General features: G+C 30.6%; 3 protein-coding genes and 1 long non-coding RNA gene across 8 annotated transcripts; all 4 read right to left on the bottom strand.

Moving 5' to 3' along the window:
* Window positions 1-19,431: 19,431 nt before the first annotated feature.
* Window positions 19,432-81,737, bottom strand: LOC122506491 (RNA-binding protein MEX3B). Its single transcript, XM_043618707.1, has 2 exons — window positions 80,831-81,737; window positions 19,432-23,692 (listed from the first exon to the last, which is right to left on the bottom strand). Exons 1-2 carry the CDS (start codon window positions 81,126-81,128, stop codon window positions 22,704-22,706), a joined length of 1,287 nt encoding a protein of 428 aa, XP_043474642.1. The 5' UTR covers window positions 81,129-81,737; the 3' UTR covers window positions 19,432-22,703.
* Window positions 81,738-96,733: 14,996 nt separating this feature from the next.
* On the bottom strand, window positions 96,734-98,895 carry LOC122506489 (methyl-CpG-binding domain protein 2). Of its 3 annotated transcripts, none has more exons than XM_043618706.1 (5): window positions 98,637-98,895; window positions 98,208-98,349; window positions 97,830-97,883; window positions 97,250-97,522; window positions 96,734-96,946 (listed from the first exon to the last, which is right to left on the bottom strand). In XM_043618706.1, exons 1-4 carry the CDS (start codon window positions 98,765-98,767, stop codon window positions 97,253-97,255), a joined length of 597 nt encoding a protein of 198 aa, XP_043474641.1. In that variant the 5' UTR covers window positions 98,768-98,895; the 3' UTR covers window positions 96,734-96,946; window positions 97,250-97,252. The 3 variants fall into 3 exon arrangements, with proteins under 3 accessions (XP_043474641.1, XP_043474639.1, XP_043474640.1); XM_043618704.1 differs by having other exon boundaries at window positions 97,277-97,522; XM_043618705.1 differs by lacking the exon at window positions 97,830-97,883 and having other exon boundaries at window positions 97,277-97,522; window positions 98,637-98,894.
* Window positions 98,896-100,368: 1,473 nt separating this feature from the next.
* Window positions 100,369-244,127, bottom strand: LOC122506487 (protein groucho-like). 3 transcript variants are annotated; one of them, XM_043618700.1, is made up of 12 exons: window positions 243,849-244,127; window positions 174,887-174,984; window positions 168,817-168,880; window positions 154,830-154,874; window positions 134,162-134,299; window positions 128,875-129,130; window positions 123,641-123,666; window positions 106,533-106,658; window positions 106,128-106,410; window positions 105,600-105,870; window positions 103,344-104,223; window positions 100,369-102,270 (listed from the first exon to the last, which is right to left on the bottom strand). In XM_043618700.1, exons 1-12 carry the CDS (start codon window positions 243,909-243,911, stop codon window positions 102,163-102,165), a joined length of 2,358 nt encoding a protein of 785 aa, XP_043474635.1. In that variant the 5' UTR covers window positions 243,912-244,127; the 3' UTR covers window positions 100,369-102,162. The 3 variants fall into 3 exon arrangements, with proteins under 3 accessions (XP_043474635.1, XP_043474638.1, XP_043474636.1); XM_043618703.1 differs by having other exon boundaries at window positions 105,600-105,858; XM_043618701.1 differs by lacking the exon at window positions 243,849-244,127 and adding an exon at window positions 218,099-219,078.
* LOC122506488 lies at window positions 127,858-128,878 on the bottom strand. The gene is made up of 2 exons (XR_006302007.1): window positions 128,737-128,878; window positions 127,858-128,588 (listed from the first exon to the last, which is right to left on the bottom strand). It is a non-coding gene; the product is annotated as an uncharacterized LOC122506488 (long non-coding RNA).
* Window positions 244,128-288,358: the final 44,231 nt, after the last annotated feature.

The following is a 288,358-nucleotide window of genomic DNA, read 5'->3' as shown; positions in this document are numbered from 1 at the left end:
TGCTATGTAAACAGGAAGAAGAAAAATTTACTCAATTTTTATTATTTTTTACCCATTTATTTTTTTTATTTATTATTTTTCACTTATTTTATTGTTTTACTTATTTACTTGTTTGTTTATCATTTTTTTACTATTCATTTTCTCAATTTTTCATTTTTTTGAAAAGAAGAGAGAATTTCTTTTTTTTTAATTTAAAAAAGATTTTTAACTTAAATTTAATTATTTGGTATTTTTGATTAAAAATTTCGAAAAAAAAGTTTCTATTGAAAAAAAATTCCTTTAATTATACCAGTGAAATGTTAAATTAATATTGAAATTTCTTTTTTGAATTAGAGGCGAAAAAAAGTATTTTTGATTCAAAGTTCCAAAAAGAAGTTTCAAATTTAAAAAAAAAAATTGGATCAATTTTATATATATAGTGAAATGTTAAATATTTGTATAACTAAAAAAATAAAATGTTATTGATATTCTAAAAAAAAAAGGTAAAAACAATTTTTCTTCTTACGAACAATATTTGAATAGAATTTCACAGATTATTTCGCATTGATATAAAAATATTTTTGTGAGGTTCTAAATTCGCCGTTTAAAATAAAATCACTGGAAATTTAATAAAAATTTCGAACCAAATAATTTCGAATTCGCCAATATCCGGTGGATTTTATTTTTATACAGCAAGAAATAAAAAAAAACAAAACAAGAAATTCTCTCTCTCTCTCTCTTTTTCTCTGAAAAGATTTTATCGACAATTGAAATTTAAACAAAAATCTTTATCACTGCATTTGTTATTTTTAAAACAAAAGCAAAATGAAACTGAAAAAAATTGATATTTTTTCCCTTGTAACCGAGTAAATAAATAATAAATGGTTTGTTTGAATTTGAATAAATAATTCACTCGAGGTTGAAAAAAAAGAAAATTAATTTTGTTTGAAATTTTTTTTTTCATTTTATAATTTAATAAAATTAAATGTCCAATTAGTTTTGAATAGAGAAAATAATTAACGACTATAAAAGTGGAAAGTAGATTTTTTTTTTTGAAATGTACTTTTCTTTTTGAACATCAATTTCCTTAAAATCGTGTAATGTTGGCAACCCTGATCTCGCCCAACGTACGAAAGGTTTTAACGACCCCAGGAAAAATATCACCCTCCCCTCTACCACCCTCACTCTCCAACCCCTCCCAACCCATCAGCCATCCCTTTAATGTGAAGAAACGACTAGAATGAAGCGCGAGGGGTTGAAGGACTGGAATCTGCAGACTCCGCCAGGGCGAGAGAAGGAAATATTTTCACCCTCTCCCACCCTTCGTCCTTTTTATCTCCATTTGGATTTTGCCCTCTTCCCTCTAAACCCCCACAACCCTCTTTCCCTCGTCTCTCTCTCTCTCTCTCTCTCTCCTTTTACCCCACTTCTATCCCAACCAACGTTTCATCGACGAACATGCCTATGCGTATCTATATACGAACTCGTACGAGGAGAGCGTATCGATTTTACACTGTTGAAGAGAGAGAAAGAGAGAGAGAGAGAGAAAATACTACTGTGTGTGGAAAAGAAAGTGAGAAAATATAAGGGTTGATCCAGAAAGATAGGGAGAAATTCACAAGTCTGAGTAGTCAGTGAGAGCGAGAGAGAGAGAAATTTAAAGAGAAATACAAAAAATAAAGAATAAGAACAAAAAAAAGGTGGAAAAAGAAAAAAAAACGATTTTAAGGGACAAAAGTTGATGATTTGATGAAAATTTATGATTTTTGAATAAAAGAAATAGTGAGAGAGAAAGAGAGAAATTTGAAGAAAAATACACAAAATTAAGAATAAGAACAAAAAAAATGTAGAAAAAGAAGGAAACACGATGTTAAGAGACAAAAGTTGATAATTTGATGAAAATTGATGATTTTTGAATAAAAGAAATAGTGAGAAAGAAAGAGATAAATTTAAAGAGAAATACAAAAAGTTAAGAATAAGAATAACAAAAATGTGGAAAATGAAGGAAAAACGATGTTAAGAGACAAAAGTTGATGATTTAATGAAAATTGATGATTTTTGAATAAAAGAGATAGTGAGAGAGAAAGATAGAGAGAGAGAGAAATACAAAAAATTAAGAATAAGAACCAAGGTTGAAGGAAAAAGAAGGAAAAACGATGTTACGAGACAAAAGTTGATAATTTGATGAAAATTGATGATTTTTGAATAAAAGAAATAGTGAGATAGAAAGAGAGAAATTTAAAGAGAAAAACAAAAAATTAAGAATTAAAATAAAAGAAGGTGAAAAATGAAGGAAAAACGATTTTAATGGCCAAAAGTTGATGATTTGATGAAAATTGATGATTTTTGAATAAAAGAAATAGTGAGAGAGAAATACAAAAAATTAAGAATAAGAACAAAAAAAGGTGGAAAAAGAAAGGAAAACAATGTTAAAGGACAAAAGTTAATGATTTGATAAAAATTTATGATTTTTGAATAAAAGAAATGGTGAGCGATAGAGAGAGAGCGAGAGAGAGAGAGAGAAATTGAAAAAGAAATACAAAAAGTTAAGAATAAGAATAACAAAAATGTGGAAAAAGAAGGAAAAACGATGTTAAGAGACAAAAGTTGATGATTTGATGAAAATTGATGACTTTTGAATAAAAGAGATAGTGAGAGAGAAAGATAGAGGTAGAGAGAGAGAGAAATACAAAAAATTAAAAATAAGAACCAAGTTTGGAGGAAAAAGAAGGAAAAACGATGTTTCGAGACAAAAGTTGATGTTTTGATGAAAATTGATGATTTTATGAGTAAAAGAAATTGTGATTTGAAGATAATATTTTTGTAAGTTAAAATTAATTACAATTTGTTGTAGTAAACGATGAACAAAAAACAAGATTTGATTAACAAATATAATAATTAATAAAACTATTCTACATTTAAAAGAAATGTAGAAAATTGATGATTTTCGTAAAAAGAAAATTGATAATTTTGGAGAGAATATTTCTGATAATAAAAATTTATGATAATTATTTTTAATAAACGAAAGATAAGTAAAAAAATATTTTAAAAAAAAACAAAATTTAATGCATTTAATAAACTAAAGTAATGAGGAAAATTAATGATTTTTACAAACAAAAATTTTGTGAATAAGATTTAATGAGAATATTTATTAATTTATAATTACTTTAGTTATTTTTACTTCACAGTTAATGTTTTGTTAATAATAAATATCAAAATATTAAAAAAAAACTTTTATTGATTTGCCGAACGAATTTAATGATTGGAAAATCATTAATTAAAGGAAAATGTTTCATAAAGTTGATGATTTTTGAGTATTAGAAATTTTATGATTTGAAGATAATATTTATGTAAGTAGAAATTTATTACAATTTGTAATAATAAACGATAAAGGAAAATACAAATTTTAATGATTTCATTAATAAATTTTAATAATTGAGGTAAAATTATTTGTTTATTTAAGAAAAATGTAGAAAATTGATGATTTTTACATAAATGTTAGAAAAATTTGATGATTTTTGATGAATATATAAGTGAATTCAAAATTTACTGCAATTATTTTTTAGTAAACGAAAGAAAAATACAAGATTTGATAAAAAAAAAACTTAATAATTGATAAATGTATTTGTTTAATTGAGAAAAATGTAGAAAATTGATGATTTTGAGGAAAATATTTGTGAATTAAAATTAATTGCAATTATTATTTTCAGTAAGCAACTAATTAGTAACAAAATATTAAATAATGATTGAATAAATGAAGTTACTGTGGAAAATTGATGATTTTCATGTTCAATAACATTTTTGATGAGATTTTATGAGAATATTTTGTTAATTAAAATTTATGTCATTATTTTTAGAAAACAAAATGATGAATAACAAAATATTAAAGAAGAGATTTCATGATTTCCTGAACAAATTTAATGATTGGCAATTATTTATTTGTTAATTTAAAGAAAATGGAGAAAATTGATGATTTTAGTATTAAAAAAATGATGATTTTTGAGTAAAATAAATTGTGATTTGAAGATAATATTTTTGTAAGATAAAATTTATTACAATTTGTCTTAGTGAACGATAAAGAAAAATACAAGATTTGATTAAATAATTTAGTAATTCAAAAAAATATTTATATTCTTAAAGAAAATGGAGAAAATTGATGATATTTGTAGAAAATAAAAATTGATGATTTTAGAAAAAATATTTTTGAATTAAAATTTAAATAAATAAATAAGTAAGTAACAGTATTTTTCAATCTCTTTTTCCCACATTGATTTCACGTTTGTTATGATTTTATTAGCCTCTAATGAAATTATATTTATATTATTGAATAAGGAAATTGAAAATTCTATTTTGGAAAATATTGATTAAATTATATCCGTCAATGTAATTCGATCCTTTTATATACTCTCGAAGCAATATTTAATTAAGAGGAGAAAAATTTAATGATATAATTTAATTTTAGTATTTATTAATTTAAAAGGAACATGCTATGACATAATACATTTTCTATTTAGTAAATTAATAATTTGTTTTTTCAACATTTAACACAAATAGAAAATTATTTTTCAAAAACTATTATTTTTTTATATTTATTTTTTATAATTTTATCTTTCAATCTGGATTGATTCACATCATCAAATTCTTTACAAGAAAATCATTAATTTCCTTCATTTTCCACAGAAAATTTAAATGAGAATTCTCTAATCATCAAAATCATCAATTTTCCACATTAAATTTGTTTATTAAATCACTGAATTTTTAGTTTTTAACAATTTCATTATTCGTCATTCGTTCACTAAAAATAATTATATAATAAATTTAGAAATATTTTCTTCAAATCACAAATTCTTTTACTCAAAAATCATCAATAATCATCAATTTTCTACATTTTCTAGGTATTTTCATTTTAGGTAAATAATTTTACCTCAATTATTAAAATTTATTAATGAAATCGTCAAAATTTGTTTAATTTCCTTTATCATTTACTATTATACTAATTGTAAAAAATAAATTAAAAATATCGAATAATGTAAAAAGAGAAGAACAGAAATAACATATAATGTTGAAATTAGTCGAATTGAGGATAACAAGTAAATGAAATTAGTATGTCTTGTCTAATGTCTAAAGAGGGAGGGGGTGGAGTGAAGAAGTACGAAGAGTGGGGGAGGGTGCAATTTTTTTTCGAAACTCTGCCCTGGTGAAAAGCATCTCTTATGTATATATATAGAGAGAGGGAGAGGGAGAGAGAGAGAGAGAAACGACTGGCACCCTCCATTATCGCGACACCCCTGTGCCCCTGTTCCACCCCAACGGCATCGACCGCAAGCCCGCAACGCTGCAATGCGACGTTGCCATCCCAACGGGCAACAGCCCCTTGCACCGACTACATAGTGCGACGTGCTTGTTCGCTCGCCTCGCGCTCATCCGTGCATTCACCGTGCGATTCAGCGGGTCACATGATCGCTTCGCGGCAACAACTGTCACAGGTCGATTCCACCACCCAGTCACAATTCAAGAACTAAAAATAAAAAAAAAAAATTTTTTTTCTTCTCCTTCTTAAAAGAAAACTACCGCATATCATTTAATTGCAGTGCGATAATTAGTAATTATTATTATTTATTAATAGAAAGAACCATGCGGCATATGCTGGAAGGGTGTACATAAAGCTTAATAACAATAATAATATTAATAACAATAAAAATAATAATAGTAATAATAATCATATAATAACAATAATAATAGTAATAATAATAATAAAAAGAAAAAAATAATAAAAAAAATAAAATAAAAAAAAAATAATAAATAATAATTATTAACCAAGAATTTTTGTAAAGTAGAAAAGCCTAGAAACAATTTAGAAAAACAAATAATAAGTATTAACTAAGAATTTTTATACTATATAAAAGCCTAGAACCAATTTTTAAAAAAAGCAAATGGTAAATTATTAAGTAAGAAGTTTTAGAACAAAAAATAAATTTGAAAAAAGCAAATATTTTTTAAATTAAGATTTTTTTATAATACAAAAGCATAGAATCGATTTTTAAAAACCGCAAATAATAATTATTAACTTAAAATTTTTATAGTAGAAAAATCTAGAAACAATTTTAAAAAAAGCAAATGGTAATTATTAATTAAAAAGCATAAAAAAGATTTAAAAAAAGGCAATTAACTTAAGATAAATAGATTATATAGAATAAATAAATTAAGATTTTTTCATAACATTTTAACATTTTGAATAAATAAATAATACAAAAACCTAGAAACGGTTTTTTTTTTAAATAAAGTAGATAATTATTAATAGTTTTTAGAACAAAAACGCCTAAAAACGATTTTTAAAGAAAGCAAATAATAATATTATTAACTAAGTATTTTTATAGTAGAAAAGCCTAGAAACAATTTTTTAAAAAAAGAAAATGGTAATTATTAATTAAGAAGCTTTCTAATAAAGATAAATTTGAAAAAAGCAAATAATAATTATTAATTAACAGTTTATATAATAAAAAAGCCTAGAAACGATAGTTTTAAATAATGCAAATAATAATTATTAATTAATAATTTTCATAATAAGGCCAAAAAATGATTTTTTTTTTTTTGAAAAATATTATTATTATTATAACTATTATTATTATTAGAATAATTTTTGCAAATCTATATTCTAATTACACCCACAAAAATAATACATACATTTGACAAATATTTATTTTGATTCAAATAAAATTTTATTTTATTTAAAAAAACATTTCTCTGGGGGGGTGTAGGGTGTTTATTATATATAATTATTCAGAAAAATGTAAAATTTTAATTATTTAGAAAATAATTATATACTTATTCATATAATTATTATAGAATTAATATTCCTGCACAACTATGGGTATAACGTTTTTTAAAAGGTATCGAAAGTGATACCAAAATTGATCACAAATATTAATAAGAAAATTTTTTGTTAAATTATATTCTATTTGATCAATATTTTTGGTGTCAATTTGTTGCAAATTGATACTTTAAAGTTGACAGTGTATAATTATTATAATAATTATTATTATATTTATAATTAATATTCCTACATTTTTTTACACTGCGAATAAAAATTTATTTGATGCAAACAATCGATTACTTGTCGATCAGAAAATCGTTTATTTTAATCAAATACATTTTTTTCAGTGTAATAATGAATAGTATTATAATTTTCGATTTTATTATTATTATTATTATTATTATTATTATTACTCTCTAAATTTGAATTTGTAAAAATGTTTACTAATTTTAATAAGTGACTGACTTTTTGCTTTGGAATTAGTAAATTTTACTAATAAATTAGTAGAAATTACTATATATTAGTAAATTTTACCAATTCAATTTTAGAGAGTGCTATTATTATTATTATTATTATTATTATTATTATTATTATTATTATTATTATTATTATTTTCATTATTATTATTACCATCATCATTATTGTTACTGTATAATTCCTACAATTAATTTGCGACACACTCCAAAGAAATGTATCTAAGAAGCAATTAAAATCATTTTAAGGTTATGTTTGTATCATTTTCACCTTAATTAAAAACTTCTTTTTCAAGTAATATTTCTTATTATTTTACTTTCTGTTTTTTTTTTTTAATATCTATCATAATTTTCATTTTTTCATTGAGAAGAAAGAGAGATAGAGAGAAAGAAAAGAATTTCTCAGCTCAAAAATTTAATAGTTTTTTTTAAAATAATTTTTATAAACCCGTTTATAATGTAATTTGAAATAAAAAAATAAAATTAATTTAAAGAAAAAAAATAAAAAAATAAAAAAAATAGGTAATGAAAAAAATAAAAAATAAATAAATAAATTGTTTAGCGCGCCTCGCAAGTAGTAACGTCGTTGTACAGTGGGACTCAATCAGCGCACTGTCTGACCATACGGCGATACTACTACTTGTAATGTAGGCTCTGCGCCGAACAGACAAACTTTCAAGCATTATTTTCCCTTTTTTCTCTCATTATTATTATTTTTCTCATAATTATTTCTTGCCGTCATTTTTAATAATTTTTTTTATTTCCCAATTCTTAATTGTTTGATTTTTTTAATGTTAAATATTAGGAAAAGAAAAAAAGAAAATTAACTTTTTGCCCGAATTTTTTTTTTTTTATACGGTTGACGATTTTTAGATAATTTTTTTTCTCTCTCTCTCTCTCTCTCTCTCTTTCTGTTTTTTCTTCAGGAAAATCATATATAAATAAAATATCAAAAGAGAGGTGCATTACTATTTTATGTAAACCGATAAATTTTCCGCCAGGCGACAAGAGACAAAAATGGATAATAACAATTGATCGTTGGAAATTTATTTAAAGCTATCAATTTATGTACCTAATGAACTAATTTTAAAGAACTACGTGTGTTAGTGTCTCTATTAATAATTTTCATTGTAAATTAATTATAAACAAAACAGTAAAAATAGTAATAAAAAAAATTATTGTTAATAATAATAATAATAATAATAATAATAATAATAATAATAATAATAAAATCGATTAAAAATATTAACAAGAAAAATAATAATTAATAATAAAAAATAATAACTATTATTATTATTATTATTATTATTATTATTATAAAAATTAATAATAATAGTAATTACAAATAAAAATAGTAATAATAGTTATAATAGTTTAGTAAAAAGTATAATCAAAGTAAAAATATTATATAATAAAAAAAATAATCATTTTTATTGTTATTATAATAATAAAATAAAAATTCTTTTTAACAACTAAAAAGAGAAATATATTTTTGTAAAGGAAAATAAAATTCAAAAAGTGAATTACTGCGGAAAAAAATTAATGTGTTTTAAATTAAAATTCAAAAAAATTGGAAACAATAATTAAATTAGAGAAATAATTAAAAACTAAAGAAAATATTTAAAAGCGAACAAAATTATAAACTTACCAGTTCAATGGGCTTCGATTTAATTTTTTTTTTTTTTTTTGAGCACTTAATAGAAATAAAACATAAAAACTAAAATTTATTTAAATAAACGAAACAGCGTATTTTCGCAAAAATAAATCGTTAGTGAATTTTTTTTTCTTTTTTTTTTTAAATAACAAAAAGTGAAATTTCTTTTCGAAAATAAAATTATTGACGCAGACGCAAATGAAATTTTTTTTTTAAAGATTTAAAAAAACGCAAAAATTAAAAAATCAATGCGAATGAAAGTCTTTTCGAAGGTAAATTATATAATGATACATGACTTAAATTAAAATGATGATTTCAAATGAAAAAAAATTAATAATTAGTATAATTAGAGAAATTTTAAATAAACAAGTGGTAAAATAGAAAAAGGAAATGAAAATTCAAAGAAGAAAATTTTACATGTAAAAATAATTTTTAAAAGTTTTTCTATAAAAACATATAAGGAGAAATTTTCTAAAAGAAATAAAAATTAAAAACGATTGGAAATTTCAATGAGAGAAAACTTATATAATCATTTTCTTTTTTCATAATATTAAAATGAATTTTTCAATAAATTTTTCAAATAAAAGAAAAATCAAGAAATAATGAATTTTAAAAAAAATGGATTTCTTATTTCAAAAAATAATATAAAGAACAAGAAGTGTATAATAGAAAGAATAATAGAAAAATAAAAAAAAAACTAAGGCATATAAAAGTTGAGATGATTGAGAAATTAAGAGTCAATTGTATAAAAATTACGTAACATTTTATTACAATTTTTTTTTCTCAGTGTGTGTATTGTATCTTGGCGTTTTTTTTTCTCTTTTTCTTTTTAATAAAATATTTGGTACCATTTCGTAGAAATACTTATATCATAATAAACCAACCAACATTCTTTTTTCGTTTCTGAACCTTCCTTTTTGTCATTTTTTTTTTTTTTTCATTTTTCATTTTTCAATATAATCCCTGCCATAATAATAATTTTTCACTTTTTTCTTCTTCTTTTCTTTTTTGAGAATAATTATATTATTATTAATAATAATAAAAACGGCAAATGAGCACGTGTTTATTATTTTATTTTATTTTTTTTTCATTAATAATTATTATTATGTGTTATGTATGTCTTTCATCGCAGTCGGATCAGTTATCGGTACTACACAATTATTTATTATTACAAAAAAAAGAAGAAAGCTCGGAGTTTTGTTACAATAAAATAAGACTCGTTTCGTACAAAAATAAACAATTAAAATATAGAATATTATCGATAATGAACATGTTTTCTTTTTTTTTTACCTTTTAATTATTATTATTTTATTTAAATGACGAGGTGTGGATGACGTTAATTATAATCGTAATTTGTAATAATTAGAATAAAAATTAAATTATATTATTAATATAATTATAATAATATTTTCAAATAATATTACAAATATTTAAAATAATACAAATAATATTCAAAATAATATTAAAAATAATAATAATAATAATAATAATAATAATAATAATAAAAATAATAATAAAAATAATAATTATAAAAAATAACTAAAGAAAATAATACAAATAATAATAAAAATAATAATAAAATAATGAGTAATAATAAAAATATAATAATTTTAATTAGAGAAAATTTCACGTTCACGCAACAAAGAGGAATTTACGAATTTAAAAATTCGATATTATAAATAAAATATTTGATAATTGAATATTTCTTGTCCGACTGAATAAAAAGGGAAAAAAATAAAAAAAAAAAAAATGCGTAAAAAAATAATTTCGTTCAGTCATTTTTTTATATTAGAACGAGAATAGATTGAACGTCAGACATGCATTTTGATTTTTTTTTTTGGACAGGTATTTTTGCGTTCTATATATATTATATGAAATGAATAATATAATATATATGCCACATTGAATTTCAGCCGCAGTAAAAATAGCGAATATTTTTTATATAGTAGCAATAATATTAATAATGATGATAATGGTAATAATAATAATAATAGCGTTATAATTATAGCGGTATAATTTTTTTTTTTTTGCAAAGAAATAGTAGCATTATTTATTTAACATAAAGGACAGTCGGGTTGTCATGTCTTGCATGTTTGATTTCGTCGTTTCGTGCGACATTTTTTTTTTCTTTCTCTCTTCTTTTTTATTCGTGCGTTACTTAATATTTATATTTTTTTGAGGGTAAAAAATTTTTTTTTAATTTTTACAAAACTACAAAAGAAAAATTCTACAGCTTAGTTACAAAAGGAAAAGTCTAATTACAAGAGAATAATTTTAATTTAATTACGAAGAAGAAAATTCTACTAGTTTAATTAGAAAAATTACTAATTTAATTAGAAAAGGAAAATTATAGTTTTGATTAGAAGAAAAAATTTATATTTTAATTACAAAAGAAAATTTTTTATCAAAAATTTCTTGAGGGTTAAAAATGGTTTTAATTTCTCCAATTGAGAACGCCAAGGTCGCCGCTAGGTGGCTGGAGAAATTCCAAGAAAGGAACTGAACTGCCATCTAGCGGTGACCTTGGCGTTCTCAGGTGGAATAATCTCCATATTTGACATCCGATATTGGTAACTTATTTATAAAAAATAGTGTAAATTTAAATAAATATTGGAAAAAGTGAGTGAATTTAAAAAAAAATGGAAAATAATCAAAAAATTAAGAAAGGAAACAAGCAAAAAAAAAAAATAGATAATAATTAAAAAATCTAATTAAGAGAGCGGAAGTCCTCCGAAACGAAAATTGGAGACATTGATAGCAATATTATTTTTATATAATACTATATATTATTAATATATACTAGAAGCAACAACACAACAACAAATCAAACACAAAGCTTACACAACCAGACACAAAAAATGAGAAAAACATAGGGAAGAAAATATATAAGTGTAATACATATTATATTAAAATCATATTATATATTAAAATATTCATAATAATAATAATATTAATAATAATAGTCATAATATATTATCGCATGTCCGTAAAATTACATAAAAAAATATAGAAAATAATAACCTCGCAATTTTTTTTTCGTTTTTTTTTCTTCTCTCTCTCTCTCTTTCATTCTCACTCACAAATAATATTTTTTTTTTCTCACTTGCAAAAAAACACACACTCTCGGTCATGGCGTTCGCTACATCTATATTTATATATTTATATAATATTATAATCGTAAATATAGAAACTGAAATAAAAAAAAAAAAAAATTTGATGCTGCGTATGTGCCTGCCGTCGAGTTTTTTTTTTCTTTTCATTTAATATTTGGGTCTATTCCCCTCTTCATTCCTTAAAATTCTTATTTTCATTCTCTATTTCTTGTCATTGAGAGCAAATACAATGGTAATTAGTTATTACAAATACTAAGTTTCTAAATATATTATCATTACGTTTTTTCTTCCTTTTTGTTTTATCGTCATATTAATAGAAAAAAAAATCGTCTCTCTTTTTAATGCCCAAAACACTCCAATAAAAAAAAAAAAAAACTTTTGACTTTCAGCAAAAAAAAAAAAATAGCAAAAAGAAAAAAAAAATAAATGCAAGAAATGTCATCAGTCAATCCAAGTGTTCGAAACAAAGAACATTGGTAACTCGAAAAAGAAATCCCCCCCCCCCTTTGGAAAATATTAATTTTTTTAAGAGACATTTTTTTTTTTTTTTTTTTTTTTGACTCATCTGGGACTAAAAAATTGCGGTGAAAAAAAATTCTTTTTTTTTATCTCACTCTCACTTTTTCTCACTCTCTATTCTCTCTTTCTATCTCTCTGTAAAATTAAAACATTGTCTTATTTTACGGAAAGAAAAAAAATTTTTTCCGATATATTAATAAATTGTTACTAAATAAAAATTCTAATATAAACAATGTAAATATCAACCATTGGTCCTTGGGGTTAAACTCTTAAAAAAGAAAATTTAATTTTTTTTTCCTCTCAAAAAGCGTCCCAGGGGAGTGTGGAGCGTTTCTTATAATAAATTTCTTTTTTTTTCAAAATAATAAAAATTAAAAAAAAAAAATTCTCCAAATTCCTTTCTCAAAAATTTCAGTCTGAAGAATTAACGATAACATTTTATTTTGTATATCGCAAGAATATTACTGGAGGTTACTGGCAAATTTATGCATAAATATATAATCGTCTATAATCGTACATATAAAATTAATATATAATAATATATTTTTTATTATTATATTTCTCGAGGAATTTTTATAATCAAGTTAGTAATTACAATGAAATATTTTATTTGTATGATTATAGTGCATATTGTACTGAATAATTATATAATTGTATAATAATATAATACAATATAATATAGTAATAATATAATATAATGATAATATATTTATAATATAATACAATTATAACAGTTATAATATAATATAATTATAATATTATTATAATATTATAGAATTATAACAGTTATAATATAATATAATTATAATATTATTATAATATTATACAATTATAACAGTTATAATATAGTATAATTGTTATATAGTTATAATATTATATAATTATAATATAGTTATAATATAATATAATTACGATATAATTATAATATAATTATATTATAATATAGTTATGATATAATTATAGTATAATATAATTAACAAAACAAATATTATTATATAGTAATATTATATTTTGTTATATTGTTATATATTTATATTATTCATATTATTTATATTTTTTATTTTTCATTTATATTATTAATTATATTGAAATATATTATAAATTTATTATTATTTTTTTTTATACCAGACTTAAAAAAAATTTTTTTTTTTATTTATATTTATGCATATATTTTGCGCAGCAAGGAAAAGTCGACTGTGCGAGCAGCGTTGCTCCATATTTAAAAAATATCTTTGTCTTCGCGATTGAAAATCACTGAGTATGATTAGGAAAATTGAGAATCACTGGCAATAACGCGAGGCTGTTTCTTTTTTTTAAATTAATTGCTCGCCATTTGTCACACTACAATAATAATAATAATTCTAATAATAATAATAATATAATAATAATAATAATAATTATAATAATTCTAATAATAATAATAATATAATAATAATAATAATAATAATAATAATTCTAATAATAATATAATAATAATAATAATCATCATCATTAATAATAATAATAATTAATAATGATATTAATAATATCGACGTCGACAATAGCAATAATAATATTATAATAATATAAATGTTGATAAAATGTCAAATATAAAATATCTTCGCTACATATATTATTTAATTAATTATATTTTTTTTTTCGTCTGCGCTCTCTTTTTGCTCTCTCATTTTTATTTTCGCAATTTTTCACTTTTGAACCGCAGCCGGGGCCCTTGGGGAAAAAAAAACACTACGCACAACATTCAATATAATAATAATCATAATAATAACTATGTGTCACATATATATATATACTTTTAAAAAAATTTTTTTATTTGTTTATATATTGTAAATTATAATTGCTAAGTGGTTCCTCTTTCTTCAAATTGAAAAAATTTTTGTCAAAAAAAAAGAAAAGATTCTCTTTCCCTTCCCCCCCCCCCCTCTCCCTTGTATCTCTTCATATTTTCCCACTCGAGTTTCATTTTCAAATTGTTTCTAAAAAATATTAGCACTATAACATTCACCACACGATTTAAATTTCTTTTCTTTTATCAGTCGGAGCAAAAAAGCTATCTCGCACCTTGTTCCCTTTCCCCCCCCCCCCTGGAGTAATTATCCATTTTTTTTTTATTTTTTATCTCACTATTTTGTGTATAAATCGGTCATTTGACAAACCTCCATTTTAAAAAAAAAATCTTTTTTTTTCTTTAAATATCGCGCGCTTGTTCATAATAATGGAAAATAAAAGAAAAAAAAATTTCTTTTTTTAATGAAAAAAAAGAAAATAAAATAAGTTTTTTTTTTTTTTAATATTAGGATACAAAATTGTTTTGAAATACTGATTTCTCTAGTTTTAGGGGCGAGTTTCCATTTATATATTATTGGGAAAAAAAGGGGATTTTTTTTTTTAATGTACTTGATTTTTTTTTCTAATTTCTATTCACACATAGATACACACTGAGACGAAAAGTATAATATAGAGACGAGAGTAGCAGGAGTTGTCTTTGAAAACAGTTCTAAATATTTAAACGTTCGACTATATATATATATATATATTTATTTATTTATTATTTGTTTAAATGCTAAATCGAAAACTTGAGCGAAATTGAAAAATAAACTATATTTATAGTATATAATATAATAAATTGTCACTGAGAAATGAAGGAAGAACGATATTGTCGAATTTTTTTTATTCTTTTCGATTATAAATTTTAATTTGGATCAAAAAAAAAATTTTTTTTTTTAATAATTCAATGGAATTGAATAGAATTGAAGTGAATTAAATGGATTTCGATAACATTTTATATCATTCGAATTAAATTGAATAGAATTCTACAGAGTCCAATAGAATTGCATAGGCTTCAGTAGAATTGAATAGAATTTAAGAAAATTGAAAAGACTTCAATAAAATCGAATAGAATTCAATAGATTTGAATAGAATTCAGTAGAATTCGAATAAAATTGAATAGAATTCAATAGAATTCGAATAAAATTGAATAGAATTCAATAGAATTCGAATAAAATTGAATAGAATTCAATAGAATTGAATAAAATTGAATAGAATTGAATAAAATTGAATAGAATTCAATAGAATTCGAATAAAATTGAATAGAATTCAATAGAATTGAATAAAATTGAATAGAATTGAATAAAATTCAATAGAATTGAATAAAATTCAATAGAATTGAATAAAATTCAATAGAATTGAATAAAATTCAATAGAATTGAATAAAATTCAATAGAATTGAATAAAATTCAATAGAATTAAATAAAATTCAAAAGAATTGGATAAAATTCAATCTCTACAAAAAATTCAATAGAATTGAATAAAATCCAATAGATTTGAATAAAATTTAATAGAATTAAATAAAATTCAACAGAATTGAATAAAATTGAATAGAATTCGTTAGAATCGAATAAAATTGGATAAAATTCGTTAGAATCGAATAGAATTGAATAGAATCTAGTAGAATTTAATAGAATTCAATGGAATTCGAATTAAATTGAATGTAATCCTTTAGAATTGAATGGAATTAATTTTTTTTTAACTTGAATGCAAAACAATCGAAAAGAGAGAAAAAAATGTATTTAAAAAAAAAGAAAAGGACAAATATCGTTCAAGGCATTCAATTTACATCTGAGATCGAGATTGTGGGCTGAGAAGAAACTGCTCGTAGCCACGTTGATTCTCGTCGAAACGGCAAAAAGAAAAAAAAAATAAAATAAATAAAAAATAATACAGAGCCTTTTTTCCATTGTCAATATCAGCATCTAATTTATACTCAAATTTTTCCCTTTCTCTCTCTTTTCTCACAATATTAAAGATAATCGATTAAATAAGTACGACTCTATATTCACAAGAAAAATAACCGTCTCTTTGTTCTTTTTTTTTCATTTTTCTCTCTTAAAACATGAATACGAACAGCTATTATTATATTCTTTCTTTATCTCTTCTATTTTTTCATTTTTAAGTAAATTCAAGTTAGATAAGTATTAGAAAAAAAAATAATTATTAAGTAATTAATCCGTAGTGGCAGTGGAAGGGCTGGGGTTGTGGGAAGGGTGGGGGGAGGATGGCAATCCCCTCCCCAAAAAAAAGCGCAGTCACGTTTACAAATATATATATATAATATATAGTTACAATGTACAAACGTATATAATATATAATATATATTAAGAATATATTTCAAAAAACGTTCTCTCTCTATCTCTCACTCATATTTTCCGCAATCACTACACATATATATATTTAAATTACTGCAAAATAAAAAAAAAAATAAAGAAAAAAAAAATTTTTCAAAACCTCTTTTTTTAAATGATTGTGCGAATAATGCGAAATAATAAAAACCCCCACACAATGCAGTTTAAAAAAAAAAAGAAGCAGATGGAAAATTTTTTTTTAAATCATATTTTCTATATATATATATGCTTTTTTTTAATATATATATATACCTATACAATAGAATATAATAACATATTAATACAGTTTAAATTAAGCAACAACGATCGTCTTTTCTTCTCTATGAATTCCTCTATATTTTTTTTTTAATATTATTATACGCTCACGTTTAAAAACTATTTTTTTACTTCTATATTTTTTTTATACTTTTTTTTCTTCATAATTCTCTATGATTTTTTTTTTATTTCCTTAATGTTTAATTATTATTCTTTGAGATATGTATCGTCGTGTGTTTCACATTCTAAAAAATTCATTTCTATTCCTATTCGTCACTCAAAAAATTAATAAAAAAAAAAAAAAAAAAAAAAAAAAAAAAAAAACTGGGAGGGGTGGGGGGTGGACAAGGGAGATTCGACAACACCTGCTCTCTTTTCTCCTCTTATTCACTCATTCAACTATATAATCATCCAAAAAATTCTTGAGAGACCCTTTTTTCACGCCATTTTTTTTTCTTTCAGGGAAAAAAATAGATCTTTTCAACCGTCCGTCAAAATCACGTCTTGTATAATATGAGCTTCGTGTATGATTTTTTTTTTATTTAAGACTCATTTCTCTCGTTTCTTGGAAAAAGAATTTTTTTTTCACCGTTTTTTCTTTTTTTTATTTTTAAAAATTGTTTTTTCTACGAAAATGGCAGTTATCGGTCACAGCCAATGGCTATTTTTTTTTATATGTTAATGTATACGCATTACGCCCTTAATGTATTTTTATATATAATATATATTAAATCTATAATATTATTCGTAACTATTATAATTATTAAATATTATCGTTTACTGTATCGTTAAAATCTTAGCCACATTTATTATTAATGAATACTCGCTTTTTATTTATTTTAGTTTTTTTTTTTAAATTTCTTTATTAATTAGTATATGAAAAGTTGAGATCAAATGGAAAAATAGATATATTTATTATATAGAATTAAATTTGAATAAATTTTTCAATTAGATTTTGAAATATTTATATATAGAATTTAATAAAATTTTGATGGAATTGAATTGAATTTTTTTTTCTAAAAAAAAAAATGAAAATCTCACTAAAAATACAAATAGAATTCGATAAAAATAGAAAACTATTTAGTGGAATTAAAAAATATACGATAGAATTGAAAAAAATACGATAGAATTGAAAAAAATTCGATTGAATTAAAAAATATTTGATGGAATAAAAAACAAAACTTCAATAGAATTCAAAAGACTTAAAATAGAATATAAAAGAATTTCGTATACGATGCACAGCAGAATTGAATAGAATTGAAGTAAAATTTAACAAAATGAAATAGAATTGAATAAATTTCAACAAAATTGTATACGATTCAATAGAATTTTAATTAAACTCATAAAAACTAAAATAAAATTCTTACGAATTGAAAAGTAATAAAAAAAAAAATTTGGCAGAATTCACTAGAATTAAGAAAATTTAACAGAATTGAATTGAATAAGTTCCATTGAATTAAATAGAATTCAAATTGAATTGAATTTTCTTGAAGTAAATAGAATTCGATTGAGTTGAATAAAATTTAATTGGACTAAATAAAATTTATTGTAATTAAATAAATTGAACAGAATCGAATGGAATTTCATTGAATTGAATGAATTCCAAAAAATTAATAAGAAATCCATTGGATTGAATAGATTTCAATAGAATTAAATTGAATTTTATTGAATTGAACAGAATTCTATTTTATTGAATAGAATTAAATTAAATCAAATAGAATTCATTAGAATTAAAAAGAATTTGACTGAACTGAATAAATTTAATGCAATTAAATAGAATTCAATGAAATTAAATCGAATTCAATGTAATTAAACTAGATTTTTAAATAATAATGTCAAATTAAATTGAATTTAACGATATTCAATAATGAAATGCAATAGATCTTAATTTTTGTTAAATAGAATTAAATGAAATTCAAAAGAATTGAATAGCGTTCAACAGAATTGAGTAGAATTCGAATTAACTAGAATAGAATTGTATAGAATTCAACAGAACTGAATGTAATCTAAATTAACTTAAAAATAATTCAATGGAAGTAAATAGTATTTAGTAAAATTTACAGAAATTAAATGCTTTGAACGGAATTGAATTGAATTCAAAAGAATTGAATGGAATTCAATAAAATTGAATAGAATTCAATAAAATTGAATAGAATTCAATAAAATTGAATAGAATTCAATAGAATTGAACAGAATTCAATAGAATCGAACAGAATTCGAATAAAATTCAATAGCATTCGAATAAAATTGAATAGAATTCAATAGCATTTAATAGAATTAAGTAGAATGGGATAGAATTCAATAGAATTGAATAGAATTCAATAGAATTTAATACAATTCAATAGCGTCCAACAGAATTGAATAGAATTATAATTAAATAAAATTAAGGAGAATTATAAATAGATATTCAACAGAATTGAAAAAATGAATTTACAAACCAAAATTAAGTCAAATATAATTAAATTTTTATTAGAATTTCATATAAAAACGTAATAAAAAAATACAGTAAAGAATCGAAAAGAGAAAAAAACCACAAATATCTCCATTCAAATAAACGAGATTAAGTCACAGAGATGATATTATAATACATTAAAGACGTGCGTGTGACGAACAGTCGATTTTTCCAAAAAAAAAGAAAATCGTAAAAATCATTTTGAAAGGGAATAATTTTTTTCTTTCTTTTTTTCTTAAACAAAAATATCGTTCATAGAAGAAAAAAAAAAGAAAATTCTCGACTTATACAATATTTTATTCGAATTTTTAAACTTATTTTCATTCCTATATATCTTTTTTGTATAAATGTATAATAAAAACACGGGTGAATTAAATTCTCACCCCCCCCTAAAATTTCTTTCTTTTTCCCTTGCAAAACGATTTAACGGTTTATATTATAATTATTGAACAGCTGAAAAAATTTTCTGGTCTCTTTTTAACACTCTCATACACATTATTACAATCACACAAAAATTTATACATACACAACGAAAAAATTGTTTCACAAAAAAAATTGTTTTTTTTTGCGAAAAAATCCCTTTTTTTTATTCTAAAAAACTTTTTTTTAAAAACGCCCTTTTTGTCTTATTTATACGCGTTTGAGAAAAAAATTCACGAGCGCAAAACGCCATAAAATAATATATATTTATATATAGATTACTAGCATTTTCTCATTTCCCTCCTGGTTTTTTTTTCTTTCTTTTCTTTTTTTTTTTTTGTTTCGCTATAATAGTTTATTTATTTATTTATTTTTTAATATATTTATATATTATATTATAATTCTTATATATCCTACGTATTTAAAAATCTTCATCGATCGTGTCTAAATCTTGTCTTACTAAAAACTTGTTTTTCACTATTTTTTTTTTTTTATTAAACCCTCCCTCCCCATCCCTTTTCTATTTAGCCCCCGAAAAAAATTTCCCTATTTTTATAAATTTTCATTTTCTCACGTGAAAAAAAATTCTATCTCCAAATTTTATATAGTGATTTTCGATCAGACTTATATATGTTGAAGTGTTTTGTGAATGACATTATTTTGCTTGATCTACATATATATATATGTTTACTTTTTTTTTAATTATATTCCGCCATATTGCGCGGTGCTTTTTTTTTAAAAGTCAGAACGTGAATGCTAAAGAGAATACCTATAAATATATAATATATATGTATGTCATCACCATTTTTTCAATTTTTTTTTTTTTTTTTTTTTTTTGTTTATACTTAACATAGAAAAAATATAGAATTTACTTTGCCTCGAACTTAAATATAATAAACCTCTCTTCTCGAGTATCGTTTTTTTTATAATATTATTTTTTATATATATATATATATTTATATGTATAATGTCATAAGTGCGCGGGGTGCATCTTATTACACAATGACAGGGGAAGGGCGCGAAATATCGCCCAGAAATAAAAATTAAAAAAAATAGACGAATTTTTTTTTTCTTCTCAATTTATATTACTAAAAACAAAAAAACGTAAAGATTTGAAATTCTTTCATAAAATGTAATTTTGTCATTTTTTTTTCTAATATATAAATAGGATTAATTATTTTACAATATTAATTTTTTTTTTTTTTTTTGAAAATTAATATTATAATTAATTAAGATATATTTATAAGTGCGATATAATTTTGGAGAACGCGAAAGAAGGAAGGAAGACCTTTAAAAGGTCGCCACATTTGAAAAAATTAAAAAAAAAAAAAATAACCTTAAGGGGTTGTTCGAAAAAAAAGCGGAAATTGTCCGCGTGGTTCCTTCTCAGTTCTCACCAACACGAATTTTAAATATATATATATAAATATGTCGGTGCTACAATGATGATTTGAGCATATTTTCGTAATGGCAACGATTTAACGAGACCAAGAATTTTTTTTTTTTAAACACAAAATGAAAAAAAAGAAACGAAACATCCAAATTTAAAAAAAAAAATTTCGTCAACTTTTGTCAGCCTTTTATCACTATTTTTTTTTTTTTTTTTTTTGAAAAAATTATAACGCCTTGAACAAAATTCACGACTTTTGATATTTATGGGGGTTCGAGCGGGATATCCCAGAAAGAAAAGTCGTAAATTCCGTTTCTTTTTTTCTTTATCTCGCGGGGCCATTTTGCAAATATTAATATGTGATATTTATATAATATATATAATATAATATAGCATATATATATAATATACGTTTTCTCTTCTTCTCTTCTGAAATAAAAAGCTACATGCGTCGACGATCCCTACACGAAAGTGTATATCATTTTTTTAAAGAATTATTTTTAATCACTAATTTTTTTTTTTTCCTTTTTTTCATTTTTCATTTCTCAAGAATACAGATTTTGCGATTGGCCGCTTGGTTTTATGCTCCATGATTCGTCATAAAGAAAAAAATTTATATTTCGAAAAAAGCAAAAACTAAGAAATTAAGAGGAAAGAAAAATTTCCTCCCGTCACTCTTTTGACCCTCGTCTTTTTTTTTCTTTACGCGCGAAAAATACAAAATCTAAATTCTCCTCGATAAAATATTCATATATTTATATTTATATATATATATAATATATTTATGTTTATATTTATATTTATAGAATATATATTATTATTATTTTTATTATTATAATTATTATTTCAATTGCTGTGTCGCTTATATAAAGGTAAGATAATACTCTATGCGAGGGGGTTGTTTTTTTTTTTTTTTGACGGTAGGAAATGAGCCCTGACGAATCATTTCGCTCCCTGATGGTTGGAAAAGTAAATTTTAGATTCAAAGTGCAACGCGAATTAGTTCGCTTTGCATTTTGAATGGCCAGTAAAATCGCTTTTGGGTTTTTAATCATAAATAAATATCGATTCGTTGTATTCGGTTATTTTTTTTTTATGGGGAACGTGAGCGATGTGATGAATCGAATTTCCCGAAAATGCATTGGCAGCAGACAGCAGTTGTGGAATTTGAAAATTGTGCGCGTTCATCATTATTCAAATTCGGGATTTTTTTTTTTTTTTTTGTTCTGTTCATTGACAATCAGATATTCATTGACAATAAGTTTTCCGGTCGCGCGATGGAAAATTCTTAATTGTTAAATGTTAAATGTTTAAACGAGGATACGATCGTCAAGGATGAATGGGAGACAAAAAAAAAAAAAAATTTTCTTGGCCGCTCGTTCGTTCAGCAGTTTTTCCTTCGTCTTCTTCTTTTTCCGCTTTCGGCTGCTCCGTTGCCGGAGGTGACGTTCTTTTAAGAGAGTATGCGAAGTGCCTGGAGAACGGGCCTCGAGCACACTGGACAACTTGGATCAGAACTTTCGCAGACGCGATTGCCGCAATCGAGACAGAAGAGATTGTGACCGCAGGGCACGAGTGCGGCGGTGATTTCCTTGTCGCCACAAACGACACATTCGCGTCTTCCATTGGCGCTGCCACCGCCCAATAATGAATCGGTTGGCGATGCTGGCGAGGCCGAAGCAGGTGGCGATGGTCTCGATGGCAGTGCAACGCCAGGGAATGACCAGATCGATGACGATGATGCGGCTTGCGATTCGAATGATGGCGATTCACCCAAACCCTCATCTCTCTCCAAACCAGCGCCCCAAATAGCGACGAGATCATTCAAACCCGGAGCGCCTGAGCTGCTCGATGAACTGCTGCAACTTCCACTGCTGGAGAAAGCACCACTCGAGCCATTCGATCCATTCGATCCCGATGGATCGAGACATCCAAGAATGGAACCAAGACCGCCACGACACAGAGCACCCAAAAGATCAGCGTCCTCAATGCCTGGACCAGTGCCAGTGCGTAGGGCAATGTGAGCCTCGATTTCACGTTTTGCCGCCTCAACACTCTCTGGGAGACCGGTGACTTCAAAAACTGGCTCCTTATCGCGACTTGGTGTCACAATGTAGGTGTGCGTTTGATGTTGAATCCTCTTGATTGTCGCGCCCTTTGGACCAACGACAAGGCCAACAACTCTGTATGGTACTCGCACCTGAATTGTCACGTGTCCTGGAACTGATGCTGGTGGTCCTGGTGGTGCGCCAAGTAAGGCTCCCAATGAACTTTTACGTGATGCACGAATCTGCGAGAAATGCTCGGCTGCTGAGAGAATTTCACGTTTTGCCTTTGCAACATCCTCCTTGCGTCCTGTCACAACGAATACTGGCTCCTCACCACGTACTGGCGTTTTTATATAGGTGTTTGTCTTTGCACGCAGTGCTTTAATCTTGCAACCTGCAATCAGAAAAAAGAGGGAACACATCAGAAAACTGCTTTTCAGTCATCATAACAATCATTATTATCATTATCATCATCATAACAATCATTATTATCATTATCATCATCATCATTATCATTATCATCATTATCATTATCATCATCAATCTAACACTTTTTTTTACTCAAGTTAATAAACAATAAGTAGGTAAAGTTAGGTTAAGCCTAAGGCTTAACCAAGGCTTAAGCTCCAAGCTTAGAACCCAGACTTGGAACTCAGGCTTCAGTCTTGCTATCCGGGCTTAAGCTTTGGAATCCAGACTTAAGTATTGATAGCCAAACTTAACGCTTGGAATTCAGGCTTTAGTTTTGTTAATCAAGCTTGAGGTCTTGTAGCCTAACCGGAAATTAAGACTCAGGCCTGAGTTTAAACCTAGGTTTAAATTTGAAACCTGACTCAAAACTAGGTTTAAGTTTTGCTATTTAGACTTAAGGCTTGGAACCCAGGCTTACCTATTCTTAGCCAACATGAAGGCTTGGAATTTAAGTCTTGGAGCCCAGGATTTTGTCTTGCTAGCCAGACTTAAAGCTTAGAACCCAGGCTATTGTCTTGCTAACCAGGCTTAAAGCTTAGAACTCAGACTTAAAGCTTGGAACCCAGGCTTTTGTCTGGCAAACCAGGCTTAAAGCTACATAACAATACCGGATAGCAAGACCCAAGCTTGGGTTCCAAGCCGTAGGGCTTGGAACCCACGATTGAGTCTTGCTTTCAGGATTTAAGATTAGGTACCCAGGCTTGGATTTTCTTCAGAAATTTGCAAAAAAGAAGATTGAGAAAAGAAAAAAAAGAAGTTTGAGAGAAAAAAGAAAATCGAGAGAAGGAAGGAAAGAAGCAGAAATAGAGAAAGAAGAAAAGAACAAGATTGAGAGAAAGAAGGGAAGGAAGCAAAATGGAAGAATTAGAGAATGAAGGCAAGGAAGGAAAAAAAAGAAAATTTAGAGAAAGAAGGAAAAAAAAGAGAGAGAGAGAGCAACGAACAGGAAACTGGAAGGCACTGAAAGGAAGGAGGTCCCGACCTGGTCTGGTCCTCTCATTCTCACAGACTCTCTGGCCTTGAGTCGGCGCAATGCTAGCAATGCAGGTGAACCACTCCTGGCTTTCTCTCTCTCTCTCACTCTTTCACCATTAAAATTTCCTCTCTCCCTTCAAACTCCTTTCTCGCTCTCTTATTCCTCATGGCACAATCCATCCTCTATCCTTTATTACACTCTGACTCCCTTTCGTTTCGTTCACTCTGATTCACTCTCTCCTTCGCGCCTGTCGCGAGACTATACAACAACCCGAAGGTTCGCATACCACTCTCATCCTTCTCTCTCTCTCTTTTTTTTCTCCTCCACGCACAAATCTCATTAAGTGCCCCATCTTTTGCTCTTGTTTCTCAATTCGAGATTTATCCATTTTCAAAATTGGAATAACTTTTTAAGTCTTAAAATATAGAAGAGTAAATTTTAAGTAAATTAAAAATTTACATTTATTATTAATCTGTTATTAATTATTACCAGTCATAATTATTAAATTTTACTACACGAAATTAATTCCATAGTAAAATTTAGTTTTATTTTATTTTTTTATTCAATTTCGAGTAATAACTCCTAATTGACGAGTTTTTTTTTTTGTCAGTTTTTATTCATATTTAATTAAAGGCTTGAAACAGGGCTAAAAGTTTAATATTAGGACTTTAAACGAGGCTGGGGACTTGATAACCGACCTTGAAACAAGGCTAGACAGTGAGGCTTGAAAAGAGTCTGGAAACTTAATAATCAGGTTAGAAAAGTGGCTCGAGGCCTAATAACGAGACTGAAAGTTTTACATCCAAGCTTAAAATAAGCTTTGGGGCTTAGCAACCAGGCTTGGGACATGCACACAACGCTTAAGACTTGGAACCCAGGCTTTGGCCATGCTATTTAAACTTAAGGCTTGGGACCCACACTTGTGCCTTGTTAACTTAACTTCAAGCTTGGAACCCAGTCTTTAGTCTTGCTAACCAGGCTTAAGGCTTGAAACCCAGGCTTAAAGCTTGAAACCCAGGCTTTAGCCTTGTTATTCAGTCTTGCCAACCAGACCGAAAGTTTGGAACCAAGGCTTTGGTCTTGCTATTCAGTCTTACCAACCAGGCTTAAGGCTTGGTACCCAGACTTAAATCTTGTGAACCAGGCTTAAGGCTCGGTACCTAGACTTGAGCCTTGCTGACTGAGCTTAAAGCTTGGAACCCAGGCTTCAGTCTTGCTAACCAGGCTTAAAGATTGGAACCCAGGCTTCAGTCTTACTAATCAGGCTTAAAGCTTGGGATCCAGGCTTGGGTCTTGGTATCTAGATTCAAAGCTTGGAACCCAGAAGGTTTTTCCTCTAAAGGAAAATAAAATGAAGCAAAAAAAAAAAAAATTGAATCAATTTCGGAGAAGACGCAATTAGTTAAGCAGACTGTTTGTCTATAAAGTAGAGCAGAGCGAAAATAATAATAATAATAATAAACATTTCTTTGAACCAATAAAATTAAAAATTAACCACAAAGGGAAAATTATTGACCGGAAACATTATACGCAATGATTGCACTTAATGCACATTCCCCTTTCATAGTCCATGATCCTTGAATTACGACGCGACAATGTCAGGGACATTTGAGGTTTATTTCTTCAGGGACATTTTACTTGTGTATTTGTTCGTCGAACAACTCTGTAATCTTGACATCGATACGAACTTTATGAACGCAATTTTGTTTGACTGTCATTGCGCCATTCCACCTACGAGAAAGTACGATCCTCTCTCTCTCTCTCTCTCTCTCTCTCTCTCTCTCTCTTTCGAATCGCAAATTCTTATAGACAAGGTCAATTCAACTCCCCCTTTTATTTTGAACCAATATTAAAAATTTGTTCCATCTAATGTCATACATTTGGTCCAAGAACACCATCAGATCCATAATCAGAAAGAAGAAGACGAAGACGAATATGAAGTAAAAGGAGAAAGAAGAAGACGAAGAACTTTTTGATACAAATACCCCCCCAAAAAAAAGGAATGTATAAATAATTTTAATACGAAAAAAATTTAAATGCCAATGGAAGAAATTTTCAATTCTCCATCAATTTGTGTTACAATAATAATTATGATTACAGTCTTTAGGAGCAGTTTGCTTTTCAGCAAGAGAGCAGAAGGAGAGAGGAGAGAGAAAGAGATTCAAGGCAAGGTGTATAAGGTACTCGACCGCAAGTTAAGTACAAGACCCTCATAACGAGCGACCACTGCTTTTAAAAACCACTTTAGAGCGTCATCTCTCTCTCTTTTTCTCTCCTAAGGTTAAATAAAAATTCTTAACCAGTTCGAGATTTTAAAAAAGTGAAAATTTACTTTGTGAACAAGAATAGTATACAGTGTGGATGATGATTAAAGAAAAAATGAAATGGGTAAAGAAAATAAAAATGTCGACAATTGCAACGAACTTGGTGTGGATAAAATCTTGTGTAAGGTTAAGTCCAAGGTTGGATGGAACAATCATATAACTGGGAATATTAAATATTTTTTTTTCTTTCTTTATATTCTTTATTTCCTCTGTTTTTCTCTATTTGCTCTTTTTCCACTATTTTTCGTTATTTCCTCTCTTTTTTCTTTATATTAAGGCTTGGCTTTAAGGCTTGGAACCCAGGCTTCAGACTTACTATAGTCTAACTTAAGACTTGAAATCCAGACTTAAGTCTTGCTATTCAGGCTTAAACATTGTTAGTCAATCTTAAGGCTTGGAACCCAGGCTTGAGTCTTGCTATCCGGACTCAAGTATTGTTAGTCAAACTTAAGGTTTGGAACTCAGACTTTAGACTTAGTAGCCAGGCTTAACGCTTGGAACCCAGGCTTGAGTGTTGCTGTCCGGACTTAAGTATTGTTAGTCAAACTTAAGGCTTGGAACCTAGACTATAGACTTACTAGTCGGGCTTAAGGCTTGGAACCAATACTTAAGTCTTAAGTCTTAAGTCTTGAGTCTTATCCAGTCTTGAGTATTATTAGTCAAACTTAAATCTTGGAACCCAGGCTTTAGTCTTGCTATCTAGGCTTAAGGTACTGTAGCCAAACCGAATAGCCAAACTCAAGCTTGGATTCTAATCCCCAAAGCTTGGAATCCAGGCTTGAGTCTTACTATTCGGGCGTTAAGCTCGATTACCCAAGCTTGCGTATTGCTATCTGGACTTAAAGCTTGGTAGCTTAATTTAAGGTTGGAATTCAGGCTTTAGTCTTGTTAGTCGAACTTAAGGCTTGGAACACAAGCTTGGGTCTTACTATCCGAGCTTATTGGAACCCAGATTTGAATCTTGCTATGCAGGCATAGAGCTTGATAACCAAGATTGAGCTTTGATATTCGGGCTTAAGACATGGACCCCAGGCTTTAGTCTCGTTTCCAAGCTTAAGGCTTGGAACTCAGGCTTTGGTCCTGTTAGCCGGACTTAAGGTTTAGAGCCCAGGCTTGAGTCTTACTATCCGGGCTTGAGGCTTGGAGCCCACGCTTTAATGTTGTTATTCGGGCTTAAGGCTTGGAACCAGGCTTCATTCTTGTTTCCAAGCTCAAGGCTTGGAACTCAGGCTTTGGTCCTGTTAGCTGGACTTAAAGCTTAGAACCCAGGCTTGAGTCTTACTATCCGGGCTTAAGGCTTTGAGCCCAGGCTTTAATCTTGTTATTCGAGCTTAAGGCTTGGAACCCAGGCTTTAATCTTGCTAGTAGGGCTCCAGGCTTGGAACATAGACTGTAAAATTGTTATTAGGGCTCCAGGCTTGGAACATAGACTGTAAAATTGTTATTAGGGTTCCAGGCTTGGAACCTAGGCTTTAATCTTGTTTGTGGGGGCTCCAGGCTTGGAATTTAGGCTTTAGTCTTGATAGGATAGCTCTAAGCTTGGAACCCATGCTTCAGTCTTGGCACTTAGATATAAAAAAATCTGCAAAACTACAAATTTACCCCCAAAATTTCAAAAGAAACTCAATTTTGAAGAATGTAACAGAGAACCAAGAAGAACTCGAGGTATAAAAATATAAACCAAGAGTGTCGATCAGTGGGTAGCAGCAGGAGAAAGAGGAAGGTGCATAATAGCAGCAGGCAGGTGAAACGAGGATCGCACGTACTTGCACGCAGGGACAGGACATTGGGAGGTGGAGGGTGATGATAAAAGGTATAGAAGGTTGCCTCGTGGTCTCTAGATAACTAAAGAGGAGAGAGAAGGGTGACCGATGGCGGCGGCGACCGAGAGAGAGAAAGAGAGAGAAGGTGTAGGTCGGGGAACCAAGTGTAGGGGGGCACGGAAGGAGGGAGGACAGGGGGCGTGGGTCGTAGACAGTTGAAGGGCCGCGGCCAAGGTGAGGTGAGACCGTGAAGCAAGAGAAAACATGAAGAGTGAGACAGAGAGGGAAAGAGTATCTCTTTTAGAGAGAGAGAGAGAGAAAAAAGAAGAGAAAGATTCGCCAGAGAATGCGAAGCCGATTTTGCCTTTGTTTGCGACTCGATCGACGAAAGTGGCGGAATCGACACACAGACAAGCAGAAAAAGTAGAGAGAAAAAAAAATTGAGAGTACGTCTTCTGTTACGCGTATACACTACACTTTACACGAAACAGTAGACGTCGATATAAAATTCGCCCGCATTTTAAAAACTATCAAAATATATTAGATCACGCTTCAATTGATTTTGTCGATTGATTTCTCCATTTGGGAGGTCTCATGCAGTTTGGTTTGCATTCAATAAAAAAAGCCCCCATTCTTCCCCTTTTCAAGGACGGATGTAATTTCAGTCTATTTTCATTTTTGGCTAAAAGAAGGTTTTTTTATATCGCACTTTTATAGTCTGGAGGAAATCCGGTACCAGAAGCTTTGTCCTTTGATTCAAAATTTTATCCTTAAAGTATTTTTTTAGGCCCCTAAAGTTAGCGTCGATGCTATGCGTCTCAAATTGATTTTTTTTTTTTATTATTTTTACGTCCCTGAAGTTAGCATCGAAAAATTAAGTTAAAAATTATTCCAGAGTCAATGAAAAAAATTCTTTCCTTTTCAATTTCATGAAAATGATAATTTTCAACGCTAACTTGAAGAACCTTTTAGTTTTTGTTTATCAGTCCATCAACAAAAATAAAAAATTTGTCTTCTGGTAAATTTTTTCCATATACATATAATTATAACAAAAGAGGATCAAATTTTGTTTACTTCTACATAAGAAAGTGAAAAATTCTTGAAAAGAATTCCTCTATTTTTTTAAGCGGCTGGAAAAATCCAAATCCCATCTTAGAATGAAAAATAATGCCCAAGAGCCATTAGACTCCTTTTGGTAATTACCATTTTTCGTCCGCAGCGTGTTTCTTCTAAAAGAAACGCCCATTGAATACTTTTCGACCATTTTCGCCTCGGGCTATAATCCGACTTTCTTCAAAAGCATCAGATGTCTTTAGTCTTGCTAATTTGTGCACAAAGGAACGAAATACTTGCCGAGTGAGACCAGATCCAAAAAAAAACAAAGAAGAAAAATGGCGAAGATCAAAAATAAAACAAGGCTCTTTTTTCGAAAAAAAAAAAAAATTCTAGAGAGACACACAGACTGCAAATTTTGCACTTTCGTATAAACCCCCATATAGTCTGGAACGAGAATGTTTTCAAGGAAACAATTATATACCTGAGATGTTGAAAAAAAAAGAAATTACGAATAGAAAATAAATTTTTCTCCAATTAACTAAGATTTTATCTATTTTTCGAAAATTAAAGCTAAAAATACAGAAAATTGGAATATTCTCTCTAATTGGAATTTGTAACTTTTTAAAAATATAATTTATAATTTAAAAATTTTTCCACTTCTATTCACTAGTTGAAAATATACAGATTTCAAGTTCCAAGAAAAGAAACAGTTAGAATACATGGCGAATTCTTTGAAATTATATATATTCGAGCAGAGTTCTAGAATTTGAAACAACTTTTAGAATTTTTTTTCCACTTTTTGGTTTTTGACGAAAAAAAAGGACTGCTCCTCTCTTTTAGATTAAAGAAGAAAATTTTCCATTCGTTAAGTACCAAACTGGATCTTCTGAAATATTTCATTTTCTGATTATATTTTTTTTCGGTTTTACAGATCATAAGCGTAAATTTTTACGGTTTTTTTTAGATAAAAATGTAACTCTCTTAAAATTTTTATTTTAAATCGAAAGTTTTTATAGTTTTTTTCGGTCAAAATATAAATTTTCCTGATTTTACCATAAAAACAAAGGTTTTTATTGTTTCATTAGAAAATTGTAAATTTCTCCGGTTTTTAAATAAAAATTTAAAAAAATTAATTAAATTAAAATCTCTTAAAATTTTTATGATTTTTTAGGTCATACTGTAATATTTTCGGTTTTATACGTCAAAGATTTATATTATCAATGTTTTTTAGGTCCAAATGTATAAGTTTTTGGGCTTTTACAGGTCAGAATGTAAATTCCTTCGATTTTTTAGGTCAAAACGTAATTTTATTATTGAAATTTTTCTAAATTCCCCTGTTTAAATGAATATTAAAATGGTTAGAATAACTTTTTAGTTTAAAATTCAAGTTTTTTCAGTTTTGCAGGTCAAAATCTATGCTTTAGTTACTTATTAACTTGTCCGGTTCTACAGGTCAACGTTTAAATTCCCCAGATTTTTTTTAGGTCAAAATTGGACATTTCCAATTTTTATGTTAAAAAGAAAATTTTTAAAGTGAAAATATAAGTTTTTTCAAGTTTTCCAGGTCAACGTTTAAATTTATCCTGTATTTTTAGGTCAAACTGTAATTTTTCCTTATTTTTCAACTAAACCCCAAGTTTTTACCGTATTTCACGAAAAATTGTGAGCTTTCCCGATTTTTCAGGTAAAAATACAAGTTTCCCTAGTTTTTTTTTTAATGTAAAAATGAAAATTTACAAATTACCTAAGTAAAATGTGTAATTTCTTTCATTTTTCTTCTGTTAAACTTGTAACTAAACGTATACCAATAATATTTTCAAAAAAAAAAAAAAAAATTTAAAAACAACCTCAAATGTTTTCTTTCCGATAACGCACTAGAAGCTAGAGATAAAAATCAAAATTTTCGGAGAGTCAACATTCGATAAGACCGCAGTGTGTAGAGTCATCAGGAATATATTTCAAAGGATCCCGAGAGCTAACAATACTATAATATAGTTATTGCATTTAGCCTTAGTTATGCAAAGATATTACCGCAATATAAGAAAAAAAAATAAGCGGACAGTTTTGAAAAATTTGTTTAGATTTCGCTCCCTAAATAGCGGTAAATTTTGCATTATTTCCTCTGTATAGGTGGTCGAGTGTACATGTCCGTTTGTCTGTCCGCATTTTTACTATATATATATATATATATATATATATATATATATATATATATATATATATATATATATATATATATATATATATATATATATATATAGTATACGAATCGCGGCGTGTATATACAAGTTTCTCAGGCAGGTCAGTGAAACTGCGCCGTCAAGTTGAAGGCCAACACCCCCACAATGCATCGGGCAGGCAACGATGTGTCCCCCCCACCACCGCACCGCTTCTCTGCAACATCATGAGAGTTCGACCCTTCTTTTTGCCGAGCCTTCACTCCATACACCCGTCAGCGTGGCCGCGCGCTCTGCTTACTATAGAATATCCGCAGAGGAAACTCCAATATAAGGTCGATAATGTCGGTGCCTGCCTTTCCCACTTCTAGAGGCTTCGTGCTTTATGGCTCTCTCTCTCTCTCTCTTCTTCCTTCCTTTACCAACTTACCCGGATCATTGCTCTCCAGGTCGAACTCGAGGGTATAAAAAAATAAATAAATTCCTTCTACAATATTCTCGAGTCGCACGTTTTGACACTATTTCTCCTATTCATCTTCAAAATCCAAATTTTAATATTTTATCAAGTCAATGTCTTCTTTTTGTTCTCTATTTTGAACTAGTCACAGACTCATCACTAAACTTTCCTTATAGCCTAATTTTTATTAAATCGAATTTATAATAATAATATAATTCTGACGCGCTCTCAAGAAACGATTTTTAGGTTATGTCTGTTTCACATTTAACTAAATTAAAAGTTTTGTATTTTTACTGCAAAAATTATAAACATAACCTCAAAATTTTTGCTTTTGTACCTTTCTTGGGAGCACGTCTTAATTATTCACTGAGAAAAATGGATATTAAGCTTTATTATCTAGATATTAATGGTCAATATCTGCGACAGTCAAATATGTAAACATCTTAGACGTTCAAATTTACAGATTATACTATTTAATATTTGAGATATTAAGATTTTTAATATCCACTTTTCTCAGTGTTATTATTATTATTATAAATTTAATTAATTAACAAAAATGATTATAAATCGAGTATCGACTTCTTTTACTTTCATCCTAAGTTTTACCGAATGCAAATTATATTTAACCGAATTTTTATTTTCCCCTCTTATATAGAATGTACGTAAAGTTAATTTAAATTAACGAAAGGAAGAAATAATCTAAATATTACTCGCAGTGGAAGCGTTGACTTTACCTACACTAATTCTACGAAAAACACAGTATATAAGAAGATTGGCACAGCGCCCAACGAATCAGAATATAGGAATTGCATATGACATTAAATTACATTGCACTCACGATGAAAATTTATTTCCTACAAGGACAATTTTTCTTTTTTTTTTTTTTTTTTACTGTAAAGAAACTAAAACAATTAGGATACAATTTATAACCGTTTCTTTAAAAAGAAATCTAAATTTAAACATAACTGTATGAAAACAAACGCACAAATATTTAACTATTTCAATAACTGAGTTTGGATGCAAAATCCTATAAAGCCTCAGATTTGAAAATTTTGATTGAATTCTTCATTTAGGTTGAAATTTGCAAATTTTATAAGTTTTATCGCCTTTTTTCTATGTTTTATTATCAAAAAAAATTAATTAGGTTTATAATCATATACATTGAATTAAAGCACTAATAGCTAATAGCTTAAACGTGTTTTTTTTAAATTCAACTCTTTTTTGGACTTAGAATCAAAATAAGACAATTTTAGGTCTTAAAATAAGAATTCTATTTAGAAATTTAAATATTTGGACTAATGTAAGCTGTTCTAGTTAAAATAACGTTTAAAACATCAAAACTTATTTTCTAATTTAAACGTAACAGTTTTTTTTAAGAATATCAAATTGAGACAAAAAAATACTTATCAAAATTGTTGTTTTAGTCAAAATTAGGCATAAAACAAGACTTATTCTTACTTTTTACAGTTTTAGTCAAAATTAGGCTTAAAACAAGATTTATTTTTGATTTTTTTACAGTTTTACTCAAAATTAGGCTTAAAACAAGACTGAAAACAGTAAAAAGTAAGAAACCCTGAATTAAAAAAAACTGTGACCACCTAATAACAAACAACAGAAACCAATTCCTGACCTATGTAAACAAATAAGACAAAACAAAAAAAAACCTACTAAAAATTAACCCCTCCTTAAGAAAAAAAAATATATAATTCACAATACGAAAAATAAAACATCATGGTGGACCACTCTTCGCGAAAAGAGCATGGAAGGACAGAAATTCCTAACCCAACTGAAAATAGATCGATGACACTCGTCCAAGCAATCTCATCTTGCGTGTTCGTCGTATACATATACTATATGTATATATATATATATATATATAAATGCGCGCACGTGAGTGTCTCTCTTCTCTCTTAAATAAAGTATATAAGCGCGAGCGGGATAAGGTGCAATGCACGCATGTTGCCTCCTCGCTGCATCGCATATCGTGAAGTCGCCGACTCCGTCGCGAATGGCAGTGGGGGTCATATACTATATTAAGATTGAACTCCACTGACATCGTATCCACTCTGTGTATATATGTATACCTACTAGCCTTCTCATTTCCTCCTAGCGGTGCGGTGGTCGACCACTTCGACGCTATTATAACTATAAAGCCTTTGACTCCATTTTTTTGCGTCTCTAAACAAATTTTAGCGATTTTCTATACTCTAAGTTTTTTATATATGCAATTTGTACCCTAGTAGTCCTGATACTTTAACTACTAGTACTACTAATAGTCCTGCTAGTTTAACTAATAGATCTGCTTGTTTAACAAAATAATAGTGCTGATCGTTTAACTACTAGTAGTCTAGTAGTATTACTACTAGTAATATTGCTATTGCAAGTACTTCTACTACTAACTATTAATGCAACTACTATTACTACTAGCAGGTTTATTAGTCACTGCTAGTAGTATTAATAGTCAATATTAGTAGGGTTAGTAGTTAATACTAGTAAGATTAGTAGTTAATACTAGTAATGTTAGCAGTCAATATTAGTAGGGTTAGTAGTTTTCGTTAATAGTGAATATCAGTATAGGGTTAGTAGTTTCTATTAGTAGTATTAGTAGTCAATATTAGTAGGGTTAGTAATTTCTATTAGTAGTGTTAGCAGTCAATATTAGTAGGGTTAGTAGTTTTCGTTAGTAGTGAATATCAGTATAGGGTTAGTAGTTTCTATTAGTAGTATTAGTAGTCAATATTAGTAGGGTTAGTAATTTCTATTAGTGGTATTAGTAGTCAACATTAGTAGGGTTAGTAGTTACTATTAGTAGTCAACATTAGTAGTCAACATTAGTAGGGTTAGTAATTTCTATTAGTGGTATTAGTAGTCAACATTAGTAGGGTTAGTAGTTACTATTAGTAGTATTAGTAGTCAACATTAGTAGGGTTAGTAATTTCTATTAGCAGTTACTGCTATTAGTATTAGTAGTCACTACTAGTAATATTAATAGTCACTACTAGTAATATTAGTATTCACTACTAGTAATATTAGTAGTCAATATTACTAGTAGTAGTAGTTGCAGTAGCAGTACGACTAGTAGTATTAGTAGTTATTACTAGTATTAGTAGTTACTACTAGCATTGGTAGTCACTAATAGTATTATTAGTAGTTGTAATAGCAGTATTATTACAACTAGTAGTAGTTATGCTGGCACCACTCGCTTCAAAATAGTAATAAATTATAAGATATTTAAAATTCTAATGCTACCATAATTTAGGGGCTCATTTATAATATACAACATTAGTATCATTATATTAAACAACATTTGTATTATAGTATACAACATTCGTATTATAATGTATAACATTAATATTATATATTATATATTGTAGATAATGTACATTATACATTATAATTAAACTCGATTGAGTCCTAAATAGTGTGCGCTGCAGGAACGTTAGAAATTTTAATTTAATAAACCGAAACAAGCGACTGCTAGATAGCTCTTCTATATACTTCATCAGCTGGGGGTTTACATTAGAGGAAGTGATATAAGATTCATCAGCAATGGGATCGCTTTTAACCAATTACCGTGGAGCATGCATGAATGTCGTGTGAGACCTTCGATGAAACATTGTGATCGTGACAGAATGTCTATGTGGATTGACACCAGTCCTGAAATAGTACCACAGTTCCGTTATATAGACTTTTCCTATATAAGTGTGATGATGTACCCTATACTATATATATATACATAGAGAGAACTTTATAGATATTCAATTTAAGATTCTAACATTGGTAATTAAAGGGAAAATCATAGCTATTAGCATTAAAAGAGGTATTTTTTTTTTAAACAGTTTTTTATCGTCTATTTTCTGAGGATAGCAAATTGAGACAGAAAAAGATCTTTACAAATTTTTATCCGCAAAAAAAACGTATAAAAATTGTTGTTTTAGTCAAAATTGGGCTTAAAACTTCTTATTCGTTTTACAAGAAAGTAAAAGTGAGGCGGATACAGAAACGAACCAAATTAGAAAATTTCCAAAGACACGACAATAATGGAAGTTTCACGATAATCGATATAGAATTTATCGCCTACGGAATTTGTACATAATGAACGGAATACTGTTACAGAATGGTTCGTTGATCTTTAATTAAGGGAGCATCTTTTTTTTTTTTTTTTTTCTTATTCTTTCTTGAGAAAATTCTAGAAAAACCTCTTTCAAAACTGTTGTGTGACTCATTCACTATTCACTGACCTACCTTAAAACTTAGAGAATGATGCACATTAAAGTATAAAAATACATAAAAGCTCTATTCCAACGCATATGAAAACAAAAGATCTTATTTTAGGCCACTTTGGTCGCCTTTAGGTAAACTTTTACATTATTTCCAAAATTTTATCAAATCCATCTTAAAATGCATTTATTTTTAAAATCTAAGATGGGAATATAAGATATTTTAGACTAGAATTCTGCCCTTGACACTGCACTTCTTTAAGACTCAAAATATTGAATTTTGATTCTAAAAGTAAGCTAAGAAAGTACTAAGTACTAAGTAGCTAAGTAAGTAAGAAAGGTAAGAAAGTACCTAAGTTAAGTGCACTTCTTTAAGTCTCAAAATTGAATTTTGATTCCAAGACACTTTCTCACAGACACAAAAATATGTTCAATTTAAAAATGAATTTGATTTCTTTTCCTTTTCTTGTATGATTCTTGGAAGCCCGCATTGCACGCATATAACAGTCGATCTCCCCCTTTATATATATATATTTTGTCATTCTCAATGGGGTCTACACATTTTTTGGCCGTTGATGAAATTCGAGGTCGCATATGGTGCCCGGGAGGCCCCGTTGATCATTCTCTTCCTTCAGACGCGCGCTTCTTTGTTACAGGCCACATCGCCATTGGTCCCACTTTATATTGTTGTTATTATTATTATTATTATTATTATCTTCATCATTACTCCTCGTTTCTTTCATTATATTAAATTCCTTCCATTTTATTATCATTCTCAAACTTTTCCATTTATCCCCCAATAATTCGGTTCTTCGATTCTTCGAAAGTCTCTAAATCTGACTCAATTCCAATTTTAACGGATTTTACGAAAAATTTTAAGACACAATTTTTTTTACATTCTCATTTTGTGTTAAAAATATCAAATTGATATTTGATTGGATCAAAATGATATAGTAAATTGAATCAAATTATGGATTTACTCCACTTTTTCGTGTCAAATTGGAAAAAATTGATATTTTTGAGTTAAAAGAATGATAATAAAAAAATATTTTTGTTGTCTTGTAAATACAACCATACAATTTATAAGTATTTCGTTTCGTAATGACACAAAGTTTTGCAGCTGCGCGACTCGTTTGTGTATAAGAAGCGTGAGTGCATGTATTTGTACACAAACATGTGAACGAACCGGCTAGACTCTCCGACGTTGACTCACAAGGCGAGTGCATATTAATCGTGTGAAAATCTCCATGCTTGCACTATCACTGAATTCGCACATCAATTATTGTATATATTTAAACTTTTCGAATTCAGCTTTTTGTACTTTTAATACAAAAGAAGAAGAAAAAGAAATTGCAACCGCATATTCTCACAGTTTTCTTCAGTATTACATTGATACTAAAGTGTATCAATTTTGATACCAAAATTTGGATCTTAAAAAAAGTGATCTAAATGTTTTCAATTTGATACAAATTTTGGTATCAAATTAATACACTTTGGATTAAATAAATAATTAATTTATCCATTTTATATAATAATTTATCCTTAATTTGACTCATTTTGTCAGTTTAACACTTTAAAAAAAACAGTGAATTTAAAAAATAAAATTTTCATAATAAAAAAAAATTATGTCCCAAAAATATAAAACCAACAAAAAAAATGTTAACCTTTTAAACTAAACCTTATAAATCTCAATTAAGTAATCTTAATGCAATCTAATCCTCTCCTTTTTTTCTCCCAACCAAAAAAAAAAGGAAATATTTCTCCTTTTTTCTAAAATGACCTACATCGCGCAGAATAAATTAAAAGACAAAAAGCCAACCGAAAACTTTGTCTGGCCTGTACCGATTTCTTTGTTGAATATGTGGGCCCCTATATAAGATTCCGCGAAATTCTTGGTGGTCAGGGGCCTAGACGCCAAATTCAAGAATCAAGAACGTGAAGGAGAGGAAAAAAGATAGAAAAAAGAGAAATTCACGCAAGGTCGAGATCTTGGGATCGAAAACTGAGAACTATATATATATATATATATATGTATATATATATTTTATTTGAAATAAACGTGTCCGGCATATGCTCACATTGAAGAAAAAAAAAGAACGACATAAACACAAAAGCAATTGTTGTCGCGCATATATTGCATGAAAGTTGAGAGCCTTGAACAAATTTATAATCGTACTGATAAACGATAACTATTTCCCTTTCATTCAGTTTTTCGCTTTTGAAATTATTTATTTTTTTTTTTTAATGAAATAACTTTTTTTTATTTACATAATTCAATTTAAATTGTAAATTTATAATTCAGTGAAATAAGGGAAAATATATTTTGTAATGTAATTGAATTTAACTATAAATTATTTTATTCGCATAGATGTTGTATTTCAATATTATTTTATAATGCATTAAAAAAAAAAAAAAAAAAAAAAAAAAAAAATTACTCCATAATTTATTTATACTTTATTTACTTATTTAAAAAAAATTTAAGTTTACTTTAAATGATTATAAGGAATGCAATTACAATTAATATTATTTACACATTATTTATTCAATTTAAATTTTATAAGATTTGTTATTTTTTCATATATAATTTATCAATTTGCATATAATTGATTTAATTTAAACTACAATTTATTTATTAAAACTATAATTTATTTTATTAAAACGATAATTTATTTTATTTAAACGATAATTTATTTTATTTAAACGATAATTTATTTTATTTAACATACAATAATTTTGTTTATAATATAAATCATTTTATTTGAAAAATGTACAAAAAGCAGTAAATTCGATGTGGAATTAATTCGTTGTAACAAGATAATAAAAAATGGACGAAAGGTAATAAAAATACATCTGGGAAGTAGTGATAATTAATGAAATTGTTTATAATTTTCATTTATTCATTTAAAAATTTCACGAAAAAGGAGACAAAAAATTAACTGCTTTATGATACACACGTGACTTTTAACGACAGCTACACACAAATCAGGTCCGTAACAACGCCCATAGATTACGCAAATTGGCGGCAACCGTTTGATCTTAAAATTTTTTACAAAAAAAAAAATAATAATAATAATAACATCGAAAATATTAAAATATAGCAGCTGGACCAATAAATTCTCATAATCGGAAACAATTTTTTATATTATTTATTCACAATGATATAATATTATATTTATTAATAAATTTTTTTTTTTTTTTAATATTTTTTTTATATTTATAATTATAAATTATATATTTATACTTTTATATACTTTTTTCTTTTCTATTCATTTAGTTAAATAAATTAATTAATTTTTTTCATTGTTTTATAAATTGTTTAACATTGGCAATTTTTTTTTTTTTTTTTTTTTTTTTTTTTTTTTTTAATAATTGTTCAATGAATTATTCAACATTCGTAATTTTCGTTGAAATTGAAAACAAATGAATTTAATTTAAAGTAAATTTTTGGGGTGAATTTTATGAAAGTAAATTTTATAGAGAAAAATGCGCATTATCTGCATACAAACGTTGCAATGTTACACGTGAAGAGTGGAGTGTACATAACGTGAGGCGTTGCTCATTCATCGAGCAGTGAACCGACGAGGAGAAGCAGGACGATGAAGAAAAGAAGAAAAAAAAAGTGGGCCCCCTAAAAGACAAGTATCAAAGAGAGACAGGGAGAGAGAAGGAAAAATAAATAATGTAAGAGAAAGAGAGAGAAAGAGGGGAGACTGATTATTTCAACTGATAAAACGTTTGTTACGATCCAAAACGAACTTCTTTTATATCCCTTTATTCTTCTTTGCGCGCGACAAGAAATATTCAACAATTTCTCAAAAAAAATATAATTTCCCTTTACAGCAAAAAAAAAAAAATTGAAAAAAAATTTCATTTTTTTTATCTAAAGCGAAATTATATTTAAAAAAAAAAAATCGGGGAAAAATAAAAAAAAAGGAAATAGTATAATTTTTTTTCTAAGCAATGAAAAAGGAAAAAAGAGTGAAGAAAGAAAAAACGAAAAAAATAAGAAAAAGCAAAAAAAAAAAAAAAAACGAGAAAAGCAGAAGAACAAAAAAAAGTAATAAAATTCAAGAAGAGTGAGAAAAGAAAAAAAGAAAAAAGCAAAAAAAAAAAAAAGGAAAAAAGAAAGGAAGAGAAAAACAATGAAAATATCATTCAACATGAACGTTAGCCATTGATAAAGAGCAAAACTGACGTAAAAGCACTGCAACAAATATAAATGGGATCGATTCAACGATGAATTGTTAACGAATAACACACAACACAAATAGAAACTTGCAATGTACTCCTTCTCTCTCTAATTTTGTCTCAAAATAAAAAAAAAAAAAAAAAAAATTCACTCAATTATTTTTTTAACTTTTGTTAAAGAAGAAAATCGACAGTGCACTTTTTTTTACATTGTCTTGTGCACAAATATTATTCTAAATAACCTTTGTTTTAAAAGAAAAATTGAATGACTATTTTTTAAAATAATAAAAAAATATTGAATGACTATTTTTTAAAATAATAAAAAAATATTGAATGACTATTTTTATAAGCAATAAAAAATGTATTATATTTTAAAATAATAAAACAATTGACTACTTTTTTAAAAAGAATAAAGCAATTGAATATTTAAAAAAAATAAAACAATTTACAAGCAATTAATAATACTTCAGCCCAAAAAATTATTTATTTAAATGATAAAAGGAAGGGAGGGAGGTGAAATTGGTAGTGGAAAATGAATTTATACAGAACAATTAATAATAAATCTTTCTATCTCTCTCTCTCTCTCTCTATCTCTTTATGTGTAATGGAGGCATATAATCGAAAATTTCACTCCCTAAACACACTGCATTTCTATTAATTGAATTAATGGAAACGTTCTAGAGAATATGTCATCTACAGGATCTATTATATGCGCCGGTGGGTTCAACAATATATAATGACCCAACAGCATAATGAATCATCGAGTACTACTACGATAACTACGTTTGCCAACATGCATCTGCCTGTGGTCTATATAATATATAATACATAATTTTCTTTCTTTATCTTCTCCGTAAAATTTTTATTTCACTACATTATTATTTTATTTCTTACATTACTATTATTATAATTATTATTTTACTTTTATAAAGTATAAGTAGTAAGAATTCAGTCATTTTTTAAGTATTTTTTCTTGTATTTATACGTATGGTACTATATGATACTGTATGATACTATATAATACTGTATAATACTGTATGATACTGTATGATACTGTATAATACTGTATAATACTGTATGATCCTGAATAATACTGTATGATACTATATAATACTATGTAATATAATATATTGTATAATATTGTATAATACTGAATGATACTGTATAATACTGTATAATATTGTATAATACTGAATGATACTGTATAATATTGTATAATATTGAATGATACTGTATAATATTGTATAATACTGAATGATACTTTATAATACTGTATAATACTGTATAATATTGTATAATACTGAATGATACTGTATAATATTGTATAATATTGAATGATACTGTATAATATTGTATAATACTGAATGATACTTTATAATACTGTATAATATTGTATAATACTGAATTATACTTTATAATACTGTATAATATTGTACAATACTGAATGATACTTTATAATACTGTATGATACTGTATGATACTGCATGGAATTGTAGACTATATTCAGTAAACTATTATTGTATACTACTGTACGTCAACTATTTATTTAGAAATTTATTTATATTTATTTTAATTAATAATTACTCCAACTGCGATTTTAAGTCTCGGTCTAGACGAGACGATTCTTTTTTTTTTGAAAGGAGTTTCCATGGGAACCATAGGCATACTCAAATCTAGTTACTTTTCCCCTTCTTGGCATATCGATTTTATTAAAGTTCTAGGGCAGTTCGACTCACTGAGAGTGGGCTTTGGTCAAAAGAAACCCGTCTCACGTCAGGCAGAATGAAAACGAAATTTTTGTTCAAAAAAAAATTTTTATAAGAAACTAACATAAAATATCAAAAATTGATCACTTATTTTTCTTGAATTTGAAATGGGAATTTGAATTTCAAATGGGATAAAATTTACTAATATTCGATGAAATTGCTAAATTTAGTGAAAATTACTATTATTTTGAAATTTCTTTTTTAAAAAAAAGTACAAACACTTTGAACCATTTTTTATGTCATTTTTTCTTCATTTACACTTATTTTTCATAAAAGTGTTAGAAAAAAACGAAAAAAATCTTTTTTTAAATCTCAGTAGAGAAGAGTTTGAAAAATTTTTATTGTAAAAAGAAGAAAAAAAAATTGTTGGATGCTTTCTTTATATGGGTAGGCGCGTCATTCTTTTAGTGCGAGCGTCGAAATGGCGCGTCGCGTTTCCACGAACCCAACCCAGATATGAAAAAAAGGTCTTGTCATAAAAGAGAAGAAAGCCCCCGACAGTACCGATAATTTTTTGACCCCATGTTCGCCAGTGAAACATTTTAGATTACATATCTAAATCATTTTTGTCGAGATGAAACCTCCTAATATATATATAAATAAACATTGTTACACTCTCCGTAAAACATTGAGATGTTAAACACGAGATATTATCTGTATATACGGCAAAAATTAATCAACTTAAAAAAAAAGAATTATATGAAAATACTTTAGTTTATAAGAAAAAAAAATTATTTTCTGTTTAATTAATAGAAAATACTTTATTTTTCAATAAAAACAAAAATTATCTTCTTTTAATTAATAGAACGTAAGAGGTAAAAAAAGTTGCTGACAGGGGAAAAATGTCTCGCGCAGCCGCTACGCGCATGCGCAATCCTTTTTTACCCTGTCTGCAACTTTTTTTACCTCTGACCTCGTAGAGCATAAAATAACCAAAAAAAAAGTCAGAGAAAACAAAAATTAGTTAAAAATTGATTAAAGAACTGATTTTAGAAGGAAAGTTTGATTTATAATTATAAAAATTATATAAATTTGTAGAAATTGTGTAAATTTGGATAAATTTGTATAAATTGTGTAAATTTAGATAAATTATATAAATTTAAAAAAAACAGTATATAAACCAAAAGCCGAAGTATAACTCGTGTAAAAATAACCTAACCTACATAGTATATAAAATTTGTAACACAATAGTTGTCACATGATAAAATGAAGATCTTCAAAAATTTTTATGGTCCCTCGAAAACTTTACAAACAACAGTTCACCGGTAGAGAAAAGAATATTCGAAAGGGAAGAAGAAGAAGAAACCACGCAAGGTACACAGATATATACAATAAAAATTCGTGAGATTTTCACAATGTTAAATTGAGAAAGAGAGACAGAGCGAGTTGTCGATGCGAATAAGGATTCACTCTTTGAAAATTGTTCGAGTCCTGTTTCTCCATAAAGCTCTCTCTCTCTCTATGTATGAAAGAAGTTGAATACCTGAAAAAGAGAGAGAGACAGAGAGAGAAAGATATATCTCAAATTCACTTGTGTGTTAAGAATCCAGTCGAACGATTTTTGCCCCTTCACAATTGAATTTCTTTTACCTGGCTTCCAATGAGTTTTTGAATGAGAACACGCGGTTAAAAAGTGCGCGCGTATACGCTCAAACTGATCTCAAAAGATATATAGGATTTTTTTTTATCTCCCTCTCGAAAAAAAAAACGTCTTATAGAAAAAAAAATAAAAATCTCTATTTTCTTTCTTTAAAAGGAGTTAGTGAGAGAAAAGAAAAAGATAACCGTACTTATGTTTCATTCGAAAAAGGAAAAAATTTCAAGTTTATATACACTGATGATGATGCTGATGATGATTCACTGTCACACTTTAATTCATTTAACTAAGAAGAAAGAAAAAGAAGAGACGAGAATTTTATTTTATAATTATTTCTCTTCAATATTGCGAAAAAGTGGGGGAAAAAATTTTAATTTATACAAATTGTATTTTTAATTTTCAGAAGCAGTAAATTTACAGGAACTGTAAGTAAACAATTGAACAGTAAATTGAAACTTTATATAATAAATAAAAATAAATAAAAATAAATAAAAATAAATAAAAATAAATAAAAATAAATAAACAGTAAATAAAGCAGTAAGTAAACAGTAAATAAGCAGTAAATAAAACAGTAAATAAGTAAATAGTAAATAAACGGTTAATTAGCAGTAAGTAAACAGTAAATAGAACAGTAAGTAAACAGTAAATAGAACAGTAAATAAATAGTAAATAAACAGTAAATTAGCAGTAAATAAGACAGTAAATATTTTTTTTTTAATTTTCTTTTTATTTAAAAACATTAAAGTTCAGTAATTAAATTAAATGTTCAGTAAATAGAACAGTAAATAAGTAGTAGGTAAACGATAAATAAACAATACCAAAAAAAATAACTAGACAATAAATAAAAAATAACCCAAAAAAATAAAGAATCTGTTATCGAATATGCGATTATAGTTCGAAAAAAAGAATTTCTTCGCAGTGAAACCTTGAGAAAACGGCGGATTCACCTTGGAATATATAAGTTGCGAAATAGCCATCAGTGGACCACGATTGACTTGGAAAAAAAGTGCGAGCAGATATGATACCTGAGTTCTGACCGAGAGAGCACAATTTACGAACGAAATGAGATTTTCAGATGAGAATAAAAGACTGTTCCTCAAGAGAAGGACATATTATAAAGAATATAACGGAGGCTCTCTCTTTTCTTTTCTTTCATTTTTTTTTCTTTAAGAAAAAGAAAAGGCCGCAAAAAACCAAGTTAAAAGCAATAAAAATGATTGAAAAATAAGCACTTTGCCCGTGGTTTAAAAAAAAAATATATTCACCGCGCCGCAATTCGTGAAATGCAAACAAGACCCTGTTGTTGTCCAGTGTATAGTGATTATCGATCGTTATACAATATTATGTATTATATGCAACATATTTTTTCGGACTTGAGAAAAATTAAGTGCTGCAATTCAATTTTTCGGCAAATTGATCAATAGAAAAAAGAATTCAAAATTTTACTAGACAAGTCTAGCAAATTTCTAAATTCTTTTTTTTTATGAAAGAAATTTTGACTATTATTGATTCATTGGAAAAGAAAAAAAAACTTTTCCCACCAATCTATAATTTATTAGAAAGAGAAAAAAAGAATGAAGAAGAGAAAACAGAAAAAAAAATGAAAGACAGTGAAAGAAGCAGCTGACAAATTGTCACGTGACGCTTGCTCTCCCTATCTTTCAAACGACAACTTTTCCACGTTTCCACGAACGAACCGGAAAGACTATCCTGACAAAACATTGTATATTATATAGTTTACATTCTCGGAATTAATCTCGAAAAATCTAGAAGACGCAACAAACACTATAGTATCAATTTTTTTTTACGAAATATATTTTTTTTATTATAGAAGTGAGAAAAAACGTTTGTAATAGTAGCAAATTTTTTTATTTATTAAAAACTTTAGGGATAAAATTGTGGTTTTAATTTCTCCACTTGAGAACGCCAAGGTTGCCACTAGGTGGCAGGAGAAATTTCCAAGAAAGCGGTAGACTGCCATCTAGCGGTGACCTTGGCGTTCGCAGGTGGAGAGTAACGTCTCCATATTGAGTCTCAAAATGTTCGTCAATGCTCGTAATTTTATAATTCTTTATGATCAATAAAAAAAAACTAATAAATAAATAATATATAAAAATAATAAAAAAAATTACAGTAAAGTACAATATTATTACAGTAGAGTACAATATAATAAAGTACAGTAAGGTTCAGTAAAGTACAGAAAAGTAAATTAAAGTACAGTAAGGTTCAGTAAAGTACAGAAAAGTACAGTAAGGCTTAGTAAAGTACAGTAAAGTAAATTAAAGTACAGCAAGATTCTGTAAAGAACAGCAAAGTACAGTAAGGTTCAGTAAAGTACAGTAAAGTAAATTAAAGTACAGTAAGGTTCAGTAAAGTACAGAAAAGTACAGTAAGGCTTAGTAAAGTACAGTAAAGTACAGAAAAGTACAGTAAGGCTTAGTAAAGTACAGTAAAGTAAATTAAAGTACAGCAAGATTCTGTAAAGAACAGCAAAGTACAGTAAGGTTCAGTAAAGTACAGTAAAGTAAATTAAAGTACAGTAAGGTTCAGTAAAGTACAGAAAAGTAAATTAAAGTACAGTAAGGTTCAGTAAAGTACAGAAAAGTACAGTAAGGCTTAGTAAAGTACAGTAAAGTAAATTAAAGTACAGCAAGATTCTGTAAAGAACAGCAAAGTACAGTAAGGTTCAGTAAAGTACAGTAAAGTAAATTAAAGTACAGTAAGGTTCAGTAAAGTACAGCAAAGTACAGTAAGGTGCAGTAAAGTACAGTAAGGATCAGAAAAGTACAGCAAAAGTAATTAAAATTCCAAGATAAAATTTTTTCCCAACGCATTTTAGTTCGTCATTTATTTTGATGCTCCGCTAAAAACAATGAAGAAGAAACGACCTCCCGAAAAATGCGTCCCACGAAATTCGAATTCCAAAGTAAATCGCTGATGCAGGTGTAATATACAAGTGCATTTTTGTTGCACGCGCACCTTGTGCACACGCGCTTGCTTATAGGGTGGGAGTTATGGGAAGGGGGAGAAGAGGGGGGCACAAGGGGGGGGGGTGAGACAGAAAGCAGGGAATTTTGTTGCAGGCGTATCGGCATTATCTCGCAAATTTCATTCCTAAAATGGCAGCTCTCAAAGCGAAGATGCGCGAGTCTAACAAGGAACAAAACTGGAATTCAGCCTCTCAACAGTAGTGCAGAACACGAGGGGGGCGGATGGCCAATATATACATATATATATATTGGCAAATAAAATTCACTAAGCGAAGGAAAAGGATGAAATTAGATTCGAATTTTCTCTAATAAACAAATATATTTTTTTTAATAGAATTTTTAAAAATAAAATAAATTTTTTTGCTTAGAGAGTCCTGAGTCTATGACTGATTTTTAAAAAATTCGACCTCTAAAAATCAATCAATCTTTATTCGCTGGTATTATAATGAGGCAAAAAAAAAAAAAAAAACTTACCAAATTACGACACTTTTTCTTGTCGAGGAATTATGTAATCGTAAAATATCAACTCACCTGTAACAAAAGAAAAAAACAGGAGACATTAATATTTGAATATTAAATTGTTATAAAAAATACAAAAATTTTATTTTTCTTTTATTTTTATTATAAATAAAGAAATAAATAAATAAGTCTAAAGAAATAGTTTCCAGAATTTTTTTCGAAAATAACATTTTTTACTAAATCTAGAAATTTCTTTCTTTTCAAAAAAAAAAAAAATGTAATTCAGAAGAAAAATTGTTTCAGACTCAGAATAATAAAAAAGAAGTCACTACAATGTTCTTTTTATTCAACACAATATATATAAATATATATCTATATTATCCAAGAAGCGTGGAATTCTCTCGAAAAAAAAATGACAACGACGACGACTTTATATATTGTAAACATCCTTCTCTTCCATCAAGCGACAAAAGGGCATTTTCAGTCACAACTCCATATTTTTTAACCATTCATAAAAAATATTTCTCATTTTTTCCATCCCTCTTTCTCCTATTTTTGTTTTCTTTTTTTTTTAATATCGATTTTAAACCGTAGCAGCGAAAAATATGAAAAAAAATAAAAAAAAAAAACTTGTAAGAACAACTTGACAAAGAGTCGTTAAACTTTCGGAAAACTTCTTGTATGGTAGTAAATTATACACAATTGTGCAACCGAATGGATTGACAGTTTAATATTTATGTATCATTTTCTTTTCTGTATCGATGATGCGTGATCAATTTGTAATTTTTTTTTTTTTTTTTTTTTTTTTTTAATATAAATAAAAATATTTTCTATCTAAATTAAATGGTATAAATATTTTCCTTTTTGTTAGTCTTATTAATATAGAAAAGTAACTTATTAATAGAGTAAAGATTTTTTTTTTTTTTTTTTTTTTTAATTATTAATGTTAGTATTATGGTTGTGCCAAAATAATTGTATCAACCATAGAAAAGACAAAAATTCGTCCTACAACCAAATTTTAAAGTAAAACTAAGACCCAATAGAAACAAATTCATGCCCTAATTTCCAAAGACAAAAATTTCTTCCCTTAAATTTTTTTTTTCATCGCTAGAAAGTACGAGAAATTTTCAGTCGCAGAAAAGGGCTTGTTGTGCCACTCAGCGCATCCCACCCGTGGTTTCCGCCGGCCTTGGAGCCACTGAACCACTCTGTGGTTCAACGCTTCGATGCAACAGAGATTCTCAATTCAAGGCTTCCATATATAAATTTCGTCTCCCTTTTTTTCACACACGCAAAAAAAAACAAAAATATATATATATATATATATATATATATATATATATATATATATATATAAAATTGAATTCAACTTTTATCCATTCGAAGGTGGTTGTGGGATTCGAGAGAGAGAAAAAAAGGAACAAGAAGAGGGAAAAAAAATTTAAAAAAAAAGTATCTTCGCGGCAGGTGATAGGCGGCGAACTAAGAGAGATAAGTCTATTTATTCGAGATACCCACCAATGGCTGGGAAATATAACCACACTAGCAACACTAGAGTCGGCCTTCTAATCCACCAGAGTTAACAATTTATCACCGGCTTCATTATTATTTTCTTTCCTCTTCAGTGTATATATGTTTGTATATATAAATAAATATTCACGTGTGAACAATTGTTTTTTTTTTAAAAACACCTTTTTATGGATTATATAATTCAGATTATAATGTACAATGTGATACTTAATCTAATCCCTAATGTACACTGAGAAAAAAAATTTTATTCAAAAATAAATGACTAGATTTCTATTATCAAGTAAATTTAATATAATAATAACAATAATAATATAATAATTTTTATTTAAGGTAATTAAATAACAATATAATAATAACAATAATAATTAATAAAGGCTTTAAAGCCATTAGGCCTAACAATTAATAAGGTCTAATGGCCTTATTTATTATTAACTTATTAATAATAAATAAATATAAAATTTTAAATTTTTTTTACCAATATATATATATATATATATTTGTATATAGATATACATGTGCAAAAACAACTAATTATTTCTATTATAACGATAGGAAATTTACGGTTGAAAAACTTCTGATGCATGTCGAGCATGTTCAATTTACTTTCTCATTACCTAAATTCGCGAAGGTAATTTATTCACCGTTGTTAAATTACGAGGGTAATTGATGAATTAAATTCCGAATACCCTTGGCCCTTTAATTATCTTCAGATATATTTAGAAAGATTTTTTTTTCGGTTGGACTGTTTAGTAAAATATATTTTATATTTTCAAATATTTTTTCATTTGCATTCTCTTGTTTTACACGATATAGAAATAGAAAAATTTGAGTTACAAACATTTAAATGAAAATAAGATTATTAATAATAAATAAATTTTTGAATTAGAATTATAATTATAATTATTAAATTATGTTTAATAATTATTATTACAGAAAAGTACAGTAAAGTACAGAAAAGTATAGTAATGTACAGTATGGCTCAGTAAAGTACAGAAAAGTACAGTAAAGTACAGAAAAGTACAGTAAAGTACAGGAAGGCTCAGTAAAGTACAGTAAAGTACAGTAAGGTTCAGTAAAGTACAGTAAGATTCAATAAAGTACAGAAAAGTACAGTAAAGTACAGTAAGGTTCAGTAAATTACAGTAAGGGTCAATAAAGTACAGACAGTACAGTAAAGTACATTAAGGTTCAGTAAAATACAGAAAAGTACAGTAAGGTTCAGTAAAGTACAGAAAAGTACAGTAAGGTTCAGTAAAGTACAGAAAAGTACATAAAGGTACAGTAAAGTACATAAAAGTACAGTAAAGTACAGTATGGTTCAGAAAAAATAATTTTTTAAAAAAATAATAATAATGATATTAATACCAATAATCAATATTTATTAGCTGCATTAATATACATAATAAAATTAAATTTGATACTTAATTTATTATACTTAATAGCATACTTAAATGAAATTTAAATAATACGTACACTCTTTTTAATACACTTATATTTCTCAAATTAAAAAAGATGTTAAAATAATGCCCGACACATTTATAAATGAAGGAAGAAAATGTATATAATTTTCAAGATCATTGTGTTACGATTATGTATGCCCACCTTGAAATTCTCACATCACCTGGAGAAAGTCATCCGCTAATTAATGCACTTTAAAGTATCATAACACAAACATGTAATGCAATAATGTATAACAGACGTTTGCATTTAAAAAAAATACCGAATAATTTCTATTTATATACAAAAAATAAAAAAACGTAAAATTTTACAAAAAAAGAGAATAAACAAAAAAAGGGTAAAATATTTATCTTCTGATAATAGATAGAGACGAATAAAAATTAGATGTGACAGAAGAAAATAAATAACAATAATAATATTATTAATAATTATGCAATTGTCTAGGTTGAGAGTGGCTTTTTCAGTATGTTAGGATAAAAAAAATATATCATATTTATTTTCTCTGCGTTACTTTTCTGTAATAATTAGCGTGTGTGTTATCATTTTTAGTTGAACTTTAATTCACTGTCTGCCAAGATAAGAGTAATAGTAAAAATTTCTTGTATGCAGGAGGAGTTTTTGCTATTTTTACCCACTTTTATTATTTTCACCTTTCATTTTTTAATTAAAAATTTTTTTACCTTTTTATTTATTTTCCAATCAATATTTATTTTATTTTTATTGACGTTTATTTTTATTTATTATTAATATTTATTTATCGATAACTTCAATTTAATATTTATTTATTTTTTATTCACATGTTTTTAAATTATTTATTTTTGTTTCTTTGTTTATAATTATTTATGTCTATTTCCATTTATTTACTTCTATTTGTTTATTTATAATTATTTAACTCTATATTGTTTATTTAACTCTAATTTGCTTATTTAACTCTATTTTGTTTATTTATTTATTTATTTATTTATATTAGGCTATATTTTTTCTTTACAATTATTTATTTTTATTTCTATTTGTTTAATTTGAATTCTTTTATTCATTAACTTTAACGTATTTTATTTTACTTTCTTTATTACTAATAACAGGCGGTTGAATTTAGAAACAAATTTCTCCACTTGAGAACGCCAAGGTCACCACCAGGTGGAGAGGGAAATTCCAGGAAAGAACTAAACTGCCATCTAGCGGCGACTTTGGCGTTCTCAGGTGGAGAGTCTTCAATAATTTTGTCAGAGTCTTAGAATTAATTTATTCTTTACTAAATAAATTGATATTTAAAATCTCGATTTAAGAAATTAATTAGTTGCGTTCTCCAAACGAAATAATTAGTATTTAGTAGTAAAATAAGAGGAAAATAAAAAATCGGGAGCAAAAATAAATGCAAAAGCAAAATAGAAACAAAAAAAAAAAAAAAAAAAGGAAATTTGAGTCGAATTATCTAGTGTCTATTATTAGAGAAACCGCAGCAATAAGACGACCTTTCAGGGTCGCTGATGAAGGTCCCAAAAGGAAACGAATCAGAAGCAAGATCTCTCAAAAAAAGAAAGGAACTCATCTGCGGTTTTTTTTCGAAAATCGAATCGAATGGCGATCGTGATTTTATTTGAGGAAGGTTCCAGTGGAAGTAAACGAGAAAGAGAGAGAGAGAGAGAGAGAAAATTCGTAGAAATTCCCTCTCTCTTGTTAATAGGGGAGGGTCGAAGGACCTTTTGCTGGAACGTTCTCTTAAATATACGAGAGTTGAACAACGGGTTAGAGAGAAAAGAATCTCGTCGATTCGAGACACGTCCAGTCGCCTTCCGTTCTTTCCTCTCTCTCTCATACACACACAAACACACATAGAAATACAATCGCCAAGTAGCACCCAATTCTTTTCTGTCTCCACCTCTTTACTGGATGATCATGATCATGATGATGATGATGATGATGATGATGAGACATCGACAGGAAGTGTCCCCCTTTAGTTTCGATATTATCGTCGGCACACACCTCAAATTTTCCTTCCTCTTCCCCCCTTTCATTCAAATTCATAAAAAGTGCCAGATTTGCATCTAATTTTGAATTTAGAAACAGTTGAACCTTAATAAATGGGACAGTGTTCCGAATTGTGTCAATTTTATTCAATTTGGTTTTAGGTTCGCCTAAAGTTTAGTTTCAATTTTCACCTAAAGTTTGGTGAAGTTTGATTAAACTTTGGTTCATCAAAACTTAATCTAAATTTTGATACAAGTTTGATTGAATTGAATATCAATTTTTTACCTAAATTTTGGTTGTAATTTAATCAAAGTTTCCGTATCAAGTCGATAGCAACTTTAGACCTAAATTTTGGTCACAATTTGATCCAACCTTCGATATCAATTCGATAGGAATTTCGACATAAATTTTCGTTATAATTTGATCCAAATTCCAGTTCTAATTTGACCCAAGTTTCAGTGTCAATTCCATAGCAACTTTTGACCAAAAATGTGGATCAAATCACAAAGATTTGAACCAAATTTTGGTTTTTAATTTTTCCGAAAATTTCAGTATTATGGTAAAATTATTTTCACGTCTAAATAAAAAAAAAAATCTTTCGAGTATTTTCAATTTTGGTAATCTTCATATACATATAAATATAAAGATTGTATTCAAAATACAATCATCGAAACTTCTCTCCTTTATCCGCTATTTGATCTCAATAATATACTTTTTCTTCCACTTTCGCTCGATTTAAATATTTGAAACGAGCAAACCGCCTAGGAACCCAAGGTCAAATTAAAAATTAAAACCGAAGAGAATAGAAGCCAATGATTTTTATTTTCTGAATTGACAAATGAACGCAGACACATCAGACACGTGTAGGTATATTTTATAATATCGAAATAATACTTTCATCGCTCACTTTTTGGGTAATAATATATTTCTCAGCTCTAAATCTGAATTCTGTATACTAATTCATAATAATTTCAATAATTACTAATCTACTCTCCAGATTTAAATTTTAGTCAAAACTGTTATTAAATTTGAAAACCAAAAAAAAGGCAGAACACCTAAACATTACAATTGGGGTACTAAACTACCCCATTTGTAATGTTTGGGGTTAAAATAAAACTATATTCTTAATATTTAGTATGAAGTACGCTAAAAGAATATTTAAATCGACCAGTATTAGGATATAAAATAAAATATCCTAAAATAGGCTCTAATTTTAATTCTTAAGTTAAGATAAGGGGCCATTCATAAACCACGTAGCCTCTTGAGGGCGAGGGGGTCAAAATTTCAAAAAAAAAATGGGGCTACGTGGTTTATGGACGACCTCTAAGAAATTTTTGTAGCATCATTGAAAAAATATGCGAAAAAATCAGAAAAATTGAAAAATACAAAAGTGCATTGCTTTATTGATGTATAGAGTGCGACAAAAGACACAAGAATATACATCATATATATATATAGACAAAGAGGCCATTATTGCCCCATATATAACCAAGTGCACGACAGACTTTCTTCCTTGTCTGAGACTTTACACTTTAACTCTCCATATATACATATATAAAACCGAAGTCTGTAAAGTGCATGAATATTGTACCTACAGAGCCTTACAGTCGAGGATCGGGGTAGAGGGGAAGGTGTAGGTATCAGAATACACGTCACGAAAGGCTAGGTCAGTTCTGGAATTGAGAGAGAGAGAGAGAGAGACACTACTATAATCATTGAAGCTGCGAAATTCCATCGGACACGAAAATTCTTCTTTTGTTAAGAATGGTCGGAAAGTTAAAATCTTGAAGAATGTAAATTATAAATATATTATGTTGTACAAATATACCTGAGTGGAAAAAAAAATATATATATATATTTATAAAAGAGGACCGTGATTTCCCCGCCTGAGGTCAGGTTGTGAATTGCCACATGTGTACAAGTTTATATTCTCATGGACGATTTATTACAACTGCCAAAATAACTACGGTCGAATTCAAGGTTTCTCGAATTATAATAAACTTTATTACCAAACGCGAACACACCTTATTTGCTGTTTCACTCTCAAAGATATTCTTTTTCCTTCACGTACTCGACAAATTTCTTTTTTTTTTTTAAGTGTATATTGCTTTTTGATATTTGGATATTGATAATATTTTGCATGTTTGATGGTATTTGTTGATTAGAAATTTTTTAATTTTTGTCGAAATTGGGGTAATGTGGGTCAAATTTGGGGTAATATTTCTCAAACTTGGGGTAATTTAAAACCCCTGGAATTTTAGGTAATATTACGCCTAAAGTTTGGGATAAAATTACGCCCCAAGTTTGGAATAATATTTTTGGGGATAAATACTTTTTTAGACCTAATTTTTAGCTTTAAATACTTTTTAGACCTAATTTTTGTCGATAAATACTTTCTCAGGCCTTATTTTTGGCATTGAATATTTTTGTAGACCTAATTTTTGGCTTTTAATACTTTTTAGACCTAATGTTTGGCGATAAATACTTACTAGACCTAATTTTTTGGCTTTAAATACCTAATTTTTTGCCACAATTACTCAAGTATAATTTTAATTTTGAGCTAATTTTGAGCTATGAATATTTTTGTAGACATCATTTTGGGCTTAAAGTATATTTTTAGACCAAATTGTGGCTTTAAAAACAATTGTAGACCTAATTTTTGACGATAAATACGTTTATCGACATAAATTAGATCTTCTAAAGTATTTAAAGCCAAAAATTAGATCTATTAATATTTTTTAGACCTAATTTTTTGGCGACAGATACTTTTGTAGACCTATTTTTTAGTTCTAAATACTTTTACAGATCTAATTTTTGGCTTTAAGTAATTTTTATACCTAATTTTTGTCGATAAATACTTAGTAGACATAATATTTTTCCTTAAATACTTTTTAGATCTTACTTTTGTCGATAAATACTTTTCCAGACCTAATTTTTGGTTTTGAATATTATTCTAGACCTAATTTTTGGCTTCATATACTTTTGTAGAACTAATTTTTGGATTTAAATACTTTTTTAGGCCTAATTTGTGTCTTTAAATACTTTTGTAGATTTAATTCTTGGCGATAAATACGTTTATCGACAAAAATTACATCTAATAAAGTATTTATCACCAAAAATTAGGTCTGTAAAAATATTTGATGACCAAAATTACGTCTAATAAAGTATTTATCGTCAAAAATGAGGTCTACGAATGTATTTAAAGCCAAAAATTAGGTCTACAAAATAGTTAAAGCATAAAATTAGGTTTACTAAAGTATTTATCGCCAAAAATTGGGTCTAAAAAAGTATTTAAAGCCAAAAATTAGGTTTAATAAAGTATTTATCGCCAAAAATTAGGTCTAAAAAATATTTAATGCCAAAAATTAGGTCTATAAATGTATTTAAAGCCAAAAAATAGGTCTAAAAATATTTAATGCCAAAAATTAGGTCTAAAAAGTATTTATCGCCAAAAATTAGGTCTATAAATGTATTTAAAGCCAAAAAATAGGTCTAGAAAAGTATTTAAAACCAAAAATTAGGTCTACTATAGCCTCTGAAAAACACTATTAGGCCTTAAAATTGGGGTAAATTGCTCCTTAAATTCAGAGCGATCTTGCAGGGTAACCTTTTGCGCCCCAAATTCGGAGTAAGATTGCGCCTAAAATTCAGGGCAATGTTGCAAACAAAATTCATGACCTCTAAGAGAAAAATTTTTACCATTTTTTTTTTCCGAGAATCTTCGCGTTTCATTTTTGCCGAAATGACTTAAGACTACTATACGCGTGTATTTGTATATATGAAAAAGTGAAACCAACACGATGAGAAGAAGTTTGGGATGTTTAATAGAGGTTTGTGTGTGATCCGCTTCTCTCGAGCCCTCCCAACTTTTAGACAAAGAGGAGAGAGAGAGAAGACCCCCTTTTTCCAGTGTCTCTCAACCACACGATGGTTTTTTGATCCAGTGGCCTTTGTCCGTTTGAAGAGAGCCGCGCGCGCCGTCATGGCGACCCGCTCGCCTTGAGACAAAAGCGCGCGCTCCTCTTTTTTTCCCTTCTTTTGCTCTTCTTTTCTCTCTCTCTCTCGCTCTCTTACTCCTCACAACCCAATATACTCGCAGCGGTGCTCTCTATTATTAAGTTTTTACAATTTATTTGTGTCTGCACTCATTCTGTCTCGCTCTATCTATCTTCTTCCTTTTAACCCTTCCATCGAAATGGACACGCGCACAAACTTGCAAAAATTCTCTTATATATGTTTTCGAGTATACGAGAGTCGACGGCCTCTCTCTCTCTCTCTCTCTCTCTCTCTCTCTCTCTCTCTCTCTCTCTCTCTCTCTCTCTCTCTCTCTCTCTCTCTCTCTCTTTCTCTCTCATGTGATTTTTAACCCGGGCCAAATTCGATGCGCCAAAAATGCACCTTTCGCACACAGGTGCCGTCCTTCTCTTTTTCTCAGGTCGAGATTCATCTCCCCTGGTGTATACCCTTCCTTTTCAATCTTTTGTTGCTCCCAGCAACCCGATCTCTTCGCCGTCTGTCTGTTTTCTTCTATAATATATACGCACAGACAAAATTTTACCTGAGGACTCAATTTCAAAAGTTTCAAGGACAACTTCACCCTTATTCCCCTCCACCATCTCTTTTCACTTTTAAAATTTTTCATTTTTAACACTCGGCGCAAAAAAAATATCTTTATTACATTTTTCCTACTTTAAAAATTTAAAATAGTAAATGTTTTGTTCAGATTTCTAATTTTTATTTTTTTAATACTATTAAAAATTATTATTATTAGCGGTCATTCACAAATAAAGTCATATACGCATTTTCGGACTAATTTTTACTAATTTTAGGGCTTGAACCGCAGTGAAAGTTTTTAAAAATACAAACATTATGGACAATTTTCAAATTCAGTTGACAATATTCAATTTTTGGAAATTTCAAATATTCGTATAAATTTCTTCAATTAAATTTTGTTAGAAAATAAAAACTCAAAATAATACAAAAAAAAAAAAAATTCAATTAAACTTTTTGCCGAAAAATTAATTTTAAAATTCAATTAATTCTAAAAGTTCAGTATATTACTTTTAATATTATTAGGAAAATAAATTTATTAAATACTTGAATGTTTCTTAAAATTCAATTCCCATGGAGAATTTTTATCAACAAATTTTTAAATAAATTGAATTCTTTCGACGAATTTTAATAAAATTTTTCGAGAAATTCGACTAAAATTTTATATTAAATCTAATTGAAATTCTGCGATAAATTTTATTATTTGTGAAAATAATTGAAAATATTTTTCTCAAAATATTTGAATTCTTTTAGAAAAATTTACGAAAATAGTAAATATTAAAAATTATTTAATTAGAAAAAATTTTTGAAAAAATAATTGAAAATTTAACACGAGGTTTATGAAAATTTTTCAAAATTAATTGAAAATTTCTGAGAAGAATTTTTTTTATTCATAAAGATAATTGAAAATTTTGACGAGTATTTTTTAAAATTTTCAAACATAATTCAATTTCTGCAAAGAATTTTCTATCTTTTGAAAATAATTGAATTTCAAAAAAGAATTTTACTATTTTTACAGATAATAATTGAAATATTAATAAAGATTTATTTTTTAATCATTTTTTTAAAATTTCAAAGAATTTTATTTCTTTTCGAAAATAATTTATATTCTTGCGATAAATATTGCTACTTATGGAAATAAATATTGAATTTCGCAAAGAATTTTATTTAAAAATTCCTAAAAGTAATTGAATTTCTGGGAATTATTTTCTTATTTATCAAGATAATTGAATTCTTTTGATATGAATTTTAATAAAATTTTTATGAATAATTACATTTTTCGGGAAATTTGATTAAAATTGTATTAAAAATAATTGAAATTTGGCGATGAGTTTTATTATTTATGAAAATAATTGAATTCCTAAAAAGAATTTTTTTTATTTAGAAAAAAAAAAGTAATTGAATCCCTGTAAAAATTAAATTCCTTTGAAATTTTTATTATTTTATGAATAATAATTTAAGGTTGGCGTTGAATTTTATTAAATTTTTTGTAAAATAATTGAATTCTTTTGGAAAATTTTATTAAAATACATAGTAGATATTAAAAATCGTTGAATTGAGGAAAAATTTTTGAAAATAATGGAAATTTCAACTTGAATTTTGATTTAAAATTTTTTTTTTAAATTTGTGAACATAATTGAATTTCTACGAAAAATAATCAAATAATTTTTATTTTTCAGTGTATTATTATTATTGTTACTATTATTATTATTAGTATTGTTACTATTATATTAGTATTGTTACTATTATTATTAGTATATTGTTATTATTATTATTATTATTAATAACTCAAAAAAAAACAAAAAAACAAAAATCACAAATTGTTAATAACTATTATTAGTTATTAATATTGTTATTATTGCTGTTATAATTATTATGGGAAAAAATATGATTCATTAAAAATTGTAATAAAAAATTACGAAATGGAGTAAATCACTGCAGTACTAAATATGCTTTAAATGAAAGAGGAAAATGAAGAAGAAAAAATGTAAAAGTGTTTAGTGGTGATTAGTGAATATGTTTAATGAAATAACCTTATGCCATAAGACGCTAATAAGTACCGTTAGTAAATTGGCGATAAATGAAATCTTTGCGCAAGATTTTTTTTTTCTCTCCACCCCATGATTTGCTAATAACAAAAATACTAATAATAATAAAAAATAATAAAAATACATTGAAAAAAAAATTATTTCATCCAAATAACCTATTACTTGTCTCATCTAATAAATATTTAATTGAATCAAATAATTTTTACTTGAATCAAATAATTTTTACTTGAATCAAATAATTTTTACTTGAATCAAATAAATTTTTTTTTTAATGTATTAGTTATGGTAAAAGTAAAAGTTTAGGTAATAGGAAAAATTTAGGGGGGGGGACAAATTTTTATCGTTTATATATTGATTCGAGAATTGTTTTTCTTTTTTCTAATATATTTGTATATGAAATAAAAGACTAAGTCGAGAAAAAAGTGTCTGGAATCTTAGGAGGTATACATGCGCTTGCAAAGCAGGAAGGTCATATGCGATTAAATCGCGTACAGTACACGCCATTACTTTTCTGTATGCATCGTAAAAAGTGTTTGCAATTTCACGTTGTTGCGTTTAATAAATTCTAAAATAAAAAAAAAAAGGAAGAAAAAAAGAATATATAAGAAGCTAAAATTCTTATCATGTCAAACTTGACACTGATTAATTACCTGTGGTGTGTTTTCAAAAAAAAGAAAAATTGTCCCCTAAGATTAGCATTTTACTAATTTCCGATTTTTTTCACATATGATAATTACCATCTTGTCCAATCATTACAGAAAAATTTCCTTCTCCTTTACTTTTCAAACATCAAATTTTCCCCCAACTTTCCTCTATTTAGAAGGAAAGAAGAAAGGACGTAAAAATTCGAACCTTCCAAACATGTGGATCAAATTTTTACCCAAATTTCTTCGTTTTTAAGAAACTAAAAATTAGTCAAAATTTGACCTTTTTCGAACATGTGGATTAGAAGAATTTTAGTCCCCCTATTTTTCCAGTATAGGAAAGGATCAATTAGGTTCAAGGTTTTGCAGGGAGGAAAAAAAGGAAGTAAGGAATAGTTATGTGAACTAACAAGACCTTGAACGTTTCTCTTTATGCACATCCTATTCCTCTTCCTGTGTTGTAGGCTTCTCTCTCTCTCTCTTTCTCTCTTTTAGAGCCAAGAAAGGTATAGGTTATTCTCTCTAGCTACGATTACCGAAGCTTGATTTTACTTGTTTTGCGCAGTACTTTATAGTATAAAGCGTCCAAACACACACACACAAACACATAAACATTCGTATCTCGCTATCTAATGCAAATAGTGTGTCCTGTCTTCTGGTCTTTGCGCAGTCATTCGCTGAATAAGACAAGCAACCACACACGAGTGCATAAAGCGTATATCATTGTCGAATGGCGTAATGTCACTGACATAACGTCGTTAGTGTCTTACTTAGTGTCGAATCGGGATTAGAACACCTTTTTTTACACGTTTTCCTGCCTCGTTAAAGAGTCACTAACGCCATTCGTTATATTGTAGAACTGCCTTATTTATATATATATAAAAAATCTCTGACTCAATTTTTTCTGATTAACTATTAATAATTCAGGAAAAAAGAGTTTTTTCAAAAAACTCTTTTCATTTCTTGAATTATTAATAGTTAATCCGAAAGAATTCACTTTAGTGACAGTTGTGCTTCAAATTGAGATTTATATTTAATTTTTTACCTTCTTTCATGTAAATAAGGATTTATATTTAATTTCTACCTTCGTTAATATAATTTAAATCAGGATTGAAATTTAATTTTTACCTTCTTTGACATAATTCCTATGATTTAAATCATAATTTGAAGCATAACAGCTCTGTATTAAATTAAAATTATTATTATTAAAGCTTCTGTAAAGAAGTAAATTATTATAGTAAAGCTCTGTATTAAATTAAAATTATTATTAAAGCTTCTGCGTCTTCGCATTCTTCGATTTTCAAAACTAATTCTTTAAATAAATAAATATATAAATAATGTAAAAGTGGTAAATATACACAAATATTTCAGTAAATATACCCAAATATTACAGATAATATTTAATAAACCAAAATATTCCAAAAATAATTTTTCAAAGATAATAGTTTTTCAATTATAATTATAAAAATGACAAATTTCCAAATAATTATTTGGTGAATTTTTTTTTCAATAATTGAAAATTATTTAATAAATAATTGAAATTTGGTAAATTATTTTTAAAATAATTGAAATTTGGTAAAATTTTTTTAAAATAATTGAATTTTTGGAAAAGATAATAAAAGAAGAATGAAAGTTTTTAAAAAATTTAATTATTTTCAAATTAGGCAAAAATTAAAATTCTTATTCAAAATTTGATTTTCAAAAAATTCTTTTAAATAATTGAAATTTGGTGAATTATTTTTAAAATAATTGAAATTTGGTAAATTTTTTTTAAAAATAATTAAAATTTGGTAAATTATTTTACAAATAATTGAAATTTGGTAAAATTTTTTTATAATAATTGATATTTTGAAAAATGATAAAAAGAAGAATAAAAGTTTTGAGAAATTAATTATTTTCGAATTAGGCAAAAAATAAAATTCTTATTCAAAATTTGATTTTCAAAAAATTTTTTTAAATAATTGAAATTTGGTGAATTATTTTTAAAAAAATTGAAATTTGGTAAATTTTTTTTAAAAATAATTGAAATTTGGTAAATTATTTTACAAATAATTGAAATTTGGTAAAATTTTTTAAAAATAATTGAATTTAAAAAAAAATAAATAAAAAGAAGAATGAAAGTTTTGAGAAATTAATTATTTTCGAATTAGGTAAAAAATAAAATTCTTATTCAAAATTTGATTTTCAAAAAATTTTTTTAAAATAATTGAAATTTGATTAATTTTTTTTTTAAATAATTGAAATTTGAGGAATTATTTTAAAAGTAATTGAAGTTTGGTGAATTATTTTTAAAATCATTAAAATTTGGTAAAATTTTTTAAAAATAATTGAAATTTGGTTAATTTTTTTTTTAAATAATTGAAATTTGAGGAATTATTTTTAAAATAATTGAAATTTAGTGAATTATTTTTAAAAAAATTGAAATTTGGTAAATTTTATTATAAATAATTGAAATTTGGTAAATTTTTTTTTTTTAAATAATTGAAATTTGGTTAATTTTTTTTAAAATAATTGAAATTTGAGGAATTATTTTAAAAATAGTTGAAATTTGTTGAATTATTTTTAAAATAATTGAAATTTGGTAACATTTTTTTTAAATAATTGAAATTTGCCGGTTAATTTTTTTTTTAAATAATTGAAATTTGAGGAATTATTTTAAAAATAATTGAAATTTGGTAAATTTTGTTATAAATAATTGAAATTTGGTAAATTTTTTTTAAGATAATTGAATTTTTCTTTAAAAAATTGAAAGTTGATAAAAAGTTTATAAATAATTGAATTTTTTGAAAAAGAAGAAAAAAAAGAAAATTTTTTAAAGGCTTTTAGTTATAAACATTAGAACACGCACAATTTTTGAGAATTCAATTATTTTCAAAATTTATAAAAATTTAAATTCTTATCTATTCAAAATTTGATTTTCAAAAATTGTATAATGAAATACTTGAAAATAATCAATTATTTTCAATTCAATTTTCAATTCAATTTTTAATTAATATTAATATAATGTTAAAAAAATTATTATTATTATTACAATAATATTGAATAATTTATCTCTGAATTTGTATTTGAAGAAGAAAAAATCATTTTCATTAAGAAGTGAGCAGTGTAAAATATCAATTTTAATAATTTCCAATGTTAATTCTCTTTTTCTCTTGGTGTAAAATTTTTTCAAACTCGCACGAATGAAATGAATAACACACACGCACATTTCGAAACCATAAAAGGGTTATAATTTTGCTTTCTCGATTTTCAAGCGCAGTAACACAAAATTACAACCTCTCAATTTAAAATGCAGTCGGTAGTTGCAGGGATAAATATATCCATGTTTGAAAAGGAGATTCCAGAAATGATCTAATCGCACCAGAGAAAATTCTATTACCGCTACATCGTCAAATTGATATATTTTCGCATAAAAAAAGCAGAAAAATATTTTTTTTATTATAAAATATTTTTTTTTATATAAAATCTCTTTTTCTTACCCACAATTGTACCATATATAATAGGAGAAGGAATAATTTCGACTCTTACCTGAAACAAAAAAGAAAATAGAAAATTAGTACTTTATTCGTTTTTTTTTCCCGTTCGGGATTAAAAATAGAAATCGATTTTTAAAAATAGAAGTAAACGTAAAAATTAGATTTTATTTTTAGAAAAAAACATATTTTTGTCTAAGGAAAAATTGGATTTGTTACTTTATTGTTTTCCATTCGTTCATTTATTTGAAAAAGAGAATTATTTTCCTCTTGTACGACAATTTGGACCAAGGTTATTATTTATAAGACATTTTACGATCAGAAATTTTATTCTTTTTCACAAAAATTGCAATAATTTTTAGCATTTTTTCAATTTACTTCTCAATTCTCATATATTTCAAAGTCGATATTATACAGTCGCAAAGATTATCGAGAATAAAGCGAGGACATCGAGTTCTTTCAGTTCAAAAAAATATTAAACACTTAAAAAAAACATAGTGATTAACAAAATTCAATAACTAAAAAAATTTTCGTTAAACAATTTTTTTAAAAATATTTTTTAAACAAATTTAAAAAAAATTTTTTTTTGTTAAGGAAAAAAAAGGGAAATTTGTCTTTTAGAGAGAAAATTTCTCTCAAAGGAGAAAAAGTAGAAAAATTCTTTTCTTTCGTTATTTTTTTCGGAGGCGGAAAAATTGAATATTGAAAAAGAAGGAAAAATTTAAGCTCGATCGCCACAAAAGGGAAGTGGGTCAGTGCCGTGGATGTCGTCGTCCTGGTTCGTTCACTTCTACCTTCTGATTAGCTCCGTTAAAGACACCGCGAATGTGCCGTCATCGCTTTCCCTTTCCTCGACAGCTTTTCGGTTATATAATAGGCTCTTGAACCATGTATATATGTATACATACAATCAACTGCATCAAAATTTCTAATTTTTATACCCGTTTAATCCAGAATTAAAATTAAATCACAAATTGCGCGGGAAAAAAATCTATTTTACTTGTTATTTCAAAGGCAAAATTTAATATTATTATAATTAAAAATAATTAAATTAAAAGAAAAATTAAATTTAAAAAAAATTATTATTAATAATAATATTTTATTAATTTATTAAATTAAATTACTAAATTAAATTATTAAATTAATTAAATTAATATAATTATTATTAATAATATTGATTAATAATAATATTTATCGCCCTTCCGAGAAAAGTACCTGAGAAGTAAACGAATCATAGGTTATGTTCGTCTTACGTTTAACTGGATTAAAAGTTTCTTTTTAATTAATTCAACTTGAAACCAGATTTTATTGAATGTTTAGGATGCAAAGAAGACTTGAACATCAAATAATTTTGAATAATAATTGAGTTTCTCTCTGTATTTTTACCTTAAAAATTATAAACATAACCTAAAAATTTTTTTTTTGCTTCTTAGGTACCTTTCTTCTAAAAAATTTGAAAATAATTAATTAATAATTAATATCTTTATTATTGTATAGTTGTATCAACAATTTTTACAGATTATTTTTCCTTTAAGTGAAAAATAATTTAAAAAAAAAAGTCAAGAAAAATATCTCACTCCCTATTCTTGGGAAATAACGGCAAAAGTATACGCATTACTCCCTCGAGAGATATAAGAGGATAGAAAAACTTTGACGGCGGACCAATCAACCAATTACACACCAGGGTTGCGTGCTATCGCGCGATCTGCAAAGCGATCATCCGATCCAGTGAGCTTCTCTTTCTTTCATTTTTTATCCTCTTTTTTTATTTATTTATTTCATTTTTTTTTTTTATAATCCTACTACTCTCTCAAGATCCGGACTATAGGGAAAAATTAGAAAGACTAAAGTATATATTGCCTCGAGCATTGATCTGGATGTAAAAAGATTAATAAACACAAGAAAACGCACTGCTTTTATATATATATAGTTTTTTTTTATTATTTTAACATTAAAAGAATCCTTGGGAAAAGTGAGCGAGAAATTTTTGTAATCACGCATTTTAAGAAGATAAGAATGCAGAAGAGAGAGAGAGAGAGGAAGGGAGGGAGAGAGAGAAAAAAAGTGATGAATATGATGAAATTGAAAAAGAAACATTCCAAATGATATTAATGTATCATGGTATTAATGTTCATTTTTTGAGGCCAATACGGTATATAATTAATTGTATGTATGAAAGTGTATAGGTACCTAATTAGTGTAATTAGTATACAAAGATTAATTCTTTTTTTTTTAAGTGTTAATTCATTGGTATGCGAGCTTGAATTTTCAAGTTGGCTGATTCTTGATTGGTTATATGGCGAAAGATTTACTTTGTTTGAAATCGAGAGTGTAAGAGGCTGAATTATGCGCTTTTTTTGCACTTGGAAAAGAAATTTGATTGAAAACTTATTGATAATTGGTGTAGTAGCCAAATTTTTGGCATTGGGACCCAAACTTTGGGGAGAGGAAGCCAAATTTTCTGTGGAAGCTCCAAAATCTTAAATAAAAATACCCAAATGTTTGGTTAAAATACCCAAATGTTTGGTTAAAATACCCAAATATATTGTTAACATACCCAAACGTTTGGTTAAAATACCCAAATATATGGTTAAAATACCCAAATGTGTGGCTAAAATACTCAAACGTTTGGCTGAAATACAGTAAATAAACCAAATATTAACTAAATATTCCAAAAATTTGATAGAAATGCCCAAATATTTATGTAAACCAAATATAAACCAGAAATATTGAATTATTTCGCTAAATTAACCAAATTTTACAGTCTAAATAAACCATATATAATTACCAGGAATAACAAAATATTTCGCTAAATTAACCAAATATTTCAGTTTGTAAATCAACTATCAACCAATAATACGCAAATATTTCGCTATAAATTAACCAAATATTTCAGTTTGGTAAATCAAATAGAAACCAAAAATTTTCGCTAATTTAACCAAATAGTAAATAAAAATAAGGGAAGGGGATTATAAATAGAAAATTTAAAAAATGGAAGGGTGTGTTATAGAAAAAAAAATTTTAAAATAAAGGTAGGGGTTATAAAAAGAAAATTTTAAAATAAGGGAAAGGGGGTTTAAAAAGAAAATTCAAAAAAAGCAAAGTTTGTTATAAAAAGAAAATTTAAAGAAAGGAAAAAAGTTTATAAAAAAAGGAAAATTTAAAAAAAAATCGAAAGAAAATGAAAATGTTTTTTTTTTTTTATTAAACTGCTATACATATATATTTGTGTATTATAAACGATGGAGTAGCAATTGTGTTATATAGAAGGTGCCGGGCGCAGTAGTGATCACCTACATTGAGATCGTTACCCTGTGTAGGTGCATTTACACGGATGCCTGCGTCAACTATAGTGTGTCGTTTATACTCTCTCACCTATACATAAACACCAAGAGTGCATATATACACCAATAGTTCAACGCCAACGAGTTTCACTAGAAAGAAATGGACTCGCAACGGGTTGAGTAGACACACTCTTGAAACTTGACCTAGGACACGCGTTGCCTACGTCATAGTGCGGCTTTACTTTTATAACTGCCGCTTCCTGCGCGGGCAACTTTTTTTTCCCTTTTTCTCTTATATACACGAATATTTTCATTTTTTTTTTCACTTTCAATCCATAATTTCATCTTTCAATTTATAATTTTATCTTTCAATCTATAATTTCATCTTTCAATCTCTAATTTCATAATTTTAATCTTAAAATTAATTAATCTTCATATTTGTATATTAATAGAAATTAGAATATTTTACATTCGTGAAATATTCCTTTTCTTTTTTGGTAATTTTTACTTTCACTATTAATAATAGTAAATACTAAAAATGATAAACATAAAAAAAAAATTATAAAAAAGGTAAATTGAAAATTAACATTAGAAACAAAAACCTCATTGAAAATTCTAAATGAAATATTAAATATCACACGTAAATTACTCTGATTTGTGAGTTTATAAATATTAATGCTGTTGACATTTTTTTAAAATGTTTATTCATCTTTAAATTGAATAAATTTTAATTTAAAACAAGACGTTTAAGAACGTATTAAAAAAGTTTTCTAAAATATTGTGATCCTTGGCACGGTTTTTTTGTTCTTAATTATTTAAATGTATGAGATTTTATAATAATGATGTTTATTATTTCTAGTATCTTAAATTTTTATAAAAAAAAAAACCGTTGGGACTGTTATTCATAACCTCACTTTTACTTTTACGCTTTACTGAATTTCAAAGGGTTTTTGTACTTTTATAATGATTAATTTTAAAATTATCAAAAAATTTTCCACATTACGACCATTTCTTCAGTGAGTCTTAGACTTCTTTTGCAAAATTTCAGTGAAGAAAGCTCGAAATGAAGAATATTAAAATTTTTTCACATTACAGCCCTTATTTCTTCAGTGAGTTTTGGACTTGTTTTGCAAAATTTCAGTGAAGAAAGAGGAAAATAAAGAAAAATATTTCAATTTTTTCACATTACAGCCATTTCTTCAGTGAGTTTTAGACTTCTTTTTAGCAAAATTTTAGTGAAGAAAGAGGGAAATGAAGAATATTAAAATTCTTTCACTTTACAGCCCTTTCTTCAGTAAGTTTCATACTTCTTTTTAGGAAAATTTCAGTGAAGAAAGAGGGAAATGAAGAAAAATATTAAAATTTTTCCACATTACAGCCCTTTCTTCAGTAAGTTTTAGACTTCCTTTGCAAAATTTCATACATAGTGAAGAAAGATGGAAATGAAGAAAAATATTTAAATTTTTACACATTATAGTCCTTTCTTTAGTAAGTTTTAGACTTCTTTTGGAAAATTTCAGTGAAGAAAGAGTTAAGTGAAGAATATTTAAATTTTTTCACATTGCAGCCTTTTCTTCAGTAAGTTTCAGACTTCTTTTTAGCAAAATTTCAGTGAAGAAAGGGTGAAATAAAGAAAAATATTTAAATTTTTTCACATTACAGCCCTTTCTTCAGTACTAACTTAAAAATTACCCTTCTAACTACCACTTAAAAATTTTGAATAAAATTTATAAAAATGTTCAATAAAATTTGATATTCGAATTGTTTTTTTAATTTCAATCTCTTGTATTACAGTTTTTAACTGCATTTCGCCTTTTAAAACATTTTATTTTCATAAAATTTTTTCAATCTCTTCATAAACACACAATATAGCAGAAAATGATGATGATGAAGAAGAAGAAGAAAGAAAGAAAAGTCGAACGAATATTAAAAACAAAAGAAATAGACAATTCTTTTGTTCCAAAAAAATGTATATCTATATACATGCGACAATTTAAGAAAGAAAAGAGAAGAGTAAGCAAACGAGCTTCTATTTTCCTTTTTTTTCCTCTCTTTCTACGCCTTTCGACCCAGTTTTTCGCGAGTCTTTGCACAAAAACACATATATACATATATATATATATACAAATATATGTATAAAATGTGAGACATTTTCCTCTGGATTGTTGAAACGGAAGTTAGATGTCGGATATCGTTGCGGACCTGCGGATAGTCTAAATGAAGTGAGAGAGAATGAACAAGAGAGAGAGAGAGAGAGAGAGAGAGAGAGAAATGCGCAAGCGCAAAATATGCCCGCGTGTTAGTCAGGCGGTGTGCATGCAGGCGCGTCGTCGAAAAACGTTAGTGCGTGTGGGTGAGTTGCGAACCACTTCCTCCGGGGACGTGTGGTCTTCGAATAATCTGATACTCGTGTGCGATGCTCGACGAGGGACACCACTGCGGACAACGACGCGCACCGGCAAATAACCTCATAACCCCTCTCTCCCACTCCACCCCCCCCCTTCCCCAACTCTCTCAACCCACTTATATTTCAAGTCAATTGTCGCATACACATTCATCCATCGAGATATAATTATTTATATAAATATATATAAATAAAAGAGTAAACAAAATTTTAACAATTTTCATTTTAAAAAAATTTTGATTCTTTTCCATTTCTAAATTCTATTCTGTTCTATTATTTCTAATCCTATTATATTATAATAATTAAATTTTAAAATAAGTTAAAATTATTCCAAATTGTTTAAATATATTGAATAGAAACTAGATTTTAGAAAGTGGGGTTACTTTTTAGGTTAGAATGCTAGTGCGCATGCTCTGCGCGAAAGCCCCCATTGATCGAAATTGGCGCGCTAATTTGAATACTCAGAGGTACATTGACCTAGAAATTTTGAATTTTTCTTATATATTCGAATGTTTTTCGGTATGAATAGCAAAGACAGATTTTAAAATTTTGAAAATTCGAAACTTCTATCAGGGAAAAATGGTTAATAGTTAAATTATACTTTTAGTAATAATGAGACAATGTAAGGGAATATGAAAATAATCAGACTATCGAAAAAACAAGTTTCGTGGGACGATGATTAAAAAAATGTATTTTTAAAGGATTTCCTCGACAAGGATGAATGGTATACGGTTGCAAGTGAGAATCCATCGGAAGTGGAAAATGCTTTTGTTCATGGCACGTTACCAGTCTTGTCACTAGAGGATGTTGGATATCGAATATCTCATAAGAGAACTTATTTTTTTTCCCCATATTTTTCCATACCAATCTCTCAATCACTATTTTCTAACAAAGTCTCAAAGTACTTGCAACTGTTTTTTTTTATTAAAATTCAACCCATTTTTGGGTTTAGATTAAAAATTAGCAAATTTGAGTTCTTAAAATCAGTTTCCAAAGTAGAAATTCAATATTAAGGGGAAATTCTACTTTTTCTACGAAATTCTATTTGGAAATGTAAGTCTTTTTTAAAAGTAAAAAAATCAGGCTTAAAAGAAGACATATTTTATCTTATTCTCTGATTTTCGATATCGAGATTCATTTGACAATATATACCTTCCTCGAGGATGGAGAAGAATTAGGAGGGGTCCTGAGCGTCTGAGAGTCCAAAGTTTTTGGTCTTTTTGTATCCGCAGACTCTTTGGTCCATACCAGGGACTTTTTTTATGTTTGCGCTTAGGCCCTGAGAGAGGAACTCTTTTCTCGGAAATTAATCCTTTTCTTTCGTTTTGTTTACTCAAGACTTTGCTCCCAACAAAAATCAAGCTTATTGGCCTGGGACGAAATTCCAGGAGGGCAAAATTTTTATACAGCGTGAAACAATGCATTTGCAGGTATATTTTATATTTTTACGACCGAAAACTTTCTATGGAATATCTGAAACTAAAAATTATTTAAAACTATCTAAAATAGTTTAAAACTATTTGAAACTATTGGAAACTTATCGAAACTATTAGAAATTAGATGAAATACTACGATAAACAGAAAATATATGTATGAATGATAAAAAGCAGTAAAAAATTGCAAATTCAAAAACTTCCTAATATGAAATTCGTTTTTTTTTTGATAAATAATAAAATAGACAGACACGAGTCACTTAATCGAGAATATTAACGTTCAAGTGACTTGAAAAACGATTGAGAGAGAAACAAACGTACGTTTCTGTTTGACCCTCGCCTCTTTGGTTCTAATGAACGCAATAATAACGGATGTCACACACTCATCCAGGAATGTAATATAATACTTTCTTCAAATATGACAATTTATAAAACCACAGAGAGAGAAAGAGAGAGAGAATCCCCAACATACTCGAAACTTTCAAATTCAAGGTCAACTTCTATATATTCACTTTTCTATTTTTGCCATCTTTATATATCTCTAAATGTTAGTTTAATCAAAAATTTTTTTGACGAAACGAAAACGGAAACAAAAGGTACAAAAAAATTTAAATCAAAATAAAGAATTTAAAGATTAATAAGGAGTTAAAGATTCTTAAAAAGTTAAAGATTATTAAGGAGTTAATTTATAAATAACTAAAAAATGAATAAAATTTTAAAAATGACGAAATTTAATAAAAAAAAACAATTTATTTCACGAAAATTCGACTATCGTTTCAGTTACGATTTACTCTCTCAAAGACAACGCAAGTGTGTTGCTATTTTAAAAGGGGCACGTGAGAGGGTTTACTATTTTAGTACTCGAGTCGCTTTAAGGAAGCAAGAAACTAGCTGTTCAACTGTAATGCCTCATTATATATATTATCTCTAAATAGTTGTTTTTTCACGAAAAAAAAACTTTTTATTTCGTAAAATTTTATAAATCAGATTAAAAGTTTGCAACTTGATTTTTATAAATTCCCATTCAAGTCAAAAACTTCTTTTTGGAGAATTATTCCAACTGTCGTATAATAAAAATAAGGCTTAAAACAATTTAAAATAAACGTCAGGTCTCTCTTAACCACAAGACTTTTACTTTAAAGTAGTTTTTTTTTCCTTAAAAGTGTCAAATTTGATACTAATTTGGATCAAATTGATACCAAATTGGATTAAATTCATATCAAATTGGATCAAAATGACACAACAAATTTGGCTTAATTTTTTATACTACTTAGTTGAAAATTTGATACTTTCAAATTAACAGTGATTTCAAAATGATTTATAATACTAAATTTTTTAAATATTTAAATTTTTCCACTTTACAGACATTTCTTCAGTATACATTTTGGACTTCTTTTTTGCAAAATTTTAGTGAAGAAAGAGAGAAATGAAGAAACATATTTCAATTTTTTCACATTACAGCCATTTCTTCAGTGAGTTTTATAGACTTCTTTTTGCAAAATTTCAGTGAAGAAAGAGGGAAACGAAGAATATTTATATTTTTCCACATTATAGCCCTTTCTTCAGTGAGTTTTTTTCTTCTTTTGCAAAATTTCAGTGAAGAAAGAGCGAAATGAAGAAAAATATTAAAATGTTTCTACATTACGGCCCTTTCTTCAGCAAATTTTAGACTTCTTTTGCAAAATTTCAGTGAAGAAAGAGAAAAAGTAATATTTAAATTTTTCCACATTGCAGCCCTTTCTTCAGTGAGTTTTAGACTTCTTTTGCAAAATTTCAATGAAGAAAGAGGGAAACGAAGAGAAATATTTAAATTTTTCCACATTACTGCCCTTTCTTCAGTATAAGTTTAAGACTTCTTTTGCAAAATTTCAGTGAAGAAAGAGGGAAATGAAGAAAAAAAAAACTTTTTTCAATGAAACGAAATTTAGTCCGGAAACTGGAGATGCGAAAGAGCGCAAATCGGGGTGGGTTGACGGTGCACATGTCAGACAGAATAAATAAAAAGGGAAAAAGTGCTCATTTAAAGAATCTCGCTCTTGCCGTAAACATCTGCTAGGCGAGAGAAGCACGTTTTTGACAGTGACTCTCAATCGGCAAAGTTCCCGCGCGTTAACGCAATTCCATGGGCGGGAATTTTCTCAACGTGAGAAGTCCATATTACTAGCTCACTCTCTCTCTTTCTCTTTTACTCTCTTATTCTGTTTCTCTCTTACTCTCTCTTTCTTTTTCTCTTTCTGTCTTACTCTCTCTCTCTCCTTCTCTCTCTTTTTTCTCCTCTTCCTTCTCTTTATCATGCTCTCCTTCTGTCCTCGTCCGAAGCGAACACCGCCAATGGTTTCTCTCAACGAGGGTCGAGAGAGGCTCGATTTTAGTTTCGTGCATGAGAACGGAAAGAGAGGCCCCAAAACAGGCAGCTGCAGTTCGGTAACCAACAAAGACCCAAACCGCTCCTCGTCGATCTTTTCAGTTTTCACTCAAAAATCTTTTTTTAAAAAATTCAATTTAAAAAAAAAATTTTTAATAAAAACAGGTCCCTAATGTAGCGTCGACGCTAAGTTATAATTTTCCACAAAGTCTTAAAGTACTAACAGTACTTACTCACTTAAAACCTGTGGTTTCTTAAATTCAACTCATTTTTGGGCTTAAATTCAAAATATAAGACAATGTGAGGTCTTAAAATCAATTTTCTAATCAGAAATTTAGAAAATATTTCGAGTAATGTTTTAGTCAAGCAATAGGTTTAAAACAAGACTTATTTTCAAAGTTATTTTCAAAGATTTTTTAAAAGATCTTTTTTTTAAGGATCTTCCGCAAATTATGTACCTTCTCATATCGAGAATAATAATAAAAACAAGAGACACATAGAAATGTTTCTTTAAAAACACACATTCACACAAATACAATTTTTCCATTCAAGTCAATTTCCTGGACAGGAAATTCTTAATTTTTGCGGTCAAATTTTGTGGTATTGCGCGAAGAAAAGAGGAGAGAGAGAGAGACAGACGGTTTCAGTCAAAAACTCCTGAGAACCCTAAAGAACCGGAAGTTTCCACCTTTCGTGCGCAATGGCCTCGTTTTCAAACGTAGTGACACAAAAGAAATGTATACGCATCGAGCCTCTTATTTTTCGAAACGAATTGTTGGGAAAAAAGAAGAAAAAAAATTTCCAAACGAAACCTTATTTTCAATTATATTATCGAAGTCTCATCAATTTTCAAACTCTTTTGAAAATTTATAAAAGCTCCTCTGGAAGGAAAGCAAATCACTCAACCTCGCAACTTGTCTAGGTCAGTTTTCTCTTACCAAATTCTCATCCAAGGGAATTTAAAGACTAAATTTTTCAAAAAAAATATACAAATTTTCAAAGTGAGTCGAAACTCATGTTTCGAATAATATTTTCAGTTTAAAACTTGAAAACACTTCAAACACTTTTGGTTAAAATTCCTCCATTTTTGAGAAATAGTGGTCACCTCATTTCTTGGGAACTAGATTCGCGCCTGACTTTATACTGATAAAGTGTTTCCCAGTGCTTACACTTATAAAATGTATTGCAAAACCACAAAAAAATATCGCCTGATATTCTAAATTCATTGTTCTCATCAAATCTTAATATTTCTTTTTTTTTTTCTTATACGCGACGAAAAAGATAGTGACAATCTTTGATTATAAAGAGAGTTTGCTCGAGAGGGTGATGTTGAAAGAATTGAAAATTTCATAAGAGAAAGAGAAGGAGAAACCAGGCAGCCATGCCACCCACTCGTCGTCTCATGCATAGCACAATAACGACTACCGAGTCCTGTACTCATTGCAATTGGTGACGTGTATACGTAAATCGTTTACGGTGTGTCTCAGTCTGCAGCCAAGCGTCAGTTTTCTCTCTGCTGAGACTAGTCTCAAACAAATGCAGACAATCGGCTAAAATTTACATTGTTTTCAAATTTAAATTTTCGATCATTTTTGGGTTTTTTCAAGACACCCAGGACTTTTTAGGCCCTGGGTATTAAGACACCTAGGGTCTAAAAAAGCCAAAAATGATCGAAACCTTTGAGTTAAAATTTCTCAATTGTCTCGAAAGAATAAAATTAATTGCATTAAATTGCTACCAAAAAATTGGGTTTGGATACATTTTTTGCGAATTTGATACTATTTTGAAACAGTGAATTGTAAATTTTTGTAATTCCTATTTCCTCGTGGGGAAGGAAAGTACAGGGGAAAATGCTTGGAGATTATCATTGACAAGTGTAAAGATTGTCCATAAAGCTCTAAAGTTCGTTCACTCGAGCACATGAGGCTATAGTTTGACTTTAAGGCCATAGCAATCTGTCTATATGTGTAATTTTCTATTTATAACACAACACCCCGGGGAGAAAGAGAGAACATACACTATTACATTGTTACGACAACATTTTGATCCGTTTAGATTGTTTTTACAAAATTCGAATTTAGGCTTAAACTTTAGGTTTAGGCTTCATATTAATTTTTTTTTTAAATTTGACTGTAGCCTTAGACTTTAGGCCTCTTGTTAATCAGTTTTTTTTTTAAATTTGTTATTAGGCTTAGACTTTAGGCTAAAACTTAAGGTTTAGGCCTCATGGTTCTTAGTATTTTTAAAAATTTGACGTTAGGCTTAGACTTTAGGATAAAACTTTAGGTTTAGGCCTCATGGTTCTTAATATTTTTAAAAATTTGTCATTAGGCCTAAACTTTAGGCTTCTTTTATCTCAAAAAACTTCTCGCCGAAAAAAACGAGTCTAAACTAAACTTAAAACGACGAACCCAACCCAGAAGTGAAGTGCATCAAAAATTTAAAAATCTTAAATTACTTTAACATTTAGTCTTATAGTTTAAAATATATAAAGTTGAGAAAAAATTTTCTAAGACATCCTCTGGGTTTCCGGAGGGACGTCAAGGTCGACGAGATATTCCACTCGGTTCACTCCGATGATTTAACAACTTCGATAAGTGCTCGTGATATTTCCAAAGTAACGTCATCGTCCAGCAGCCGGCATGGCGAGTAGTCTGGGCGACAGAGGCGCTCATTACATCTTCCGGTTCGATAGAAAGAGAGAGAGAGAGAGAGAGAGAGAGAGAGAGAGAGAGAGAGAGAGAGAGAGAGAGAGAGAGAGAGAGAGAGAGAGAGAGAGAGGCCTCAAGACCCACAAGTGTATTTTAACAAAACAGAGAGAGAAAATAATATACTTCCAACAAATGGCCACATCCTCATAATAGAAGAGCGTATCAAACTCATTCAAATTCATTACTAGTTCGCCACACCATTATGTCATTCTACAGCCAAAAAAAAAGAAGCATTTCTTATCTCACTTCTCAATTCTTCAATTTTCCCATCTGTTAAGATTCCACGTTATACATTTTTACACAAAAGCTTTTCTATAATCAAATTTTAGAATTTGTTCCAAAACTAAGTCTTCTTTTACACTTTTGCGCCTTTTTAGGGGTAAAATGGGTTTTTACGGCTAAAAACTGGCAAAATGGGTAATAAGAGACTTATTAGGGGTAAGAACCTCTAAAAAGGAGCAAAATGGGTAAGAAGAGACTTATTAGGGGTAAGAACCTCTAAAAAGGGGCAAAAGAGGTAAAAAGAGACTTATTAGGGGTAAGAATCCCTAAAAAGGGGCAAAAGAGGTAAAAAAGAGACTTATTAGGGGTAAGAACCCCCAAAAGGTGCAAAAGAGGTAATAAGAGACTTATTAGGGGCTAAGAACCCCTAAAAATGCCTAAAAGAGGATAAGAATTTAAAATTCTACAAAAGGAAAGCAAGTATTTGGAGAACATTCCTCTCCCTGGGATCGTGTGAAAAAATAAGGGTTTTGAGCCTGTATTGCGAAACAATTCACATATATTTTATACATTTATAAACTTGAATCGATAAGGCGCATTAAAAAGTTGTGTTAGTGTATTAGAATCATACGCGAACGGCGCTAAGAATCTTTTGTGTGTGTGTGTGCCATGCCAATGATTCATAATGCTGAATATGTCAAACTGGTTTTCGACTCGTATATAAGAAAAAGGTTCCTACACAATGCTTCACCCCTTCCGTCATTTTAATTCTTCAATTCAAGAAACACTTTCTACTATAAGCCCCCGAAAAGAAACATTTGGAAAACTAGCAAATTAACTAAAGAGTTGTATGTATGTATACAGATTCTGTATGTATACAGATCAACTCTTTAGTTAATTCGCTATTTTTCCGACAAGAATTTTTAAAAAATACCTACTTTTCGAAGCTTTCAAGTTAAAAATGGAGAAATTGATAAAATTTTGATTCTTAAATATTAGTTTTTGATGCTAACTTCAGGAAGATATTGTATGTAAAAGCGGTTCTGGTTGCATTTTTGCACTTGAATGGGTAAAAATCGCAACTATATTCTATTAGAAAATTTTAATTTGCTCAAATTAGCAGAAATGTTTTAAAAAGAAGAATCGAACGAAAATCAGAACACAGAATTTTCTAAAAAAAAAACTATTTGCCATTTGACTGTAAATATTAGCCACCCGATTTGTTCAGCTCGTTTAGTAGTCGCAACCTCCTTATTCCTTCGGCTTCGCACCTATTTCTTCAATCGATACCGACTCTCAAAATTAACTTGACCTCCTTCCGAAGCAAAATCACTAAAGCAATCTTCTTTTTCTCTTTCTCCCTTTTTTTTTCTTTCTTTCCTAAGAATTTAAAATTCGAAATTTGAAATATCAAATTTTAAAATATGAAATTTTTAAATTTGAAATTTTCAAATTAACCATCGAATCAAAATTTTTTCTTCGCTAATAAATCTTGCTTTTTGTTAGTATATAGGAAACGAAATATTAGGAAACGAAAAGTAAAAAAAATTGCAACAGCTGTAAAAATTGCGGAAGAATAACACAAAAGTTTGAGCAATGTTGTAAGAAAGGAGGTTATTCACCTCCTACTCCTCCTCTCTCGATGTTAAATTTATCAAATGAAAAAGTATCTCTCTTTAGCGAGATTGTTGTCCAAGGTCGAACCGACTCGTTGGCTTTGAACCTCACCAACTTATGTGTGACTGGGATTTGAGATTTGAATTTTGAAAATTAGAAAGGAAGGATAAGAAAAAAATTGTTTCGCGAAACGACCGGATGTGACAGAGACGAACGAACGTGACGTGATTGGTCAATGGCACGCGTAATCGAGCTTCACACTCTAAAGATATATATATATATATATTTTCGAACTTATATTTTTCACTATAATACAAACCAAGTTATATTTACTGGAAAAATACTTTTTATTTTAAAAAACTAACCCGGTCCTTAAATTTTATAAACATTAAGGAAAATACGAAAAACAATTTAAATATCATTATAATTAACGTAGGGTAAATAATTTTAGTTCAAAAAACGAAAAAATTGTAAACGGACCATTATTTTCTCATTTCAGTTCAAAAAATTGTAAACGGACCATTATTTTCTCATTTTAGATCCCAAAAAAAACGAAAAAATTGTAAACGGACCATTATTTTCCCCACAATTTCATACTTCTTGGCAAAAATTTTCCCCCCGAATTCTCAAATTTCTAATTTTCAAGACAAAAATTTAAAAAATACCCCTCGTTAGTCAAAGCCTGGCCACTAAGACAACTTCTCCATTTTCTATTAATTCACGTTCTCTTAAATTGGATATAAAAATAATTTTTCGTTCAAGGTCCATAAGGTCACGTCCCTGGAAGCATTAGAATTCTGATCAGGAGCGGATTACTTAAGAAAATGAAGACAAGAGAGTGAGAGAGAGAGAGAAAAAACTTATAATAGTGAATTTTTAATTTCAATGGATATACGAAAATATTGTCAGAAAAGAAGACACACGTATTTTTCGAACCGAATAAAGAAATTCAGAGAATTATAAATGTTGAATTATGGTCAGAGCAGAGTTTGAAATTCTCTAAAGGAAAAAAAAAGAAGAGAGGAGGATAGAAGAAAAAAAAATTATGTGCCGGCCACGTGTCGATGGCGCTTATTTCCTAACCCAAAATCGTATGTTTCGCCTTTCTGTGAACGACTATATACAAGATTTAATCGCTGTGCAAATTCAATGTTTCATAATGAATAATTACTTTCATCGTTGTCGCGTTCGCATACTTAAGTCATAATATGATAATGAACTTAAATTTCTATCCCTACGCATTCTGATCGTTTTTTTTTTTTTGGTAAAATTATGTATATTTTTTTTTAAATAAATAGGCAATGAGTACGTAATTTTAAAATAAATACGTATTTTTTAAAATAAATGCGTAATTTTAAAATAATGACGTACTTTTTAAAATAACTACATAGTTTTAATATTAATATATTTTTCTTTTTCAAGTATGTACCTACTTTTTAAAATAAGTGCGAAATTTTAAAATAAATACGAATTGTTTAAAACTATTAAATCCTCTAAATGAAGGCATCTTACTGGGTCTATAATTCTTAACTATAAAAGTAGAAAAAAATTCATAAATTTAAAAATTAACTAAAATTTATGAATATTTTTCGATTTCTTAAATAAAAAATCAAACATAACCTCTAAATGAAGGCACCTTACGAGACCCAAAGCCGAACCATAAAAATAGCGAAAAAATCTTATAAATATAAAAAAATATAATTTTTCACTATTTAAATATAAAAGACAAACATAACCTCTAAACGAAGGCATCTTACAAGGCCATCATTGAGACAAGGAAAAGTTTTTATAATTAATCAGACAAACTTTTCAATAAACGAAGACACGTGTTTTTACCGAGTGACTTATCTTTCACAATTTTTTTTTTTTCATTAGACTTAGACCCTATTTATTTCTAATTTATCATAAGATTTTCTCGTCCAAAAATTGTAATCAATTTGCAATTTTTTTTTACATTTTTTTGCCCTTAAAATGACTTCAAGAGGTTATGTTTTACATTAATGTCAGATCAAGGGAATTTCGCCAATAAAGGTACGTCTACACTACTTTCGGAAGAAAAAAAAGGATTTTGATGGAAAAAATTCTGAATAAAATACAGAATAAGATCCAATATTTATTTCGTTCGGTAAATTCTTTATATTATAGAATATCAAAGTGATTATTAACTTTATAATTTTAGCCATTAGCTTTCTAATTTCTTAACGAAATCGAATAAACGAAAATTAATAATTATAATTTATAACTAAAATAATATAAAAAATACTCTAGAAAATTATGACTGAAAAATACTATTTTTAGATTAAAACTAAATTCTAAACTGAATTTTATTTCTTGGAAAAGAATATACTTACACATAGACACTGATCAAGGTTACGAGTCATCGCCCTCATCGGTTTAGTCACAAAAATACAAGTTTTATATACCAAATAGGAAACAAAATATTATAAAATTAATTTTACTTTCGATTTTCTTTCTTTTTTTATTTCAACTTTTGCAATTTTTTTTCGCAAAGCAAAAATTTTTTCTGCTAAAGTTGATTGTTATGTAAAATAGTGAGGAAAATAGTCGGACAAACGGAAGTGACAAGTTTCAATCTAGAGTTTTGTATATTCTCAGTTGGTAAAGTACGTGACCTTTCGTCATTAGAAATATTAGAAATTTTCTTCTTTTTTTTTGCCCAGATATTTATTTTTTTTTTTAAAGCGTGGGAATTCGAAAAATTCGAGAAAAAAAACTAGTTTGGTTTTCTATTATCTAATCACCACTTTGTATATATATTTATTGTAACCAACAGTCCGACAATTCGCAGAGTCCTCGTCCTTATTCAGCGTTTTAAAAACTTTTATTTCTCAGTTTACATTTAGGATCTAATATTCGATTCCAAGAGACGTTTTATCAGTTAATATGAATATGAGATTTTAATTGAATCATTTCTCGAAATTTATCGCTCTTTTTCTTTTCGACTTGAAAATAGAGAAACAAAGAAGTAACATAACCTAGAAATTTTTTTATTTTGTTACACGAGGAAAAATAAGAAAAGTGAAGAAAATTTACGAAATTGAAAAGACAAAATTGAAAATCCTAATTGAAAGTGAAAATAAGAAAATGAAAATATTGGGAAAAATATAATTTTGTTTTTGAGGGGAAATAATAATAGTAGTTAAAATAAATAAAACGACCGTTAATATACAGTGTCTGATATACTGTTTACAGGAGTGTTGCGCAACTTGTTCAAACAAAATTTTCCCCAAATATTTGTAGAGAAATAGTGAAACTTTGAAAATTTGAAAAATTGATAATTGAAAAATCGAAAATTTGAGAATTTAAAATAGGAAGTTTTCATTTTTTATAGTTCTAGGAGTAGATTTTTGTTCTCTTACCTTGTCTGCCGACAATTTCGGCCACGTGCTCGCTGCTTGGCACCGGCACGCATTCAGTCATGTTCTGGCTTTTTTTCGAACGTGCCTCCTCAAAGACATTAGTTGGAGTTGTTTGCATGGCATCTGGATCATTTGGCGAGCCACTTCCGGTTCCGCTTCCCGATCCTGGACATCCAGTACCTTCAAGTCCAAGCATTGAAAGTTCAAAGGCAAGTTGCAGTGCTCTTTGCTCTTCCAATGAGCCGGCACCCGTACCATTTGAACCGCGGTCCATTTCGCTGAATAAACTTGTCGGCATTTTTCTTTACTTTACTCTTTATCGAGAATTAAACCAAAAAAAATAATTTTTCTCGAGAGAAATTAAAAACACTTTTCCACCGAAAAAAACTTCAAGAGACGTTTTCTACACAATCTGAGATAGAGAGAGAGATAGAGATTTTTCTGTTCAAAAATGATTTCCTCAGGAAATTTTTCGAGAAATCACGTAGAAAAAGCGATGCACTTTTTTATGTATAAAAATAAATTAATTCACCACCTTTTTTTTTATCTCGAGTAATAACTATTTATTTTTTCCGGGAATGAAGTACACAGTGCGGCGTCCTTTTCACAAAAAAGATGAAAAAATTTTTCTTCTCTGTTTTATTGAAAAAACAGTGTCGTCCTATGTGTTCAAAGACTCGTTTTGTTGCCGCTTGTTTAATTTTTCCAACAATTAAATCGCGAGTGTATTTTGTTTTTATAGTGACAATAAAATTTTTTGTTTTTAGTTATATTACTTTATATTTTATTGTGCAATATGATTACGTTGGCTTCGTCAACGACTGACTGAAGCAGTGTCGCGCGACTAAAAGCTTTACTTTGGGAAACGCGTACAACTACTCTTAACACTCGTATACCACTGCGACTAACTGCGGACTGCGGCGGCTCGACCGGCAATCCATGTGCCGGACGCCGGGTTTCCAAGGCTCCCATTGGTGCGCGCCAACTTTCCCCACCAAATAATTCGTGACTACATTCGGTTGTAATCGTTTTGTCTCGTGCTTCTTCGGCGCAAGTTCCTCGTCCTCTTTGCTTTTTCGCAGGCATGCATCCATAGGGGAGGCTTGTGTTTTTTTTTTGGGTAAAAAAAAAGTTTTTCCCTCCCTTTTTTTTTCTTATTATTAACGCGCCAAGTTTTTGTGATTAGTAAAAATTTCACACATTGTAAGTATTAATTCTAAGTTAATTAATTCTAAGGTAAGTATTTTAATTATTTTTTGATAGAAATAATACTGATTTATGTTTTTCAGTACAGGGTCATTCTCAGCAGTGGTTCATCTAAACAAGCAGTCGAATACTATGAAGATCACCATTTTTTTCCGGATTAATAAATATGGTAATTATAAACATACTTGAAATTAAATAGTGTTTCAATGGAATAACTTTAAGTGCCACCAACCTGTATAATTGACAATTGTAAGTATACTCTATTTGTGATATTTTTCTCATTCATAATAATTAAGGTTATGTTATACTATTTTAATCTCCTTTTATTTACAGACTTTTTAGGTGCTCGATATGAAAAAATCGTTAAGATTTTAATGGGTAAGTATGTAGTGTTATTAATAATATTATTTATTTATTATTTACTTATTATTTATTTATTTATTTATAATTTATTTATCTAACCTCTTTTTCTAGGTTCAACATTGAAGAGAGACCATTGTGTCAAATGAAATTAAGTAAAGTAAAGTATTAATTGTCGTCTTTTAATAGAAAAATGGTAATGTTGACAAGCTAAGTAACTGTTTAAGTTAATGAACATTTGATTAAGTATTAATTATCAACTTTTAATAGAAAAATGGTAATGTTAAAATGGTAACTAACTGTTTAAGTTAATAAACATTTGATTAAGTATTAATTGTTGCTTTTTAATAGAAAAATGGTAATGTTAACAAGCTAAGTAACTGTTTAAGTTAGTAAACATTTGATTAAGTATTAATTGTCACCTTTTTTAATAGAAAAATGGTAACTAACTGTTTAAGTTAATAAACATTTGATTAAGTATCAATTGTTGCTTTTTAATAGAAAAATGGTAATGTTTAGAAGCTGAGTAACTGTTTAAGTTAATAAACATTTGATATTAAGTATTAATTGTTGCTTTTTAATAGAAAAATGGTAATGTTAAAACTTTTATACATGGAAGAATGATAAAAAGTCCTATTCAATATATGGTTTTAAAAACAAGTCCATTACTTATAGTATAGTCTTAACAATTTTCGTATAATAGATTTGCCTCTTTTTAAAAAAAAATCCTAACCTCAAAATTTTGCATTTGTTTCCTTCTCGAGTCTGAACTATACCTTCTTTCAACTTCAAAAATGCAAAATATTATATTTAAGCGTAATTTGAAAGATCTATTTTTTCTCTCTCTCTTTTTTTGTAGAAAAATTTATAGAAAGACAAGAGGAGTTGAATTATCGTGAGAAGCGCGTGCGTGATGGCCGGGCAAAGAGCCACAGTTCGATGTCCTTTGAATAAAGTTCCAGAAGCTGCTTTTGAACTGAAAATCATTATTGGCATATTATCACAATATATATGTATGTATATAAATACATATAAATATACATATATATAAATATACATATATATATATACATATATATAATATTTTATATAAAGATATATGTATCTTATATGCGAATTTACAAAATTAACTTCTCTTGGTCTCACTAAAACTCTGCGTTGTCTAAAAACTTCATCCTAATACTATTTATTTATTTATAAACTGAAATTTATAAATAAATAAATTGTTTGGATAGTTGTTTTTTTTTGTAAAAATTAATGAAAGCATTAATATTTTTAAAAATAGTCGCACAACCACACTTACTAGATGTATGTTATTGTAACGAATAAGTGTAGCTAGACACCTGCTTCTGCGTCTTTTGCAAATTCATTAAGAATGATACACATGCGTCTTTTTTTTTTGCTGATGTGATAAATGTCAGCGGTTCTTAACTTTATTTCTCATTCTTCAAGAAAGGCTGATTAGATTAAAACCTCTCCACGTGTTTATTATATTTTTATTATATTATGAATACATTTAGTATATACCTAAATTTTTATGAGTTACTCTCAAATTATTCAATATTATTTTTATAACAAAAATTTACTAATTTTGCCGAGTTTTTTTTTATTAGAAGCCTTTTTAGGTTATTTTCAAAAATAATTAGATTTTCAAAGGGTTTTACACTGAAATTGTTGAAAATATTCCACTACTATTTTTCTTAAAGTTAAAGATAATTGAATTTATATAATTGAATTTTTATGAATTGAAATTTGATATTGGAAATGGATGAAATAATTTTGAAAAAAGTGTACTGAAAGTAAGATTTCTATTATATAGTGAAATGTACCATTATCGTCAAAAATAATTTTACTAACAAAAATTCAGATTTAGAAAATGTTTATTTTTTTATATTATTTCTTCTTCATATATAATAATGAAGAATAAATTTTCTAAAATGTCGCAGATTTTATATTATTAGCACACAAAAGAGAAAATAAAATTTAGTGTATTATAGATATACGTATAATTAAATACTTGTATCTTATAAAAGAAGGTCACAATATGTATTCCTTCGTCAGATAATTAGAAATGAAGTTTACTACAATTCACTGAACTTGTCCTCTGGGAGTTCGTTGAATCAGAAGTATATGTATATAGTAAATATTTCTGTGTATCGTAAAAGACAACCTTGAAAACAAGCCTTTTTTGTTTGCCCGACAAGAGTTCAATAACATTTTCATACCGACTTTACTTGATTTTGCTCATCATGATCTAAGTCTATTTGACCACAAAAGATATATATATATATAAAATTTGTGTTCCTACAATTTCGATATATATATTGTACACTAATTGTATTTGTGTACAAAATATATAGTCGCATCTTTAGACAATGAACATGCATAAGAGTTGTATTTGTTATATTGTATTACAATATAACTTTTAAAAAAAATTTTTTTTAAATATTAAAATGCTCTATTATACTATATAATTTTATAAGATAATTTTATGTTATACTATATTGTACTATTAGTATAGTATTCAATACTATACTATACACACTAAAAAAAAAGTTTTACTTTTAGCCTGTTTTCGAGGCTGAATTTAAGGTGTAAACGGAGTCAGCCCCATTAAACAAGGACAGACTTATGTGAAATACATGGGCTGAATTTAAGGTGTAAACGGAGTCAGACTTTTTTTTTCCTGTGTACTGTACTATACTATATAATACTATACTATACTATAATATACTACATGATATTATATTATATCATTTTATATTATTTTATATTTTACTATGTAGTCTTATATATTTATTATTTTAAAAATATTAAATAAATTATATACGTCTGTATGTTTGCAAAGTTTTCTCAAAGGATCAAGTTTGCTTCTAACAACGAACGCAGTAATTTTAATGTTTTCAAACACAATTGATGTGTTGTACTTGTATTTATAACTGAAGGTTCACACGGCTGTGTAAAAAAGACAGGAAATCGAAAAGAGACATATGTTATGTACTGAAAACATGAGGGTATTTGTCTTAGATTATATAGGCTACTATATTGAAATAAATATATAGTTTGAAAAGAACTAGTGCTTTTTTATTTAGCATAATTTTCAACCCCTATATAAATATGTTACTTCCAAGGTGTTTCGAAACATGTATAATTATATATGAGTCTAAACGATTTAATTACAGGAATATTTTAAAAAGGATGGTGACTCTTTCTGTATTATTATAACATCCTAATATCCTCACATTTACATATATATATTATATATATATATATATATTATATATATATTATATAGTCATTATCAGCCTGTTGATGAATGGAATTTTTGGATAATTCCTCTGGTAATATTGTCCAAAAATTTATCCTAAAATTCGTCCCAAGATTTATCTTAAGAATTCTTCGATTAACTAATTTAAAATAGTATTAAAAGTAATTAAAAATATTCGATGAGTTTTATTATTTATAAAAATAATTGAATTCTTGCTTAGAGTTTTATCAAGAAATTTTTAAAAAATTGAATTTTTTAGTTTTAGCTAACTTTTTTTGCTTATTTAGAGCAAAAAAAAAAAAAAATATTTTTTGCCATCGTGTTAGTTGGAAGGGAAAATTTTTGAATATTGGGATGAATTCTCGTATTTACAGCTGCGGTACGAAAAGAATTGTGCGGCATTTTTTTTGCCTTTTTTTCGGTCGGTGGGAGTGTTTTCGGGAAAACTTTCCATTACATAATTATAATCTACCACGCGCCATACGGCACTTTAAGAAATTACCATAGAAAAATCTACGGCGAAAGAGAGGATGAAAAAAATGAAATAGTATAATGAAGGGAAAACTATTTTTCCAATCCTAGAAAAATAATGAATCAAGCTTAAAGGTCCCAGGTATATGACATCCGGGGTAAAAGTTCTTTTGTACTTTTTTTCACCGACGAAAAGTGAAGTTCAGTCCCACATATACATATACATACACATTTTGCAGCTGTGTGGCAAATTAATGGACCTTTCGAAAAAGTTTTCAGCTCCTCGTTTCCAGGCAAATTGTCTCCCCCCTCTCTCTCTCTCTCTCCCTCTTCTACTCACTTACTTAAGTTTCTACTTTCTGCTAAATTCTGTTGTTTTAAAAAAATTTTTTTTAAATATTACAAAAAAATTTTTTTTAATTTTTCCAGTTGAGAATATTGCCCGCAGGGAGGCAACCAACTTGGTCGTTTTGCGCTACTGCGAATAAGTATATATAAGCCGACTCAGAGGCCAGCAATGCGGTTCTCCTCTTGCGAGCATGTTCACTCCGATCGAAATCGAAAGAAATATCCTCTCCCGCCTCGTGTACGTATCGCACGTATATATTGCCTTGTATAAATGTACCATAGCCAGGCCAGGCCATGGCATGGACAAGAGTTGCCAGTTTCGCAAAGCGACGACAATGATTGCAAAGGCAACCGGTTGCATGCGCTAAAAATACGAGACGGAACGCCGAAGACTTAGTTAATGCTCCAACAGGAACAGTTGCATCCTTAACTCTCCATGATTATGATTCATACATTCACATTTCTATTTATACCACTTGACATTAATTTCAAAACAACTAAAATACCAAAAAAAAAAAAATACATTCAACAAATCAAAAAGAAATCCAAAAGAATTTTTAAAGAAACCAATTTTCTTATTTTCATTTTCGTGGAGTGCAATTGCACACCACGAAGATGAAAATAAGAAAATTGGCAGAAGTTTAGACATATTTTTATAATTTTCGATTTTGAATTTTCGCGCTCTGCCTTTAGTTCGCGTAGGTGGCGCCACTGCTAATTTCGTTTGTCTTTCTAGGAGTGAAGAAAAGCACATGACAGTTGAAAGTAGAGAAAGGGGAAAATTAACAAGAGTCGTCGTGACTAATTGATGATCGTAGTGCTGCGATCTTAACCTCACCGGTTCGGTTCGCGAAGGAAAATCAAAGTTGAGAGCCTGCAACCAAGCAAGAAACATCCAATGATTATCCTCCTGACCTTGAGATATTCCTGGATTGTTGCCCCTTCTAGATGTCATCGTACTCTTCACTATACATATTCAATCCATTCTCTATTAATAATTCGCCAATCAAATTTAAAACAACATGAGACATTCGACCATTTTTTTTGCGGATTTACTCTCAGGTTCTCAAAAAATCTCTCACTTTACCGAATATTTTTCCTAACAAAATTGAAAAAAATTGAGGTTTGAAGTGTGAAGTAAAGAGTAGAAAAAAATCTAGTTTTTTTTGCTTTCCTCAATGGAAGAGACATTATTTGGTCCATATTTTTTCCCCTGGTTCCGCACCTACCGCGCTCCTTCCTGCGCGATTGAACAATGAACCTGGCGGAAACCGATGCTAGCCTCAAGGTTTTTGAGAAACGGAAGCCCCTGGAGCTTTTTCGTTTCTCTTCCAAAGTTATTTCCATTTGAAATACTTGAAAGACACGCATGGATAAATGAAAAAAGAAAGAAAAAAAATAAAGAGAGGCACACCAACATCACAGCAAATTGTACACGCTCTTTTATATTATCCTCCTCTCTCAATTGAGAGAGAAAGTTACTCTCTTATATAGTGTGCTGTAGACACACACCGCGATCGACATCGATTACATTATATACTTGTGCGATGGCAGTTGGGCGTCAAAACGATCCCAGGTGTTTCTTTACGATGATCGATTGTATCATCCCAAACGAGCCTTATGTCTCTGGCGATAAATTTTCCTAAAATAATTTCCGATTCGTTTATAATAAAATATGCAATATTTTGTATACCGAGAGATAATTTACTTACAATGATGGAAAAATGTTACTTTTCGACCAGTTATGACTATAAAAAATTTACATTAGGATTAGTTTTGAATAAATCAAGACTAAAATCTTGAAAAAAGAATTTTAAGGCTTAAAATTGACTTAATGTGATTTTAAGATTTAAAAAAGGGTGTTTTTAATTCATTTTTAAACATATATGGTTTCATTTCAGTCTTAAAAGTATTATTTAAAGTACTAGAATTGAATTAAACTGGGTTTAAGTTGAAAGTAGGAAAACTTTTAATCATTTTGATTTAAAAGTAAGTAATTAATACAATACAAGAAACAAGATGCAGCTTGGTAAGATTAAAAAGTATTTGTAATTTATACAATCGAAAATCATTCAAGAAAGAAGATGCAGCATGGTAAGATTAAAAAGTATTTGTAATTTATACAATCGAATATTATTGAAAAATGAAGATGCAGCATGGCAAGATTAAAAAGTATTTGTAATTTATACAATCGAAAATCATTCAAGAAAGAAGATGCAGCATGGTAAGATTAAAAAGTATTTGTAATTTATACAATCGAAAATCATTCAAGAAAGAAGATGCAGCATGGTAAGATTAAAAAGTATTTGTAATTTATACAATCGAATATTATTCAAGAAAGAAGATGCAGCATGGTAAGATTAAAAAGTATTTGTAATTTATACAATCGAAAATCATTCAAGAAAGAAGATGCAGCATGGTAAGATTAAAAAGTATTTGTAATTTATACAATCGAATATTATTGAAAAATGAAGATGCAGCATGGCAAGATTAAAAAGTATTTGTAATTTATACAATCGAAAATCATTCAAGAAAGAAGATGCAGCATGGTAAGATTAAAAAGTATTTGTAATTTATACAATCGAAAATCATTCAAGAAAGAAGATGCAGCATGGTAAGATTAAAAAGTATTTGTAATTTATACAATCGAATATTATTCAAGAAAGAAGATGCAGCATGGTAAGATTAAAAAGTATTTGTAATTTATACAATCGAAAATCATTCAAGAAAGAAGATGCAGCATGGTAAGATTAAAAAGTATTTGTAATTTATACAATCGAATATTATTGAAAAATGAAGATGCAGCATGGCAAGATTAAAAAGTATTTGTAATTTATACAATCGAAAATCATTCAAGAAAGAAGATGCAGCATGGTAAGATTAAAAAGTATTTGTAATTTATACAATCGAATATTATTGAAAAATGAAGATGCAGCATGGCAAGATTAAAAAGTATTTGTAATTTATACAATCGAAAATCATTCAAGAAAGAAGATGCAGCATGGTAAGATTAAAAAGTATTTGTAATTTATACAATCGAATATTATTGAAAAATGAAGATGCAGCATGGCAACATTAAAAAGTATTTGTAATTTATACAATCGAAAATCATTCAAGAAAGAAGATGCAGCATGGTAAGATTAAAAAGTATTTGTAATTTATACAATCGAATATTATTGAAAAATGAAGATGCAGCATGGCAAGATTAAAAAGTATTTGTAATTTATACAATCGAAAATCATTCAAGAAAGAAGATGCAGCATGGTAAGATTAAAAAGTATTTGTAATTTATACAATCGAATATTATTGAAAAATGAAGATGCAGCATGGCAACATTAAAAAGTATTTGTAATTTATACAATCGAAAATCATTCAAGAAAGAAGATGCAGCATGGTAAGATTAAAAAGTATTTGTAATTTATACAATCGAATATTATTGAAAAATGAAGATGCAGCATGGCAACATTAAAAAGTATTTGTAATTTATACAATCGAAAATCATTCAAGAAAGAAGATGCAGCATGGTAAGATTAAAAAGTATTTGTAATTTATACAATCGAATATTATTGAAAAATGAAGATGCAGCATGGCAAGATTAAAAAGTATTTGTAATTTATACAATCGAAAATCATTCAAGAAAGAAGATGCAGCATGGTAAGATTAAAAAGTATTTGTAATTTATACAATCGAATATTATTGAAAAATGAAGATGCAGCATGGCAACATTAAAAAGTATTTGTAATTTATACAATCGAAAATCATTCAAGAAAGAAGATGCAGCATGGTAAGATTAAAAAGTATTTGTAATTTATACAATCGAATATTATTGAAAAATGAAGATGCAGCATGGCAAGATTAAAAAGTATTTGTAATTTATACAATCGAAAATCATTCAAGAAAGAAGATGCAGCATGGTAAGATTAAAAAGTATTTGTAATTTATACAATCGAATATTATTGAAAAATGAAGATGCAGCATGGCAAGATTAAAAAGTATTTGTAATTTATGCAATCGAAAATCATTCAAGAAAGAAGATGCAGCATGGTAAGATTAAAAAGTATTTGTAATTTATACAATCGAATATTATTGAAAAATGAAGATGCAGCATGGTAAGATTAAAAAGTATTTGTAATTTATGCAATCGAAAATCATTCAAGAAAGAAGATGCAGCATGGTAAGATTAAAAAGTATTTGTAATTTACACAATCGAATATTATTCAAGAAAGAAGATGCAGCATGGTAAGATTATATTTTCTTACTAATTTACATAATCAATTATAATTCAAGAAAGAAAATGGAAAATTGACAGAACAAAAAGTATTTGTAATTTACACAATCAAATATTATTCAAGAGAAAAGATGCAGAATGGTAAGATTAAAAAGTATTTGTAATTTATACAATCGAAAATCATTCAAGAAAGAAGATGCAGCATGGTAAGATTAAAAATTATTTGTAATTTATACAATCGAATATTATTCAAGAAAGAAGATGCTGCATGGTAAGATTAAAAAGTATTTGTAATTTATACAATTGATTTTTTTTTAAGAAAGATGATGCAACATTGTAAGAGAAAGTTGCCACAAAATTTAATTTTGTTTTTACCTGACTTTTCCCTGATTATCAGACAAAATTTTGACTTTTTCCCAGACTCTGAAAAATAAATATTTAATCACGAAGAAATTAATTAAGCGTTGTAAGATTAAATTTTGTTAGTAATTTACTCAATCTAGTTTTAATTTTAAAAAAAGGTTATTTGCAATATTTTTGTTTTTTAAGATATAAACAGTTTTAGATTTTGTTTTTCCTCTCTATTTTATTTACTTAATATTCTTAGCTTAAAACCATAAATATTCTCAAGAATTCTCTTTATGAAACTTTTGGTATTCAGTCAAAATCTGAATTATATTCTTGTTAACGGCTTTTTATACTTTAGCTCCATTTTACGTTCTTAAATACTTTATCCACTGTACCTACTAAAGGAGCTTAAGAACTCCCAACTTAGTTAACGTTATTAATATCAAAAAGCAGAATATGAAAATGTGTTTTAGTTTTAAGTTCTTAAAAATTTTAAAACTCATTTTACCTGCAGCAGTTTGGTGTACACTTTACTTCCTGAAAATATTTTCCCTTGTATGAAAAATTACACAAAATTACACTAAAAGTGGTTATTCAAAAAGAAAACATGCCTCTTGCTTTTCATAAGTCTACTTTTATAAAAGCGCTTTGATAAGTGATTTTTTAGATGATACCCCTAGGGGTACCCCTTACGTTTTATTATTATTTAACCGAAATATTACTAACATACTTTAAATCCTTCTGTTTTTTTCAAAATGAAGCTCAGGATGACAATTCTTCAATATTTGAAAAGAAATATTCTTTGAAATATGAAATTCAAAATCTTGGAAATTCACTTTTTAAAAGGAGGGTGTAGAGTCTGTGTGTCGTGTAACATTGTATATGTGAATTCTCCACGCATATGTCGAGAGACCCAAACCCCCTAAGATTTTGGGTAAAAGTGAACCGAGTGGTGTTCTTTTTAGGGTCGGAAATTTCCACAGATGTTCAAAATTATGATTGAGAGATTGCTATACTATATGTATAATATGAGATCAAAACTCATGTGGTCAAGTTAGTAGCAGCTTCCACTCTCTGAGTCTCTAAATGCCATTTAGAATCGATAATGTAGTATATGTGGTTAGCTAGTATCTATTTATAATCAAGTGTCGTACATCTAAAACCAGAGTGTATACTTGTCATGCTTTTATTTTTCAAAATGTTGACCCAAGTTCTTTAAACATTTTTAAAAGGTTTTTTTTTTAAATATTTGAAATTAAATTATTAATAAAACTGAATTGAGATGGCTTTTAAGAATTGATTTCTTATGGAAGTAAACAATTTTTTAAAGAAATGAAAACTCAGAAAAATTTACGAACCTAACCTTAAAAAAGCAGATGGAAATTTCAAATTTAGATCTTTTTACAAAAACGTTCCTAGCGCTCCTGGCGGCGAAAAAGTTGCAACTCAGGTGAGCTATTTCAGCCATATGTGACTTTTAATTAAATTAATTTCTTTTTTTAATTTTGGAGAATGTCTTGTACATTAAAAAAAGTTAAAATACCATTAAAAGAACCCTTGAAGAGAAATAATCGTTCGAAGTATAAAGATTGTATGATTAACTGAAAAACAATTTTCTCCAGTAGTTATAATAAGTGTTCTTAGCTAGAATACAAAAAAATGTATTATACATAATTTGAATGAAACTTGGGTATAAAATCGATTCTGCACGCGACCTGAAAATGATGAAAACGATGTAGGATTATTTATATGACATTTTTCGACAATGTTTTTCTACAAGAACGAATTGAGATTTACTTCTTCTTTTTTGTTTAAATAAATATATAAAAATTAATTCCTAAAAGAGTTTCTCGCACACGACAAGTAGCTTTGTGCTGAGGCAGTTTATTCCGTCTCGTGTGTAAATAGGTGCGTGTTGAACTCTCTCAACAAAAGAATGCTCAGGTAGGTAGGTACTTGGCCGGTTTCAGGTAAAACGTAAGCCAGGTGGTAGACTCTCTCTCTCTCTTTCTCTCTTACTCCATTTTTCTCTCTTACCCTTGCCGCGAGACTTATTTTTTTTTTCTCTTCATCGACCAACAGCTGTTTCCCTGTACTGTTCATAAAGGGAACTCTCCCTCATTGTCAACTACCAGCCAGGGCCCCGAGTTCTCGCCCTTTCGCGCGCACATGCCCTACTTTAAATCGTTATATCTTTTCATGTCGTAACATGTGACTGTCGATAAAAATCGCCAGCAGTGCGTAAACAGCTTATTTTCAATTGCACTTTACTGACTTTTATATATATATACATATATACACTAAAACTTGATTAAAATCCAGAACTCTTTTTCAAAATATAACCTCTAAAGTCTAAGTCACCGTTTAATTCTTGCAAACGATTATATTAGAATTTTTTAAAATAATTGAATTTCCAACAAGAAATTTATTACTTTTAAAAATAATTCAATTCCTTCTTGTCATGAATATTGTTAATTATGAAAATAATTGAATTTTGCAAAGAATTTTATTAAAATGCCTCAAAATAATTGAATTTCGGGAATAATTTTATTATTTATCTTTAATAATTGAATTCTTTCCAAGAATTATTTATGTAAATAATTGAATTCTTGGGAAGAATTTTATTAAAATCTAAAAGAATAATTAAATTATTTTTTAAAAAATTTAATAAAAAATGTATTTAAAATAATTGATTTCTTTCGAACAATTTTATTAAAATATTTAAAAATAATTGATTTTTCCAGGAATTAAAAATAAATTTTTAAGAATAATTACATTTTTTGAGCAATTCTTGTAAAATTGTATTTAAAATAATTGAAATTCTGCAATGAGTTTTACTATTTATGAAAATAATTGACACAATATAGAAATATGTGTAATAACAAAAATATTACCTGGTCAAAGTTATTATATTGAAAAATTTCAATATGAAAATCAAAACTTTACAAATGTAAAATATATTGTAAACTGTGAAAATTGCCTTCTGTGTAGAATTGAAATTTTTTCGGTAACAAAAATAAAGCATTTTTGAACATAACAATTATACCCATAGGTCCTGATCCATTGGAAAATAATAATGAATGAATAAGTCTTGGGTTTGAAAACGACCTTAAAGATCCTAAACCGAGGTACCTGTCGCAAGCGAGTTGTCAGCAAGGGGCCATTTCTCTGAATAACGATCCATACCGGGGAGGATAAATTTTATGTTTCTCTTTACAAATTTCTATTTGTTAAATTTTCCCAGTAAATTACAAGTAACTTAAACCATAAACGTAACATTTATGTGACCAATTAACTTCGTAACGGCTTACTAAATTTCCTCGGTCATTTATTTATATATATACTTTTTTTTGCCATCTTATTTTCAAAATATTTCCAAAGGTCTCGAGAAATAATGTATGAAAAGAATTTTAAATAATATTTACTTTTAGAGTCAAAATTTGTTTTTTTTTATTTACATTAATGAAAATTACTATAATACAATTCAGTTATTAACATATTAATATAATTTAATATAGAAAATAAGAATATATCATTATAAAAAAAAATTTTATTTACCATCATTCTTGTATATTTTTTCTTGAATAATAATATTCGATTGAATAATTGAATAATATTCGATTTTGTAAATTAGTAACAAGATTTAATACTACCAAGCTGCATATTAATAATATTAATATTATTTTCATTTTAATCAAATTTTTCGCAATAATTCAATTCTTTTCATAAATAATAAAATTCTTCTCAATTCAATTATTTTTGAATTTAATTATTTTTGAAAATTTTAATAAAATCCTTTGCAAGTATATTCAATTATTTTCATAAGTAATGAAATTCATCGCAGGATTTCAATTATTTTTAATACAATTCTTCCCAAAAATTCAATAATTATTTACATAAATAATTCTTCTTCGAAAGAATTCAATTATTAAAGATAAATAACAAAATTATTCCCGAAAATTCAATTCCTTTGAGGCATTTTAATAAAATTCTTTGCAAAATTCAATTATTTTCACAAATAACAATATTCATCAGAAGAATTCAATTATTTTTTCAAGTAATTTAAGTTAATTTGGTCTGCAAGAATTCAATTATTTTCATAAATAATAAAATGCTTTTTAGGAAATCCATTATTTTAAAAAATTTTAATAGAATTCTTTTCAACTATTCAATTATTTCCTTATAAATTAATAAAATTCTTCTTAGGATTTCAATTATTTAAAAGAAATGTAATAAAATTAATAAAACTTCAATTATTTTCCTAAAAATAATAAAATTTTTCACAGGATTTTCAATTATTTTTAATACAATATTTTATGTAAATTCTTCAAAAAACATAATTAATTTCAAAAATTTTATTAAAACTCTTCGAAAGAAATAAATGAACAATTATCAATTATTTTTAATAATTTTTTCAAAAGTTTCTAGAGAATTTTCACATCTATCTGTTTATAATTCAATTTTATGAAATTTTGATTATTCAGAAATTCTTTAATTACCTATATATATTAAGAATATAAAAGCTTGAAATAATTTTAAAAAAAAATTCAATTAAAATTTTTCAAATACAATTATTCATTAATTTTAAAAATAATTGAATTTTACAAAGAATTTTTATTGTAATGCCTCAAAATAATTGAATTTTAGAGAAGAATTTTATTATTTTTAAAGATAATTGAAATTTTGACGAAAATGTTTTTAAATTATTGAACATAATTGAATTTCTGTAAAGTTTTGTAACTTTTCAAAAATCAAATTTTTTTAAAGTGTTTTTAATTAAACACTTCTATAAACTAAACACTTCTATAACTTCTATAAATCCATGATTTTTAATAATTAATGAAATATTTATAAAAAAAATTAAATAATGCTAATTATGAATCCTGTAAATTTAATCAATTCTATTTTCCCTGAATCCCCTGACCTGTATCAACCCCTGTTATAGTGTGAATTAAATTAATAAATTATATTTTATTATTTTTTAAAAAGAGAAATTTTTTTTCTTTTAATCCTTATATTTATTTTTGAAAAATTGACGAATTTTTGTATAGTTAAAATATTTTCGTTTCGTATGGTTATTAAAAATGGGAATTGTAAAGGAAAGAATAAAATAGATCGTTTTTCTTTTTCGCATGGCTCACGGTTACTTTCCGCACCCTCGTTTCCGGTCGTGAGTCCATGACCATTACTCGACTTCACACAGAGGAATTCCATGTTTTCGTATTCGAGAACCATCGCAAAATAACCTTGAAAAACTTCCTATGTATACGATATAGGCGTATATATGCTTCTTAGGGTTTACAATATGGGATGGATGGCTTTCTTATTCTTTAGATTATAAATGCATGTCCATAAATTTCAAAATAGATTCTAAATGAAAATCCACCATTCGTAAAATCAAAGGAAACAAAAAATTTAGAAAAAAAAAATATTCTAGTTAAGAAATTAATTTTTTAGGTTATTTCGCACGTTTTTAATTAGAGGTTTTCTTTTGTCTTCTCTCTTTCTTCGTGATTACGAATCTGATGTCAGTTTTTAAAAATTCAAAATGTCGGATCCAAGATGGGGGATAAATACTTGCTTTTCTAAAAAATTCCTCTAAAGGGGTCTTTAGGCTTGCTGATTACGAATCTGATGTTAGTTTTTCAAAAAAAATGGGGAAAGAAATATTTGGTTTTTTTTTATAAAAACATTTATTACAAACTTATGCAGTAACTTACAATATATTATACAGTACACTTAAGGAATAAAGTCCGTAAAAACGACGTTAATAAAAAAATGACTAAAATTATATCGATGTACCCCGCAGTGCTTCTTGTAATTTTCTCCTCGCCACAGCCACGCGATCTTCCTGTCGTTTAATATCATCGTCTGCTATCGACACAGCCTTTAAAAATACAATAAATTATTTAATTAAACAACAATTTTATTAAATCTTAAATTTAATTTTATCTTTAAATTACTTTGATCTTAAATTTACTTTGATCTTAAATTTAATTTTAATTTAATATTAAATTGAGCGCTCAATTAATGTCTAATATTAAATTAACTTCTAATCTTAAATTAAACCTTTAATCTTAAATAATTAAAAGTACAGGGTGCAAGAGTTATTCTACGAAAAAAAAGTTATACTTTCGAATAAAAAAAAAAATGAAAAAAGAAAATTTTTGATAAAATATAAATTACGTGCCACTCAATTGGAAACCTGAATCGCTACCTGAACGAGCGGCTGTTCGGGATTGAGAAAGACGCCTGGATTTTTTTCTAAGGACATTTTAGGACCTGTTTGTCCTGTGACGGGTTGTGAAGAAACATGCAATGCAGTCGCAACACTTTGCAATAAAGTTTCCTCAGTAATATAGGGTCCCACTGGTCTTAAAGATTTTGGTAAATCCATAACATCAAATTCAAAACCATCTGGATCACATGCTCTCAGTCCCTCGAGTCGTTTTTCCCAGAAGAGCTGAAAATAAAAAAATACTAAACATTTAGATTTGTTTTACATTTTTTTTTTTATTGCGAAGAAAATATTCTTCTCGTATATATTTCTGTTCATTAAATACTTAACTCGTTTAAAATAGCATAGGTCTAGTGTCTAAAATAATTTCTTCATTAATTTTTTTTTGATGAAGAAACACGTGCAAGGTGAATGAAATGAAGCAATTTTTATTATTTTCAAAGTACCAAAAAAAAGTAGAAGAAAATTTGCAAAAAATTAGATGGTGCAAAATACCAAAATGGAAAATGATGAGTGTGGTAAATGAAATTACCTGCTTGGGTTTATCTTGTGAGCCATTTTTGCTGTCAGTTTTTTCGGCTCCTTCCTAAGGGACCAATTGGACATTTGTATATATCATGTGCAACAATAAGATTATAAAAATTGCAATGCCAATTTCCGCAGAAAATTTAAAATAAAAAGAATCCAATCGATGAGAGAGAAACAAAGAAAACAAAGAATTGGGAATAGGTGTAAAAACTTTGAAACCTTGTTTTTTTTGTAGTACAAGAAAATTGTGCTAACAAAGATTAAAAAATTTATAAAGTGCAAGAAGTTTTAAAATAAATGAAACGAAAAGAGTGTGCACAAGATTTTAAGTGTCGTTAAAAAAAATTTCAAATGTTAAAAGAAGCAAATAAAAAATATTAACCTGCTTTGGTTTCTCTTGATTTCCATGTTTAATGTCTTTAACTTTTCCCTCTTGTGTCTTATAAATTGTTACTGGTTGTTTAAAAATAGACGCCGTTTGCCTTATCGGTGGTACTAATGAAGCATCATTTCTCACCCCTCGACTGTAAAAAGATTTTTTTAACAAAATTTTTCTCTTTTATTCTTCAATGTCTTCAATTAAAAGTAATTTAACTACTATTTCAAGAATAAGTTTTTGGAATAAATTAATTTTTATTATTTTTAAATTTAATTACTAATTTATTCCATTGGTAACTGAAAATTTATAATCTTTTTATTTTTTAAATGAAAATACTATTATAATAATACTTCCATATTGAGAAATTAAAATAATAAATTTAAGTTAATTTTTAGAAAATGATTTCTTTGAATTAAGTAAAGAAAAAAATACCTGTAGTAATAAACATCAACCTTCCCTGTCGATGTCAATTGATTTTGACTTTTTCTTGACTGCTCGTCTCTTGTTGGCCAATTTGTGGGCAATGCGGATGGGAACTTTTTTTTCTCCACTGCCATATTCATTTTGATTTTGAATTTTATGTACAGAAAATGTAAACAACTAATGAACACGTATAACAAACAATTTATGTCTCTCGAGCATTTCTCAAAGCGTCTACTAGTTTTCAGCCATGTTGGAAAAATAGTTCTTCGATTGACTTAAGATGGCAGTAGTTATCGAACTAGAATTCGTTTGTAGCGTTTTGGTGCTCTTTAAACGAACTACAATTGTCCTTTTCTTACCGGAACATGATAATTGTTTAGAAGTTTGATTACCAGTGGATCAAAGAAAATAGTTCGTCTCGTAAGACACAGATGGTACTAGTGCAGAATACTAAAATAACAGGAATGACAGTTTCTTTTGATTTCATACAATTTATTCTATTTCAATACGATGTAAAAAAAAGTATTGTCAAATTAAAAAAAGGAGGTTTCGAATCAGTATTGTTTTTCAGTATTAAAACAAACTAAAGACAATTACTACAACATTAACATTCAGTAACATTTAAAGAACCAATTAACCTTTAAATAAATTCTTATTTTCTTCTATAGAAATCGACATCGGTGTATAAAAATAGTGCATAAAATAATCTTTAACAAAAAATCAAATGTCGAAGAGGAGTGGAACACCGTCAGCAGCAGAAGACAACAAGGTGGTGAGTGAAGTAAAATTTAATGTTCTATTTCAAAATACAAAATAATTCATTATTTTCAATTAAAAAAAGACTTTTGATTAAATTTGATTGGAATTTTTTCAGGAATAGAAGGTGCAATATAGAACATATCAATAATCAAATTTCACAATGCTAGAAAAGGTTAGAAATCTACACAATCGAATTTTTTTCAAGAAAGAAGATGGAGCATGGAAAGATTAAAAATTATTCGCAATTTTTACAATCGAATATCATTCAAGAAAGAAGATGCAGCATGGTAAGATTAAAAAGTATTTGTAATTTATACAATCGAATATTATTCAAGAAAGAAAATAGAACATTTTTCAAAAATTGACACTACTTTAAATCCTCAAATAGTTCAAATAAAAATGTCAAAAAATTTTTAAATCGAAGTCTGTAAATAGTTGAATTTAGATAAAAGATACTTTTTAAATCTATGTTTAAATAATTCTAAAAAAAGTTTTGGAAAATAATAGAATTAGATAAATTATTTAAAATCGATGTTTTGAATAAATACTTTTTACTACTTTTTTCAATATTTATGCTATTTTTTTAAAATTATTTGTCTAGTGTGAATACCTACTATTAAAAAAAAATATGATACTATTAATTTTATTAGAAATTGAGACAATCGAATATTATTCAAAAAAGAAGATTAAATTTAGTTAGTTGTTTACACAATCGAATTTATATTAAATAACATGAAAGTGAATAAAACAAAATATTCTACTTCTAAATATAAAATTTGTTGTTTCAAAAAGTGCAATGAATTTTGTTCATAATTTTGTCGTTATTTTACAAATTATCCAAAAAGTTTAGAATTTAATTTTTCTCAGTGATAGAAAATTCGAATGTAATGTGAAATGAGATAAATTTAAATTTAGTTACACGAATTTGGTTACAAAAAAAGGATTATTGGAATGTTAAAGGGTTTTTAAATAAATATCAAAGTTTTATTATGAATTGTAAATATATATATGTAATATATACATATATATATATATGATTTAATTGCCAAAAGAAACAATTTTTTTGTATAGCTAGGAACAACATGAACTGCGCTTGGAAATGATACTTTTTTTCAAAATAAAAACGTAACATTTTTTTTCGACTCATGCGAAATAAAGGGTATGTAAAAGGCGAGCTCGGAGATACAGTCCAATGATGGAGGCAATATTGTAAAATTAAAACAATTATCCAATTATTAAAATTTTGTTCTTTTGTTTACTGTAAAAGAATATTGCTTTGTACAGTTATTTCGTTAGTGATAACTAACTATTGAAGATTTGAGGTATCGTTGTTTCTATTGGTCTATTATATCGAAACTGTGATTATTCAAAAATCTATTTTTCCTTTATAGTTTAAAATTTTTTTAATATTAACGATACATTTTTAAAAAAAATTCTGTTCATTTGTTTTTTGTCCTTAATTTTTTCCAAAATGAATTAAAAATGGGGGAAAAAATCGAATTTTGCAATAATCACAGTCAATGACATTGTACATGTGTGTGTATCCTGTAACAAAATATAAATATCCTTGTCTGTATCTGTTCTCTCATAGCTGGCTTTGAATAATAACACGTTATCTAATACCCTATGAAAGAGGCCTCCAGCTTATACTGAGAAATTACGAGTGGATTCCTATCAAGCTCCTTACTTAGCACAGCGGACTAAAATCACTATAAAGTCGATACAAATTTTTTTCGGGGTCGACAAAATCGATTCTTATCCACCAGGTAAGCGCAAGATTATTACCGATAGTCACAAAAATATCTCGTTAAATATCTCGCAAAGAGCTTGCCTCTGTAAGTGCACCGTTACGCTTTATAATTCTTAATCGAGAGCACTACCACAAACGACGTCAGTCAGCGAAATAGTAAATCGTCGAACGCTCTGTTTTTTATTTTTCATTTCATTTTATTTTTTTTTGTGTGTGAACGCATCATCACCTGCATACAGTATAAGAAATCGCGTAAAAACGCATTAAAATGACTCGCTGCTAATTCTCCGCATTTACATTTTCCTACGTTTTACAAATAATTTAGCTTTCGTTCATTCTAATACAAATTCTTTTTTTTTCTTTATTTTCAGATCGAGAAGAATTTTTTTTGTCTTTTCATTTTACGTGGGAACATTAAAATTTATATAATATAATATCCCTCCCATTGTCACGCGGAGTTAAATTGCATTGCAGTCATACATAAAAGATAATAAAATTCTATGTTACAAGAAAATTCATACATATTTCTTTCTCTCACTTTCTATTAACGCTTTCAGCTCTCTACTTATATTTAGGTTCTATACAAACTTATACACCTACTTACACTTTTGTCCATATATATATTTATATTATATATAGAAAAATTTCAATATAACTTCAATTGTTAAACTCTGCTTTTCTAATTCATTCTCTTAATTGAGAATTCAGTCCGTAATTCGGGTTGATCCTGATTCCGTCAGCGCTGACAGAATGAAAAATAAAACTGAAGCTTGCAGTAAAAAAAAGAAAAAAAAATATACGAGAAAATCTCGTTAAAAGAAAATTTGAAATTAAGTTTTCAGCAAAATTTCAAATAACAGATACTGTGGAATCTCAGTTTCGTCACAGAATCAAACGTATTCTCTCTATCATCGCTTTTTTTCATTTATTCCATTTTTTTGTATATGACACGACGCATTCTAATTCCATAAATATCTTAACAAGCTTAGACTTCAAAAAATAATTATATTAACAAGACGATTGAGATTAGTATATCACTTCATAGACTGTTGCTTTCTTGTCACCAGATCCAGTCACAATGTATTTGTCATCTGTCGAGATGTCACAGCTCAGCACTGATGATGATTCTTTCGACTGCAAAAAAAGATATAACTTGTTAGAAAACATATTATTGGAGACAGAAGATGCAAGATGGTAAGATTTAATATTCTAATTTATTTAAATGGAAACATTGTTAGTAATATTATTAATCAATTTTTTTCAGGATGGAACGTAAAAAGATGGAATGATCTCACACTCAGATTTATGTACTTTTAAAATTTGTTAGAGATTTACTCGAACGAATAATATTTAAAACAAGGATGGTAAGATTAAAAAGTATTTGTAATTTATACAATCGAATATTATTCAAGAAAGAAGATGCAGCCTGGTAAGAATAAAAAGTATTTGTAATTTATACAATCGAATATCATTTAAGAAAGAAGATTAAAAAGTATTTGTAATTTACACAATCAAATATTATTCAAGAGAAAAGATGCAGCATGGTAAGATTAAAAAGTATTTGTAATTTATACAATCGAATATCATTCAAGAAAGAAGATGCAAGATGGGAGAATAAAAAGTATTTGTAATTTATACAATCGAATATTATTCAAGGAAGAAGATGCAGCCTGGTAAGAATAAAAAGTATTTGTAATTTATACAATCGAATATCATTCAAGAAAGAAGATGCAGCCTGGTAAGAATAAAAAGTATTTGTAATTTATACAATCGAATATCATTAAAGAAAGAAGATTAAAAAGTATTTGTAATTTACACAATCAAATATTATTCAAGAGAAAAGATGCAGCATGGTAAGATTAAAAAGTATTTGTAATTTATACAATCGAATATCATTCAAGAAAGAAGATGCAGCATGGTAAGGATAAAAAGTATTTGTAATTTATACAATCGAATATTATTAAAGATAGAATATGCAAGATAGGAAGATTAAAAAGTATTTGTAATTTATACAATCGAATATCATTCAAGAAAGAAGATGCAAGATGGGAGAATAAAAAGTATTTGTAATTTATACAATCGAATATTATTCAAGGAAGAAGATAAAAAGGCTAAATTTTGTCAGTAATTTACGCAATCGAATATCATAATCATCTTTAATAATATATAGTATTACAAAAATAGAAGAATTAGAGATATGTACACACCTGGAATATCGAAGCCCCATAAGGCGTACGCCAGGCGTTAAGTAGATTATCCTTTCCAGTGGACACGAACCATTTGCCACAGGAAGCAAAGCGCAATGATAGAACGCAAGACTCGTGCAAATGAAGTTGATATTTGTCAGGTTTCGTGGCGTGAAGTACTTCAACATTCGAGTTCTCCATTCCCACCGCCAGCCATTCCCCAGAGGGACAATAGCCAAGAGAGAATATTTGCGAAGTAAAGTCATGTTGCTGCAATTGTCTACCCTCACGTAAATCCCATGACCTCACAGTATTATCCAAACCACCAGTCCACAATTTCGAGCCACATGCTGAAATATCGATGCATGATGCTCCATCTGTGTGGCCTTGGAATTGTCTCACAAGCGTTTGATTCTGTAAATCCCAAACGGCAATGTTGCCATCGCTGCAACAACTGAAGCAAACCTTTGAGTCGGGCGATATTGCCAATGCGTAACATGCAGGCGCTGATGATGTCAATTCGGCTTTAATTCTTGGCGTGGGACTCGCCAAATCCCAGATACTGAGATTACTCGCTTCACCACCAACTATAAGTGTCCTGCCATCGGGCAAAAGTTTCACCGATCTAATATAATTGTCCCGTTGCAGACAGTCCAACTGGGAAACTGGTTTTGCACTACTGCTGCCGCCTTGACTAATGTCCCAGACTTTGACGCAGCCTTTACCTCCTGTGTAGACGTACTTTGTCGGGTTTGAGATCGTTACTGCACATACAACCTCTCCATGGGTCAAGGTGTTGATCTGACGAGCGTGTCGTGGAATGCCGGCTCCGATTAACGCATCAGGTGGGAAAGGCACGGGTTGCATTTGACCTTCACTCGAGACATGGAAGCTGTAGGCTCTGTAAACAAAAATACACATTACTTTCATATTTATAAAACTCATTTATTTTCAAAACGCTTTTTTTTATCTATCCACTAAAAATAATGTAACAAAAAAATGTTATCAAGTTTTTGAATATGAAGTTATTTTTTATTTCGGTGATTATCGATGTAATTATCTGAATTTGTTCAGTGATTCAATGAAATATTATGACGTATTTGAAATTTAATGAATAATAAATTCTTTTTTGTTTATAAATGGAAGATTTGTAAATAATTATAATTCAATATTGTACATTAATCATTACTGTGATAAAATTATTCCACAACTTTGAGTAGTACGTATATATATATGAATAACAAAAAGAATTTAATATTTAGCACGAGTTAAAATAGCCATTACGTTTGTTTGTTTAGTCGTTTTTTCAATCTCGTGTTTATTTGTTCTCTTGTTTTCAAATTCACATCCCTCCTGGTTCTCATTTTTTTTAAATATTTTATATTGCACTGGATTAAAAAGTAAAATACACAATTTGCTTAATATAAAAATTCACCAGACAGAAATTAATTAACATTTAAAAAAAAATTATAACTCAAATATGATGATTTGTACGAGATTTATTACAAACTGGTAAATAGAAAAGTTAAAAGTAAGAGAAACTAAATATAATTATAAATTCCGTTGAAAATATGACTAATACATATATACAATAACCTAAGTCTGGAAAAGTAGAATACGTAACGACCAATGAAAACAAACATTATCCAAACTAAACAGTATTTGAAATTTGTGAATTTCGATTAATAAATCACTAGGGAGATTTAATGCTTTACTTTTTTATAGGAATTAAATTGTTTTCTCTTTTTTTTATTACTGCTTTTAAATTATCTTTAACTATTTAAGTTAATGTTTTTTTTTGGTAAAATGTAATGTAAATGGTAAAATTAAATTTTGTTAGTAATTGACACAACCGAATATTATTCAAGAATGAAGAAAGAAGATGATGAGATTAAATTTTGTTAGTAATTGAAACAAACGAACATTATTCAAGAGAGAAGATGCATCATGGTAAGAATAAAAAGTATTTGTAATTTATACAATCGAATATCATTCAAGAAAGAAGATGCAGCATGGTAAGAATAAAAAGTATTTGTAATTTATACAATCGAATATTATATAAGAAAGAAGATGCAAGAGTATACATCTTGCAACAATTTTACTACCTCTTAGTAGGCCATCCCCACGAAATGTTTGCACACTGACTCGTTGGTTAATTTTAGTATAATGTTTATTTTGCTATTTTCGGATTTTAATGAGGATTTAATTTCTCGACGTGGATATGTAGCACGACGTAAATTTTAAGGAATTATTTGTTGGAATCAAGTGTGTACTTACGGTTTACCACCAGGCACTCCTAGTGGACCGAGGGGTGCTCTCATTCCTCCATGAGGATCATAGAGTTGCTGAAGCGGTGGCCTTGCAGGGAATCCGTTGAGAGCTCCCGCTGGATAACCCAGCATATCTACATGCGGTCCTGTGGGTGGATGATGTTGTGGTGGATAATGTGACGGATAAGGACCCACTGGCGATGCCGGCACCATTGGTTTACTCGAACTCGAAGGTTTCATACCACCTGAACCGGAACTACTTCCCCCTGAAAACATATCTATCGTTAGATAGATCAATCAATTGCAAATTATAAACAGTCAACAATTACTAACTACAAACTATTATCAAAATATTTTAAACAAAAAGTAAAATTGTCTTTTATCAGTGCCTATCTTTAATAACTACGCTGATGCGGTTTTATTTCATAATTAGTTTTTGTTATGTTAGATTTGTTAAAATAATAGGTCTTATCTGATTTATCTTATCTGCTTTGCACTTTAGATTTTATGTTTTATTATTAAAATCATAATTTACCTGCGGATGTTGGTGTGACTGGTTTTGAGATTGGTGTCGATGGTTTTTCTCGTTCTTCCATTTTTTTGGCTGATGGTGTACTGGCATTGCTGCTGGTACCACTTCGAGGTGATGGAGGTGGAACTTCTTTTTTAACTTGATTGTTCATTGGAACATTAGATGGACCATGTTTGTCAAGACCATTTTCCCTTGGTGATGATGTTCCATTAGCGGCAGGACTGTTTGGTCCTTCGCTTGCGTCATCAACAACCAGGTCTTGATCACTCTTCTCACCATCGCTTTGCTGCAATAATTTTATCATTGTTAGATATATTCTTCTTCAAAATTTTCAATTTTTGAGGTTTTAAAGATACATTTTCAAGTTTGAAATCTTCGCAGGTAAATAATAATTTTTGATAGACTTACATGGCCTGTGTCCTTGTCCTGTTCTTTCTTCATCTTTTTTAACGTAATGTGGTCATGATGCTGGGAATCTGGTGTACTTCTTGGTCTACTATACTTTTCACGATCTACTGGCGATATTGAGTTTCTCTGTAACATAAGATTTATTTATTAGATTCAAAATTCACTTGACTTGTTTCGATAAATATCTTCAGGAGACGTTCACTTGGTATAATTTATTCAAATTGTATAAGAACGAGTTATTTATTAATTAATCAGCTATTTATCATCTGTCATACGGAATTATTAATAATAATTCATCAACAGAAATCGTTTTTTATGCTGTAAATTATAAATTGCATGGGATGAACGATCAGCTTCGATTGAACTCGTGGGTCCTCCATGAGTCATCACCCACATATAATAAAAGAAATAAGAATGTAAAAAGTAACTAAAAAGTGATGGCAAATTCCTAAATATAGGATGGATCTGAACACGAGAGTTGAGTGTAACATTTTAGTCGAGATTATAGACGGGAATTTATAAAGTTTATAGTGACTTGACAGAGAAATAGACAATTATTAGCTACGACAACCGTGTCTCCCGTTTACGCGAAATCACTTGCTCATCCGGTTGTCATGAATGTGGTAGCGTTTCCCTAAACATTCATGTGAAACAGTGTGCATTTCTGCCATCTGTCAGAATGATATATCTAGGTCGATTTGGCACGTTGCCGTTACGTGGGCGTTAACATGGACAGAGCTGAGCATTAAGTGATTTGTTATCAGCTCTGCTTCTAATCGGGCGTAATTGCCCGCATGCATTAAATGTAAACATAGTCTGCTTGGCATAATTCATTCTAACGAAGAGAAATATTTTCCATTAGTGAATTCTTCCTACCTACAATTTCCAACTGCACGACAATTTAATATTTCTATTTAGATTAAGTGAATGCTACTAAAACATCTATTTTTACATCTGGGGAAATTTTAATCTTTTTTCCAATTCAGTCTTTTTTTGTTGTTTCAAAATTCAATCAAGAGAAACAATATTTATTATGAACTTCACAGAGTCATTCCATATAATTCAACTGCAAATAAAAAATGATTCGAATCGAATTTTTGCGATTTTTTTTCCACCCTAGCAGCAGTATTTCCCAAGTGTAATTTACTAATCCAGCAAAACTTGTTTTCCGCATCTCTCGATTCGTTGTGTCTTGTCTCGTCACCGAACCAGAACGGATTTACCCTCAGGGAGAAATCGCACGTCAGGGGTGTAACTTTTTGCTCTCGGCGATTTTTTTTTCTCTCGATTAAATGAAATGACTTTTTCGTGTTTGCCAAACGTGAGGTCTAGCATAAAAAAAATCCTGTTTTTTTATTTTATTTGCGGAATTGTGTAACGATGTCAATCGAGAAGAGCCAAATATACAAATTGAAGGCGGTTTCAGTCACTGCTTAAACAGGAATTAAAAAACATGATTTAAAAAATGTTTAAATAACAAGTGGAATATATAAAGCATATAAAGTAAACATCTTGTAATTGAATAAATCTCCCAGGGACGAAAGTTAACTGTATCCGAGAATCGGTGAGCGTTAAAGTTCCGGTTTCTGATTTCGATATATCGATTTCTCTTATTCGTTGAAAGTGCTCGATATCCGTCGTCGTGAAGTCAGTAGTTCGCAGTCTTCCGGTTACCCTTTTCGATGCGCCAATAAAATTCCACCCTCCCCCCCCTTTACCTCCTATTTCACCCCATTCCCCGTTTTACCCGATAGCGGCTGTTGAGCTCCAAGTCGAAGTAAATCTCCTTTTCTCAATTACCTCTCTTGCCCTCTCTCAACGCCTCTCTTTTGCCCCATTACCTCAACTCTCCTTCGTTTCTTCCTTTTTTTTCTTACTTCCTGAATGCACGAGAGGATGTGGATAAAAGTAAGACATACATCAATGACGTTCTCAAGTTCTATCCGCGTTAAACTACTGAAATTACTCGAGCCATTGAGACCGGAAAATGACCCTGCAAATGCAGCCGACAGAGAGGAAAATAAAAGGCGTCACCGAGTGAAGACTTATCAGATAACGGGGGAAATATTTTACATTATTTAATGGTGGAGAAAATTCTTTTGTTAGTTCTCTCTTTTTTTAATATTTATTCTAATTCTAAAAATAAGTTAAGAATTTAAAACGAATTTATAATTTACACAATCAAATATCATTCAAGAAAGTTGATGAAAGATGTCAAGATTAAAAAGAATTTGCAATTTACACAATCGAATATTATTCAAGAAAGAAGATGAAAGATGGTAAGATTAAAAAGTATTTGTAATTTATACAATCGAATATCATTCAAGAAAGAAGATGCAGCATGGTAAGATTAAAAAGTATTTGTAATTTATACAATCGAATATCATTCAAGAAAGAAGATCGAAGAATAAAAAGTATTTGTAATTTATACAATCGAATATCATTCAAGAAAGAAGATGCAGCATGGTAAGATTAAAAAGTATTTGTAATTTATACAATCGAATATCATTCAAGAAAGAAGATCGAAGAATAAAAAGTATTTGTAATTTATACAATCGAATATCATTCAAGAAAGAAGATGCAGCATGGTAAGATTAAAAAGTATTTGTAATTTATACAATCGAATATTATTCAAGATAGAAGATGCAGCCTGGTAAGAATAAAAAGTATTTGTAATTTATACAATCGAATATTATTCAAGAAAGAAGATGCAGCATGGTAAGATTAAAAAGTATTTGTAATTTATACAATCGAATATCATTCAAGAAAGAAGATCGAAGAATAAAAAGTATTTGTAATTTATACAAACGAATATCATTCAAGAAAGAAGATGCAGCATGGTAAGATTAAAAAGTATTTGTAATTTATACAATCGAATATCATTCAAGAAAGAAGATCGAAGAATAAAAAGTATTTGTAATTTATACAATCGAATATCATTCAAGAAAGAAGATGCAGCATGGTAAGATTAAAAAGTATTTGTAATTTATACAATCGAATATCATTCAAGAAAGAAGATCGAAGAATAAAAAGTATTTGTAATTTATACAATCGAATATCATTCAAGAAAGAAGATGCAGCATGGTAAGATTAAAAAGTATTTGTAATTTATACAATCGAATATTATTCAAGATAGAAGATGCAGCCTGGTAAGAATAAAAAGTATTTGTAATTTATACAATCGAATATTATTCAAGATAGAAGATGCAGCATGGTAAGATTAAAAAGTATTTGTAATTTATACAATCGAATATTATTCAAGAAAGAAGATGCAGCATGGTAAGATTAAAAAGTATTTGTAATTTATACAATCGAATATTATTCAAGAAAGAAGATCGAAATACTTAAAAAGTATTTGTAATCTATACAATCGAATTCTATTTTTCCCATTTGATCAGACATAATAGAACATACTATGTAACACTTATGACCATCCCTTCATATTCTAAAGACATTTAGATTCAGGAGCTTCTTAGAATATCTTTAAGACATCCTGGTCCCCATTGTGAATTTTTACTTTTTTCTGAAAATCAAATTTTCTACCATCTTACTGCTCCGCGGACAAAGTAATTAATTTATCTTTCCCTCTCAGCATTATGATGTGAGTTTTTGTATTGTAAATAAAATAAAAAAGTGAGTTAAAATCAACAATTTTGATCAACATAGAAAGTTGTTGTTGGTTGGATTCGTTAGATGGTATATAGAAAACCAAAGTAAATATACTATTCACTTGGAAGTCCAGTGAAAAGACGTAGAGGCAGAGGCCTCGTTATCCAGTAATGGTGAACCACCATTTATCCGCGAGACCAGTTTATATACATAAGGTTTCTTGGAATGGAAAGCGAGAACCTTCCTCTTTGGCAAAAGGTTGAAAAAAGCAGAAAAAAAGAACTCAGGGAGGTCTCTGGAGTCAAAGCGAGCCGAGAGACCTCTCAGAGCAAGAAAATCTTGAAAAGTGCCGATGTCCCGTTTTCAATGATAAAAAGCAAGGAACCATTGGCATATAGGACGCCTTTGATTTTATTTTAAATATAAAAAGTTCCTCAAAGAAAATATTTTTTACTAAATTATTTAAAAAAAATTATTACATGTTCTTTTTGAAATAAAACGTGAATTAATGTCTACTGAATTAGATTTTAAGTTCTCAATAGTGGATAGTATTTGTTGTGTATGCTGTGGTTTTTGTCGTGTAGAGACGTCATCTTTTTGCCAGCAAAACTCGCAACGTGTCTCTTTTATAAAATGTGACGTCTAAAAAAGGAGCTCGCTTGTCGTCTCGGCTTTAAAGGATGCAACTTTGTCGCTTTTGCCACACACACACACACACACACACACATACAGGGAGAGTAATTCTAAGTCTGCGTGGAACGCCAACTGATACGCGAATGTATACAAGACGTGTAAGAATACCTAAGTATACTTAGGTACCTACTGCTGGCGGCAACCCTTGAGTAAAGAGGGTTTCTGCCACGATCAATATGGGGTAGGTACGAAAGGTAGGTAGGTACGGTATTCCGAAGATGTATAGACTTTGTAGTGTTAGGGCTGACTTGGTGTGTACAGGCAGGCAACTTGGCAAGCAAGCAGAAGGAAGGAAACGATGGTGTGGGAAGGGTTCGTATTGAGGTTGGTGGTCGAAGCCATGCCGGCAGGCCATGAGGGTGGTAAGTGAGTGAGCGACTCCTTCAAACCACCTTACCACGTCTCTCCTCATCCTTCGGGTATATTTCCACCCGCCACCCTCTTTACTTCCCATTCCTACGATACCAACCCTCACGCCATCTTCAACCCCTCTCATTCCTCAACTCCTTCACTTTTCTCCTCTCACCACCACTACCACCACTCTGACTCTTTAGTTTTCTCGGTCTCTCTTACCACCCCCGAGTGCCATCTCGGAAGCCTGTTTCCCTATTCCTCACTCTACCAATACCTAGTACCACCCCCCACAAGGAGGTTACGAGTTGAAGCTCGTCTCCTTTCCAAGACCCCGCAAACCCCAGCTAGTACAAGATTGCACCCAGTGATTCTCATTCCTTCCGGTTGCTACCTTTCAATACCCCAACTAAAACCTTCTGCTCATAGAACATCGATATTCGTTGAGTGCAAAAACTATATATATATACATATACTCTATTTTATGAAAGTCCTCCTTTCAAATGTTGTGACTAAGTGAGAAATGTGAACTACTTTACTCGCTTTGGAAGAGGGTTGAACAGAGAGAGAGATTCAGAGAGCGATGCCAGATTTTATGAAGCAATTAATTCACCGCGTTGCCAAGCTTCGAAGTACACTCGGGATTTAACGATCAAGGATATAGAAGTTACAGAAAAGAGAAGAGGTGGAAGATGTTTTTCCATCTCAGAAATGAATTTTAACAATTTTATCTCTCCTCCTTTTCCGCCGAGCAGATTATGAACATTTCTTTTTATGGGAATAATCTCTCCGGGAGAGTAATTTGATTATTTTAAAATAATACCATTGTGGCGGACGCATCCAGGGATAATCTATATTAACTGTACGTAAATGTAAATTTCCTTATGATTAAAAATATAATTTTCCTTTACTAAATGAAAAAAAAATCTTCGAACAAATTTTCGTACAGTTAGAATAGTGCAAGTTCGCGATGAAGATTCACGAGCTTTTGCGATCATCGAAGTTAAGATTCCGTCAGTACGGTTAGTACAGAGATGGAAGACTGAATTACTCTCCAGTTCCCAACCACGATTAGAACTCGACTGATGATGATAAAATCGAGAAATCCTAATATTATGTCGCTCTGCAGTAACCATTTAGCATCAGTGTTTTTAAAACGAACTTTATTTTTCCAATTACAAAGCTGGAGTTGACGTGGACAATAATTTTACAATTCCCAATAAAACTAATCGATCAGGATTTTATACCAAACACAAAAAAATTTGCCAACAATTTTTTTCTATATTCAAAATATTCCTGTTTTCCATCGTTTTTGCCACTGTAATTACGTCACTTTGAGTTTTACATTGAGAGATACCTGAAAAACGAAAATTTTTACTCCGTATACATTACTCTCCACTCTGGTCACTCATCCATGCATAGAATATTTAATGACTGCGACACAGAGTGGTCCAAAAAAAAAAAAAAAAAAAAAAGCGTCACTAAAATACGACGACGTTCGCGTTTATTTGAATCACGGTGCTCAGCGAAACGTTGTCACAGGGTGATTTAAATTGAACGCAACGGCATATTTAAATTACTCAGAAATATGCTCCCATAAAATACAAGTGTCACGCGCTATTAGAATAAATTGTTTAAATTATTTTCTTAATTGAGAATGACCATCGAATAGTATATATTTAGAAAAGAAAATAAAACATTTGAATGGATCAGTAAAAAAGATATTTCTAAAAAAAGAAATATTCTTTTAGATAAATTAAAAAATTTTGGAGTGGAATTATTAGTTCGATAGGGTAGAATAATAAAAATATAAATTTGTACTAAGGTTAAAAGAAATCCGAAGTATAAATATAATAGAAATAATTAAAATGTAATAATATATGCATATATGTATATAGTGTCTCTGGGCTTTGGTGCTTTTTTCTTTTATCTCCTGTTGGTCTCTCTTCCTACATCCGACTCGTCCTCTTTCCATCCGGTCTCTGCGGTAGAATTTGCATTTTTAAATTAACTCGTCTCTGTTTGCAGCTATCTCGGCAAGCAGCGTCGAGGGTTTTACAATTTTATGCAACAACGCGCCGCACCACTAGCACACCCAACGCTCCTGGGGTTATCGATATTATTATGATTATTGCTGTTATTATTATTATCGGTCTCGACGACCTCCAGCGGTGTTCGCGATATTATTATTATCATTATATGGTTATTACCAATCTGCTTCCAAATTACCTTTGTACGATTTAAAATTTATAGTTTCTAAATTTCGTGCTTACTAACTGTGAGAATCAAAATTTTTATTCTATTCTTGATAGACTATCATGGTGATTGTGTTTTTAAATAAAATACATTAAAAATCAAAAACCCCCCATTTATAATGTTACGTAATTTGTGAACCCTCCCTAATTGACGCTTTTAGGATCCAATAGATGAGGAATTGTTGTAGTTACCAAATGGAATGAAGTCCCTCACCAGAAAAAAATTATTTTCGAAAAAGAATTTGTAATTTATACAATCGAATATCATTTAAGAAAGACGATGCAGCATGGTAAGATGAAAAAGTATTTGTAATTTATACAATCGAATATTATTCAAGAAAGAAGATGTAAAGTGGGAGAATAAAAAGTACTTGTAATTTATACAATCGAATATCATTGAAGAAAGAAGATGCAGCATGGTAAGATTAAAAAGTATTTGTAATTTATACAATCAAATATTATTCAAGAAAGAAGATGCAGCATGGTAAGATTAAAAAGTATTTTTAATTTACACAATCGAATTTTTTTCAAGAAAGAGACTGGAAGATGGCCAGAATAAAATGTATTTGTAATTTATACAATCGAATATTATTCAAGAAAGAAGATGTAAAGTGGGAGAATAAAAAGTACTTGTAATTTATACAATCGACTATCATTGAAGAAAGAAGATGCAGCATGGTAAGATGAAAAAGTATTTGTAATTTATACAATCGAATATTATTCAAGATAGAAGATAGTAAGATTAAATTTTGTCAGTATTTTAAATAATCGAATATTATTCAAGAAAGAAGATGCAGTATGGTAAGATTAAAAAGTATTTGTAATTTATACAATCGAATATCATTCAAGAAAGAAGATGCAGCCTGGTATGAATAAAAAGTATTTGTAATTTATACAATCGAATATTATTCAAGAAAGAAGATGCAGCATGGTAAGATGAAAAAGTATTTGTAATTTATACATTCGATTATTTATCAAGCAAGAAGATGCAGCATAGTAAGATGAAAAAGTATTTGTAATATATACAATCGAACATTATTCAAAAATGAAGATGCAGCATGGTAAGATTCAAAAGTATTTGTAATTCATACAATCGAATATTATTCAAGATAGAAGATGCAGCCTGGTAAGAATAAAAAGTATTTGTAATTTATACAATCGAATATTATTCAAGAAAGAAGAGTTTTCAAAAAACGTAAACAAATTCCGCGAGCATTCATTTTACAGAATTAAAAAATAAAAACAACCGCAACGTAGAACCATAAAAAAAACAAAGTAGTTTTGTTTCCGGAACTAGTGTCGTAAATCAAAACAATTCTCTTTCCCAGTAACTCTTTGTCGTTTTCTTAGCATCGGTAGGAACCATTATATTAGCTGCTTATATTTTTTTTCTGTTTTGTAATGACCTTAAAGCGGTGAAGTGGTCAGGTTTTACGTAGCCATTCGTTAAACCACAAGTTCGCGTTAGTAACCGCGCGAGAATGTACCTCTGAGGCATTGTTGTGAGGGTTTTTTTCTTTGAAGGCTCCAAGAGAAGAGGAAGATAAAAGAGGAAGGCGAGTCTGTGAAGCACGTGAGATAAAGCAACGATCGAGATCACGGCGGGTTTTTCAATTACCGTGCCTCCCTTTTAACCCCCCTCCCCTTCCGCCTCTTCTTCCATCTATATATATATACTATACTTCTATATATATATATATATATATATACCTTTTCCCTTTATTCTGTCACCCTTTTCAGGACAATGGAACGAGTCGTTTTTTCCGCCATCCTTTTCATTCATTCCAATTCATTCGAATAACGTAAAAGGCACCTAGTCTCGTACATATATGCACGTGACAGCTAATGGGGTACTTGAGCAATGGGATGTTTAACCATAATTTATTGTCGTCAAACTCAGAATTTTTTATTATTCATATTTTTTTATTTAGATTTGTGTATTAATTTTTTTTAAAAAAAATTTATATCTTTATTAGAATTTAAACTAGATTTTACTAATTGAGCTTCGGACCTATTTTCTATTTCTTGTAAAATTGATAACATTGGGTTCTCTCGCAAGCAGGTAAGATTTTTGAGGGTATAAAAGCAAGGACGCTGATTAAATCAATGCAGTCGATCACTGACTCGTAGTCGTTTATGGTCTCGTGGGTGCTCTCGTGGAAGGTTACCTACTACCTCTAATTTTCTCTTGCTCTCCACTCCCGGTAAACTTAGGTTCCCTTGTTTCAAGGTGACGACATGGGGACAATCTCTTATCATATAGTGCTCCTAGGAGTAGAAATTATTCCACTAGATTCATATTCTCACATTACCGTGTCGGGCAAGAATTTCGGTAGCATCCGAGATTTAGGAATTAATCCCTAGTTTTCTCTTTGTTATTAATATGGAAACTTATTCTAGAACGGTTTTCGCGAATACTTTCAAAAAAAATTAAGCGGAAGGCGAAAATAAAGCTTGACAACAATTTTAAAATAATTATTTAGAAATAATTATGAGAATTAGGAAGAGGCGGATAAATTTAAATTAAATAACGGATACGTCTCACATTTCCAACTATATATATGCTAAAGGTACGAACAGTATATTTATCCATATAGTTAGAAAAGAGATTCGCGAAGAAACTCCATGGGTGATGCGCGGCACAGTAAAGAAACGATTATTATGAAATACTGAGGCGTAATTATGGGGCGGCCAGCCGTTCAGCATTTACGGCAAGCTCATTAAATTACGAACTAATTACCGGCGGCAAATTATTAAAAAGTTCACTCGGTCGTAAAGTGAGCGCATCGTAAAAGTACGTAATCTTCTCTTGCGCGAAGGTATCGAATTCAATGTACCCACAACTAATGTATATGTGTGTGTAGAAAATGTTAGCTTGATTAAATTTAATATACTGTTTTCTCTATGTTGTTTAACGATTTTTTTAATGAGGACCTCCTTTTTCGAAAATTCGTAGTCCTAGTTCAGTGAAGAGACATAACTTTTAAAAAGTTGTCAGAATTCAGCATAAAACTTGTTGTCAGCATAAACATGCTGTTGGATGATAATTATAAGGAGTGAAAAAAAGCGAGCAGTAACGAGAAGATTTAGGAAGATTAAAAAAGGGTTGGGCCGAGTGTTTAAAAAATATTATGTGAACCTCGGAGGTGTATTTTGAATTTAAGGGTGACTCTAACAAGGGGTGATGTCGAGGCATTGAAGCATGTTAAGAAAGCCGAAGAGGGGGATTCCCCGCAGAGAGCGTTTCAATTAGTAATTAAAACGTGCCGTAGCGCGTTGCGCTTTATATATATACAACCCTTTAGAGAACCCATTCCCCCTCGACAAGGTCCTTCCGACGGCGTCGCCATCTTGTAAATTAATTAATGTGTCCCTAACGAGATCAGAGGTGTCGGTAAGGTAGGAGAGATCAGAGTGCCCTTCTATATAGTCGCGTACTGAGTGGCGCGGTGTGATGCGAAGGGTTCATGAGGCAAGTGAGGATGAGGGTTAGGATAGTAGTTGGGAAATTGGAGAGGGGGATGAACAGGCATGAGGTGAATTAGTCTGTTCTAACCCACTAGGGGTAGGAAGAGGCAAGCTTGTAGGAGCTTTAAGCGGGTTGCCGGGCATTTATAGAGAGAGGGTGGGAGTGAGACTGGGGATGGCGTCAAGCTTTGCGATCTCTCGACCCTTTCAAACCCTTTCACTGACGCGTCACCCGCTATATACCGCTTACATAATGCAGCCACTCTAATTAAAATAAATTACACTCTCTCTCTCTCGTCGAGCCGACGTTTTTTTCTATATTTTTTTTTCTGCCTCTCGTTCTCTAACCTATCCTTCTGTAACCCACCCGAATCTCCTCTTCATTCGACACTTTTTACCGGGGTGGGTGCTTTCACAACCACCTCTACTTTACGTCTACCCTCAAACCAAAGGCATCTCTCGCTTTTTTTCCTGCCCGTTTATTTGCACTTTATTCGAGATTTAATTTACCGACCGACGACGACGTCGGTGGTGGTGGCGGCGGCGGACTACTCTTCTGTTCTGTTCGATCCACTGATGGGATTAAAAGAGATAAAATGGTTGGGGATAAGAGTTAAAGGGGAGAATGAACCGAATGTGCAAAATACATTGTAGAGTCAATGCCAAATGGTCCACTGCTGGAAAATGGCTTACAATCAAATTGACTGCGGTTTTTTTATCATTATTTTTTAAACTAACAATAGGATCTATTTTTAATTTTCCCATAAAGCGGACTAGGTTATCTTTATTTTAATTAAAATGCTACTCCTATAAAAAAAAATCCTTTTTACCACTTTGTACTGATTATATGGATCATAATCATCAATAACGAGTAATTTAATATTTTTTATTGAGAGCAACAATTATTCAAGTGTGACTAAACTATCAAGTCAATTTACAACAGATAAATCACCATTATACTGTTGAGGAATAGGTCTCAATTAGATAATTCAGTAGATTTAATAGCGACTTCCAGATAGTTATTATGAGAGAGGTCGAGAGTCGATGGGAATTCAGAGAGACTAGACCAACTTGCTGTTTCCACTTACATTAAGCTGAGATAGGAAGATTTGAGTTTCCCTTATAGCTAGAAGCAGATAGACAAGTTTAAACGAGATCTCCTCTAAAACTTTTTAATCACCATGTAACCAATTATCCGAGGAAATTAATTAGAATAAATTTAAGAAAGTGTTATCAAATATTGTTTCTCAACATAAACTCGCTTGAGTAAATTTTTCCTTTTAATAATTAGGTTCAAATTCATTACTATAAGTTCAAAATATTTCAAAAGAAGATAATATGAAAATAATTATTTACTATTAGGAGTAGCTCAGAAATTCACCTGAGAAAATTTTTTAACTAGTTTTCCACTTTGCAAGTGGCCTGTTTTTTAGTTCATCTGCTGTTTAAGTCCGACGGAGGACCAGCGTCGACTGAACGGAAAAGCCTTCACGGTCTGTACATGAATCTGATATATTTATTAAATTGCAATTACGATTTTCAATTAGGAGGAGAAATTTTGAGGATAAAGTAATTCGTTCACTGATTATTGAGTTTATCGTATTGCTTGGGGGAAATAACTTTTTCAGTGGCGGGAATTTAATTCCAAGTGTAAAGTACCGGATCGAAAGAATCCAAATCCCTTCGGCTTATGGTAGCCAATAAACTCTCCACGATTAAATTAATGCTATAAAATGTTATCACCGAATCTTTAAATTTTACTCACTTTCAGATTTTTCTATCTTAGATTCATCTAATATTTGAATTAAATAAAAACAATTTTCAAAATATTTTAGTATTTCAAAACAAAATTATAATTTGTCAAAAATATAAAAAAGCGGGTTTTTTCAAGCAATTTTAAAGGATAAAAATAGATGTTTAAAAATGGGAGTAATAACCTTCTTGAAAAAGTCTCCAGTTAACAAACGAAGTGTGTGGCGTCGAGGTAAATTTTTTAAATCCGATTTCCTTCCGTTTTATTTTCAACCCTCAACCATTTGTTCTTTTTCCAACTCATTTTTCTCTCCCATGAGTCTCGCTTCTTTCCATTTTATATGAATTCGTTATGAGCCGATGCCACCTCCTCGGGAACTTTTCTTTTTTTTTTTAAATGAACATACAGATGCGACTCTCGCATTTTCCAATGTCGATTTAATAAGGGGAGAGAAATATTTCTCACTCAAGAGAATATTCTTGTGCAAATCTCCCTTGATACTATGAAGGATTTGAAATCTCTTTATACCCAGTAGAAAATTTCGGAAACAAATCTTCCCCTTTGACGACATCGAATCACAGTAAAAGAGAAGAAGAGAGAGAGAGAGAGAGGAAGAGAAATGCGGATTGGCGAAAAGAGCTGATAAAATCCCGCTAGCAAAAAGCACCGCACGACTGGGAAATTCATTTACTTTGGTGTGACGTTAATTAAAAATGTTCAGCGAGTAAAGAAAATTCGAGAGCACTTACCCGGGGATATCGATTAATAAAAAATGTTTTCTCTTTAACGAAGTTGGAGTACTTTATTTGTCAAAGTGTGTAAGATTATAGGATTGTATTAATTCCAGGAGATTTATTTTAATATTCGTTTTTTATTTGATTAATGTTGTAGTGTTGGGACTTTTCATTGAAGGACATCCGAATAATAGGAGAATACTGGTCAAAAAGGAATATTCATAATGGTAAGTTGTAATACTATATAGTTTTTGAAGATTAAAAGGTATTTGTAATTTACACAATCGAATATTATTCAAGAAAGAACATGCAGCATGGTAAGATTAAAAAGAATTTGTAATTTATACAATCGAATATCATTCAAGAATCATGATGCAGCATGGTAAGTTAAATTTTTGTTGGTAATTTACACAATTGAATATCATTCAAGAAAGAAGATGCAGCATGGTAAGATGAAAAAGTATTTGTAATTTATACAATCGAATATCATTCAAGAAAGAAGATGCAGCATGGTAAGATGAAAAAGTATTTGTAATTTATACAATCGAATTAAAAATTAAGGATCTAGAAGTATATACAGAGAATTGGTATCTATTTTGGATATATCCTCCAATTTTTTACCCTCCTCTCATGAAAAAATTAATAAACCCGTAATTTTTAAAATAACAAAAAGGATTTATTAATTTGTTTACCTAATTACATTATCGGCACCTAACTGCGATAATGTGAGTGAACTTCCCTCCAATTGAAATAGGCCAAGGCTGTAGTCATGTAATAAGGGCAAATTCGTGATTATACGAGGCTGTAATTCAAGTAAGCACGTGCACTTTAGCAGAATAATCCCCTACTATTCGAGTGTAGCACACATGGCACCTTGTGTGCGTGTGAGGATATTGATATAGATCCATAGGATGGGATGCACCTGATCGAGTGGGTACTTGGAGAATAGCTTTGGCCATTAAGGCAGAGCAGGAACAAGGGATATTGAGATACATGCCGTAGACGTAAACAGTGCAGTATAACCGTTCTATAATATATATACCCTTCACCTACCTCAGCAAGTTCACTACATTAGCATTCATATTTCAATTTCATAACCCTCAGGCTTGCATTTCAGAGGCCAAGTGCCTCACTTCAGACGGGAAAACCACGTACAAACGATTATTATCTAGCGGACACGTGAAAACCTATTACCACCTATATCGTCTCTTCTAGCGCGCGCGATGTAATCAACCGCTTGATTATCAGTTCCTCGCATAATTGCGCCTATTAAATTATCGATAATTATTGAATCGAAAAAACGCCTGTTTCCTTTAAGCGTTTAAGTGAAATTACAGGAAAATTTGATCTAATTGATACTTTCCAGGAATTACGAACAAAAAAAAGAATGAAGTAATTTTCCTTAACTGTTTTATTAAATTCCGTTAGTAATGCGCGTTTATTAGTTTCCTAATTGTCACATAAAATTTCTCCTTGTTAAACAAAATTATGTATACCTATTTATTTAATTTTTTCCCTGAACAGGTTTTTTTTTGTTTTTAGAAACTTGTCCCAATTCGGAAGTTAGAAATAGTCATAAAAGGAGTATTTTAATAGTTTTCACATACCCGTTTAACATGCAATTTGCTAGAAACTTGGGCATTATATATAGACTGCAAATTGATCGACATTATTAAAATCTGATTAAGAAAGGGTTTTAATAAAAATGATTTCTCTATGCATAAAGAATTACTAAAATGTAAAGAGGAGACTCAGACGTTCACCTGAAAAGTGGTTTTTAGTTTATATTTCTCATTGTGCAGAATAAAGTTGTCACGGTTTTTCATTTCCGTTTAGTTCGTGTCCTCTTGGACAACTAGCGCCGTCGAAGTGGTAAAGGAAACAACTGTTTTATCGACAGGTTTGCAATTTTTCTGTTCGGAGAAGTTGATATAATTTCTAAAAAAAAAAAAGATTTTAAAAACTTTCAATCCATGTTACATGTTAAAGACTCCAAAAAATAAAATTGCAGAAACCAGAAGTAAATTACAGTAAAAGTTTAAGGCAATCGTAATAAAAAGAAAAGTTTTCAATCTCACTCCCCTTCTTTTTTCTTTAACCACGCATTGAAAAGAGCGTTTAAACGACCAGGGATCGCGTAAAGTTTCACCTCATAAAAAAGATTAGATACGTATCCTCATCCTTAGTGTGTGTATATATATATATATATATATATATATATATATATATATATATATATATACATAAGGTGTATATATGTGGGTGTAGATACCTGCGTTGAAATGAAAGTTGAGTGGGTAGGGGTCGAGGTGAATATAAAAGCCCTTCGCTTCGTGAAAGCTGAACGTGAGCGTAAAAAGCTCGTCGTCAAAAGCATCAACGTACATAAAGCAACGACGGCGCCCGACCGCTTCGCGTTTATTAAAAGCTCCCTGAAAAAAAAACGTTAACGCGCTTACAGCGGCTCTCTAGAGCTTCGCACGATACTTTCAACGAATCGCCAGAATCGATCCTTTTTCTCTCTCCATACATATACGTGATCTTTTTCTCTCCATCCCGAAAAAAAAGAACAAGAAAAAAAATATTGCTTTTACAAAAATTCGTGCATTTGAAACGAATAGGGGGAGAGAGAGAGAGCTTTTTCTTTTGACTTGTAGAGAGTGCTTGTGTTTGTCTGTATATACGTATATACGGGAAAGAGTTTGAAGGAAAATAAAGGTTCGATGGTCGACGTGGGAATTCAATTCTAATATTTTTCACCGGGAAGCTTCACTCGTTTTACAATCAGGAACACATAAAACTAGAAGCAAAAAAAGGAACAATCGTTGATTCTTTTTTTTTCATTTCCAAGGTATAAAAAAGGCCTTTCAGGGATTTTTAAACAAACCAATTCCCGAGATAAATAAATCGGTTGAAATAAAAAAGAATTAAAGCAAAACCTATTTTATTTCTGCAAAACGGAGCCAATTTTTTTTAGATTCCACATTCAATGGAAATTTGTTTTCAGAGGGAAAATTTCTGATGAAAAGAATATTTTATTAAAAAAAAAGGAAGATTAGCATTAGTTTTTCATTTTTAAGCTAATTTGTTGCTTTTGCGATAAAAAATTTGTTACTAGAATAACAATTTATTATTTTTAATGGTACTAAGCGGGATAATTTTTTCCCTGTGGTCGATAATACAGGTTGCATAGTTATCGAGCGAGTGATATGTGGCGCCGTCTGTCGAAGGCGTCAGGTACTACTGTCGTAAGACTTTTGCCTTCAAGGGCGGCTAGGGAGCTAGGCTTCTTGCAATCAGGAGAACTTATGAACCTATTTTCATCAACAATTACAATGTTAGGTCTGGCCAATCCCAAACTGAATAATTTTGCATAGAGAATAAAAAAAAATTTCCTATCGAAATAGTGGTATGGCAAACACCCGCATGAATTGACATGACCCCATATAAGCCATTTCTAAGCATCGACAATAAAAGAGTCTTTATTCGAATAATGACAGATTGAAATAAACCAAAAGTGCTGAAAATCAAGTATCGACAAAAGCGAGCACTTGACTGAATGGGCCGTCAAGTGGAAATATATGGCGTTGATTCTTGGGTGGAGTCACCCAGTGAAGGATGAGGGGAGTCCAAGCGCATTGAATATTCCCTCGTCGAAAAGTACACGTAGTACAACGTATACGTGAGAGCTCTCCAACAGTACTTATAAGCCGACATCATTATCCCGTGAACTCTCCTTCTCTCTTTTTTTTTCTCTCTCTCTCTATCTCTCTATGTATATATATATATATAGTCTCCACTAATCCTCGCGTTATCTCCCCTTTAATCTCGCGAGACCTTCTCTTTCGTTTCACCCTGCCACACAAGTCTGTGTAGATATAGAGCCCACCCTCAAAATCTACACAAAACCGTTCAGCGCCCAAGGAACAGTTGGGGGGGACATTCGTCACTTTACCAAAGAGAGTGGGGGGGTGGAAACTGTTGCAAACTAAGGGCGCGCCTGAAATTGAATATTAGCCCACAAGATTCTGAACAGGCCCTTAGGCAATATCAACCCCTCGACAGAAGGTCGACCCATAAAATTTACTTCATACTGAAACGTCCAACTTCCAAGAAATATGGAAACGAAAATTTCCTCTCTTTTCCAACCCTTGTTTATATGAAACTCGTTATTATACTCAAAAAAAACCAGTGAACCTTTTTTTTTCTTCTAATTTCCTCAAGTTCAAACTAAATTATACTCACATGCCTCTCTTCAGCTGGATTCAGACCTGCAACAAAAAGAAGAGAAATTAGTTTTAGTAAAAATAGTTTAGAGAAAAAAATATAATTTGATTTTGCACAGGGAAAAGAAAAAGTAGAGAAAGAGAGACTTTCTTCAAATACCGTAGTAAAAGGAGTCAGTGCTCTCGAGGATTTCTGAGAGTAGGTTGAGAGAGAGAGAGAGAAGGAGAGGAGAGTTTGAAGGAGATGGTTGGAGATGGTAGAGAATGAGGGAGACGGAAAGGGAAGAGTAAACCGAGGACACCATTATGGAGTGAAGGGATCTCTTCAACAGAGGCTTTGTCCTCACGTAGCGGAGTTCATAGTTTGCCCTCACTCGATTGCCCCCAACCACCAACCCCTTGTACCGGGTACACTTTGTCTCGTAAGAAATATCTCAACGATATCTTCGTCTCAATGGCACATACTAATAATATTGGTATACATTTTCCCTTTTTTATTTATTTCTTGAAAATGAATACAGATTTTTGCCATTGGGGTTAAAATTCAATATTCTCTATCAAAAATAGAACACTCAAGTTTGAAAAAAGATTTTTGTAATTTACCCAATCGAATACAATTTAAGAATATCTTGCATCTGGGTACAAGTTCCGATGTGTAGATGGCGCCCCTAACACTCTTCTACTGTTTCTATTTCTTTTAGAAAAAAAATTCTTTTTTTTCGAAATTGAGACACTTAATCACTTTTACGACAGAAGAGGGAAAAACGGTTACAAGATAAAGATAAATTGGATAAAAAAATGGACCTACCCAGTAGACACATCGTAGATATCCTCATCGTAACATGAGTGTTTTATATGCAGAGATATCGAGCTTTGGAATATCCCTCTGGATGTACACACGTCTACGTTTATATATCTAGATGTACCTATATCGTATAACTGGAGTTATGGCTTCGAGTTATGGAGCGTGGTTTTCCCCCTACATAGGGGGTATATATAGAAGGGTCGTGGAAAGAATTTTTCTCATATTTCCCGATTATTACGGACCCTGAGGTCTTCAGTGTGTGTATATATACATATATATTAGAAGAGATGAAAAAATAACCAAAGGAAGCATCAAATATCCCCTCTTTCTCTTCTTTTCTCATACCCTTAACCCGCTAATGTTCGTCATCCCCCTTTAACCATAGAAGTAACCCGGGGTATTTCAACCCCAAGGCTCGTAAACGGACACGGGAGAGCGCGCATAATTTTCTACTAAAACGCAAAGAGGTCGTTTCGTTTCAAGAAGAACGACTCTGGGGGCTTGATAGTATGTATCCAACTATATCGTTGCGGATTGAAATAAAAGCACGGTTCACAATTCGACGAGCAAGTCGATACTGGTGCTTTAATCGAACTCAACCCCGAACTCCATTAATCAATTACCGCAAGATGGGCTTCCAAGGAGAGAAAAAGTAAGTTCGAGTTGGATAACGAAATTGAGTTTACGTGCAGTGCAAGATAAGATTTCTTGATAAAACTTCATTGGCGCTTTATGTAATTCGTTACTTTGAAAAATCTCTCCAGAATCTATCTCTATTGTTATATCTGAACAGTTTTCCTAACATCCATATTTTTCAGAGTTTTCTCTAATCAAACATTGAGGTTTGTGCGTTGAGAGTCAAAACCAGTGTGCTTAACCACAACGACCGCAAGTCAAGACTTAATCCCAAAATCCACTTATAAAAAATAGTCCAATAATTCCCCATTGTGAATTAATTATTTTTATCAAAAATTTTCAATTATAAGCTTTATAATTACTAAGGGAAAAATAATTCAAAGTACATTAAATAAAGAAGAAAAATGAGTCTCCATTGATTAATTCGACTATTTAGAGACAAAAATGTCATCTTGAAGAATATTTTAATCTGTCTTCAATAATAAGATAGAGAGGGAGATGAGTTTGAATGAGAATCCTGAATTGAATTGACCTCCTGTTTGAAATCCGTGGTCTGAAGGAGACGCTGACGTTTTCATTATTTAGCTTGTCGATAACACCGTGAAATGAGAAATAACAGAGAGGCTGCCTCAAGTTATATGCGTAGAATAACGTAATTAGGAAACAGGAATGGAAGACTTCTTGGTGAAGGGCGCTCTCGTCTGCCATTGGCGTCTGCAGTAAATCAGATTTCAACTAGACTTTTCTTTTTTTTTTTTTTGCACACCCAGTCGTTTACTAAAATATCTCTAGACGTCAGAATTATAGTATTCGAATAACACCAATATTGGAAAACTAATATTTCCGTTAATCAGGAATATTGTCCGCTTATACCTTTACAAACAATAGAGCAGATAATATTTTCTGAATATTTCCCAAAAATACGTTAATCACATGAAACCAGGTCGATTAAACAATTTTATTTTACTTTGGCGACAAAGTTAATCCAAATTCAAAATGCATTTAACGTCAAAGTCATTCTAATGAAGATTTGAATTAACTTTGGTGACAAATTCATTTGGTTTCCGAATTAGAATTGAATTAGAAATGAATTTGGCGTTCAAGTCAATTTGGAATCTAAATGAATTTGGCGCCAAAGTCTAATTCCAAAAGAAAATGTACTTGACGTAAAGGCATTCGAAATCAAGTTAAATAATCGTCCCTCAGGACTCTTGTTGGATCTAGAAAAATTGTCTTAGATATAATCATCAAATCACTTTAGGAAGTCAACAGTACCATGTGGGTACCGACTTCCAAAAGTGATCTAATTATACCGATAGGAAAAAACACCAAAAAAATAAAATTTTATGACTCGATTGGCTACTAAAAATGCACTAATTTAAACACTTCTCTTGTAAGCGTACTTGTCAGCGTGAAGAGCGGATCCTCACTGACTAGTGCACCTCTGATCTCGTTCCTTTTATACCCCCCTCTCTTCAGGGTCTGGAATGTACAGGTAACTGCCTTTATGCCGTCCTTCCAGTTTGTACACTTTTATGAAAACAGTAGCATTTCTGTCACAAACTAATTAGTTCGTGGCTAATAATTGTAATTATATTTATTAATTGATAATTACAATGAATTGTCTACTTATAGACGAATTTTCCGTTAACTGATAACATTATAATAGAAAGTCTTAAGTGTGCAAACCGGACGGAGAGCATATATGCAGTTACCTGTACAAACACTTCATTGTGAAATGCCTTAAAGTTTCCTGCATCAATCAAAAACTCTTTTACCACAAAAAAAAGTTTGCAACACTAAAAGTATCGTAGCAATAATGATTTCGTATTTCGCTCTCTCAATTCAGTGAAAATCGTAAAAATGATTTATGACAAAGTGTAAAATGTTGTACACAGCTTTTCAGTTTTGCACAAAAAAAGGGAGAATAGTGTCGCCGATGGGCAAAAGCAGAACACAACAGAAGATGGTTGAAAAGAAAGAGGAAGTTAGGGAGGTTAGATGAGGTAGGGTAGTAGTGGATATAGGGTGTGAGAATGAAAAGAGAAGAGGATCGGTGGGGAAGAGGAGAGAGGTGCTCACTATAGGAGAGCACTCTCGTGTCGGGAGAGGAGATTCCGAGTGCTCTTGAAGTGAAAGGGAGATGGAAAATCATGAGAGTCAAAGCTAGTGTGAGAGAGATAACCAACGTCAAACTGCCGTGACTTTGTCAGCGTTCCGACTCTGTACAAGTGCGAAACGTTTCTTGCTCGTATCGTCGTTGCAAGAAAACGAGGATGTAACCAGAGAGACCAGCGAAATCGAGGTCGAACACGGCAAACCCAACAAGTACGCTTACAAGAGAAGTGTTTCAATTCGTGCACTTACAGTAGCGTATCTACCAAAAAGAAATGTTATTTTTTTGGTGTTTTTTCCTATTTGTATTAGTTTTTCTTACTTGTTTCCTTAACATTCTTTTACACTATTTGTATTTTTGTAATTTAAAACGGATCCGGTAATATTTTTTATCTTCTTGGGATCAATGTAAAGCTAAGATGCTTTTCAAAGACACGTAGTAGTAGCGTCGCATAATTATCTTCCCTAGTGTTAGTTATTAATTCAATAAATAAAAGAACAAAAAAATAATAAAAAGCTACAATCTTTCAAAAACAATAAAAATAATTATGTCTAACATTGCTTTAAAAAAAATTGCAAAACATTTCTTTCAATACGGACAAAACAGAACTATCACAAGACATAAACAAAAATAAGGAATATTCAAGATTCAAAAGGAAGAAAAAAAATTATTCTACATATTTTTTTTTATAAACAAATAATTGACGATTTATTTTTCTTTTTATCGTTGTAAATTTATCATCGTATTACAAACAGCAATTATAAAAATAAAACATAAAAATTTTGAATAAAAAATATTTCACATACAAATAATAATATTTTATCGAAATCACAATATGAATCGATACGGTCACGAGAGTCTGCGATAAAGTATTCTTTGTCAAAGATAAATAATTTTGATCAAGTTGCAATCGAAAGCGCTAACGTCCGATTAGGAGGAGAGATAGAGAGGAAGAAAGTGGTGCGTGATGGATAATTATTGTGATAAGGGGTGATGATAAGACAACTGGGGTCCAAACTCTCTCCCACCCTTTCCATCACTCAATCTCTCTGAGAGCAATTTAAACAAGATAAGATAACGAAATGCTTGTATCACGAAAGCGGAAGTACCGATTACATGCTCAGATATCAGGGTGTTAGCAAAGTTTACATATACATATATATATGTACACACGCAAAAATTTTCTATTCTATCCTATAACGAAAATCACTCTCTTCGAAAACATTCCCGTATATCTTGACAAGAGCTGGTACGTGCTGTTGATACATAAAACGGAACGAAAAGTTTTTAGCAACAATTCTTTTTCCTCTTCCTCCTCCATTTGTTGGAAACGAAAAATTCAGACAGTACAGCGTCAGCGAAGATTGCCTCGTGTGAAGAAATGATGTTATCCTATCAACGTGACATTGTCTGAAGATAAACGACGAGAACATTTATGTAAGACTTTGAAAAATTCCAACAAAAATTGAAAATACAAGGTTCTTTTTTCCAAGTAGAAAGAAAAATCTTGACTTTAGCAAAATAAAAACAAAAAAAGTATTAAAAAAAAAAGAAGTACCGCTTTATTCGTCGTCATCCATTATTCAAAGTTTCCTTCTTTTAGGTGATGTTTTTTTGCCAAGGTGATTTTTTTTTCTGTACCTCATCTGATGAAGATTTAAATAAAAATTGAAATTCATAGGTAAAGGTAATTTACCTCCATTAGGTTTGATGTCCTCATTTTGTCCTCGATGGAGATCTGGTTTTGGCATTATTGATAAAGGATGAGCGGAATTTCCACCGGGATTTGCTCCGCCGGGAATGCCTAGGCCAAGGAGTGCTGCCGAGGCGGAAGTTGGAACTGGAATTCCAGGACCAAGGCCAGGAAGACCTGCCAGTCCTGGATGTGGACCAATTGCAGCTGTCGGTGGCATCTGTTGAGCGAATATTCTCGGTACTTCCGGCCTTTGTTGCTGTAACAAAAAGAAAATTTTGATTACACTTGTGAAAGAAGCGATGAAATTATATAAAAAAAATGTTGAAATACAACGATAATTGTAGATATTAATATTAGAAAGGCCCGTCATCGTCTCAGGTGAAAGAGGCCCCCATTCACCTGGGGTGAAAAGTAAAAAGGAAAAAACACCAAAAAAATAACATTTTATTTTTGGTTAACAATAATTTTTCAGTTGCGTAATTTAGGACGCATCTTCAAAAACATTGGGCCACAGGCTACGAAATCAAAAAGGAAAAGAAATATGTGAATACATATCAAAGTAGTACAATAACAGGAGAGCAGAAAACATGGCAGTAATCCAGACAGGTCTGGGCGACTGTTGTCGTATGCATGAGCGCAAAGGATTCGTTAGAAGAGTCTGTTTGTGGAACGTGCCTCGGGAAGCCGCGGATAAATAAATAAATTCGCATGTTTCACTGAAAAAGTAGATTTCCCGGTACAGCAAACTCGAATGTTGCTGACTGCTGCTGCTGCCGTGCGTGGGTGGTTGGAAAAAAATAATTTTGTTTGCTGCTGAAAAAGGAATGCACTGGATATATTTTATTGAACCATATACATATAGATATATACAAATACACCCAGACTTACAGAACAGAAGTTAAACATAAAAAGCGGATAGCTGCCAATGTGAAATAGTGCTAAAACCGTTAAAACCAATTTAGCTAAATTGATGAAAGCGCAAAATCGTTCATCCTTGAAAGTAACTCGTTTTTAGAATTCCTTCGATATTTAACGAGCGACAAATATACAGCGGATTTAATTGACAAAGCAGCTAAATGCCAAATCAGTTTTTACCCTATTTGTATCCGTGTCTGTATATATATGTATATTGCTAATAAAATTAATCTCTCGATATGCCAATAAATATTGGAAAAGTTAAATCACAGTGAATGGGAATGTTTTGTTCAATTTTAGAATTGTGAGTGCTGTACTCGGAAATTAGCGGAGCGTCAACGGTGGCGCTAGTAGTCAGAATCGTTTTTTGATCTTCCTGAGGACTTTAAGGCCAACTCCTAAAAAATTAGTTCGGTAAACTGCATTTCCTGAGAAAGCGTTTTATTGCTATAATAGTTGTTCCATTTCTGCTAGGGGTATAACTATAAACGAAATTAATCAACTCTCGGGTATAAAATCGTGAGACGAATACATAATGTCAGTTTGTGTAACAAAAAGGGAAATTGAAGTCGTAGAACGATAGAATAATTCTCGAGGGAATTCACAGCAGCAAGTTCTCGCATTAGCGCGTGACGTACTCCAATTAAGCGCAGGAACAACTTTCGACAACAAAGATGAAGACTGTTACGGAATCGCGAAGTCGATAATTATAACCGAATGTATATATATATATATATATATGTATATATTTATAAGACCTTCGAGTTTCAGGGCGGAAGTAAAGAGGAGGTAATAAACTCGGCGAGAACGCGCGCGCCTCTAAACTAAAACCGAGCATTTTGGCGTAGTGGTATAACCGATGTTAGGGACTGAAGTTGTACCTAAGGGAAATTGTGCAGGCAGTCCGCTGCCAGACAAATCGTAAACTGGCTCAACTGTGTTTTAACGGTTCGAAGAGCGTGTCGGTTAAGACGAGATCGTACGTGTACACTCGTTAGACAGGGCAGAGGCAACTTTGTGTGGGTGTAAGGGAGAATATATATATATAGAGAGAGTGAGGGAGAATATGAGGGGAATGGAGAGATACTGTGAACAAGGTATGGGTGGAAGTGGAAAACGAGGATGGAGGCGAATATTCCGGGGAGTAGTTTGCCGAGATAATTAAATGGCTTAACGATATAATAACCCCGCGTCGAGCGGCTGACTCTACATCCAACACTTACACGCTTGTTTCCTGATCCACACACTCTCATAAATGATTATATCCTGCTTACATATATATATACACACCCACCCAAAAACGCAAACACTGTTTGTACACAAAATATCCCTTTAAAATCAAGGGTGCACAATTTATCATCCTGTTTTCTGTCAGTATTTGTTGTTGGATTTATACACACTCTTTATAGTTGGGGTGCATAATTTATCTCTTAAGATATTGCAAGCCTTGTTAAAGTTAAAGTATAGAAGAATAGGAAGAATGATTAAATTCTGATGTATCGATTTAAGTCGCTTAGACCAATGATTTATTAGGTTTTTGGGGATTTGGAGCAAGTATCAACTATAAATTGGATTACAATGAAAAAAGAGTGGAAGTAGGTTCCCTTCCACTACTTCCACTCTTTTTTCACTTCTATTAGAGGCGAAGGTGGCGAAAGGTTCAAACTGATGATCAGATCCTTTGAGGATTCATGGGTCCATAATCCTAATCCTAATGGAGGTATCCTAATACCAAAATATAATCAATTTGAAACAGTCATCGGACGATTAGGTCCTTTGCGGATTCCTGGGTCCATAGAGGACTCCTAATCCTAATAGAGGTATCCTAATACAAAAATATAATCCATTTGAAACAGTCATCGGACGATTAGGTCCTTTGCAGATTCGATGGATATGTCCCAATCCTAATGGAGGTATCCTCACAACAAAATATAATCAATTTGAAACAATTCGTCATCGGGTTTGAAAAAGAATGCAAGAAGAATGGTACTCAATGAAATGGAGAAGTAGTTAGTTGCACTCGTACGACCATAAGTTGTCCATATGACGTTCTATGTCTGTCCCAGAGACCAAAAGTTTCTATGAACCCATAATTTTACAATCAGCATACCGAGCGTCAATTTCTTCTTTAACAAAACTTAATAATACTTAATAACAATTCATTTTCCGCAGAAGACAAATCCTTAAATACCAAATCAGAAAAGATAGCATAGTCTCTTTAAGAGCCCCGAGCACCTGCGACTTCTTGGCAACTTCGATCTCAGCATTTTTAGTTTGGCCATTGTTTGCTGACTCAGCTATATGATTGCGAAGCACCAAGACCCCAACCGAAGTGAAAAGCTTTCAGTTTTTTCGGATATTGGCCGATCCACTTGGAATACATTATTTTTTCCCGCAGCTCCTCCAAAAAGTTTCTCTAAATTCGACACATTAATTTATCTTTCTTTCAGAAGAAACTAAATAGAAAAATTTTTCACTGATTCAAATGGTTTTTGTCGAAGCTATTCGAAAAGAAATGTGGGAGATAATTCTTGATAACCATATACATATCAGTCCTGTAATAAATATTTCAATTAAAAAGTAAAATAACTCTCGATACTTTGTTAATCAAGAGATATAATTATAAATTGTTGACCTCAAATCTCTGATAAGAATATCTCGAGAGAGAAAAGTAATTACGCAATACAATCTAGAAAGGCATAATGAATAACGTGAAACATTTTCGAAATTCTAATTTTCAGAATAAAGTTGAATATTTGAGATTCCATTTCCATGAATCTCTATATCAAATAGGGCCTTTAACAATCGTGGTACAAAGTGATGACAACAAGAGATGTCTCTTTGCCCGACACACATACACAGCAGGAAATTGCAGTTCTATTGACTGTGAAAACCGTATCGTCGTTTCATAACATTCTTTTTCAAACTGGGATAAAGGAATTCTTATTCCTTTCGCTAACAGCAATTCTGATTGAGTTGAAAGTGACTCGGCTGGAAAGCTCATGCTGAAATAAATTGCACTTATTTGAGACTTGGATAAAATTGGAATAGACGTCTTCAAGGTTTATATATATACACAACCTCTAGAATAGTTGTAGGTCCTCCTTTTCGGGAGGTTGGATCTCTTTAAAGGGGGTTAGTAATCTCTCAAGCATCCGTACCTGAATCTAAAGGAAAAAAACAGGAATAAGGAGGGAAAATAGAAAAATGGAGAAATGCGAAGAGAGAAATAAGGGGGTCGCAAGTTTCCATTCTTGGCTTGAGTTTCATTCCATGAGAGTTTGAATCTCGTTTTTCCAAGTTGAGTTTCCTGTTGTCAAACGGAGCGTCGCGTTGAGGCTCAAAAGAGGAAGATGGAAGGAGAGGGTGAGGACTGGAAAGGACTAGGAATGAAGAAGATGAGAATGGTTATAGGACCGGGTTAAGAGGGTTGGAATCCTGGGGATTCTGCTAAGGATTTGCTGCACGTAGCGACAACGCTGTGGATCTGAAGGAGCATCTCTCTCTCTCACTCGCTCTCTATTTTGTCCCCATACTACCTTCCAAGAAACTCACCCTCTGGAAGAAGCAGGAATCCTGATTAGTCGGTGCTCGTGCGCCATAACACTATAACCTATCTGGCCAAGAACCCGAGGAAGATTCCGGTATAAGATTCGTAAGGGAGTGTGGGTTAGAGGAGTCTGACTTGAGATGAGGGAGAGAAAGAGATGGAGGAACGGAACTTGAATGTCGGTAAAGGAAGATGGGAAAGGGGGGTTAAGGAGAGGGACGAGAGAGAGAAGCCGGCGGCTTAATAGGGAGGAAATTGAGTGCTCGAGCAATATTGAAGAGGATTCGGGATTCGCGAGGATCGAGGGAAGGAACGTATCCATCCGCCCGCTTTTGGATTCCTCTGGCGTGCATCGACTTCCTTTAGCTTGGTCGACTCGGCACGATCAGCGGTTCTCATTCGTCGTTGTGGTTTTGGATAATACACGTGGGAAATTCACGTACGATAAATACGGTTAAGAACGCTTCTCAACATTCCGTTCAAGTAGTACGTGAATTTCGTTTCAACAAGATTCTACAATAAGCACAATTCTTTTTAATCTTCACTTTGGCGAGCATTTAATCTAATCCTAACTAAAATGAGCATGATACGAATATCGTTATCTTTAGCTGGATTTTGAAGATCTCTAGTAGACTCAACAAGATGGGCAAGGCAGACTTTAAAAACTGTGTCAACATCATTCCGAAAAGTGGAAGAGAATATTATACACTTCGCCAACTGAAAATCACAATTTGCTTCAATATCACTTTGACTAATATAATCTCCCCAAAGAATAATCCCAGTTGCAAAGAAATAATTGTTAACACATTAAAATAAACTTACCCCGATAATGGCATTGAGTTCTGACACCGTCACTTGTTTTGCTCTTTCAACTGCAGTGGCCACTTGTTGTTGATGCTCTTGCGAGAGATAAGGCAAAATCTGAGCAATGATAGCGTTCAATCTCTTCGCAATTTCAGTCTGTAAAAAAACAATATTAATTAACAATTTATTAGAGAGAAGTCATAAAAAGTAATAACGAAAAAACATTAATATCACTCCCATGAAAATGTCCCCGATAATTACATTACAAAATTAAATATTTTAGTATAAGGAAAGAGTTCTATGTTCATTATTTTTTCTCTTCGAAATTCGTAGTATATATCAATATTTGTTAACAGCAAAGATTTGAGGAAATGGTTTATGATTTGAATTCAGGTGAAGTTTGTTGGAGTAAACGTCGTCAAGGTATACATTGATGCGCACGCGTCAACTAAGTAATTAATTTGAACTGAGGTAGTACACGAGACTTGCGATACAGAGTATATACTTGGAGGGCGTAATCCCCTATTTCAACGAACAGTTTAATGCGCGTGGAGAGACCGATACTGGTCTTTCAACACACATAAACTAATTGCATACATTTAACCGCACAGTTCTGTGTAATCAGTGACTCTCGCGATTTCCAGACTAAACCTATTCAGCATTGTAAATTACCGCAAACAACCAATTACAAGCTTGATTCACAAATATATGAAATACAAAATAGAATTTGAAAAAGTGAATATTTTCCCGGCTTTGAAAAAAAATTTACCCAGTTACGTTAAATAGAGTTGTAAATTATAATTATACTGCCACTTTGAATATTAATTTAGATGCCTTATTTTTTTGTTTTCTTTTTTTCATTCGAGGGGGAAATTACGTCAAGGTAATTTCTCTCTGATTTTAATTTACTCGGTGAGAGAACGGGACAGTCGTATTAGCTACTGAAGAACGAGATGAGTGCAGGTGCAAGCATCAAATCGTATCGAGGGTGTTTACAACTCCTCTTCGTAAAGCGCCCCTGGCAGAAGAGACTGACAGGAATTAAATTAGATTCTGGCGGAGTTGCCAGTGGCGCAGACTTGTCGTGGTTCAATCTTCAGTCTACCAATATCAAATGATTGTGGCATTTCCCTATTACATTTTTGCCCACTTTTTTTATTAGATTGACTTATTAATTCTAAATCCCATTAGAGGTTATTCTAATCTAAAAAATTTGAGAGTTACTATTTAAACTCGAGGTTAATAAAAGCATTCAATTTCTTGAGGGATCATAACAGGGGGATCATGCTAGCACAACAAGATAGACTATGCCCAGAATGCAAGAAGACTGGTGCTTATATAGACGCTAATTGCCAAGGGGATTGGTAGGGGTATTTTGATACGCTGTCCAATGACGGTAGGAGAAACTAGTCTTTCTCTCCGGTCCGTGCGTCTTCTTAAGACTAACTGTTCCAATAGATATTTTACTAATTTAATAACTACGGCAAGTTGAACTATAGTCACCAATTAGACAAATTGTAGTAAATACAGTTTTAAAAATAATTCCTCCAATTTTCTATAAATAAAAATTCAACATTATTGTTGTGAGTAACAACACAAAGCTAATTAGCATCCGCAGAGTGAAATACAACAGCCAAAGGCATATTTTCCGCGACGGGAGTAATTTGTGACAAAATAAGTAACGATACGATACTAATGCTCTCAAGTGTGAATCCAAAGTGTGGAAACTGAAATGTGAATAAATGTATATGTACGTGGGTCGTGGCATCGCATAAGTCGTTCCTGTAAATGTGGTTCTCTTTGCCTATCGTGTTCCCTTTCACTGCCGTTTAAACGAGCGGTAGATGCTAATTGAAATATCGCGGCCACTGAAATTCTTGGCAAGTTTCCCTCTCGAGTCACGAGCGCACAACGAACACGAATAAGGGAGACGAGGGATGAGGAAGAAAAAGGGAGAAGCAGAGGCAAAATGAAAGTGGTAAAAAGAGCTGGATTAAAGTGGAAGAGAAAGAGAGAGAAAGAGGAAACTGGGAGTTGTTGTTTTAATTACCCGTCGCCCTCCGAGTGGCAGTCATTAAGCCACTAATTATAACGTACGCGAAAATGAGTTGAGCCATCCGCGTAAGAGGAAGGAGGACGGAAGTTGCGCTGTCAGCGAGAGTAAAGTGAGATAACAATAGAGGAAAAAGAGAGAGAGAGAGAGAGAGAGAGAGAGAGAGAGAGAGAGAGAGAGAGAGTAGAGAACTGGGAAATTGTAGTAGTAAAAGCTGGCTCGAGGGTTGGAAAAGAGTAGAAGAGAAAACCAGTGGATGGGGTAGCCGTTGCAGACGTAATTGCGTTGCCGAGAAGTTTTCCTTGGGTGAGAGAGGTAACCATGAAAATAATGAATGGGGTAGGTGCGGCATGGCATGGCAAGGCACACCAGTCTCTTCGTCTTTCAGCCAACTCTAAAAAGGGTGTCCTTTTCAGGGCCGTATAAACTATCGCGTCATTTCTCGCTTGTTCAGAAACTTTTCCAAGACAATAAACGCCGCCTACTGGCGAAAACGTTTCCACGTACTACATGCATTAAGACACTCCTATTATAAAGTTTGCAAGAACAAAAATATATTTTATCTACTCCCGACAACATCTTAACACCCGGACCTCTATATTTACCAACTCGTTTATCACCCATTTAACTTCATTCTCATATTATTTAAATGGCAAACTCCTCCTGGATAATGAGAAATAAAACACTTTGTCGACTTCAGGAAAATGCTTCCCATTGCGTTCGGATCACATTCCGAATAAGATGAAATGAACAAAAGCGAACTGTTCAGCTAGTGGCCACCGTTCTTCAAGTCAAGACGTCCAACACCATCAACAATTAATTTCAATACTTTAGGAAAAATAATTTTGTAATTTATACAATCGAATACTATTTAAAAATACTCAAACAAATTTCTCCCCAGATTCCCCTTTACTTCCATAATTTTAGTCAATCTCAAACTATCATAAAGAAAATAATTCGCAAAGACTCGTTTTCAATGCGATCATATTGTGACCGATATTGCACATATCTATAACTATATAGATGTTTCACGAAAAGCTTGACAGTAAAATAGAAGTGAACTGGTATGAAAATGCAAAGTGACGAAGTGTGACGATAAAATTCCTCGCCTGTAAAACGTTGACGTGAATCGAATGCTTTCGTCGTCTACGACGTCTTCACTGCAGTTGTTGTACACCCCATACCACAAAGTCTCCCCTTCTCGATACTTCGATAATCCGATACCCCGAGGTACACCTCGAATCCCGTTGCTCGTATACGATTCATTCTCCAACCCCTCAACACTCTAAACCTCTCACCCACCCAATCGTTCGTCTCGAGTGTGGAAAAGTCAGGACCGTAAAGTGCGCGGGTACACTATACGAAATTGAGACGATTCATATATTTTTTTTCTACTTTCAACGATGTTGCTGAATAGTTGATATTTCATTTCTCTTCTATTAAAAATATTTCCTCTATTTCAATAATAAAATTAATGTCACTATAATAGAATATTGATGTGACAATAAAGTGACATTTATTAGATATCAAATGATTTATGAAATATTTTTTATCCTGTTTTTGAAGAAAATAGAAATGGCCATTGATCGTGATATTAAATAACACTCTATATTTATAGTATTATTAATTTGCCGCGCTTGAATTTCACAAATGATCAAGTTTTGTTTTTTTATTGAGTTTTCAAATGGAAAAAGTTCAAATTATCACACAAGCGCATATTAGTCTTTCTCTGCTTGGTTAATGTATGTATTTTGTTCCGACGATAATTGAAAACTACTGACTCGTTTGCAATTCCGTGTCAGAACTTAATTTAGAGAGTTGCCTCGTTGAAAATCGATATGATACAGAAAATTCGTTTCGTGACACGCTATAATAAAAAAACGGTTATATAAACAATGAGGGAAATATTTCCATCGAATTCAAAATAGTGAAAAGAAAATTTTTTTTTTAGAGAAATTTTTTTTTCTCCTTGGGAAAATTTTGAAAAACCACTTGACTGTATTTTTTGTTTAGACAAAGCAAGGAGAGACAAGTTGAATTGCATCAGGCTAGGCTATTGGCTCTGGCAGTTTATACAATTGCCAGTGAGAGAACGTGCACGTGCGAGGGAGCAAAAGTGAAGTGGGGTTTGGGGGGGTGGATAAGTGGTCCTCATCTTCGCATGAAGGTAAAGAGAAGGCGAAGAGGGGGAAGGGGAGCAATCGAGAACATGAAGGATCTGACAGACGGCAAAAGATCGGGATGTTTGGATGTTTGAACTTCGGAGTGCTACGTCAGCACTTGAACCTCTCTCATCCAAGTCCTCTTCTTGACTCACTCTCTCTTCCCTATCTGCCGATAATATAATACTCTTGTACTAGACGACCAAGTCATGGCTAAGTGGTCTGCATATATATCATATTGCTTATTATTCGCGAGCAAAAACGAAAAGCAAAATTTGTACTTTCCATTTGGAGGTAAAATTGAAAACCTCTTACCACTCTTCGAATATCCCCCTCCCGGACACCAGTAAAAACTTTGTTCAGGTGAATTTCTGAGCTAATGACAAAATAATGTAAGGTTAGGTTATTCAAGTCAACCTTATTTTTGAATTACCATGGATTCAATAGGTGGGAACCATCCCCCCACTCTAATTTTCGAACGGGTCACTCACCTGACGAGCAGAAGTCAGTTTGGAACTACGCTTCAACTGCTGCGGATGTTCTTATTTTTGATTAAGTATTGTATTAAGTGTTCTTTTCTCGCCATCATTTAATTGTTTGTATTTCCATATTTAATTGTTATATTTCTTTTGTTTTGCTGCACTGTTGTGAGTTTCGGCCCTTCAGTGTTGGTTGTTCATTTATTTATTACAGTTTGCTTATAACACTGTCGTGAAATTCTGCCCTTCAGTGTTATATATCTGTAACTAATTTAGTTAAACGTGTTTAATCATTCTTGAACATATATTTAGCAATTATTTCCGTTTTGCCACGCTGTCGTGGGACTTTGCCCATCAGTGTAGAATTAATTATTTAAAAAAAAAAGTTATTAGATTAAAGTTCTGATTACGGTGAATTTATTGATGTGACAAACTGGCATTCTTGAAGGAGTTCATTACAGAGTGTAATTAACAAGTTAATAGACATTGGGTACGGATAGGAAGAACTTTTAGTGAGGGTTAATTACCATCGAATTTGTAATTGCCATCCTACTTTGCTTGCACTTAACCCTCTCCCTATTGATTTGGTGTGAGGCGTCAGAATCTCGTAAATCCCCCCCCGCCTTCTAAGCACGATGATCGATTAGCGCGTCACTGGGTTACGGGTAGCGAATTAGGGGCACTCAGGATATTAGATGCTCAAGGAAGCCGACCAACTACAACATCGACAAGTCGAGCATCCCACCAGCGGAAACCATTAAAATAGCGCCACACGTTTACCTAAACGCCGTTCGTTAAGGTGAATTTAGTAATAAACTCAGAGCTAATACATTATAACTTTGAATTTCCAACTGACTGGTTCGTGTTTGATGATCTAATGCAGAAAAAACGAGTTTATTTATCATTGCAAGGTTTATTTGTTCCCTGGCCAAGAAAGTAAAATCCGTTGGTTTTTTAAAAACGTTTTTTTGATGATACGGTAATGGTCATCTTTTTTAAATCCTTAACACATTTAGAGCTATCCTAGAGATTTTAGAACGTTCTTAGGATATCTTCAACCATGATCCAAAAAAGGATTCAGAGTCCAAATTTGGTAGAGAGGACAAAAAGCGGTACGATCATCAAAAACCTGTTCGTTAGGAGAAGACTAAAACCAAATTGCAGAATTTAAATAAGATTCAAATGTGGAGATAAATTAAAAAGACTCTAAATCAACGTGGATGATGGTAAATTATCAAGTGCATACAAGCGAAAGATTATTGCCTCATTTGATCCCTAATGACTGCGAGCGTTTTCGACGATTTCCGACGATATAAATCAAAGACAACGTTATAGGGGAGGAAAGGGAAATTGTTTAGCCAATTTGTTGATGAGGAACTGAGGCTTTGAAGATTGATAAGTTTCCCATTCCACTTGATTGGGGTGTATAAAGCAAAGGCTGGGGAGTTGTGGATAGAAGGGGGAGGATCATTCGAACGTCGACACTCAGACAAGCGGGGTTGGCTTGGCCGCGGTCTGACCGCAACCGAGTGGCTAGACTAACCGTCAGAGGAAGCGGGTAGAACAGAGTCTGGTTCAGTTCACGATTCTCCAACCTCTCACATGCAAATACAGCAGCAGCAGCAGCGTGTCAAGAGTGTGCTGATGGTGTGTATCAACTTGTGTGTATATACCTCTTCATACTAACCTAGGTATAGGTTAGTATGAAGAGGTATATCTGTACGTATAGTTTATGTGTGTATAGATATACTTATAGGTATATATACCCATACATAGTATTTAGTAGTTAGGTGTGTAGTGTAAGGATACAATGGTGTGTGCGCCCACACATGTGTAGTTGTATACAGAAGTGTGCGGTCTACTGCTGCTCGGGCCAGTGGCCACTCTTTGGTCGGGGCGATGCGAGGCCAGCGCCGACCACTAAGCCCACCTGATATATCCAACCCTCTGCAATCTCCTCTCCCGTCTCATTCCGCAACCATCCTCTGCTATGCTCCATCCACAAGCCCTTTCCTTTACACCACGCGCGCCCCGTAGTCAGCTCTGAACCGCAAGCCACTACGGGCTACTGCCTTGATTAAACGCGCCATAGACCGCCATTATCGCTGATTGCGCTAAACATTAACAGACATATACCCACTCCAACAACTATTTCCCGGTATTTTCCAGCATACACATCATGTCACCCACATTCCGATTATTGAACTGATGATCCAAACTTTCGTCTTTCAGCCCCGAAACTTCTTTCTCAACTTTGCTGAATTTGGAGACAACTCCAATCATCAAAAGTAATTCCAAAACTTACAATTTTAATAAGACTCAATAGTCAAATACAAGTACTTCTAATTTTAAGTCATTCCATAGACGCAATATAATTAGTAACAAAGTAATCCATTGAATAAAATTTGATGGAAAAAGTAGTGAGGAAAAGAATTGCAAAATGTAAGATTACAAGAAGGATCATATTCAAGAACGGAGACGATAGTTGCTATTGTGGGATTTTCATTAAGACAGAGAATGCTATGCTGAATTGTTTGAAGATCATGTTGGTAGTGTTGCAATTTGAATAACACGAAGCGCAACTGATGAGAGAAACAATAGCGTGATTTGAATATCAACGTGCGGATTATAGTTTGCAGGGTATAAGCTCAAAATGGATATTCCTGTCCCATGAAACTCAATACTGATTACCACTGTTCACTTTGTTAATGCCGCTTGTTGATTTCAGAATACCAAATATCATTTCAAATAATTTCCATTTTGTACCCCACCATCTTCTATTACTTATCATCATTTTTCAATCTAATATGTCTAGCATACCAACAACAAAAAGATTTGTAATTTTCACAATCGAATAATTAGATGTCCCTAAATTTCGTTTTTACTTTTACAATTGAAAATCAAGACTGATTTCAACTAAAATTCTAAAACCAAAATGATTTGTAACAAAATGATTTGTAAGACTAAGTTGCCATTAATTGCTGGTTAAATGCGTGTCGCAAACCAGTCCCCTGGGTATAACTAACATGTGCATTCCTAGTTCCGGACCCAGATAAAGCGTCGTTCCCAGTGACCGAGTATCTTCATTATAAGCGTCGACCTCGGCAGTCGAGAACTGCGAGGCTTTTGTTTGCCACCCCGGAAAATAGTGTTGGCTGTATGTTGGAAGGTGAGGAATGAGAGAGAGGGCGTAAAATGGTCGGCGTCTATGCACAAAAGCTCTCGGCGAAACTGTGTGGCTTGGGTCTCCCCATTTACGTAATGTACGCGCAACGTAATTAACGAAGCTGTTCAGAACCGTACTGTATAACAAGGCGGAAACGCAAGAGTCCCTTGGCGCGAGACGAAGCTTTCCACAAAACACAAATTAGTGTTGGGGGGGAACCCCTTCGAGATCACATCGCACCCTCGTTAAGGAGCTGACGCTCTTTACAACGACCTTTATTCTATGAAACTCGAAATTCAAAATACATACAATTTACATTTACTCTATTCACTGAATTATTATTTGTGGATCAAAAAACCGCTGCTAGCTACTTCGCTGCTCATAAAATTGTAGTCTTATTAGCAGAGGTAGCGTCAGCGTCAGCAGTCGTCCTTCATTCAAGATGGATGTTCCAAGGGGGAACAATCGATTTCTCAAGTTTATTTTAAAAAATGTTTTTCTAATTTATACAATCGAATAAAAAAAGAATTTTGTAATTTATACAATCGAATAAAAAAAGAATTTTGTAATTTATACAATCGAATAAAAAAATGATTTGTAATTTATACAATCGAATAATTTGATGTCAGAACGTTGAGGTCAATATGTGATAGTCGAACATCGACCGAGAATCAAAATCAATTTTTAGTTGAGAATTTTCGCCAGGTATTTTTGATTGAAGTAACAAAAATTTACTTAAATCAAATGCTTCATTAACTCCGGAATGTTGTTCTACATTCCAGAATTAATGAAGCATCAGTTTCAAAGACACTTTCAATTCTTGATGTCACATTTGTAGGACTGCCTACAGAAGTTCGTGAAACAACAATTCCAGGACTTGATACAACTTTAGTTTTAGGTGTATTTCTAGAATTTAAGTAGTCACCAATTACTGAACTTAATACGTCTTTACAAGTACTTTGGGAACTTGGGCCAAGAAGACTCCTGGCCCCTGGGGGTTCTGATCGTAATTATAAAGAGTAGGGATAAGATAATATTAGAGTTTACATAGAAGTTTTTGGAGAACGGAAGATTTCGGTTTTTGTAGGCTATTGGATACTTGTGGCGTTGAAAATTTCGATTTGCCAAAAGCGACGCTTCGTATTCAGCACATGTATATATAGTTCAGGCAGTCTGTGTCTACTATCAAAAGGTGTTGGTTTAGATTGGTCGTTGCAATGCAGGAAGTCGAGGGTTTGCAGATAAGGTTTATGTGCGGTTTAGGATTTCGCATCAAATCTCAAGTGTCCTGTGCATGACTGCTTCACTTATTATCTTGTCCGAGTCAAAATTTATGTTATCATCATACATACTCTCTGTTACAGTCCTTCCAAGTAAATATCCACTTTGGAATATTATCCCATTTATCAGTGTGAAAAATATGTTATTTTTTTTTTGATTGAATACAAAAAAAAAAAATGAGGAAACAAATTCAATTGTGATTTTTAGTGAACAAAGTCATCGGGGTATAATCGTACGAGAGAGAATATACCGTCGAGTTTTTATAGTTTTCATTCCCATTTTCCCTTTTCTCGTCGTCTATATAGAATCGAAAATATCGTCGCAAGCACGAGTCAGAGGTAATTCCCTGGTGCGATGAAAATCGTCCTTAACGACCGACCTTTCGCGGGGATCGGATGCAAACGACATTCTTTTAACGCTCCTCGCGAATGGAAGTGGAGGGTTTTTTTTCCACCCTCGAAGTGAAGAAACGTCTCTTAACGATTCCCCTTCCTCAACTTGGGGAGTTTTTTCAAACCCTCACCGTTGATAGCTGGCATAACGCTAACACTCTTGGCATCGATAAAAGTGCCGAGCGACGAGTATAAAAGCACCATGAGAACAAGCTAAAAGGGAGGAGTTAAAAAGTCTCTGTGTATGTGAAACATACATATTAAGAAAAATGCGACACAACCAAAGGGAAAAGTGAGGTATTTTTAAAGGTAAAAAAGAGGAAGTTTTCAACCCTCCCTTCACCAACTACTGCGGATGAAACGAACGAGGCAGCACGCACCGTAAAGACGACTCATAAAAGTCATAAAAGTGATAAAAGTAAGTCCAACGAGTGTCGTTCTGACGTAGGGTTTTGTAGTACTTAACCTAAAAGCCCAACTTACGAGTACCTGTGAAGGTATTACATTTTATACATTTTATACTTAAGTAAAGTAACGGATAGATATACTGCTTTTGTGTAAGATCCTAAAATGTTGGACTTAACGACTCCACTGTTTGTCTCTTATGGTGGGAAAATGGTGCGAATTTAAAGGATCACTCTCACACAAAACGTATTATTATTATTATTATTATTCTCGAAACATAAAAGATGTAAAACAACACTCGTTTACACTCTGCACTTAAGGACCCAATTTTTCCTCCTCCTGATATAAACACATACATGTGCGTGTAAAATCCATTATTTCTGAAACTATTCCACTCGTAAAAGCAAAGAAACTTTCTTCTCGACGAAGGGGAGAAAAGTGTTTTACCTAAAAGCATCCTACGAACTTCAATTCTTTTGGGGTCTAATGTTCATAAAATTCTCCTAAACTTTAACAAGGCTAATTTAATGGTTTCAAACAGAAATGTAAGTCTGGGACTCTAATTATAATTCATTTTTCCTGACAGTTGATATACCGGTCCACTAATTTCGATTACCAAACCCGGAGCATCATTGCAATTCCAAAACAAAAACCCAGTGAATGATAAAATAAAAAAAATGTTTCATGTTCAAGGACCATTAAAGTGGTAGGAATTCAGCAAAACTCGAACTCCCCCTCAACTATTTTGTATTTGCCAAAGAAGGATTACGATTACTTTATCAGTTTTTCGATTCAGTAAATATTTGTCAATATTTTATCTTTTCCTTCTGCTATTTCAGCAGATATATGCATTGTTATTCATCCATAAGAAAAGACCCCCGCAAAAGGTATTATCGATAAGAGGTTGTAAAGGAATGTAAACGTAGAGAAGATAAGGGAAAATAGAGAGAGGAGAACGAGAGAGAGCGAGCGAAAGAGTTTTGTAAAAAATGGGAAAATACAAAACTAAAAGAACCTTGTGTGCGAGAGAGAAAAGAGGAAATGCATTCTACAGGGGGTTATAGTGACTATATTGAGAGGTCGTCGGTAGCGGCACGGATAGCTCGATTTTTCCGATAGCGAATTTTGCTCTTCGTTTTCCCTTCAATTCCCATTCTCCACATTTTTTTTTTTTTGTTGCCTTCCTCTCCATTCTATCCCATCACGTTCTGTTTCGTTAGTTCTAGTCTCTTTCTCTTTTCATCCTCTATCAATTCACCCCCTTCCACCGACCTCCTCTTTTCCAACCATCTCTCCATCCTCTTGACGCACCAACGACCAAACCAGTGGCGCGACGCTGCAGACAGAATAAAAATTGGCAAAAAAAAAAGTGAAGAAAAAAAAATTGCATACGTCGAGCCAACGGCAGATATTCATGAAGTATATCCAACGAAATTATTTTTGTCACGTTGCAACTCGCAAATTAGAAATACCCCAGGGACAAAGAAACAGCTTTTTTTTTTATTTATTTCCGCGTGGCGTAAAAAGGATTTGTTATAATTTTTAGTGAGAAAGCTTTAGTGATGAAAAAAATTTTTTCCCGATTATTGTTATTTTTTTCTTAATTTTAGTTTGTAGAGTAAAAATTTAAAATTCAAGAAAAAAACGTATATTTCTCCACTCGAAGAGAATTTGATAAAAGATGCAAAATGAAATCAGTTTTCCCCTTTGGAACAACTAACCGAAGCTTTTTAATAATTCAGATTTAAATGTAAAAGGATGATTCGCATTTGTATGTAGACACTGTGCTCATGACAAGGATCTTCGATAGTGCACCGACACCGATGCCTTAAGTTTTTTTTTTGTCCTTTTTCTTTCCTCTCTCTCTTTTTTTTTTGCTACCTCGTCTCGTCGACTCCTCTTTTCATGCGACGTGACGGGAATAACGCCCGCCTTTATTGAATATTTAGCCGAGCGGATCCTCTCCTCCTTTTTCCGGTCGGATGCACCGTTCAAATCGTAAATCGCGCATTTTGCGTCAGCAAAAGTAAAGAGAGCTGGTCCAATGGAACTATATACATAAATTAGTCGATAGGATCCGCAAGCAATAGAGAAATTGGAATGCATATATAGGTGTATTAATTCACAGCGACTGTAGTCGAACCGAAAAAAAGCATTACGCTTGCATACTCGCGCTTTTCCTGGCAAACTATTTTTTTTTTCGTGAATGGATATAAATCCCTGGGTGATTTACGTTGATCCCTCATATTTCGGTGTATAATCGAAAGGGCATATTGCGTGTTTATATTTTTTTGAGTTCTGTACGCACGTGTACGTGGGTAGTCAGTCGCGCACGAAACAGAAATATTGTTGATATTCCTGATGGATTTTAAAACCAGTTTGACGAGGAGACACTACGGTTGGTAAATTTTTAAACAAATAAAAACTGTAAATAGCAGAAGACCATGAGGAAAAGGATTTTATTCGTTAAATAGGGAAATCTAATAGGAAATCGCGTCTTAGTAATGTACCTACTCAGTTAGGAATAGGAAATCGTCAAGTTGACCTTATGAAATTTTACGTCTTCTGATGATATTCACTGATGGACAAAGAGGATAGGTTTTTCGGAGTAGACCTGAAGATTTTTTACGTCTTCTGATGACATTTGACTGCAATTGATGACTTGGGTTCCTTAGCCTAACCTGACGAAATCTTGTGTCTTCTAATGATCTCCGTCGACAATTAAAGACTTGGGTTCCTTAGCTTGACCTGATGAAATCTCACGTCTTCTGATGATCTTTGTTTACAATTAAATACTAGTTTATTAGCTTGACCTGACGAAATCTTACATCTTCTGGTGATATTTGCCAGCAATTGATGTATTGGGTTCCTTAGCTTGACCTGGCGAAAACTTTTGTCTTCTGATGATATTGGCCTATAATTAAGGACTCAGGTTCCTTAACTTGACCCAAAGATATCTTACGTCTTCTGATGATATTAGCAATTGGACAAAGTAGATAGGTTTTTCTGGATAGATCTAAAGAAGTTTTACGTCTTCTGATGACTTTGAAAACAATTGAAAACTTGGACTCCTTAGATTGACCTGATGAAATTTTACGTCTTCTGATAATATTCACCGATGAACAAACTGGATAGGTTTTTTTTGGCTTGACCTGACGAAATTTTAAGTCTTTTGATGATATGTGAAGTTGAACAAAGTGGATAGGCTTTTCCTAAATTAGGGAATCCAAGTCTAATTGTTGCTAAAGGTCATCAGAAGACATAAATCCAAGTCTTTAATTGTTGCCAAATGTCATCAGAAGACGTAAGTCTTCTGATGACGTTAGGAAACAATTAAAGACTTAGATTCTTTAGTATGACCTGATGAAATCTTACATCTTCTGATGATATTCGCCGTTCGACAAAGTGGATAGGTTTATCTGGCTAGAGCCGAAGAAATTTTACGTCTTCTGATGACATTTGCCTACAGTTAAATATTTGACTACCACAGCTGGACTAAAATAACTCTAACATCGTTTGCTGATGTATTCCCACTAGGATGATTGTTCCATAGATATTTACATGTTTGTATTTTACGTTCAGTGCGCAAGCATCAAAAACAATAAAGAATCATAAAATTGTGTAGATATTTCGGAGGGAAAAAGCAAATGAAGGACAACAAGAACAACAACAACAACAACACAATGATGAGAGTAGGTGACGATTCGTTCGTTTACCCGCTCGGAATATCGTTATTAATGCTCGCTCTGTTTATTGACACTGGTAACGAGCGTTTACGAAACTGGAAGTGGGGAATGAACAGGAGGAGGAGGAAGCAAAAGGGTAGTTGTTGTTCACGTTCCCTTCTCCCATTTTGCAGTACGTGCGACTACACAGAGTGGAAAATGAAAGCCCACGCAAACATAAATACGCGTATCACGCTCGGTCAAACAATCGATTCTCATTTCCCGTTCGACACCTACATTCGTGAACTGATTCGCAATTAGTCACTCGTTTGTGTGTAATATTTCACCACTTGTGCACACGCTTGTTATTTAAGAATATTTAATTACAAACACGACAACAAAAAATATCACAAAATCTTTGAAGAAAAAATACTATATTTTTAGATTGCAACTGTGAAAGTAATTAACGTGAACGCCATGTCAATTTTCGAAAAAAGAGTAAGAGAGAAAAAGCAATTGGAAAAAAAACAACAACGAGGAAAAACGATGCAAAAAAAAAAAAATGTTCAACGATCGTTGGTTGTATACGCATTTGTGTTTGTATGTATATATAGGTAGAATGGGGTTTTGAATTTATTCTGAATGTGTAGACTCACGAGATGCAGGTAGGTACGTGTTGGGAGTAGGGAGCTGGAAAATTCACGCATGAAAAATATCGCCAGCCACCGCGAATGATTCGATTTCGTTGTTTTGCGCGCGATTCACCCCTCGACCTGAAACTCTCTCTCTCTCTCTCCCTCTATCATGCATATACACATACAGCCAAAAAAACCCCTTTTTGGTGTTCCTCATACACCAATCCAGACTCGACGTTCCTCTTTCTCGCTTGCTCGTATTCTCACCACTCGACGGCTCGCTCATTATTCATTTGCTGGTTTAACGAACCTACCTTCAAAAAAAAAAGCGCTCGAATCCCAACGAGTATAGTACTCTCTCTATATATGTATACACCCGAGGATCGATAATGGCGATTTCGTGCTTTCTGTTACCCGACGACTTTTCACGTTTATTTTTACATATCTGTTTACTATCCTCGCGAATTTCCAATTCGCCATCAAAATGAAGAGAGAGAATGTGAAGGAGGGGAAAAAACAAACAAAATACGCACTGGGATTTTTGATCCATGCCAATTGCAAGAATCCGATGATGGCCAATATCAGTCCATTGAAATGCTAACATTTTTTTTTAAGCAAACGCAAACATGTCAGTTTTTAATTTATACATTCAGAAAAAGTTCTCTACTATTCAGAATTCATGGGAAATTGATAAAAAATCGGCTACATATTTTTCCTGTAACTGAATATTTGTTTTTGTTATGTTTGAATTGACTTCTATTTCAATTATTGAAGTTTTCGCATTTTCTGGGAACTATTTTTCTGAATTGATAGACAAGAGCTTTGGAGATGGGGAGGAATTTACGAAGGGATAGATTATTGCTTTGGGTAGAGAGCCTGGAGATGCTGCTTTTCGACACCATCGGTTTATTTGGAGTAACTATTTTGGTGAACTGTCTGAACGAATCTCTCATCATTCAAGGCGACTTACTATTGAAAGCTCCCGCAATGAGGACATCCCTATCCGAAGTTCTCATCGAATCTGGTCGTCAAGTTTTCTAAGGGGATTATTTAGGGAGCGAACAACTAACACCTTCACCCAAACAAAACCTCCTGTCACTCTTGGGAAAATTTGGGTTACATATCTGGATCGCTGATCTTCTTGATGTATTCTAAAACCAGTTTGAGTATACTTGCTTCTTATATTGTTCACTAATGAGGATTGTGGACCCTCTTGTTGTATTTAGAGGTTTTGTCCAATTAATGAGTTGAGATGGTTTTTATTAGGTTCCCCAGAAAGAAACTTAGGTCTTCTAAAAAGGTTTATCTAAGTTTGCTGTGGAGCTTTTTCGCTAATGACATTAACATACAATTGTCGACTTGGGTTCCTCAGCTTAACGTTACGAAATGTTACGTCTTCTGATGACTTTTTTCTGCAATAAAGAAGTTAGTTTCCTTAGCTTAATCCGAAGAACTCTTACGTCTTCTGATGATATTTGCCTGCAATTAACAACTAAGGTTCCCTAGCTTGACCTGAAGAACTCTTACGTCTCCTGATGACATTCGCAAATGGTCAAAGTGGAAAGGCTTTTTGGCTAGACCTGAAGATGTTTTACGTCTTCTGATGACATTTGACAGCAATTAAAGACTTGGATCCCTTAGCATAGCCTAACGAAATCTTTTGTCTTCTGATGATATTTGCCTGCAATAAGAACGAAGGTTTCTCAGCTAGACCTAAAATACTCTACTTCTTCTGATGATATTCGCTGATGGACAAAGTGGATAGGTTTATCTGGCTAGACCGGAAGATCTTTTACGTCTTTTGATGATATTTGCCTGCAATTGATGACTTGGGTTCTTTAGCTTGACTTGAAGAAAGTAGGTAGCCAAAAAGCTTATCCACTTTGTCCATCTGCAAATATCATCAGAAGACTTACGTCATCTGGTGATTTTCGCAGATGGACAAAGTGGATAGGCTTTTTGGCGAGACCTGAATAAATTTTACGTCTTCTGATGACATTTTCCAGCAATTAGAGACTTGGATCTTTTAGCGTAGCCTAACTAATTCCTTCGTCTTTTGATGATATTCGCCTATGGACCAGGAGGATAGGTTTTTTGGGCAAAACCTAAAAAAAAGTTACGTCTTCTGATGACATTTCTCAAGAATTATAGACTTTGGATCCCTAGCTTGACCTGAAGAAATCTTACGTCTTCTGATGATATTTGCCAGCAATTAAAGACTTGTATCCTCTAGCGTAACCTAACGAATCATTTCGTCTGCTGCTGATATTTGCCTGTAATTAAGAACGAAGGTTCTTTAGCTTGACCTGAAGAACTCTTACGTCTTCTGATGATATTCGCAGATGGACAAAGTGGAAAGGCTTTTTGGCTAGACCTGAAGATTTTTTACGTCTTCTGATGACATTTGGCTGCAGTTGATGACTTGGGTTCCTTAGCTAAACCTGATGAAATCTTTCGACTTCTGAGGGTATTTACCATTACACGAAGTGTTTAAATGATGCTTCGCTTGACCTGAAGAAATATTACGTTCTCTGATGCGTTTTTCCAAAAACCCTGAATCAACTTCACCATTTGTAATTAAAATTCACAATTCTTGACAAAATGTGGAATTGCAAACGATGAACAAATTAGTCAAAAACTTGTGTCCTAATGTTCCTTACGGGAATTTAAAAAGGAAACGGTTTCCAAGTCAATTCAAGTAATTCATTATCCAAACAAGAGAAAATGCTTTCTTTGCAAAATAAATTTACCGTCACACTTTTCACCCTAGTTACCATATTGTAGCAGCATTTTATGCTTCCTTCTTTCTTCTTCCAACGTGACACTCCTCTTTTTGTCCCCTGAATTATTCCATTAAGTCCTTTCGACCGTCTCTCTGCCCAGAGCGACAAAAAAGGGGGAGCGCGAATGAAAAAAGAAAGTAAAAGAAGAAGTAAATAAAAGAGCCATGCCAGGGGAGTGTCTACCCTCCGCGTTGGGAATACCGATTAGCGTCCACGTGGCTTGGCTTTGCTTTTGGCTTGGCGTGAAATTCAAATCGCTCTTCCCCTCTCACTCTCTCTCCCTCTTACACAGCCTAACGATAAATATGTATGCGAGGCAATAGGAATGAAGCACCAGGCAAACTTTGGGCCTCAGATGCAAGAGGTTTTGCCGGCGACCTATCCAAATTGCTTTTATAATTTTTAGCCATCCTCTGGGACTCGTTATACTCCCCGAACTATATAACTTTCTTTTCATTTCATTCCAAGGGATCCAAGAGAAAAGTCTAGAATGAGGAAAAGAATACAAAAAAAAGAACACTTTTAGTATAGCTTGAGCAAACCTCTCCGATTTCCTCCACTCACTGTTTACTCAATAAACAAACCCCGCTGAGTTGGCGCCATTAGATAGAATATGTATCATAAAACTTTCCTCCTAATATATTTTGATTTCCAAATTACAAAAAACTTTGCGACACTCTTCAGAAATAAAACTTGTCTTAAAAATTTTTAAATATCCCTTTGATATTTATCGAAAGCATTTATTTAGTAGATCTTATCTAATTAATTCAATATTTTTCTTTTTACATCCTTATTCACACTAAGAATACAAAAATTACCTTCATAAACACTTCATTATTATGTACACCAAAGAAAAAAAAAAGTCGCGTATTATTAATAATTCAAAATTGCATTTGGTTCAGAAAAAATTATACACGAGGCATAATTACCAATTCAAATTATTGATCGATTCAAATGCGGCTATAAATTGAGAAGAAGAGAGAAAGAGAGATGGGAAGATAAAGTGAATGAAATTTCCTTCGCGCTTTAATTTCACCGGTTTTGTGCGCGTCCCGCATTACGAAGAAGAATGTTCGTTGATCGTCTCACTCCGACGAGCGAAGGGAATGCATCCGACGAGCGGTTTATCGCAGCCGTTTAATTAAATAGAATTCAAATCTGAATGGACATCGACTACGACGACTCTTTTTTGTGCAGCAAAAAAAAAAAAAAAAAAAAAATTGCAACCGAATAGAAGGAATATAGAGGGATTATAAAATATTCAGAGATGAACGAATAATGAATATAATTAAAAAAATATTGGAGGGGAATAAATATTTATTTATTAAAATAAATATTTATTTTAATAAATAAATATTTATTCCCCCTCAAGTGTCATAAAATGTTATGGTAACTAATCTTAAACAAATATTTTTTATAAAAAGCTTCCTCAAGGGTTAAATGGTGGTTTACAATTTCTCCACTTGAGAACGTCAAGGTCGCCACCAGGTGGCGGAGCAAATTCCAAGAAAGATGTGAATTGCCATCTAGCGGTGACCTTGGCGTTCGCAGGTGGAGAAATAACCTTCATATTGAATCTCATTGTTCGTCAATTTCCTAATTTAAAAATTATTAAAAATATAGACATAAATATAATATGTAAATAAATATCTGTTTTATAAATATTTCATATATTTTATAAATAATATAAAATTCATAAATATTGTATTACATAAACATATATATATATATATATTTATATTCATACAATCGTGAAAGCAAATTAACAGCGTGCCCGAAAGTAACTTAAATTTAAATCCCGCAGCGCTATTTGCATGTTATTACCTTGTTTACATATTTATTTAATAGAGTTCACTACCCGAGGGTAAAATTGTTCCTCGATCCAAAAGCAAAACATTCCCTTTTAATAACGAATTAAAAGTGATTTATAAATTAGTCGTGAGAGAGAAAAATCACTTTGTTATTTTAATCCCCTTTCTTCCTATACATATTTAATTAAATTTTACCTTTCTTTAAAATGAAAATAAAATAAATGATGAATAAAAATAAGGAAATAAATAGAAGAAAAATAGTCAAGACCCGTTTTTAAATTGAAAAATAGATATAAATTAATTAAATTTACCTCTTTATACGATTCTACGATTTATGTAAATTTAATGAAACTATAAAAGTTAATTTGCTTTTTTCTTCACTTTTCGTCACGATTATAATCTTATAATTATAAATTATATACAGGCCTCGGTTATTATGACTTTTTTGACTTTTTTCAAATATTTTTCAAAAGTTTCAATTTTCCTTTCAAATATTGCAACAAAATACCACATTTTTTTAGTATGAATTGCAAAATATTTCGATTTTTCTAGTGTGAAAAATAGCTACTAACACAATTTTCAAAAATTATTCAAAAATAATTTTTCTAATTAAATTTTCAAAAATATTAATATAATACAATATTAAAAAGATTTTGAATAATTGAATTTTTTTAAAATTTAATGAAAAATAATTCATTTTTTTCTAATATTATTAAATAGAATTTTTAAAAATCAACTTTTGAAGAAAAATTTGAAAATTTTGTGAAAATAATTAAATTTTTAAAAAAATTTATTGAAAAATCAAGTGTAAATTTATGAGTAAATATGAAAATTAATGAAAACTTGGTTCTAAAAAAATTATGTTAACATTTTTTTTTTAAAGTAATTTTTAGCTTTTTTTTCATTATAAATTAAAATTCAATTATTTTCCATATTTTCAAAAATATAATTTCCAAAATTCAAATACCTATATAGGTACAAAAAATAATACAAACATAACATTTTTTAGAATTATTTTTAACATTTTGGAGAAAGCAATTAAATTGTAAAAATTTTTAATTAAAATTCTTCAAAAAAATTACTTAGTTTTTTTTAAATTGTACGAAAAATTTAAAATTCTTTTAAGAAATTCAATTATTTTCGAAAAAATTTACATTAGAATATTTTTAAAAAACTAATTCTTAGAATTGTTTTATCATAATTTTTTAAGATTTTTACTTATATCTTTTAAGAAAGTAAATAAAATTTTTTAATGATTCTTATATTAAACGAAGAAATCATGTTTATATTTAAAATTAAAATTCTTCAAAAATTTGATTTTTTTTACAATTTTTCTAAAAATTCAATTATTTTTAAAGATTTTTATTAAATTTCAATTATTTTAAAAACATTTTACCGAAAAATTCAATTTTTTAAAAAAAATTTTATCAAATTTCAATTTTTTTAAAAAGATTTTACCAAAATTCAATTGTTTAAATAATTTTAATTGTATATATATATATATATATATAATTGAAAGACATTTTTAAAAAATTATTTAAAAATAGTTTAAAAAAATTAATTTTAAGAGTTTCTTTATTATAATTTTTTAAAAATATTATACCTGAATAATTTGAAAAAAAACATGGACAATAATTAAAGTTAAAGAAGATAAAAATGTTTGTTGCAACACTGAATTAAATTAAAGGATTTTTTCGACTTTTTTGTATTTTTAATCGACTAAAGCGACTTTTTTTTGTGTCTTATCGCCTTTTTTTTGTATTTTTAATCGACTAAAGTGACTTTTTTGTGTCTTATAAAGTCGATTCGAGGCCTGTATATAAAATTATTTGTTTTTAATTTAAATTTACTCACGTGTTTGTGCATTTCCACATTGAGACCGTACGCCATCTCGTAATACTGCAAATAAAAGACAATTTTTTTTTTAATATTTAACATATAAATTAAGAAATTAAATAGAAATTAAAAAAGCAAATTTTTCTTAAAACCTAATATGCTTAATAATAATTATAAATTATTGTTTTTGTTGGAAAGTAAAATTATCGATTCTTTCGAGAGTTTAAAAATAAATATGTCGACAAATTTCTTTCAAATATGATCAAATATGATCAAATATGATCAAATATTATCAAATATTATAAAACATTACAAAATATTATAAAACATTATAAAATATTATAAAACATTATTAAATATTATAAAACATTATAAAATATTATAAAACATTATAAAATATTATAAAATATTATAAAACATTATAAAATATTATAAAATATTATAACTACATCATCATGTTCGAGTTTAATAATTAAAAATCAAGTTAGTTTATAATCTGATTAGAATAAAAATTAATGACCCATTTCGCTGATAAATTAATTACTAAGCGGTGTCTGACATTTACAATGATTAAAATATAGATAGGGAAGGGGGGTTGGGATTGAGATATAAAAATAAAAATGCTTTAATATATATCTATATTTATCCAGATGAAACATTGACTTTTTTCCGCCCTCCTCTCTCTCTCTCTCATCTGTCTGTCTCTCTAGGGTTTGAGAATGAAAATAGCTGAAAATGAATAACGTTAAAGTATCGTATTTTAATTTAGTTCTGACCTGGATGATAAAAGTGTCGAGCTTGTCGGGACAACATTATCTGGTAAATGGATTAGACGGTGAAAATCTGAAGCAAGAAAAACGGAAGGGAAAAAAGTGAAGAAAATAAAAAAAAAAAGGGAGGAAGATGAGAAAAACCTTTCTTAAATAGACAATGAGGGTGAGAGAGAGAAAGATGGAAGAGGGTTGGAAAACGAGAGTCTGAGAGAAGACCGGTTTCTCGTAACATCGTTTCAACATCGCATGTACAAGCCAGACTATCGAGTCGCTTAACTAATTCTTAACAGCCTTCGGGGTTCTCAACTTTCTTTATATTCTCGAAGAAAATAATTTCTTTCAAATAGTTTTTTTTTTTTTTAAATTTTTTATAACACTATTTGTTAAAACATTTCTATTATTTTTATCAATATTGTATCATTAGTAATCACGAAGGTAAAACAGACACATCGCAAGTCAAGGCTCTCGTTCACATATTAAATTCGAAAATATAGAAATTTACATTAAAAAAAAAAGAAGCCTGCATGGCTGTGTGGTATGTGTATTCGTCCTCCGTCCCATAGGCCTTGGGTTCGAACCCCCGTGCGTGAAATTTTTTTTTTTCGACAGAAAAAACATGTCTTTAAATTACAATTACTCGACGGTAGTTAAAAAATAATTTATTAGGAAAATAATAATAAAAAAAAGGATGTTAATTCAATGTATAGTTTCGAAAGCGCGTATATGAGTGAATTGAGGTAAAAAGACGCATGGTCGCTCGTCCAGTGTGTATATGTTTATTTTAACGGCCTGAATACAGTCATTGCCCATAAAGCAACGAGCGTTGAGAATGACCTTTATTGCTTCACGATCGTAAAGCGTGCACCTCGATATGTCCCCGGGTATGCTCGCTTAAAGACTTTAATACTTCTGACGACCACAAAAGTCACCCTCAAGTTTTTTAATATAAACCGCACACAAACAACGAAAACGACAAAAATAGCACAAAAAAAAAGTATTTTTAACACCAAAATTCAAATCTTGAATTATTATTTAAAAAAAAATTGTTAAATCAACTGTAGGTTAACCTGACATCTGGCGGACAGTTTATTGGCGCGAAATTCAAATCAACTCTATATATAAAATAACACAAAAATTCTAAGAAAAATAAAAATTCAAAAAGGGTCAAAATATTTTATGGCTATTGAATTCCTCACAAAAAATTACTTTAAAAATAATTTTATTGAATATTTAAATCATTTCTTCAATATAATTAAAAATAGGTGTACCCTCCCCTTAAGTACCTATTTAATTATTCAACAATTTTATGACAATTCTTCAAGAATTGAGTTTCTACAGATTCCTGCACCGACTTTTACCGACACTTTTTAGCCCAGACACGAACCGGAAGTTAATCAAGTATTATGAAAAAAAAACGATGTCCAAGCATCATTTGCTTTTTTTAAATAATATATAATAACCGTAAGCGAATAAATTATATATAATATTAATAAAAATTTCTTTTTAAATATTTGTTAAATACTCAAGAAAAATAAAAAGTAAATCGTTGTCTCTTGAAATGTTTTCAATTTTCTTTTTTTCTTTTGCTGTAAGTGGAAAAAAAGATGACTTAAATCTGTCTAGTTTCTTGAATCAAGTCAATAGAGCGTTACGTTAGTATATTGGAATAACGTTCTCCTCTGGTTTGAGTTAATTAGTATTCAGCTTTCAGTGGTAGCAAGGAGTTCATTAATTAAAGTCCAATTACATGGGCGAGATGAAAAGAACCGAGAATCTCCGGGGTTGAATCCTCTACTTGTGCATTTTACACTTTGAACGTTTCTTCCTTATTTCCCTCTCCTCTCCTCTCCTCACCCTCTCGCCCTTGTTATCTTCCTTTTCTTTAGCTATAGAAACGAGAAACTTTTCCCTCTTCGTTTTAGTATTATAATTCACCTTTACTTCTCTCTCTCTCTCTCGCTCGCTCGCTCTTTCGCTCTCAGCTCGACATTTAGTTAGATCACTTAATAGTTACGTAATGACTTTATTTGATCTTCGTTTAATTAATGGGCGGCCTGTTTGATCGCGCCCCCTTTACAACCACGTGGACTATCGTCGACGTGTGGAATGTTTGGCGTTAATTGTCCACATGTTCTCTACTTCAAAATTGAGTGGTATTCATCGATATATATATCTCAAACAGTTAATTCTGCTTTTCTCTTGTATTAACATTTTTTTTTGAATTATTCTCTTTAGATAAAGGATTTTTCCTTTTTGCCAAAAAATGGCAAATAATGGCGAAATATGACACTAAATTTAACGAAGTGTGGCAAATGGAATTTTCCCACGTGAAAATGGAAAAATGGGCAAAAAATGGTAAATAATGGCAAAAAATGGCACTAAATTTGACGAAGTGTGTCAAATGGAAATTTCCCACGTGAAAATGGTAAATAATGGCAAAAAATGGCGAAATACGGCACTACATTTAACGAAGTATGGCAAATGGAAATTTCCCACGTGAAAATGGAAAAATGGGCAAAAAATGGTAAATAATGGCAAAAAATGGCACTAAATTTGACGAAGTGTGGCAAATGGAAATTTCCCACGTAAAAATGGAAAAATGGGAAAAAATAGTAAATAATGGCACTAAATTTGACAAAGTGTGGCAAATGGAAATTTCCCACGTAAAAATGGAAAAATGGGAAAAAATAGTAAATAATGGCACTAAATTTGACGAAGTGTGTCAAATGGAAATTTCCCACGTGAAAATGGAAAAATGGTCAAAAAATGGTAAATAATGGCAAAAAATGGCACTAACTTTGACGAAGTGTGTCAAATAAAAATTTTCCACGTAAAAATGGAAAAATGGGCAAAAAATGGTAAATAATGGCAAAAAATGGCACTAAATTTGACGAAGTGTGGCAAATGGAAATTTCCCACGTGAAAATGGTAAATAATGGCAAAAAATGGCGAAATATGGCACTACATTTAACGAAGTATGGCAAATGGAAATTTCCCACGTGAAAATGGAAAAATGGTCAAAAAATGGTAAATAATGGCAAAGAATGGCACTAAATTTGACGAAGTGTGGCAAATGGAAATTTCCCACGTGAAAATGGCGAAATATTGCACTAAATTTGACGAAGTGTGTCAAATGAAATGGAAATGGAAATGGAAGGGAAATGGAAATTTCCCACGTAAAAATGGAAAAATGGGCAAAAAATGGCACTAAATTTGACGAAGTGTGGCAAATGGAAATTTTCCACGTGAAAATGGCGAAATATGTCAAAAAATGGCGAAATATGGCACTAAATTTGACGAAGTGTGTCAAATGGAAATTTCCCACGTAAAAATGGAAAAATGGCAAAAAATGGCACTAAATTTGACGAAGTGTGGCAAATGGAAATTTCCCACTTGAAAATGGAAAAATTAGCAAAAAATGGTAAATAATGGCAAAAAATGGCACTAAATTTTACGAAGTGTGGCAAATGGAAATTTCCCACGTGAAAATGGCGAAATATGACACTAAATTTAACAAAGTCTGGCAAATGGAAATTTCCCACGTGAAAATGGAAAAATGGGTAAAAAATGGTGAATAATGTCAAAAAATGGCACTAAATTTGACGCAGTGTGGCAAAGTATTTTTTACATTGTCAAACTATGGGCAAAGTATGACGAACCATGGGAAGATGAAAACATAATTTTTGTTTTCTTGCTTCGACAATTTTTTGCCCGCATATAGTTTTAAAAATATACAAAATACGTCTTTCTTCCCCTCTCATATAGTATAAGCCATACTTTGCCCATAGTTTGAAAATAATGTAAAAAATTAATTCTTAACGCGCAATATTTAAAAATTAAAGAAAGAAATAAAATTTCGTCTCTCTCTCTCTTTTTTTCGCTCTAGGGTTATTCTTTCTTTGGATTATAAACAATTTAGCTCGTCACGATAGGAATCTAGATCGATATCCACCTCGTAATCAAAGCCAGAAGACTAATGGATCGACCCTCTTCGAAGTTTGCTCTTTGCAAGATAGTTATCATTGGATCACATCCACCGGATATAGTCTATATATATATATATATATATATATATATATATATGTATATATAGAACTAACTTCAAAGGCTTAATCGTATTTCATGAATGCGATACCGTTAATGAAGAGACTTTAGCCTTTGTAAATGCAATTCAGCTATTATGTTACGTTGGAGAAAATTAAAAAAAAATTAGTTACATTCTCACGAGGAGAGGATTATTTAAAAAAAATTGTATCAAATTTGATACAAGTCAGCAAATTTTGTTTGAGTATAGTAAATAGAGACTTGTAAAATTGTGATAAGAATATTTCAATTTAATCCTATATCATTGAGATAAAAAAAATTCAATACAAATCTGAAGTCGGATTTGGGTTTTTTGGGTTGTCAATTACGAATCTAGAGTCAGATTGTGAAAATTCAAAATGTCGGATCCAATATGGTGGACTATGAAATTAAACACCATGAAAACTCACATAAAACTTATCACTCGGGAGTTTTTTGGGTTGCTGAACACGAATTTGAAGTCAGATTGTCAAAATTCAAAATGGCGTATCCAATATGGCGGACAATAGAATTAAAAAACAAGAAAATTAGCTTGAAAGCGATAACTCAGGGGTTTTTGAGATTGCTAAACACAAATTTGATATCAGATTGTGAAAATTCAAAATGGTGGATCCAATATGGTGGACTATGAAATTAAACACTATGAAAACTCACATAAAACTTATCACTCGGGGGTTTTTTGGGTTGCTGAACACGAATTTGAAGTCAGATTTTGAAAATTCAAAATGGCGGATCCAATATGGCGGTCGATGGAACTAAAAAGCATGAAAATTAGCTTGAAAGTTTAAATTTTTTTCGCGTCAATATATAGTGTTTTTATTAGATTTAACTTTAATCTAAATTTTGCGGATTAATTAGTCAATATTCTATTTAAAATCGATAATTTGCAATTAGTGATGTTTACTTATCCCTGGGAAACAGTGAATTTCGTTAATTCAGATTTTGAGATTATATAACTATACATAGTCTCTTGTTGTGCGATCATGATTTAATCAAGAAAAACAAACGCTACTGTACACTCGCTTCTGTATATATATATATATTTTTTTTTTAAATTTTTTTTACCTTTTTTTTGCTCATGTCCATACAAAACACAAAACCATACATAACTGAGCGACTGCATAACCATACGTTACGTGACGCGCGAGTACAATCTCACCTTAGAATGCATATATTTTTGCCCTATATGTGTATACTTGTGTATATAGTTCAATTCCTACAGTCAATTTACTATTGACTCGTGTATTCGTGCTCAGGACCGAGCAAATTGAAAATTTGCATTCAATGCAAGCATTTCAATCTCTTCTTCAATTTTTTTTTTATTTATTTTTTTTTTTTGACGATTTTAAAATACAACTGATTGGTGAACATTGAAATATCGTGTTTTTTTTGGTTTGATAAAAAGAAAAAAATAAGAAGAATAATTTAATTTGTATAAATAAATTGATGGAAAAGAATAATTTTCTATATTTGTATTTTTTTTTGCGGGAATATAGTCTGAAATGGAAATAAAATATAAATTTTTTTTCTGTGCAGAGAGAGAGAGAGAAAAAGACCAGCTGAGCTGTCTATTATCGATTGTTTTTTTTTTTTTTTTTGCTGTTCATTGGTCTCAAAGTGAGCTTTAAAATGCTTTAAATTTGCAATGCGAATTTTCGTTGCCGATTTCACGATTAGAATTTCAAAAAGAAATTTGAAACGATAGATTGTACATATATATATATAGTGAATGTAAAATGAAAACGAGGTATGATTTTTAGAATTTTCCATGAAGGACATTTGACTGTTGCGGGTCATATTATTCAGTGTATGTAAAATTTATTCTTTTCTTGATTTGTTATTTTTTTTCACATTGGATTTTCTTTCAAGTGCAGAAATCAAAATTGCAGAGTCGGTCTTGAGAGGGAAATTTAATTGTATAGGACTGATTTCGAATCTAATTCTAATTTTAGTTTCAATTCTAAAGTTTATTCAGGTTTTCATTCTGATTTTTATTCTAACTCTGATTCTGGTTCTGCTTCTAATTCTGAATTTAATTCTTATTCTGATCCGAATTTTGATTCTCATTCTGACTCTAAATTACAATGCTGATTTTAATACTGATTCTAATTCTGATTCAGGTTCTAATTCTGATTCTTATTCTAATTCTGATTCTAATTCTAATTCTGATTCAGGTTCTAATTCTGATTCTAATTCTGATTCTGATTCTAATTCTGATTCAGGTTCTAATTCTGACTCTATTTCTGATTCAGGTTCTAATTCTGACCCTAATTCTGATTCTAATTCTAACTCTTAATTATAATGCTGATTTTAATTCAGATTCTGATTCTAATTCTGACTCTAAATTATGATGCTGATTTTAATTCAGATTCTAAAACTAATTCTGATTCAGATTTTAGTTCTGATTCTAATTCTGACTCTAAATTATAATTTTGATTCTAAGAGTGGTTCTAATTCTAACTTCTATCCTAATAATTCCAATTCTAATTCCTACCTTAATCATTTTAATTCGAATTCCAAATCTTATCCTTATATTTCTAAATTATATTCAAAGAATTTTATTTCTTATTTTAATTCCTTTCTTAATAAGTTTAATATTTTAATTCTAATTCCAATTAAAATTCTAATTAAAATTCTAATTCTGATTTTTATTCTAATTCTGATTCTTAGTCTGATTCTCATTCTGATTCTAATTTTGACTCTACTTCTGACTCTACTTCTAATTCTAATTCAAATTCTACTTTTGATTTTAACTTTAATTCTCATTCTAATTCTGACTCTACTTCTAATTCGTGATTTTAATTCTAATACAAATTCAAATTCTACTTCTCATTTTAACTTTTAATTCTGATTCTAATTCTGATCCTAATTCTGAAACTGATTCTAAGACTGGACGTAATTTTAATTTCAAGTATAATTTCAATTCTAATTCTAATTCCTATCCTACTATTCATAATTTCAATTCTAATGATTCTTGAGTCTAATAGCATTCTTTGTAATAATATAATTATATTATGAAACTAGATCGGAAAATTTTTCAAAACTCATTACAATAAGTATTTTTGCGGAAGATAATCTAAAGTACTTTGATAAGAATATAGGATCATAAGACAAGCACTTTTCGAAAATCTGCCCGCGCAGTCATAAACTTGACGAGCTTGACAATTACATGAAAGAATCGTAAAACGATAATGCCCCTTGGGGTCGTCTCAAATAACGGACGAGACACAAACACACATACACACATTTATACTATATATATACGTCCATAAAAGAGAAGAATTCTCGTATATGCGGTCTCAACTTGAAAACAAATCCCTTCGAGTAGCTTCTATTGCTGGGGAATGAGAAAACTGTGAGGAAAAATGGAAAACTCTCACTCTTTCTTTCTCTCTCTCTCTCTCTCTCTCTCTCTCTCTTTGTATTTCTCTCTCTATTTTTGTCTCTCTTTCTTTTTCTCTTACACTTTCTATTTCTCTCTCTCTCTTTCTCTCTCACTCTATTTTTCTCTCTCTTTCGTTCTCTCTCACTTTATTTTTCTCTCTGTCACTCTCTATCTCTCTTATCTCCCTCTCTGTTATTCTCTCTCTTTTCTTTCTTTTTCTCTCTGCTTTTCTCTCTCTCTCTTTTCTTTATTTTTCTCTCTGTCTTTTTCTCAGAAAAAGCGAACAGAGAAAGAGATAAAAAGAAAACAAAAAGAAAGGAAGAGAAAGAACAAAAAAAAGAGAGAGAAAGAGATAAAGAGAGACCGAAAAGAAAGAAAAGAGAAAAAAAACAGAAAGAGAGAGAGAGAGAGAGAGAGAGAGAGAGAGAAAAGGAAAGAAAAGTAAATGTTCTGAACAGGGTCAAACTGTGCGGAAACGTTCGCGAGACCGAAAGGAAACGCCTGTCCATTTGGTCTCCCACGCTCATTTTATCTGGAATACAGCAGTCGAAGCTTATACCAAAAAAAAAAAAAAAGAAAGAAAGAAGAAGAAAAAGAAAACAGCTCTCGAGAGACCGTGATGAAAATTCTCGTCACGTATTTTCCGCTCGATCATATCCTTCAACTCTTACCCATGTTCCCCCTTCTTCTTCTTTTTCTTCTTCTTTTTAACTTCCCTCTCTCTCTATTTTTCTCCCTTTCCTTCTCTCTCTCTCTTTCTCTCTCTCTCTCTCTCTCTATATATATGTATACGTACATACACATTTCCTATTCTGAAATTTGTAATCTTTTTCATTGTTCCCCAAGAAATTCAAGAAACCATTTCTTAAAATCAAGATATATTTGTGTACAAAAGTGCAATGAGTCTTTTTTTTATTTTTTCTCAAAAAAAAAAAATATGTGTTTTTATATTATCTTCCATCATCCAAGTTTTTGAACAAGTTTTACGAAAAATACAATTTCTTATTGTACAAAAGTTTTTTGTCCATTTTTCATTTCTTATCTTCTTCTATTTTTTCGAGCGGAAAAATGAGAAAAAGTATATATTATGTATAAATAAAAAAAGAAAATAAATCCGAGAGGAAAAGAAAAGTCAAATAAGCAGAAGAATTTGAGCAAAATATGGAATTAATATTGCATGGCAATGTTGCTAATATTGCAAGGTAATATTTGCAATTAGTTACTTTTTGGATATTATTTTCCACCTCATTGAATAAGCTTATATAATTTACTTATTTCTAATTTTTTTTTCTTTAAATTATTTATTCAGACTTTGCACTCGTTAATTAATTTTTTAAAAAAATAGCAAAAAGTAGCTTTTAAACTACAAAAAAAAAGTAGTAAAAAAGTTGCCATCGAAAAATTAAACATGCGACGACAAAAAAAAACTTGTTTTATATCATTGAATTTTCGGCAATAATTTTGTTATTTATCTTTAATAATTGAATTTTTTCGAAGAATTATTTACGTAAATAATTGAATTCTTGGGAAGAATTTTACTAAAATTTGAAAGAATAATTGAATTATTTCAAAAAAAAAAAATTTAATTAAAATTGTATTTAAAATAATTGATTTTTTTCGAACAATTTTATTAAAATATTTAAAAATAATTGAATTCCTGTGAAAAATTCTAATATTTCTGTAAATAATTGAATTCTTCCAAAGAATTTAAAAAAGAAACAATTTTTTTTTAAATAATTGATTTTTTTTTTTTGAGGAATTGAAATCAAATTTTTAAGAATAATTACATTTTTTAAGCAATTCTTATAAAATTGTATTAAAAATAATTGAATTCCTGAGAAGAATTTTTATATTTATGAAAATAATTGAATAGTTGCAAAGAATTTAATTAAAGTTTTTAAAAATAATTGAATTTCTAAGAAGAATTTTATTATTTATGAAACTAATTGAATTATTGCAAAAAATGTTATTAAAATGTTTAAAGAGAATTGAATTTCTGTGAAAAATTTTGTTATTTTTTAAAAATAATTGAATTCTTCATAAAAAATTTTATAAAAATTATTTTAAATAATTAATTTTTTCGAAATATAATAAATATTATATGGAAATTTAATTTTAAATAATTGAATTCTTGTGAAATACTTTATTTGTGAAAATAATTGAATTTTTCAATTAATTAATTTAAAATTGTATTAAAAATAATTGAAATTCTTCGATGAGTTTTATTATTTATGAAAATAATTGAATTCTTGCTTTGAATATTATCAAAAATTTTTTTTTTTAAAATTGAATTTCCTTGAAAAATGTTATTATTAGTGAAAGTAATTGAATTATTGTGGAAAATTGTATAAAAATTTTGTTAAATAATTGATTCTTTGAAATTTTTTTGAAAATGCTATTCTAAATTTATTATTTATGAAAATAATTGAATTTTGGATTAAGTTTATCAATTTTTTTTGTAAATGCTATTCTAAATTAATTGAATTTCTGTGGAAATTTTATTATTTATATGAAAATAATTGAATATTTTGGATGAATTTTATTAATTTTTTTTCTAAATAAATTGAATTCTTTTGCGAAATTTTCCTGAAAATACTAGACATTGAAAATAATTGAATTTCAAAATATTTTTTTGAATAAATAATTGAATCTTAAAGAAATTGATTACAATTTTTTATATAATTTTTATCTCATTCAATTTAAATTTTCTGCATGCTCAAATTTTCTTCTATTTGCACTGTAAAAAATTTTTCGGAATTTTTTCCGAAAAAATACGGACAGCACGGAACCCCAAACGGTGGAAATTTTTCCGAATAAATAAAAGGAATTATCTACCATGAATTTCGAAAATATTTCCTACTATTTATTCGGAAATTCTACTTAAATCATTTGAATATTTATGTAAAAAATCAAAACTGTTTATATTACATTCTGATATATTAAAATAAATGTAAATTAATTTAAAAAAAATTATTATTTACATTTTTACGGAAGTATCTATTTATCTATCTACCACGATTTGAACTGTCAGCCTTATAGTGCTGTCTGTGCGTAGGGTTTTTTTTAATGGAGCCTTCAACCATTGGGAGCGCACGCTTAGACGCGCTCGACCAAGGGAGGCTATGAGAATCTGCTGCAAAGTATCAGTTTTAAGAAACATGTGGAGTAAAATCTGTTCTTTCTAACTTCTATGGAATTTCGAAAGGTTCAATCTCTTTAAAACTGTTGACCAACCGATTCATAGTATTGTTAACATTTTTTTTCACATTTCCGTTAAATTTAGGATATATATATATTTAGATTTTTGAGGAATATTTGAGAACTATTTACTGCATACACAGACACATTTTTATAGAAAAATTATTTTTCTTATTTAACAGTTTTTAAATTTAAAACAGTAAAAATAAACTAATTATTTTTCTTCAAATTTAAGTAAGTGAAAATGCTCTTAGAAAAGTTACGTCATAAGTCTTTCACGTAAAAAAGTACGTGCATGTAGACTAATTCATAAATGATTTTTCATTTATTTTTAATTATATATATATACTTATTATCTTACGTGGAATACTTTTGATGTATTCTAAGTAAATTTTCACTTTTTTTAGATTTAAAGAGTAGTATATAAATACACATATCGGATTTTTTTCTTTAGTAATTAGTGAAAAAAACGTTGACTAATAATTATAAATTAAATGTAAAAAAATAATTTATTGATATACTTAACAAATGGTTAAAAAAGTCAAAATTCGATAATTACTTAACAGACAATTTTTACTGATTTTTGCTTTCAAAATTGAATTTTTTACTAATTCAGATTAGGAAAGAAGAAATATTTCCTACTAAATATTCGGAAAATGTGTATTTCCTCTTAACTTTGGAAATACTTCCAATTAAGTATTGGGAGAACTGTTCTTTTACTTCGCTTCAGAAATATTTCATAATAATACTGGTGAAAAATCCACTATCTTTGGAAACTTTACAAAAAATTATGGAATAATTTCCGACTTTTGTCGGAAAAATTATTTTTCCATTTAACTTTGGAAATTGTTACAGAAAAACTGGTAAAAAATCCGCGATCTTCGGATACTTTGCCGAAAATAAAGGAATAATTTCCGGTTTTTATGCGACTAGTATTTTTCCACCTACTTTCGGAAATATTTCCTATTCAATATTCGGAAAAACTGATTTCCCCCTAATTTCGGAAAAATTACCGTTTATATTATCGGATAAAATTCAGAAATTTTTTACAGTGTGGATATTCAAAAACAAAAACAAGATAAAAAGAAAATAATAAACATATTCAAATACCTTCTTTCTTTCATCCAGTTGCATTAATCAAAAGGAAAAAATAAAAAAAAAAACTTAAATTTTTATTTTTAAAAGACCCCTCTCTTATTTCTTTTGCGCATTGAAATATTTGCACGTACGTTTCTGATCGAGAATCTTGACTAAAAGTATATTCTTCTTTTTTTTCTTTCTTTCATGCATTCGTAAAGAGCAAACAATCGATCAGAGAAACAGATAAGGCGTCATGGAGTGACATCCTCGTGAAATATATGTGCAACTCAAATGCGGCGAAAGTATTATACGGAGTAACAGTTTCGAATAGCTTGTATATTATTTATTATTTATATATACAAGACGTGTCACGTAACATTCTATGTAACAGTAAAATTGAAGGTGATTGAGCAGGTGTTACTGTACGCCTTTTGTGAACAAAATTCTGAACCGTAAAAAATAAACAGTATATTTATTGTTGAATAAACCATATATAGCAGAGTGCTACCTCTATATGGACTCAAAACAAGACTTTATTACCAATTATATTTGCTTTTGAATTACAAAAAATTTTTAAGAACTTCTTTTTCTCTCTACTCTATGCTTTTGAATACACTTTGCACATGCGGCTCAAAAATAAAACTTGTAGTCAGGGTTGGACCCTTTTTACAAAAAGTTATAAATAAAGTTCAAAAGGTGGACCAACCCTGACTATGTTCCCCTAAATAAAAATATAAACGTTTAAAAATATAAAAATACAAAAATACAAGATTAAAAAAATATAAAATGTAAAATAAAATACAAGAAAATGAAAAAGCTGGAAATCTTTTTAAGTTCCATAAAAATTGGGTATGCTTTTCAACTTCTAGTATACACAAAGGTTACACAAGTGATTGAGGTCACATTGACTCGAGTAAATTCTGAAAAGCTCTACAGCAAGATCAACCTACTTCCATGTATACACTTTGGTAGAAATTTTCTCAAAATAAGTATAACTCATGGCAAATAAATAAATATATGTATAGGTATATATATATTTTATAAGCATAATTTTATATACTATATATATATATTATAAACTATATATATTTATTTATTTGTCATGATATATATGTATATATAGTATATAATGAAGATACATGTGAAGCAAAGTATATAATGATGATGTATGAACTAAACATTTGACTATTATACGTATATTTTCAACATATAGATATGTACAAGATACATATTTATATATATGTATGTATATAACAGAAGTCATATAATAACTAACATCCCGTATAGCGTGCAATAATTCACAACAACCTGTTTATATGTCGTGTTTTCTGCACTTTAATTATGCAACTAGAACTTTCATCCGAGTTCACTGTATGTATATACCAGACTTGCACTTGTAAAAGTAATTGACTGTTTTAAGTTTTATCGACTGGGGAGAAAAGTTATTTTATACTTTTTATAAAAGTTATATTAAATTTTCACATACCATAACATAGTGGCGCTGTAGATCCGTCTTTTCTTGAACCAGCTTTTCAAGCTCCAATTTTAAACTGCAACAAACAAAAAAGAAGTAACATTAATTAGTAAATTTTTAATTTTTAATAAAGGAGGAGGAAATTAAAATGTATTTAATCCTCAATTCGATTCAATTTGGTACCAAATGTTCCCACATTTGGTACCAAATTAAATCGAAATGGTACTGAACTTGGTATCAATTTGGTATCAACTGTAACCACACTTCGATTCCAGTCGATTTGGTACCAAATGTTTCCACATTTGGTACCAAATTAAATCGAATTATTACTGAACTTGGTATCAATTTGGTACCAAATGTAACCGCATCCTAAATTCGACTTAATTTATTGGTACCAAATGTATCCGCATTTGGTACTAAATTAAATCGAATTGGTACTTAATTTGGTATCAATTTGGTACCAAATTTAATCGAATTGGTACTAAATTTGGTATCAGTTTGGTACCAAATGTTACCACATCCTCAATTCGATTAAATTTGGTACCAAATGTTTAATCCAATTAGTACTGAACTTGGTATCAATTTGGCACCAAATATAATCACATCCCCAATTCGATTCAATTTGGTACCAAATGTTTTTACGTTTTGTACCAAATTAAATCGAATTGGCACTGAACTTGGTATCAATTTGGTACCAAATGTAACCGCATCCACTATTCCATTCAATTTGGTACCAAAATGTATCCACATTACCAATTCGATTTAATTTGGTACCAAACGTGGAAACATTTGGTACCAAATTAAATCAAATTGGTACTGAATTTGGTACCAAATATAATCACATCCCCAATTCGATTCAATTTGGTACCAAATGTTTCCACGTTTGGTACCAAATTAAATCGAATTGGTACTGAACTTGGTATCAATTTGGTACCAAATATAATCACATCCCCAATTCGATTCAATTTGGTACCAAATGTTTCCACGTTTGGTACCAAATTAAATCGAATTGGTACTGAACTTGGTATCAATTTGGTACCAAATGTAACCGCATCCTAAATTCAATTCAATTTGGTACCAAATGTTTCCACGTTTGGTACCAAATTAAATCGAATTAGTACTGAACTTGGTATCAATTTGGTACCAAATGTATTTTCCCCATTAAAGTACAGCATATCAGAAATGACAATACACAAAAAATTGATAAAGTTCTAAAATTAGTAGTTGAAAAATCGTCGCCAAAAGATACAAATTTCTCAAAATGCAAATTCTTCGTATACATATATATATAATTCTAGATTTAATGCTTCATTAATTCCTCACAGTAGATCCGTTACTTTACGATTATATCCTAAAATTGCTGAAACATTAACTACTGCGAAAGCACTTACAAAATTAATGATTCATCAAATTCTCTAAAATCTGTATCAAAATGCTATAAAGTTAATGTTATAGCAAGATTTCTACATAGTACAATCCGCTGTTTAGATTATAAACTTGTCTTTTTGATTTCAAAACAACTTTTTTTGTCCTTTTTCACAAAAGAGGTAAAAAATCCATCATTGTTTTAAGAACGTTCCAAAAACGTTTTTAGAACGCTTCATGTCTGGCAAAACTGATGTCCCAAAAACGTTCCATTGTTTTTAAAACTTTTTAGAAACATAGAACGTTTTTGGAACATTATTTGTCAGACAAAGAAACATTCTAAAAACGATTTTGGAACGTTCTTAAAACAATTATGGTTTTAATCTGAAACTGGGATCTAGATATGTTTTTGATATTAGAATCTAGGCTAAGCGTCGAAGAAAGTAGGAAAATTGACAAGAATCAAACAATTGTTTGAAAATTTTTAGGTTCATAAAAAATAGCAAACTAGATATGGTATTTTCGCCAGTAACCCCAGTAACAAACTAGATCTCATATACACCGCGAACGACACCTAAAATTGAGAACAAACATAGCGAAAGGGTACATGGTAGAGCCATTAAAACGCACAATCAGTGCAGCCGTGGCAGACATTGATAATGACCGATAATGATTGCCACTATTCACGCGCGCATGCTCTTGTGTATATGACAATGAATATTATTACACTCGCTTCTGAATACTCATACACATACGTGCAAAACACTCATATATACATTGTATTATGTACATATACACATACATTGTTCATATGATCGCGTGTCATCATTTCTACTGTATTATTTTGCGTGTTACGCCCATTTCTCATCTACGTGTCTGTCTTTTAATTTAAAAATGAGTCTCTCGACATTTTTCCTTTTTCCTAGAACACGACAATCATTTATAAATCGTTCACGTTACTTTAACACTAATCATTCGTTGTTCTCTTTTTTCTTTTAGAGTCACATAATTCTTCAATAAAAATTTTCACCCAATTAAGTGGTAAGTTTGAGAAAATTGCACTGCAAGCTTGCTGCAAGTGGCAAATGTTTTCGTATTTTTGAAAAAGGGGGTAAGGACCAAAAAAAATTTCTTTTTCAAGCATTTTTGATATTGGACTAGTTTTCAATGTTTTTCTTGCTCGCTAAACACTATCTCGGGTTCTAAAATAATCTATAAAGTCAGCGTTTTGAGAAACGTGGACGAAAATTTGAGAATTTAAAAAAAAGTGGGGGTAAAAACCCTAAAAAAATTTCTCTTCCTATTTTTGATATGGGAGTGATTTTCAATGTATTTTTGCCAACTAAACACGATCTCGGATTCTAGGATTATCTAACACGACAGAATTTTGAAAAAAAGTGGAGGTAAAGACTAAAAAATTTGAGAATTTCTGAGAAAAGTTGGGCTAAAGACCCAAAAAAGAGAATTTTTGAGAAAAGTGAAGGTAAAAATACTTTTTTCAACTTATTTTTGTCATCAGAATCATTTTAAATGCTTTTCTATCAACTAAAAAAGATCTCAGGTCGCAAATTTGCCAAAAACGGCAGATTTTTGAAAAAAGTGGGGGTAAAAACCCGAAAAAAATTTTCTCTTCTTATTTTTGATATGGGAGTGATTTTCAATGTATTTTTGTCCGCTAAACACGATCTTGGGTTCTAAAATTATCTAGCACTTCTGTATTTTGAGAAAAGTGGGAGTAAACATTCCAAAAAATTGCAAATTTTGAGAAAATTCGAGCTAAAAATTTTTTTTTCTGTTATTTTTGTTATCGGAGTTTGGTTTCTAATTATTTTTTATCCGCTGGACACAATTCAAGTTCCAAAATACGCTTAAAACGTCCGTTTTTTGAAAAAAGTGGGGGTAAACACCCAAAAAAAAATTTTTCTCCTTATTTTCGATATTGTACTCGTTTTCAATGTATTTTTACCCTCTGAACACGATGCCAGGTCCCAAAATTGTCCATAATGTCAAGATTTAAAAAAAAGTGAATGTTAATCTTAAAATTCTAATGGGAAGATATAAAAAATTAATTCCACTTGAATAAGGGGACTGATAATTTTTCATTTTTCGCAAATATAAAAAATAAATGTATGTTTCTCGTTCGCGATACAGTTTAACATTTTATATATCTATCTATATGTATATATTATGTTGAATATTGTACATGTAAATAAGTTTCGTGCAACTTACAATCCATTAAAACTTGACTTAACCTCCGTCCTTGCGTATGTACACTTGTGTTGATATCAGCAAGTTAGAGAACGTATCTACCTTAACGTATGCGCACATGTTTATGTATATATATATATGTATGCACATTGTACACAGCCCCGAGGCCGGCGACACGAAACAGTAATTTAAGTTTCCGTCGTTGTACAGCACGTGACTTCTCGAATTAACACATTAAGGACCTTCTCATAAATTAACACACCAAGAAAATCGTCTAATGCTCATTTCTAGACTATGATTTCTACGTCACACCTGCTATTATTTATTTAAGAAAAAAGTATTTTAAAAAAATTTTTTAAATTTTTTAGTTTAAACATTTTTTTTTCAATGTATAAATTTTTTAATTAAAACATTAATTTGTTTTTTTAAAAAAACTATTATATAATAATAAATTATCATTTTAACTAATTTAATTATTTTAAATATTGACTTTTGAATAAATAATTTTTAAAAATGTTTTTCTTTTATTATTTTTTTTTCAATTAATTTCATTAATCTAAGTTGACTGAAAATACAAGAAGTAAGTTGTCAGTAAAATAGTTATATATATATATATGAACAGTAATTCCGTGTTAATATTATAAAACACATGCTTGACCGCAAAAAGGTTTCTAAGTCAGTTAGGTCCGCGTTATCACACTAACATAGAATTTAATAAGTACTTCTTTAACATTTACAAGACATTATTTTCAACGATGAATATTTTTACTTCAAAAAAGAACATGAAAAATAATACATAATTCAATTTTTCTGTTTCTAATCTTCAATCACCAAAAAATTAAATTTCGAAACTTGTAATTTTAAATCTTTCAGTTTGAATAAAAATAAAATTAAAAAAAAAAATAAATAAAAAAAAATTTTTTATAATAATAATAAATTATAAAAAAACGAAAAAACGACATTTTAAAATAATCCACTAATAAAATTTATTATCATTATCTATATTTTGATTAACTATTTTAAAATGTCTTTTATTGCGGAATGATTAAGTATACAAATTATCAGTTTGGTATTATATATTACAAATTATAATCTGAAAGCCTCGAGGGATGTGAATATATATTTATATGTAAATGTGTATATATATATATATGTTTATAGTAACGTGTATTATTCGAATCAGACAAATAATCTTCTGTATAACTGACTAGTTAACTCTTTAACTAAACACTTGATATTTACCCATTCTACCATGGAAGAAAATTTATTGTCTCGTTAAACTCCACAAGATATTGTGAAGAAAAGGTATTAACCTACTTAAGATAATTAAAATACAAAGGTCAACACTTCATATCTATTCTCTCTCACTTGCAACATTTATGTAACGAGTAAATAAATGATAACTCGATTTTATGAATTTTCTTTTACTGTTTCAGTTATTTATTAAAAAAAAAAATATATGTTCCCATTCTAGGTTTTATGTATTTATATTTTATAACTATGTATACTGCATATATAACTATTTTTAGTTATGTATCTCTCTCTCTCTCTCTCTCTATTCTATTCTCTGTCTATTAATACAGATATTTATCTTATATCTATATTATATAGATATAAATATATATATAATTATTTTATTTTATTTATTCAAAAAAAAGTTTCTATGTGTAACAATATACATAAGTAAAATGCTTTTCATCAATTCAATTCAATTCAATTCAATTATTTAAAAAAAAAAAAATTAAATAAAATTGTTCGTAAAAATTCAATTCTTTACATAAATAATATAAAATTCTTCTAAGAAATTGAATTATTTTTTAAAAAATTAATAAATTCTTTATAAGAATTAAATTTTGAGAAACATTCAATTATATTTGAAATTTTAGCCAGTAATTATAAAATTATTATTTATACATATTTTTTATTTATATTTATATATGTAAATTTATTATATTCGCTCCTCGTGTTTGTGACCGAACATAAGAAAATACAGTTATGGTGAAATTTTACCAGTCACTTATTACCTGAAGCAATAATATTTTTACGAGTATAGCTTCGTTCTGCAAAATGTCTACCCATATAGTTTTACGCGTAAACGTTGCGGAGGCATTAGGATATCTATTAAGCAATGACAGCGAAACGTTAAATGTAGGTACCCGATGGTCATTCAAGTGTATATCGTATATACAAAATAATCGCTAACCGCAACATATTATATTATATAAATATATATAAAGAAATTATATTGTATAAAATAGATTTATACAATATAATAATTATTATAACGATTTTATCTGGAATTTTAGTGAATTAAAATTTTTTTTCTATTTTATAAAGTAATAAAATAGAAAAATAGAAATTCATCCTGGAGTAAAATTAACAAAAAGTAGTCATTTTTAGTAAAAAACAACAAAAATTTGATTTAAATTTCAAATTTATTTACAAAATACCAATAACTTATTGCTTAAATAAAATTGCAAAAATATAAATAATAAAAAGAGTGACTCACTTGTGATATTGGGTTTGAAGAAAATTGAATTCTTGCTTTATTTGATCACAGGACTCGGTTACTGAAAATTTAAACGGTTGCCCATGCTGTGGAGGGACCTGCAACAGAAAAGAAAGAAAATTCAATTGGCAAAGTTTTATATATATATATATGTGCATAGAACGAATTGTACAAAATAGTAAACGAAAAATGGATATTTCGAAAAAAATGCGAGAAAATCGAATTGTTTCTTTTTACAACAACATTTTGTTTCTATAATAATAATACGAGTTGCATTTTTCTTCTATATTGATATACGGAAAGAAAAATTGAAACGAAAAAAAATGGGTAAATAAATAAAAATAAAAAATAAACAAAAACAAGTTGTAGGTATATTTTTTTTATAATTTTGGTGCTCATTTCATGAACACTTTACTTCCTCATAGAGATAAAAATCATAGAAATATATGAATAACTTTTTATAAATATGGTAAAAGTGATTGAATTTTGAGTCAATCAATGTATTTTTAAATATACACTACAAGATAGTTACAATAATTTAATAGTTAAATAAAAATTTTCAAATACAGTAAAGTGTTAATATAACTGTTTTAAAAATAAAATTTATCTACATTTTTAAACTAGATGTGTAAAGAAAGTAGTAGTATGCTAATTATCGTATGCTATGTAATAATAAATAATTATTAATAAGACAGAAGCTTGTTAATCAAAATAAAACAGATGACTCAGGTTATATGTGATGAATATTTATGCGCCAACACCGATTTTGTTTCTTTTTTCTTTTTTTTATTTGTGTATTCCCGTTTCCTGAAAGTGGCTGTATAAGCAGAAAGGTAGTACGAAACGATCGCTTGCACGCAACATGTGTGTGGAAAGGCAAAAACCATGAAACTGAGGTAATAAAATTCCCCTGTTCAAGTAATAGGTCATTTCCTTTATTCCAAAATGTTTCGCATAACGACTCATGTGGATTACAATGAAAAAATTTTATAATTTAATTCTCTCTTTATTAATATTCTTAATGACATGAATATACTTAACGGCAAAAGTCACCTTTCTGTGATTGGCAATAATTTTCAATTGTAAAATAAGAAGAAGAACAGAAACTGGAACAAGAACAAGAAAAAGAACAAGAAGAAGAAAAAAAATTGGAACAAGAGCAATAAAAGCAACAAGAAGAACAAGAATAGGAACAAGAAGAAGAACAAGAAAAGGAACAAGAATAGGAACAAGGAACAAGAAGAAGAACAAGAAAAGGAACAAGAATAGGAACAAGAACAAGAATAGTAACAAGAACAAGAATAAAAAACAAGAACAGGAACAAGAACAAGAAAAGGAACGAGAACAAGAATAGGCACAAGAACAAAAAGAGAAACAGGAACAAGAAAAGGAACAAGAACAAAAAGAGAAACAGGAACAACAAGAACAAGAAAACGAACAAGAAAACGAACAAGAAGAAGAACAAGAATAGGAACAAGAAAGAGGACAATAATTGGAACAAGAACAAGAAAAGAAACGAGAACAAATATAAGAGCAGGAACAAGAAGAACAAGAATTGGAACAAGAACAAGAACAAGAACAAGAACAAGAACAAGAACAAGAACAAGAACAAGAACAAGAACAAGAACAAGAACAAGAACAAGAACAAGAACAAGAACAAGAACAAGAACAAGAATAAGAACAAGAATAAGAAGAAGAATAGGATGACGATCAAGAAAAGAAACAAGAAGAAGAACAAGAACAAGAAACGGAACAAAAACAAGAAGAGGAACAGGAAGATCGAGAAAAAAAGAAGAAAAATAGAAAGAAAAGCAAAATGAGTCAGAAAATAGAACAAAGTTAAGGAAGTTCTCAAGAAAAATTGCAAGAAACCAAAAATTGTTAACATCATCATTGCAAAATGCAATAATACTTCTGAAAATGCTAAAAACTAATTGTTCCATTAAAGTTAATGTTTGCAGAAAGTGTTCATTTACCGGTCAGTAATCTTGGCTGCTAACTGTATACATGTATACACACCCACGCGGTCTATTTTCATGTCTTGAAATTGGCAAGCATTCACCGCCAGTGTAAATAATCGTCGGATCTCGCGGCTTGGGAAGTTTATACTCTAGCCTCGTGTGATTTAGAACGTTGGCAATATTTAGTACATTCGCCGCATAAATAACGGAAATCGTGCAACGAGACTCGAATTCCTATCTACGATCGCCAACCCCTTTCTCCTTCGTTTCGTGTATATATCAGAAATTGCCAACTTATCCAAACAAAGGAAGCACGTTTAAGTGAAATAAAAGAAGGGAAAAAAACAAAAAAGAACCAAAAAAACTGAAAAGAAGAAAAAAACAAAAAAGAAGCAAAAAAACAAAAAAAAAAAAAGAATGTAATACAATAAAAAATAAAGTGCACTGTGCACTCCTTAAAATTCGGGGAAAAGTGATTACTTCTGTTATTTTTCGAAACAAAATGATAATATTAATTTTCGCATCAATTTGGTACCGGATTCGATTTAATTCAGTACGAATTCGTTTCAATTTGGTACCAAATGTATAGTCACATTATCAAGTCGATTTAATTTAGTACCAAATGTATCCACATTACCAATTCGATTTAATTTGGTACCAAATTCATCCACATTAACAATTCGATTTAATTTGATACCAAATGTTTCCACATTTGGTACCATGGTACCTATAATTAAATCGAATTGGTTTTGAATTTGGTACCAAATGTATTCACATTAACAATTCCGATTTAATTTGGTACCAAATTAAATCGAATTGGTACTGAATTTGGTACCAAATGTATCCACATTTGGAACTAAATTAAATAAAATTGGTTCTGAATTTGGTACCAAATGTATCCACATTAACAATTCGATTTAAGTACCAAATGTATTCACATTTGGTACCAAATTAAATCAAATTGGTACTGAATTTGGTACCAAATGTATCCACATTTGGTACTAAATTAAATAAAATTGGTTCTGAATTTGGTACCAAATTAAATCAAATTGGTTCTGAATTTGGTACCAAATGTATCCACATTAACAATTCGATTTAAGTACCAAATGTATTCACATTTGGTACCAAATTAAATCAAATTGGTACTGAATTTGGTACCAAATGCATTGACATTAACAATTCGATTATTTCATTTGCTAATAAATGTTTCCACAATTGGTACAAAATTAAATCGAATTGGTATTAAATTTGTTATCAATTTGGTACCAGAAAGATCCATTTTTTTTTATCAAATTTCAGGCCGCGAAATAATTTACAATTTTTATACTAAAAATGTGCGGTATTTTGTTGCAATATTTAAGAAGAGAAGTTGAAAAAGTCGTAATTTTTGAAAAGTAGTTGAAAAAAGAAAACAAAACATCATAATATCCGAGGCCTACTGAAATTTCGATACTTTTCCATTATGAAAAAAAAAAATCGACGATCAAAAAGTTTCCAAGTTAGAAAATTGCGTTTAAAAGAAAAAGAAAAAGCTTCAAATGGTTGAGAGCTAAAATGGTTATTTTAGTTTATGGTTGATGTTCCATTCTCCTTTTTTTCCAGTGAATGATCCGATTGGCAGGAAGTTGGAAGCCAGGCACTTAAGAGGTTTGAGCGCATGAAACTGTGGCAATGGATATTACGATGTTCTTTAAAAGGCCAAGAACAGTTGCCAAACAGAGGGGGCAGTGGATGGAGAAGAAAAACGGAGAGGGAGAGTAGAGAAAAAGAGAAAAAAGGAGGAAAAGAAAGAAGAAGAGAAAGAGAAAAAAAGAAAGAGAATAGAGAAAAAAAGGGAGAGAATAGAGGAAAAAAGAGAGAAAAAGAGAGAGAATAGAAGAAAGAAGGGAGAGAAAGAGAGAAGAAGAGAAAAAGGGAGAGAATAGAGGAAAGAAGGGAGAGAAAGAGAGAAGAAGAGAAAAAGAGAGAGAATAGAGGAAAGAAAGAGAAAAAAGACACAGCCAGGTTTGTGCCAAGATAGGCGGGGGAATTCCACCGACCGAACTGGAACATCGTCGTGATGGGCGTTGAAGCGAACCGTAAAAGTCGCATTATGACCGGTAGCGATGTTACCTGCTTGCCTGCCTACTTGCCGGTAATAACGTTACGAGCGTATTATCGATCGTTTTGCACGTCGTGCTTGGCAAAGCAGACACGACAACGTTCTCGGGAGTCTCATAAAAGCCGGATAGGTATACGAGAACGTATGTGAGTACAGCGAATACCTGTGTCGTCGCTTAGCGACGTAATACTATAACGCCTGGTCTTGTTGAAAGTGCATTGCCATCGCAACCATGATACATCTTCCTCACACCTATTCCAAGAATTCACTATACTATACACACTCCCTCTCTTCCATTTCAACAGATTTATCTTAGACTTCTGATTTTCCAAACAGCAGCAAAAACATCAACTTCCCAAACAAAAGTAAACATCATAGTAGAGAGAATGTTGAGGTAGCTTCGGAAAATACATCGTATCAAGATTTATAGACGAGATTCTATATACCATTTACGATGAGTGCACATGTGCGGATTATTCACTTTTATTCAATTATCGACTGTGGCAACTGTTAATCAATGTTTCTATACGGAGAGAATTTTTATTCAATTATCATTGAATTTTTATTGAATCCAAATTCAATAATATTTGGAATATATTCAATATTGTAATTTTAAATTTCTTAAAACTAGTTTCAATTTAAGTAACAGAGGTTCTACTTCTTTGGAACGTGCAGACGTTTATCCTGTTTTAAAATTTTCAACTTCAAAAAAATTATGCTTATCCTCAACATAATGATGCTTCAAAGGATTTAGTATCCATAACTACTGTTGGTATACTAAGTCCTCGATTTGTTTTTTGGAATAGAATTTGGAAATTATGGTTCATCAAATACTGAACCATTAGCAAAAAATTTAGTAATTCTTAATCCATTAGAAAGAGTAAAAAAAAGTGGCTTTTGTTGAACTGCTTTTACGAAGTTTTGGACCATCCGTATTAGGAGTATTTGAGGCATCATTTTCAGACTAATTTACAAAAGTTGGTACAGAAGAAAAAGAAACTTTAGGACTATACTTTACCAATTAGGAAAAGGAGCAAAAGTAGCTTTTTTTTGCACTTCCAGGACCTATTTCAGCATTCGTATCAAAAGTATTTTTGACTGAAGCATCATTTCTAAAATTAGGACCAAATACTCAAAAGTGTTACTGACTTGAACCATTCGAAAAAGTAAGAAAAAAAGTAGCATTTGTTGAACTACTTCCACAAAGTTTTGAAGTATCCTAGAACTTGATACAGAAGAAATTTTAGGACTACTTTACCAATTAGAAGAAGGAGCAAAAGTAGCTTTTGTTGCACTTCCAGGACCTATTGAAGCATCCGTATCAAAAGTATTTTTGACTTAAAGCATCATCTCTAAAATTAGGACCAAATATTCGATAGTGTTTGGTACAGCATCAATTTGAGTGCAGCATCGAAGAACAATTTCTAGTACAGCAGCATCTTTAGCAGCATAGTTAACAATTAGGAAAAATAGCAAAAGCAAAAAAGGCAAAAAGTAATAATGTAAACAAAAAAAGTTACAAATTGAATATGTCTGCTTTTTAACTTTTTTTCCTCCCTGTATTTCATTGTCGATTTTTTTTTTCTAAAGGAAGAAAAAGAGACTATTTTCAAATGGAACTATGTGTGTATATTTACAGAAATGCTCGTGTCGAATGCAACAATTCTATATTCGTGTGAGAACGAGTACGCCACAGCAAAAGCCAATAAATAAATTGGATTGCCGTGAGCGGCTTTGCAGGAACAAATGGGATCAGCGATTTTGCCAATCAGCAGGGTTGCCAATCCTCTACTCTCTCTCTCTTTCTCTCTCTCTGACTATGAGTCGACGTTGTTTTTCGATCTGCTTATATACCCTTCGCAATATCTTCCATCCCACTACTCTTCTCTCACTCTATAACACACATTCTGAGTCGTGTGTAATACGCTCAGCCAAGCGATAACCAATGCATTTACACGTGTTCAATTTTGCCCGAGGCACACTACAGTATTCTCTAAAGTCGAGGTAAAGCGACAAACGACTCAACAGTAACGGCGATGCCGACGTGTCGATGCTCTCCTTCAATATAGTCAATTCAATCGCGAAATTGAGTTCCAATTTCTCATTTAGGTTCGATATTTGCCCAACTTCATTGATTGGAAGGAGAATAAATTTCTTCTGATGATTATTTTTTGGAAGAAATAATCCATAATCATTAGATTTGATTTGTTTGTTGTTTTTTTGGTACCCCTACCGGAAATTTGACATCAGATTTTAAAAATTCAAAATGGCGGACCCAATATGGCGGACGAATTTTCAAAAACTCAACTAATTCGCTGGAAAATTGTTACTCGGGGGTTTCTGGGGTCGCTGATTACGATTCTGAGATCGGTTTTTCGAAATTAAAAATGGCGGACCCAATATGGCGGACAAACTTTTAAAAACTTAACTAATTCGCTAGAAAATCGTTACTCGGGGGCTTCTGGGGTCGCTGATTACGAATCTGAGATCGGTTTTTCAAAATTAAAAATGGCGGACCCAATATGGCAAACGAATTTTCAAAAACTGAACTAATTCGCTGGAAGATTGTTACTCGGGGGTTTCTGGGGTCGCTGATTACGAATTTGACATCAGATTTTAAAAATTCAAAATAGTGGATCCAATATGACAGATAAAATACAATATGGTAGATAAAATCACTAATAAATAATTAGATGGCGAAAAATTGAAAATAATAATAATAATAATAATAATAATAATAATAATAATAATAATGAAAAATAGAGGAAGTGAAGCCTTGTCTATAGATTAAAAAAAAGAGAGAGAGGGGGGGGTGGTGGTGAATTTTCGCGCAACCAATTTTCCATCAAAAAGTGATGCGGCGTGAGCGAATCATTGTCTGACGAATAATAATGAGCGATACGAGTTCTCATCCCTCTTTTCCGTCAATCAGCGTCCTTTACCATGTTGCTGATTTAATTATCCGATAACCCGATACCAGCCCCTGCTCGCATCATACTCCCCTTTCTATGGTTCTTCCCCCTTCCCTCGATCACGCTCTCTTTTTTTTTTTATCACGATAGCAATAATGCGGTCATCCCTGCATCCTGTGGATTGTGTGAATGCCACATATTCGAGGTAATATGACTGTGCGAAGGGAATGCTAAATGGCTCATTTGTAATCACTGCGTTCCATTGTTTGCACAAGGTAATTTATTTTCATAATTAATTTTTCTCTCTGGGCAAAAATTTTTTTTTTTCTACCCTCTTTTTTTTCGGATTGATTGATTGATTGTAAACGTAAATAATTTTAGTTTTTGGTGATTTTTTTATAATTTATTTTTAGTAATATTTTTTAATAATTTTTGTTTTTTTACGTTTTTGTACTTTTTTTCTTACTTTTATTTACTTTTATTTACTTTTTTGTACTTTTTTTTACTTTTTTTACACTTTTTTTAAAACTATTTTTTATTATTTCTTACTTATTACTAAAAAAAATAGTAAAGCAATAATGTTACTATTGGTTGAAAATTTTATTTAAAGTATTTTTTTTTTAAATACACATTTCCAAAGACAAAATTAATCCGCCCTTTTTACAGGATTAGAAAAAATATGTTTAAAGTTTTTTTCTTTTTATATATATATATATCGGCAATTCATTACATTCTTAAATAAAATGAAGTAAAATTTATTCAGTCTTTATGATCAAATGAAACGGGCTTTATAACCCAATGAAAAAGAGCCATAACAGTGGATCGTAACTTTCTAAAAATGTAAAATACCTAGTTAGAAGTATACTGTTTACAGCTATTACTGTGGGATTTATTGCTTTCGGTTTAGTTGAAAAAAAAAACAGAATGAAGGAAAAACAGAAAAATTATTTTTACACATTTACAATTTTTATTACCTTCAACTATACTTTGAAGGAGAAATAAAAAATTTAATCCATAAAACAGGGGATTACGAACCTGGCAGATGCAATTTTATATGGTAAAAAAAATTATTTATTTAGAGGCTTAAAAATTCATTGTTCTTAAAGCAATTTTTTTTTATGTTTTATGTGGCAATTAAAAAATTCACTTGTTACGCTCAGATTTTTAAAGAAAAACAGGAAATTTTATTAATTAAAATAATTTTCTTTGATTGGGAAAATTTATTAATTTATATGCTTCGTATATATTTTTAGAATTGTTTTTCTTGGGTAATAATATAATTTTTATTCTCTCTGTTTATAAATATATATATATATTCAGTGATTATTAGGATTCATTATTTCCCTTGGGACTAACTGACTCAACGTCGTTGAATTTTCAAAGTACAACTGATATATTTGCATAAGCAATGCATTTTGATTCGTAACCCTACATTCTATTCGGAATGGGAATGACATAAATAATGCATGACATAATGATCGTCAATGGGATTTTGCATAGCTTCAATCCACTCTCAAAATGTGCCTCGCTTTTCCCGACAATCCCCCCGCTGCCACCTTCCCATTATCCCTTATATACATGTTCTACTAGAATACGGAAACCATATAGTAATCCAATCGAATCGTTCACAATTACCTGTATTCTCGTTTCTCCTCCTCTCACTATATATTATATTACCACAATTATATTCTCTTTTGACTCTCGAAGATCGTAATTCACATTATATATATAAGTATATACATTCGATAATAATAATTATTTTAATTAATTGTAATCTATTCTTACTAATTGTAATTCATTATAATTAATTGTAATCAATTATGATAATTAATTGTAATTAACTGTAATTAAGTGTAATCAATTATAATTAATTGTAATTATAATAATTGAATGTTAAAAAAATTATAATAAACAGATTCTAAGAATTAGTTTTTAAAAATAGTTTGATATATTTTTTCGAAAATAATTGAAGAATTTTTGTACAATTTAAAAAACCAAATTAATTTTTTTTTTTTTTTATAAAATTTATTGAAAATTGTTGAGCATGATTTTTTTCTCCAAAAAGGTTAAAAATAATTCTAAAAACTATTATTATTTTTTGTCATGTATTCGAATTTTTACAATTATTCAAAATTATTTTTCCAAATAATAAAATTTTTCTTCACGAGAATTCAAAAAAGAGCGTAGCGTCTGGGCGAGCCTTTTTTTCCCCTATGTCTATACAACTGTTTTTTAACCTCTAACGTACTGTTAATTAAACATTGATAAAAAAAAAATAAATAAATAAAAAGAAGAGAAAAATTAAAAATTAAATTAATTATATATTAATATAATAATTATATATTATATATAATTATATATTAATATTAAATTAAAAAAAAAGTAATTATTTTTTTCCGCACATAAAATTTGTTCTACAATATATAATTTAGTAGTATAACATTTATAAAAGAGGATGTAAAAAAATGTGCTAGTTTTTTAATTTATAATGGAAAAAAGCTTTTCTCTCTCGCGCGTTGTAAAATAAATTTACTGCAATTTCATTAAATGTGAATATCAGTGACAGCATGTCGAAGGAAGTACTCAGCTCGGCATATATTAAACGAGCTGCATAGCATGCAAGTATATTATGAACAGTCTTTTGTTCTTGGCTTTTGTATATATATATATATATATTGTATATTTTGTATATATATATATATATATATATATATATTGATGTACATATAGACACACATTTATATATAGATACACACACAAATATATTTTATATATATATAAACTCCAGACGCATATCGTCATTTCAGCACGCAGGAACTAAAAGCACCTGACACCCTGCGGCCCTCACTGGCCACTCGCGCGTAGATTTTGCGATATAATTCTACCACAGCGTGTCAGTTTAACCCTATGAGCAATTAAGGTGATACGATCGCTTTTGTGAAATAACGTCACACTGTGTTGGTCAATGTTTCACGAGAGAACATATAACCAAGTATATATAGTTATATAGATATTAGTATACATGTATATACCATATGAGTTAATTCCACGCACGCAAACTTGTGTATTTTTTTAATTCAAAAAAAAATATATATATATATATATATATATATATATATATATATATATATATATATATATATATAGCCATAAATAAAAGAGTTTCTTTAATAGAAAAATTGTGAGACTCATTTTATTCATTTTTATATAAATATTGGAATACTTTTTCCTACATTTTACTTATACGTTTTATAAATGACTTGAAAAAGAAATTTGTTAGTTTTTAAAATTACAATTTTTGATAGGTTGGGGCCAGGGTTGACCCAAGATTAGTAAAGTCATCATCATACTTTTTAGACCTAATTTTTGTCGATAAATACTTTTCCAGGCCTAATTTTTGGCGATTAATACTTTAGTATAGACCTAATTGTTTGGCATTGAATATATGTTTGTAGACCTAATTTTTGGCTTTAAATACTTTTTAGACCTAATTTCTGTCGATAAATACTTAATAGACCTAATTATTGACTTTAAATACCCAATTTTTTGCGATAAAAAATTTAGTGTACCTAATTTTTATCTTTGAATATTTTTGTAGACTTCATTTTGGGCTTTAAATATAATTTTGTAGACCAAATTGTGTCTTTAAAAACATTTGTAGACCTAATTTTTGGCGATAAATATACGTTTATCGACAAAAATTAGATCTATTAAAGTATTTAAAGCCAAAAATTAGGTCTATTAATATTTTTTAGACCTCATTTTTAGCGATAGATACTTTTGTAGACCTAATTTTATTTTTTAATTTTTTTTTCAGTAAATACTTTGAAGATCTTACTTTTGGCGATAAATACTTTTCCAGAGTTAATTTTTTGTCTTTAAATATTTTGTAACTTAATTTGTGTTTTTAAATACTTTTGTAGATCTCATTTTTAGATTTAAATATTTTGTAGAACTAATTTTAAGCTTTAAATAATTTTCGAAACCTAATTTATGTCGATAAATACTTTTTCAGACCTAATTTTGGTCAATAAATACTTAAGTAGATGCAATTTTTGGCATTGAATATTTTTGTAGACCTAATTTTTTGCTTTACATACTTTTTAGACCTAATTTTTGGCGATAAATACTTTATTAGACCTAATTTTTGGCACTGAATACTTCTTTGTAGACCTAATTTTTGGGTTTAAATACTTTTCTAGAGCTAATTTTTTAACGATAAATGCTTTAATAGACCTAATTTGTGTCTTTAAATATTTTGTAGACCTAATTTATGTCTTTAAATATTTTTGTAGAACTAATTTTTGGATTTAAATATTTTTGTAGACCTAATTTTAGGTTTTAAATATTTTTGAAATCCTAATCTTTGTCAATAAATACTTTTTCAGACCTAATTTTTGGCATTAAATATTTTTGCAGATCTAATTTTTGTCGATAAATGTATTTATCGACAAAAATCACATCTACAAAAGTATTTACAGATACAAATTAGGTCTACTAAAGTAGATAAAAAAATTATCCCACAAAAATTAGGTCTAAAAAGTATTTAAAGCCAAAAATTAGGTCTACAAAATATTTAATGCCAAAAATTAGGTCTAATAAAGTATTTATAGACAAAAATTAGGTCTACAAAATATTAAATGCTAAAAATTAGGTCTAATAAAGTATTTATAGACAAAAATTAGGTCTACAAAATATTTAATGCCAAAAATTAGGTCTAATAAAGTATTTAAAGCCAAAAATTAGGTCTACAAAATATTTAATGCCAAAAATTAGGTCTAATAAAGTATTTATTGACAAAAATTAGGTCTAAAGAGTATTTAAAGCTAAAAATTAGGACTACGAAATTATTTATCGCCAAAAATTAGGTCTAATAACGTATTTATCGCCGAAAATTAGGCCTGAAAAAGTATTGAAATAAAAAATTATGTCTACGTATAAATACGTATTAAACAGCAACAAATACATATTATACAGCATTAAAGCGGCTCAGCGCAAGATCAAAAAACTAGTTCCTACCAAGAAATTACAAGAATAAAACAAAATTCTTTAAAAAAATAAACTTGCAATAAATTAAGCTGATAAAAGACAGAGATTCGAATCAGACTTAATTAATTCCTAAAGAGGAAGATTATAAAAAGCAGGGAACGAATTAAAAAATGAGAGTGTAAAAAAAAGGAATCAGGGCATGAAATATCTGCGGAGAAAATGAATTTTTGAGGTTAAAAATAAAAAAAAAAAAAAAAAAATAAGGGGACACATTGAGCGAGTGCCGGTAAAAGAGGGAAACAGAAGGCCAGACACGCAAAGAAGCAAGCAGTCAGGCAGGCCGGGCGTAATTAGGAAGCCCGGGGGTCGTGGAGAGTAAATGGACGTGCACCGTTGACTATAGTAATCGAGTCGCTTTATCGCTCTACCCTTCGTTGGTAATTGAGCACGCCCCGAAAAGCCACTCCTGTCGATAATATCCGTTGCGAAACGCGACGAGATCGTAAAAATGTTCCAAAGAATTTCAGGGGAAAAATGCTTTCGCTGAGCCAGCAAACAGTTCAACGATTGACATCGCAGCTTTACCCGCACAGCGCACACAGAGCACATGAGCTATTATTCCTAGTGGAACGAAATGGACTTTTTCCACACAAAAGTACCTTCTCTGTTGAAATCTATTTTAGAACTAAAAAAAAAAGAATGAAAGAAAGAAAGAAGAGGGAGCGAAAAAAATTTTTAGTTTACCTCGAGTTTACGCAAAGAGAAATATTATTCATTCAGAGAAACATTTTTCCTAGTATTTTTTTTCTCCTTTTTAATGTTCCGAATTCTTATTCTGTTTTTTATTTATTCTAAATTTTTTTATTCAATTATTTACCTGAAATTCAGTCAATTTCACTTTTTTTAAATGACAAAACAGTTACTCTTGAGGCAAAAACAAGTGGTTTTAATTTCTCCACTTGAGAACGCCAAGGTCACCACCAGGTGGCGGGAAAAATTCCAAGAAAAATCCAGACTGCCATCTAGCGGTGACCTTGGCGTTCGCAAGTCGAGAGTAGCACCTCTGTATTGAATCTCAAGATATTCCAATAAATAATCGTTATTCTAAAATCATTTTTAATTAAATTTATAATAAAATTGTATAAGAACTAAAAACACTATTTTATGGAGATAAAAATTCAATCGAACACAATTATTTTGAAGGAGAGAATGGAAACGAAAACATGCGGATAAAAAAATAATTTTAATTTACATGAATGTTCACCTTAAAATAAACTATTCTCGCTGTGTTGCGCATATATATTCTGTCTCGAACAAAAGGAACATTAAAGTTGATTACAGGTTTTTTCGAAAAGAAGAAGAAAGAGGACGAAGAAAAAGAAGAAGAAGAAGAAGAGGGAAAAAAAAGAAAAATGATGTATCGCTTGTGAAACAATAACCAGAAGCAGCTTTTGCCACTGGTAAAGTGGCAAACAAGACCACGTGACTGCTCGCGACTATACGTGCGGGCGCACATACGTATGCTAATTCAACGAGAGCGATCGAAAAACGAAGAAAAAGGGAGCCCGGCGAAGTTGACTCGTGATATTTATCTGTCCTGGCGTGTATAGACAAATATGCACATGTGCACGTATACACATATTCACGTGTACAAATATTCACATTTACGCTTATGCGCATGTGTACGTATATTCACATGTGCGCTTATGCACATATACGCGTATATTCACATGTACGCTTATGCACATGTACGTATATTCACATGTGCGCTTATGCGCATATATACGTATATTCACATGTACGCTTATACACATATAAAAATATATTCACATGTGCGCTAATGCACATATACGTATATTCACATGTGCGCTTATGCACATATACGCGAATATACATATATACATTTACGCTTATGCACATGTACGTATATTCACATGTGCGCTTATGCACATATACGTATATTCACATGTACACTTATGCACATACAAAATATATTCACATGTGCGCATAGGCACATATACGCGAATATACACATATACACATAAAAACAAATATACAAAAAAATAAATATACCAGCGACCACTTTATCCCGCGTGTACATCGGCCATTCACCGCATTTTACTTCGAGACTCGTCATTGTGTGCACATGTATATCTACAGGGGGGTGAGGAGAGGGGGGGGGGTCTGCGCTTAACAACGAAACGATCGAAATGTCCCACACAGCTCAGAGTGGGGTCTCTCTTTCTCTCTCTCAGAGACTGTCCGGGCGACGAAAAAAATAAGTGGACTCGAGCAGATAACGTGCACGTAAGCACGAAAGCTCCCATCGAGATAATCCCTCGTTACACTGTGCGCAATTTTGAAAATTAATTGCCACGATATGCAAAGTTTTTCACGTATACATTCGGTTTTTGTTTTTTTTTTCTTTCTATAGTAGTGTATATAAATTGAGCAAAACATTAAAGTACATTAGCCAAAATTCTTTTTTGTGACATTATGGAAAAGTAAAGTAATTTTTACAGCAATTCTTATTAGTAAAGTGGTAAAAAAATTTTTACAGAAACCTGGCCCCATTATGGCTCAATCAGAATTTGGTCAAAATTATACTAAAATAGCAGAAAAATATAGAAAAAATAACCTTGGCTCAACTTGTGTCTATAACCTGGCCCCATCATGGCTCAATCAGAATTTTGATAAAAATCCTTCTAAAATAGCAAAAAAAAAAAAAAAAATATAATCATAACTTAAAAAAAAGAATAAACCATCATGGGGGTTCTGTCAAGTGGATGAAGAATTTAATTAAAACTTTTCACATTCTACTTCCCTAAAAAGCGTGCCAAGATTTTTTTTTTATTCCCCGAGAAATTACTTCTCGACTTCCGACAATTTTCTCTCTAAATTCCAAGTCCTTTCCCTATCCCCCCCCTCTCTCCCTCTCTCTCTCTCTCTCTCTCTCTCTCTCTCTCTCTCTCTCTCTCTCTCTCTCTCTGTCTCTGAAGAACCTCCCTCTTTTTTAATTTTAAAATTCGCTCTCGTCGTTGTCGTCATCGCATTACTTGGCTGCGGGAACAAAACGCGGGGGGCGCGGGCACAACGTCGTCGTCGTCGTCGTCGTCGGCGGAAAAGTTTTACGAGAGCATTTCCCCCTCGATTTAGGAGAGGTTTCTTTTTAGAGTGCTAAACCGAGGACCAAAGTTAAGGGGATTAAACAAATCCTTCGAATCCTTCTCTGACATAATTCACCTTGCTCAAACTTTCTGAAAGTTGCATTTTGATGAAACTCGAGCACGTTTTAATGTAAACTAGTGTCACCAGATAATTAAAGGATTTATCTCTCTTACTCTCTCTCTCTCCCTCTCTCTAGTTTACTCGCTCTTTTTCTCTCAGATTCAAGTAAGTTTTCTCTTTATAAACTAATCTTGAAACAGGACTTTGTTTAAGATTTAAGAGATCAAAAACTCTTCTGCAAGTGAAATTTTCTTTATAATGTTATCTAAGGCAAATGAACGAGAATAAATGCACTTTTAATGTCAAAAGTAAAGCCAAACTAATTAACTTCATTCATTTTTATTTTTAACTTACATTATCATTCATTTCATTTTAATTTATCGTTTTTTAGTCAATAAAAATTTATTTATAAATATTGCAAATAACTGTATTGCCTTCACTCCACTTTTAATTCACATTCACTTCACTCTCACTTTACTTTCATTTCACTCTCACTTCACATTCACTTCACTTTCACTTTACTTTCACCCTCACTTCATTTCTGTTTCACTTTACTTTCACTTCACTTTCATTTTACTTTCACTTTCACTTCACTTTTATTTCACTTCACTTTTATTTTACTTTCACTCTCACGTTACTTTCACTTTACTTTTACTTCCACTTAACTTGACTTTCACTTACACTTCACTTTCATTCTACTTTCACTCTCACTTTACTTTCATTTCATTTTCACTTTACTATCACTTCATTTTCACTTTACTTTTACTTAACTCTCACTTCACTTTCACTTCACTTTCAATGTCACTTTATTTTTGTTAAATCTAACTTTATATACATTCGAAATTTTCTTGAAATTTCAAAGGTGAGTAATTTTTTAAAATTCAGAAGTGAAGTTAAATTCAATAAAAATAAACTGAAACTTGAAAGTAAAGTGAAAGTGACGCAAGAGTGAAATGAAAGTGACAGTGATGTGAAAATAAAGTGTGACTGAAGTGAAAGTAAAGTGAGAGGGAAGTAAAAGTAAAGTGACATTAAATTGAGAGTAAAATAAAAGTGAAGTGAAAGTAAAGTGAAGAGAAAGTGAAATGAAAATAAAATGAGACCGAAGTGAAAAAAAAGGTGAAATGAGACCGAAGTGAAAGTAAAATGAAAGTAAAATAAAAGTGAAGTGAGAGTTAAGTGAACGTAGAGTTAAAGGGAAGTGAGAGTGAAGTGTAACGGAAGTGAAAGTAAAGTAAAAGAGAGGTAAAAGTAAAGTAAAAGTGAATTGATAGGGAAATAAAAATGAAGTGACAGTTAATTCAGAGTAAAATGAAAGTGAAGTGAACGTAAAGTGAAGGGAAAGTGAATTAAGAGTGAAATGAAAATGAAATGAAATTGAAATTAAAGTTAAATAAAAGTGAAGTGAGACTGAAGTGTAAGTGAAGTGAACGCAGAGTGAAAATGAAGTGGGAGTGAAGTGAACGTAAAGTGAAAATGAAGTGAGAGTGAAGTGAACGTAAAGTGAAAGTGAAGTGAGAGTGAATTAAATGTAAAGTGTAAGTGAAGTGAAGGTAAAGTGAATGTGAAAGTGAATTGAAAATAAAGTGCAAATGAAGTGAAATTAAAGTAAATTTGAAAGTGAAACTGAAGTGAAATGAAGTTACAGATTCCAAAAAAAAAATATTCTAAATAACTAAAAAGAAAAAAAAAATGTGTAAAGAGAATAATTTAAAAGAAGGTGGAGACAGAAAGCGACATATAAGTAATTATACAAGTGGTTAGAAGAATTATTATACAGTCGTTTTAAATTTTTTTCCTTTCTCTTTTTCCTGTTTCTTTCTTTTTTTTTTTTTTGAATTCCCATATCGTCATTGTATTATAAACAGAAACGAAAGAATTATTCGATTACCGTTATTGCGGTTTAGGTACACTCTTTGTGTCTTTAAAATGCACCGTGTATTCGGAAATAGCGAAACGTGGGAACAAGTTAATGCACATAGAGTGAAACAACTATAAAGCGTTGTGACTCTCTTAGAATACAACATAATACAATGATAACTATGCCTTTTTCCCAAAGAAAATGTACATTTCTTTAAGACAAAACCAAAACATACATTGCAGTGAAAGACGCGCGGGAATAATAATTAACATTTCTAATTTATTCTCGGCTTATAATTTTTTTAAACGATTTTTAATTTTGTTAATTTATTTGTTTCTTATTTTAATGATCTTTTTTTTATGATTATAGACAAAGCATAATTGACTAATTTACTTAGTAACTAACTAAAAAACTTACTAAGTTAGAAAGTTGGTATGATAGTAAGTTAGTTGGTCAATAATCGGTTGACTTGGTTTTTATTTAAAATTTTTGGACACCTACTAGGCATTGACTCTTGTTTGTCAGACGCCCTAAAGAAGTGTTTGGTATACGTATATATATATATATATATAGTCCTGTGGGGTAATTTGTACTAAAGTTACGACGGCGTAGACCTCTTTGCATTTTTACGATCTGAACACAACCCCCTGGTGCTGGTGAAAAGGATTCACCCTCATCGTAATAAGGACGATAACGAGATTCACCCTCTCCTCTCTTTTCCATAAGTTGAGGGTTATATTTGAAAATAGGGAACAAAAATGACTATTGACGTCACAAAAATTTCATTTCATCCGATATTATGCGGCTCGTAGTATATAAAAAAAAATATAGTATATCGCCCCATTCCCCATGAGACATTTTACCCGTCAAGTTGGTTTATATATTTTTTTAGGGTTGTCTCTCGCTCTCTTAAAAGGACCCTGGGTGTATATTGTCCTAAGTGTCGATCCCGTGTATAGTTTTACACTGGCGGTTCTCTCCCCCCCTCTCTCTCTCTCTTTCTCTCTCAGAATTTTTCCTCTCTCTTTTTTTTTTCTTTCTCTCTCTTAGGAAACATCCTGAAAGCGAAAAAAGAGAGAGAATGAGAGAAAAAAAGAGAGATAGCGAAAGAGAGAGAGAGAGAGAGAGAGAGAGAGAGAGAGAGAGAGAGAGAGAGAGAGAGAGAGAGAGAGAGAGAGAGAGAGAGAGAGAGAGAGAGAGAGAGACTCCAGTGTTAGGCTTAGAGCGATAATTGTAACATATTCACCCCCTTCTGTAATTTTCGTATATAACCCTCCCAACCCTTTTGCCCAAGTCCTTAAGGGCCATTCAAGTGGAAATTAAGGGAGCAGCAATGATGTCGAGGGGTGAGGGGCCAGGCGCCAGATAAAGGGGCAAAACAGGGTTTTATGACTGTAACAGATTAGGTTGCCAGCTACCGCGATGCTTCTTCTTGTCTCCCTCTCTTTCTCTCTCTCACTCTTCTCTCTTTCTATTATATCGTTGAGCTTTTGTAACATTCTGCTTTTGTCGGCGCAACTTATCTCCATATCTTGTGTCTCATTTCTCCCTTTTTCTATCTCCATTACTCTTTTTCCGTCTCTTTCACGCGCAATTCTCTCTCTCTTTCTCTCTTAAAAACCAAAGACATGAAGAATGGACCAGTGTGCGGGGTTTTGGAAGCCAAACGAGCCGGCCCCAACAGTTGGCTGACATTTAAGCTTCTTTTGTCATCCTAAAGTGTCGCGACAATGGCGTAGGTTCTTTATAATTAATCATTAAAAAGAAAATTGAAAATTTCAAAGGTAGTGACTTCACTTCAGTTTTAGTTCATTTTCACTTTCACTTCACTCTCACTTTACGTTTACCTTACTTTCACTTCACTCTCACTTTACGTTCACCTCACTTTCACTTCACTCTCACTTTCATTTACTTTTACTTTCACTTCACTCTCACTTTACGTTCACTTGACTTTTGTTTCACACTCACTTTACGTTCACTTCACTTTTACTTCATTTTGCTTTATTTTTACTTCACTTTCACTTTATTTACACTTTCACTTCACTCTCACTTTACTTTACTTTAGGTGAACCTTACTTTCATTCACTTTTAGTTTCACTTCACTCTCACTTTTACTTCATTTTCACTTTTAGTTTCACTTCACTCTCACTTTTACTTCATTTTCACTTTACTCTTACTTCACTCTCACTTCATTTACACTTTCACTTTACTTTTAGTAAATTTAACTTATCTTTAAATTTTTAAGAAAATTGGGAATATAAATAAATATAAATTCAACAAAAATAAAGTAACAGTGAAAGTGAAGTGACAGTGGCGTATAAATAAAGTGAAAGTGAGAGTGAAAGTAAAATGAAAGAGAAGTGAAGTGAACGTTAAGTGAAATAGAAATGTAGTGAAGTAAAGTAATGTGAAAGTGAATGTAAAGTGAATTAAAATAAAAATGAAGTGAAGTAAAGTAAAAGTAATGTAAAAAGTCAGTAAAATGAAAGTGAAGAGAAGTGAACGTGAAGTGTAAGTGAAGTGAACGTAAAGTGTAAGTGAAGTGAAAGTAAAGTGAAGTGAAATAGATATGAAGTTAAGCTGAAATTAAATGAAAGTGAATGAAAGTGAGAGTGCAGTGAAAGCGAAGTGAAAGTGAATTAAAAGTAAAGTGTAAGTGAAGTGAGAGTAAAGTGAAAATGAAGTGAAAGTGAAGTAAAGTTTCAGAATTGACCCCTCTAGATTCGAAAGACTATTGCAAAACTTAATCGAAAAATAAAATTTAATTATTTCTCTCTCTCTCTCTCTCTCTCTCTCTCTCTCTCTCTCTCTCTCTCTCTCTCTCTCTCTCTTTCTCTTTCTCTTTCTCTTTCTCTCTGTTTCAAACAAGAAAAAAAATCAGTCAGCATTCAATACACGCACGAGAACGAAAGAAACGATCGAAATTTTTTGCTTTGACATTTTTAGGAACCGGATTTTTCGTTATCGCCAGAACAAGAAAACGGCAAACGAGAAAAAAAGAAGGTAAAATAATCCAACGTAAACAAGAAAAAAAAACTCTCTGAAGTGCCGGAGATGTCGAGACATCATCGACACTATCTCGTTGCTGTGAAACGAGACATTTTTAAGAACATGCCTTCTCTTATCTCGAAACATTCTACAGCTAATGTAGGTATCCAAGCTCACAACGTGTACCCACCTTTTTTATTTAGTATTATATATATATATGTGCTTTTTTTAATATTGTTTCTTTTTTTGTACAAACAAGTTTTTTTTTTGTTTTAGAAAAAAGGGAATAATTTTGAAATATAATAAAAAAAAATAAAAGAAAAACTTAATTTTTTGTACTTTATTCAAGTAGCACTACATTTGAGGACAATATTGTCCCAGTATTGTCAGGCAACATTGCCCTAGTATTTTAAGGCAATACTGTCCCAATATTGTAAGGTAAAATTGCCCCAGTATTGTCAAGCAAATTCGCCTTAAAAAACTTAAAATACATTGTCTGAATATTGTAAACAAACATTACCCTAGTATTGAAAGGCTATATTGTCCCAATATTATAAAGCATCATTGTCCCTGTATTGTGAGGAAACATTGCCCTAGTATTTTAAGAAAATATCGTCCCAATATTGTAGGGCAACATTACCCCAGTATGTTAAGGTAATGTTGTCCACATATTTTAGGGCAACATTGGGACAAAATTGCTTCAAAATACGTAAAATATATTGCCCTAATATTGTAAGGCAACATTGTCCTAATATTGTAGGGCAATATTGTCCCAATATTATAGAACAACATTGGTACAAATTTGTCTTAAAATACTTAAAATAAATTGTCCTAATATTGTAAGGCAACATTGTCCTAATATTGTAGGGCAATATTGTCCCAATATTATAGAACAACATTGGTACAAATTTGTCTTAAAATACTTAAAATAAATTGTCCCAATATTGTAAGGCAACATTGCTCGAGTATTGTAAGGCAATATTGTTTCAATATTGTAAGGCAACGTTGTGCCAATATTGCCCCCAGTGTTAAAAGGCAATAGTGTCCCAATTATGACCCAGTATTTTAAGGCAATATTGACCCAATATTGTAAGTATTGTAAGGCAACGTTGTCCCAATAGTGCCCCAGTGTTAAAAGGCAATAGTGTCCCAATTATGACCCAGTATTTTAAGGCAATATTGTCCCAATATTGTAAGGCAATATTGTTCCAATATTGTAAGGCAACGTTGTGCCAATATTGCCCCAGTGTTAAAAGGCAATAGTGTCCCAATTATGACCCAGTATTTTAAGGCAATATTGACCCAATATTGTAAGTATTGTAAGGCAACGTTGTCCCAATAGTGCCCCAGTGTTAAAAGGCAATAGTGTCCCAATTATGACCCAGTATTTTAAGGCAATATTGTTCCAATATTGTAAGGCAATATTGTTCCAATATTGTAAGGCAACGTTGTGCCAATATTGCCCCAGTGTTAAAAGGCAATAGTGTCCCAATTATGACCCAGTATTTTAAGGCAATATTGTTCCAATATTGTAAGGCAATATTGTTCCAATATTGTAAGGCAACATTGTGCCAATATTGCCCAGTATTGAATGTCAATATTGTCCCAATATTGCAAAGCAATGTTGCTCAAAAGTAACGCTATTTATATCAAAGTTTTTCCTTAAAAGCATTAAGTCAAAAAAAATAAAAATAATAATATCAACAAATGTGGAGAATTTATTAATTTAAATTCGAATTTCTTGGCCAGCACACGAATAATAATTTAAAACAATAACCGGTTATATTCTGTTCTAGAATAGATAAGGGAATTCCAAAAGTGATTCAGTATTTATATTTATAGTATAGAGTATATATATGTATATTTATTTAAATTGTCGTTACACTCTACTGCGTGGGAGGTTAAAGACGAAATAGAAATGCAGCTCAACTATTACACTCGACTGTATTTGTAATGCTTCCAAAGATAGCTATCGTTTGACATTATACCAACTTCAAGAAGGGTGGGTTTCAACTTCAAAGGAAAATTGTTTCATCAAATTTTAAATAAAATAAGAGCGAGAAGAAGTGAGATATAGAGAGTGAAGCGCACATTAAGTAGAAAGCTTTTTGATGTACATTATCAAGATTTATAAATATACATAGCTATTATAATAAATTCTAATTTACTACATTATTAAGTAGTTATGACAACTGTGTGTTATTTGTTTGCAAATTATAAATTGTAAAACATTAAAACATTCAGAATACTTGATTTTACATTAAGAAAAAATAACTTATTAGCATAATAATTTATTCAATATACATATATATGTTATATGCACGTGGGAATTGATTCAAGAATTTTGACTTCTTATTTTCTTGCAGTTAAGTTTTCATTGTTCAATTTACAATATTTTAATGTCAACATTATTTAAACTTTCAAGTGGGAGTTGAGACATTTTTTTGTTTTTGCAAAAACAAATAATAAATTATATTTTTAAACAGAAAATTTTGTCAATGCACTTCTGAGTTTTATATTTTCTTTTTGGTGCCAAAAATTTATTTCTATTTTTATGAGTTCTTTATTTATTTTAAACTCAAAATAAATATAAAGGTGAAATTATTTTTAATTTAATTCGCTGAAATATTTTGTGTAGTTTAATTATTTTTGAATTTTCTAAACACTTCTGTTTATGAGTTTTTTTTTTAAACTTAATGCTAAAATAATTTTTGCTTTTTCCTATACTGAAAAATGGTAACAAACTCATATAAAGATAGTTTTTATGAGTTGGGTACGATTTTAACAAATATGTTTCATGAGTAGCCTCTTAATTTTGTTATCTAGTTCTTTTATGAGTTTTTTACTCGCACCTCAGCTAAATTTTTATGAGTATATATATATATATATATATATATATATATATATATATATATATATATATATATATATATATATATAGTTTCAACTATCAAGTCAGATTTTTATGAGTCACGTACGCTTTTGACTCAGATTTTTATAGTCGTTTTTTTTAACAATTTGTGGCAAAAGTTTCTAAAATTATTATATTTTCTTGTACATAATTTCTATAAAGAAATAGTTTCAAGCACATATATTTTATGAGATTTTTTAAAGTCAATTTTGAACCTAATTTCGTTATGAGTTCTTCTATTATGGAAATAGAAAGAAAAACTCATAAAAATCTGTTAGTCGATGATTTTTCTAAATTTTTATCTAATAAGCTACAGAATTAATTTATGAGTTTTTCATAAAGAGATTTTCCAAGTACACTTTGAAATATGTTTTTTATCAGTTATGAACATTCGAACAGTACTTATTTGTAAAAATATAGTTATAAAAAACTCATTAGAATGAATTTGTTTTTAACTATATGAGTTTTCTGTAACTATTTTTTTTTACAAATTTGTTCTGTTCGTAACTTTAAAAAAAAACTCATATGAAGCCTTTGTCAAAGGCTTTAAGTTTTTTTTAAAAATTTTTTAAGTGTCTTGACAACGACTATGAGTTTTTAAATTTCAAGTCTATAACCTACTTTTTTCATGAGTTTTTATGAGTTTTTCATGAGTTTTTAATCTTGCAAATAAATTTGTAACTTTATAAGACTTTTTATGAGTTTATTAATCTTCTGCCTTAGTTTGTTATGAGTTATACGAACACTGATAATTGTGAGAAAAAAAAATACTAATAAAATTAGAGACTCATAAAATTCTTGAATAAAATAAAAATTCTTTGCAAATTTTATATTCATCGTCAAGAAAAGTACAAAATTTTTTAGAAAAAAAAAACTATTTTTACACTTTATGAGAGATCAAATGTGTACACATTTCTCTCATAAAGTGTAAAAATAATTTTTTTTTGTTATTTCAAAAATCAAAAGTAAAAAAAGGACAAAAAGTTTTATAATATATAGTAGAGCATATCAAGTCGCTTTGAGTTTACACTGACAATGCGAGCGAGAAGGGGGAGGGGGTGAAAGAGGGGGGGGGGGAGTTTGGTGACAGAGAATAGAAGTACAGACACGTACTGTTTGATTATAATAGAAGGGGGGAACGAGCAGAAGACACAGTTGAGGCCGCAGATGGGATCACGCCGGCGGTATACGGTAGCCCCTATGTATATCATTAACCTCATCCTCGTTTTTCGCCTCCACCTTTCTTCATCCCCTTTTGCGTCATATTCCCCTCTATGCGGTCTCAACGGTCCGATGAAACAGGATTTCTCTCTTTCTCTCTCTATTTTTCATTTCAGTTTCATTTTCTCTCTCTGTCCTTTTCATTTTTGGTTGTATTTTATCTCTCTCTGTCCCTACATTTCTATTTTCTCTCTTTCTGTCCCTACATTTCTAGTTGTATTTTCTCTCTCTCTTTTTGTCTCTCTCTCTCTCTCTCTCTCTCTCTCTCTCTCTCTCTCTCTCTCTCTCTCTCTCTCTCTCTCTTAATTTTCTGTCCTTTACTTATCTATCCTCCCTCTTTACATGGTATTTCACGACTGCCACACGTTTTTCCCTGTCTCCCTTTTAGGATACATCTCACCCCATCGAGAGCACAAACGAGTAATTAACTATCTCAGTGTGGGACACGTGTTCCCACCGTTTCTATCTCTCCCTTTCATTCAACAAGCCCCCTCCCCCTGGCCACCACTCTTACCCTAAAACTATCTTCCTTCCTCTCCCTTTTTGGTCTTGATTATCCTCTCTCTCTCTCTCTTTCTCTCTCCCTCAGGACTGCTGTTTGCACACACGCTCTTATGTTAATTTGGCTTAACGCCCCAAACCCCTGTGCTCTCAGGCTGGGAGAGCAGAGTAGATTCAAAAATTACGAGGGCGCTTCCAGGAAAAAGCAACCAGTCGCCTCAATGCAATATTTTTAGGGGAACTAAGAGAACAATGATTTTTCAAATCATAATAGGTTACATCTAATTTTGCGGTTAGCTTTTTATTTTTTGAACTTTTATTCTGGGATTTATAAAAAAAAAACTTGGGACAGTATTGGACTTTATAAAGTCCAATAGAAGTCTTTATAAAACTTTGGGACATTATAAAGTCCAATAGAAGTCTTTATAAAGTTTTGGGACATTATAAAGTCCAATAAAAGTCTTTATAAAGTTTTGGGACATTATAAAGTCCAATAAAAGTCTTTATAAAGTTTTGGGACATTATAAAGTCCAATACTGTCCCAAGACTTTACAGAGGACTTATTAAGTCTTTAAAAGGTCTTGAAACTTTATAAAGTCCAATAGAAGTGTTTAAAAGTTTTAGGACACTTTATAAAGTCCAATAGAAATCTTTATAAAGTTGTGGGACATTATAAAGTCCAATAGAAGTCTTTATAAAGTTTTGGGACATTATAAAGTCCAATAGAAGTCTTTATAAAGTTTTGGGACATTATAAAGTCCAATAGAAGTCTTTATAAAATTTTGGGACATTATAAAGTCCAATACTGTCCCAAGACTTTATAAAGGACATATTAAGTCTTTATAAGGTCTTGGAACTTTATAAAGTCCAATAGAAGTGTTTATAAAGTTTTGGGACATTATAAAGTCCAATAGAAGGCTATATATAGTTTTGGGACTTTATAAAGTCCAATAATGTCCCAAAACTTTATAGAGACTTCTATTGGTCTTTTTAAAGTCCCAAATATTTTATAAACACTTCTATTGGACTTTATAAAGTCCCAAAACTTTATAAACACTTCTTTATAAGGTCTTGGGACAGTAGTAAACTTTATCCCCCTCCTGAAAGGAAAAAAAAGAGCAAAAACTATTTTTTACTTCTATGACATTATGTGATAAATTCTCGCACTTCTATAAATTGACAAACAATTGAATTGGTGTGTTAAATAAACAGAAAACCAAATGCGAAACAATAATAAAGGTATCAACCCTCTTTTGGCTCGTTAAAAATCGTTATATATATAAAGGAGGGAAAAATGAGAAAGGGGAAAGTTCCCTTTTACTAACACAATAGAAATATATGTTCACTGTCGTCAAAATATAAACACTACCGAATTTGTCTTAATTAATTTTATATTTTAAATCCAGAGATTATATTATACAGCAATAACGAATACTAAAAATGAGGATCAACGTTAAAAAAAAGCCATAGAAGTTCTTTTTGTTTAGTTAAAAAAATTCAATTCGAATATTAGAATATCTTTTTCCAATAAAAAAAAAATAAATAAAATTCTAGATGAAATCTTTTTCGTTCGAGAAAATTGTATTCAATGTATTCATATGCGGAATATACAATGAATGTCGTGGTCGTAACTCGACGCCATATTCTGGGTCAATTATCTTATAGTCAGGAGGAGCGGTGAATGGGAAATTGGCACGTAAACGCCGTGGAATTATTCACCGCTAATGGGAAGATGAATGCCAAAGATAAATTCACCGCCAGGTACTACCCGGCCATTAGATGTCGTTGATACCATGAGCCCTTGCGTCAGAATAACCCTATGAGTATATACTGCCTCGCGAAATTCGATTTCGATATTTTGGAGACAATTTCACAAATACAATTTCAAAAATAGTTCATTTCTTTTAATTATTAGTTTTTTTAGTTACAAAAAAAATTTTTTACTTAAAATACTTTTGTAGACCTCATTTTTAACGATAAATACTTTATTAGACCTGATTTTAGAAATTAAATATTTTTACAGACCTAATTTTTGTCGATAAATACTTTATGAGATCTAATTTTTGTCGATAAATGTATTTATCGACAAAAATCAATCTACAAAGGAATTTAAAGACACAAAATTAGGTTTACAAATATTTAAAGCCAAAAATTAGGTCTAATAAAGTATTCATCGACAAAAATTAGGTCTAAAGGAAATTTAAAGCTAAACATTAGGTCTACAAAAAGTATTCAATGCCAAAAATTAGGTCTAATAAACTATTTATCGCTAAAAAAATCAGGTCTAGAACGGTATTTAGAGCCAAAAATTAGGTCTACAAAGAAGTATTCAATGCCAAAATTTAGGTCTAAAAAGTATTTATCCCCAAAAATTAGGTCTACAAAAATATGCAATGCCAAAAATTAGGTCTACTGAAATGTTTATCGCTAAAAATAAGGTCTAAAAAAGTATATATCACCAAAAATTAGGTCTAAAAATGTTTGTTTGCATCTTTTTTTTACCTCTGACATAAATCGTCAAATAAAAAGAATTTACATAAATATTTTCATAATTTTATGATTTTCAGTTGGCTTTTTTGTACACAGGATATTGTACACATATATAGCTATATATATATATATATTGGAATATGTCCAAACAAAAAAAAAGCGGGGTATATCTTCTCACGCTCATGAATGAGTTGCGACTATATACTCGACGATACGATCTCTTGTTTATTTTCGCCTGCACAGTCTCATTTAACGTTTCGCTGCTGATAATCTATTCCTTGTAATTACGTGTAATCGCTCGTTCGCAAAAGGGTATTGTTTCGAGCGTGCCAAAGTAGCGCGCGAGATAAGCGAGATAAGCCTCATGACCACGACGACCGGTTTTAAAACACCTCAACTCTTCTATATTTTTATTTTTTACTTTCTCCTATATATATACTCCTCTCTCCCTCGTTTGAAACGCGAGAATATCGAATTCTGTTGATCATTTACTTAATTTCTTTTTCCCCTTAAAATAATAGCAGTGAAGAAATAACAAAAAGATGACATGACAAAAAAAAAATTAAAATGAACAAAATTTGCCCGTCATATTGGATCCGCCATTTTGAATTTTGAAAATCTGATACTAGACATTCGTAATTGGCGATAAATAACTTTAATAGGCTTAAGTTTTGGCTTTAAATTTTTTTGCAGACCTAACTTTCGGCTTTAAATACTTTTAGACCTAATTTTTGTCGACAAATACTTTAGTAGACCTAATTTTTGGCGATAAATACTTTAATAGACCTAAGTTTTGGCTTTAAATACTTTTGTAGACCTAACTTTTAGATTTAAATATTTTAGATCTAATTTTTGACGATAAATACTTTAGTAGACCTGACTTTTGGCTTTTAATACTTTTAGACCTTATTTTTGTCGATAAATACTTTTAGACCTAATTTTTGTCGACAAATACTTTTGTAGACCTAACATTTGGCTTTTAATATTTTTAGACCTAATTTTTGTCGATAAATACTTTAGCAAACAGGGTTCCTGCAGAAACAAATACAAAAAAGGGGGGGAAAAATACATAGTAAAGTCCAGAGAAATATACAAGCACATTGGGCACTGGTTAACGTGAGTGCGAGTTAGAGATTCGTATGGCAAATATTTGAACATTTTTCGACGGTATCCATGACAACGACGACGAAGCCTTGTGCACACGAGTGTGTTGGAAAGAGGGATGGTGGGTTGAAGGGGGTTTTCGGCAGACGAATGAACGAACGTGGAAAACGAGCGGACGAACGAGAACGAACATCCGGCAAATATTTGCACAGCATGGGTTTTTGTGGAAATCTGTGCACCAGACGACGTTATATATATGTATATATATCTATGAGAAAAGAGAGAAAGAGAGAGAGGGGAGACTTTCGAATTCAAATGACGAATATAGAACCTCAAGAGAATCCATTGAAAAGTGCTCACAAGCTTTATATAGAAAGATTGTTCAAATCTCTCATCTATGAGTTTACGACTTCTGTAATAATGATTTTTACACCTAATTCTCGTATTTTTAGTTTTTGTCGGTTTTTATATTGTTTTTAGTTTCCAATATAGTATTTAAAGCCAGAAATTAGGTCTACAAAAAAGTATTCAATGCCAAAAATTAGGTCTAATAAAGTATTTATCCCCAAAAATTAGATCTAAAAAGTATTTCAAGCCAAAAATTAGGCCTACAATAATATTTAATGTCAAAAATTAGGTCTACTTAAGTATTTATCTACAAAAATTAGGTCTGAGAAAGTATTGGGTAACCAAAGTATTTATCATTAAAAGTAGGTCTCCAAAAATATTTTAAGACCAAAATTAAGTCTACAAAATTGTTTAAATCAAAAAATTAGTTCTATAAAAATATATTAAGCCAAAAATTAAGCCTAGAAAAAAATTCAAATCTAAAAATTAGGTCTAGAAAAAAATTTATCGCCAAGAATTAGCTCTAAAAATATTAATAGACCTAATTTTTGGCTTTAAATAATTTAGTAGATCTAATTTTTGGCGATAAACTTATTAGGTCAATAACTTATTAGGCCAAAAATTAGGTCTACAAATGTTTTTAAAGCCACAATTCGATCTACAAAAATATTTAAAGCCCAACATGAGGTCTACAAAAATATTCAAAGCTAAAAATGAGGTATACTAAAGTATTTATCGAAAAAAATTAGGTCTACAAAAAGTAATCAATGCCAAAATTTAGATCTAATAAGGTATTTATCCCCAAAAATGATATCTAAAAAGTATTTAGAGCCAAAAATTAGGTCTACAAAAATATTCAATGACAAAAATTAGGTCTACTAAAGTATTTATCAACAAAAATTAGGTCTGAAAAAGTATTGGGTATCCAAAGTATTTATCATAAAAAATTAGGTCTCCAAAAATATTTTAAGACCAAAATTAGGTCTACAAAAATGTTTAAATCCAAACATGAGGTCTACAAAAATACTCAAAGCTAAAAATTAGGTATACGAAAGTATTTATCGCCAAAAATTAGGTCTAAAAAGTATTTATAGCCAGAAATTAGGTCTGCAAAAGTATTCATAGCCAAAAATTAGATCTACAAAAGTATTTAAAGCAAAAAATTAGGTCTAAAAATATTGAAAGCCAAATGTTAGGTCTACTTAAGTATTTAAGGCAAAACTTAGGCCTACAAAAATATTTATCGACAAAAATTAGGTTTACTAAAGTATTTATCGACAAAAATAAGGTCAAAAAGTATTTAAAGCCAAAAGTCAGGTCTATAAAAGTATTTAAAGCAAAAAATTAAGTCTACAAAAATATTCAATGCCTAAAATTAGTTCTATTAAAGTATTTATCGACAAAAATTAGGTCTAAAAATATTTAAAGCCAAATGTTAGGTCTACTTAAGTATTTAAGGCAAAACTTAGGCCTACAAAAATATTTATCGACAAAAATTAGGTCTACTAAAGTATTTATCGACAAAAATAAGGTCTAAAAGTATTTAAAGCCAAAAGTCAGGTCTACTAAAGTATTTATCGTCATAAATTAGGTCTAAAATATTTAAAACTAAAAGTTAGGTCTACAAAAGTATTTAAAGCAAAAAATTAGGTCCAAAAAAATATTCAATGCCTAAAATTAGTTCTATTAAAGTATTTATCGCCAAAAATTAGGTCTGAAAAAGTGTGAACGAACGTGAAGCATGAAATAAAAAAAGAAATAAATATACTTCTGTTCTTTTCTAATAGTGCTTTGCGTTCGCGAAGTATTTTTCACTTATGCCTTTAAAAATAAAATTTGACAAAAAAGAAATTCAGAATAAAAATTGTTTGCTTTAAAATTCGAACTTAGAAAATTAACTTAGATGTCGGGGTGAATTTATTATTCATATCTTTCGTTTTGAAGGTGAAAAAGAAGGAAATAGTCGACAAGACAGAGAGGGAGAGAGAGTGCGGTGCACGGTGCCGCGCCGTCAACAAACGGCAGTCTCGACACGAAACACGCCACATTATAAACACTCTCACCGATGTAATCGTTGGTCGCCCACACGAGCGTAAATCAACGAGCTGAACGACAGAGAATGAGAGAAACAGTGAAAGCATTAAGTGGGCATGCCCACTCGCGTGCACATTTACGTCGATCCACTTGATGTAAGAGAGAACTCGAGTTATGCACCCCTCAACTTATATACTAAAATTTTTTTTTTCCTTTTTTTGATCCACCACGGTATATACAAAAAAGTATAGTTTGCCTAGTGTTGTTTTTCTTTTTTTTTTTTTTAGGTATTTTTCGTTATTCTCGCGATGTTGATTTCTTGGATTATCAGATATGTTGGGACAACACAGATGTTTCCATTAAACATGTCTTAGCACATATACATATGCCACATACGGCGTATAGTAGGGAGATAAGTAAATAGCGAGTTGTGAGGCAAAGTACTTTGATGTCTGTTTACTGTGTGGAGTACTCCTCGATACAAAGCACTTGCAAATTTACACAAAAGAATAAATTTTCGCTTCAATGAATAAGTTCAACAAGAAATTTTGACTGTTGACGAAAATATGTGTGGCTGATATTTATAAGAAAAAATTGTGAAAAGAATTTTTAAAAGTCTAAGTAAATAATTATTTTTATAAACCAAATTTTTGGCGATAAATTTTTTCGTAGACCTAATGTTTGTAGATAAAAATTTTTGAAGACCTAATTTTTGGATTTAATTTGTTTTTTAGACCTAATTTTTGGCTTTAAATATTTTTGTAGACCTAAATTTTGGCGATAAATACTTTAGTAGAAATAATTTTTGACTTTAAATACTTTTGTAGATCTAATTTTGACCTTCAAATACTCTTTAGATGTCATTTTTGTCCATAAACGTATTTATCGCCCAAAAATAGGTCTACAAAAGTATTTATCCCCCAACATTAAGTCGACAGATGTATTTTAAGCCACAAATTAGGTCTACAAAAATATTTAAAGCCCAAAATTAGATTTAGAAAGGTATCGCCAAAAATTAGTTCTATAAAAGTATTTAAAGCTAAAAATTAGGTCTACAAAAGTATCTATCGACAAAAACTAGGTCTAAAAAATATTGATAGACCTAATTTTTGGCTATAGATACTTTAGTAGATCTAATTTTTTTTTCGATAAACGTATTTATCGACAAAAATGAGGTCTACAGAAATATTCAAAGCTAAAAATTGGGTATACTAAAGTATTTATCGCAAAAAATTAGGTCTAGAAAGTATTTAAAACCTAAAATTAGGTATACTAAGTACTTATGGACAAAAATTAGGTCTAAAAAATATTAGTAGACCTAATTTCTGGCTTTAAATACTTTTTAGACCTAATTTTTTGTAATATATACTTTAGTAGACCTGATTTTTGTCGAAAAATACTTAGTAGACCTAATTTTTGTCCTTAAATACTTTTTAGACCTAATTTTTGGCTTTAAATACTTTTTAGACCTAATTTTTTGTAATATATACTTTAGTAGACCTGATTTTTGTCGATAAATACTTAGTAGACCTAATTTTCGTCCTTAAATACTTTAGTAGACCTAATTTTTGAGTTTAAATACCTTTGTAGATTGAAATTTTGGCTACAAAAATTTTTGTAGTTCTAAGTTTTGCCTTTAATAATATTTTTTTGAATTTAATTTTTGGCTTTAAATTTTTTCCAGACCAAATTTTTGGCTTTCAATATTTTTGTGTTTTGTACAAAAAGTTATAGGTATATATAAAGAAGAAGAGAAAATAACAGCACAATTTCTTGGGTTAAGAATGGCGAAGGGAAAAAAGTATATGAAACAAGTGTGACTACAATTTATGGTTACAACTAACCAGGCGTATAAAGATAAGGAGTCTACTAGTTTTTCCTCACAACCACACCTTCTTTTTCATCAACGATAAATAATATTCTAATTACCTTGTAATGTTGTGATTGGAAATTACATACATCTAAGTCATTTGCGAACAATATATCCAATAAAATTTCTCACTTTTCTCCCTCGTATGGATTAAATTGGCGTGAATCAGAGTAATGTTGAATACCATATTGAATATAAAGGAAGAAATAATTGAGATATGTGCTTGTTACTTTGAGATTTATTATTATTTATTTTTCAATTTCATTTTCACTTACGGTTTCCTATTTTGATTATTGTAGACCTAATTTTTGGACTTAAATATTTTTGTAGACCTAATTTTTGCATTAAACACTTTTGTAGACCTAATTTTTTTATTTAAATACTTTTGTAGACCTGATTTTTGGCTTTTGTATTTTTTAGACCTAATTTTTGGCGATAAATACTTTATTAGACCTAATTTCTGGCATTGAATATTTTTTTGTAGACCTAATTTTTGATTTTAAATACTTTTCTAGACCTAATTTTTGACGATAAATATTTTTGTAAACCTAATTTATGGATTTAAATATTTTTGTAGACCTAATTTTTGGCTTTAAATACTTTTTTAGACCTAATTTTTGGATTTGAATACTTTAGTAGACCTAATTTTTGGCCTTGGTATTTTTTAGACCTAATTTTTTGCGATAAACGTATTTATAACAAAAAATGAGGTCTATGAAAGTATTTATCACCAAAAATTAGATATACAAAAGTATTTAAAACCACAAAAATATTGTGGTAATGATTAAAATATTTTAAACCTTCAAAATTTCTATATTTTTGACAATGGACAAAATTTTGGTTCAAAATTAGTAATTTTTTGTGTAAAAGGAAAATTTTAAGGGCAATTTAAGGATAATTTAGGTATGTGAGTATTTTCCGAGTGTATTTTCAACTAAAAAGAAGTATTTGTTAAAAAAATATTCAAAAAGAAAAAGAAAGAGGGAGAAAGAGTACAAAAGCGCACTCGAGAGAAGAAAAAGAGGCAAGGAATCGCTTAGGTCAGGAAACACGACAAACTGCCAACCCTAATGCCAATTAATGCCATTCCAAGTGCAAAACTCAAGGGGCTTCTTCTTTTTCTTCTTCTTCTTCTTTTTCTTCATCTTCTCTTCGACCCCTTGAATTTCTTTTTTTCTCTCAACAAGTTAATGAAGCTCTTTTGGCGTAATTATCGCCATATAAACACGAAAGGAGAGTTTCTCTCTCTCAGTAAAAGCGCACACAACGAAACACATACAAATGGTTAAAGTGAAGGTCAATTATTTTCCAAGAATTCAAAACCACTACCCACTTTTTCCTTATATATTGTAAAATTGACAAATTATATTTCTTTTTGTTTTTAATTCTTTATTGAAAAATACAAAAGTATTTAAAGCCAAAAATTAGGTCTACTAAAGTATTCATCTCCAAAAATCAGGTCTAAAAAGTATTTTAAGCAAAAAATTAGGTCTACTTAAATATTTACAGACACAAATTAGGTCTACAAAATATTTAAAGCAAAAAATTAGGTCTAATAAAGTATTTAAAGCCAAAAATTAGGTCTAGAAAGTTATTTAAAGCCAAAAATTAGGTCTACTAAAGTATTTAAAGCCAAAGATTAGGTCTACAAAATATTTAAAGCAAAAAATTAGGTCTAGAAAATTATTTAAAGCCAAAACTTAAGGTCTACTGAAGTATTTATCGACAAAAATCAGATCTAAAAAGTATTTATCGACCAAAATTAGATCTACAAAATATTTAAAGCACAAAATTAGGTCTACTAAAGTATTTAAAGCCAAATATTAGGTCTACAAAATTTTTAAAGCAAAAAATTAGGTCTAAAAATTATTTAAAGCCAAAAATTAGGTCTACTGAAGTATTTATCGACAAAAATCAGATCTAAAAAGTATTTATCGACCAAAAATTAGATCTACAAAATATTTAAAGCAAAAAATTAGGTTTACTAAAGTATTTAAAGCCAAAGATTAGGTCTACAAAATTTTTTAAGCAAAAAATTAGGTCTAGAAAATTATTTAAAGCCAAAAATTAGGTCTACTGAAGTATTTATCGACAGAAATCAGGTCTATATTAGTATTTATCCGCAAAAATTAGGTCTAAAAAGTATTTAAAGAGAAAAATTAGGTCTACAAAATAATTAAAGCAAAAAATTAAGTCTACTTAAGTATTTAAAGTCAAAAATTAGGTCTACTAAAATATTCAATGCCAAAAATTAGGTCCACTTTTTCCATATATTGTAAAATTGACAAATTATATATATATTTTTTTTTAATTCTCTATTGAAAAATATAGAGGTAAAAATGATGAAATATACATTTTGTATATTACTGTTATAATATGTTGCATTTAGTGGAACAAATTCTAAGTTCATAAAATGCATTCCATTCTCTTTTCTTCAGTAATAAAATATATATGTTTTTGCGAGAATTTGCATCCTTTATGAGTTTACATGGACGAGAGGAGGTAACGATCTAAAAAGCGCGACTAACGAGCCGTGAAAATTGAGAATGGTGGATACACACACAAGTATGCAATATGTGCACTTGATTCTTAAGTTTTACGTTTCGAGAAACTACTAAAGTGTCCAATTTTCGTGCGATAAAAATAAATTCAGAGTTTAATTTTTTGCAGAAATTTATGAATGTTTAGGATTTTTTACTTTGACTTTGACTCAGAGTTTGACTGAGGCTTTGACTTTGACATTGACTTTAACTCAGACTTTGACCTCGACTTTGACTTTGACTTAGACCTCGACTTTGTCTTTGACTTTGTCTTTGACTTTGACTTTGACTTTGACTTTGACTTTGACTTTGACTTTGACTTTGACCTCGACTTTGACTTTGACTTTGACTTTGAAATTCGAAGTGAAAATGAAAGTTTACAACGTAAACGAAATAAATACTAAAAGTAAACTATAAAGTTAAAAAAACAATAAACTTCAATTATAACTTAAAAGCGAGCTTAAAAGATTTCGTAACATATGTGCTAAAGTGTTTCCTTAAAAGAAACCAAAAACCATTTTCAACTTGAATATTTTTTCATCTCATCCTCCGAAAAGTATAATATGTGGTTCCTAAATTTTTTCTTCCGCTCAACGTTAATTTTTTTTTCTTTTTCTTTTTTTTGAAACATAATCCAACTACGTTGAAATGCAATGGGTAGCCAACAAAAAAAAACCCTCGAGAAAATAATTGCCGCTTTCATGGCAAAATACTTACATACAAGAAAGGTATAAGGCAACAACAGCAGCAGCAGGGTAAAGCAAAAATGGACAAGGGAAAAAAAGTGATGCGAGAAGAAGAAAAAAAAAGGTGAGAAAGGGAAGCCGGAATGCAAGGTAATTCGAGAGTTATTTAAACGACAATTCAAGGAGACGGAAACTTGTTCTCTCTCTCAGGCTTTGCACTTATCTACTAAAATCTACTATTTAATACTTTTTTCACAATTTGCTACTATTTTGATACTTTTTTAGATTTATGACAATAAAAGCTATACATTTTTCTTTATTTTTAGGGAAAATTTTCTCGTTAATAGTTGAAATAAAAAAAAAAATTCTGAAAATTGCAATAAAATTCTTTAAAACAATTCAATTATTCTCAAGAACTTTTCGAAAATCAATAAAACTTTTTCTCGAAAATTCAATTATTTTTAAACATTTAAATAAAATTCCAAGCAAGAATACAATTATTTTCGCATAAATAATAAAATACTTTTTCAAAAATTCAATTATTATTTCCCCAAATAATAAAATTTTTCAAGAGAAAACAATTATTAGAAAAAAAATTAACTATAACATTCTTTGCAAGAATTCAATTATTTTCATAAATAATAAAATTCTTCTCAGAAATTCAATTAGTTTGGAAAAAAATTATTAAATTCTTGATTTCTTTCTTTAATTCTTCACAATTATTCAATTATTTACCCCAAGAATAAAATTTTTCATGAATATTCAATTATTTGAAAAAAATTAAATAAAATTCTCTGCAAGAATTCAATTATTTTCATAAATAATAAAGTTCTGCACAGATAGTCAATTATTTCCAAAAGTTTTAATCAAATTCTTAGCAAAAATTCAATTATTATCATAAATAATAAAATTCTTCGCAATTATTCAATTATTTTAAATAGAATTACAATAAAAATTTTTTTAAAAGAATTGTAATTTTTCTATAAATAACAGAATTTTTCTCAGGAATTTAATTATTTCAAGAAATAAAAAAAATTCTTCTCAAAAATTTAATTATTTTCAAAAGTTTCAATTAAATTCCAAGCTAAAATTCAATTATTTCAAGAAATAATAAAATTCTTCTCAGAAATTCAATTATTTTCATAAAGAATAAAAGTTTTCGCAGAAATTCAATATTTTTGAAAAATTTTGATATGATTAGGGGAATGTAGTCAAGGTTGGCCTACTGTCTAGGTAGGCCACTCGCGTTTTTTTGTCAAGTTCACTAGCGCCACCTACGCGCATTTTTGTCGAAGCTTGTCTTAGTGAAACCTAACTTTTTGTTCAATTACATTTTCGGAAAATCGAAAATTGTGTTTTCTGTGACGTCGGTACAAAAAAAGCTCAAAAAAAGTTTTGTGCATAATGTGAAAAACCATTAATAAAAGATAAAAAACAAATTGAATCGTCAAGGCAAGTATGCAGAAAATTTGTGGGACTCATGGTTGAAAGGAAAACAAAGTAAAAAATCGAATCCCGAAACGTATTTCTTTATGGTTACAACAATTCGGTAATGTTACTTACTGTCAAGGTCGGCCACTATGTGTTTAAAATGCGCAAAGTTGAGGACGAGCTACTTCATTTGCAAAAACTGCAATTCTGTATAACTCATAATATAATTGATCATCTTATTAATATTTTTATTTAATTTTATTAATATTTTAGTGCAAAATTTTTTTTTATTTATATTTACTTTTTTATATTGTTTATTTTTATTATTTTATTATTTCATTAAGTTACAAGCTGTAAACAATAAAGAATCAATTTTCCGTAACTCCAAACATGTTATTTTTTTTTTTAACGATTAATGCCCTTTGAATTTTAAACATGGCCGACCTTGACTGTAATGGCCAACCTGGACTACAAATTTTTTTTTTTTTAAATCTTTATAACTTTTTCATTTTTAAACCTGTCAATTTACTTTGTACAGAAAAAATGTTCCTATTAAACAGGACTTTCCAACCATATACTTCAATTGTCCAAATTCATTTTTAAAAAAAAGTTATAAACAAAAGTCAAAAAGGTGGCCGACCTAGACTATGTTCCCCTATTTATGAGAATTAAATTATTTTCATAATTAATAAAATTCTCAGCAAGAATTTAATTATTTTATAGAATTTTGAATACAATTATTCGCAAAAAAAACTTTATTATTTTAAAAAATTTCAATAAAATTCTCTACAAAAAAAAAAAATTTGAACAAAATATACTTTGAAAATATTTCATTCGCTTTTTCTAACTAAATAATAAAATTCTTCTCAGAAATTCAATTATTTTTTAAAAAATTAATAAATTCTTTAATTCTTCACAACTATTCAATTATTTTTCCAAATATGAACATTTTTCACGAGAATTCAATTATTTAAAAAAAAAAAATTAAATAAAAATCTTCGCAAAAAATCAATTATTTACATAAATCATAAAATTCTTCGCAAATATTCAATTATTTTAAATATAGAATTTCAATAAATTTTTTCAAAAGAATTTTTTTTTTTCTATAAATAACGAAATTCTTCTTAGAAATTCAATTATTTTTTAAAAATTTCAATCAAATTCCCAGCAAAAATTCAATTTTTTCAAGAAATAAAAAAATTCTTCTCAGGAAATTCAATTATTCTCAAAAGATTCAATCAAGTTCCTAGCAGAAATTCAATTATTTAAAGAAATAATAATTCTTAAAGAAATAATAGAAATAATAAAATTTTTCTCAGAAATTCAATTATTTACATAAGTCTTAAAATTCTTCTCAAATATTCAATTATTTTAAATATAGAATTTCAATAATTTTTTTTAAAAGAATTGTATTTTTTCTATAAATAACAAAATTCTTCTTAGAAATTCAATTATTTCAAGAAATAATAGAATTCTTCTCAGAAATTCTATTATTTTTCAAAAAATTAATAAATTCTTTAATTCTTCACAATTATTCAATTATCTTTCCAAATATGAAAATTTTTCACTAGAATTCAATTATTTAAAAAAAAAATTGAATTAAAATCTTCGCAAAAATTCAATTATTTTCATATATATAATAAAAATTCTTTTCAGAAATTCAATTATTTTTTAAAAAAATTGATAAGAAATAAATAATTAGTTCTTCATAAGAATTAAATTTTAAGAAACATTCAATTGCGTATTAAATATATTTTTATTCTTGTATGTTAATAGTTGAATTTCACTTGAACTTATTCTAATAAAAATTATGATTTAAAATCGAATTTCAGTTGAAATTTTAGCTTATAATTTAAATATTAAAAACGTTATAGTATGATTTTTTTCAGAAATAATTAAATTTTAAAAGATTAGTTAACTATATTTTATGAATATTTTATTCTCCACGACGTCAGAGGTTAAAAAAGTTGGTGACAGGGAAAAAAAGGAATGCGCAGGCGCTTAGTGGCTGCGCGAGCCTTTTTTCCCCTGTCACCATCTTTTTTTTTTACCTCTGACGTCACCTAGACCTAATATACAAACAAATATTTATTTCTCCCAATAAAAATACAATTCGCCTGCACAACAATGGATTAAGAATACTCTCAATATTAGCATCTTAAACCCTTGATGACATACGACCTCTTGACTATAGAAAAAAAAAGTGTACAAACTAAAAAGAGAAAGAAAACTAGCATAGACACCTAACTAAACCACTAAAATACGAAATGTACCCAATATTCTCGTTACTCCGGTCCTGAAGGACCAATTTACGACTCCCTGAGGCTCGAGTAATATACCAGAGGGGTCGAGACGACGTCCATGACTATTGTTGTTGTTGTATCCCCGACTGTATGGATTATTTTGGCGGAAAAAGGGATTTCAAAAGCAGCTCATCCCTCGCGTTTTCTCCATCTCCATTGGGTTTCGTTTTTGGTTCTTCCCTCTAAGGCTTATTGGCTGAGAGCACCTGCTGTCGTTGAGCAAAACTTTTGCCTCTTCTTCTTCTTCTTCTTCATCGTTCGTTTCTCCCCTCAATTGGGTTTTATGCTTTTATACCAATCCCTCTGGTAGATCCGTTTTACCGATCAAAGCACCAGTCCCTCATCAATGATATACAGAAACTTTTTTTTTTCTAGAAAATATATATATGTATTTGGAGAGACGACGATAAACATCAAGACGTCGTCGGGTAAATACTTTCTTTTTTTTTACAGCTTGTCAGTTAACGACCCTTTCGATTTGGATGGAGACATTTTTTATAACTTCCTCAAGTCAAATTGTGTACCAAAAATTGTCATTTTTCTTCCATATTAGCAAATATTAACCAAATTGTACCAAAAATACAATACAATACGACTTTTTCTTCTTTTTTGGCTAATATTTACTTTTCGTGATGTAACATTAGCCAAATTGTATACCAAAAATGATGATTAGCAAATATTAGCCAAATTGGGCACCAAATTGTACCAAAAAACATCATTTTTTTTAGTGTTTTTGGCTAATATTTGCCAATGTTTGCTTTTTGTCATGTAACATTACCCAAATTGTATATACCAAAAATGTTGATTAGCAAACATTACCCAAATAGTATCAAAAATCACCAGTTTTGTCACAATTCAGCTAATATTTGCTCTCTTTGTGCTATAACTCTCTTGTATTTATCCAATGTGTGTATAGTTTAAATAGTCCGATTAAAAGTATCAATATTTGTTATATAAAGGGAGGGGTTATTTTCTTTTTTTTTTATCAGGGGTTGGGAAATACGTGCATTGAAGATAATAGGCACCTAATGGAGGCATACGTACTTAAATGTATAAACTCCTACAACCCCTTTTTGGCGTTATGCTGACACCCCTCTTTATACTTTGTGTGTCCTTCCCCCTTTTGTATCTCTCCTCCACCCTAAAAACCAAATCCCTGAAACACGAACCCCTCTCATATTGATACGATACGAGGAGGAACCCCTTTCATTACACCACGTGCTACATAATCGTCCTGCCACATCCGGTATGACGTGAGTTTTAGGGGTCTTTGATGAGCCCCCCTACCACCACTCACAATTATTACCATAATTATTTCCATATATTCCAATCATTCAATATCATTCCAATTTTCAAATGTTTTAATTATTTAGGTTCTTTAAAATAATAATTAAATTAATAATAATTCTTTTATTTCTTTAACAAACCTTTGCGGACTTAAAAAGACTTAAAATATAACTAACGGTTATAACCTGATATTAGTGACCCAAACATGTCGTTAGATTAGCCTAAAGTTAGCCTAACGTTAGTCTAACCTTAGCCTAACGTTAGCCTAAAGTTAGTCTAACGTTAGTCTAACGTTAACCTGTCGATCTCTTGATCATTTGTGTATTTTTGAGTCCTAAAGTAAGTCCAAAATACACAAATGATCAAGAGATCAATTTTTAATTTTTGTGTCCAAAGGGAAGAAGGTAAAAAGAATCATAAACTTTTTTTGAAGGGCGTTTGAGTGTCTGAGGGGGGAATCAGTGGAGATTTGTGTCCATTAGAGGATTTGATGAAAAGGTCCAAAATATCAGACAACATTGTGTAGTGAAATGGGTTTTCAGTGGTCATACGTGACGATTGGGTGAAATGGAGGTACCCTATCATGGGGATCAAGAGAGAGAGAGAGAAAGGGACACGTGCGTGTATATGCTAGCAGGCGTGGACACGTGTCCCGATGTTCTCCAGTGTATACGAACCAAACCCCACGATCAACATTTCCAACCTCTACTCTATTGGGGTTTCTCGACGCAAATCCTAGCCACGTCCACTTCGAAAACCAGATTGAGTTACGCGCATCAAATATTTCATATAGTTAATACAACCACTATACACCACCTGACAGACATGTTATTTCCACTAGTAAATTTGGAATCATTAAAATGAACCCAACTATCTAGGAGTGAAGGGAAAATGAACCTAAAAACAAAAGGAGGCTAGGAATGCATTCTTGTTTTTAGGTTCATTTTTCCTTATCCGCCCGGGGCAAAAGGGACCTTACGACAAATTGTTATTTCTCGACCCTTAATAAAGGTTTTTTGAAAGTTGAACCCAGTTGGACGTTAATATTTACACCACAATTGGTTTTAGGATTATTACGAACGGAAATTAAAATTTTGTTTTAGGATTACTAGGAAACCAAATTAACATTTTAATTATCAGATAATTAGCTGTAAGGATTACTATTAAGAGCTTCTTTTCCAAATTAATAAGAAACAAAACTCAAAATAACGTTCGATTTGATAACAGCTTAACACAGCTTTCCTTTGGGGGTCAACTTTATAAACATTTGTAATTAAAAAAAGTTTTAAAAAAAAGGGCTCTTTATTCTAGAAATAAAATTTCCTATAGATAATTATCTTATTTACCTAAAACGTTTTTGTACAAGGAATTTTCAGGTAAGCATTCGTCTAAATGTGTGTATATAAGTTGACCGTTATCTGCAACTAAAGATCTTCAGTTCCACTTGCGGGCAAAAGACTTACTCAACTTGGAGTTGACAATGGAATGCGGTTTATGGGGCGGACTGGATCTACAGACTATAAGGGCTTACCGCACTAATTGAGCAGACTCATTATAAAATCAAATCCTAGAATACGAAACTTTTTTCTTCAATTTTCTTCAATATTCCTTTAGTCATTCCCCAAATGAGGGGGCCACTTATTCTTTTCTCCAAAGAATAATACAGAGAAATTTAGTATCCTGTTTTTGAAAAGTGCTGGCATTATGTAGTGTTTCTAAATTCTACAGATGTTAATATTTGTAGGCTACAAAAATTCTCTGGACAAATGCTAGAAAACTGTTTGTACACATGGTGGATTTGACGATTTATGGAAATTAGGATCATGCTTCTAGAAAAATTGCCGATGAATCCTAAATTATTAATGATAAACATTAGGATACGTAGTATCAGCAATTGTTACCTTAACAGCAATCGGAAATTTTAAGGAAAAAGATCTGAAACTTTCGGTTTGGTAAGAACCGAGAGTGGTTGTCCCAGGACAAGAGTCCTGGGAGCAAAGATGTTCAACAGGACTAAAATTTTCGTTGCTGTAAGGGATTGTTTCCAGAGCATCTCAGATGCTACTTCCGTTTTTCTTTTCTCAAAATATTTACGATCCTGCTTTCTATTCGTGTTACAAAATTGCAAACACATTTCAAAACGTATTTATTTCGTCAACTGTAATTACAGATTTATTTGAACAAAAATTTACAGAATTATTATCAACATTTTTTTTACAAATTACAATTTTGTAGCGAATACAATAAGATCAGTTCTACAATAGTCAGTTTCGAAGATTTTTGGGTCCCTTATACCTGAGAGGTGAAGCTCTGTAAAATTCCCTCCGAAAGTACGCCGTCGGTTATATATAGTTAAAAGATCAACAAGTCAAGAGAAATTTTTACCTAAATAAAATATCAAAAACATTTTTTTTCTTATTAAGAGTAATAAAAACAGAAAACTTACCGGATGTCTAGCAGCTGCAGCAGCAGCCACCGCGGCGGCATTAATACCAGCGCTTGGATACATTTTCCTGTGTTCCAAAAAAAATCCGCAGAAAACACTACGGGTCCTTTATCTTTGTCTTATTCTTTCTTGCAACACCGTTATATCCAAAAGTTGCATCAGTGCACAACGCGATTTTCAAAAAATACCCTCATCGCGATTCACTAAATCACCATCAAAGAAAAAAAATCACACGTTTATTACCAACAACACTAATTACAAAACCCCCCCTTTGAAAAAAACAAATAGAAAATACAACCCCCAGAAATGGAATAAAACACACCACTAAGTGAGATATGTATCGTAATTTTCCATCCAAATTCACATTAAATCCAAAATTAGCACCTCATGGAGAAGAATTTTTGTTTCCCCACAGCAGAAAAAAAAAGCTGAGAGTGAGAAACAACGCCAACGAACGATGACGGTCGATAAGGTAGAAAGAGACCTTAACACTTGGCAAACTGGGAAAAAGACCGACGGAGCGTGGAAGCACAAGGTGCGAGTGAGAGAAAGAGAGACGCTCTTCTTTTCTCGAACAATGATTCCAAAAAAAAAAAAGAAATAAAAATCAAATATATTTTTCCTCTTAAAAAGAGGAAAACACAAACTCAGCCAAATTTATCATTCGGCAAATTTTTCTCTTTCGAAAATTCACTCACTTTTATTATAGACACTTATTATTTATGTCACGCGCGATATTTAATTTTTCCAAATTCACAAACACTTGAATAAAAAAAAAAAGATTAATCCTTTGGGAAGAATGTTGTCACTTATAATCCAATTTAACGATCATTGCTATCTTATGATCTTTCTCTTCTTCTTTTTTTCTTGTATTAAAAAAATGGAGAAAAAAACAAAAATGTTAGAGAATAAAAATTTATTTGTTAAAAATTTATTTTATAAACAGGAATATGAGACGAAACGATCCTCTCTCTTCCGTAGTCTCGAAACGACTAACTCGTAGGGAGCGTGGTGGGGATTATATCCCCACCATCAGGGCAAACAGCTCTCGTCGCCTTCAGTTCTCTCCCCACCCCACTCCCCCTCAAGCGCACTATGACTGTGTGTTTGTCTGTCTCTCTCTCTCTCTCTCATTCCGCTCTCTCCACACACAACAAGAGAGGTCCGACCCCACCAACATTAACCGGCGCGATAGCTCCTTTACAATTAGTCGCTCGGTTATGTAAAAGCACCGAAATCGCAAGGCACGAAATCACAGCTTTCGCGACGACCTCGTTAATAACCAACTTTGTCACTGACTACCACGTTTGCTTTATTCTCAATGTCTAAACTATTCTCTATCGATTTATTTCATTACTTCAGTGTGTTCAAATTTTTGGGTAATGGTATTCATAACTGCTTAATTACTGTCACTTACTATTAGTTACTATCAATTACTATTAAACGCTATTAGTTACTATTAATTACTGTCTCTTACTAAAAGTTACTATTAGTTATTATTAACTACTTTTAATTACTATTACTTAGTTACTATTAATTACTATCAACTAGTAGTAGTTAATATTTGTTTATATTAATGACTATTACTTTCTAATAGTTATTATTAATTACTATCACCTACTAATAGTTACTATCACCTACTAATAGTTACTATCAACTACTAATAGTTACTACTACCTACTAATAGTTACTATCACCTACTAATAGTTACTATATACTAATAGTTACTATCAACTACTAATAGTTACTATCACTTACTAATAATTACTATATACTAATAGTTACTATCACCTACTAATAATTACTATATACTAATAGTTACTATCAACTACTAATAGTTACTATCACCTACTAATAGTTACTATCAACTACTAATAGTTACTATCACCTTCTAATAGTTACTATCAACTACTAATAGTTACTATCACCTTCTAATAGTTACTATCAACTACTAATAGTTACTATCACCTACTAATAGTTACTATATACTAATAGTTACTATCACCTACTAATAATTACAATATACTAATAGTTACTATCACCTACTAATAATTACTATATACTAATAGTTACTATCACCTACTAATAGTTACTATCAACTACTAATAGTTACTACTACCTACTAATAGTTACTATCACCTACTAATAGTTACTATATACTAATAGTTACTATCAATACTACTAATAGTTACTATCACCTACTAATAGTTACTATCAACTACTAATAGCTACTATCACCTACTAATAATTACTATATACTAATAGTTACTATCAACTACTAATAGTTACTATCAACTACTAATAGTTACTATCACCTACTAATAGTTACTATATACTAATAGTTACTATCAACTACTAATAGTTACTATCAACTACTGTTAATTACTAACAACTGCTATTATAGTTACTATATACTAATAGTTACTATCAACTACTGTTAATTACTAACAACTGCTATTATAGTTACTATTCATTATTATTAATTACTGTTAGCTAATATTAGATAGTAACTTCAAATTACTATTAGTTATCATCAATTACTATTAATCAATAGTAATTAGTAGTAACTAACTAATGTAAACAAACAGAAATTAATTGTAAGTATTAGTAATGAATATTAATTAAAAGTAGCGAATTCTAATTAGTTGCAGTTGATATTATAATTTATTGATAGTAATAAACTTAGTTACTATTAATTACTATTAGTTATTATTAATGACTATCACTTACTGTTAGTTAGTTGTTATTAATTAATATAAATTACTATCAATTATTTAATATAAATTACTATCAATTATTTACTATTAATTACTATCAATTACTAATAATTCCTGGTAGATAAAGTTAATTACTATTTATTACAATTATTTTATAATTAGTTAGTTATTATGAATTACAATATCTAATTATAATTTTTACTACATTAATTACTAATAAATGTGATAAGAAACTATTATTAGTTACTATAAAATACTATCAATTACAAATAATTCCTATTAGTTAATTTTAATTATTGTATTAATTAATATCAATTATTATTAGTTTGTTACTAATAATTAATATCAATTACTATTGGATATTATTTTTGCTCATGATTTACAAATAGCTTCTATTAATTACTGTTCGTTATATTAATAGTTACAATTGATTACTAATAGTTACTATCAATTACTATTAATAACACAATTACTTAATATTAAATAGTATTAGTTACTATAAACTACTATTAATAAATGTTAGTCAGTTATCATTATAATGTTTGTCAATTACGATTAGTTTGATACTATTAATTATAATTAATTAATAGCAGTTACTTTTGTTTACTATTAATTAAAAATAGTTACTATATTACTAGCAGTTGTTATTAATTGCTATTACGCATATTATTAGTTGATTACTAATTACTATCAAGTAAATAATAATGTAATAATAATAATAATAATGTAAATAACTATTAATTACTAACAATTAAACTTTCAACTACTAAAAATTGCTAATAGTTACTATTAACTATTAGTAACTATACTATCAACTATTAGCAATTACTTGTAAGTGCCACTTACTATTAGTAATTACTCTTAACTATTAGTCACTATTATTAATTACTATTAGCAACTAGTAATTACTATTAACTATTAGTATGTACTATCAACTATTAAAATTATTATTAACTATTAGTGCGACTATTAATTACTATTAGAGACTGGTAATTACTATTAGTCACTATTAGCTACTATTAACTACTAATAATTACTATTTATTACTATTAGTTACTATTAACTACTAATAATTACTATTCATTACTATTAGTTTATAGTACTTACTAGTTGTTAATAGTAACTAAAAGTAATTACTAGTAGTTAGTACAAGGTAGTAGATTCGATGAGCAGTTAAATAAAAATTGAAGTAGTATTTGATAATCTTTATATATGAAAACAGCTCGCTAGAATTTAATTTATATTTACTATTTCTTCAAATGGTAAAAAGTTTTTTATAATTTTTTTTTTGTTTCGTGAAAAATTCTGGGAAAATTCAAATAAAAAGTTTGTTTTATTAATTGTTTGTTTTGGAGGATAATATGGAAGAATCTATAATATTTCCTTTTGTTATATGTACATTATAAATTGTGGAAATCATACTTGTTTTGCAAATGTCAAAATGCATAATATGCAAAACAGTGTTGTGCTTGTTTGGGTTTCGTATTTGAGGCAGAGAGTTTTTTTGAAAATGTTGCGATAGTGGATGGTCTTGTAGTCGTTTAAACGAGGCAAGCGTAACGACGTGCCGGGCATACGCGCGAGTATTAGCCCCCGTTTGGTCGGTGTGCAAACAAATCGAAAGTTTTTCGCAAAATGGCCGACACAGGGCTGACACGGATGTCCGCATAAACTTCCCTTCTCTCTCTCTCTTTCTCTCTCTTTTCCTCTCTCGTTTCTAGACATCTCTTACTACCCCTTAGGCTGTTCTCGCTCACTCAATCCAACCCCTCCTTTTATACTCTCTCACTCTCTCTCTCTCTCTCTCTGTTTCTCTCTCGCACTCTCTCTCTCTCTATCGCGAGAGCTCTCTCTCTCACTCGCCACTCGTGATTTCCCTCACTTCCCACACTACCACAAATATGGCGCCTACACCCGTTTTCCAACCCCTTTCTACTCTTGTGCCCAGAGCGAGAAGCCTTCATTGAATGAAGAAAGGAGCGCGAGAAAGAGCGAGAATCACAGATAGAATGTTTGCACGTGTATTACGATTGTGTATGTGAAACAGAGCGGGTGAGACGTAAGCATTCCACCCTCTGTATATGTGAATACCATACACACTCCCAAGCAGTTTCCTACTTGATTGCCGCTATCGCTTTTGGCCTGCTTGAAAACGACGTTGCTCCACTGAACGACTACTCCACGTGGACTGGCTTGTCTCACTTCAGCCAATCGGCATTCACCTTCTTGTGCCTTGTCCAATTGCCTAAAGTCTATCCCCACTTGTAACACTCGACTACTGTCAAGACAACCAGTAGAAATCTTCACTGAACGAATCATTTTCTCCCAGTGAATGATGTATCCACGTGGATGTGACTCTTCTCTCCCCAGGAGAGTGAGTGAGTGAGTAAGAGAGAGAGAGAGAGGGAAGGGAGAGGAGGTGGGGGAGAGGCAGCTATACACTCCAAGGTGCTATACGAAGCCACAGCGAAACATGAAAAATGGGGGGCTACACGCAGAAAAACACGGAGCCCCGGGGTGATAGTGGAGGCGGAGAAGAAGGTGAAAGAAGAGAACAAGAGAGAGAGAGAGCTGCTCTCTCTCTCTCCCATTCCCTCTTGCAAAGAGAGAAAGAGTCGCAAAAAGAGAGAGAGAGTGACAGAGAAGGTAAAAGCGACAGAAAGAGAGACAGAGAAAAGGTAACAGAAGAAGAGAGAAAGAGAGAGAGAGAGGGAAGGAGAAATGACGGCATACAAGCATGAGATCCTAGGAACCGAGACACGGAAGGAGGGTTCGGGAATGAGAATGGAAAAGTAACATAACGAAACGTCGATCCCATTACTGGAAGCCCTCCCTCTGGTCGTTCCTCTTATACACTCTCCTTTCGCCAACATACGATGATGCTGGTCGACCCTTAATCCAAGGAGGATTAGAAACCCCCATTGTCATGCTTCCAGGAAGCCTCGATACTATTATGTACTTGTGAAAAACCTTGGCATTTTTTTTTCATCATCATCTTCTTCTTCTTCCACTACTTCTTCTTCTGCTAGAGGGATTTTTTTTGAGGCCAAAAGCGACACTATGATGATTGGGTTTCTTCTTGGGGTCATGACGAAATTATTTCTGCGAGTTTTTTGTCTTTAGTTTCCTATCCTCTTTTAAATATTTCAACAAACTAGAGTCCTTTTGTTTTCTAGTGTCCTTCATTTTCTCCTGATGTTCGTTGCTGTTTTTTCAAACACGCTTTCACACTTCTCTTTTAAGCGTCGTATATACTTTGTCGTCGGAGTAATTTTTGTTCAGAATTTTTCGAACTTGATATTTGGGGATGTAATTTGCACAAAAAGGGGCGAATTCTGATTTTATGATGATGATGATCATGATGATGATGATGATAAAGAAGAAGAAGATGATGATTATGATGATGATGAAGATTAAGAAGTAGAAGAAGATGATGATGAAGAAGAAGATGATAATGATGATGGTAAAGAAGAAAAAGATGATGATGATAGGGAAGAAGAAGAAGAAGATAATGATGATTATGATGATGAAGAAGATAATGATGATAATGATGAAGAAGAAGATGATGATGATGATGGTAAAGAAGAAAAATATGATGATGATGATGATAATAGAGAAGAAGATGATGATGATAAAAAAGAAGAAGATGAAAAATTTTAGGAGAAGCTTTTCGCTGGAGTATTAAGAGAAACTTCTCCTATGATATCAAAGGATGCTTTAGCCGAAGATTACCTGAACTTTACCTGAAAGTCAAGAAGGGATTTAGCTGGAATATCAGAGGAAGCTTCTACCAGAATGGAACGAGAGGAAGCGCTAATTTAACCTAAAAGGAAGATTTTAATTTTACTGTTAAATATTTCAGGTAAGTTTCTTCTAGAGCAGCAAGAAAGGCTAATATTGTCTAGAATTTTTAAAGAAAACTTTTCTTCTGCGCCATCAAGAGAAACATTTTTTAAAGAATCAAGAATAGATTTCTCTTGAATGCTCAAAGAAAACATTTTGCTGGAGTATCAAGAAGACCTGTTTGCAAAACACTTAAAGATATCCTAATAAATGTCTTTAATCCTAAATGTCTTTATCCTAAATGTCTGATGCTAAACATTAAAGCATTCTCTGGATGCATCTAGATCAAGAAATTAATTTCCTGAAGCATCGATAAAAGGTTTTCTCTGGAATAGTAATAAGGAAGCATTTCCTTCACTGAAAAAAACAGTTTTTGGAACATCAAGAAAAATATTTCCTGAGGTATTAAGAAAAGATTATTATGGAGCATCAAGGAAGCTTTTATCTTGTTCATCAAAAATAGCATTCTCTGGACCATAAAAAAACTTTTTCCTGGAGCATCAAAAAAAGTTTTTTTCTTGAATAGGTATACCTTCTGCTGGAACATCAAGAAAAGAGTTACAATATAGAGCATCAAGAAAAGTTTTTTTTTTGATCATCAAAAGAAGCAATTCCTGCAATATTAAGAAAAATTTGTTCTTATGGAACATAAAACTATTTTCCTGGAATATGAAGTAATGTATTTTCTCTGTAACATCGCAGGAAAAGCTTTTTGTTTTAGCATAGAAGAAATAAGCTTTCGTCTTGTGCATCAAGAATAACATTTCCTAGAGCATAAATAATAGTTTTCTTCTATATAAACATATATCAAGAAAATTATTTCTTGACGCATTAGGAAAAGATATTCTTTGGAACATTTTTATAAAAAGCACATTCCTGGAGCAACAAGAAAGGTATTTCTCGGGACATTAAGAAAAGCTTTTTCCTGAAGCATCAAGAATTCTTTTGCATCATCAAAGATGCATTTCCTGTTGAATCCAGAGAAGCTTTTCTCTGGAACATCTAGCAAAGTATTTCCTGTTGCATTAGGAGAATGCTTCTTCCTAAAGCATCATGAAAGGATTTTTTTGAATCATCAAAAGGAGCACTTCTTGCAGAATCAAGAAAAAACTTTTCCTTGGAACATCAAGAAAAGCTTTTCTACTGTAACATCAAGAAAAGTATTTCCTGTATCATCTGGAAAAGCTTTTTCTTAGAGCATACAGAAGAAGCTCTTCATTTTGTGTATCAGGAGTAGCATTTCCCAGAGCTTGAATAATAGTTTTCTTCTGTAACATCAAGAAAAGTATTTCTTGCCGCATTAAGAAAAGATATATATTCCTTGGAACATCCTTATAGAAAGTATTTCCTGGAGCATAAAAAATGTATTTCCTGGAACATCAAAAATGTATTTCCTGGAACGTTAAGAAAAGCTTCTTCCTAAAGCATCAAGAATTCTTTTGGATCATCAAAAATGTATTTCCTGTTGAATCAAGAGAAGCTTTTCTCTGGAACATTAAGCAAAGTATTTCCTGTAACATTAGAAAAAGCTATCTTCTAAGGAAACAAGAAAGGATTTTTTTGAATCATCAAAAGAATAGCATTTCCTGCTATACCATAAGCTTTTCAACATCAGAAAGTAGTTTTTGGATCAAATTGTTTTGTTCTAATGCATCAAGGAACATCAAGGAGCATCATGAAGTGCTTTCCTCTGGAACAAGAACTGAATTCTTCTGAATTCCCCAGAAAGGTGAATTTAAAGAGTGAGAGAGAGAGAGAGCGCGCTTGCCCTAATATTGCACCTAAAAGTATTCTTGCTCTGACGAATATGGTATTAATTCCAAACAAAGTAACACCCAAATTTTCGATCGAACTATATTAAGAAATATTTTTTACAGAAGCAATGCTTATAGCAGAAGACCAATGTTCGTATATTGAAACATCTGTTCAGAAAAAAAAGAACACCGAGAATACGTGAATATTTGTCGTTTCCTTTCACTTGTTACAAAACCCAGCGACTTTTTTTTTCCTCTTCCTCCCTATCTCTTGTTTATCATTTTATCTCTCATCCTTGCAACTCTAGTGTACACTTTACAAGAGCATTTCTACTCTTGTTTGCCTTCTATTTAGTCTGTTTATTCATTGATTCGCGTCTGGATTTTACTGGACGTGGAGCCTATATTCTTTGTCTTATTTCTCGGTAGGATGAGAGAGAGAGAGAGAGAGAGAGAGAGAGAGAGTGAATGTGTATGTAAGAGAAGAAATATATATATATATATATATATATATATATACATAAGCAAGAGTGTTGGCGAAACTTGGGCGACTGCGGTTGTGCGGAACCGCCTGCCGCCACAGCCGGTTTGCGTGTTCGCTCATGTTCCTCGGTGGATATGTGTCCTCGGTGAAGTTCGGTGCTTACCGAACGAGGGAGTTAAAGTGGAATGAGAGAGAGAGAGAGAGAGTTTCAAAGAGAAAGAGAGGATGAAAGTTATGTGTAAAGGAGAGGGTGAGAGAAGGATCTCTCTCTCTCTCCTCTTCTCTCTCATTCTCTCGTTCTAACGAGAGAGTAAGAGAGAAGAATCTCTCCTTCTCTCTCTTACTCTCTTACTTGTGACAGAGAAGGAGAGTAAGAGAGAACAAGAGAGAATGAGAGAGCAAGAGAAAATGAGAGAACGAGAGAAGAAGAGAGAACGAGAAGCAGAGAGAGAGAGAGAGAGAGAGAGAGAGAAAGTATGGAGCTTGGGTTTGAGAGCGATATAACCACTGTCGGGTGAACCAGTCGCTGTGGTCGACTTGGCTAGCCGCACCGTTGCTCTCAACTCGAGGCAACCTACATACATATATATATATATATACCTCCACCACAAAGAGACTTCGTTCCCCAGCTATTTGCTAAGAACACTGCTCCTCTACTTGTACGACAACTGAAATTCTTCCTCCGATTAAAATAATTAAATTATACTCAATATTTTACTTGACAATTTAAAAAAATATTCTCTTTCTCATGAGGAACATCCTCGTGAGAAAAAGAGGAAGAAGATTTTTCCTCGAAACAAGACGAGATTTGTTCAAAATTCAAAAAGTTTTCATCAACATTAAATGTTTTTGCAGTTCCAGTAATAATAATAAAGTAAAAAATTCGATTTTTAACTTTTGTCCGCAATTCTGTGTTTGACATTTAATATTTTTGGAAACTAACACTGGATTTAAAATCAGCGACCCCAAAAACCCCCGAGTAACAAGTTTCAAGTAAATCAATTTAATTTTTAAAATATCCGCCATTTTGGATCCGCCATATTGGATTTTTGAAATTTTGTCAAATGTCATCTAATTTCACCCTTTGAAGCAAAATCAACCGTTGTAATTCGAAAAATAGCTCGCATCGTTTCATTACAGCTTATTATTATATTACTAATACTAAAATTGTTATTATTATTATTAACATTATTATTGTTATTAATATTATTATTACACTGTAAAAAGTAAAGTACTAATTTTGGTACTAAATCGTAACTTTGTTTATTTATTATTATATTATATCATATTACATTATATTACATTATAATATATTTTATTATATCATATTAAGTTATATTATATTGTATTTTTACCATATATATTATATTAAGGCGCAACGGCTAAAATCGCAAATGGCGGCATGAAAATTGACTTCGTGTAGATTCGCTACTCGCTCGTGCCGACTCGTGAGCTCTCGGCGCGTCACGAGACTACACGAAGCGGCAAATTCTGAGAATTCTGATCTCGATTCTGATTAAGTTCAACAGTATTGTAGAAAGTACTATAGTATAGATATAAATAATCCTAAATCTTTATATATATTTAAAAACTTTTCCCTTTTCCAAAGAATTTCTCAATTTATTATCATAATTTTTAATGTAAAACAATGTTGAAAAGTGATTATACGCGAATAATATTTACATAAGGTCATAAGTAATGTCGTATTTCACTGATATACACTATACATATATCGCAATGATAAAAAAAGAAAATATTCCGAAAATTTAAATACTTTTGAATACAATGTCTGATCTACACAAAATAACGCGTGTCAAGAAAAAATTTCTTATAATATTTGACCATTTTTTTTCCATAAAAATAATTTAGTCAAGAAAAAATGTTTTTTCTGGAAATTTTACAAAAAATATCAATAAATTATGCGCCTAATATATAAAAAAATGACATATATACCTGGAATTTTATTACTTGTAAAATTTTCAAATTTTTTTTGTTTCCTTTTCTAAAAGCAAGATATCATAATTACAAATTAGTATAACATTGCAATATGAAAATTTTTAATATTTGCATGTGAATTTTAAATATAATTTGTTTAATAACAGGGGATTAGGATGATGAGAATTGCATTGAGAATTTTTAATATATACAATTTGTTTAATAATAATAGGATTAGGATGCTTAAAAAAAAGAAGATCCACGAATTTCTTATTTCTAAATTTGGCCAATTTTTTCCAGATATAAGTCGACAAAATTTATTACAAAAGAAAAGAAAGAATTATATACAAAAATGAAATTTACATTTCATTCAAGAGCGGAGATAAAAAATGAATATTCTATTAAAAAAAAAAAAAAATTGGAAACCCCATGGGGGATTATCCAATTCTCTGAAATACTAATCCCATATCTTAAATTTGGATTTTCGAGCGATGCTTATTATATTTCACGTTTTCACGCATTTTAACCAAGAAAGACAAACTGATCCCTAACTAAATTCGCCGTCCCTGCTACTATATATACATATATATATATATTGAATTACCGCAAGCAAAACCCGACAGGAAATTTTAACCGCGTACCCATATTCAATGCGTAAACAATATATATACGCGTAAACAAAAAAGTACAAGAAAATTTCTTTTGAAAATAAATTTGGTTTTTTGGTAAAATTTTTTACTTTTATCTCTAACAATAAGTAAATCTATATACTCAAGTGTCAGTGACCGATTTGGCTTAAACTTGGTACATATGCTTATATAGATAAGAAAATAAAAAAAAATAAATAAAAACGCAGGCTTTTGTTGTAATATTGATGATTTTTCAAAATTTTTTCGTCCGCCATATTGAATCGGCCATTTTGAATTTTGTAAATCTAACCTCAAATTCATAATCAGCGAGGTCAAAAGCCCCCGAGTACAAAGTTTCAATCGATTTCAAGTAAATTTTAAAAATACGACCGCCATATTGAATCCGCCATTTTTAATTTTTTAAATCTGACCTCAAATTCGTAATCAGCAACCTAAAAAATTCTTTTGTACCGAATATTTAAAAATTATATTAAATTGAAAGAACTTTAACATTTTTCTGTAATTTTTTAGTGGTTTTTTTAGCAATAAAAGAGGTTTGTTTCAATCCTTAAATCGTCTTCTTTGTCGATAAGAAAAAATAAGTTTCTTTTACTTTTTCGAGTTCTATAAGCATGTGCTAAAAGTTTCAGACAAATCTGTCACTGACACTTGAGTAAAGCTTATGTTAGTAAAGTGTTTTACTTTTTTAGATTTTTTAATATTTAGAGATTTAAAAATTTTATTAAATTATTTCTTTTTCAGACAATTCGTTGAAAAAAAAGAGAAATCCAAAAGGAGAATCACGGTCCAATTTTAACGCATGAGATTTTAGATTTCTGTTTTTTTTATATTGTATATATGAGAGTGCTTTGCTTAACCGCAGAGAAAAAAAACAATGTGTTTCACCCTGAGAGCTTTAGTGGGACAAAACTCGTGGACTTTTGTGGTTTGCCATAGACGCGCGGGAATTTAAACAACCACAGCACGTCTTGGTGATTCTCTTCACCATGGGAGAGAGAGAGAGAGAGAGAGAGTGGGCGAAAAAAGACAAAAGAGTTAAAAAAAAATACATTCGTAGTGAGTGTAATTTGTAAATAAATTCGAGAGAGTGAAATATATTAGTTACAAATAGAAGGGTGAAAAAAAAATTACTATGGCGTCGTCAAGAGAAAATTTCTACATTTGAATTAGTAAAAATGGTTTTTTTTTCTATTTTTTGATAAAAAGAAAAAAAATCAACATCATATCGTTATTCTTTTTTTTTATTTAACGACTTTTACATATATCAATTTGTGGAGTTGAAACACGTGTACATTTTGTACGTACACTATATGTATATATATATTGGTTGACGGTACATGCGTGTTAGATTTGTATTCGTGTATTGGCCTCTCGTAAGGCATGTAATTCTCGGTCCAGGCTCATTAATTAATCCCTCCAGTGAAAAAAGCATCCAGACAGGATCCTCAGGTTACCTGGCAAGGATCCATAAATACTTGGTCGTGTTAATTCCGTGAGCGAGCAAGGGGTCGACCTACTACCGGTATTAACAGAGTCAAAGCGACACCAGTTGGATGACAGAGTGAATAGAGAGGAGGGGTTGGGGGAGGGAGGGAGGGGGGTAATTTCGAAGTGGTTCTCCAACGCTCCTATACTATAATATAGTATCCATATCGTCTTAATGTATTTTATTTATAAAAATTAAAATATTATTTAAAAACAGAACAGTTGTACTGATTTATAATATCTAGATTTAAGTTTTACTTTAAATTATGATTTTAAAAAAAAATAAAAAATAGGTTTTTAATCGACTTTGACTATATATATTGTTTATTTAATAAAAGTGAAATTATATAAAATTTTTTATTTGAGGAATACTAAAATATGATTTCTAATTTACTTATAAATTTTTTGAATGTTAGAAACTTTATTTTATAGTAACATATCAATTTTTCATACTTTGTTGTAAAGAAATAAATATAAATAACTAAAGAATTAAAAAATCGGCATGGATGATTCGATAGAGAATTTAGTAATGAAGATTTAAAGGAAAATTTTGTTTTATTTGAATGAAAATTGTGATCTCCAGACTGATTTTGACAGAAAAAGTATACATTTGGCCCCAGTGTGAGGCACCTTAACGATTCCTGGAAATTTCTATCCGCTCGTGCATCTTCGTGAGCCGAAAACGCACGAACGTTTCAATTACGTTGAAATGTTATAAAGGTTGCTTCACCACTCGTGTTTTTTTGTCTCAATTTGATATCTATAAGAAAAACTATGCGTTTTGTTCGTCATTACAAATATTAAAAATAAATATAGAAAACAAAAAATAAATTCTACTGTGGGGCATAGAAAGTGTAATTACTACCATAGTAACTTTTTATATTGAAACGATTGCTATGAGAATAATAGTAACAATAAATTATTATAACTTAATAATTCAGCAAATTTTCAGTTTTTTTGGAAATATTCTTGGAAAAATATTAGCATTTTCTAGAGAGAAAATAAGAGCAAATTTTTTCGAAAAATTCCTCTATTTATGGATTGAAAGAAGAGTGTAAAAGAGTTTTTAGTCGGAAAAGTTGAAAAGTATCTTTGATGGCATAGCGTCGAGAACAGTCTGTCGTTTTTGGTATAGTGACAAGAAGTATATCTATATACACACACGTATAGAAAAGCGTCACGGTGTGGCAGTCGCTAATAGAATTACTTGCCCCTAGAAGTTTTTAACGGTCGATTTGGTCCGCAGGCAGGGTTCTTCCTGGTGCTGTTGCAGCAGCAGCTTCAGCTTCACTCGTCCAGTTAGTTACCCTCAGTGTATAACCCAACCCTGCCGTTCGACATTTCGTCACGCCAGGGGGTCAAAACTGCCCGCAGATGTCAACCATAAACCTTAAACCCCTATACGACCCTTCCTACATGACTGCTAGTCCCGATATCTGTGTTTGTGTGCCATGCCGGAGCCATGTCACCCTCCTTGCACCTCCCTATTTCATTGCTGCCGTTTTAGCATTGTATCTCCCACTGAATACACGCCCTTAAATAAATCCATCTCACTACTACTATACTAGCATCAGTGAAAATCATCCTATATATCCATTCTGCAGCTCTAGATTAGGCTCCCTGTCGAGTCGAGTATAATATTCCAATATACATGTATACACACCACTACTCATCGCGAACAGTTCATCTATACCCACTTTAAGCGTGAAAACGAAAATTCTGAGCGTGTGTCCTATAACACAATGACGAAACTATTTTGTCTGCTGAACAAGCAAAAACCGAGGACTATGTAGGAGGGAGAAAGGTCTATGATGAGTCGATGAATGTACCATTCAAATACCAATTATGTGGAGCAAAAGTTTGTTGATGTCTCGGTAGACGTTTGACATTATAAGAACGACAGGGGAAAAAAGGCTCGCGCAGCCACTACGCGCCTGCGCGATCCTTTTTTCCCTTGTCACCAACTTTTTTTTAACTCTGATGTTGTGGAAAATAAAATTCCGGTCGATTCTGTAACTTTTCCACTCTCACTTCCAATAACCACTTCCCACCTTCCACTTTTTACTCTCACTTCCCACACCCACTTCCTACCATTCACTTTCCACTCTCACTACCCACCTCCTACTCTCACTTCCAACCATCCACTTTCAACTCTCACTACCCACTGACACTTCTCACTTTCACTTCCTACCTTCCACACCCACATTCCACTCCCACTTTCCACTCTCACTTCCAATACCCACTTCCCACCTTCCACTTTTCACTCTCACTTCCTACCTTCCACTTTCCACTCTCCTACCCACTTTCCACCTTCCATTTTTCACACTCACTTCCCACACCCACTTCCTACCTTCCACTTTCCACTCTCACTACCCACTTCCCACCTTCCACTTTCCACACTCATTACCCACTGACACTTCTCACTTCTATTTTCCACTTTCACTTTCCACTCTCACTACCCCCTCCTACTTCCCACATTCCACTTTCCACTCTTTCTACCCACTCCCACATTCCACTCTCACAACTCACTGCAACTTCTTGCTCTCACTTCCAACCTTCCACTTTCCACTCCCACTTCTCACTCTCATTTCTATTTTCCACTTTTACTTCCCACCTTCCACTTTTCACTCTCACTCCTCACACCCACTTCACACTCTCACTTCCTACCATCCACTATCCACTCTCACTACCCACTTGCCACCTTCCACTTTCCACTTTCATTACCCACTGCCACTTCTCACTTCTATTTTCCACTTTCACATCCCACCTTCCACTTTCCACTCTCACTACCCCCTCCTACTTCCAACATTCCACTCTCTCTACCCACTCTCACTTCTTAAATTCCACTCTCACTTCTCACACCCACTTCCTACTCTCACTTTCTACCTTCTAATTTTCACTCTCACTACTCACTGCCACTTCTCACTCTGAATTCCAACCTTCCACTTTCCACTCCCACTTCTCACTCTCACTTCTATTTTCCACTTTTACTTCCCACCTTCCACTTTCCACTCTCACTTCCCACTTTCACTTGACACCTTCCACTCTCACTGCCCAGTCCTACTTCCCACATTCCACTCTTTCTACCCACTCTCACTTCCCACTCCCAACCTTCCACTCTCACTTCTCACTCTTACTTTTTTAAGTAAAGGTGGTAAGTAAAAGTGGGAAATAGAAGTGAGAAGTGGGTGTGGAAAGTGAAAGTGAGAGTGGAAAGCGGAAGGTGGGAAGTAAGAGTGGAAAGTGGAAGGTGGGAAGTGAGAGTGGAAAAAAGAAAGTGGAAAGTTAGAGTAGAAAGTGGGACGTGAAAGTTGAAAGTGGTAAGTGAGAGTGGTAAAGTTACAGAATTTGAGAAGAAGGAGTAGGAAATGGAAGTGGATGGTGGGAAGTTAAAGTGGGAAATAAAAGTGAGAAGTAGGTGTGGGAAGTGAGAGTAGGAAGTAAGAGTGGAATGTGGAAGGTGAGAAGTGGGAGTGGAAAGTAGAAAGTGGAAAGTGGGAGGTGAGGGTTGAAGGTGAGAAATGAGAGTGGAAAGTGTGATTGAAAAGTTAGAGTGGGAAAGTTAAGTTACTGAATAAGAGAAGAAGGAGTGGGAAGTGAAAGTGGAAGGTGGTAAGTAAAAGTGGGAAATAAAAGTGAGAAGTGGGTGTGGGAAGTGAGAGTGGAAAGTGAAAGTGGGGTGTGGGAAGTGAGTGGGAAGTAAGAGTGGAAAGTGGAAGGTGGGAAGTGAGAGTGGTAAAAGAAAGTGGAAAGTGAGAGTAGAAAATGGGACGTGAGAGTGGAAGGTGGTAAGTGAGAGTGGAAAGTAGAAAGTGGGAAGTGAGAGTGGAAAGTGAGAGTAGAAAGTGGGAGGTGAGAGTTGAAGGTGGGATGTGAGAGTGGAAAGTGAGAGTGGGAAGCGGAAGGTAGGAAGTGAAAAGTGAGAAGTGGAAAGTGGGGAGTGAGAGTAGGAAGTGGAAGATGGGAAGTGAGAGTGGAATGTGGAGCTTTTCTCCAAAAAAGGGAAATTATTTTTCGACTCTTCTTCTTTGTTGAAGAGATTTTCAAATTGTAGTAAAATTCTGGCACTATTTTTCTCTCTTGCTTCCTCTTCCTATTTCTCTCTTTATAAATTTGATACGATAGTAGACACTTTTGCGACGTCGACGTTCTTTTCTCGGGAAACAGTAATAATCTCTCGAGAAAAGAGCAATAGGAGCTTAACTGTTGGAAGAAAACCAGTGGCGTAAAGCGAGATCCCAGCAGCTCCGAAGAGGATTACCGTCGAAACTCCTTCGTTCTTTTCGAACATTCTGAAAAGATACTACTCCTCTCAAGAAGTCGACAATATATCTCCTTTTTCTCACTCTCTCTCTTTCTCTCTCTTCTTCTTTTCTTTTTTTCTCTTTTCTTCATTTTTCTACTTTTTCCTTATTTTTTCTCTCTTTCACTCTTCGAAAAAGAGAGTGAAAGAGAGATTCTCGATTCGAACTCAAAAAGAGAAGAAAAATTCCGATATACATATACAATGTAAAAAATTCAATGTGAAATAGAAAAGTTAATTTTCTTCGCTTTTTTTTATATTTCATTAGAGAATTATTGTAACTTTCGAACAAAAATTGATAACAAATTACCAATTGACAGTATTTTGTGTAGTAAATCAGAGTTGAAAAGCTTATAAAAGCTTATAGTAGATTAAAGGGGTTTTGAAATTTTGCGCCCTTCGTGCGATAAATCACTAAACAAAATTTTTTTTGTCATTGCTGCGTGAATACTGAAATTATATTTCAGCGGGATGTATGTTTATATAATATATATGCGTATAAGAAAGAGGGGAAATAATCATTGTGAAAATAATAATTTACATCTAACGCACAGCTTGGATCAAAAAATCCCTTTTATTCAAATTGATAAAAGAAAAAAACATTGCACGCGCCTTTTATGACAATTTTTTTTTCTTGTTCTCTATTTTATTTCAATATTTTTATTATATTTCGCAGTTTTTTACATTTCAACACAATTTCATTATCATTTCAACGCACATCTTATATGTAATTTATAAAAATTACTTATTTTATTAAAAAATTTCCCAAAAGAATTGAATAATTTTAAATAAATGTTTATAAAATAAACTGCGCGAGCCTTTTTTCCCCTGTTTACAACTTTTTTGTTTTACCTCTGACGTCAACTCATTAGAAATAAATAAATAAATAAATGTAATAATTTAATATTGATTTTTAGAATTTCATTTACAATTTGTAATTTTTAATCGAATTTTCAACTTTAAGCTTAAGAGTTTAAAATTTTAAGCTTTACGCTTAATATTTGCAATTATTTTAAGCGGAAACTGTTTATGAACCCAAAAGGGCGTTAAGATTAAAGTATATATACAGTGCGATGAGGAATTCAAGATGCGGTTCAGCAATACCAGGAATAAAAAGCAAAAAAATAGCGATAAAAATCTCGTTGGCAATGATCATTTCTTGCACGTTTAATTAGACGATATACTGATTACGAGCAGATCGTATGAATATATACAATCTCACTATATAAACTTGCATCGATTCGATATTCTGCACATGAAAGATACTGCGTTGGTATATATGATATTTCTTTTTTTTTTTTTATTTAAACACACAGTACTACTGTGGATATATAATCTGTCGACTACATGTACATATATATACTTGCAACGATATATGATAACCAAGAGACGGATCGGCGAATTGCAACGATTGAAATTCAATTCCCATTGAAGGCACGCTACGCTAATTAGATGCACGGTACTTAGGTTGCGTGTGATTGTGAGTCAATTACAATTTCCAGGTCAGCCAATCATTGAATTATAATCATTGTACAATATTGATAGGAATAATTGTCACTTAAAGAAATTTTTTTCCTATTTAAGAAATTTATTTTCTAACATTTTTTATACATTTTTTTATACTTTTCCATTTATTTTTCTTATTCTTTTTTTTCTAAAACAAAGAAATCTTTATACTTTTTGCTTTGAATATTTATATTTCTAATACAATTTATTTTTGTTTTCTATATTTATTTTTAATATATTTGTATAACGACGAAGAAAAGGCAGTTTTACTAATAGATAAATTGAGACAAAAAACACGCGAGTTGTGAAGCAACCTTTATATAACATTTCAACGTAATTGAAATAAGTTCGTGCGTTTTCGGCTCACGAAGATGCACGAGCGGATAGAAATTTCCAGGAATCGTTAAGGTGCCTCACACTGGGGCCAAATGTATACTTTTTCTTTTAAAATCAGTCTTTTTTGTCTCAATTTGATATCATTAGAAATAATAACTAACTATAAGAGCTCGTTATACGCTTAATGGTAATTATTATAAATTCAGTGTTCGAGAGAGTCTCATGTTATACTGTATAATATAAGCTGAAAGAGTGAATGAAGACATGATGAATATAATTGTAAGTGTCGTTCATCATTCTGGAACATGGAACATTGATCTTACTCGATATGACTCCATATATCCCTATCAGAATATATATATATATACACAACGTGTGCTCCTTGCCAAGAATTGCCGTGCATCACACCGATTAACCAGGGCTGCATATACTATATATATGTATATGTATTCATCGCTTGAATCGATAAACGAGCATGATCACCGTCGATGCCCCCGGCGTATTAGATTTTCATGTTGTAACGAGAGTAACAAGCCGATACAACACTCTCGACACTAGGTCTGAGTAATTATTCGATGCGTATGAACGATCGCATTAATCGCCATAGCCGCATATTCTATATGCACCTTTATCTATACAAATACATTTCAAACTTGTATCAGGAGGAAAACAATTTTTAATTTTCTGTCACCAATTAACTAATCTCCGATAGCATATATTATGTTTGAGCAGACAATGTTTCTGCTTCATTGATTATGGTATGTACAAAGTTTTTAAGAATGTATCTTAAAAGTGACTACAAAGTTATGCTTAAAACAGGTAGCCTAGTTAGGTTAGGTTAGGTTAGGTTAGGTTAGGTTAGGTTAGGTTAGGTTAGGTTAGGTTAGGTTAGGTTAGGTTAGGTTAGGTTTTAAGAAGAATCTTAAAACTACAAAGCTATTTAAATTTAAAACATTTATTAAGATGTTTCTGGCCTAAACTTTCATCAAGCAACCTAAAACTTATATTAAGATGTTTCTGGCCTTAGCATCTTATTAGTATAAGATTACCTAAATAACAAAAGTTATACTATAAACAACATATGTTAAGATGTTTCTGACCAAAACTACAAATTACTTAAAACAACTTATATGAAGATATTTCTGGTCTAAACATCTTGATATAAAATATAAAATGTTTTAACTAACTTTGTAGTCACTTTTAAGATAATATGCTTCATTTTTGCTATCTAGGGTAATATTTAGAAGAAATATCAAATATTTACAGTAAACTTTTCTCTCCAAGTTTCGAAACAAAAAAATAAAATAGAAAAAGAAACAAAACAGTAGGAATGGTAAAAAAATTTTAACCATTCATTAACATGTGTTTAAAACTCATTACAAGTGATTCTAGAGTTCCATTCTGTTATATATATATATATATATATATATATATATATATATATGGATAAAGTTTTATCCAATTTTTATAGTATATGTCTCGGACCCCTCACCCATTAGAGACTCCACTGACAAGCAAAGCGAATCCATCTATTTCAATGACAATGAAAAGAGAGGTTCTTTTGTCGATTAAGCGATCACCGGAACCAAATCTTCTAACCAGTTTGCTGGTCTTACGCCCATGTGCGGGTTTCTTTTCTTCACCATATTCCCTCTTTCTTCACCTCTCACTCACTCCACTGTCGGCATAGAATTCAAACATGTAAACATTCTGAGCGACACGAAGTGATTACCTTCAGTAGGTGTGTATGTACACATAGTGTGTGGCATGTCCTTACTCAAAGAGAACATTAGTGTAAGTCTACTCTTACATGCATAAATATCATTTCTAAACGACTGGATAGAAAATTATTCTTGAAATTATTCTTTTCCTTGGGAAAAAATCTAATTCTAATTTCATTGTAATAACAAAGTTTTTAAAGTATATTTACAGCTTTTTTTTAAATTTAACTCATTTTTAGACTTAAAATATAAGAAAAAAAACATTAAAATAAAATAAAATGTCTTAAAATAAGATAAAATCAGTTTTCTAATAAAAAATTTAGTCAATATTTGAACTAATGTATAAGTATTGTTTTAATAAAAATTAGGAACTGTTCTAAAAAATCGACAAAAAAATCGTCATGTACAACAATAACCAACCACATTAACATAAGGTTGCCACAAAAATTACATTCGAGAATTCAATTATTTAAATACAAAAATAAATAATTTATTAAATAATTGAATATTTCTTAAAATTGAATTTTTATGAAGAATTTTATCAAAAGTTTTTTTTAAATAATATTGAATTCTTTCATAAGCTTTTTGTTATTTATGAAAATAATTGAATTCTTGCAATGAATTTTATTAAAAAATTTTCTTAAATAATTGAATTCCAGTGAAAAATTTTATTTATGAAAATAATTGAATTACAGAGAAAAATATTATTATTTATGAAAATCAATTAAATTCTATCGAGAAATGTCATTAAAAAATTGAAAATAATTGAAATCTGAGGAAGAATTGTATTAAATTTTTTTTTTAAATAATTGAATTCCTGTGAAAATGGTTATTTTTGAAAAGAATTGAATTCTTGGGAAGAATTTTATTAAAATTTCTTAAATAATTGAATTGCTTCAAAGAATTTTATTTTTTACAAAAATAATTGAATTGTTTCAAAGATTTTTAAAAACAATTTGACAATTATTGTAAGTATTCCAAGAAACAATGTTTTATTTTACAAAAATAATTGTATTCTATGATCTAGTTTTATTATAATTTTTAAAAATTTATAAAGCATTTTATCAAAATTTTTTAAAATAATTGAATTCTTTCAGAGAATTTAGAAAAAACGTTTTAAGAATAAAATCAATTTTCTATCATTTTATTTAAAATTGTATAAAAATAGTAATTGAAATTCTGCCATAAACTTTTTTTATTTATGAAAATAATTGAATTCTTGCAACGAAATTTATTAAAAAAATTTTTGAAAGAATTGAATTCCAGTGAAGAATTTTATTTATGAAAATAATTGAATTCCAGAGAAAAATATTATTATTATTTATTAAAAATAATTATTTTCAGGTGAACAATTTTATTTAAATTTTTTCAAATTGAATTCCGGTGAAAATGTTGATTTTTGAAAAGAATTGAATTTTTGGGAAGAATTTTATTAAAATTTCTTAAATAATTGAATTGCTTCGAAGAATTTTATTTTTTACGAAAATAATTGAATTCCAAAGAATAATGTTATATTTTAAGAAAATAATTGTATTCTATGATCAATTTTATTATTTTTTAAATTAATAAAGCATTTTATCAAAATTTTTTTTAATAATTGAATTCTCGAGAAAAATTTTATTATTTATGAAAATAATTGATTTCTTGCGAAGAATTTTATTCAATTTTTTTTTTAAATAATTGAATTCGCATTAAAAAAATGCATTATTTGTGAGAATAATTAAATTTTTATGAAGAATTGAATTGAAAATTTTATTAACTAAATCTTGTAAAGAATTTTGTCAACATTTTTTTAAATAATAGAATTTTTTAAAGAAAATAATTTTCAATTTCAATTCTTGACAATTTCATAGTTTATAAGGCAAACAAAAAGGACTCTAAAATTCCGAATTTTCTTATAAATTGTAAAAATTTCATTTTTTCCAGTACTTTTAATAAAAATCCCTGACTTTTCCCTGAATTCCCTGATTGAGAGAAATATATTTCCTCACATTCATTTAATATTCACGCGAGTTAAAATTAAAACTATCCATTAAAACAAGCTATACTTCTAAAAGTAGAGACAAATAAATTTTTCATTAACTTGATTGATAATTACTTTATGACTCGCTTTTATTAAATTTACATTTTTCAATATTTGACAAAAATATTCTAAAAATAAAATTTTATTCCATCATTCTTATAAGAAAAAAAGATGAAAAAAAGTCAATAATCAAATTAATCCACTTTCATCTTATGGAAGAAATTAAAATATTTATTCTTTGCGCACCTAATAAAAAAAAATGAACCCCAATTTTTTTTTCTTGCATTTAAACTTGTATGTATATATATATATATGTGTACTTATATACACAAAAGCAACGATTTTATACAATTGAATAACGTTCAATTCGTCCTTGTTTGGCTCCCCTTAAAATTCAGAAAGCCTGTCAAACCGCCAGCATAGCCGTGGGTCAAATTTATTTATTTGGTTAATGCGCCTTTTATGAACCCGACACCCGATCTTGTGTGTCGAGTGACGATAAAAAAAAAAATAGAGGGAGAAGAGAAAACAGGGGAAAAAAAGGTACTTTTGCGCTATGGTAAAGGGAACCGCGGATGATAATAATAATAATAATAATAATAATAATAATAATAATAATAATAATAATAATAATAATATAATAATAATAATAATAATAATAATAATAATAATAATAATAATAATAATAATAATAATAATAATAATAATAATAATAATAATAATAATAATAATAATAATAATAATAATAATAATAATAATAATAATAATAATAATAATAATAATAATAATAATAATAATAATAATAATAATAATAATAATAATAATAATAATAATAATAATAATAATAACAACTTTGCCAATATCGAAATCAAATTCATAATTGATACACCAAATCAAATATAGTAATAATTAATTAATATTTACACATTTATATATATGTACATGAATATCAAATTTTATATTTACACTCGAATTATGGCAAATCATTAACATCGCGTTCATTTTGAAAAAAGAAATATTGAATAAATATATCTTTCATTAAAAGCAGAATGTGTAATTTGTGAATTATTGTATGTTATATAATAATGTATACAACATAGTTATATAATTATAAATATAAAACAGGGCTGTTATGATATAAATCAACTTAAATTAAATCAGAAGTTAAATAATTATTTAAATCAGAATTTAAATAATTATTTAAATCAGAAGTTAAAATAATTATTTAAATCAGAAGCAAAATCATTATTTAAATCAGAAGTAAAATAATTATTTAAATCAGAAGCAAAATCATTATTTAAATCAGAAGTAAAATAATTATTTAAATAATGATTTAAATCAGACTTTAAATAATGATTTAAATCAAAATTTTAATAATGATTTAAATCAAAATTTTAATAATGATTTTAATCAAAATTTTAATAATGATTTAAATCAAAACTTATAAATAAATTTAGCCTATTTAACAATATTCCATTAAATAATTTCTTAAAAAAATGAAAACTTAAAAAAATTTTTAAATTAAAACAAATTCTTTGTTGCTTTTATTATAAAATTAATCTTTTATCATTACTAAAAAAATAATAATAATGTATTTTATTATTTATTATATAATATTATATAATAATCCTATCTAATCTGATATCGTTAATAAAAAAACAAGCTGCAGATAAAAATTTTATTTAAATAAAAACTGTAGAATTTTTTTTTAACGGCTCTGGTATAAATAAAATATAATACTTAAAAATATAATAATGCGCAAAATATAATTAAATTGATACTAAAGTGGATCAAAAGTATGGTGACAAAAATAAGGATTAATTTTTAAATTGAGCCATATTTTTTGTATCAATTCGTTGTAATTTGAAATTCGCAGTTTGAAATATATATATAGTTGTTGTTTGCTGTTTTGTTTCTTAACTTATTATCAAAAAATTTAATAATAGAATTCCTTCGAAGAATTTTATTATATATTTAGGAAAATAATTGAATTCTCGGGAAGAATTTTGAAAAAAATTTTTGAAAATTCTAATTAAATTCTTTTTGAAGAATTTCTTTGAATTTTTTTTTAATAATAGAGTTTCTTTAATAACTTCAAATAAAAATTTTGAAAATAATTAAATTTTATGAACATTTTCTTCCAAGGTTTTAAAATAATCGTGTTTGTTAAAAATTCAAATTAAATATTTAATTATTGAATTTTATTAAAATTTTAGAAAGTATATAATTAAATTCTCTTGAAATTTTTTTTTTAAAGAATTAAGAGAAAAAAATTGAATTCTTTCGTGGAATTTTTTTGATAATAATTGAATTTTTGCAAAGAATTTTGCTATTTATAAATATGTATATAATTGAATTGTTTCGAAAGATTTGTTAAAATTTTAGAAAATAATTGATTTTTTTCGAAAAATATTATTAAAAATTCAAAAAAAAAAAAAAATTCAATTCTTTCATGAAATGTTATTAAAAGTAATTGAATTTTCAGTATTTACAAATAAAATTGAATTGTTTCGTAAGATTTTTCAAAATTTTACAAAATAAATTAATTCCTTTGAAATTTTTTTGAACGAATTAAGAGAAAAAAATTCAATTCTTTCATGAAACTTTTTTTGAAAATATAATTGAATTTTTACAAAAAATTTTACTTTTTATAAAAATAATAATTGTAAAATTCTTACGAAGAATGTTATTATTTATGAAAATAATAATTGAATTCTTATGAACAATTTTATTAAAATTTTTGAAATTAAGAAACAAGAATAAACAATTAAGTAAATTAATGATAATTAATGATAATAATTAATAATTGAATTCCTTTAAAGTTTGAATCGGAAATTATTTAAAAATTCATATTTGAAGATAAAAAATTTTCTAATTTTCATAATAATAATAAATTGAATATATCACGTTCCGCGCGCTATATAGGGATTATGAATTCATGAATTTTGATTCAGTTGAATAAAAATAAATGTATTAAATATTTTCATAAAAACCTTAATATTACTGTGATACTGTATCCATCCTTCCAGTCTTGTTTGTTGAGATAAATTTTCCATTGTCACTAATATAAATATATAAATTATAAATTTCACTTATAGAGAATAGAAATTTAAAAAGACGATTAATTATATATTTTAAATATTTTTTTAATAAATAACTTTTTTTTTAAAAATAAATTAAAACAATAATTTTGAATTACTGTGTGGAGAAAAAGTTTTAAACGAAAATGAAACGATTATATATACATTCGAAACGAAGGGTAAATAAAGACTGACTAATGTATTTGAAATATGAAAACAGACACCTATTTGCCCTTATATATTTAGAATTAGCGGAGAAATTTCATAACAAAATATTTTTACTTTTCCCTCAATACTTACCAGATGAAATTAAATATTATTAAGTTAAGTACTTTTCGTAATTTGCAATTCATTGCTAATTAATAATTAGTAATTTAATTTAATAAATAATTTTTAATAAATAATAAATAATTTGTAGTTAATTAACAATTTTTAGTAAATTAACAATTTTTAGTTAATTAATAATTTGCAGTTAATTAACAATTTGTTAATTATTAATAAGTTAATTAATTAATAGTTAATGGACAATTAATAATAAATCCCAACAGAGTTCGTCACTTCTTTTACAAACTTTTATTTAGAATTAATAAAAAAATTAATAATTAACAATTTCCAAATGAGTTTGCAATTTTTTTTCAACAATCCTGGCCCCACACTGGTTAAAACAAGGCACTGGAATTTCGCACATGAACGAACATAATTCAAGTGTGCGATTATCATCATTGCGATACAAAAATTAAAAAAAAAAAAAAAAAAAAAAAAAAAAAAAAAGAATACTATTTGTCTGTTGATGAAAAGACGATACATATACAAATAAATAAAACTTGTGGAATGTTAACAGTGAGTAAAATCCAAACCTGAAACGCAAACCGCACTTAGTAGTAGTAGCAGCAGCAATTCAGACTCGAGAATAGTGATAAATAAGTCGCTGTAAAAGGCGATTGGAAGGATTCGTGAAATGCCTTTCATGATATTCTGCGAAAGTTCATTTACGAGAAGACATGTAACAAAAAAAGAAAAAAAAAGAAAAAAATAAAAAAAATTGAGAAAAAAAAAAGAACTGAAACCATTGCTCGATGGAGAAAACAAGAGTGATGTATGCCGGTTCTTTTCTAATAAGACAGCAACTGTAACGCGTAATCTCTTTTACCCATGCGAGTGTGTACATATAGCGATGAAAAATAAAAAAAAAGTAAAAAAAAATATCCTCTCGCGCCTGTATTCCCTACTATACCATGAAAATAATTGAGATTCTTCGACGTCCCTGTGACTTGAGGAATACAGATGCGAACAGAAAAGGGGACATTATTTATTCTCATCACGCTGTGTGCAGTTTCAAAGAGAGAGAGAGAGAGAGAGAGAGAGAGAATATATATACACACATACACGATAGAAGCTTGTGTTTTCATACCGCGTACGATTTCCGCTTCTTTACTCGTTTTCTAGGTTTCCAGTAGTCCTTATAATGCCTATGGAAACTTAAATATACATTCTCATACAATATTAATATACTGACGAGAGCGATTTGTATATAAATATTTTTTTTTCTTTATTTATCCGCGTAACGCGGTAGAATTTTACCTGAAACATTATTTTTAAGAAAAAAGAAAACAATATAATAATAATTACGCTTGATGGAATAATGAAGCAAGTTGTGTGAATATAAATCCAAAACCGCATGCTCGACAGCGTTCACAACTCGTTTCGAAGGCTCACCACGATAATAATCGTAAAATTCCGGTTGTCGCGCCAAACGACAATGGCTCTCGCTCCAAATAATAATAGACTTCGCATTTTGCTTTATGTATAGAGGGAGAGAGAAAAAAAAGAAAGATTGTTCAACTGTGATAATTGTTATTAAATTCTTGCGAATAATCAAAAAATTGGAAAGAAGGTGTTTTTAAGAGGTTGACAATTAGAATTTTCAAAATCTGACTTCAAATTCGTAATCAGCGACCCCGAAAACCCCCGAGTAATAAGTTTCAAGTGAATCTGATAAATTTTAAAAATACGACCGCCATATTGGATCCACCATTTTGAATTTTGAGAATCTGACTTCTGATTCGTAATCAGCGACCCCGAAAACCCCCGAGTAACGACTTTTAAGCGAATTAGTTGAGTTCTTAAAAATATGTCCGCCATATTGGATCCGCCATTTTGAATTTTGAAAATCTGACTTCGGATTCGTAATCAGCGACCCCAAAAACCCCCGAGTAACAAGTTTCAAGTGAATTAGTTGAGTTTTTAAAAATATGTCCGCCATATTGGATCCGCCATTTTGAATTTTGAAAATCTGACTTCTGATTCGTAATCAGCGACACCGGAAACCCCCGAGTGACAAGTTTTATGCAAATTTAATCAATTTTGAAAATACGTCCGCCATATTGGATCCGCCATTTTGAATTTTGAAAATATTGAAAAAAATTCAATTATTATCGAAAATTTTAACTGAAATTCAATTTTAAATCAATTTATCTTTGAAAGTTCTACGAGAATTCAATTATTAAAATACAAAGAAAATAATTTATTGAATAATTGAATGTTTTTTAAAAATTCAATTTCCATAAAGAATGTTATTAACAAATTTTTAAATAATTGAATTTATTCGACGAATTTTTAATAAAATGTTTAAGAATAAATAAATTTTTTTATTCAATTCTAAATCAATTCTTATATTAGATAAAGTTCTATAAGAATTCATAATTATTTTGAAATAATTGAATATATTTCTTAAAATTGAATTCTTTTAAAGAGCTTTATCAAAATTTTCAAAAATAATTAAATTGTTATGAAGAATTTTATTAAAATTTTTGACAATAATTGAATTCCTGAGATGAATTTTATTATTTATAAAAATAATTGATTTCTTACGAAGAATTTTATAAAAATTGAATTCTTGGCAAAATTTCAATTATTTTCACAAATTTTTTAATTTATTCATAAATTTTTTAAATGAATTTTGTAATAAAAATTATGATTTAAAAATGAATTTCAGTTAAAATTTTAGATGATTGAATATTAAAGGCAATATATGATAACTTTTAGAAATAATTGAATGTTGAAATTAATTTTTTTGAGAAAGTTTAATTAAACAACTTATAATAATTAAAGATGATCAAGTAATGAAATCATTATTTTAAATTATAATAGAATATTGTTACATGTAACTTTATCAAAATTATTTTCATCATTTTAATTCAATTATTATTTTCCAGAATTTTAAATTATTTTTTATAAAAATAATTGAATTCCTTAGAAAAAATTTATTATTTATAAAAATAATTGAATTCTTTTTGGGAAATTTTATTAAAATGGTTGATATTGAAAATAATTGAAATTAGAAAAATTTTTGAAAATAATTCTTGTCCTATATTATAGGACAAGAATTTTTTTGACATTTATTAAAATATTTGAACTTCGGAGAAAAATTTTTTTATTTATAAAGATAATTGGGATGTTTACGAGAATTTTTTTTCAAATATTGAACATAGTTGAATTTTATTTTTTTTAAGTAATTGAATTTCTTCAATTATTTCTAATTTCTGCAAAATTGAATTTTTTTTTTAGTGTTTTCAACAAAAATTTAAATTAGAAAATTTTTAAATTCTATTATTTTTAAAATTGCTAATTTTTTTTTTAAAAGACAGTAAGAAGTTAGCGAATTTAATTGATTTAAAGAAGAAGTTTAATAAAAAATTCTAGAATATAATAAAAATGTAAGAAAATTACATTAACTGCATGAGCAAAAAGACATAATATTGAATGAAAAATAAATATTCTCCTCGTCATATAGTTTATATACTGATGTTTACGAGAACTTTTAAATTCCTTCTCATTCTTTTATTTGCTCCCTGTCTTTCTCTTCTTTCTCTCCATTTAATTTCTTTTTCTCCCCTTCTTGTTCATGGAAAAACTTTCCATTATACCATTTTGTAAACTGCTGTCGATTCCAGAAAACGAACTGTGCGGAAAAAGCTTCTTGCACGATTCACATTTCAGTGAGCTTTTAACAAACTCTTGAAGATTTAATTTGCTTTGCCAATTTATATATAGATATATATAAATAATAATAATAATAATATAAACGGGAGGAAATAAGAAAATTGTAATTAGAAATTCAAGAGGGAAAAAAATGTCAAGTGTGAAAATTTATGTATACGAGAGTTAGTGCACAATGTGTTTTTTATCATCATTTTTATATATTTCTTCTCTTTGACAATGATGTAAATTTAAATTCATAAGCAATTATGAAAAATTTGCATTTAAATAAAAATTATGGATAGAAATAGTTTTTGTGTTAGAATAATAATAATTAAATGAAACTTTATTGTTTGTGATAAAAATCGTCATTCTGTGAACGTAAATAAATAGTTCAAAATCTTTTCGAAAATCAATGATTTTCAATTTTGTCCAAATAAAAAAATTTGTCACAAGAACACAATTTATTTAAAAAAATTAAATCAAATTCATCGCAAAAATTCAATTATTTTCATATAAATAAAAAACATCCTCACAGAAATTCAATTATATTGAATAGAATAACAATAATATTTTTTAACGAATTGTATATTTTTTCTATAAATAACGAAATTCTTCTCAGGAATTAAATTATTCAATAAATAACGAAATTCATCTCAGAAATTCATTTATTTTACAAAATTTCATTTAATTAATTCTGATGGTGACTCGGATAATTATTAAAATTGTTCTATCAATAATTCAGGACCAGCAAACAATTTTTTTTACTAACAATTGTTGTTGTCATTCAATAAATACAGTTCGCACAAAAACTATTTTTTCATCTTCTGCTGATTGGCAGCTGTGGTTACTTTTTATTAATTGTGAATTAAATTAAATGTAAGGACCTAGATAATTATTAAAATTGTTCTAGCAATAGTTCAGGACCAGCAATCAATTTTTTTACTAACAATTGTTGTTGTCGTTCAATAAATACAGTTCGCACAAAAATTATTTTTTTGTCCTACCTGCACGGAAAGTATGTCATTTCGGGCACTTAAGGCGGGCGCAAAGTAACACATTACGCCCGGGAGTGGGGGAAGCGGGCGGAAAAGTATTTTGCGCCCGCTTGTATGACGTCAGCGGGCGGTAAAGTATTTTGCGCCCGCTTGTATGACGTCAGTGGGCGGTAAAGTATTTTGCGCCCGCTTGTATGACGTCAGCGGGCGGAAAAGTATTTTGCGCCCGCTTGTATGACGTCAGCGGGCGGTAAAGTATTTTGCGCCCGCTTGTATAACGTCAGCGGTCGGAAAAGTATTTTGCGCCCGCTTGTATGACGTCAGCGGTCGGAAAAGTATTTTGCGCCCGCTTGTATGACGTCAGCGGGCGGTAAAGTATTTTGCGCCCGCTTGTATGACGTCAGCGGTCGGAAAAGTATTTTGCGCCCTCTTGTATGACGTCAGCGGGCGGTAAAGTATTTTCCGCCCGCTTCCCCTACCTCCGAGCGCCCGCTTGTTAATTATTCGATTTTCTTCATTAAAATGCGACATTTTCGACTTTCTTTTTATGTTGACTATAGAACTGCAAACATTTTCAACTTGTTTTATTTTGTCTATAAAAATTTGCAATTTTTTTTTATTTTCTCTTAAAAAATAGTGAAACATTTGGTTTTGTTCCCATTTCGTTTATCAAAATTGTCAATTTTAAAAGTTCTTGTTTCAGTTTTGTTCAATTATTAATTACTACGTTCTAAATAAATACTATGTTTCCAGAATACATTGTTTTTTATTTCTATTTTGAAACTTCTATCATTATAAACTTCATTCGATATAATGTTTATATAGAGCTTAATTTTTAACTAATATGAGCGTTTAATTGTGCGTGCCCTCAATGCCATACTTTCCATGCAGCTAGGACAAAAAATTATGTTCGCATCATTGGCGCAAAGGTGATTACGACTTTGGCGAAATCACCTATTTTGCGCCCTTGTTACGAAAATAACTATTTCCATCTTCTGCTGATTGGCGGCTGTGGTTACTGTTTATTAATTGTGAATTAAATTAATTTTAGTGACTCGGATAATTATTGAAATTCTTCTAGCAATAGTTTAGGACCAGTGAAAGATTATTTACTACCAATAAAATAGAAAAATTAAGTACAGGTTTTAAAATAAAATTAAAAATCAGTTGTGACTCATAATACAGGCGAGTATCAAAAGTATTTGCACTCGAAAAGTTGAATGCCTGGTCTATAGACTCAATGTGTGCTTTTGAGTTTTGATGATTATATTGCCCCGATGTTTGGATTAAAAAGTTGAGCGCACTCGGTTCCCTTTAACTATCCCTATGTTTCCTTCTCTCTCTCTCTTTTTTCTTTTTTTTTCGAGGGTTTTTTCTCTATGGCTTTCTCTCGTTTTATTTATCCATCCTCTCAAGCATCCGGGAGGTCGAATAAGGAGGAGCAGTGTGGAGTCGGATGACAGTAAATAACGAGAGGTCCTTGAGAAACTCGAACCGTCCGCACATGCAGGAGAGTTTGCCTGCGTTGCGAATCCAGTGAATCCCGATTCCCGCCTCTTTTCTATATACTATATACGTTTAAACATATATATATAGCGAACGAAATGCAGGTTGTTCGCTGCCTGCGAGTCGAGACTTCGTCGTCGTCGTCGTCCTCTTCGTCCCTATGGAATATCGAAATTCGATACCACATTTCGGCGCATAAGCGGTTTGACCTTCTTATAACAAGAGAGCACATTCTATTCGTTTCACCCCATTTCCAAATCGAAATTACTACCTAATTCAAATCGCATTAACAGCTCTGCTAATACCTTCCAAGTGTTCTAAATTCAAATTGATTTTGGTAATTTAATATGATTCTCTTATCCGTCTGGTCTAGTAGCTGAGTGCTTTTTCTTCTTCTCATCTTTCTTCCCCTTTTTTTTGATATTTAGTGCTGTAAATAATAATTGGTTGAAATGTTTAATAACTATGTTTAATAAAATAATTTTTCTAATACGAAATATATAATGCGTCTATTTTTATATTTAAAAGAATTGATTTTAATTTAAAAAGGAGCTTGATTAATATTTCTCTGCAAAACTCCAATAATTACAGGAAGAGAATGAAGAGAAGACGATAAAGAAGAAGAAGAAGAAGCAATTAATAAGATTACTCATCTGGTAAGGTAACGATTATCGTTGATCGGATTAGCGAAGCATTTCTGATTTCAATTCATCATTATATGTACTTTTTGCCTCAAAAAAAATACTAATACTTAGAAACACATTTTTTGAATCGTAATTAATAGAATGAGAGTAAAAAATAACACTATATTCAAAAAGGAATAATTAAGATTGTACAAATATATTCAAAACTTTTGATACGTTTCACTGGAAAAAAAAGGAAATTAATGACGATGAATGTTAAAAAAATAAACCTAATCTAAAAATGATAGTGTAGTCGTAAAATTTAAATTTATAGTAAAAAAAGAAAGAAATATTTTATAATATAAAATGAATCATTTGAGTTGAGGTCGCAAAATTCAGGAAGCCATGACGTTAATCGTTTTGTTTTCACCGAAGTTGAAATAAATAATTCTTGCTAGAGAGAAAGAGAGAGAGAGGCTACGCCTACCGCTTTTGTCGATAAATATATATCGATACGAGGAAGATTATTCGCCAAGTGGAATATTTACGACGATGTGTTTTTTTTCTTCTTTTTTTATTTATTTTTTCTTCCGAGGAAGATTTTTGCGTCAAAGAATTTTATGGGTGTTTGGATCTTTTCTGCAGGGCGTTAACTGCGGGCGAATTGTTGTAAGTCAAGCTTTAATATCCGCATATATATAGATTGCAAGTAAAATTGCTGCAAGCTTGACGTATACAAGTTTTGCAAATTTGCTGCAAGCTTTAAAAGCTTCACTCGTATGAAGCTTGCCGTGTAAACTTCCTGCAATATTTCCTAGTAAATTTCTAACATGGAATTTTTGCAAGTTTTGCAAGCTTTCCGAGATATAGCTGCAAGCTTCAAATTTATCTCAGGATGCTTGCAGCAAAATTGCAATCTTGCTGCAAGCTTACTGCAGTAAACTTGCTGCAATTATAATTTTATTCTGTCAGATTATTTTTTTGTTACCATATTGTCCTGCGTAATATTTCACTTACTTGAGCTTAAAATTGTATTTATAAACGAAAATACCGTATATTGTAGGGAGGCAAAAAGACGCGAGAATAACGGAATATGACGCGATATATTTCGAAATGAAAATTCCTCGAGGTTAAGATGCCTCCTTAACCGCTAGCCGGAGAGAAAAAAATATACTTAAATACAATATAATAGTATTCACTATACATGTGAAAGTTAGAAGTAATGAGTTTTTTATTTCGGTTACAAAATTTCCTGATCCTTTAGAAATGAGATATGAAAATTTACATGAAAGCTTGAAAAATATAATGCTAATTGGAAATAAATTTTATATTTGTCATTTTGGTTTTTCAATTTTTTTTCTTTAAATACCTACTTGTAAAAGATGCTTGTACAGCAAATATTCATTGCAAGCTTGCAAAAATCAATACCAAGCTTGCAGGAACCATTAGTGAGCTTGCAGAAAATATTCATTGAAAGCTTGCAGATATTAATAGTAAGCTTGCGGCAATAATTCATTGCAAGCTTACAGGAACTTTTAGTGAGCTTGCAGCAATTATTTATTGCAAGCTTGCAAAAAATCAATAACAATCTTGCAGCAATAATTCATTGCAAGCTTGCAGGAACCATTAGTAGTGAAAATTATTAACAGTATTTTTCTGCAAGCTTGTTAATATTGCAGTAAGCTAGCGGTAAGCTTGCAGCAAGATTATACTTAAAATCTACACGGAGAAAAATTTTCAGTTAAAATTACTATTAAAAATAGAAGCTGAAACTTTTTCACATAGTATTTTCGTGACACATCGAGTTAATCGTAAAGTTTAATATTTTATTGAGTATTTTGTACTATGGTATCAAAGTATTTGATATTATTAATTATATTAGTTCCAACTATGTAAACATTTTTTGGAACTTGGTTACATAGTAAAGGTAACTTTTCCGCCTAGAAAATATAACAATTCCAAATACTTGAACCTACTATGAGAGAAAGGCTAGCGCGCTATGCATCATGGTAAACTCCACTATGAGAGAAAGACTAGCGCGCTATGCCTCATGGTAATCTCCACTATTTTAAATGAATGACTGCGCGATGAACCACATGGTAAACTCCACTATTTTAATAGTGCACGACGCTAGTGCTAAATGACTTTGAACATAATGTAAAATTGTCTTCAGACAATTCAGTCGAGTTTCACTGAAAATCCGTTAAAAATAACTGAAATTTCAGTCATTTTCTACTGATTCGACAATTAAAAAACTACTGAAAATTTATGTCACACATATTGAAAATTTCAGATATTTTTTAATTGGCCAATCAGTGAAAAATGACTGGAATTTCAATCATTTTTAACTGATCTTCAGTGAAATTTCACTGATTCATGGAAATTTTAACTATTTTAAATAAGGATTGTAATTTTGTGGAATAACTGAAATTGCTAGAAACAAAAGTTTTAATAAATTAAAAGTAAAATTTTTAATTTAAATCATCAATAATAATTTTTATTAATCTAAAATAAATATATATACAGCAAAAGTTTAAAATAATGAATACAATTAATTATAATGGTCTCAATTCGTAGGCTTGCGCTTATAATTACACAATTTCAAATTGCTCATTTTTTTTACAAAAAACCTGACGTCATCTTAAAAATTAAATTCACTTTTTAGCAATGTATTCAATGTTTTCAAATGACTAACTGTACCATTTATAAACTTTTTCCAAACTAAACTGCTGCACCTTGGTTAGTTTTTCGCTTTTCGTTTGTTGATCCGTACTTCATCTGTATTGGTGTGATCATGGTAGACAAAAGGTGTAAAACCACTGCATCTTGAGCGTCTGTAAAATTAATTAAAGTCAGCATTTATTAAATAAAATATATATAGAATATTCAAATATCCTGTATACAGACATATTAATAGTTCCAAGTTACATGTTCAGAAAGCAGTGTTAATTTGTGTAACTTTAATTAATTAATTAAATATTAACTAATTTAATAGTAGTGTAATTTTTAAATATTTACCTTAAATTCGATAGCGCCTTTAGTATTTCAGGACATTTTTACATTCAGAACGCCAACATTCAACACTATACTATATATATGTTCATGTTTAAATCAAAAAGTACTTAAAATAACGATTTTTTCGCGAAAAGCTTAATCACTTAAACAAACATTTATTTCACTTTTAATTTTTTATGCATGTTTTATTAAATTTAAATAATAAAAATTTTAATTTAAAATAACTTTACGAATAACGTCTGTAAGTTTGGAGTTTTCAGAGACGACTGAATGTATACAGTACACGTTGGTATACAGAAAGTCTATTTTTAGAACTAAAAACGATGCTGATGGCCACTTCTATTACAAAAAAAATGTACTGTGTTGTGAACACATGTAATTTCACAGTGTAAAATGGTAATGTCCACCATGTAAAAAAAAGAATTCCAGTTATTCATTGAATCAGTGCGTTAACTTGCTTTAGTAGGTCTTAGACCCATGCGCTGTGAGTGGACCGTACTATTTCACATAGTAAAAGATCTTTTACTATGTGAAATAGTACGGTCCACTCATAGCACAAAGGTCTTGCAGCTATTATATTCAGACGTTAAGGGGCAATTTTTCTCCTTGATTTCTTTACTATGTGAAATAGTATAAACTCCTACAACAAGTAGAACTTACTGCTATTATAAATCCACATTCTTAGTTATTTCTAATGGCATAAAATAATATGCATTAATGTTATAAAACACTTTTTAATGGAGAGTTTTTGTTATGTAAGATACTATTTTGACTTACTAGCATCATAATTGCCGTATTGTAAATAATATTTTCTCCTTTTCTTAAATTGTATTTGATGTATTTAAAATAATATTCCATACTTTGTATACATTAGTAAAAGATACTTTAAAGCATTAACTGAAATAACTACACACTTTGCAAAACATCTAACGCGTCATGGTTAAGAAAACTATGTAAAATAATTCAGGATACCATTTTTAAAAAATGTTAATTTCTACTATGTACAAATAACACTATTAATCATGAAATAGTACTTAATATTAGAACTGGTAGTTTTTCTAATTATATCTCATAACGATTCGATATTTTACTATGTGAAATAGCGTTTTTAACTTGGTTTTCAAAAACCATTTCTCTGCGTGTACGAAATATATCTAAAAAATATCGAATAACAATAAAAAAAAAACGGAAGATTAAGTAAAAAATGAGAAAATCATTAGACATTAAATGAAATTCATTCAGCTATTGTATATATAGTGATATACTTTAACAAGTAATTAAAATCTCCACTAAATCAACTCGATTTTAATTTTCTCTCCGTCCATCACTTTGAACATGATCAAAATTCTCTACAAGCAAATTACATATTTGTTATGCCTTCCGACATTATAGGAATAACTCATTACAAGCGATACGAATCGTGCGGTCATGCGCCACGGGCAATTAAAAAAAGAAAGAAAAATAAGCTAAACTCAACGATGCCGAGCATAATTTTTTTTTTGGTACTATATATATACATATATATATTTTAATAAATTCAAGATTCGCTATTTTCCCTCCTTCAATTCGATAAAGAAAATTAGCAAAATCACTTTGTCTGGAAAATAAAATATTGAGGCAATATTATCACGAAATATTACGCGGCAATTTTTATTGTGTTTGCCTGTGAATATTAGGGCAAATTTCATTGTTTGTCGGGCAATATTAAGGCAATATGGTGTCAATTTGCTTTTTTTTGTCTATATAGGCGATATTAATTGATTTCCTATGTCAATATTGCGTCAATTTTTATTTTGTTTGCCTGATGGCAATATTTCGGGGAATATATGGCAATATTGCGGCAAATTTTCATTGTGTTTTCCTGGTGGCAATATTCGCCAAAATTATGGCAATATTGGGGCAATTTTCTTTGTATTTATCTGGTGGCAATATGTCGGGCGATATATGGCAATATTGCGGCAATTTTCTTTGTATTTACCTGGTGGCAATATTTCGGGCAATATATGGCAATATTGCGGCAAATTTTCATTGTGTTTGCCTGGTGGCAATATTCGCCAAATGATCATATATATATATACAATCTTTAAAGCCACATGTTTGTCCTGTTTAGACACACAAATTACAAATTTCACGCTTTCGCAGCTATTTATTTAGTTTTTGTATATATTTATCTGTATAACAATAATAAGAAATACATAAACACAAAAGCAACATTTTTAGACATTTATTCAACAGCCACACACATATACATAAATACATAGAAAACTTTCTAGAGGAATCGTCGAGTTATTACTCTCCAGCAGTTTATTTTGCCGATGACGAGGGTCTCTCTCCACAGATTAGAGCTGAATCAATATTGGGCAGTGAGGCGAGGCGCTTTTATCGGCGTTGAAAAGAAATCCCCTGCCCTTCCTTTTTCTCGCTTCTTCTTCTTCATCTTCTTCTTTTTCTTCTTCTCTTCTTTTCTTCTTCAAGACGCAAGCAAGCAAGAGAGTGAGTGAGTTTCGCGTATCGAAAAAGGGCCACGTGAAAAAAAAAAAAAGAGAAGAGATCGCTTCCAACATTTCAAGAGTTTGCACGAGCGAGATGTACACAGCAAGAGAAGAAGAAGAAAGAGAAAAAAAAAGAAAAAAGGGAGAGAGAGAGAGAAAAAAAACTAAAAGAAGATGGAATCAAACAAGGACGGAACATTCTCCCTATTATATTGCGAGGCAAAGAAAGATCGAGGTAGAAACTCGAATAGAAGGTGGAGAGGAGAAGAAATGAGGGGGGAAAGGGAAGGAGATGGATTCCGTTCGAGCAACTTACTGGACTTGTTCGTTTCCTTCATGGACGAGGATTTACAGATTACGCTCACTGAAACCCGGTTTTTTTTTCCTGAATTGAGAAGAGAAGAGAGGGTCAAATATACACAAGAAGGTAGCTCTCTTTCACAACGTTCCTGAAGAAGGAAAATAAAGTAAACGAAGACACGTATATTGTATATTCAATGCAATGAAGTAAGACAAGAATATTTTAGTCCGCGTGGACTCACAAGCGAAACTCCCTTCAACCAATTGAATTTCTCAACAATCTTCAATCCACCAATCAGCTATTCTTTAATGAACATTACACGTTTATTATCACGCTAGTAAAGAAATGACTGTTTATAAATAATTAGAGAGTTTTTAATTACCCTGAAGAGACGTTTTGGCCGTGGGCGCTTATTCTCCATTGGTTTTTTTTTTTTTGGTCTTTTTTTTCTTTGTGTGTTATAATCACCTATGTAGCTTTCTGTATATATATATATGGTAGGCCGACGACCGCCTTCACTTTATTCACTCTCTTGTGTTATTTGTAAGACTAAACTATATCGATTGGTATACCGATCGTTAAGTCGGCCGCTCCAATTTTCTCCGACACTTGTAATTCTCTCTCTCTCTCGCTCTCTTATTCTCTCTAGGTATGAGTGTGAGGTGTGTAAAGTACAATCACACATTGAGTGTGTAACGTGTGCGCCCACGCATAGTGTGAGTGTTTTCAAGTGCGAGAGACTTGGAAGTTGCACACACACTGTGTGTGACATTATAAAGGTGGTAAAAGTCGACTTAACGACATTAGTTTCTACCCACGATTTAATGTGTGTAAGAGGCGCGACCTGGTTGCACTGGTTCTTTTTCTCGACACACGATGTTCCTTTAAATATCACTCAATCGAGAACGTTTGACACGACTTTGTTTTTTCATTACATAGTCAGGGTTGGACCACCTTTTGAACTTTGTTTATTGTGCCTTGTAGTCAGGGTTGGACCATTAGTTTAAAACTATTTAAAATTTTAAAAGAAACATTTACAGTCAAGGTTGGACCCTACAGTCAAGGTGGGACCATTACTCTTTAAGTTATAAACAATTAAAAGAGAAAAATATAGTCAATGTTGAACCATTATTTTCTAAATAATAAACATTTTAAAAGAAAAAAAAAATTCAGTCAACCTTGGACCATTACATTTTAAAACTAATTATATATATAGTCAAAGTTGGAACCAACAGTGTGGAGACCATTATTCTTAAGTTATAAATATTTTTAAAACAAAAACATTACTTTTTAAGATATACAAAACAATTAAAAGAGGGAAATATAGTCAAGGTTTGTACCATCACTTTCTAGATAATAAATATTTTTAAATAAAATACAGTCAAGGTTGGACCATTACTTTTTAAGTTATAAACATTAGAAAATGTTTATTGTAGTCAAGGTTGGACCTCATAGTCAAGATTGGACCATTACTTTTAAAGTTATAAACATTCTAAAAATGAAAATGTAGTAATGGTTGGACCTTATATATAGTAAAGGTTGGAACATTCCTTTTTAAGTGTTAAACATTTTAAGGGGTTACATCCAATATTTTAACAATTTTTTCTAAGAAAACTATTAAATATTTAAATTTTAAAATAATTTGCGCGAGCCTTTTTTCCCCTGTCTTTATCTTTTTTTTTACCTCTGACGTTCTGTTTGCTGGAAAGATCCACAAAAAGGAACACTTTTGCTAATTACGCAGTCAATTTTTTGGTCTGAAATTAAAAAAGTAAACATTTAAAAAACGTAGTCAAGGTTGGTCCTTATATATAGTCAAGGTTGGACCATGTCTGAAAACCGAAGTACATTTTCGCTGTAAAAGAAAGAAAATTGAATATGTTATTGTAGAAGCACCTTTAAGGCGATCCACTTGATACTGAGTTGTGCCTAACAACACTAGCGCCACTGTGGCGAAAGCATTACAACTCAGGTGAGAGTTTTCGAAAAAAGATCATAAGCCGCAAGTATAACTATTAACAACAGTCTAGCTTCATAATAAGCAAATTTCAATACTTTCAGATATAAAATTCTCCCTTCAACTCGAATTAAAATGAAAATAATGAAAATCTGAAAATTATTCAGAAAGCAGATTTTATAAATAGTTTAAGTGCTTGAAAAAAGAAACCCACTCTGCGCATAGTAGTATATGGACAAAAAAGGGAATAGCAAAAAACAAGTTATATATATGAAAAAGAAGTGCATGAGTTAAGTACTGCTTTGACCGGTAGTTGAATATATATAGTGGAAAAAGGCAAATTGATCATTAGTGTGAGTTCTTAAGTATACTGAATTAGATTCTTTGATTAAGCGTTAAAGTAAAATTCTAGCCTCAGGTTATGTATGGCACTAGCATATACATAAAAAGGGGGCGTGTATGTGTGACTTTACACGGTTGGCAACTTGTAAGGCAAGTTAATAAGAAGGCAAAGAGAAATGAAAACCATCAAGTCTCTATATATCTATATACCCCGCGATAATAGTCTTATTCTCTCTTTTTCAATCTACTGCGATATACATTATAGAATGAAATACTATTATATACTTACTTGAATTCACGTCAATCGTTTTATAAAAAAAAAAAAATGTTTGCCCTCCGGACAATCTTCTTATCTTCGAATGCGGATATATAGGAAATCTATCAAAAACATCGAGGGCATCAAGTTTGGTCCAAGATGAGTCTGGTTATTTATTTATTTTTATTTTTTTTTTGAAAAAATTAATGCGTTAATATTATCTTTATCATTCCAATGTCTATCATCGAAACGATCATTACATCCACGATATCGTGTTATTATGTTCGAAGGACATGAATCAAGGTGAAAACGAATATAAGGAGTTTTTTTTTCTCCAAGAACTCTTTTTATTAAAGTGCTAAACTGGTTTTTTTTAAGGTTTGAGAAACATTAATTATTTTTTTCTCTTCTTTTTTTGAAATCGACGTCAAAATTTATCTTTTTTTTTTTAGTTACTATGATACATGGACTATAACCGATACGATTTCACGCGTAATCTAATTTACACTGGCTTGGAAACTATAAACTAAATCCTCCGTAAATAGCCAATGCGGTTGAGTGATCTGATCAATAATTATAAACTTTAAGGACTCGGGAATTTTTTTTTGCTTGTTTTATTTTCTTCGTGGTATTATATATATATATATGTGTGTCAGCAATTTTCTACCGTGATTACTTATCTCTTTTGTGACTCATGGAGAATATATAATTATGCCGCAACACTGCTGTTGTTGTGACTAATCGAGGCATCAAAAGCAACACCTTAAATCTTTTTATTGTGAATAAATGTTTGTTAAAATATTTTATTCATTGTTTGGGTGTAATTAAAAACTATTAGACAATTTGATTCTAGAAAAGTAAAGTTGAAAATTGTGATCGTAAAGAATATAATAATTAATTCGAATGTTTTTAGAAGTGGATGTGAATTTTGTGTCATCCAATGAAGAATTAATGGAAGATTCAAGAAGTCATGATGTACGAATCTTTACGCGAACTTTTTTTATTTTTCGATGAATTTTCAAACAACTACAACACTCTAGTAGAACATTGTCGATTTTATCGAGAAGCTTGACAGTTGACAAATAAAAGGGTCGTTACACGCTCTTGATTTTCACATTGAAAGTAAGTCAATTAAAAAAAAACCCCAAGAAGTGATGAAGAAAATTGTTAGGATTTTATTTTTTTGCTCGCACTTTACGCGCTTGAGTGCGGGAAAAAGTGAATAACCTCTCTGTCTAGCGCGAATTGTTCCATGAAACCGTAAAAGGCATCATGTCCATAACCGGAAGAACATCTCGGATTCGCGTTGGTGTACGAGTAGTGCGCGTACGAAATCCGTTTCCGGTCGAGTGGTTCCACGAAATGATTTATTATGCCATCGAGCGAAGAGGCCGAGTGGAGCGTGACCCGTGGCTATGAATCGGTACTAAAGATCGGTTCCAGGTTGTATATATATATAGAGAGAAAAACCATTGTTTTCTTTTATGGCTAATAGAAGTATATATACTCTTAACTGCTAGAGAAGTTCTATAGACCGTGGAATAAAGATACATTATATTGTATAGAAAGATGATCCTCTAGAAGTCCTAACTTCTAGAGTAGTTCCATAGACCATGAAATAAAGATACATAATTATCGCGGTATTGTTCTGAATCTATGATCAATGCTGAGGGAGCTTCTTTCAAAAGTCATGGATCTTCATAAACTTTTACTTTTTATTATTTCAACTGTATTTCACTCTCATTTTCTTTAAGATATAGATACAGGTAACTGCATATAGTCCTTCCGCTTGTCATTGATTTCCTAGACAAATAGACGACTTTTCGTAGATGGATCAGCAAATTTCAATGCTGTACAATCATCATTTGTTTCTAAAAGGCAAACTCGAGCAAAATGAGATGAATAATTTCTTCTCTAATATGTGAATAATTCCCAATATTAACATATAAAAGAATGGGGAATATTTCAAACTTATTTAAATTTAAACACCATATTTATACCCGTTTGCCATGTAGCTTAAGATGAAATGCCAGGAAATATTTCAATGAGCACAAAAAAAAAATTGAATACAATTTTTAACGATCCATTGTAATATGCTTGGGGAGCAATTTTCTAATTCTTTTTTTGTTCCCCTCTCCTTTCCTCTCCCTCTCCTATTGCGATGTTTAGTGCGAGATCACTCGAAAGAGATTCGCGACGCGTGACAAGCGGTCTGACATTATTTGAATTCATGTATAAGGGTGAACGAGCCCACAGTTCTGACAAAGTTTTTCACAGGCGATTCACAGAACGTTATATCTACACGCATGACGTCTCCCTAACATCTACTTACTCGTGGGTAGCTGATTAAATGGAGGGGTTACATGCCAAAAGAGGGATGGGTGTAGACTTCTCAATGAGTTCGTAAATCACGAAGGGATTTCTCTCTCTCTCTCTCTCTCTCCCTCTCTTTTTCGACAAGGACCGACCCCACACTGAAAAACCACCACACTGTTTGCGAAGCAAACCTTAACAGGGTTTGAGGGCTATGAAAAGGGAGAAGTCGCTTTCAGGGATTTCAAGCCTTCAGCAGGAGAGAAAATATACGAGAGAAAGAGAGAAAGAGAGAGTGAGAGAGGCGGAGGTAAATATATGTATCTTTTTCCCTCATGGTGAATGTGGAACGAGAAGGCAAGATAGAAAAAAAGTAACAGATTTCTAGCCACGTTCACCAAGCGGAAAAAGAAGGGAGGTGGACAATTTTTTTTCAAGTCGACTTTAACGAGAGAAATAAAACTTTGTAGTGAGAGAATCTTTTCAAGTGTAGGAGTGGATATCTAATAGTGTGAGGAGAGAGAAAAAAATTGTAATCGGTATGGCGTTCAATAATAGGAGAGGCCTTTTGGCGCTGATGGTCCGAGCGGCCTTGAACCAAAGCAAGGGGTCGATTCTGTAACTTTTCCACTTTCCACTCTCGTTTCCAATCTTTCAATTTCCACTCTCACATCCCACCTTCCATCTTTCACACCTACTTCCCACCTTCCATCTTTCACTCCCACTTTCCACCTTTCACTTTTCACCTTCCACTATTTACACTCACTCACCTTCCATTTTTTACTGTCACTTCCAACTTTCCACTCTCACTTCCTACCTTACAATTTCCACCCTCACTTCCCACCATCCAATTTCCACTCTCACTTCCTACCATCCACTCTCACTTCCCACCTTCCACTTTCTACTCCCACTTCTTCACACCTTTTACTTTCCACTCTTACATTTCCTCCTTCCACTTCCCACATTATAATTTTCACTCTCACCACCCACCTTTCCATCTTTTACACCCACTTCTCAAATTTAACTTTCCTCTCTCACTTACCACTGTCACTTTCCACCTTCCACTTCCCTTTATCTACTTACCACTCTCACTTCCCACATTTACATCCTACTTTTCACTTCCCACCATCCAATTTCCATTCTCACTTCCCACCTTCCAATTTCCACTCTTACTTTCCACCTTCCATCTTTCACACCCACTTCCCACCTTTCACATTTTACTCTCACTTACCACTCCCACTTTCGACCTTCCACTTCCCACATTTGTATCTAACCTTTCACTGTCCACTCTTATTTCCCACCTTTAACTCTAACTTTCCACTCCCACTATCCTCCTTCTACTTTAGTCTCTCACTTCCTCCTTTCACTTTCCTCTCTCACTTACCACTCTCACTTTCCACTTCCCACCTTCCACTATTCACACTCACTTTCCACCGTCCATTTTTTACTGTCACTTCCTACTATCCACTCTCACTTCCCACCTTCCACTTCCCTTTACCCACTTACCACTCTCACTTTCCACCTTCCACTTCCTTTTATCCACTTACCACTCTCACTTCCCACATTTACATCCTACTTTTCACTTCCCACCTTTCATCTTTCACACCCTCTTCCCGTCTTTCACTTTCTACTCTCACTTACCACCCCCACTAGTTCGACCTTCCACTTCCCTCCATCCACTTTCCACTCTCACTTCCCACCATCCACTTTCCATTTTCACTTCCCACCTTCCAATTACCACTCTCACTTTCCACTTTCCATCTTTCACACCCACTTCCCACCTTTCACTTTTTACTCTCACTTACCACTCCCACTTTCGACTTTCCACTTCCCTCCATCCACTTTCCACTCTTACTTCCCACATTTGTATCTAAGCTTTCACTATCCACTCTCACATCCTACCTTTAACTCTAACTTTCCACTCCCACTTTCCTCCTTCTATTTTAGTCTCTCACTTCCTACTTTCACTTTCCTCTCTCACTTACCACTTCCCCTTCCACTTCCCACCTTCCACTATTCACACTCACTTTCCACGTTTGATTTTTTACTGTCACTTCCCACTTTTCACTCTCACTTCCTACCATCCACTCTTACTTCCCACATTTACATCCTACTTTTCACTTCCCACCTTCCACTCTAAATTTCCACTTCCTTCCATCCACGTTCCACTCTCACTTCCTATCTTCCACCTTTCACACCCACTTCCCACCTTTCACTTTTTACTCTCACTTACCAACTCTCACTCCAACTTTCGACCTTCCACTTCCCTCCATCCACTTTCCACTCTCACTTCCCACATGTTTATCTAACCTTTCACTGTCCACTCTCACATCCCATCTTCCACTCTAACTTTCCACTCCCACTTTCCTCCTTCTACTTTCGTCTCTCACTTCCTACTTTCACTATCCTCTTTCACTTACCACTCTCACTTTCCACCTTTCACTATTCACACTCACTTCCCACCTTCTATTTGTTACTGTCACTTCCCACTTTCCACTCTCACTTCCTACCATCCACTCTCACTTCCAACCTTCCACTTTCTACTCCCACTTCTTCACACCTTTTACTTTCCACTCTTACATTCCCTCCTTCCACTTCCTATTTTCCACATTCTTACCATAAGGAGTGGAAAGTGAGAAACGACAGTGGAGGTGGAAGGTAGAAAGTAGGAAATTAGAAACAGAAAGTTGTCGGTGGGAAGTGAGAGTGAAAAAGGGAAGATGGGAAGTGAGTGTGAAGTGGGAGTGGAAAGTGAAAGGTTGGATGCAAATGTGGGAAGTTAGAGTGGTAAGTGGATTAAGGGAAGTGGAAGGTTGAAAGTGGGAGTGGTAAGTGAGAGAGGTAAGTGCAGGTGGGAAGTGAGAGTGGAAATTGGAAGGTGGAATGTAGAATTTTTAAGTTTAGAGTGAGAAATGAGAGTGAGTGGAAGGTGGGAAGTGAGAGTGGAAACTGGATGATGGGAAATAGGATTGGGAAGGGAGAGTGGGAAGTGGAAAAATTACAGAATGGATTGATGAATGCATGTATGATTGGATTTATGGATGGATGAATGGATGGATGAACGGATAAATGAATAGATAGATAGAGAAATTGATGGATTAATAGATGAATCAATAGGTGGATGGATGAATCCATTCATTCATGTATTCATCAATCCATCCTTTCATCCATGTATTTATCCTTCTCTAAATCCAATCATACAAGGATTTATCAATCCACCGATCCATAAATTCTTTGGTTCATCCATGCATTCGATCATCCATTCATAAATCCAACTATACATTAACGGAAACAACAAAATTAACCAAAAAAATCACTACCGTATAGAAAAAACTCAAAAAGAAAATTTATATTCAACCTAGCATTAAAAAACAAATAAACTCTTCTTCTATCGGAAACAGCACACTGGTTCCATACTTGTATAATTTCTAGTTAAAGCTTGTTCAAAGAAGTAATGGTGCGTAAAGAGAGGCGGGTCGTGATTTATCACTTCTGTAATCGCATGCTTGAGCTCTACCGTAATAACGGTATTCCGTTTAAAATAGATCAACTGCCATGTTGATTATTAAACTCCATTACACCAGAGACCAAAAAGGGGATTCTTGTTATTAATAAATAATGAGCGGTCATATCATTTTATTAGACTTTTATTTCTCAGATTATATTAACATATTTCAATGTTCACTTCATGATTTCTTCAGTATATATTTTTTTCTCTCTTTATTCAAGTTTTTTTTTCTTTTTGTACGAGAAATTCAAAGTATTTTAAAATGATTAAATGAATTTTTACAGACTCGGAATTATCTACTAATGATATTATTAGATTTTTTTGTTGCTTTTTTGCCAGGCTTCCTTTATGGGGTTTCTTTCATAATGAAAGCGTTTAATTCTTCTCTCTACTTTCTGTTTTTCAACTTTTATATTTCTTAATGGAATTTGCCTCATTTTAAAGATTGTCTTACAAACAATTAAGTTATAGTAATATTCTTTCACACGTAAATTGAAGTTGAAACTAAAATAATTTTATGAGCTAAGAACCAATTATTTCTTCAAGTTGTTTATTAGACAGGAAGTTTTGTATTTAAAAAAAAAGTTTCAATTCAGAGAAATGTATTTTGTTTTAATTTTTACAAGTTAATGCGCATATGAAACAAAACATGTCTATTCAAAATTCATGGAAAGATTTACTTTTTTAAATTTAATACGAACAATAAAATACTGAATTATTGATCTAGCAATTGTTTCTTACAATAATCGTGGTACATAAAACGACTTTTTTTAAAAGAATAACGTTAACGATGTCTTGTTTGAAACGAGTAATAAGTATAATTCACTTCCCTTTATTCTTTATAACTGGAAATTTATATACCGTTCTTGCAAGTTCATACAAATTTCTACATATAATTTTCTTTTCACTGTAAGAAACAGTTTCTTCTTTAATTTTACAAATATGAAGTAAAAGATTGAAATGTGAACATGATTTTCTCCCTAAATAAAAAAATTGTATGATCTGAACCGCAATCGATTTTCGTAATCATCAATTCTATACAAAATTGCTATATTGCTTATATCATACACGAGACGTTCAATATCATCGACGGCGGGTTTTGTCCGATTACAATTGGCTTGCTTCGCCAACCTTTGAGGAACAAGATATCGACAAAAGGGCGAGTGCTCGGGGCGTCGCAATTTCAATGGCAATGTATATAGATATTGTATATGTGTATCACAAAACCAAAACCTATTTTATTTCCTACCGATTCAACTCTGCGAACAACTGCATCTAGAGTTACAGTATATATCAACGTTCTGCCTCTATTTTTATTGTACTCTTGTTATAGGGTAGGAACTTTGATTTTCTGTTTCTGGCTTAAGGCGTCAAGAAACGGAGGAATGATAAAGTTGACAGTAATAAAAAGGTGAAATGGAATGTTTGTTACAGAAATGAAAACGTCTTCAATCAAATTGGAGGTGATTCCAATGACTAATAAGGAGGTTATGAACGTTAAACAAAGGGTGAGCTTTTTTGCTTTCCAGTTAAGGGGGTCGATTCCTTTCTACTTCCCACTCCCTCTTCCTACTCTCACTTTTCACCTTACACTTCAAACTTCCACTTTAACCTCTCACTTCCTACTTTCACTTACCACTTTCCACCTTCTACTTTCTACTTCCCACCTTCAAATTTTCACTCTCACTCCCTACCTTACACTCTCACTTCCTAATTTCCACTCTCACTTCCCGCCTTCCAGTCACTTCTCACTCAAATTTTCCACCAAACTTAAAGTAAGGAAAGTTTTCTTTCTCTTCCACCAAACTTTCCCACCTTCCACTTCCCACTTTCCTCTTTCACATCCCATTCCTACTTCGCACCTTCTACTTTCCACGCTCGCATCCCACCTGCCACTTTCTTACCTTCTACTTTAGTCTCTTACTTTCACTTTCTACTTCCACTCTCACTTTCTAACCTTCCACTCTTACTTCCCACTTTCACTTTCCACTGCCCACCTTCCACTTTAATCTTACACTTTCCTATTCCCACATTCACTTCCCACCTTCCACTTTAATCTTACACTTTCCTATTCCTACATTCACTTCCCACCTTCCACTTCTAATTACCCTTTTCCCACTTTCCACTCTCACATCCCACATTCCACTTTGTACCTTTTACTTTAATCTCTAACTTCCTACTTTCATTTTCACTTCCACCTTCCACTTTCTACTTCTCCTTCTCACCTTCCAACTTTTACTCAAACTTCCTACCTTCCACTCTCACTTTCCATATTCTATATTCCACTCCCTCTTCTCTCTTCCCACCTTCTACTTTTTACTCTCACTTCCCACTTTCCAATTACCTCCTTCATCTTCCCACTTTCCCCTTACACATTCTACATTCCACTCTAACTTCCTACTCACCACTTCCCACCTTTCACTTTTCACTTTTCACTTTTCACTCTCACCACTCTCACATTTCACCTTCCACTTCCCTCTATTCACTTTCAACTCCCACTTCCCAAATTCACACCCCACCTTTCACTTTCCACTCTTACTTTCCACCTTCCACTATTCACCCTCACTTCCCACCTTCCATGTTCCTTACTCACTTCCTAATCCCACTTCCCACTCTTACTTCCTAATCCCACTTTCCACTTCCCACCTTCCATTTTCCACTCTCACTTCCCATCTTTCACTCACTCTCATTTCTTACTTTCCATTCAAACTTTCCATCTTTCTATTTCCACATCTCACCTTCTACTTCCCACCTTACACTCTCACTTCCCACCTTCCACTCACTTCCTACTCAAATTTTCCATTTTCCACCTTCCTCTTCCCACATTCCACTTTCACATCCCACATTCCACTTTAATCTCTAACTCCTTACTGTCACTTCCCACTTCCCCCGTACCACTTTCTACTTCTAATTTCCCTCTTTCTGCCTTTCACGTTCCCACCATTTGGAAGGGAATGTGAAAAGCGAAAGTGTGAGTGAAAGGTAGAAAGAGGGAAATTAGAAGTGGAAGGTGGGAATTGGAAAGTGAAAGGTTAAAGTGGAAAGTGAATGTGGGAAGTGAGAGATTAAAGTGTAAAAAAATGTGGAAAGTGAGAGTGGAAGTTGAAAGTGGAAAGTGAAAGTAGAAAGTAGAAGGTGGGAAGTGAGAGATTAAAGTGGAAAAAAATGTGGGAAGTTAGAGTGGAAGGTGGAAATAAAATGGAGGTGGGAAGTTTGAGTGGAGAGTGGGAGTTGAAGGTGAAAGTTAAAAGTGGGAAGTAGAAGGTGGGAAGTGAGAGATTAAAGTATAAAAACATGTGGGAAGTGAGAGTGGAAAGTTATAGTGGGAGGTAGAAAGTTGGACGTGGAAAATTTGAGTGGGAGTGGAATGTGGAAGGTGAAAGTGGGAAGTGAGAGATTAAAGTGTAAAAACATGTGGGAAGTTAGAGTGGAAGGTGGAAATAAAATGGAGGTGGGAAGTTTGAGTGGAGAGTGGGAGTTAAAGGTGAAAGTTAAAAGTGGGAAGTAGAAGGTGGGAAGTGAGAGATTAAAGTATAAAAACATGTGGGAAGTGAGAGTGGAAAGTTATAGTGGGAGGTAGAAAGTTGGACGTGGAAAATTTGAGTAGGAGTCGAATGTGGAAGGTGAAAGTGGGAAGTGAGAGATTAAAGTGTAAAAACATGTGGGAAGTGAGAGTGGAAAGTTATAGTGGGAGGTGGAAAGTTGAAGGTGGAAAATTTGAGTGGGAGTGGGATGTGAAAGGTGAAAGTGGGAAGTGAGAGATTAAAATGGAAAAAAATGTGGGAAGTGAGTGTGGAAGGTAGAAAGTTGGAAGTGGGAAGTTTTAGTGGAAGGTGGAAGTTGAAAGTGGGAAGTGAAAGTAGAAAGTGGAAAGTAGAAGATGAGAAGTGAGAGATTAAAGTGTAAAAAAATGTGGGAAGTGAGAGTGGAAGGTGGAAAGTTTGAGTGGAGAGTGGGAGTGGAATGTGGGAGTGAAAGGTGGAAGTTAAAAGTGGGAAATGAAAGTAGAAAGTGGAATGTAGAAGGTGGGAGTGAGAGTGGGAGGTGGTGAAGTTACAGAATCGACTCCCAGACGGCGCCAGTAGTCGCAGTGGACACAGTCCATAGCAGAACTAAAATACAGCGACAACTTTTTTTCGCAAAGTGGAAGTTTGGATGCAGCGCGTTTGTAGCGACGCGTTCGCGTTTGGAAACAGTGGAAACCTTATTCCGCAAAGTGGACAACAAAAATAAAAAAGCTTTCGTTAGGTGAATTTCTGATCTATTATAAAATATCAACAATACTTTTTGTTAAAAAACTATTTTTTTGTGAATCTAGCATCACATCAGTAGAATTAATTACCATAAAAATGGCAATGAATAGCATAGATTCGGCATTAAACAGATTTAAAAATTTTCAATTGAGATTTAATTTCCCCCTAGCGCAATTATTTACAATTATTCAATTTCCTAAAAGCAGCGTTTACGCTCTAAAGCTTTATAGTTTGCGGGGTTTATATTACAGTCGTTTGTCGATTTAACACATTATAGCTTGGCTCTGGCACAGACACATGTTTTTATTATGCGAACGTTTCTTTACGGTGAGAGAACGATTAGGAGGAAAAGAAAAAGAAGATGAGAAGGAAGAATATAAGCAAGAATGAAAGTCAATCTGTCTTATAGGAGAAAAAGAGAGAGAGGACGAGAGAGGACGAGAGAGAAAGAGAGAGATAGAAAGCATAACACACAGGGTATGCTGCGAAACGCGAGGTCCGGAGGTTAATGGGATTCTCCTATCGTAAATTCGGGTATTAGTGTGAAAGCAGCCTAGCCAACAAACAGGAACCCCAACTTCTACTTCTCTTCAAGCAATTTATTATCCACTGCTGGTCTGCTTAGCCGCTGTTCTTTCTCCCCTCGTAAAAGGGGGAAGAACACAAATAAAAAGAGTAGTGGTAGCATGTACGGGGATAAAAAAAAGAAGCGAAAAAAAAGGAAGAAGAAAGGAAGGAAGAAAAAAAGGGCATCGCTGCTTCGAAGGCTGCAAGCAATTGGCAAAGACAGCCGTCTCTCCATGGAGTTATTCGCATTGTACACTCAACTCCAAAATTCTCCTCAATTTATTCATTCAATTTCACTTCTTCATTCACTTCTTTTCTGTTCTTCTCTTCTTCATTCTTCTTCAATCCTTTTTAATTTTATTTGAACCAAGAAAATTTCCTAACCCAATTTTTATTTCATTCAATTTGAAAATTATTTCCTAAGCAGTATCTAGAAATTAATACCAAAAAATTCCCCCAACAATAATAATCATCAACTTTATTGGAATGTTAGATATAAAAACCGTTGAAAGGCAATATGAATGGTATCAGAAAAAAAGAAAAAGGTTTTCAAACACATAATGATCCCCCAATGGAACCTGGTTGGTGTTAGATCATCGAAGGCTCGAATTTATTGAACACCTGCTTTTTTTTGAAGAAAACCAGAATATACAGACATACAAAAGAAGTTTCGACAAACAAAAATTATTCCGTTTGTGGGACACACATTTCAGAGAAGTGGGTACGTGCGCAAGAATAAATAGTTAACTTATATATACCTGCGACGTATTTTCAATGTATACTTTTTATATTATAATACCTGATACATCTTTTCACGTCAAATTGAAAATACAATTTAGAAAATAATACGAAGCACTTTCAAAGACATTTATAAAGTATTTTCATGTTTTTTTTTTTTTTTTTTGCTTTATATATGTAATATTCAATTTTGTTTATTGCTCTCGACACTTATTTAATATCTAACAATTTTATGATTAATATTTTTAATTTTGAAACTTGAAAGACCGAATATTGTCCGAATTCGGTCAAAAATTAATCCTTCAAATTCCATGGAATCAATTTGTTTTTTCTTCCACTATATTATGTTTAAAAATTTCATACACTATGAAAATTGTATCCACAGGTAAATTATATTTTGCAATTTTTAAAACAACCTATACTTAGTATTTAGTCACTAATTGCTGTGTTTGTAATAAATTGACATGACAAGAAAATAAATATACCTATATTGGAATGTATGTTTACACATGTATTATCTCAGTGTGTATATACATAATTCAAGTTTTAACATAGATTTTGTCGAATATATGAGAAAATATATACAAGTATCTCAGAATATTATAAGTTGTAAGAATGACAGGAGAGAGTGAGAGAGAGAGAGAGAGAGAAAGGCATTCATACTAGAGAATATGTCCCTCTCTTTATGGTATTATACCAGTCTTGAGGTATACACATCATATTCGTAATCCTTGGAGTGAATCTATAGTGATGATACGCTCGGAGAGATGCCAGTTTTCTATGAAGAGAGAAGGAGAGGGAGAGAGAGAGAGAGACTAATGCTCTTTGAATGGATGATGTCATTGTTTGCACATAATTGCAAGAGATGATGACGTTCTCCCTTCGGGAATTGAGCCAAATGCCTAAATCGCTTGTTAATGATAGAGAAGATTTATCCACGGATTTATCTAAAAGCCAAGTGCTTATTTTAGCACCAATATTTACTCAGGTTCACTTATTTCTATCATTTTTGCTCTCCCTTTCCCCCCTCTCTTTCTCTCTCACTCTCTTCTATACATAGAACCAAAATTACCAAAAGCCCATTAGAACATTAGAAAAACATTTTTTTTTTAGCAAAGTAAGTTTTTGAAATTTCTATTTTAATTTTTTATGAAGATAAACAGGTTTTGCATTCACCTACTAAAACCTTCTAATTACTACTTTATTACAATTTGCAGTAGCAATAGTAATTAAATAGTAATTTCAAATAGTAATTGGGATACTTTTTAAGTTTTATGACACTAAGAGAACTACTTTTTTCTTATTTATTTTTGGGGGAAATTTTTCATCACTTTAAATTCGCTAAAAGTTGAAATAAGAAAGAAAAATTCTAAAAATTTTAATAAAATTCTTTAAAACTATTCAATTTTTCTCAAAAACTTTTCATAAAGTAAACTTTTCATTTGTATATAGATATTTTCAATATCTATACAATTTTAATGCGCAATTCCACAAAAGATTTTTGATAAAATTCTTTGCAAACATTCAATTTTTTGATATAAGTATATAATAAAAGTTTTTTACAGGAATTGAATTATTTAAAATATTTCATAAAATTTTTCGAAGAAAATGAATTTAAAAACTTTTTATAAAATTCTACAGCAAGAATTCAATTATTTTCACAAGCAATAACATTTTTCAAGAAAATTCAATTATTTATAAAAAATTTAAATAAAATTCCTGTCAAAAATACAATTATATTTTCGCAAAAATAATGAATTATACTTCTTCAAAAAATTCAATTATCTACTTTTAAAATTTTTTATAAAACTCATCTTTGCAAGAATTCAATTATTTTTATTAAAAAAAAATAATATTCTTCGCAAGAATTCAATTATTTTCATTAAAAAATAAATTTTTTTGCAAGAATTCAATTATTTAAAAAAAATTGATAAATTCTTGAATTCTTTTTTTAATTTCTTCACAATTATTCCATTACTTTCCAAAATAATAAAATTTTTCACGAGAATTCAATTATATTTAAAAAGAATTAAATAAAAATCTTTTGCAGGAATTAATATATTTTCATAAATAATAACAAGTTCTCAAAAATTCAATTATTTTTTTGAAAAAAATTGATAAATTCTTTCTTTAATTCTTCACAAGAATTCAATTATTTTCATAAAAAAATGAAATTCTTGGCAAGAAATAAACTATTTTTTATAAAAAAATAACATTTTTTGCAAGAATTCAATTATTTTCACAAGCAATAATATTTTTCACGAAAATTCAATTATTTATAAAAAATTTAAATAAAACTCCTGTCAAGAATACAATTATTTTCGCGCATAAATAATAAAATGCTTCTCAAGAATTCAATTATTTTCATAAATAATAAAATTCTTCTTAGAAATTCAATTATTTTTTAAAAAATAGATAAATTCTTAAATTCTTTCTTTAATTTCTTCACAATTATATAATTAATTTTCAAAATAATAAAATTTTTCATGAGAATTCAATTATTTAAAAAGAATTATATAAAACTCTTTGCAAGAATTCAATTACATTTATTAAAAAAATAAAATTCTTCGCAAGAATTCAATTTTTTTTAATTATTCACAATTATTTAATTATTTTCCCAAATAATAAAATTTTGCATTAGAATTTAATTATGTAAAAATTATAAATTAAATAAAATATTCTTCTCAGAAATTTAATTATTTTTAAAAAAATTGATAAATTCTTTACAATCCGATCTCTGAAGTCAGTTTTTCAAAATTAAAAATGGCGTATCCAATATGGCGGACGATTTTTCAAAAACTCAACAATTTGCCTTGAAATAAGCTACACGGGGGTTTTTGGGGTCACTGATAACGAATTTGACATCAGATTTTCAAAATTCAAAATGGCGGATCCAATATGGCGGACGAATTTTCAAAAACTCAACTTATTCGCTTGAAATAAGCAACTCGGGGGTTTATACGATCGCTGATTACGAATCTAACATAATATTTTGAAAATTCAAAATGGCGGATCCAATATGGCGGACGAGTTTTTATAAACTCAACAAATTCGCTTGAAACAAGTTACTCGGGAGTTTTTGGGGTCGCTGATAACGAATTTGACATCAGATTTTCAAAATTAAAAATGGCGGATCCAATATGGCGGACAAATTTTCAAAAACTTAACTTATTCGCTTGAAATAAGCAACTCGGGGGTTTACAGGTTCGCTGATTACGAATCTAACATAAGATTTTGAAAATTCAAAATGGCGGATCCAATATGGCGGACGAGTTTTTGAAAACTCAACAAATCCGCTTGAAACAAGTTACTCGGGAGTTTTTGCGGTCGCTGATAACGAATTTGACATCAGATTTTCAAAATTCAAAATGGCGGATCCAATATGGCGGACGAATTTTCAAAAACTCAACTTATTCGCTTGAAACAAGCTACTCGGGGTTTTTTGGGATCGCTGTTAACCCAAAAATAAATAATCCAAAAGAATACAAAACTCATTGTATAATATATGACATAAAATGTAAAATAAAAATTATTTTTTAAACCCGATTCGCAGATATATAAACGCGTACGTCTGCGCATATATATCTATATAAAAAAATGTACATATACATGTTAATTTGATTTATCTGTGTGAAAGTAAGTGTCTACAGATTACATGCTCTCTCGCAGGTGTTTTCAGCGACAAAAAACTCAGTTAATTAAAATCGTGCCCTACTCCATAGCCATTGTACGTATGTGTCTGTGTGTGCAAACGAAGCCATAGGAGTCCACGCGAAAAAGAGACGTAGTCCACACACAGGATGGCATTTTAATATTCCAGAGGGATTTGAAAAAAAAATTTAAAAAGAAAAGAAGCAAAAAGAAAAAATAACTGCAGAATTTAAATTCACAAGCGCCCTTTCTCTCCTCCTCTATGACGAGAGAGTTCCGCGGTCGTGAACTGTAACTGCTCGCGTAGAGAGAAAGAGAGTGAGAGAGAGATTGATTGCAGCATACATTCTATATAACTTGTTTAATTATCTTCTTAATTATGAAAATATTTAAATGCATTTCTCTCCACCCTTTTTTCTGAAAACTTACTCTGTAATTTTTTTCTATATACATTTTTAGTTACAATGTCGAGAAGAAAGAAAACACATATGAAAATTGAATATACACGGTACATATATATATATTTCTATACATAATATTATGCATTAAAAAATTATAATATACTTGCTGGATGAAGAAATGCTTTATTCAAGAAAAAAAAAATTTTTTTTTTCGTATAGAAAGGAAGTTGAGATGATGAGAAGAGGAAGGATTTCTACTTCACGTATATAAATATTTCTCAGGTTAATGAATTCTCATATTATACGGAAGTCATTGGTCTTATCAGCGAGCGCAATTCTCACACTCATTATAGTAATTTTCCCTTGGCAAAATGGTTGCCTTTTTATTATTGACTTGTACTACTGAAAAAAAAAAATTCGTTAATATACGAAAAAAGTCTCACCAAAGCGGGAATATGGTCTCTAGTCGTGTGAAAAAGAATGGAGAATAATTATTCTTTTTTTTAGCGAAATTGGCGAGCATAGATGTGGATTAATCCAATAAACGATGTAATTCCATAGAGGCATAGTGGTAGTCGATTTCTTTCCACTTTTAATTATAGGCCAATGTCAGAGACTAACAAGTTGTATATAGGATTTGTTTCTTTTTTTCCGCATAGTGCAACTTTTTTTTTTCTTTTCACTTAATTATTCCTTTGTGAAAAGGAAATGGTATGTTTGCATCGAACTAAGTTACAGTTGTCAGGGTCGGTAATTTATAAAACATGATTCAAAAGTTTTGTATTTAGAATGAGAGAAAAAAAATAGGAGTGGAGAGAAAAATTATATTCCCATATGTGATAAATTGTATACGCGTGTCGATTACATAAATATTGTTTCTACTTCCATTTCCTAATTTTTTTATTCCACTTTTAACTATGCATAATTGAGTTTTTTTTATTTTATTTAACACTTTATAAAAATCATGGAGAATATATTTGACGAAAAATGTCCGTTGGTCTTCAGTCAGTTTGTAGCCAAGAATAAAAATTTTAATATTGTTACCAAAGCCAGTTTGTAGCCAGTTTCGAGCCAAAAATGGAAATTAAAATATTTTTTACCTAAGCCAGTTTGTATCCAGTTTCGAGCCAAGAATGGAAATTAAAATATTTTTTACCAAAGGTATTTTTTAGCCAGTTTTGAGCCAGCAAAGGAAAGTTAAATATTTTTTTACCAAAGCCAGTTTTAAGCCAAGAATAGAAATTTAAACATGTTTAACCAAAGCCAGTACATAGCCAGTTTCGAAACAGCAAACGAAAGTTAAATATTTTTTTACCAAAGCCATAGTTTTAAGTCATGGAAATTTTAATATTTTTTTACCAAAGCCAGTTTTGATCCAAGAATGGAAATTTAAATATTTTTACCCAAAGAGAGTTTTGAGCAAGTTTTGAGTCAAGAATGGAAATGTTTAACATTCTTTATCAAAGCCAGTTTTAGCCAGTTTAGAGCCAAGAATAGAATTTTTTTTATATTTTCTACCAAAGCCAGTTTCTAGACAGTTTTGAGTCAAGAATAGAAATTTTAATATTTTTACCAAAGCAAGTTTTGAGCCAATAATGGAAATTAAAATATGTTTATTCAAAGACAGTTTCTAGACAGTTTTGAGCCTGAAAAGGAAAGGTAAATATTTTTTACTAAAGCCAATTTCGAGGTAAGAATGGAAATTTGAATATTTTTTTTACAAAAGACAGTTTATAGCCAGTTTGGTGCCAAGAATGGAATTTTTTTTATATTTTCTACCAAAACTAGTTTCTAGACAGTTTTGAGTCAAGAATGGAAATTTTAATATTTTTACCAAAGCAAGTTTTGAGCCAAGAATGGAAATTTTAATATTTTTTACCAAAGCATAAGTTTTGAACCAAGAATGGACATTTAAATACTTTTAACCAAAGCCAGTTTTGAGCAAGTCTTAAGTCAAGAATGGAAATGTTTAATATTCTTTATCATAGACACTTTGTAGACAGTTTAGAGCCAAGAATGAAAATTAAAATATGTTTAATCAAAGCCACTTTTTTGCCTGTTTTGAGCCTGAAAAGAAAATTTAAAAATTTTTTTACCAAAGCCAATTTTGAGTCAAGAATGGAAATTTAATTAATTTTTACTGAATTTAGTTTGTAGCCAGTTTAGAGCAAGGAATGGAAATTTTTTTATATTTTTTTCCAAATCCAATTTGTAGCCACTTTTGAGCCAAGAATGGAAATTTAAATATTTTTTACCAAACCATATTGAATTTTTATACTTCTCAACACTATGAGGCGACTATTTTTCTTTGCGTGCCAGTACAGAGCCAGTATTCAATTGCCGACTGATAACAGTTATTTAAATTTTCATTTCTTACTAGAATCTTTTTTTTTTTTTTTGCAAGTCGAACGAAAACTAATTAATTTAATGCAAGCCATTTATAAATGGCATGAGTAATACACTAATAAAATTGTTATTTATAATGTATACACAGCTGCTCACAGAAAACCGGCAAACTTTTCCTTTTAAATCGTCACTGATAATTAAGTTGATTATATACTCGTTAGTAAAGTGTGTGTTTATATTAACCCGCTTTCCACTCGTATAAAGAGAGAAAGTTAAAAAAGTAACTTGATGAAAAAAAAATTCCTGAAATAATTATCTTTTTTTTCGACAAGTAATAATGTTTCCAATTAAATAATATATTAATGCTGTAAAATTACAATTTACAATATTAAATACTGCGTTGCCAGTATTGGCCTAGATTGGTAGTTTGGCAATATTGGGGAAAAACTTCCAAAAGTTTTTGGAAATTTTAATATTTTTTACCAAAGCAAGTTTTGAGCCAAGAATAGAAATTTAAATATTTTTAACTAAAACCAGTTTTGAGCAAATATTGATGAGTCAAGAATGGAATTGTTTAATATTCTTTATCAAAGCCAGCTTGTAGAAAGTTTCGAGCCAAGAATGGAAATTAAAATATGTTTAATCAAAGCCAGTTTTGAGCCTGGAAAGGAAAGTTAAATATTTTTTTTTACCAAAGCCAATTTTGAGTCAAGAATGGAAATTTTAATAATATATTTTTTACCAAAGCCAGTTTGTATCCAAGAATGGAAATTTAAATATTTTTACCAAAACCAATTTTTAGCCAGTTTAGAGCCAAGAATGAAAATTTATAATATTTTTTATCAAAGACAGTTTCTAGCCTGTCTTAAGCCGGATACAAATTTTTCAATATTTTGACTATATTTCAATCCTGGCTCAATACTGGCGGAAATAATAAAATTATAAAATTGTGCACAAAAAAAGCCAAGATGTAAGTAATTCAAGATAAAACCAAGTAACAAAAATATGGGGTTAGCGAAACCCCCCTAGTTATTATTATTATTATTATTTATTATATTTTAAATAAAATTTATTCACTTCCTTCTGCTTGGAAAAAAATGTCGACTCAGCGTAAAAAAATATTTATAAATATAAAAATAGAGTGTACGTTACAATATCCTCTAAAATATATACATATATACATCATGTATATAGTAAAGATGAGAAATATCTTGGAAGAGAGTTGCGAAAACATCCCTTGGGGGAATATGGAGAAGGCAAAAAAAAAGAGAAGAGAAGGAAAAAAAGTGACGTCCTTATGCGCTTTCATGCACACGTATTACACGAATGGGGAGCCACCCTCCAATGACAACGTCCAAAGGTCGCGTTCCTATGAAAATCGCGAGTTCTGCATTCCGTTTCGTGGTCCCTGTGGTACCCAGAGTTCGAAATAACATGCAAATCTAGCAGACGTCGGATGCACGCATATATCAAAGATGTGCCGTTTCGTATGCGCGCAAAACACATATTCTCTCCACTTTCTACATATATATATATATATATACATATAAGTATTATATGTATTTGTGTGAATATACAACGACACGTGAAGGTGGCCTTCCTCGCATATGAATATTTCAATTCCAACGAGAAATTCTGCCAGCGTATTTGGTGCGGTTCAGACTCCCTTAACCTATACCACGCTGAGGCTGTCGACGGTTTACCACGAAATCGATCGTGTTCTGGAATTTCCAGATACCGAACTTTTAGCTACCTATTCGTTTTCTTTTTTTTTTTTTTTTTTGTTAATAAATGGTTTTATTTTTTTTTTGCTTTTTATATTTAAAAAAATTTTCTTTTATATAAAAAGTACCTGTAAAAATTTTTTTTAACGATGGTTAAGAAATGAATCCTGGCGAAAAACTGGCATTGAGAGCCACAACTCTCAATGCCAGTTTTTCGCCAGGATTCGTGTTTTGTGTTTTTTTGGGGGGGTTTAAAATTTTAAATACTAGTAGAAATTCTCTAAAAGTGAAAAAAAACTGTAAAGAATAAATATTCTATAAAAAATATTTTTATTGACGATTAAAAAATGAATCCTGGCGAAAAAAAACTGCGGCATCGAGAACAGAATTTTAATGTATTTATAAATAATAGCAAAAGTGACCCAAAAATCATTTTTATTTACTCCTTTTCGCCTACGATGCACAATGCCTGTTATATCTATACATATACAAAAATCGTGCAAAAAGTGTTTTAAAAAGTAAATGAGAATGAATAATTTAAGAGAAAAATGATTATATTGAGTTGAGAGGGGAGAAAATATTAAAAGAAGAGGTTGAAAAGTTTTCCAGTGGACTAAAAGCCCTATCTTGCACATCTCATTTCACTTGAATAGTCGACCATTTTTTTCGCAATCTCGAATCCATTTGGGGGCTGAAAGCCACCGCGATGACGAGGAAGGTGAGCAGGAAAGGCAGGCAGGCAGGCAGGCAGCAAATGAATTTTTTCCGAGCAAACGAATCCTCAAGTGCACTCGAGATGGAGAAGAGTGGAGAGTGGTGGAGAGGGGGGGGGTTGGTTCCCCTTTAGGGGAATCGGAAGTTGGAGGGGGGGGGTGGAGGTAGAAAGAGGGCTACCTACACATAATGCGAAGTGCCTTCTCTACTGCGAAGAGAGCACAAGAGGACCCTAGACGTGACAATGGAAGCTGTGCCGAAGGCCCCCCCCACCCGGTAACGACAATACAAAACCGTGTACTCGATCGTATATTATATACACATATAGACACATATGCATATGCACATGTGCACATATACACATATAGACATATGCATATGCACATGTGCACATATACATATATAAACACATATAGACACATATGCATATGCACATGTGCACATATACACATATAGACATATATATATATGCACATGTGCACATATACATATATAAACACATATAGACACATAGACCACATATATGCACATGTACACATAGACACATATTCACATATTCATAACACATATACACATATAGACACATAGGCACATGTACACATATAGACATGTAGGCACATATACACATATAGACACATGTGCACATATAGACTCATAGGCACATATACACATGGGCACATGTACACATGTAGACACATATACATAAGACACATAGGCGCATGTACACACATGTGACACATACACATGTATATGATATAGATATAATGGCATATGAACGTAAGTGTTTTGTCAAGTATGCATATGTGCGATGCGTTTTCAAGTACCAGACTATAACTATCGTAGCGCAGCGATAATGCCTTTCTCAATTGGCACAGGTGATGCAGAAAAGGCTTTCAGTTCAAAACAAAGACTAATTTCTGTTATATCAAATTACCTTTGATCTTCCTCTGCTATAATCTGAACACTATATTAATTCCCCCCTTCATTCTATTTTACGTTTCGTTTAGTTCCCATAAAGAGAGCATTGTTTCAGAGTCACACTATAATGTTCTTTCATAAATTATATTTCACGTGATATACACACATTAATATATACACATGTGTATATGTATATATATTTTATAAACAAAATCGCGAAGAATGTGGAATTTTATTGACATTTTTTAATAGTAGCACCCTCACATAAACGCCATTAGACAATCAAAATCTATATTTTATCAAGTGGAATATATGTATATTAACATTTCACACTTAAATGCATGTGGGAGAGATTAAATGAACGTTAATTATATTATGAAGCAGTCTGAAGATAATTTCAAGTGCTAAAGGTGATGTATAATGATTTTGAGTTTGCGATACACGTCGTGTAAAATATTTTGCCATGTCAGAGAGGAGCGAGAGAGAGAGAGAGAGTATTTTACTTGTGTGATAAACAGAGTGGTTTTGAGGCGACTGTACACTTGAGAAGCGCATGGGATCTTAGATCGCTAATTAGTTTATCTAGGTATAATCTTGTACAGTTAATCCGCGTCGGTGAGGAACGCGCTTGCCAGCCATTCGTCCCCCTTTATAACTAAATTCTAATTAAGCAACCCTCGAGCAGTATATGGGGAAACGAAGAGAAACATTCGGCCCCTCTTAGAGGTTCACCTTTTGCTATATATATACATATACAATCTGTGAGCTTAATTTTCCTTCCTTGTGAATGTAAACTGTATATATATATATATATATATATATATATATATATATATATATATATATATAAATATACATACATTCATATATGTATACATTTTCATATTATAAGCTTCTATACACAAGAAATGAGAAATTAAGCCTCGTATACATTTATGAAACTCATTTCAATCTGTATTGTGTTGTACTCGACCATAAGTAACACTCAGTTGAGATTTTCGCGAACTCATGATATGATAAGCATTCACAGTTCGCAATAAGTTAATTGTAATAAAATTCATTTAGTTGGAATATATTTTTTTGATAAGATAAATTTTTCTTCTGATTCATTCAATCTGATTATTATAATAATCCCTTTTCTGTAAGTTGGTATATGTATATATTATAAAAAATTTATCTCTTGCATTTTTGTTATTGAAATCCCTCCTCCTCTTTTTGAACTTGACTTTCAAGTATATATACACTTGACGTTGACTCTAAATTTTATTTTCTTTCTGACTTTTATTTTCTCTTTGACTTTCATTTTTACTTTGACATTCACTTTAAGTTTCACTTTCACTTTGACAATTTAATAAATTGAATGGCCTTTCAATTCGATATTATGTCTCTTGGACATTGAATTTGAAGTATCAATATTCGTCGACAAAAATCGACATTGAAATAGAAATAAAATTGCAATTTCAAAAACTATACACTGCTTGCAAAGTTTTACTTTTAGTTATAGATATATATAAGAGTTTACAACTGTGAGGATATATCACCGCACGAGAGGTAATGAAGTGGCAACGTAGAGTTTCGCTGGGGCCGTGAATACGAGGGGGTGAGATTGATACACCTATAGAGTAACGACGAGACTTGCGGCGAGGAGGTGTCGAGAAACTGGATCTCTGCGAAGTGGGGAAGGGTAGAAAAGGCCTGAGGGTGACTTTACTTCTCGGGATGGAAACGTTTCGCGTGGTTACATCCGTTTCTCGCCGTATACATATATATATATATATATATAGATATATATATATATATATATATATATATATATATATACATATAAACAGGAGAAACTCCATTTATCCATAGTCGAAACAGACACACAAAGAAAAGGCAAGTCTGCCGCTAATGGATTAGTTTTATCGCTCCTGCGAGACATCATGCCCTAAAGCGCTATTCTAAGCAAATTTACCACAATCCAAACATGTAATCTAATAAATTCTCACACTTTAATCCATTAACAAAGTGAAATATATGCGCAGAAAGAATGTAAATCCTTTTTTTTTAATCTGAAATCTATGTCTAACTGCAGTCCAATGTTTTAGACGAGTTTTGAGCTTCAAATAATTTTTGAGCCTTAAGTGAGCCTTGAGCCTTAATCGAGCCTTATGTCCTAAGTTTTAGACGAGTTTTGAGCTTCAAACAATTCTTGATCCATAAGTGAGCTTTAAGCCTTAATCGAGCCTTATATCGTAAGTTTTAGATGAGTTTTAAGTTTCAAACAAATCTTGAGCCTTAAGTGAGCCTTGAGCCTTAAGCGAGCCTTATGTCTAAGTTTAGTTCTAAGTTTAGCTTCAAACAAGTCTTGAGCCTTATGTCTTAAGTTTTAGACGAGTTTTGAGCTTCAAAATAGTCTTGAGCCTTAAGTGAGCCTTGAGCCTTATGTGTAAGTTCAGTCCTAAGTTTTAGATATAAGATTTAAGCTTCAAACAAATCTTGAGCCTTAACCGAGCCTTATGTATTAATAAGTTTTAGATGAGTTTTTAGCTTCAAGCAAGTCTTGAGCCTTAAGTAAGCCTTGAGGTATAGCCTTGAGGGAGTTTTGGAGGTAGCCAACATTTTTTTACGACGGAAATAAAAGAAACAAAGAACATGAGACTTAGTACATAAAAACTATATAGGAACACAGGGACTACTTCAATCAACTGATGCCATCGCAACTATGGGGCAATTAAACTGAAATGTGCAAATGATTAATCTGGTTACTCAAAAGCCTGAGATTATGACGAGCGTTCCCCTAAAGATGTCTACATAAATCGGTTTAATGATTTCGAACTCGGGCGATAACGGTCTTTTGGAACAGGATCTCAAATATATATATATATATATATGGGCGTATATATTTATATATCCTTATGTATATATATACATATACTGCAAATGATCGTCATAAAAACGCACTTTCCTCTGCATGATCGTTAAATCGTTCGAGACGACTCGTTTGAGGGGCCATCTTGTCCCTCATCTTTACCCAATTGCTGCGTAAATGAAGCGGCGACGTAACGACAATATCGTTTCAGGAATTTAAAGTCGGTCGCTCTCGCTCAGTTATCAAATTAACGAGGAGAATTATAGGTTCGTAAAATTTTAAGCGAACTTGTGCATAACCATGTGTGTGTGTTATTGCCATATGACAATTTCAAATAGTTGCAGTGCAAGAAAATAACGACAGAAATTCAAAAATTTAATAAGGAAATTGATTATTAAGGTTGAAATGTGTGGTTTTAGTGTTTCAGACAGTACTGAGCCAGTTTTAAGCCTAACATAAAATAGCAAGCATGGGGCCAGTGTAATTTTAGTATAACAGCCGGCACTGAGCCAGTTTTGAGCCTAACATAAAATAGCAAGCATGGGGCCAGTGTAATTTTAGTATTACAGCCGGCACTGAGCCAGTTTTGAGTCTAACATAAAATTTTCAGCATGGGCCCAGTGTAACTTTAGTATTCCAGCCGGCACTGAGCCAGTTTTGAGTCTAACATAAAATAGCAAGCATGGGGCCAGTGTAATTTTAGTATAACAGCCGGCACTGAGCCAGTTTTGAGCCTAACATAAAATAGCAAGCATGGGGCCAGTGTAATTTTAGTATTACAGCCGGCACTGAGCCAGTTTTGAGTCTAACATAAAATTTTCAGCATGGGCCCAGTGTAACTTTAGTATTCCAGCCGGCACTGAGCCAGTTTTGAGCCTAACATAAAATTTTCAACATAGGACACTGGTAACTTTAGCAAAAGATAGTTAAGGATATAGTAAAATAATAAAAGATAGTAATAAAAAAAATAGTAAAAGATCGCAATACTGACAGTTTTTAACCATATATGATAGGGCCAGTATAAAAAATTTATATAACATAAATTTTCACGGTCATCCAAAAATAATAATCTATGACAGAATAATTTTCTACATATAATAATAATAATGATGCGAGATGGGGAAAATTAATAAGTTAAAATACAGCAGTAGCAGCATCCCCCTAATTTTTTTTGCCCTCCTTTTTTTGAGAAAGGAAGATTACCCCCTCGGACATGGTCAATCGTCGAGTAATTTGTCGAACAGCTACCGACGCCATTTCCACGCTTTTCGAGGTCCATCGAGTTCCCCAATGCAGGGATATACGTATCAGTGGTCGGTCGCAAAAGATGGGGTCACGTTATAACATTTATGGGGAGGGTCGAGTGTGCTTGAGTGCACACACACACACTCATACACTATCACATCGACGTAATAAAATCAGCTGTCAATGGCGTAGATTCACTTTTATTCACAGTGTAATTTTTTTTCTATTCCACTTGAACATTTGTCGATGGAACATTTCCACAAAAAAACTTTTGGGGAGAAAGGATTTTTTATTTTATGGGAAATAGTTTGACAGTATTGAACAGGTATTAACAGTTAACCAATTAACCAGTTTACCAGTTAACCGGTTAACAATTATCTTTTAATATTTATTCATTTTTATTGCCAGTTTTGTGCCTGGATTGACTACTTATTTATAGGTTTTGATAGTAGTCGTTTAATATTGGAATAGTTGCCAGTGTTGTCCAAGTTTTTGCCCCCAAGATTTACTTGACACAATTGCCAATATTACCCCAGTTTCAACACTAAATTTCACTCCAATACTGATCGCCAGTACCAAACCACTTGTGACATTACCAATTTTGCCAGGATTGAACCTGCATTGCCGACAATAAACAAGAAAAATTTTCCCTCAACAGTAGGGAATTTTTATGGTTCAGAAAAAAATGAGTGATACGCCATTGAGAGTCGATAGCTGATGCCAGTATGTGAGTATAGATATCATGGAATGATTTTTTTTTCCATTTACTGCAGGGTAGAAGAGAGTTTGAATTTTGTGAAATAGAAAATGGAATTTCAAATTGGGGACCTCCTCTCTTGCAGGAAAATGATCACAGTAACGACCGTCCTCCTGTTACCATTACGTACTTCATCCTTCATCGCCACATTTTGCCCCCCGGATATAATCGCAAACACGTGACCTCCCTTTGTATCACTCTTCAGTACCCCAGCACACATGTACATATATAGTATACAGTTACTCACTTTGCTTCCCTCGATATTATACATATCTCTATTTGTAGCATACAAATCTCTAAATTGGATTCTGAGCGTGTCTATATTAAACAAACTTTGATAAAATTGAAAATCAAATAAAATATTTAGATCATTTAGATGGAATATTTTTTCCTAATCACTGTAATATAGGAAAATAAAGTTTGCCATTTTGAAATTCTGACATGAGATTTGTCATCAGCGACCCCAAAAACCCCCGAGTAATGAATTTCAGGCAAATTGAATTGATTTTTGAAAAAGTCGTCCGCCATATTGGATCCGCCATTTTGAATTTTGAAAAACTGATCTCAGATTCGTAATCCGCGACCTCAAAAACCCCCGAGTGACAATACTCAAGTAAATCTAATTATTTTTAAATAAATTTATCTACCATAGTTCTTTTTACCGCCACGTTGGATCCGCCATTTTGAATTTTAAAAAACTTTTCTCAGATTCGTAATCTGCGACCTCAGAAACCCCCGAGTAACGAATTTCAGGCAAATTGAATTGATTTTTGAAAAAGTCGTCCGCCATATTTGATCCGCCATTTTGAATTTTGAAAAACTGATCTCAGATTCGTAATATGCGACCTCAGAAACCCCCGAGTAACGAATTTCAGGCAAATTGAATTGATTTTTGAAAAAGTCGTCCGCCATATTGGATCCGCCATTTTGAATTTTGAAATTCTAACATCAGTTTTGTTATCTGCGACCCCAAAAACCTCTGAGTGAAAAGTAACATATAAAGGGTCTGGGTTTAGTTAGTCTTTGCCTATAACTACAAACGCGAACGGAAGTAAAAATAATTGTTCTGTACAAAATATATTTTCAACTGTATTGTTTTTTGTTTTTTGTTAATTCAACAAACAGAATAACAGAAATAGAAAAATTTTGTTAAGCTAAAAAAATAGAATGCCAGTATTGACCCAATATAGGAAGAGTGACAAACCATTCCAATTAGAAAATAAAAAAAAAGCTTGCATCAACTTTAATTGAAAAAGCAAAAGTTGCATGAATACAAATCATAACAGAATCCCATCCTGTTCAATCGTCTCCCAAAAGGGTACTACAATATATTTGTGTGATCAAACTTGACCGAGAACAAGCAGGTCTGCGGGGAGGCTGATGGTTGAACGAGTTAGGTGACTGTTGTTGGAGGGCTAAAGGGATGAAGGGAGAGAGAGAGCGAGAGAGAAAGAGAGAGGGGAATTTCATACTATGGGAAAGGCAACGTGTCAATTTCGAGGAAACAGGTGCTCGACGCCTCTGTGACAGCATGTTTGGGATTCGCCTGCTGGCAGAATAGGGGGGTGGGAAAAGCAGGATAGGTTCGTGAGCACGGGATTCGGTTGGCAAACGAACGAGGTGGGAGAGGGGAGGGAAGTTGAGGGGAAAGGGATTGAATGCTACAACAGTGTGGAATGAGGTAACACGGAATCGCGTGTTGAACATACACACAGTTAGCACGGGCGCGGGTAATGCCAGCTTGGCGGATGTTGGCAAGGGTTGGTAATAGGCCACCACTGCCGTTTCAACCCCCCCCACCCACTCTGTTTTCCCCTTTCCACCTCTCACGTCCCTCATACTTTACTCTTTAGTCTCTCTCTCTCTCTCTTTCCCCCTTTTTGCCAACCCAACTCACTTCAATTTCAACCCCTCTCATCCGCGAAGCATAGTCACTACTGCTTCCTCATTCGCCTATTTCCCGTTAACCCTTCAACCCCTTCCTTTTCAACCCTTGTGATTGTATCAACAGCCTCATCAGACTCATTCCGCTGTTGTTCCCACTCTTCTCAATGTCTATGGCTTGATTCCCCCTTTTCACGAATCCCTTTTTACAGTATAGGTATAACAACTCCTGCGCGGAATTTAGCACCGCGCTAACCCCTCGGCGATACTCTGTTACGCGAGCTGGATATTAATTATTTCAGTGCACAGGATACTCAGAAAGCAACAGTGTTTAGGTGTCTTGTATGTGTGAATTTGTATTGGCTGAGATGGATATTGGAGAAACTGGGAAAATATACTGCAAAAGTTGCGCTGAAAAGATGGGATCAGTTGGAAAGTGGAAAAGCTTGATGAATATACTTATGTAGTGGCGAAGATAAAAAAAAGTTAGTTCTATAGAAGCTGAACGTTAGTCTGATGATGATGTTTTTGATGACGAGGACTCCTAGCTACAGGGTTAGGTAACCTACAGATGATGGATATGAAAATTGATGCAAATCTAGAAAATCATAAGGTTTTATAGTTCTTGTTGTTCTGTGCTCGTCGAAAAAAACAACGTGCATGAGAACCTAAACAAATTGACAACTTCTAGTAGTTGAGTAGTTGAAGACGGTGGATCTAAACGAATTAACCTTTGATGCTGAAACTTCCTGGTGGCTGACCTGAAGACTCCGCATCTATCACTGCCTGCGACATGGTTGACATCAACCTTGTCGTTAAACTTTTCGTATGTTCCAAGTCGCCTATTGCACCTAACGACCATACATCTTTTTCTGATTGGACATGACATAAAGCCCACCCTTATGCGGTCCAACTTTTCAGCCTCTTCTAAGTTCGTGACTACAACACCCAGTTTTGGACCACGTTTGTTAGGTCCGAGGACCGTCACCTTACTACTTGTACTCACCTCACTACACCTTGTCTTCCCAGACAAAACCTTCGTAGTAAGGTGACTGTCCTCGTACCTGACAAATATTGTTTAA

This window comes from Leptopilina heterotoma, unplaced genomic scaffold (assembly GCF_015476425.1).
Source record: "Leptopilina heterotoma isolate Lh14 unplaced genomic scaffold, ASM1547642v1 Lhet_42, whole genome shotgun sequence".
NCBI classification, from domain to species: domain Eukaryota; kingdom Metazoa; phylum Arthropoda; class Insecta; order Hymenoptera; family Figitidae; genus Leptopilina; species Leptopilina heterotoma.
Note: the sequence above shows the minus strand (reverse complement) of the source record. Positions and strands in the feature narration are given on the sequence as shown.

What these genes read in the sequence shown, in the direction of transcription:
- LOC122506491 (XM_043618707.1), bottom strand. Translation starts at nt 81,128, where the DNA reads ATGCCGACAAGTTTATTCAGCGAAATGGACCGCGGTTCAAATGGTACG. An exon ending in CGAAATTGTCGGCAGACAAG is followed by an intron (nt 23,693 to 80,830) that starts GTAAGAGAACAA and finishes TTCTGATTGCAG; the next exon opens with GTTGCAAGATTAAAGCACTG.
- LOC122506489 (XM_043618704.1), bottom strand. Translation starts at nt 98,767, where the DNA reads ATGAATATGGCAGTGGAGAAAAAAAAGTTCCCATCCGCATTGCCCACA. An exon ending in CACAAGATAAACCCAAGCAG is followed by an intron (nt 97,523 to 97,829) that starts GTAATTTCATTT and finishes TTTTATTTTCAG; the next exon opens with CTCTTCTGGGAAAAACGACT. An exon ending in CCGAACAGCCGCTCGTTCAG is followed by an intron (nt 96,947 to 97,276) that starts GTAGCGATTCAG and finishes GTATTTTTAAAG; the next exon opens with GCTGTGTCGATAGCAGACGA.
- LOC122506487 (XM_043618700.1), bottom strand. Translation starts at nt 243,911, where the DNA reads ATGGAAAATTTATCTCAACAAACAAGACTGGAAGGATGGATACAGTAT. An exon ending in TACAGCGCCACTATGTTATG is followed by an intron (nt 154,875 to 168,816) that starts GTATGTGAAAAT and finishes TTTTATTTGCAG; the next exon opens with TATTACGAGATGGCGTACGG. An exon ending in GGAGTGCCTGGTGGTAAACC is followed by an intron (nt 104,224 to 105,599) that starts GTAAGTACACAC and finishes TTTTGTTTACAG; the next exon opens with AGCCTACAGCTTCCATGTCT.